Below are 211,837 nucleotides of genomic sequence, written 5' to 3'. Positions count from 1 at the left end.
GAACTGACCTCAAATGGTCCGCCTGCCTCTCTCGGCCTCCCAAAGTGCTAGGATTGTAGGTGTGTGCCATCACGCCTGGCCGAACATCTTTTTTTTTTTTTTTTTTTTTTTTTTTTGGAGACGGAGTCTCACTCTGTCGCCCAGGCTGGAATGCCGTGGCGTGATCTCAGCTCACTGCAACCTCCACTTCCCGGGTTCAAGCAATTCTCCTGCCTCAGCCTCCTGAGTAGCTGGGATTACAGGCACATGCCACCACACCCGGCTAATTTTTGTATTTTTAGTAGAGACGGGGTTTCACCATGTTGGTCAGACTGGTCTCAAACTCCTGACCTCGTGATCCGCCCACCTCGGTCTCCAAAAGTGCTGGGATTACAGGCGTGAGCTACTGTGCCTGGTCTGAACATCTTTTTAAAAAAGATTTATTGCTTATTTATTTTTGTAGAGATGGGGTCTCACTATGTTGCCCAGTCCAGTCTCAAACTCCTGGGCTAAAGTGATCCTCCTACCTCAGTCTCCCAAGTAGTTGGGATTACAGGCATGAGCTCTTGACCCAAACTGAATATCTTTGTTCTCTTTTTTTTTTTTTTTTTTTTGAGACCAGCTCTCACTTTTGTCACCCAGGTTGGAATACAGTGGCATGATGATCTCGGTTCACTTTAACCTTGACCCAGTCTCAAGTGACCCTCCTGCCTCACCCCTCCAAGTAGATGGGACTACAGGCCTGCGCCACCACACCCGGCTAATTTTTGTATTTTTGTGTAGAGATGGGGTCTCACCATGTTACCCAGGCTGGTTTTGAACTCCTGAGCGTAAGCAATCTGCCCGCCTGGGCCTCCCAAAGTGCTGGGATTACAGGCATGAGCCACTGTGCCCAACCTTATTCTTATTTTTGAGCGTTGGTAAAAATCACTTCAGGATATTATTCTTGGAAGTAGAATTGTTGGGTCAAAGAGTAGGGACATTTAAAATTTTAATTCATTGTCATTTACACTTGCCAAAAGGTTTTTACCAATTTGTTACTGTGATACAAAAATTACATGCTTGCCAACACTATTATCAATGTTTAAAACTTTGCCAGTCTAAGTGGCAAAAACAGATTATGTCATTGTTTTTTTGATTTTGATTTAGTGAGGCTTGGCAAACATTCAGTTTCTTAGAAAATCTTTTCTGTTGGGGAGCTGCCCATTCTTGTCTCACTACATTATTATTATTATTATTGAGACGGAGTTTTGCTCTCGTTGCCCGGGCTGGAGTGCAATGGTACGGTTTTGGCTCACTGCAACCTCTGCCTCTCGGGCTCAAGCGATTCTCCTGCCTCAGCCTCCCAAGTAAGTGGGATTACAGGCATTTGCCACCACACTGGGCTAATTTTGTATTTTAGTAGAGATGGGGTTTCACTATGTTGGTCAGGCTGGTCTTGAACTCCTGACCTCAGGCGAACCGCCCACCTCGGCCTCCCAAAGTGCTGGGATTACAGGCGTGAGCCACGGCGCTGAGCCCTGGCCTGCATCCTACTCTTTGAAAGGAAGTCATTATGTACATGCAGCCCACACCTCAAGGAAGTTACACGTTCTCCTTGAGGGCAGAGTAGCTACCTACATAAATTATTCAACTCTTCTGCAAGGGAGAATTCTCTCTTCTCCCCCACTGATTAATTTATTCAATCATGTACAGTGTTTTTATCAGTATAGACTGGTGATGTACCTTGATCATTTGGTTAAGGTGACTGATAAAAATATTTTATTTTTTTGTTTTTTGTTTGGAGATGGAGTCTCGCTCTGTTGCCCTGGCTGGACTGCAGTGGCTTGATCTCGACTCACTGCAACCTCTGCCTCCTGAGTTCAAGTGATTCTCCTGCCTCAGCCTCTTGAGTAGCTGGGACAACAGGTACCTGCCACCACACCCAGCTCATTTTTTGTATTTTTAGTGGAGATGGTGTTTCACCATGTTGACCAGGCTGGTCTCAAACTCCTGACCTCATGACCCACCCACCTCGGCCTCCCAAAGTGCTGGGGTTACAGGCGTGAGCCACCGTGCCCGGCCTAAGTGTACTCAAGCCTTAGTTAAGATTTATTTATTTCTATTTATAGCAAAGACAGCTGAGATGTCAAACTCTTCCCTTTCATGGTCTCCAGTGTGGTGCCCGTGGTAACAGCGTTTCACAGGAAGCACCGTGGAGACGCAGCCCAGGGGACTGCCATGGCCCTGCGAAGGGGCAGCGTCTCTTCCCTCTGTGGTCCCCTTTACCCATTCCATGACAAATGGTAGGCAAAAAAAGATATTGCAGGAAGGCCCTCTGTGATTTACTTCATATGTTTATGTATTGGTTGAATTATTTTTGTAATTTTAAAAAAGGAAAGGCAAAGTCATTTTATAGCAAGGCCGGATGGAACTGGGCACCCTGAGTGCAGATGCCATATGTTTCTTCTGCTTCACAGGCTTCCCCCTGGAGAGAACCAGGCTGCCAGAGAGTCTGCTGTTCTCAGCAGCACAAACAGTTGCTAGAGGAAAGGTGTTAATTCCACACTCTGAGGACCAGGCTGGCCCAGATACATACTGCTCCTCAAGCCTCAGAGGCGGGAGAGGGGGACCTCCTCTTGGATTTTATGGGTTGGTTGTTACCCAGGCATAGACTTGCTGCAGGAGCTGCGATTTTTTTCACAAGAGTAGTGAGAAGGCGCATTGATTCCTAATTCACACTCAAATGGGAATACTTTTATTTTTAAAAATATAGTTTCAGTATTTTACCTTCCCTTCGCCTAGCAAGGAATGATGCGTCTGACCTTGCCAGCCAGTCACAGAAGGTACTTCCTTGTCTGCTGCCTGTGGATGGGTAAAATTTTTTTTTTTTTGAGATGGAGTCTTAGTCTCTCGCTCAGGCTGGAGTGCGGTGGCTCAATCTTGGCTCACCACAACCTCCACCTCCCAGGTTCAAGCAATTCTCTGCCTGTCTCCCGAGTAGCTGGGATCACAGCCGCCCGCCACTAAGCCCGGCCAATTTTTTGTATTTTTAGTAGACATGGGGTTTCACCATCTTGGCCAGGCTGGTCTTGAACTCCTGACCTCGTGATTCACCTGTCTCAGCCTCCCAAAATGCTGGGATTATAGGCATGAGCCACCGTGCCTGGCCATAAAATATTTTTTAAAATTTTTTTAGCCAGGCTATAGCTGCTCTGGAGGCTGAGGTGGGAGGATCACTTGAATCCAGGAGTTTTTGAGGCTGCAGTGAGCTCTGCACCAGTCTGGGTGACAGGAGACCCTGTCTCTTTAAAAAAAAAAAAAAAAAAAAAAAGCTGGGCACGGTGGCTCACGCCTGTAATCCTAGCACTTTGGGAGGCCAAGGCGGGCGGATCACCTGAGGTCAGGAGTTCAAGACCAGCCTGACCAACATGGAGAAACCCCGTCTCTACTAAAAATACAAAATTAGCCGGGCATGGTAGTGCATGCCTGTAATCCCAGCTACTCAGGAGGCTGAGACAGGAGAATGGTGTGAACCCGGGAGGCGGAGCTTGCCTGTCTCTGCTAAAAATACAAAAATTAGCTGGGCATGGTGGTGCGCATCTGTAGTCCCAGCTATTTGGGAGGCTGAGGCAGGAGAATCACTTGAACCCAGGAGGCAGAGGTTGCAGTGAGCCAAGATCGCGCCACTGCACTCCAGCCTGGGCAACAGAGCAAGACCCCATCTCAAAAATAAAAATAAATATAAAATAAGCAACCAGGAATGAAACACACCTGTGGAGGCAGGGAACTCAGGAAATCAAGGAAGAAAAAGGTGGTAAGTACAGGATGAAACATCACTTACCTAACTTCCCTTCCCACAACGTCACTAAAGCTATAGGAAAGGAATGAAAAAGATATCAACTCACATGGGCAAATAAAATGGAAACAATAACAGCAATAGACGGGAAATTTAACAAAGTATTTGGAACACACCCAAAAAACTGGATGAAAAAGCTCACATTTTAGCAATAAAGGGAAGTAGAATGATATTTATAGGAGTTTTAAAAATCTATTATGGGCTGGGTGTGGTCAAACTTTGGGAGGCCGAAGGGGGTGGATCACCTGAGGTCAGGAGTTCGAGACCAGCCTGGCCAACATGGTGAAACCCTGTCTCTACTAAAAATACAAAAATTAGTTGGGTGTGGTGGCACACCCCTGTAATCCCAGCTACTCGGGAGGTTGCAGTGAGCTGAGATTGCGCCACTGCACTCCAGCCTGGGTGACAGAGCAAGACTCCAACTCAAAAAAAAAAAGCAAGGCGCGGTGGCTCATGCCTGTAATCCCAACACTTTGGGAGGCTGAGGTGGGCAGATCACGAGGTCAGGAGATCGAGACCATCTTGGCTAACACAGTGAAACCGTCTCTACTAAAAATACAAAAAAATAGCCGGGCGTGGTGGTGGGCGCCTGTAGTCTCAGCTACTCGGGAGACTGAGGCAGGAGAATGGCGTGAACCTGGGAGGTGGAGCTTGCAATGAGCCGAGATCCCACCACTGCACTCCAGCCTGGGCAAGAGTGAGAATCAGTCTCAAAAAAAAAAAAAAAAAAAATTGGCCAGGCACAGTGGCTTATGCCTGTAATCCCAGCACTTTGGGAGGCCGAGGCGGGCAGATCACCTGAGGTCTGGAGTTCAAGACCAGCCTCACCAACATGGAGAAAACCCATCTCTACTAAAAATATAAAATTATCCAGGCGTGGTGGTACATGCCTGTAATCCCAGCTACTCGGGAGGCTGAGGCAGGAGAATCGCTTGAACCCAGGAGGTGGAGGTTGGGGTGAGCCGAGATTGGGCCATTGCACTCCAGCTTGGGCAACAGAACAAGACTCCGTCTCAATAAATAAATAAATAAAATAAAAATGCGGGTTGCCTGTGGCATGGTGGAAATTGGGCTGTGGAGGCAGGGCTGTGCCAGAGGGGAAAACCGGACTTAGATGCACTTCCCTGAGAGGTGGAGACAGCCCAGCCTGTGGCCACCCAAATGCATCGGAGCCTGATTGATACCTGGAGACATGTTGATAGAGGCCAAAGTGGTTACAGGACAGCCACCGCGAGGAGCTGCTACCAGGAATCCTCTCCAATGAACTCCTCTCCTGGAGGAAACTCAAGAGGTGACAACGAGCTGATTTTTAACCAAAATGCTTGTACCCGCTCAGATTTCAGTGTCTTGGAGCGCAGAGTCCATGAATGAGGTGCCTCCTGTATAGGTGAGGGAGGGTATCTGGGAGTCATCTCGCCCCTCCCATATCCCCCAACGTTCTCAGCCATTATCAGTCACAGCTACCCTACCAGACCCGCTTTCTTCCATCATGCCCATTTCAGAACAATGAACGACTAGACAGTTTTTTTTCCTTTTAATTCAGAAAGAGAAAGGGAAGGAAATAAAAAAAAAAAGTGTGTTTAAATTACTATTGCAGAAAAGATCTGGCTGGATGCTGGGACCTACCTCTTCCAGGATGGGGATTCATGATTTATTTAATTTTTTTGAGACAGGGTCGTGCTCTGTCGCCCAGGCTGGAGTGCAGCGGCACAATCTCGGCTCACTGCAACTTTCGCCTCCTGGATTCAAGGAATTCTCCTGCCTCAGCCTTCCAAGTAGTTGGGATTACAGGTGCGCACCACTGCGCCTGGCTAATTTTTGTTTTGTTTTTTTTTTTTTGGTAGAGACGAGGTTTCACCATGTTGGCCAGGCTGGTCTCGAACTCCTGACCCTAAGTATTAAGTAATCCGCCCGCCTTGGCCTCCCAAAGTGCTGGGATGACAGGTGTGAGCCACCGTACCTGGCGGGATTCATGATTTAAAGCAAAAGAAAAACAAAAAGGAAATAAATTATTCTGCTCAATACTGTTTGGCATAATTGCATTGCTATTTCATCAACACTCAAAACAGCCTCTTCAGGAAGCACTGAGATGGGAGTGGCAAGACTGGCTGAGGCCTAGCTCTCTAAAACGGTGGGGGAGGCGGGGGGCGCCCTGAGAGAGGCATTCTACTAACCCCACCCCAATCACCCCTATTTTTACTCTTTCTACTTTCGGAATTGGAAAGAACGACACTCGAGCTAGGTTTCAATATATTAACTTTCAGGGGCCCACTGCCCATCCCAACCCTCCCCTAACAAAGTCCCCTGCCGGTCCCTGTTCCCCCAGCCAGCTGCAGGAACCTACCAACGGCCAGGAAGCTGCCTGGTGGTGTCAACTAAGAAAAAGGGGAGCATCTGCGCCGTCACTATTGGGGAGGGGGCTCTATTAGTGGTTTGAGAGCTTCACAGAAGCCTTCCCCCTCCTAAACCTCCCCAGCCTCGAAGGGGGAGAATTCCACCAGCAGCCCCGCCAGGGACCTAAGCTGGGTTCAGCCACGCAAGCAGCTTCCAGGTGGAACCCCGGCCGCGAGCTTCCCAGCCCTTCTAGAGCGGGAGATGGAGAGCAGGGTGGAGGCAGGCGGCCTGCGGCGCGCAAGTCTCCTCTTCCCCGGCGGGCTCCCGGTTGCGGGCTCTGCCAGCTCAGAATTTGCAAAGAATCTGCGGTTTGGCCACCCACGGCAGCTTCAGCTTAACCAAAGAATGAGCCCCAGGCAAAGTCACCCCCAGGCAAGAGGCGATGGGTGGAGGAGGAGGTGCATGCAGCGGGCAGCCGCGCCCATCGCCAGCCTCCTTCCGCCGTACAGCCCCCTCCCCAGGGGCCAGAGCCGGCCGAAGAGTGGGGGTAGGGAGGGAGTCGGGGGGGCAGGGGATTTTTTTCCAGAGCAACAGGTAGGCTGGTGAGGAGGCCTCGGGCCCAGGGAGAGGCGCTGAGAAGGCTGCGGGTGAACGGGAGGGTCGAGGGCACACGTGAGTGACAGCACCTTGCATTGAAGGGGACAGGGCTTCCTCGAGCCCTGCCCTGTCCCCTCCACCTGTCCGGAGTTCGGCCCGGGAGCACCCCACCCCGCAGTGGGCGCCACTCCCGGCTTCCTGGAGACGCAGGAAGCCCTGGGGGCGCGGCCATCCCACCGCGCGGCCGAGGTGGGACTGGGGGTCCCGCAGCGACCGCTTTTCTTTGGTGGGTCTGCACGCACCCATCCGGGCAGGCGGGGAAAGGGGCCGGGCGGCCACCTCTCTCCTGAGGCCCGCAACGACCGACCGCTCTCCTCCGGGTCTGGCCAGCGACTGAGACGCTCCTCCGACCGAGGCTGAGGGAAGTACTTCGCCGAGGCCCGCGCCATGCTCTCCTCCTCAGAAAGCGTGAAAGAAAACCCTAACCCAAAGCATGAGGGAGTGGGGATTGAGCAGCCGCTGGCCCGCCCCCGAAGGCCATTGATTGGAGGAGACTGGACACAGGGCCGGAAGTTCTCCTTTAGTCACATGATTGGCTGGGAGAAACAGAAGCTCCACCCGACCGCAGCGCAGATTGGTGCCAGGCCTGGCCGGTCCCCCAGTCTCGTGATTGGCGGGGCACAGCAGACACCCCTGGGCTACAGCATGATTGGTCCCGGGTTGCTGGTCCCGGGTCCCTGGCCGGAGCCCCGGTGCCTGATAGATGGGCCGGGAGGGTCGCGGCGAGGCCTGGCTCAGTTGCCCCGGTAGACTTCGATCTTGCTGGCCTTGGCCAGCATGTCGATGATGTGGGCCTCGAAGTCCGCGTCGTGCACGCCAGTCTTCCGGAACTCGCCCGCGTACCGGTTGTTCTCCCAGTAGTGGTGCCAGTTGCCCCGGCTGTCGGCCCCGAACCCGTACACGTTCACCTGCGGGGAAGCGCAGCGGAGCGTCACCCCAGGCGGGGACCTGGAGGATGGCGCGGGGCGGGCTCGGGATGACAGGGAGGAGAGGAGGGCGGGAGGCCCCGGAGAGATGCAGGAGCCCCCAGGCCTGGTCTAAGGACATGGACTCACATGGGGACACCACCTTCCCTTTGCAGCCCTTGCAAATTCCTCCTTTTTTTTTTTTTTTTTAACGGAGTACTTTGATCAGCACCACTCAATGAAGCACTTGCCGGCAAAGTGGGCGTGCTGGGCCTCAGCTCTGCTCTTCATTGCACGGCAGCCCTGGCCACTGGTGGAACGGGTTCCGAACGACTGAGTTCCATTTTTACACGAAGTAGGCCTGGGGCTCAGAGCTGGTGGAGGCAGTCGTCCAGCTGGAATTCAACTACATACACTCTCCATTCTATTTATGGTGTTTTTTTTTTCTTTTCTTTTTCAAGACAGCGTCTCATTCTGTCGCCCAGGCTGGAGTGCAATGCCGCTATCTCGGCTGACTGCAACCTACGCCTCCTGGGTTCAAGCGATTTTCCTGCCTCAGCCTCCCGAGTAGCTGAGATTACAGGCGTGCCCCACTATGCCTGGCTAATTTTTTGTACTTTTAGTAGAGATGGGGCTTCACCATGTTGGCCAGGCTGGTCTTGAACTCCTGACCTCAAGTAATCCACCCGCCTCAGCTTCCCAAAGTGCTGGGATAACAGGCGTCAGCCACCGCGCACGGCCAATAACTTAACTTTTTAATGAAGAGATTTTGGATTTGGTAGAATCATGAAAGCAGAAACGTTTGGGAAAGGCATATCTATACTTTATAACCTAGAGATGGGGGAAACCAAGGCCACATGGATTCTGTCTACAGAAGCACATTCCTCTGATAGCCTGCTAAGACCCGAGAAGGCCTGCACTCCTCTGTTCCATGGGTTCCCACCACCCACACCACGGGCCTACCCACCTCATCACACACATGCAGGGCAAAGAAAAGCACCAGCATCCCCGTGGAAGGGTACCGCCCGTGATGCTCTGTCCACCTGTCGTGGATATACTTGAAGAAGGCTGGGTTGTAGATCTGGACCTGGGAGAAGGGACGACAGGTATGTGAGGGGTTTAGGGGCAGAGATTCAGGCTAGACTGAGCAGCTTCTACTTGTCTATGCCTGTCAGAGACCTGTGCGTCTGTGTCTCCTGAATCGTGTAGCACCTGCTGGGGTCAGGCATCTTGGCAGATGGGGACCCTGAGGTTCTGCAGGGGAACTGGAACACCTGAGCTACAGGACCAGGCACACAAGGCTGGGCCAGCACTGTTTCCACTGAGGTGGGGAGGAAGCGGAGAGCTTACCTTTTCTTTATCCACTCGAAGGAAGGACTTCACTGGGGCATAGGTGCTGTAAGCAAAAAGAAAGAAAGATAACATTTCAGGCCGGGCGTGGTGGCTCACATCTGTAATCCCAGCACTTTGGGAGGCTGAGGCAGGTGGATCACCTGAGGCCAGGAGTTTGAGGCTAGCCTGACCAACATGGTGAAACCCCATCTCTACTAAAAAAAACAAAAATTAGCTGGGTGTGGTGGAGCACGGCTGTTATCCCAGCTACTTGGGAGGCTGAGGTTTCAGTGAGCTGAGATCACACCACTGCACTCCAGCCTGGGTGACAGAGTGAGACTGTCAAAAAAAAAAGGAAAGGAAAGGAAAGGGGAGGGGAGGGGAGGGGAAGGGAAAGGAGAAAGGAAAAGAAGGGAAAGGAGAAGGAAAAGGAGAAAGGAAAGGAAGAAAAGATAACATTTCAGGTGGCCCCACGGGACCTAGGGATGCCCCACCCCCCTGCCCACACCAGGCCTGAGCAATGTCAGCCCCACAACTTCCAGACTGCTCTGCTTCTGGACTGCTCTCCCGTGGCTTGTTCATCACTGCCATGCCTTACTCTAAAGCCTTCAATGGTCCCCATGGCATCCAAGATAAAATGGGAATGTTTTCGGCAAGTGATGGGGCCTTCCCTAGACCAGCCCCAACCTTCCTCCCCTAGCTCTCTGCTCCATTAGAGTTGGCAATCATCTCAAATCCACCATGTCTCTGCTCTCACCCCTGCCCTCGATCCAGTCCCCTCAGGCTTCCCAGACCACACCTCCCTGTAGCCAGCCATGGCCCCCGTAACCTACATGCCTTTCTCTGAGTGTCTATGGTACTTCAACTCTACTGCACCCATTTTAGCCCTCAGGTCTCCCAAACATGAGATAATGAACATCCTAAAGTCAGGAAACTGTAACTCATTACTTTTATGTTTATAAAATACGTGGTGATGATACCCAAAAGGTAGAACATAAACCAAGCATCCTTGAAGGATAAACGGATAAACAAAATGGGTATATCCCTACATTGGCATAGTATTCAGCCTTTAAAAAAACACAGGAAATTGTGACACATGCTACAACATGGATGAACTATGAGGACATTATGCTAAGTAAAGTAAGTCAGACAAAAGGACAAATACTGTTATGATCCCACTTACGTGAGGCATAAAGAATAGTCAAATCACGGCCGGGTGCAGTGGCTCATGCCTGTAATCCCAGCACTTTGGGAGGCCGAGGGGGGCAGATCACAAGGTCAAGAGATTGAGACCATCCTGGCCAACATGGTAAAACCTTGTCTCTACTAAAAATACAAAAATTAGCTGGGCGTGGTGGCGCACGCCTGTAGTCCCAGCTACTTGGGAGACTGAGGCAGGAGAATCGCTTGAACCAGGGAGTCTGAGGTTGCAGTGAGCCGACATTGTGCCACACTGTACTCCATCCTGGCGACAGAGTGAGACTCTTGTCTCAAAAAAAAAAAAAAAAAAGTCAAATCAGGCTGGGTGCGGTGGCTCACGCCTATAATCCCAGCACTTTGGGAGGCCAAGTTGGGCGGATCACCTGAGGTCAGGAGTTCGAGACCAGCCTGGCCATCTCTACTAAAAATACAAAAATTAGCCGGGCATGGTGGCCCATGCCTGTAGTCCCAGCTACTCAGGAGGCTGAGGCACGAGAATCGCTTGAACCTGGGAGGCAGAGGTTGCAGTGAGCCGAGATCATGCCATTGCACTACAGGCTGGGCAACAGAGCGAGACTCAGGCTCAAAAACAAACAAACAGTCCGGGAGCGGTCGCTCATGCCTGTAATCCCAGCACTTTGGGAGGTTGAGGCGGGCAGATCACAAGGTCAGGAGATCGAGACCATCCTAGCTAACACGGTGAAACCCTGTCTCTACTAAAAATACAAAAAATTAGCTGGGCGTGGTGGTGCTTGCCTGTAGTCTCAGCTACTCGGGAGGCTGAGGCAGGAGAATCGCTTGAACCCAGGTTGCAGTGAGCCGAGAAGGCGCCATTGCACTCCAGCCTGGGTGACAGAGTGAGACTCTGTCTCCAAAAACAAACAAACGAACAAAAAAGAATAGTTAAATCATAGAGACAGAAAGTAGAATAAGGTTACCTGGGGTTGAGGGGAGAATGGAGTTTCCATTTGGGATAATGAAAACGTTCTGGAAATGGAGAGTAGTGATGGCTATACAATAATGTGAATATACTTAATGTTACTGAGCTTTACACTTAAAAATAGTTAAAATGGCAAATGTTATATTGTGTATATTTTACCACACAACAAAAATATATGGTGAGACAGAGTAGATTAATGGTTGCCTAGGGCTCGGGGTGGGAGGAGTGGGGGTGATGGCTTACGGATCTGGGGGTATCTTTAGATTTTTATCTTTAGATTAAAGACCCTTAGAACATGAAAATGTTCCTTTTTTGGTTCTTTTTTTTTTTTTTGAGGCAGAGCCTTGCTTTGTTGCCCAGGCTGGAGTGCAGTGGCGCAATCTGAGGTCATTGCAACCTCTGCCTCCCGGGTTCAAGTGATCCGATCCTCCCACCTCATCCTTGAGTGGCTAGGACTACAGGAGCATGCCACCATATCTGGCTAATTTTTGTATTTTTTGTAGAGACAGAGTTTCGCCATGTTGCCCAAGGTGGTCTCAAACTCTTGGGCTCAAACAGTCTACCCTCCCTGGCCTCCTAGAGTGCTGGGATTACAGGTGTGAGCCACTGCACCCAGCAAAACAGGAAAATGGGTTTTTTTTTGTTTGTTTGTTTGTTTTTGACGGAATCTGTCGTCAGGCTGGAATGCAGTGGCACAATCTCGTCTCACTGTAACCTCTGCCTCCCAGGTTCGAGCGATTCTCCTGCCTCAGCCTCCCAAGTAGCTGGCACTACAGACGTGCACCACCACACCCAGCTATTTTTTTTTTTTTTTTTTTGAGACAGAGTCTCGCTCTGTCACCCAGGCTGGAGTGCAGTGGCGCGATCTCAGCTTACTGCAAGCTCCACCTCCCAGGTTCATGCCATTCTCCTGCCTCAGCCTCCCAAGTAGCTGGGACTACGGGCGCCCGCCACCACGCCCGGCTAATTTTTTTTATTTTTTAGTAGAGACGGGGTTTCACGGTGTTAGCCAGGATGGTCTCGATCTCCTTACCTTGTGATCCGCCCACCTCGGTCTCTCAAAGTGCTGGGATTACAGGCATGAGCCATCACGCCCGGCCGGCCACACCCAACTAATTTTTGTATTTTTAGTAGAGACAAGGTTTCACCATGTTGGCCAGGATGGTCTTGATCTCTTGACCTCATGATCTGCCCACATCGGCCTCCCAAAGGGCTGAGATTACAGGCGTGAGCCACCGTGCCCGCCCAAAAATTTTTATTCTTTTTTGTGACAGAGTTTTGCTCTTGTTGCCCAGGCTAGAGTGCAATGGTGTGGTCTTGGCTCACTGCAACCTCCACCTCCCGAGCTCGAGCGATTCTCCTGTCTCAGCGTCCTGAGTAGCTGAGATTACAGGCGCATGCCACCACGCCTAGCTAATTGTTTTATTTTTAGTAGAGACAAGGTTTCACCATGTTGGCCAGGCTGGTCTCGAACTCCTGACCTCGTGATCCACCCACCTCGACCTCCCGACCTCGTGATCCACCCGCCTCGACCTTCCAAGGTGCTGGGATTACAGGCATGAGCCACAGTGCCCGGCCATGAAAATGTTTTAAAATTAATTGTGGGGCCGGGTGTGGTGGCTCATGCCCTGTAATCCCAGCACTTCGGGAGGCCAAGGTGAGCAGATCACCTGAGGTCAGAAGTTTGAGACCAGCCTGGCCAACATAGCGAAACCCCATCTCTACTAAAAATACAAAAATTAGCCAGGTCCGTGGTCACACATGCCTGTAATCCTAGCTACTCGGGAGGCCGAGGCAGGAAAATCACTTGAACCTGGGAGGTGGAGGTTACAGTGAGCTGAGATTGTGCCACTGCACTCCAGTCTGGGCAACAGAGTGAGACTCCGTTTCAAAAAAAATTAATTGTGGGCCAGATGTGGTGGCTCATGCCTGTAATCTCAACACGATGGGAGCCTGAGGCAGGTGGATCACTTGATGTCAGGAGTTCGAGACCAGCCTGGCCAACATGGCAAAACACCGTCTCTACTAAAAATACAAAAATTAGCCAGGCGTGGTGGCATGTGCCTGTAATCCCAGCTACTCGGGAGGGTGAGGCACGAGAATCCCTTAAACGGGAGGTAGAGGTTGCAGTGAGCCAAGATTGCGCCACTGCACTCCAACCTGGGTTAATAGAGTGAGACTCCATCTCAAAAAAAAATAAAATTTAAAAAAATTAAAATTAATTGTAGTCATGGTTATACAACTCTGAATACATAAGAAGTTACTGGACTGTACACATTAAATAGCTGAGATGTATGGGATATGAATCATATCTTGATAAAGCTGTTAAAAAATATACTTGGTGAACTAGATTTCCCATGGTTCCCAGCTATGATGGGACAACTGCCCCCGAAGAAAGTCCTCAGAAGGCAGAGCTCCCTCAGTCAGGAGCCATCACCCAGAACGGAGACCAAAACCAGATGGTCTGGCTCACGCCTATAGTCCCAGCACTTTGGGAGCCCGAGGTAGGTGGATCACCTGAGGTCAGGAGTTCGAGATCAGCCTGACTAACATGAAGAAACCTGTCTCTACTAAAATACAAAATTAGCCGGGCATGGTGGTGCATCCCTGTAATCCCAGCTACTCAGGAGGCTGAGGCAAGAGAATTGCTTGAACCCGGGAGGCGGATGTTGAAGTGAGCCAAGATCGCGCCATTGCACCCCAGCCTGGGCAATAAGAGCGAAATTCTGTCTCCAAAAAAAAAAAACAAAAAAAAACAACCAGATGGTCCTTCCTCATCTTTCCACCATCAGTATACTGTGTCACCACGCAGGAGGTGACACAGAGCAAGCTGTGCCTTCAGCTCACCCACCAACTTAGGCCCTCCCTTCTCACCAGCCCCTCTTGGCCAAAATGTTCAATGAAAGGAATCCTACAATCTGGCCCCTAGGAAGACTCTGCCCAAGGTGGTCCTGTCACCCATATTCTACCCAGGCCAGCAAGAGGCTCACAATCGGATCTGCCCCGTGGACAAGGCACTGGCGATCCACAGAAGGTCCAGGGCCTTGAAGGGCACCAGCACGAAGCTGACGTTGGCGGGCAGGTTCTTGGCACTCTCAGGGTACATGAAATGGTGGGTGGTTCGGCTGCCAACATCCTGCTCAAAGCCCACGGTTGGCGCCTGATTCATCCTGCAGGGACAAGAGGGTGACATGAGAATCAACTGCCATGGAAACTGGTACAAGATTCTTAGAGGACAGTTCGAAGCCATCCATCAAAAATGCAAATGGGTGTATACTCCAACGTAGCAATTCCATTGCTAGAAATCTGCCCTATAAAAATGGTTACAAAGGTGTGCAAAGATGTGTATGAGGATATTCACTGCAGAATTATTTACAATAGTAACACTAGAATCAATCAAACAGGCCGGGTGTGGTGGCTCACACATGTAATCCCGGCACTTTGGGAGGCCAAGGTGGATGGACTGCTTTGAGGTCAGGAGTTCAAGACCAGCCTTAGCCAACATGGCGAAACCCCATCTTTACTAAAAAAAAAAAAAACCAAATACAAAATTAGCTGGGCATGGTGGCATGTACCTGTAATCCCAGCAACCTAGGAGACTGAGGCAGGTGATGTGTTTGAACCTGGAGGCAGAGACTGCAGTGAGCCGAGATCACACCACCGCACTCCAGGCTGGGTGACAGAACAAGACTCTGTCTCCAAAAAAAAAAAAAAAAAGGTTGGCCGGGTGCGGTGGCTCACGCCTGTAATCCCAGCACTTTGGGAGGCCGAGGCGGGCGGATCACCAGGTCAGGAGATCGAGACCATGGTGAAACCCCATCCCTACCAAAAAAAAAAAAAAAAAAAAAAAAAAGGTTACTGTCAGAGTAACATTGGGGGCTTAACTCATTTTTACTGTATATGTTTTTATTTATTTACTTTTAATTATTATTATTTTTGAGACAAGGTCTCACTCTGTCACCCAGGCTGGAGTGCAGTGGTACTATCTTGGCTCACTGCAACCTCCACCTCTGCCTCCCAGGTTCAAGCGATTCTCCTGCCTCAGCTTCCTGAGTAGATGGGACTACAAACATGTGCCAGCACGCCCAGCTAATTTTTTGGTTGAGACGGAGTCTCACCCTGTCGCCCAGGCTGGAGTCCAGTGGTGCAATCTCACCTCACTGCAACCTCCACCTCCTGGGTTCAAGGGATTCTCCTGCCTCAGCCTCCCGAGTAGCTGGGATTACAGGCGTTAGCCACTAAATCCGGCTAATTTTTTGTATTTTTAGTAGAGACGGGGTTTCACCATGTTGGCCAGGCTGGTCTTGAACTCCTGACCTCAAATGATCCGCCTGCCTCAGCCTCCCAGAGTACTGGGATTACAAGCGTGACCCACCGCACCCAGCCACTTTTGTATTTTTAGTAGAGAAGAGGTTTTGCCACGTTGGCCAGGCTGGTCTCAAACTCCTGGTCGCATGCAATCTGCCTGCCTCGGCTTCCCAAAGTGCTAGGATTACAGCCGTGAGCCACCGAGCCCAGCCATTTTTGTATTTTTAGTAGAGACGGTTTGTTTTGTTGAGACGGAGTCTCATACTCTCGCCTAGGCTGGAGTACAGTGGCGCCATCTCGGCTCACTGCAAGCTCCGCCTCCTGGGTTCAAGCCATTCTCCTGCCTCAGCCTCCCGAGTAGCTGGGACTATAGGCATCTGCCACCACACCCGGCTAATTTTTTGTTATTTTTAGTAGAGACAGAGTTGTACCATGTTAGCCAGGATGGTCTCGATCTCCTGACCTTGTAATCCGCCCGCTTTGGCCTCCCAAAGTGCTGGAATTACAGGTATGAGCCAATTCCCCTTGGCCTTTTTTTTTTTTTTCTGAGACAGGAGTCTCGCTCTGTCGCCCAGGCTGGAGTGCAGTGGCGCGCTCTCGGCTCACTGCAAGCTCCGCCTCCCGGGTTCACGCCATTCTCCTGCCTCAGCCTCCTGAGTAGCTGGGACTACAGGCGCCCACCACCACACCCGGCTATTTTTTTTTTTTTTTTTTTTTTGTATTTTCAGTAGAGACAGGGTTTCACCCTGATAGCCAGGATGGTCTCCATCTCCTGACCTCGTGATGCGCCTGCCTCGGCCTCCCAAAGTGGTGGGATTACAGTCATGAACCACCGCGCCGGGCCGAGATGGGGTTTTGCCATGTTGGCCAGGGTGGTCTCAAACTCCTGGCCTCAAGCAATCTGCCTGCCTTAGCCTCCCAAAGTGCTGGGATTACAGGCGTGAGCCACCGAGCCCAGCCATTTTGTTTGTTTGGGGTTGTTTTTCTTTTTTTTGGAGAGGGAGTCTTGCTCTGTTGCCCAGGCTGGAGTGCAGTGTCACAATCTCGGCTCACTGCAAGCTCCGCCTTCTGGGTTCACGCCATTCTCCTGCCTCAGCCTCCCAAGTAGCTGGGACTACAGGCGCCCGCCATCATGCCTGGCTAATTTTGCATTTTTAGTAGAGAGGGGGTTTCACCGTGTTAGCCAGGATAGTATCTATCTCCTGACCTCGTGATCCGCCCACCTCAGCCTCCCAAAGCGCTGTGATTACAGGCGTGAGCCACCGCACCCGGCCGTTTGTCTTTTAAGTCTCACTCTGTCACCCAGGCTGGAGTGCAGTGGCACCATCATGGCTCACTGCAGCCTCGACCTCCTGGGTTCAACTGATCCTCCAGCTTCAGCCTCCTGAGTAGCTGGGACCACAGGTGTGCATCACCATGCCTGTTTTGTTTTCTGTTTTGTAGAGATAGGGGTCTCACTATATGGTCCAGGCTGGTCTCAATCTCCTGAACTCAAGCAACCCTCCTGCCTCAGCCTCCTGAGTAGCCGGGACTACAGGCAGATGACACCAGGCCTGGCCTACTTTTATAATTTTTTAAAGAAACAACTTTTAAAGAACAGCCTTCCACAGCTTCCACCTCACTTGGCTGTTCTGCCCTCTTTCCTATAAGATGGTGAAAGTACGATAGGAAGTTCAAGCCTTCCCTCAGGCCCTGGGCCGGATGGAAGCCTCTGTCCTGCCACCCATTACCACCCATTCCTGTCTGCCGCTTTAAGACCCTGTCTGCCCTTCCACTCCAAGGCCAAGAGAAATGCCCCAAGTTCTGACGGTCTGCCCTTGCTATCTTTCTGGTGATGTGCAATGTCCCCTCTCTCCTGCTGCTGTCTGGACAGAGGGGACATTGCTGTAGCTCCTGTCTGGAAACCTTCTCTGTGGGTATAATAAGCCAAGAAGGCTTCCACTTCCTTTCAATTTGTGCAAAATACAAGACAAGTAAAAACCAAAACTCCCCTTTTTAGTATGCATCTTACGTAACAGGTGAACCAGGTTTAAACACAAACCTGTTGGTCTTTTTTTTTCTGTTACGACTGTTTATGAGCACATTCCTGTCTCACGTGGACCACCTTGTGGAATCATGACTACTAAAGCAGGGAGACCGTAACCTGGCCCTCCACTAGGAACACAGGGAGCCGGGGAAGCAGTGAGCGCAGTCTCTAGGTGGCTCTCCCGGCTTTTTATGCCAGTTTTGTAAAACCAGCACAAACATTCCCTGTCCTTACAGTGGCTGGCACCAGCTAGCTGGGCTGGGTGAGGACTTGCTGTGTTGTAGGGGCTCCCACGCTGTCTTCATCAGGGACGGGACTGGGGAGGACCATGGGCTGTGCTGTCCAGGATCCCCTCGCCCTGCCGGTCACATCACTGTGCCCCCTACCTCTCATTTTCCCTTCCCTTGAGGGTCTGGAGGGTGCTTTGGGGTGGGAGGTCTCAAAACCTAGAGAACCTCTGTGTTCCTAACCACTTCTGTTCTAGCTGGCTTCAAGCAGATGCCCAGAATTTCCTCCAGAGAAACTAACACGCTCTGTCTCCAGAACAGGGATCTACTTCCGGCCTCCCTCTCCCAAATTCATGTCCTTTAGTGAACTGCCCCTCTGAGCCCGGTCTTTAGGGTTTAGAGATCCTGTCGTCTAGAAGAGCCAAGAAGTATCCTTCCCACCCCTGAATAACTCTTAACAGCTTGTGGGCTGCTAAACTCCCCATGCAGGTGTTGGTGTCCTATGGTCACACTGACACAGTCTGTATCTGCCTCCTGCCAAGCACCCTGGGGCCTGTGAGGAACAGAGCAGTTGGAGAGGAAGCCTTAACGGGATGTCGGAGCCAGAAGTGTGTCTCAGCTGCCCTGGGTATGGCAGGGGTAAGCAGGGGGTAGAGGAATTGGGCTGGTGACATAGGCTGGCCGGGGCCTGGGCGGGGCAGGAGCTAGGATCAAGGTATGCTCTTTTTCTTCTCCTTTTTTAAATAGAGATGGGGTTTCGCCATGTTGCCCAAGCTGGTTTCGAGCTCCTGGGCTCGATCAGTCCTCTTGCCTCGGCCTCCCAAAGTAGTGGGATTACAGGCGTGAGCCATTGCGCCCAGCCAAGGTGTACACTTGACCTAAGAAACAAACTTCATCTCACCAGAGATGGTGAGGCCGAGAGATCCTGCAGAGCACAGGGCTGCAGCTGGCCCAGGCTGGCTTCTGAAGACCCACCATCTGCCTTCTGCACTGACTTGGCAGCCCGAGCTGTCATGAAGTCCCCATGGGACCTGTCAGCCAGGGTCACCCTGCCTCCAGTGCCTGTGGCTGGCCATGCTGCAGAGCCTGGCCCTCCCTTATTTCCCCGTGGTTGGCCAGACACCAGCTTCCAAACATCTGGGAATGAAGGGAGCAAGAGGTCCCAAAATATGTTTCACAGCCTCCACGGGAAAGGGAAGGAACATGGCACTCTAACAGGGACAAGGTTTTGTTTCAAGGCTCTGATTCATCTTGGAGAAGCCACGCCCTGGAAAGGGGCCAGAGCAGGACGAGGAGGATGAGCTGCATCTCTGGGACTCGGGAACACAGCATTCTAGAAATCTATCTGTCCTTGGCTGCCTCCAGCAGCTAAAGAAGTATTCAGGGACAGGGGCCCAAGTGGAGTGTGTGCCCCCTGGTTAGGACCTGGTGTTGGCTGCCTAGTCCCCTTCACTCCTGCATGTATCTGCGGCGTGCCTACTGTCTAGCGGGCACTGTTCTTGGAGTTGTGGATGGATCTGCTGGCCAACTGAGGCAAGACCAGCTCAAGTGGACTTGAAGTGGTCCACAGGGCTCAGAGGGCAAATAGGAGGAGCAAGTGGCAGCGAGGTGGGTGGGGCACAGGTGGATCAGACCATCATCTCGCTGTAACTCAGCTCAGCCCTCCAGTGGGTCTTGCTTCCAGGGCCACTGGTTCCAAACCTGGATATGTCTACAGTTGGAGTCACCCCCAGTGCCATCTGTTGTTTTTGTTTTTGAGATAGAGTCTTGCTCTGTTGCCCAGGCTAGAGTGCAGTGGTGCCATCATAGCTCACCACAGCCTCAAACTCTTGGGCTCAAATGATCCTCCTGCCTTAGCCTCCCAAGTAGCTAGGGCTACAGGCTCACACCAGCAAGCCCAGCTTATCCACTGCCATCCAGTTCCTTAGACCAGCAGACGGCCAATTACTACCCAGGTCACCCCTTCCAGAAAGTGATTCTGGGGTCCACTCTATACCACCTCCCTTCCTTACCTGGCCCCTGTGAGGAAGCATCTGTAAATTTTTTTTTTTTTTTTTGAGACAGAGTTTCTCTCTTTTTGCCCAGGCTGAAGTGCAATGGCATGATCTTGGCTCACTGCAACCTCCGCCTCCTGGGTTCAAGCGATTCTCCTGCCTCAGCCTCCCGAGTAGCTGGGATTACAGTTACCCACCACCACGCCCGGCTAATTTTTGTATTTTTAGTAGAGACGGGGTTTCACCATGTTGGCCAGGCTGGTCTCGAACTCCTGACCTCAGGTAATCTGCCTGCCTCAGCCTCCCAAAGTGCTGGGATTACAGGCATGAGCCACCGCACCCAGCCTTATAAATTTCTTTCTGCAGCCCCACCTGACAGTACCGGCCAGACGACTTAGAGCCAGTCATTTTGGGCCTGCAGGGCTTCCACCCAGGAGCTTCCTGACCATCACTGAGGTGCCTGACCAGTGAAAGCTCAAACTTGATGCAGGTGCTTCGGGCAACTAAGAGCATTGTCCTGGGCTTCCTGAGCGCCCAGAGCTGCATGGAAGTGACAGATGCCTCAATTCCCAACCTGGCCATGGTGTCTGGGGAGGGGAGAGGCCCCTCTAAGACCAGCTCCCATCCCATCTCCCTCCCATTGGGGTATGAGCAGTTGGAGGATATGGATACCCTCGGGTGGCTCCGGGGTCCTGGACAGGGTCCAGTCCAACCTGCTCACCCTCCCACTTGCACCATTTCCCAACATGAGGAAGGTCTTACATGGAATGCTGAATGCCTCCGAGACATATTGCTGCCTTCATGTTGCTATGGAGACAGCAACAGTTTCTAAGACAAAGCCCTTCCTTCTGCCTCCTGGAAAACCTGGTCTTAACTGCAATGCTCATCCTAAGAGATGCGTGAAAACTGGGCATTGGCAGGAGCTCTGTTCTTCAGGCTCTTCCTCTACCAAGGAGTCGGGTAGAAGGCATTTCTTGTCCCCAGCCAAGTCAAGAGGGGATGTCAGAAAACACAGGCTCTGGAGCAGAGCAAGCAGCCCACGTTCAGATCGTGAGCCTGCCCCCTATTCCCTGTTCATGCCCAGGCCTTCATTGCAGAGTCTCGGTCAAGACTGAATGCCTTCCCAACTCTTCTCCCTTCCTCATGGCTGGGCATAGAGGTCTTGGGAATGAATGAGCCCTAGAGCAAATACCAAACAGCTCCTTTCAGCACCCACAACATCTGCCTTCCGTGCGTCTGCCAGAGAGAATCACCTGCTGCTATGAAGCAGGATGCTAGCTGGGCTTGGGGCCCTCACTCCTTGCCCAGCTGCTGAGGGGATGAGGAGGACAGGGCCAGCTTCTGATGGGAATTTTTGTTTTTGAGACAGGGTCTCAGTCTATTGCCCAGGCTGGAGTGAACTGGTGCAATCATAGCTCACTGTAGCCTCTAACTCCTGGGTTCAAGCAATCCTCCTGCCTCAGCCACTCCAGTAGCTGGAAATACAGACACGCCACAATGCCCAGCTAATCTTTAAAAATTTTTTGTAGACACAGGGTTTCGCCATGTTACCTAGGCTGGTCTTAACTCCTGGGCTCAAGCGATCCTCCCCACCTCAGCCTCTCAAAGCGCTGGAATTACAGGTGTGAGCCACCATGCCCTGCCTCTGATGGGATTTTTCACCAAATGTCAGCCACGAATCTAATGTCAGCTCTTTCCAGAGGAATTCAGAGCCTTGGAAACAGAGTGCAGGCCTCAAGCAAAGCTTAGATTTGGGATTCTGTCTCCCCATCCACCCCAAACAGGTAAAGGAGAGAGCTCCAAGCCTGCTATGAAAGACTCTGGGAGGCAGGGCCCCACAGCACACCGGTAGCTGGCAGCATGCACCCTGCCAGACAAGGCAGAGGAGGGCAGTCCCCCTCCTGGAGGCCCGTCCTGGGCCCACCCCTGGGCTCCGCAAGGGCTCACCTCATGATGAAGTTGTGCCCGTCCACGTCCTGCCCATAGCCAGAGCCCCGCAGGTTGCCCGAGTTCCCCACCACGGCACAGCGCCGGCACTGGTGGGGGTCCCGGAAGCGGTAGGGGTTCTTGCCAGGCACTATCTGGAACAGCTTCTCCAGCACCTCATTGGTGTTGTGTGACTTGAACTGGGGCTGCAGCATCTGTGGAAGGGAGGGGAAGATGGGAAACGAGGAAGGGGAGAGGTGTGTGAAGAAGGAGGGGCCCCAGCCTCCCCTACTCTGCCCTCACTATCCTGTGTCTGGGCACAGGCCTCTTTATCCAGGGCTCTGCCAGGGAACAGGGGTTCTTTCCTCTGGGCAGTGAGGGTCTCTCCCTCTCTCAACGACAGCAAAGTCCCCGGTTGTGAGCGAGTCGCCATGTCCAGAGATTGGGTGCCCTGCTAGTCACGGGTAGCTCTGATGCACTAGAAGGGGCTCAGGGATCAAGGTGCCTTTCACACATTCTCTGGGAACCTGCAGGCCTGGGCCACGGAGCAGAGCAGTCTCCTTCAGGGGCTCCTTCCTGGTCAGCCTACAGGGGGTGCCCCCGGCACTCAGGCTGAGGACTGGGGTTGCAGAAGCTGCGTCCAGGTTGACAGTCCAGCCACTCCCTGAGCCCCAGGGAAGGGCAGAGAGGCTGATAAATTCTTTCAGAACCAGAATGGCTGGAATAAAACTGGTGTCCCCTCCTACCAGCGAGACCTGTACCAACCAACTGATGGTCAAAGACCATGAAATGAGGCAGCACCAACCAGACGCTTACGGGCCCAGCAAGTGCCACACAGGAGTGACATGGCAGGTAAGGTCTGAGCCCCGGCAAAGAGGGGCAACTTCAGTCAATTGCTGCCACGTGGGATCATGAGCCCAGAAGGGTCAAAGTTTCCCATTTTTCAAGAGACACTGAAAATAAGGATTTCATATGAAATAAGAAAAATGAAATACTGATTTTTTTTTTTTTTTTTTTTTTTGAGACAGTTTCACTCGTCGCCCAGGCTGGAGTGCAATGGCGCGATCTTGGCTTACCGCAACCTCCGCCTCCCGGGTTCAAGCGATTCTCCTGCCTCTGCCTCCCGAGTAGCTGCAATTACAGGCATGTGTCACCACACCCGACTAATTTTGTATTTTTAGTAGATACGGGGTTTCTTCATGTTGGTCAGGCTGGTCTCGAACTTCCGACCTCAGGTGATCCACCTGCCTTGGCCTCCCAAGGTGGTGGGATTACTTTTACTCAAAAGTAAATTACTTTTACTCAAAGTGCTAGAATTATTTTTACTCAAAAAAAAAAAAAAAAACCCACATAAAAATAAAACATTCTGTGGATGGAGCCATAACTTGATGGGTTTGTGGGTGAGCAGGGCCTGCTCAGGGGATGGGAGATTAATCTGTAGAGAGAGCTTGGCTCTGAGATGAGAATTCCTATATAAAAATTAGCCAGGTGTGGTGGTACGTGCCTGTAGTCCCAGCTACTCTGAAGCTGAGGTGGGAGGATCTCTTGAGCCTTGGGGGTCAAGGATACAGTGAGTCAAGACTGTGCTATTGCAAAGACAGTGAGAACCTGTATCAAAAAAAAGCTGTCACAGTAAGAGCCCACGGGGCTCCCAGTGGCCCCAGCTCTGCAGACCCTGGTCCTCGGGCACTCTTGACAGTCTGGGCTGGAAGTCAGGTTCTGTGACATCATTCTGATAAGCCTGATCACATGAGCTCATCCCTCACAGCTTGGGAGCCTGCAGGGGCTCAGTGCTGACATGGCTCCACCCATGACATGTGTGGCAACCAGATGGCCTGCAGAGCCTGGGGAGTGACACTCCAGAGCCTTGGAGCGAGGTAGATGGAATTAAAAGTAGCAGAAAAGTGATGACTGGAAAGACAGGGAGGACCCCCCAGACCCACCCCTTCACCTCCCTTAGCCCCTGAGGGTTCTTTACATTGCTTTTTTTTAACTCTAGAATCAGACAACACATTATTTCATAAAATAGATTAAGTATTCCCTGCACAGCTTTCTTTTCTTTTTTTTTGAGATGGAGTCTCACTTCGTTGCCCAGCTGGAGTGCAATGGTGCAATCTCGGCTCACTGCAACCTCCGCCTCCCAGGTTCAAGCGATTCTCCCGCCTCAGCCTCCTGAGTAGCTGGGATTACAGGCACGCGCCACCATGCCTAGCTAATTTTTTTTATTTTTAGTAGAGACGGGGTTTCACCACGTTGGTCAGGCTGGTCTCGAACTCCTGACCTCATGATCTGCCCGCCTTGTGCTCTCAAAGTGCTGGGATTACAGGCATGAGCCACCACGACCGGCCTTCCCTACAAGGCTTTCTTATCCCAGCCCAGTAAAAAGTCTTCTAGTAGTTGTAAAGAACCAAGAAAGGGGCTCTGTTCTCATGGTATTTACAATTATCTTGGCTGGGCATGGTGGCTCACGCCTGTAATCCCAGCACTTTGGGAGGCTGAGGCGGGCAGATCATCTGAGGTCAGGAGTGTGAGATCAGCCTGGCCAACATGGTGAAACCCCGTCTCTACTAAAAATACAAAAAAATTAGCTGAGGGTGGTGGCGCATGCCTGTAATTCCAGCTACTCGGGAGGCTGAGGCAGGAGAATCACCTGAACTTGGGAGGCAGAAGTTACAGTGAGCCGTCACTGTGCCACTGCACTCTAGCCTGGGTGATAGAATGAGACTCCATCTCAAAAAACAAACAAATAAAAAACAATTATTTTGAGCCAATGTTCATAAATTAGGATATTTAGTTTTAAAATCTGGATTTCTAGGTTTTCTTAAAAAAAAAAAAAAAAAAAGCCCAGATCCAGCCTTGTGCAGCAACAACTGCTGGGGCCGAGGGGTGGCTGCCTCCTTCCTCTGGGGCAGGCCCCCCATGGCTGTACTACTCACTCCCACCTGCTCCCTGTGTCCCTGCTGCCTGCCTGGTTCCAGGAGGCATTTCTGGCCTATGCTCGGGTCCTACAGGCACTAGAAAATACTAGCCCCCTCCATCAGGTCAATGCTCGCTCTGCCCTTCAGTAATCTGTGATCCTATAAATGGCTTGGTCAAACAGGCATTACACTTTGTCAAGGCTCTGGGGGCCAGAAATCCAAGAGGAGGCTCTGAGTGGCTCTAAAACCTGGGGACAGATCCCTGGAAGGGAGCAGCAGCTCTTACCATCCACCACCTCTGGACATCCGGTGGAAGATCCATGTTCTCTCGGGTCCAGACGGGGGAAATGTTGCCGTCAAAGTGGCTGTCAAACCAGTCGGAGGCACCAGCGTCGCCCATGCAGCGGCGACAGGCGCAGCTCTTGCCCGAGAGCCCCTCCTTGCTGAGGCGCTGCAGGCCGGCATAGCCGGGCACCAGCTTCACCCGGTGTGTCCCATCCAGGGCCCCCGAGTCCAGGTAGGGGAGCGTGGCCATGCTGTGGTGTGAGTAGGTGAAGAGCAGGGACATGATGAACACCAGCAGGAAGGCCACGGAGAGGAACCACACCCGCAGGGAGCACTTCATGGTGCTGGCAGGCGGGTGGCGGTCACCGTGGCCACTCTTTTCCCAGCCCGCTGAGGGGCCAGCCACGGTGCAGCCTGCCTATTCTGGCACCACATGCAAAGGGCATAGGGGCACGTGCTGCAGCAGGGGACAGTGGCAGCGGTCCCTTGCCACGCCCTCCCTCAATGTGGGGAGAACACACGTTGGCAGGAGTGGCTGTCCTGTCCCTGAGTCAGGCGGGGCCCCTGCTTAGGGCTTCATCGGGTCTCTCCGTCACTAGCTAGGCCACAGAGGCTCTGCCTCTCCTGCCACCCTGGTGAGGGGGAGGTCAGTCCATTGCAGCCCTCTAGTCCCTTGGGATTGCTGGCTGCCAGCTCTAGGGGTCCCCCTCTTTGGCAGCTTGAAATAATCCAGTCTGGAGCAGTCGGGGTCCTTGTGGTTCATGAGCAGACAATGAGGCGGCCCCTCGTCCCCGGCAGCGGGGAAGCCCTAGAACTCCAATCACAACAGAGAACACATGGGCTTCAGGGGACTTGGGTTCCATGCAAGCGTTGTCCCACCTCCTGGCCCAAAACCTCTGCCAAAGGAGGGGAGCCAGACCCCAACCCTGAGAGGACAAAAACAGGAAGCTCTGTGAGTGTGGGAAAACTCCGCTGCAGAGATCGAGATCCTTTCCGCGGTAGGTCCTGCCCTACTGCTTCCCATCTGAGGTGCTGGTCCCTTCTCCTCGTAGCCCCAGCCCCAGCTGCAGTTGCGTAGGGGTCGCAAAGCTCCTACTGTGGCTGTGGGGTCCTCTGGCGCTGGGAACAGCTGCTGTTCAGCGGGGCACTGTGTCCAATACCATCTGGGTCAGGCGAGCGTGTGCTGAGCTCCCCACCAGGGTCCAGGTCTCCTTCCTAATACTCCTGGCCCGGGTTCTGCTCATCCCCACTCTCCCGGGGCCAGCCTATCCTGCTGTTAGCTCACAGTAATCCCCTGGCAGGTTCCCCTTCACATGTCGGGTGCCAGGCTGCCGCAGCACGACCCTAGAATGGCAGAGAGGAGAAATAATGTGCGGATGAATCACACGGGCACCAGGCTTTGTCCCAGCCCCACCCCAAGCCCCAAAGCTAGTAGGAGAGGAGATGCCCACTTAACCAGAGGGTGGACATGACCAAGGGCTCTGCCCTCTAGCTGCACAGATAGCATCACTCTGTGGGACTCCAGGGCCTGGAAGACTAGATTAGCCCAGAGTCTTCACTTCTTAGCCAGAAGGTAAACAAGGAGTCAAGTGATTTTCCCTAAGCCACATGCTTTCAGATTTAGAAAGTTCCTACCCAGCTATATACAGTTAATTTCAGGTGAAAAGTCAGAGAAAAAAGCCCAGAGGAGATTCCAGGAGACTATGGACACTGACTGCCCCCCTCCCCACAGCGCTCTCTGGAGCCTCTCAGTGCCTGCAGAGGCCTCTCCCAGTCAGAAGGGAGGGCTGGCCGGTCTCTGACCGCCCCTCTTCTCTCGACTGTGGATTATCGATGAGGCACTGCTGGGTCCACTCAGTGAACCATGAACAGTCCTGTCACTCCGCTGTTGGGGGAGAACCTGGCTGTGTCAGGAGGTGTGGTTGCTGGGCTTGGTCCTGCCCCCGGACAGCGCTGATCCATCTGTACATTATGGACAAAGTGAATGCCAGGGTCCCTGGTAGCACTGACAGCCTGAGGCCCCATGCTGCCCTTGCAGGCAAGAACAGGGAGAAGAGGCCACTTGTAGGCAGTTTGGGTCTCAGCCATAAGGAAAGGAGCTCGGATCCATGCCAGGTGCGAGGGAGCCACAGCAGGTGAGAGGAACGCTGAGAAGGGAACCCCTGAGCACTGGCTCTGTGCCGTGGGAATCTTACAAAGCTGGCTGCCTCGCCTCTCCCCAGCTCCCCTCCAAATCCGCCTAGCGGCGCTGCTGTCCTAGCCCCTGGGCCTCTCAGTGCAGCCCTGTTCCCCGTCCTTGTTGAAGTCTCCAGCCCACTTTTGGGGACTCCTGGCTGCTTCCAGCAGCTGAAGACAAGGCCTCTCAGGCTCTGTGTTCAAGAAACCTAGCTGCCCCTCCATTTGTGGCCACAAAGCCAGCAGGGAATTGAACGAGCGTATTGCAGTAAGGACATTATTCTGGGTGGGAAATGATGTTCACAAAAGTGGAGGGACTTACCTAAGGTCACGACGTTGTGAGTGGAGGTGACTTTGGGATAGGCCAGGGCACAGAAAGAAGGCTGTGGCCTCCCTGAACTACCCAGGGCCCAAGGGTGAGAGGAAAGGAGATGTGAAGTTGGCTTCTCAGGGTCAAAAGTGAAGCCCCGCCCACAGGCCTCATCAGGGCTCCTGGCTCTAATCCACGGAGACCCCAGCAGCACTGGGTCAAAAGTGCTTCTTCCAATGTTCTGCTGTGCCCATTTAGCAGATCTCACTCTAGGCATGGCCTTGGCTGAACAGTCTGTAGACGGCAAGCCAGGTCCTTGTCTCCTCTCATTCTCCCTTTGCCTGCTGCATGCTCAACATCTAAGGACAGAACTCAAGTTCTTTCAGGGTCCCGCTCCCAGCTTCCTGTGACCTGAGGAGAGCCATTCATGAGGCAGGTGGCTCTGGAAGACAGTGACTTTGCAGCTGATAGGAGCGAGAGGTCCTGCCTGGGGAGACCTGGTTTCTGGCTGGGCAGCCCCGCAGTGGCCACTGAAGGCGGGGGCTGGGCAGAGCCGGCACAGGAGGCTTCCAAAGGAAGCAACTCAATCAGGGAAGTCATTAACTCCTTGGGATTCTAGATCAACGCAGGGGGCACCTGAAGGAACTGCACTGCCTGTTGGGGAGGGGAAAATCACTGGTTTTGACATGTCTGGAAAGAGCAGAGAGGTACAGCATCTGGCAAAGGCCCTTGCTTTGGGAACCCCAGGTCCAAGTGTTACTGCGAACATAGGATGCTCAGCTTGTTGTGGTGAGGGCAAATGGAGCCACGGGGAGGAGCTAAAAAAAAAAAAAAATCAGAGGTTCCCAAACACGCACTAAAAATCCCAAAAATGACCTGGCAATGACCCTCTCATGGTTCATTTCCACCTGTGCCGCTCAGCTGCCCACCATGTCATGGGCTTGCTCCCCTTCACAGCTACTCAGATCATTCATGATAAGCCCATGCGCACCTCAATATAAAGAGCTCAGAGGAGGCAGGCCCAATGGCTCATGCCTGTAATCCCACCACTTTGGGAGCCTGAGGTGGGTGGATCACCTGAGGTCAGGAGTTCAAGACAAGCCTGGCCAACATGGTGAAACCCCATCTCTACTAAAAATACAAAAAATCAGCCAGGCGTTGTGGTGGCCACCTATAATTCCAGCTACGCGGGAGGCTGAGGCAGGAGAATCACTTGAACCCAGGAGGCGGAGGTTGCAGTGCGCCAGGATCACGCCATTGTACTCCAGCCTGGGCGATAAGAGCAAAACTCCGCCTCAAAAAAAAAAAAAAAAAAGGCCAGGCATGGTGGCTTACGCCTGTAATCCCAGCACTTTGGGAGGCCGAGGCGGGTGGATCACCTGAGTTGGGAGTTCGAGACCAGCCTGACCAACGTGAAGAAACCCCATCTCTACTAAAAATACAAAATTAGCCGGCATGGGATTACATACCTGTAATCCCACCTACTCGGGAGGCTGAGGCAGGAGAATCGCTTGAACCCAGGACGGGGAGATCGTGCCAATGCACTCTAGTCTGGGCAACAAGAGTGAAACTCTGTCTCAAAAAAAAAAAAAAAAAAAAGAATGGATAAATTGTGGTGCATTTTGTACCATATAGTAAAATGAATGAACTCCGGTTTCAGACATTAACAGGGATGAATATGGCCAAAAAATATTATATCAAGCAAAAAGAGTAGTCATGGATAAATGATCACAGCATGAATCCATGAAAAGCTAAAAAATACACAAAGCTAAGCAAGACATTTTCTATGCCTATCTATAAAGATAATAATAGAGAAAATCAAGGAAACAACACAAAATTCAGGGAATTCCTCTGGAGGGGGAAGAGGTAGATGAAATAAGGAGGGCTGAAGAGGCTTCAGGAGTACTGGGTACCTCGTAATCCAGGTGGTGGGTACAGAAGTATTTTTTTTTCTTTTGAGATGGAGTCTTGCTCTGTCACCAGGCTGGAGTGCAGTGGCGTGATCTTGGCTCACTGCAGCCTCTGCCTCCTGGGTTCAAACGATTCTCCTGTCTCAGCCTCCCAGGTAGCTGGGATTACAGGCATGTGCCACCACACCCAGCTAATTTTTTGTATTTTTAGTAGAGATGGGGTTTCACTATGTTGGCCAGGCTGGTCTTCAACTCCTGACCTCAGGTGATCCACCCGCCTCAGCCTCCCAAAGTGCTGGGATTACAGGCATAAGCCACCGCGCCCAGCCATGGAGTATTTCTTATGTTTATTCTTTAAAGAGCACAAATACGATATATACTACTTTGAGTCTATGATGCATTTCGTAGTAAAATCTAAAATGCTTTTAGGTTAAAACATGTTTTATTAAAGGACTACTCTGGCTGTTGCGTAAGACTAGCAGGGAGACCAGAAAGGAACTGTTGCAATATCCCAGGTGGTGGAGGTGGTGAGAAATGGCTGGATGTACTCTGAAGGGCTTAACTAGTAGGGTAGTTGGAGGGTACAAGGAGTGGGCCCATGGGGAAGGGAAGAGGGGGCAGGGTGGGAAGAGGAAGACAGGAATCAGGGAGACATGGAGGCTGTGGCCTGAGCAACCTGGTGGATGGGGGTGCCATTCACTATACAGAAAAGACAGAAAATTAATGGGTTTGGCTGAGAAAAAAACAAAAGTTCTGGTTAAATTTAAGATGTCCTTTAGGTCGGGTGTGGTGGCTCATGTCTGTAATCCCAACATTTTGGGAGGCCAAGGTGGGAGGACCACTTGAGGTCAGGAGTTTGAGACCAGCCTGGGCAATACAGCAAGACCCCATCTCCACAAAAAAGTAAAAACGTTGGGCACGAAGGCTCATGCCTGTAATCCCAACACTTTGGGAGGCCAAGGCGGACGCGGATCATGAGATCGGGAGATTGAGACCTTCCTGGCCAACATGGCAAAACCCCGTCTCTACTAAAAATACAAAAAATTAGCTGGGTGTGGTGGTGGGTGCCTGTAATCCCAGCTACTCGGGAGGCTGAGGCAGGAGAATTGCTTGAACCAGGGAGTCAGAGGTTGTGTGAGCTGAGATCGCACCACTGCACTCCAGCCTGGTGACAGAGTGAGACTCCGTCTCAAGCAAACAAACAAACAAAAAAGTAAAAACATTAGCTGGGCATGGTGGCATGTGCCTGTAGTCCTACCTACTCAGGAGGCTTAGGCGTAAGGATCACTTGAGCCCAGGAGTTCAAGGTTGCAGTGAGCCATGATCATGCCATGGCACTCCAGGATGGGTGACAGAGTGATACCTCAACTCGAAAAAAAAAAGAAAGTTTTTTAGACATCCACACGCAGTTGGAAACAGGCAGTTGGACACACCTGTTTGAAGCTCATGGGGGAGGTCAGAGTTAGAGGGATATATTTGAGAGTCATCAGAGTACAGTTCATTCTTAAAACTACAGGACCAGAAGAAATGATCTAGGGAAGGTCTGCCACAGACAAGAGTAGGTGGCTCAGGACAGAGCCTGGGGTCCTCTGCTGTCTAAAAGAGAAGCCAGGAAAGAAACAGCCAATGAGGCAGGGGGAAAAACAGCCCTGCATCTGGGAAGCCAAGAGAAGAAAGTTTCAAGAATGAAGGAGGAATTAACAGTGTCAAGTGTTTGAAAAAGTAAGGTGAGGACTGAGAACTGACCACTGGATGGAGGGCAGTGGTGACCTTCACAATGACTGATTCAGGGGTATTGCGAGGCTCAAGCACAGGAAAAGATGCTCAACGTCATTAATCATCAGGGAAATGCAAATCAAAACCACAATCAGATACCACTTCCTGCCCATCAGGGTGGCTGTAATCAACAAGACAGATAATAACCAGTGTTAGTGAGGACGTAGAGACATTGGAACCCTCAGACTTTGCTATTGGGAATGTGAAATAGTGCAGTTGCTTTGGGAAACAGTCTGGCAGTTCCTCAAAAGATTAAATTTACAGTCACCATAATATATGACTCAGCAATTCCACTTCTAGGTATATACTCAAGAGAAATGAAAACTTAGGTTCACATAAAAATTTGTACACATGGCCGGGCATGGCGGCTCACGCCTGTAATCCCAGCACTTTGGGAGGCCAAGATGGGTGGATCACAAGGTCAAGAGATCAAGACCATCTGGCCAACTTAGTGAAACCCCATCTCTGTTAAAAATACAAAAATTAGCTGGGCATGGTTGGCATGCGCCTGTAGTCCCAGCTACTCAGGAGGCTGAGGCAGGAGAATCACTTGAACTTGGGAGGCAGAGGTTGCAGTGAGCTGAGATCGCACCACTGCACTCCAGCCTGGCGACAGAGCGAGACTCCATCTCAAAAAAAAAAAAAAACCTTGTACACAAATGATTTATAGCAGCATTATTCATAAGAGTGCCAACATGGAAACAACTCAAAGTTCCATCAACCAATACATAAATAAACAAAATGTGGTATATCCGTACAAGGGAGTATTATTCAGATATAAAAAGGAATCAAGTTCTGGTACTGCTACAGCATGGATGAACCTGAAAACCCTGTGCTAAGTGAAAGGAGCCAGGCACAGTCTCGTGCGGTGGCTCCCGCCTGTAATCCCAGCACTTTGAGAGGCTGAGGCAGACAGATCACGAGGTCAGGAGATCGAGACCATCCTGGTTAACATGTTGAAACCCCGTCTCTACTAAAAACACAAAAAATTAGCCGGGCATGGTGGCGGGAGCCTGTAGTCCCACCTACTCGGAAGGCTGAGGCAGGAGAATGGCATGAACCCGGGAGGCAGAGCTTGCAGTGAGCTGAGATTGCGCCACTGCAGTCCAGCCTGGGTGACAGAATGAGATTCCGTCTTAAAAAAAAAAAAAAAGTAGTAAGGCACAAAAGGCCCCATGCTGGATGATTTATGTAAAATGTACAGAATAGGCAAATCCATAGAGACAGACAGTAGATTACCAGTTGCCAGGGGCTGGAGGATAGAGGAGAATGGGGAATGACTGCCAGTGGGTTGGAGTTTCCTTCTGGGGTGATGTTCTAAAATTGTTTGTGGTGAATAGGTTAAAAGCCACTAACAGCCAGGCGCGGTGGCTCATGCCTGTAATTCCAGCACTTTGGGAGGCCGAGGTAGGCAGATCATGAGGTCAGGAGATCAAGACCAACCTGGCTAACATTGTGAAACCCTGTCTCTATTAAAAACACAAAAAAATTAGCCAGGCATGGTGGCAGGCGCCTGTGGTCCCAGCTACTCAGCAGGCTGAGGCAGGAGAATGGCGTGAACCCAGGAGGCAGAGCTTGCAGTGAGGCGAGATCATGCCACTGCACTCCAGCCTGGGCAACAGAGCGAGACTCCGTCTCAAAAAAAAAAAAAAAAAAAAGCCACTGACTTGTATTTTTCAAAGAGATGAACTGCATAGTGTGTGAATTATAGCTCAATAAAGGTGTTACAACAAAAAGAGGGAATGGTGCTGGGTGTGGGCTCACACCTGTAATCCCAGCACTCTGGCAGGCCGAGGTGGGCAGATCACCTGGGGTCAGGAGTTCAAGATCGGCCTGGCCAACATGGTGAAACCCGTCTCTACTAAAAATAACAAAACTTAGCTAGGGGTGGTGGCGGGGCCAACATGATGAAACCCCATCTCTACTAAAAATAACAAAAGTTAGCCGGGGGGTGGTGGCAGGCACCTGTAGTCCCAGCTACTAGGGAGGCTGAGGCAGGAGAATTGCTTGAACCCGGGAGGTGGAGGTTGTAATGAGCTGAGATTGTGCCACTGCACTCCAGCCTGGGCTGGAGTGGGGGGCCAGCCACGGTGGCTCACACCTGTGATCCCAGCACTTTGGGATGCTGAGGGCAGCGGATCACCTGAGGTCAGGAATTTGAGACCAGCTTGGCCAACATGGCAAAACCCCATCTCTACTAAAAATACAAAAATTAGCTGGGTGTGGTGGCATGCGCCTGTAATCCCACTACTTCGGAGGCTAAGGCAGGAGACTCGCTTGAACGTGGGAGGTGGAGGTTGCGGTGAGCCAAGATCGTGCCACCGCACTCCAGCCTGGGTGACAGAGTAAGACTCTGTCTCAAAAAAAAAACAAAAAAAAAAAGGAATGGGATGTAAGAGAGTGGAACGTAGAATGGGATTCAGCTGAGAGATGGTCCAGAATGTGTGTACACTGATGGGAATGAATTATTAGAGAAGGAGAAATTTATGATCCAGGAAAAAGAGGCGAACAGAGGAACAACGGCTGGGAGCAGCAAGAGATGATGGCATCGAGTGTTGTCCTGGAGGGGCTACCTGTGGGACAGGTGGCAAAGCCGAGCAAGCGGCACAGACAGTGAGGAGGGTCCCTTTATTGTTGGGGTTGGAGATTTAGAGAGACCAGATGTGAAATAGTCTTCTAAAAGAGAAAGGGACTAACTAGGGAAATGTAGGAGGTGGCAAGACAACACTATGGCCTTTTTTTTTTTTTTAATGGAGTCTCACTCGGGTGCCCAGGCTGGAGTGCAGTGGCACAATCTTGGCTCACTGCAACCTCTGCCTCCTGGGTTCAAGCAATTCTCCTGCCCCAGCCTCCCAAGCAGCTGGGACTATAGGCCCGTGCCACCACGCCCAGCTAATTTTTGTATTTTCAGCAGAGATGGGGTTTCGCCATGTTGGCTAGGCTGGTCTTGAACTCCTGACCTCAAGTGATCCGCCTGCCTCGGCCTCCCCAGGTGCTGGAATTACAGGCGTGAGCCACTGTGCCAATACTACAGTCTTCTAAGAAGTTTGTGGTCACAAATTTGGCAAATTTGGGGAGACCATTTATCAATAAATGTCCCCTGAATGGCTGGTCCATGTCCAAGCTGCTGAGGCTGTCCAGAGTAACTGGCAGCCAGAATCCAGACGTCAGGGGCAGCAAGGGCCTTGAAGACCCCGCCTTCCATCCTCAGGAGATGCAGCCAAAGGGCTACTTCCACCTCCCAGTACAAGGAACCTCAAAGGAGACCCTCACCAGCTTGCAGGTAAATGGAAGGAAAAAAACAAAAGCACCTGATTGAGGAGCAAAGCAAAGAGTGCCCCAAAAGGAGAACAGCAGGGACTGTTTTGGAGGCTGTAGCAGCTTTAGAGCCAATTCTCGGTCAGATCCCAGGAGACAGCCATCAACGACTTAACCTAATGAAGCACAGGATAGCACCACCTCAGACCAGCACAGCTGAATACAACCTTCTTGGCATGCAGAGAAAAGAAACGTCAAAATAAGGCACTGAGGCTGAGGGGATGGGTGCTGCTTGCCTCTGGGAGGGAGAGGAGAAAGACGAAAGATAAAGCCCCTCTCCACCCACTTACACACAGCCTGAGGATGTGTCCCAAAGCTCATTCTAAAGGCATGAAGCCACAGCCTACTGCTCCAGTGGCCCGATGCTTTATGAACCTCTGAGCATTTTGGGGGGATAGCCTCTTACTTAGTATGCACAGGAGTCCCAGGACCAGCTGAACAAGGTCAGCCAGGCGGAAGTGAAGATGCTTTAACGCCACGACAGGTCTGATGACTTCAAGCCCAGAGCTCCTTCCACGGCCCCCACTGCCTTCCCAAAGCACTCTTCCACTAACTGGGGTACAACCATCAAAACATTCGCTGTGCCCCAGATCCCTGCCAGCCTAGCAACCCAGAAGACTCCCTGCCTCCTGGGTGGGGGGCAGCACACAAACCAGGCAGAAGGAGCTGGGGCGGGGCGGGAAGGTGGGGGAAGCAGGTGGCCAGTTACCGAAAGCCCCTCCCTCCCCGACAACTCAAAAGCAGCGAGGCCTGTCCTTGACCTGTCTTGAGAATGGGCCGCTTCACCACCCTGCTTGGTTAACTGAAGTCACCCGCATTCCAACACTCTGTTATCAGCCTCTGGCACAGATCCCTCAGTGCTACCCTAGGGACTCAGGCCCTTTCCACTCGGGGCAGCCCCTCCTTTCCTGCAGGACATCCAGCTTTGACTTTATATCCAGCTGAAATCTCAGCTCTGGTACCTCTGATGCCGCCCAGAGTTTGTAGCCAGAAACCCAGAAGGCAAGAGCTAACACACTTCTTCAAATCAAGAGCGTAACTTTGGCTTTCAATGAAGTCCTAGAGAAATAAACTGTCAGTCTTCTCTGGATGAGGATCCAGGCCGCACCCTAACAGCCTCTTCCCGTAGGAGATAGCTCAAAGAAACAAAAAAAAAAAAGAAAAAAATAAATGGCCTCTAAGAGGAGGAAGCTGGGCCCTGAGGCACGGGGAGGGGGTGCGGCAGGGGAGTTGGGATGAAGGGTCCCTTCAGATCCACCACCCGCTACCTCAGGAGGGAGCCCCACTGTGTTTGAGTCGGGGTGGGCAGGGGGAAATCCAGTATCTTGCTGTACCTATCTACACTAAGGCATGAAGTAACGTCTAGAAAAACGGTTCTCGGCCGGTTGTGGTGGCTCACACCTATAATCCCAGCACTTTGGGAGACTGAGGCTGGATGAGTGAGACCTTATCTCTATTTTATGAAAAAAGTTCAAACCACCTGTGTGGGGAAGACCAGGTCTCTCCACATTCTAGACAGCTTCTCGCCTCTGGCAGCTTTTTTTTTTTTTTTTTTGAGACGGAGTTTCGCTTATTGCCCAGACTGGAGTGCAATGGCATGATCTTGGCTCACTGCAACCTCCACTTCCTAGGTTCAAGCAATTCTCCTGCCTTGGCCTCCTGAGTAGCTGGGATTACAGGCATGCGCCACCACGCCTGGCTAATTTTGTTTTTTTAGTCAAGATTGGGTTTAACCGTGTTGGCCAGGCTGGTCTCGAACTCCTGACTTCGTGATCCACCCACCTCAGCCTCCCAAAGTGCTGGGATTACAGGCATGAGCCACTGCGCCCGGGCTTTTTCCCCTTTTTTGAGACAGGATCTCACTCTGCTGCCCAGACTGGAATGCCGGCGGCGCAATCACAGCTGACTGTAGACTCGACCTCCTGGGCTCAAATGATCCTACCTCAGGCCCCCGAGTAGCTAGGATCATAGGCATACGCCACCAGACCTGGCTAAATTTTTTTTTTTTTTTTTCCATAAAGACAGGGTCTTGCTATGTTCCCCAGGCTGGACTTGAACTCTCAGACTCCTGCCTCAGCCTCTGAAGTAGCTGGGACTACAGGTGTGCACTACTTTTGTTGGTTTGTTTTTTTGTTGTTGTAGAGATGATGTCTTGCTATGGTGCCCAGGCTGATCTCCAACTCCTGTTCTCAAATGATCCTCCCAACTTGGCCTCCCAAAGAGCTGAGATTACAGGTATGAGCCACCTTGCTCAGCCCTCAGACTTCTTTGCTTTTTATTTCACCTGATATGTTGTTTTCAAATAGATGAGTTTAATCCATTTCACTTGGACTTATGTTACTATCTTATTCAGTGTTTTGTCTACTATTTTTTCTTTAGTTTTTTTTCTTTTCCTGACTTGGGTTGACATATTATCTCCACCCTCACCACTTTTTTTTTTTTTTTTTTTTGAGACGGAGTCTCACCCTGTCACCCAGGCTGGAGTGCAGTAGCTTGATCTCGGCTCACTGCAAGCTCCGCCTCCCGGGTTTACGCCATTCTCCTGCCTCAGCCTCCCGAGTAGCTGGGACCACAGGTGCCCACCACCATGCCCGGCTAATTTTTTTTTGTATTTTTAGTAGAGACGGGGCTTCACCATGTTAGCCAGGATGATCTTGATCTCCTGACCTCGTGATCCGCCTGCCTCGGCCTCCTAAAGTGCTGGGATTACAGGTGTGAGCCACTGCGCCCGGCCAACCCTCACCACTTTTTTTCCCCTTCCTGGTTTGGAAATTATATTACTTTTTTTTTAGTGATTAATCTTATATTGTTAGCATATGTACATTTTCTTGATGAAGTCTTCAGTTTTTCAGTAATGCCATTCTCTTAACAAGGCAGAAATTTGGTGTGGCTTAACAATAAAATTCTCTATTCTTACTCTTCCTTGGTAATGTGGTCAACAATTCTAGTTTTCCCTTAAAAAAAAAAAATTAAAAGCCCATTTAGATCCTGTTTTTTTTTTTTTTTGTCTCTGTGTTTTGCCGTCTGTAGCAGACACTGTTGGCTGCCTACCAGTGGCCACTCTCTTTTTTGCTTGCCAACAGAATCCTGATTTGTTTGGGCAGCTAAGGACCCAGTCCTGGCAGATGATGCAAGACTGGCCAAAGCCAACCAGAGCCAACCACAGCAAGCCTGTCCCTTTTTCACCAGGAATTGGTTTGAGGATGGACCAGCTCAGGTCAATGAGACCCAAAGGAGTATGTGTTAGGGCCATCTTGGAAAGATTTTCCTTTCCAAATAAGCAGCCTGGCGCAGTGGCTCACGACTGTAATCTCAGTGCTTTGGGAGGCTGAGGCAGGCAGATCACCTGAGGTCAGGAGTTTGAGACCAGCCTGGGCAACATGGTGAAACCCCATCTCTACTAAAAATATAAAAATTAGCTGGGCGTGGGGGCAAGTGCTTGTAATTCCAGCTACTCAGGAGGCTGAGGCAGGACAATCACTTGAACCCGGGAGGTGGAAGTTGAAGTGGGCGGAGCGGAGATCACACCTTCCAGCCTGGATGACAGTGGCTGCAATAAAAAAAAAAAAAAAAAAAAAAGCAGCAGCAGCACATTAAGAAAAAGCTTCCTTTCTCCTAGGATCTCTGTGCCTTCCTGCCTGGGATGTTACAGGGTAATGATATAATGTCTGGAGCTATGGCAGCCATCTCACGACCATGAGAGACATCTTGCACCCTCGGATGGCAGAGTAGAAAGATCGAGGGTCCTTCATGTTCCTTTGTGACCTACTGCCCCAACCCTGGAACTACTGACCTCCACACTTCTTGTTATAAACTAATCTAGTGTTTTCCAGTTTAAGTCATTGTGGGTTACTCTGCTACTTGCATTCTAATATATTGTTAATAGTTAATTCAGGCCGGGCACGGTGGCTCACACCTGTAATCCCAGCACTTTGGGAGGCTGAGGCAGGCAGATCACCTGAGGTTGGGAGTTCGAGAGCAGCCTTACCAACATGGAGAAACCCCGTCTCTACTGAAAATACAAAATTAGCCGGGTGTGGTGGCACATGCCTGTAATCCCAGCTACTCGGGAGGGTGAGGTGGAAGAACCGCTTGAACCCGGGAGGCAGAGGTTGCGGTGAGCCGAGATCGCGCCATTGCACTTCAGCCTGGGCAACAAGAGCAAAACTCCGTTTCAAAAAAAAAAAAAAAAATAGTTAATTCAATTTACCAACATAATGTGTCCACTTCTGTGCTCACTGTTGGCACCAACAACCTGCTCTTTCTTCAGGGGTATACTTTTCTTCTTACTGAAGTACATCTGTAATCATTCTTTCAGCAAAGGTCTGTAGGTGATAAAACTGTCTTAGCCTGTCCAAAAATACCTTTATTTTACCTCATTCTTGAATGACAGCTGGCTATGGAATTCTAGGTTGACAAGGAGTTTCTCTAAGACATTCTTCTATTGTTTTCTGGCATCCAATGTTGATAAGATGTTATTTGTGGTCTAATTGTCAATTCTTTGAATTCTTTCTTACCTCTAGTAGTTTTTAACTCTCTTGGTCTGGTCAGGTATGGCACATGCCTGTAACCCCAGCACTTTGGGAGACCACGGTGGGCAGGCTGCTTGAGCCCAGGAGTTTGAGACCAACATGGGCAACATGACAACCCCTATCTCTACAAAAAATAAAAAAATTAGCTGGGCCTGGTGGCACGTTTCTGTAGGCCCAGCTACTCAGGAGGCTGAGGTGTGAGGATCACCCGAGCCTGGCAGGTCAAGGCCACAGTGAGCTGTGATTGCACCACTGCCGTCCAACCTGGCCTCAAAAAGCAAAATAAAGTTATATTATTATCTGCAGTTTCGTTGTATTATATATCTAGTGACATATTATTTATCCTGTTTGATGTTCATGCTGTTTTTTCGAATCTGAAATTTCAAGCCATTATCTCTTTAAATATTATTTCTAGGCTGGGCACGGTGGCTCATACCTGTAATCCCAGTATTTTTGGAGGCCTAAGCAGGCAGATCACTTGAATTCAGGAGTTCGAGACCAGCTTAGGCAACATGGCAAAACCCTGTCTCTATAATTAAAAAATAAAAAAATTAAGCGTGGTAGCACATGCCTGTGGTCCCAGAAAGTCAAGACGCTAAGGTGAAAGGATGGCTGGAGGCTGGGCACAGTGGCTCACACCTGTAATCCCAGTACTTTGGGAGGCCGTGGCAGGTGGATCAGCTGAGATCAGGAGTTCACGACCAGCCTGGCCAACATGGTGAAACACCTTATCTACTAATAATACAAAAAAATAAGCCAGGCATGGTGGCGGATGCCTGTAATCCTAGCTACTCGGGAGGCTGAGGCAGGAGACTCACTTGAACCCGGGAGGCGGAGGTTGCCGTCAGCTAAGATTGGGCCACTGCACTCCAGCCTAGGCAACCAGAATGAAACTCTGTCTCAAAAAAAAAAAAAAAAAGTTAGCTGGGCATGGTGGCAAGTGCCTACAGCCCTAGCTACTCGGGAAGCTGAGGGGGCAGGATCATTTGAACCAGGGAGGTCAAGGCTGCATTGAGCCCTGATCATGCCACTGCACACCAGCCTGGGCAACAGAGTGAGACTCTGTCTCTATAAAAAATAAAAAGCTGGCTGGGCGCGGTGGCTCACGCCTGTAATCCCAGCACTTTGGGAGGCCGAAGTATGCAGATCACCTGAGGTCAGAAGTTCGAGACCAGCCTGACCAACATGGAGAAACCCGTCTCTACTAAAAATACCAAAAAAAAACAAAAAAAAACAAAAAAAAACAAAAAAAAAACCCACAGGTGTGGTTGTGCATGCCTGTGATCCCAGCTACTCTGGAGGCTGAGGCAGGAGAATCGCTTGAGCCCAGGAGGCGGAGGTTGCAGTGAGCAGAGATCATGCCATTGCCCTCCAGCCTGGGCAACAAGAGCGAAACTCCATCTCAAAAAAGAAAAAAATAATAAACAAACAAACAAATAAATAAATAAATAAAAGCTTTAGCCCCAGGAAATGGTCAGTAGCAACTTTTCTCAGGCTACTGTCCAGCTGTGGATTCAAGCAATTTCCTAGCTCTAATTCCATGCTCCAAGTGCAACACTTTATAGCTCTGTTATCCCAAATTTCTGCTTCCAGACTCAGAGACCAGCAGGCCTGCAGCTTCAGCCTGGCTTTCTTCCTTGTGTTCTTGTCTATTTCTCATCCACAGGGATATTTATCATGTTGAGTGTGGTGGGGGGTAGAAAAGTGGGGGCGTGCATGAATATATTTTTAGAATTTTATCTTTTTATGTATTACTGCTATGTGTTTAGAGTATAAATTTACAGTGCCATCTTGACTGGATGAATTGGATTTAACTATTCGTACCAGGAAACTGGGCATCCCTGCCAATACTAATCTCTTGGGAACAGGTTATCAAACCATCTCTAACAAGATTCATAGAACTCTAGCCAACACAATGAGGGATAGAGACTGAGATACCCTGGGGTCAACTGAAGAAAGGCCCAATTGAAACTGCCCTCCCATTCCCACTGCTACCTTCATTCCAGTCCACAGAAGGATAGGGGCAGGGCATGCAGACATGCAAACGGGATCTTTCAGATGTGCTCTGGGCAGGCCTTCACTGACCCAGGTAACACGGGCCTTCAGTCTCTTCCACACCATTTGCCTATTTCAGTCTTTCACCTGACTGGTGAAAACTGCACACTGGCCATACAAACACCCCTGATGGAAGGCCCATCTGACTCTCCTCAAGTCCCCAGTCTGCCAGCACAGGCCCAGCCTGAAGTTCCACTGAAAATTAGAACAATTGATTCAGGAGCCAAATTCTAGTCTAGGTTGTTACCAAGCAGCCAAGCAGGTTACTTTTAATTTCCAAGCCAAGATTCTGTTTATTTTTGAGATGGAGTCTCACTCTGTCATCCAGGCTGTAGTGCAGTAGTGTGATCTCAGCTCACTGCAACCTCCGCCTCCTGGGTTCAAGTGATACTCCTGACTCAGCCTCCCAAGTAGCTGGGACTACAGGCGCCCGCCACCACGCCCAGATAATTTTTCCATTTTTATTTACTTATTTATTTATTTATTTTGAGACGGAGTCTCACTCTGTCACCCAGGCTGGAGTGCAGTGGCACGATCTCGGCTCACTGCAAGCTCCACCTCTCGGGTTCATGCCATTCTCCTGCGTCAGCCTCCCGAGTAGCTGGGACTACAGGTGTCCGCCACCACACCTGGCTAATTTTTTGTATTTTTTAGTAGAGACGGGGTCTCCCTGTGTTAGCCAGGATGGTCTCGATCTCCTTACCTCGTGATCCACCTGCCTGGCCTCCCAAAGTGCTGGGATTACAGGCGTGAGCCACCGCGCCCAGCCAATTTTTCTATTATTAGTAGAGATGGGGTTTTGCCATGTTGGCCAGGCTGGTCTCAAACTCCTGACTTTTAGGGACAAGCTGCCCCAGGACCATCCCCCACCACAATGCAGCTGACCCTTACCCTGAATACTCTGCAGCTGCATTCCTGAACCCTTATCTAGGTGCCACAGCAAGTCACCAAACTTACTAGATTACAGCCCTCCGGGTGGCTCAGGGAAGGTCACGAGAAACGGATAAACCTAAGAGGGATACACCCTCTTGTAAATTCCTATTTTCACAAGATAATATATTGTAAGCCGGTCACGAGACGATATTGGTAAAGTTAACTGACAAACAACCCCAGGGTGTTTCTCTCTCTCTCTGTCTCCCGGGTTCAAGCAATTCTCCTGCCTCAGCCTCCTGAGTAACTGGGACTACAGGAGTGTGCCACCACACCTGGCTAATTTTTCTATTTTTAGTAGAGATGGGGTTTCACCACGTTGGCTAGGCTGGTCTCAAATTCCTGACTTCAAGTGATCTACCCACCTCGGCCTCCCAAAGTGCTGGGATTACAGGCGTTGAGCCACCGTGCCCAGCCTCCAAGATTCTTTTTTTTTTTTTTTTTTCTGAGACAGAGTCTTGCTCAGTCACCCAGCCTGAAGTGCAGTGGCACAATCTTGGGATCTTGGCTCACTGAAACCTCCGCCTCCCGGGTTCAAGTGATTCTCCTGCCTCAGCCTCCTGAGTAGCTGGGACTATAGGCATGCACCACCACGCCCAGCTAATTTTTTGTATTTTTAGTAGAGATGGGGTTTCACCATGTTGCCTAGGCTGGTCTTCAATTCCTGACTTCAAGTGATCCACCCACTTTGGCCTCCCAAAGTGCTGTGATTACAGGAGCGAGCCACCAAGCCCAGCTTCCAAGATTCTTTAACAATCAAAAGGAAGCAATCCTACCTCCACTCTCTTCCTCCCGGATGATCGCAGTGTTGGTTACTGCTGACCACCACTGTGATTTCCAGTTTTACCTATTTCTTTCAGCTGCTAATGTATTTCAAAAGCATGAGATGGGGTGCCCTTATTCATGCGGCGAGGTCAAGATCTTAACATAAATAGCAGAGATGCCCAAACCAGGCCTCCCCAGCCTCATCTCTTATCAGACCCTATTCTCTAAGGTTTACAAACTAATTTGGATCCCAAGCCAGATCTGGCCCACATTTACTAAGATTCTACACTGAAACTAAAAAGACATGTATGTGTCTCTCACTTAAAAGAACCTTAAGAACTCTCAGGGTACAGAGACAATGCTATTTAATTCCTCATCTCTGTACCACTGTAGCGCCTAGCACTGTCCTGCATATAGGAGGCATCAATAATGTTTGCCCAACTGAGTATCATCTCTTTACATAAGCCCAGGGCTATAAAAATCAAAAGAAATGATGGTTATAAAAAATGCTTTGAAACCATTATTATGAATTATATAAGTATGCATATGAAAGTGATAATTATATTCTGCCCCCACTTTTCCATCTCTGACATTCTAGAAGTGAGAGCTTTCTCTAACTTCTCTTGGACCACCCAGAAACATGAGGCCTCAGGTACAAACCAGATTGAGCAAATCCGAGCCTGTGGGAAAGGGGTGTGCGTGTAAAGTTGAAGCAGGTGCCTGGACCACGGCAGGGACAGTGGGAGCGTGCTGCTCTTAAGTGCCCAGCAACAGACACCCCGCACAGCTGCTGATCTGGAACTCCTGCAGCTCACTCCCCTAAGCACCGCAGGCTGCAGTCCTCCCAGCTGGGGCTTTCCAGATCGCTCACCTGTTCACCTCGGCTCAAAGCATCTCCAGATGAACTAAGTGCCTAGAAAAACTTGGATTCACATTGTGGGTTTGCCACTTGTCAGCTATTAACCATGTAACTTCTCTCATGGTCCTGATCTGTGCAATGGGAATAGCACCCATCTTGAAGGGGTTCCGTGAGAATTATATAAAGGCACACATAAAGCTCTACCTCTATGGCTATGGTCCTGGGTTGGGCAGATTGAGGGCCACAGCTCTGCAGGAGCCCCATGGCATCACAAGGAAGGCACAAACCCCTCCCGCACAGCCCTAACTCTGGCTCCACAGCACCCCAGCCCCACACCACCTTCCCAGCCCCCACTTCCCACAGGAACTCTCCTCCCTGGGGCCCCACTCCCAGCAGGCACCAGCCTCCAGGAAGGTTGCGGTTTCAGGGCCAGCCCTACCTTGGTTGATCCCCGCCCCTAGACCCAGCAGAGGAGGGTGCACGTCCATCCTATGGGACATGGCCGTGACCCCTTCCCCAGCCCCCACTTTAGCACACCTTGCAGAGCAGAGGCCTGACCTGAGCTGGCTCTAAAGAGCTCCCTGAGGCTTGAGGCCAGACAGCCACAAGCCAGCAGCAAGATTCTAGAATACAAAGCTATTATAATAAGGAGTTTCTCTGCAGGGCCAAAAGCCTCAGACATTAACAGAGGCAGAAGATGAGTGGAAGAACCTGAAGGTAGGAGACAGGGAGACAGGGGGATGAACCCAAGTCTCCAGGGGAGACTTCTGGAGGAAGTGGGAAGTGGGATGAATAAACGGTGGCCCAGGGGAAGCCAGAGAGGGTCTGGAGTGTATGGGGTGGCATGGCGTGGCTGGGGGGGCGGGGGGAGTGTTAGAAGTTCATCTCCCAACCCTGCCCTCTGACTGCCTCCAAGGGGCCATTAAACTGGACCACACTACCTCCCAGGGTGAAGGGACTAAGGTGCTGACAGTCTGCTCTGATTTCTTTTAAAGACAGGATTCAGAATGCCAGGTAGCTTGGCTGCTCATCACTGCTTATGATTCTGATCTTGGTCACACCGCAGATGTATAATAAGGAGGCACTGAGGAGCTGTCAGGGTCCTCTTTTTCCTTCTGCACTCATCTGCATGTCTGGAGTATGCTTTGAATCACAACAGAAAAAACACAAGATGCGTGTGTTCTGCACAGTTATTGATCGACACCAGGCAGTGGCAGCCAGACTGGGAAGGGCCCTCACTGACCCCTTAGCCAAGCCCTTTTTCCTACGGCCTGGTGGGTCCTCTCTGGAAACAATCAGGCCAGCTTCCTGCTCTGTCAAGGAGCACAGCAATGGGGCTCCTCTGTTTTGAGGACTTCCTGCAAGCCCTCCAGCCTACCACAAAGTCAGGGCTCCTTGGCTTTGACAGCTATCCTTCCTCCAGGAGGGCTGCCCCTTCCAAAGGTATCAGGGGCAGCCAACCTCAGAGACTGGCATCCCAGGGTCCCAACTGGAGGTTTTTCCCTCTGTAAGGAGGCGGAGCTGGTGACAGGAATACTAACCACCAGCAGGGCACTACTGCTGAGGCCAGAGCTGGGGCTTCAAGGAGGAAAAGGCAGGTGCAGTCCTCCACTTACAGCCCCCCTCGGCAAGCAGGACCATGCTCCCTGCCAAACTCATCCTCATCGAAGTGGGCCCTCCTTGACCTTCACAGAACACGGGTCAGTCCACTCCTCCCCAAGCCCTGGCTTCCCCAGATACATAGACACGCTGTAGCCTGGTTGTGGAGGACCAGGTTGGGTGTGAGAGGGTTAGAAGAGAACCTCTGTGCACTCTGCTGTCCTCTCTGGAAGAGGGGTGAAACGGAAGCAAAGCAAGCGATTTCTCCAGGTAATCTTCAACCCTCTCCTCCCCCACCCACACACCTGGGGCAGGAAATCAGCTGGTGGCAACAGAGCCCCCCACACCAGAGGCTTCCTGGAACAACCCCGAGCAAGGGCACACAGCAGGAAGAGGAGACTCCAGGGCAGGGACACAAATGCTCTCCTAAAGAGCCCAGCCCAGGCGAGTCGCACAAAGTGGCAGGGAGGGCAGGGCATTCCCTCGCCCTCTCCCAACTCTTGGATGTCAACATCAAGGCTGGACCATGGCGAGGGACTCTGGTCTGGGTCCTACCCTCCCTCCACTGTAAGCTCTGGCAGGCTGGCCACCCTAGAAAAGGCTCAGTCCTGCTAGACCACAGCAGGGGCTGATGGCAAGGGGCTAAGCTAGCATGCCTCCAAGTCCCGCCCACACATACCAAGGGAAAGAGGAGATATGCTCTGGAACCTCCAGGCCACAGTCTTTGCGGCCCAGAGTTGAAGGACTGGACTTAAAAATCCAGCATCTATCCCCAGATCCTGTGAGGGATGTGAGAATAGGGGAGAGAATACCAGGAGAGAGGTCACAATCCAACCACCAGCACTGCGAACCCGCAAGACAGGCGCCCAGGCAGCAGGGGAAGTGACTGCTTCAGTGGAAAGGAAAGCTGCAAGACAGTCTGTGGAGTCACTGCATAGGCACAAAGGCCCTCTGCAAACCAGAGGGCAGCGGCACAGTGACCCGGCTGGCATACTGAAACAGGCTCAGCCCAAAGCTCCAACACACAAGACAAGCTAAGCCCCTGAGAATGCTGTGAGAGCTTCTGAGATATGAGGCCCTGGGGGTGCAGCAGCCTCGGGTCTCAGAGGCTTCCCTGTCCCAGCCTGGCGGCCAGAGGTCAGAGCAGCTCACTCGCCTCGCTAGTGCTGGCATCACACTCAAAGGTACAGGTGAAAACAAGGTTCTTTCTCATCATCAGCCCCAGTCACGGACCTCGCCTCCTCCACTGGGTTGGTATGACCTCTGCCTGTAATCTTTCAGTCCTCCTGCCCAGCCAAGATACCAAGGTAGGGTATCTGCCAGAGCCACTGGGGCCAGGCAATATGATGACAGCAACAGTCCAGGCTGCAGGTATAGAGGCCTACTTTGTACCAGGCAAATCCCTCCAAAGGGCTCCTATGTTATCAGTGGGGTGGGGACACCACAACTGATCATTTGACACCCCCCCTTCCCCCTTTTTTTTTTTTTTTTTGAGATGAAGTTTTGCTCTTTCGCCCAAGGTAGAGTGAAATGGCACGATCTCGGTTCACTGCAACCTCTGCCCCCCAGGTTCAAGTGATTCTCCTGCCTCAGCCTCCTGAGTAGCTAGGATTATAGTCGCCAGCCACTATGCCCAGCTAATTTTTGTATTTTTAGTAGACACAGGGTTTCGCCATGCTGGCCAGGCTGGTCTCGAACTCTTGAACTCTGGTGATCCGCCCACCTCAGCCTCCCAAAGTGCTAGGATTACAGGCATGAGCCACCACTCCAGGCCTTGACCCCCTTCTTAATCTATCCTGCCCCCACATTTCCCTGTGAGGCAGTGGTTCTTTTGATTTCTTGGGACTGCAAATGAACACCTGGAATGAAATGGGCATACTGCGCATGCCAGCAAGCAGCAGCCTGGAGTCTGGAGCCACATCTGGCTCCTGGGCCCCCCACCCAGATGCTAAGCAGGACGCAGAGCTGACACCACAGGGTAGAAACTGAACTTTTTGGCCAGGATCTTATCTATTTCCTTCATTAACATGTGGTGGGACCTTTTTCCACCCCCCACAAACCTAGAACAATCTTTCCCCCAGCCTACCTAAAAAACTTCCATCAACCAGGCCAACTTCTTATCAGTTTCTATTCTTGTGGCCCAGTGGGAGGAAGGAACCGGGTGGAGAGAGACTTCTATAGTTTCTGCCAAGATCAGATGTTGGAGAAAGCCTTTTGTATGGCAGTTCGTGGGCTAAACTGGCCTGAGCAGCATGGCAAGAGGTAGGTCATATTACAAGGCCTACGTGGAACAAGGCTGCACTCCTAAAAGGTCCAGTCACATAGGTGCCAATCACCTGGGAGATCTAGGGAAACAGGCATCCCTCCCTCCACCACCACAGCCAAGAGCCCTGGGTAGAGAAGACGGCAGAACAGAGATCTGACTGCAGGGTGGTCAAGTAGTCTGGAGAGGATTCCTGGTGGCATGGGTCCTACAAGACAACCTAGACAGTGGACAAGCCAGCACTAGGAGGCCAGAGAGCCTGGCAAAAGGGCCTATAGACGTCTGCTGGCCTTGAAGGTGGTTATCTCCTGGAAGGGGAATAACAGGGCAGGGTCCGAAAGCCTTGGAAACAAACCAGTAACTTGTTCTTTGTGAGCCAGGCTGTTTTTATTCTTCGCACACCCTATCTTTAGCTTTCTTTTGTTCTCCTTTTATATTTAGTAATGTCTTTTGGAAAGGTCAGCCTGTGGCAGCTATGCTCATGGAAACTCAAGGAAGGTGTTTGCATCCATGCTTGTACCAGAAGACTAAAAGGAAGCCATGTCCTCCCACCCAGCCCTCCAGAGTGAAGGTACAGAAATGCAGAGTAAAACATGGAGGGAATCAGAGGTGGGCCCCTTGCTCAGCTGCTGTGTCCTCTGGACACTTCCTTTCCAACAGGGACTCTGAAAGTTCCAGCTAGGAAGAGAAGTCATTGTGAGCCCACGGCCAGCCTGGTGCCATCTGGTAACTTCCAGCACCAACCCTGCAGGTGGCTTTGGGAAGCATCGCTGTCCTGCACCCTGCTTTTCCCTGTCACTAAGGTTCAGCCCTGGGAGGTGGGCTGGGGAGGACAATGCCTGAGAGCCCAGCACACACCTGCCTTCATGGTCCCGAGCTCCAGCTGAGCAGTCTTCGTCTTTCCTGAGGAGCCGACAACATGCTGTGACCTACTCAGGCAGGGCCCCTGGTTGCTAGGGAATCAGTTCACCACCTCTGGAAAGTGGCAATATCACTGCTGTGAGTGGGCCCAAAGTGGGCCTTTCCCTGGCACCGCCTCTGAGCCTCACCCCTGGGGTGAGAAAAACGAGGGTGGGGGAGGCCAGGGGCCCTCCTCGTTCCCTGCTGCCCATCCTCAAGGACTGACCTGCCCTACTGGATCTGGCCTAAGCTGAGTTATAAGCTCCCTGCCAAGACAACATCCATCGTGCCATGCACTACTGTTGTCAACTTTGGGGGGATGTGGAAAAGAGGGACACACAGACCTTGGTCCATTACAGTGGCCCCCAGGGAGCTGTCTTTGTTGTCCAGCTTTATTATATAGCTTGGGGTTACACAGGCATCGCCCACATGATGGTGCTATCAGGGACTGGGGCTGTGAGGAGGTGGGGCCCAGGGCCCCCTTTCAAGCCCAACCCCTCTTTGAGACAAGGTCTTACTCCAGCCCAGGCTGGAGTGCAGTGCTGGGATAATGGCTCACTGCAGTCTTGGCCTCCTGCCTCAGCCTCAGCCTCCTGAACAGCTGGGACCACAGGTACACACAACACTGCACCTGACTCCGCTTTCAAGCCCTTTGCCTCCCCATTGTGAGGCTAGGGCATCCCCACCCCATATGTGGTTAACTCATGCCTATGAGTTACCATTTTGTTTGTTGTTATTATTTGTTTTTGTAAAGCTAGGATCTCGCTATGTTGCCCAGGCTGGTCTTGAACTCCTGACCCCAATCCTCCCGTCTCAGCCTCTGAAAGTGCTGGAATTACGGGCCTGAGCCACCATGCCCAGCCTGCACTAGCATTTCACAGGGAATGATGGACCAGTGCTGGAGGACCTTGATTCCAGGACTGGCTGTGCTGAATAGCAGAGCAGCTGTGTGTCTTTGGGCAAATCATACCTATCTGGGCCTCAGGTCCTCCATTTGTAAAACGAGCATGCTAATGCCTACCTACTGACCTTACACACTCCCTGCAAAGATTAAATGAGCAATGACTGTAGGCTGTAGAGTGCTATATCTCCAAGTAACATTGAGTTTCAGCCTTATAGAGAGGAAGGAAACAGGGACGAGAGGTGACACTGAGGCTAAGCCAAAGGGAACAGGTATGTGTGAGATGGGACTGGGGGACCAGTTAGAACCGGCCCCAGGCATAAACAGACAGGGTGCTCTGGGCGCCGAGCAGGAGAGGCAGACAGGTCAGTCTGGGCTGGCAGACAGTTCGGGAGAGAACTGGCTGTCAGCAAACGTCTGAAGGGCAAGAGGAAAGACACAGGAGCGAGAGGCTCAGAATGAAAGAGGCCTCCAGTCCCAAACTTCACTCCCAAGAACTCAGAAGCTGGTGAGCATTGCCCCAAGCTCCCAGGCACACCAGCATTTTGTTAATATACACATAATGCCACACCCTCAAAGAGCCCAAAGCCCTCATAGGGGCAGCCTTGACCTCTGGCCCAGAGACCCCAGCAAAGTGACTCACCTGAGGTAAGAGGCCTGTGTAAGACTGAACTGAGGTCTCCTCTTAAGTCAGAGGCTCAAAGCCCAGAGCACACTGCTGAGCTCTTACTACAACACCCCATTCCTGGCTTAGACAAGCTGAGTCAAATACCTGTCCCCTCACAAACTGGAGGTGACAGAGAACTGAGTCCAAAAGAGTGCTATTTTTTGTCTTTCTGTACCTGAAACTGGCACCACTGTCCTGGGCATTCTCTTCCAAAGGAGGAGACAGAGGGGGAGCACGACTCACCCCAAATCCCTCAACAGAATCGAGAAAGCACAGCCACACCAAAGCCATGTCCTCATCCCAGTGCCAGCAAGAAACAGCACAGGAGGGTGGGCATTCAGGAAGCTGACGTCACTGAATGTCTCCATCTCAGACCCGGCCTTTCCTAACACCAGCCATCACACAGATCTCCCCCGGGCCATTAAGAGGAAGGGACCATTTGCCATAAAAATCAACACTTTAGGCTGGGCACAGTGGCTCACGCCTGTAATCCCAGCACTTTGAGAGGCTGCGTCGGGCAGATCACCTGAGGTCAGGAGTTTGAATCCAGCCTGGCCAACATGGTGAAATCCTGTCTCTACTAAAAATACAAAAAATTAGCCGGGCGTGGTGGCACACACCTGTCATCCCTGCTACTGGGGAGGCTGAGGCAGGGGAATCGCTTGAACCTGGAAGGCGGAGGCTGCAATAAGCCAAGACCAAGTTACTGCACTCCAACCTGGGTGACAGAGAAAGACTCCATCTCAAAACAAACAAAAAAGTCAGTACTCCATACTGGAAAAAGCCCCTTGCCTGCAATTCAGACAACCTGGGTTCTTGCCTCAGTTCTTCTACCTCCTGGCTTGGGGATCTTGGGCAAATTTCTCAACTTCCACTTCCTGATCTGCAAATGGAATGACTCAATGATTTTTTTTTTTTTTTTTTTGAGATGGAGTTTCGCTCTTTTTGCCCAGGCTGGAGTGCAATGGCGTGATCTTGGCTCACCACAACCTCCACCTCCTGGGTTAAAGCGATTCTCCTGGCCAGGCGCAGTGGCTCACACTTGTAATCCCAGCACTTTGGGAGGCCGAGGCGGGCGGATCACGAGGTCAGGAGATCGAGACCACATTGAAACCCTGTCTCTACTAAAAATACAAAAAATTAGCCGGGCGTGGTGGCGAGCGCCTGTAGTCCCAGCTACTCGGGAGGCTGAGGTGGGAAAATGGCATGAACCCGGGAGGCGGAGCTTGCAGTGAGCCAAGATCGCGCCACTGCACTCCAGCCTGGGCGACAGAGTGAGACTCCGTCTCAAAACAAAACAAAACAAAACAAAACAAAACAAAAGCCATTCTCCTGCCTCAGCCTCCTGAGTAACTGGGATCACAGGCATGCACCATGACGCCCAGCTAATTTTTTTTTTTTGTATTTTTAGTAGAGACAGGGTTTCTCCATGTTGGTCAGGCTGGTCTCGAACTCCCGACCTCAGGTGATCCGCCTGCCTCAGCCTCCCAAAGTGCTGGGATTACAGGCATGAACCACTGTGCCCGGCCATGACAACGATTTTAAGCTCCATTTTACATTCTAACGTTCAATTTTTAACAACGTAAATTAATAAGTGGCAATAGAACTACGGCAAAGCATGGTCTCCATGGGTCAAAATGGTACCTGGCACTACCTCAATATATCACTTTTTTTTTTTTGTCCTGAGACGGAGTCTCACTCTGTCACCCAAGCTGGAGTGCAGTGGCACGATCTCAGCTCACTGCAACCTCTGCCTCCTGGGTTCAAGTAATTCTCCTGTCTCAGTCTCCTGAGTAGCTGGAACTACAGGCACATATCACCATGCCCAGCTAATTTTTGTATCTTTATCAGAGACAGGGTTTCACCATGGTGACCAGGCTGATCTTGAACTCCTGACCTCAGGTGATCCGTCCACCTCGGCCTCCTAAAGTACTGGAATTACAGACGTGAGCTGCTGCGCCTGTTCTATCACATCTTTTTTTATGTTGCCCAGGCTGTACTTGAACTCTTGGGCTCAAGCAATCCTTCCACCTCAGTTTCCCAAGCAGTGGGGACTACAGGCGTGCGTCACCATGCCCAGCTCAATACAAGACATCTTTATCATGAACAACAGGTCTTTGGGGAAACATCTCTCCCCGGCTGCCATCTCTGTGCCCTGTAACCCAGGCTTGGCCAATAAGGGCACCAAATGCACCCAGCCACAGTGCCTGGTCCAGGTTTGGACACAGACTCCATATCAGAGTGAACCCAGGACTCCAGCAGGCATCTTGAGAAGAGATGCTGAGAGGAAGGAGGCCTGTGCCACGAGCAGGCACCTTCCATCAGGTGGGAACCAAGAGTGGAATCATTTTCCCTGCTTGTGGCCAGTCATACCCACAGGCACCTGAGTTAAAGGTTTCCCTTACATCAAAGGGCACTTCAAACTGGATTTTTAGCCACTGTAATTAAAGAAGTCCAAATGATACAATCTTACACCATGTGCAACCATTTTCCATTTCATTGGCAAGAACTTTATTTTATTATTTATTTATTTATTTTATTTTTTTGAGACAGAGTTTTGCTCTTGTTGCCCAGGCTGGAGTGCAATGGCGCAATCTCGGCTCACCACAACCTCCACCTCCCTGGTTCACGTAATTCTCCTGTCTCAGCCTCCCAAGTAGCTGAGATTACAGGCATGCACCACCACGCCCAGCTAATTTTGTATTTTTAGTAGAGACGGGGTTTCTCCATGTTGGTCAGACTGGTCTCGAACTCCTGACCTCAGGTGATCCACCTGCCTCGGCCTCCCAAAGTGCTGGGATTATAGGCATGAGACACCACGCCCGGCCAAGAACTTTATAAAGCTACTTACTTGGCAAGGCGCAGTGGCTCACACCTGTAATCCCAGCACTTTGGGAGGCCGAGGCGGATGGATCACCTGAGGTCGGGAGTTTGAGACCAGCCTAACCAACGTGAAGAAACCCCATCTCTACTAAAAATACAATACTAGCTGGGCGTGGCGGCGCATGCCTGTAATCCAGCTACTCGGGAAGCTGAGACAAGAGAATCGCTTGAACCCAAGAGGTGGAAGTTGCAGTGAGCCGAGACCGCTCCACTCACTCCAGCCTGGGTGGGTAACAAGAGCGAAACTCTGTCTCCAAAAATAAAACAAACAAACAAACAAACAAACAAAAAAAAACTACTTACTTGACATCTGATGCAGAAGGGCTGCCCTGAACCTGCCTCTAAAATCCCTACCCTTGATAAATCGACCCAGCTCAGAGGCCCACAAGGGCAGAAGTGGTCTGGGTACTGATATTCAGGGATTCCTGGCAGTGGCTCAATTCTGGCCAGGACTGAAGTCCTTCTCCAGCCAGGGAACTGCCCAGACATGTGGATGGTGAGGGAGGCCCTGACTGCATGGCCTTCTGGGGTGGCCTGGAGTAAACACTGCCCACCATCGGAGTCCCCCAACCACAGGGAAGACTCAGCAGGGGAGGGTGCCATGCCCTTTGCTGTCTAGCCGTAACTTGAACCAGCTGAAGTCGTCAGGAAAAAAGAACATGACCGTGAATATAGAACGTAACAGGAAGTTAGGATCCTACGTTCCATTTCTCATCCTGCAATGCATTATGGGGCCAAAGTCTTTTTTCTTTTGAGACTGAATCTCACTCTATCGCCCAGGCTGGAGTGCAGTGGCACGATCTCGGCTCACTGCAAACTCCGCCTCCCGGGTTCAAGTGATTCTCCTGCCTCAGCCTCCTGAGTAGCTGGGACTACAGGTGCATGCCACCACACCCGGCTAATTCTTTATATTTTTCGCAGACACGGGGTTTCACCAGGTTGGCCAGGCTGGTCTTGAACTCCTGACCTCAGGCGATCCGCCTGCCTCGGCCTCCCAAAGTGCTGGGATTACACGTGTGAGCCACCGCACCCAGCCCTTAAAAGTGTTTTTCTTTTCTTTTTTTTTTGAGACAGAGTTTCGCTCTTGTTGCCCAGACTGGAGTGCAATGGTACAATCTCGGCTCACCACAACCTCTGCCTCCCGAGTTCAAGCGATTCTCCTGCCTCAGCCTCCTGAGTAGCTGGGATTACAGGCATGCACCACCACCCCGGCTAATTTTGTATTTTTAGTAGAGACGGGGTTTCTCCATGTTGGTCAGGCTGGTCTTGAACTCCCGACCTCAGGTGATCCACCCACCTCGGCCTCCCAAAGTGTTGGGATTATAGGCGTGAGCCACCGCGCCCAGCCCAAAAGTGTATTTCAACCTTTAAGAATTATCTCTGAATTTTATCTCTTTCTTTCTTTTTTGAGAAAGGGTCTCGCTCTGTCGCCCAGGCTGGAGTGCAGTGGCGCAAAAATGGTTCACTGCAGTCTTGACCTCCCAGGCTCCAGCAATCCTCCCACCTCAGCCTCCTGAGTAGCTGGGACCACAGGTATGTACCATCATTCCCAGCTACTTTTTAAAATATTTTGTACCGACGTGGTCTCCCTATGTTTCCCAGGCTGGTCTCAAACTCCTGGGCTTAAACAATCCTCTTACCTCAGTATCCCAAAGTGCTGAGATTACAGACACAAGCCACCAGACCCATCTATCCCACTAATTTCTAGATGCTATCCTTTAGACGGTATACCTTAGAGGTATCCGAAAAGTATCCCAAACTCAACTTGCCCCAAACCAAACCCATGCATAATCCAAGCCCCTCAAACCCAGTCTTTTTTTTTTTTTTTTTGAGACAGAATCTCGCTCTGTTGCCCAGGCTGGAGTGCAGTGGCGCGATCTCGGCTCACTGCAAGCTCCACCTCCCAGATTCAAGCAATTCTCCTGCCTCAGCCTCCCAAGTAGCTGGGACTACAGGCGCCCACCACCACGCCTGGCTAATTTTTGTATTTTTAGTAGAGACGGGGTTTCACCGCGTTAGCCAGGATGGTCTCAATCTCCTGACCTCGTGATCCGCCCACCTCGGGCTCCCAAAGTGCTGGGATTACAGGCATGAGCCACCGCGCCTGGCCAAACCCAGTATTCTTTCTGTATTCCCAATTTCTGGGAAAGGAACCCCCATCCATCTAACCCTGAAATGTAAGAGTCATATGTGAGCCCTCCTTCCTCAACCTCTCACAGCCAATCTATTACAAATCTCAACTAATTTTTACCACTGAAATGTCTCTCAGATCTTTCTATTTCTCGCTCTGTCTACAACCATCACTCCATCCAAGGAAATGTCATTCTTCACCTCCAGCAGGCTCCTAACCACTTAAGCCCCAGATCTACTAAACAGACCCCCTTCAACTCCTTCTTCATAGGGTAGCCAAAATGGTCTTCACATAAGCAAATATCATCAGATCCCCATCTCTAATTCCTCTCAGCACAACAGCCAGATCTCCCAATGCTCTGGGGTAAAGGCGGAACTCCCCAAAGGCCCCAAGTCTGGCTGGCTGGGCTGCAGGATAACCCTGAGACCAAAATGGAACGGAAAGGTCTGGAAGTCACTGCTCTGTCCACAGCCCTGGCGCCACTCCTGGGGAGGCTTCAAACTCCTGAGTCAGGCTCAGAATGAGCTCAGTCTTGCCAGGTTTGTCCCCTCCCCCAGTGCACAGCTGACCGCAGATGGGAAAGGGAGCTGGTGGCCAGGCAGGGGAAACCCAGCTGGGCCGAAGCCAGGGGCTGTGTATTTCAGGAGGAGGTGACAGAGCGGCAGCAGCACCAAAATCAGCTGTCAGTATCTGTGGGGCCAGCTAAGAGAAGGCAGCTATCTGGGATTACAAAACTCAAGGAGTCTATCTCTTCCCTCTTATCAGACTGACCTCTGGTAGCCTTGCAGCCTGTGAACAAACTGCCATTAACAACTCCTCCCACACTTCCTGTAAGCACAATTCTTTGTGACCAGCCCAGGACAGCCAGAGGCTGCCGGAAAGCCTGCCCCTTCCTCCTTGCTAGGGTGGGGCTTGGGGCCCATCTCTCCCCAGACCCCTCTATCCTACCCCTCCCTCTTGTACACGATCCAGGAAACCTTATGCTCTGCTCAAACTGGACTTCTCAAGGTCCCCAAACGTCCCCTGCCTTCTCAGTTCAGGCCTTTGTATCTTGGTATGTGTGGCCTTTTCCTCACTACCTTCCTCCTCTTCTCTACAATGAGATCCTACACCCAGCCCCTTCCAAGCAGGTTCTCAACTCCTCACAGATCTGCCACGTGGCTGCTGACCCAGCGCCTCCCAGCATCAGTCTGATTCCACCTCCCACCCTGGCGTTGGGGAAAAACCTGGCTAGAACACAGCACAGGATGTCAAGGGGTGGGGGAGAACTTGGCAAATAAAAAAATGGGAATCCTATTAACAGTCACCCCAGGGCCTAAATGGTGGCCAGAGTAAGAAGGGAGGAAAGAGACCAGATGGAGTTATCTGCCTGAATCCAGGACAGAGCAGGAGTTGGAAGTGGAGGTGAGGAACTACTGGACGCAGGGGAACTGAGCACAGCCCCCTCAGCTGCAGGAGCCTGAGTTCTCCAGGGAGATGCCAGAACAGGCTGGCTGCTGCTTAACTCATCCAAACAGGTTAGGAGAAAGTTCAAGCCAATTCCCACAGACATCTGGCCCTCATGATGGCCTCCTGGGCCCCCGGTACTACCTCCCCACTCAGGCTGTGGCGGGCTTCTGTCAGTCAGGTTGACCGGATGGCTTAAGAATGAATCCCTGAGGCCAGGCGCAGTGGCTCAAGCCTGTAATCCCACCACTTTGGGAGGCCGAGGCGGGCAGATCACAAGGTCAGGAGATCGAGACCATCCTGGCTAACACATTGAAACCCCATCCCTACTAAAAATACAAAAAATTAGCTGGGCGTGGTGGCAGGCGCCTGTAGTCCCAGCTAGGAGGCTGAGGCAGGAGAATGGCATGAACCCGGGAGGCAGAGCTTGCAGTGAGCCGAGATCGCGCCACTGCACTCCAGCCTGGGTGACAGAGCAAGACTCCGTCTCAAAAAAAAAAAAAAAAAAAGAGTGAATCCCTGAGCAGGGCTTTAAATTCTCTTTTTTTCGCTCTTGTTGCCCAGGCTGGAGTGAAAGGGGGTGATCTCGGCTCACTGCAACCTCCGCCTCCCGGGTTCAAGTGATTCTCTTGCCTCAGCCTCCCCAGTAGCTGGGATTACAGGCGCCCTCCACCACACCCGGATAATTTTTTGTATTGTTAGTAGAGATAGGGTTTTACCATATTGGCCAGGCTGGTCTTGAACTCCTGACCTCAGGTGATCCGCCCGCCTTGGCCTCCCAGGCTTAGAGAGGGGTAATGACTTGCCCTGGGTCACACAGCACCAAAACCCTGTGGGTAGCTAAGGCAGCAAGAATCCTATATGCATTCAACCAAACCAAGCCCTGGACTGTGAAAATCAGCTGCACCCTCATGCCCCCTGAGAATAACAAGCTGCTTTCCCTTGAGGACAGCCAAACAGACCGGCCCTGAGGCTCCTGGGCCCTCGGCCAGCCCACGCCTCCACCTGGGCCTCTGGGCTGCCAACAGAGGGCTAGCAGGCCTCACTCTGTCTGCACAGCATTAGTGGCAGGGTATGCCCAGGGATCTAGGCTGGGCAGGAACTGCCAGGACTGGCAGCATGAGTGGAAGACAATGCCCTCTAAAATACCTGAGCCAGGTCTGAAGGGGCTGAGGAATGCAGACAGCTGGGCACTGCCACTTGAGATTAAAACTCACACTCATTCTAGAAGTCTGCCCACTGCTGCTTTAAGGACAAGAGTAAATTGCTTTTCAGACACTGAGGAAAATCCTTCATCAAACAGCCACCACTGGGATCTTGGGCTGCACCTCCTTGACACAAACTATTGACCTGCTTCCCATGCCACAGCCTCTTCCTGTCTAAGGAAGTACCAATGTTGGCCCCCTTCACGAGGGGAGCCTGAACGGGGTCCCCATTCCTCTCCTCACCATCTCCTCCTACCCATGGACCTCGGGTCTCCCCTGAGCCATGCTGGAGGCCCCAGAAACCAGCCAAACACTAAACAGGCCTGGATCCAGGGAAATACTAAGCTCTCTGGGACAGGAAGGAGCAGAGAGAGGGCCAGGCCCCAGAAACTCCCTTGTGGTCTGGCAACCCAAACCCAGGACTCACACTGCTCCCTAGAGCACCCAAGAGAGGTGGGAACCAAGGAGGCCGGGGTTCTCTCCTCTCCCTTTACTTTCCCACACAGCCTCATTCCCTTTGGTTGCTGCCCTCTTTTCTTGTGTAGCCTACGGACTCCACACAGGCCCACAGAAACTTTCACTTCCCCCTGAAACTCAGGTTCCAATTCACTGCCTGCATCAAATCGCTGGTGCTTTGTGTTTAACTCAACTTGGGTAGGAACAAAGGTTGGGGAAACCTGACTTACAGGGCAGGGGAGATTTCCATATCCTACTAATGACCCTTGCAAACAAAAAGGAAGCCTGTGAAGAAGACAGGAAGGAGGGGGCGTGGGGGAGGCAGGCAGCAGCGGGTGGAGAGGTGGGGGTAGCAGGGCAGGGCAATCTCCTGACCTGTGCCTCTCCTCACCTTCCCCTCTTCACTGTCAGCCCTAGTCCCTCTAAGTTCCCTTTAGCCACACAAATAACTTGTTGATTTTTCCACACCAAAGTAGTTCCCTGTAGACCAATTAGCTATTAACATTTGTTGCCAATTTTCTCCCTCCAAAGGCTGCTGACCTGCTGAGGCTGGGGGGCTGCTGCCTGCCCGCAGGGCTAGGACTACTCAGTCAAGAGAGAAAAGGCAGAGCAGGTCCTTGGGTCATGCCTCAACACCTCAGGGTCCCCTCTTTGCCCCTGAGCCCCGCAATGCCACCTCCCAGGAGGACGGGCCCCTTCACCTGGAAACCAATAGCATCAGAAAGAAGAAGCTGGGTTGTTTTCAACATCTGATACCAGAACTATGTGTGTTGTGTTAATTATCACCACCATGCAAATAAAATTTAGCCAGGTGGGAGGATCACTTGAAGCCAGGAGTTCAAGACCAGCCTGGGAAACACAGCAAAACTCCCATCTCTTTAAAAAAAAAAAAAATTTGGCCGGGTGCGGTAGCTCACGCCTGTAATCCCAGCACTTTGGGAGGCCGAGGCGGGCAGATCACGAGGTCAGGAGATCGAGACCATCCTGGCTAACATGGTGAAACCCCGTCTCTACTAAAAATACAAGAAAATTAACCGGGCGTGGTGGCGGATGCCTGTAGTCCCAGCTACTCGAGAGGCTGAGGCAGGAAAATGGTGTGAACCCGGGAGATGGGGCTTGCAGTGACCTGAGATGGCGCCACTGCACTCCAGCTTGGGCAACAGAGCGAGACTCCGTCTTCAAAAAAAAAAATTTTTTTTTAAACTTAGCTGGGCACAAAATAGTGTACACCTGTAGTTGCAGCCACTCAGGAAGCTGAGGTGGAAGTACCACTTGAGCCCAAGAGTTCAAGGCTGCAGTGAGCTATGACAGCACCACTGTATTCCAGCCTGGGTGACACAGTGAGGCCCCACTTAGCATGATTGGTAAAATTTTTAAAAATTACATTTTTCCCTCTAGAATGACCTTGGCCCTTGTTCACCTTATTGTACATGGTAGTATCCGCTGCATTAATAGATGGCAAAACAGCACATATATTTGAATTGAGGGCAAGTCCTCTTCACTCCAGGAAGATGACCTGCTCTAAGAATCTGCAGGGATAAGGCATCCTTCAGCATAGCTCCTCCTGCCTCCACCCAAGACAACTCTGTTCCCTCCCTCCCACCCATTTCTGCAGCAGGAAACTGCCAGGGCTCAGCTAGAAAGCTACGATTGCCCAAAGCCCAGCCTGTGCCCTGGAACCCTACAAGGTCCACAACAGCAAGATGGAAGCTTGACAATATGTTGTAACTACAACAATGATTTATAAATAGCAACAAGAAGTACTCTAAAATGGCTGGTTAGGGACATAGGCAGGGGTCCCTGATGAGCATGGCATAACTGGAAGAAAAAGCCTGATTTCCCCCAGATAGCAGGCAAAGTTCAGACCCCCTTCTTGCGACATGTCACTTGCAGATGTCTACCCTAATAGCTGATGAGGACTTATCATTAACAAGCATTCTGAGCAGAGACGAAGGAAAACTCGCTCTCAGAAAGCAGGGCCAGGCCCTTTAGTTGGTAAGGACTCAGGTGTGTGGGATGGAAGCTGGGACACGGGAACTGAAAGGACAGAAGGGGAAGGAGGAGAAGCCCATCCCGGGCTGCATGTGGAAACAGAAGAGATGCAAAAGCACCCAGCTGGCAGAGAGTCCCAGCTGTGTCCAGCACATAGAGAGCCTCTGGGGCTCAGCGGCCCCACTGCCTCAGGGCGAGGCCCCCAACCTCAGGCAGCTCACCAGGATTCCGGGTGTGCAGTCAGCATAAGCACACAGCTCCTCCAAAGCAAGGCCACATCACCTTCTCCTAAACTCTTCCTCCTCCTGACTGCCCCATTTCAGTAAAGGAACCAGCTCTCATCACCAGGCACTGAAACTCCAAGCCCCAGCCCATCAAGTATCTGCTCCAAAGACAGCTACTTTTGCAAGCTCTCTAGACTCCGTCCCCTCTTTTCCACTTCTACTGCCAAGTGCTGGCCTGCATGATACCTTACCTGGACTCTATCTAGTTCTCCATCTCCTCCCTCCCTCCTCTCCCTGTCCCCTTATGACCCAGCCATACCCTGCTGCCAGCTTGCCCTTGGTCTGCTCAGAAACTAGTCAGACTAAAGCCCCCTGCTTCACCACCTGTCAGTTCAAGTCCTTATCCAGCACCTGTCTGGACTGATTTTTTGCAGTGTCTATTTTCTCTCCTTCTGGAGACTTTTGCTTTTGGATGCAGGGTTGCGAGGGAACTGCCCAACATGCCACCAGCCCTTCCCTGGCCAAGGAAGGGAACAAGGGAACACAGCCCAGGCTGGGCCAACCAGACACTTCCTCCCTCAGATATGAATCCCAAGCAGTGATGACAAAATGACTGAGCACAGCTGGAGCAGATGCATCCTGGCAACAGCGGTTCCCTGAGGAGACTGGCCTCTGGTTCCTGCTGCACCCACTCGAAGACCCTGGAGGGGACCTGGGTCCTGAGTCATTCACTCTGATTTTATAGTTCCCACAGCTTTCCAAGGAAGTGCTTTCCTGCCAAAGGCAGCCAAGTTGCTACTTGCAACCAAACAGGATTCCTTCCTACTTTCTAAATAAACCCCCTGTGCTCTAGACAAAAGGGACAACTCCCTAAATGTGCCTTGTGATAGCCTTTCTTTGTACCTGTTGGCCTGCACACCCCCTCCAGCCCACAGGCACTGCTTGGAAACCTACCCTTAGAGGCCCATCCCAAATGCCTTTTCTGAGCCCTCTATGGGGAGGACTTCGACCTCCTTTAACTGGTCACATTTCCACTGTAGATCTATTATTGGTGGACTTGTCTTATCGCCCTCCCAGGGAATAGCAACTTGGACATTACTGTCTCCTCCACAACACTCAGCACAGTTCTCAGATCCAAAAAACTCAGACTTGGTCGGGCACAGTGGCTCACACCTATAATCCCAGCAGTTTGGGAGGCCGAGGCAGGCGGATCACGAGGTCAGGAGTTCGAGACCAGTATGGCCAACATGGCAAAACCCCGTCTCTAGTAACAATACAAAAATTAGCTGGGTGTGGTGGTGCGTGCCTGTAATCCCAGCTACTCGGGAGGCTGAGGCATGAGAGTCGCTTGAACCCAGGAGTCGGAGGTTGCAGTGAGCCGAGATCACACCACTGTATTCCAGCCTGGCGACAGAACGAGACTCCATCTCAAAAACAAACAAAAAAAATTCAGACTTTTAGGGGCAGACAACCCCAAAGGACAATTAAGGTTTGTTGAGCACAACAAGGAGCAGGAACTAAGAGCAGGGGCTGTGCGTCAGAAAGATATGAGTTTCAACCCCAGATCCTCCTGCTGTCTGTTTGGGCATGTCTGGTAAGTTCTGTAAGTCTCAGTTCTTCATCTACAAAGCAGCGGCAACAACGCCAACCTTGCAGTGTTGCTGTGAGGATTCACTAACACCTAAGAGCATCTAGCACCGTGCCTGGCTGGCAGCAAGCACTCAATGAACAGCAGCCATAATTCAAGCTATTAGCAGCAACTGGTTTAGCAGCCACTCCGTTGGTGTTGGAATCAGGAGTCCCAGGGCTGCTGTGTGACCCACAGTGTATCTCTCTGTTCCTCGGTAACCCTACCTGGGTCTGTATCTGCCTTATAAATGTTCCACTGACCTGTAAAACAACAGCTGGAAAATGCTTTGCAAAGCACAATGTAAGTGATGCCTCCTGAATTTCTAAATTTCAAAGACTCCCAGGCATCCTGTCCAGTGTGCAGCCATGGCAGGACTTTACTTGGCAGGCACCCCAACCCACTTGGTTGGGGAAACAGGCACAGGCCAGACGAGGGCCCGGTTCAGCAATTTGCTTCGCTATGTCCACACAGCTACCCTTTTCCAAAGCCATGGCTCCTAAATTTCCTGCTTGGTTGTGGGGCCTTGCTTCAAATAACCGTGGGGCAGTGTCCCCCCAATCATTACCAATCCTGGGCAGCATCAGAATGAAAGAAAAGCCAAACCAGTATAGCTGCCAGAACAGCCTGGTGGGGAAGTAAAGTGGAAAAAAGTCCCTCTTAAGACTTTATATCTAGCTGGCTGGGCACAGTGGTTCACGCCTGTAATCCCAGCACTTTGGGAGGCCCCAGCGGGCGGATCACCTGAGGTCGGGAGTTTGAGACCAGCCTGACCAACATGGAGAAACTCCATCTCTACTAAAAATACAAAAAAATTAGATGGGCGTGGTGGCGCCTGCCTGTAATCCCAGCTACTTGGGAGGCTGAGGCAGGAGAATTACTTGAACCCGGGAGGTGGAGGTTGTGGTAAGCCGACATCGTGCCATTGCATTCCAGCCTGGGCAACAAGAGTGAAACTCCATCTCAAAAAATAAAATAAAAAATAAAAATAAATTTAAAAAAAAACAAAAATTAGCCGGGCATGGTGGTGCATGTCTGTAATCCCAGCTACTCGAGAGGCTGAGACAGGAGAATCGCTTGAACCTCGGAGGCAGAGGTTGCAGTGAGCCAAGATCTCACTCCAGCCTGGGCAACAAGAGGGAAACTCCGTCTCAAAATAAAATAAAATAAAATAAAAAAGACCACATCTAGCTGGGCGCAGACGCTCACGCCTCTAATCCCAACACTGGGAGGCTGAGGCGGGCGGAGCACCTGAGGTCAGGAGTTCGAGACCAGCCTGGCCAACATGAAGAAACCCCATCTCTACTAAAAATACAAAAATTAGCCGGGCATGGTGGCAGATACCTGTAATCCCAGCTACTTGGGAGGCTGAGGCAGGAGAATAGCTTGAACCTGGGAGGCGGAGGTTGCAGTGAGCTGAGATCACACCACTGCAGCCTGGGTGACAGAGCAAGACTACCTCAAAAAAAAAAAAAAAAGACATCTGGCCAGGAGCGGTGACTCACGCCTGTAATCCCAGCACTTTGGGAGGCCAAGGCGGGCGGATCACCTGAGGTCAGGAGTTCGAAACCAGTCTGGCAAACATGGTGAAACCCCGTCTCTACTAAAAATACAAAAAGTAGCCGAGTGTCATGGCATATGCCTGTAATCCTAGGTTGCTGTCACCCCAGGAAGGGGTGGCCAACAAGGCTGAGACAAGAGAATCGCTTGAACCCTGGAGGCGGAGGCTGCAGTGAGCCGAGATCGTGCCACTGCACTCCAGCCTGGGCAACAGAGCGAGACTTCGTCTCAAAAAAAAAAAAAAAAAAGACTTCACATCTGCTTGGATTAATCTCTCAAGCAATTGTGATGGCCCCAAACCAGTGGTTCTCAAAGTGTTAGCCCTAGGGAGCTGGAGAGAGATGCAAAATATAGGCTCCACCCAGATTAAACCATAAAACTCTGGAGTCCCCCCCCACACACAATCTGTGCCTTAACCAGCTCTCCAGGGGACTATGACTCTCAGTCAAATGTGAAGAATCCTTCCCTAAACCTGTAACCATGAGACCTTCCGCTGTAATTCATTTACTGAACACCCACTATGTGCTAAGGACCAAGCCAAGTGGTGGTGTGTCCTCATTTTCTGAAATATTTGAAGAGCATCCACAGTCTAATGAGCCAAAATGAAGTATACAAATACTGCCAAAATAAGGCAGGATGTGGTATAGGACAACACAAAATAATCCATTTCCCACCCCTCTCCCCAGGCCCTACCCCCCTCAGGTCTTCTTTTGCCATGAAAAGACACGGAAAAACCAAGCCTCCCCAAATCCCCAGTCCTGGTATTGCAGACTCCTTAATCCCAGGTGCCTTCTCGAGAAGAGTGGTCCTTACCCTGAGGCTTGGCTGGAGTAGAAATGCTCCCCTGAGGCCATAGCCAATGGCTCTCAGAAGCTTGGCTTTATCTGGGATTTGCACTCCAAAAGTTCCCAGGAGCCATCAGCATGCCACAGCACATCACAATGCACTCCCAGGCAGGGTCACTCCCACAGGCCCCTGCCAGGCTTGCAAGCAAGGGTGCAGAGGCAGACATAAACACCCGCACAGACAGTTGGCCCCCTGGCCTCCCTTCCTCCATTCTCAAGTTACAAGGTTAAAAGCATCCAATTCACAGCCAAGGGGGGAGGGCTGGGAAGGGGGTTGCTGAAGCAGTGAACCATCTGGTTCAGATCAAGATTGCTCCTTCAGGACCCCACAGAACTCCTAGAGCCTCCTGTTCCTCCCTTTCTCCACCCATCCCACTGGGAAACTGGGGATTGGGGCAGAATGGATGACCATCCCCCTCTGCCCCCCCCGCAAAAAAAATAATCTGAAGAGGACAAAACAAAAAACCTGAATAATACAGGCAAATCTGTGCCACCTCTCTCAGCCCTCGTTCCCTCTAAATCCTGAGCCCCACGACTAAACTTGAGATCATCGCCCACATACTCTGTGCCTTCCTCCACAGAGAGATCAGGGCAGCCAGCAGGCATCCCTCCCTGAAAGGGCAACCCCTCCGAAGTTAGCAGCAGAAGCAAGATGAAGCTTAGGGGTGTGGTCTCCCAGACTCCTCTTATGCCACCATCTCTCTAAAAAACAGCGATACCTTCCACCTGAGAGGGGCTTCAGAGCCCACCAGGCAAGGAAGGGGTGGCCAACCAGCTTCCAAACATCCGTCCCAAAGACGAGGCGGGAGTGTGTTACTGGCCAGAGGTCCCAGAGTGCCCTGTACCCGTCCCGGAGGCTTTGACTGAAAAGAGGCCCCAGGTCCCTGCACCTCTCTAGCCTCTTTCTCCAACACCACCTTTGACTCAGTCCTCCGCTCCTTTACGCAGCTGTAAAGCAAGAGGCAAGATGGGAGACGGGAGATGGATGCAGTTGGCAAAAGATAAATCGAAAGGCTAACTTGAGCAAGCAAGCAATGGGTGCTGACTCCTCTACAGGCAGAGGGGGCCCGGAGTGGGCTATGCGAAGGAGGGAAGGCCAACAGGAGCGGCAGGAAGCTAAGGGGAGACTCAAGTGAGCTCAGCCCAGAGCTGTAGCAGGGGGTGGAAGTTTGGTCCAGTCACAGGGGAATCACTGGGGGGAAGAAATGACTTCCACTCCAAGGCAGAGAGGGAACATGAGAGAGGAGAGACGGGGTTCTGGCCAACCTCCACGGGACTGGCGATTTGGCCAAGTTTCTGGCATCAGCCTTGCCTCAGTTTCCCCAAAGTAGGAAGGTCGAGCCGTGAGAACTGGGCCACTGAGGATGGTTAGGGGGCAGTACCAGGTAGGGGAAAGATCACAGGGGAGAGAGGAGCTGATGGGGCAAACAGGCTCTGGCCAAGAGTGGGGCCGGGGTCTCCCAGGTGGAGCAGAGGCCGGGAGAGCCAGGGTTAGGGGTACGAACTAGGGAGTGGACTGGAAGTCGGGACCAGGGCAGGGAGCTCTTCCGAGGGCTAGGGCTAGGGCTGGGGCTGGGGCTGGGGCTGGGGCTGGGGCTGGGGCTGGGGGCTCCCGGCAAAGGAGCGGAGCGGGAGCCCCGGGAGGCTGGGAGCGGCTGGACGTGCAAAGCAGAAGGCGGGGATCCGGAATGAGGCCAACGCGCGCGGACCCCCGCCCACACGAGGGAGCCCGACGCCCCGGCCCGGGGGAAGTTGCCGGGCTGGAACGGGCCGGTCTGGGCCGCTGGGCCCGCCAGCTGCCCGCGCAGGGGAGGTCTGGGCAGCCGGGGGCCCGGGGCGCTCCGCATCCCGCCCGCCCTCATCCCACCCGCGCACCTCAGTCAGCGCCCGGCGCCGCGCGGGCCATACTCGCCGCTCCGGCGGCTGCCGCCTCCGCCCGCGCAGAAAGCCGTCGTCGCCGCCGCTGCCGTCGTCCGGACCCGTTAGCTCGCGGCTCTCTTGTCCGCCCGCCGTGGGTTAGTCCCGCCCTTGCCTGGCCCAACCCTCCCGCAGCGCCGCCGCCGCCGCCGCCTCAGCCCGGCCCCTCCCCCCACCCCTGCCCGGCTTGAAGGGAAGGGTGGGGGACAGGGGCGACTGCCCCCACCCCATTCACATCCTCCCCGTCTCTCCCTCCCTCCGCCCCCCGCACGCGCGCCGGCATGCTGGGATATGGAGTCCAGCCGGCGCTGGGCCTTTCGGGGCGCCCCGCATCCAGGACTACATCTCCCAGAAGACAGCGCGCGCATCCCCCGAATTGTGGGCTTTGTAGTTTCGCTAGGGCTCAGGGGGTCCGCCGCGCAGGAGGGGAGACGGAGGGGGATGGGAAGTCTTCGTTCTCTGAAGGCCGGGCTCCAGCGACTGGAGCAGACGGCCCCGAGCCGGGTGGGATACCTGGGTTCCCAGGGAGGTGCACACTAGCCGAGGACGCCTCTCAGATGCTGCTGTGGCCAGCTGCGGACGAGCCTGGCCGGAGGGCACTGTTCCCACTCGCGCTCTCAAAGAGCCGCGACCTGAGGCCAGCTTGGCTTCACGCCCGGGCTCTGAAAGCCCGAGCTGCGGTGGGGCCGCTGCGCCCTGGTCTGAGGGGAGAGAGACCCCATCAGCGGTGCGGGCGGGGGTTTGGCCTCGCTGGACTTTGTGTTCCCCACCTGGGAAAAGAGGAAAAGGGGGCAGAGTGTCTATTGGTTCCTCATCCACCGGGGCATCTCCCCCTTGCAGGCTTTCACTTAGATGCCCGTAGCTTCCTACTGTTGAGGATAAAGTGAACGCATTTTAAATATTTGCCATGTCTTGTATTAGCCCATCCTTTCCCTGACTTACGCACCTATTTCAAAACCTTTATGAAACTCCAGGTGGACTGCAGTTTTGCCCTCCAACAGGCTGAAGTGAGGCTGAAGTGGTTCTGAATTTTTGGTGTGTATGGGGTCCTCTTGGCCAGCTTGTTTAAACGCAGATTGCTGCCCCCACCCTCAGCTTCTGGTTCTTTTAGCTCTAGGGCAGGCCCCAGAATTAGCATTGCTACCCCGTTTCCAGGTGTTGCTCATGCTGCCGGTTACTACTTTGATAACCTCTGCTGTTGGTGTTTGCTGCTAGCACACCGGTATCCTCTTTCAAGGATGGCCCTTGTGTGGGATAATTAATAATGGCCCTGAAGAGCCAAACCCGGGAAGGCAGGGTCCCAGTCTAGTCCACTTTAGCACAGGAACGCTCTTTGTTTTTGCTCAAGGTCTCACTGTCGCCCAGGCTGGAGGGCAGTAATGTGATCACGACTCACTGCAGCCTCAACCTCCCAGGCTCAAAAGATCTTCCCACCTCAGCCTCCTGAGTAGCTGGGACTACAGGCATGTGCCACCACACCTAGTTAATGTTTGTATTTTTTGTAGAGACGGGGTTTTCCCATGTTGCCCAGGCTGGTCTCCAACTTCTGGACTCAAGCAAACCTCCTGCCTCAGCCTCCCAAAGTGCTGGGATTACACATGTGAGCCACTGTGCTCTGCCAGGAATGTAAATCAGTATACTCCCTAAAGGAAGATACCACTTGGGCCATCTGCCTGCAGGTGTTCCAGACCTTACCCCTTGAAATTCTCCCTAAAGCTGGGAAGGTTTTTCTCGTGCAAGGTGGGCAGCAGGGGCATGCCTGGTGCTACCTTCCAAACCATGGATACAAGCCAGGATTTGTGATATCAAACCCCTAGGACAAGGTCAGTTTAGTAGCGTCTGCTACCTCTGGGTGGGCTATGGCATAAGACAGGCTGGGGAAGTGAGAGGTGAGGCAGTAGATTCCTGGCTTGTCAGGTACTGAGAAAGGTTCTCATTCTTTTTATTTGTTTTGAGACGGAGTCTCGCTACATCGCCCAGGCTGGAATGCAGTGGCATGATCTCGGCTCACTGCAATCTCTGCCTCCGGGGTTCAAGTGATTCTTGTGCGTCAGCCTCTGGAGCAGCAGGGATTACAGGCATGCACCACCACACCTGGCTAATTTTTGTATTTTTAATAGAGACAGGGTTTCACTATGTTGGCCAGGGTGGTCTGGAATTCCTGACCTCAAGTGATATGCCCACCTCGGCCACCCAAACTGCCAGCACCACACCCAGCCAAGAATGGTTCTCATTTTGACCCAGGTGGGCCTTTCTTACTAACTATTATTCTGCTGTTCTTGCAGCTACAAACTGCTGAAAAGATAGCTTAGTAAGCACCACCCTCAAGCAGAAGGAACCCAGACTCTTCCACCTGTCAGCTGACCAAACTCCTTGACCAAACTCTAGACAGGCTTCCCCAAGCCCCCTTCTCAACTAGGCCTCAACCTTGGCCCATAAAAACTACAGACTCTTGGCTGGGCTCAGTGGCTCAAGCTTGTAATCCCGGTGTCAGAGGCGTTTGAACCAGAGCGACTCCATCTTGGATAGGGGCTAAGTAAAATAAGGCTGAGACCTACTGGGCTGTGTTCCCTAAAGGTTAAGGCATTCTAAGTCGCAGGATGAGATAGGAGGTCTGCACAAGACACAGGTCACAAAGACCTTGCTGATAAAACAGGTGGCAGTAAAGCTGGCCAAATCTCACCAAAACCAAGATGGTGACGAAAGTGACCTCTGGTCATCCTCGCTGCTCATTATATGCTAATTAGAATGCATTAACATACTAAAAGACACTCCCACCAATGCCATGACAGTTCACAAATGCCATGGCAACACCCGGAAGTTACCCTATATGGTCTAAAAAGTGGAGGAAGCCCGGGCGCGGTGGCTCAAGCCTGTAATCCCAGCACTTTGGGAGGCCGAGGCGGGCAGATCACCAGGTCAGGAGATCGAGACCATCCTGGCTAACACGGTGAAACTCCGTCTCTACTAAAAATACAAAAAAAAATTAGCTGGGCGCGGTGGCGGGCGCCTGTAGTCCCAGCTACTCAGGAGGCTGAGGCAGGAGAATGGCATGAACCTGGGAGGCGAAGCTTGCAGTGAGCCAAGATAGCGCCACTGCACTCCAGCCTGGGCAACAGAGCGAGATTCCATCTCAAAAAATAAAAAAATTAAAAAATAAAAATTGGAGGAACCCTTAATTTGGGGAATTGCCCACCCCTTTCCCAGAAAACTCATGAATATTCCACCCCTTGTTTAGCATATACTAAAAAGGCTGGGCACTGTGGCTCATGCCTGTAACCCCAGCACTTTGGGAGGCTGAGGCAGGTGGATCACGTGAGGACAGGAGTTCAAGACCAGCCTGACCAACATGGCGAAACCCTGTCTCTACCAAAAATGCAAAAATTAGCTGGGCGTGGTAGTGCATGCCTGTAATCCCAGCTACTTGGGAGGCTGAGGCACGAGAATTGCTTGAACCTGGGAGGTGGAGGTTACAGTGAGCTGAGATCGTGCCATTGCACTCCAGCCTGGGCAACAGAGTGAGACTCTGTCTTAAACAAAAAAGGGCCAGGCGTGGTGGCTCACACCTGTAATCCCAGCACTTTGGGAGGCTGAGGCAGGTGGATCATGAGGTCAGGAGTTCAAGACCAGCCTGGCCAAGATGGCGAAACTCCATCTCTACTAAAAATACAAAAATTAGCTGGGCATGGTGGCAGGCGCCTGTAATCCCAGCTGCTCAGGAGGCTGAGGCAGGAGAACAACTTGAACCCAGGGGGACGGAGGTTTCAGTGAGCTGACATCGTGCCACTGCATTCCAGCCTGGCTGGCAGAGCGAGACTCCATCTCAAAAACAAACAAACAAACAAAAAAACACCTGCAGACTCTCAACACAAGTGATTTTATTCACCCTCCTCCCTCCACATTAAAAGGCTTCTACAGAGGCTGGTCACGGTGGCTCACGCCTGTAATCCCAGCACTTTAGGAGGCCTAGGCATGTAGATTGTCTGAGCTTAGGAGTTTGAGACCAGCCTAGGCAATGTGGAAAAACCCTGTCTCTATTTATAAAAAAGAAAAGAAGGATGGGTGCCGTGGCTCATGCCTGTGATCCCAGGACTTTGGGAGGCCGAGGCAGGTGGATCACAAGGTCAGGAGTTCAGGGAGTGGCCTGAACTCTTCCAGCCTGGCCAAGATGGTGAAACTCTGTCTCTACTGAAAATACAAAAAATTAGCGGGGCGTGGTGGTGGGCGCCTGTAATCCCAGCTACTGGGGAGGCTGAGGCAGAGAATTGCTTGAACCCAGGAGGTAGAGGATGCAGTGAGCAGAGATCGCACCACTTCACTCCAGCCTGGACAACAGAGCGAGAATCTGTCTCAAAAAAAAAAAAAAGAAAAAAAGACTTAAACACTAATATAGTTTCTAACAGCTCAAGGTCACATCCTGGGATGACCCAAACCCACCTTAAAGTGCCTGCCTGAGAAAGCGCACCACTGCCGAAAGAATTGACTGTTCCAGGCAACACCCAATCATAGGCTCCGACTACACTTTCTCAGAGCATTTACTAAAAAGGGCTCACAATTGTGAATTCCTTCTCTGATCCTTTGAGATGTATAAGTATCTTCTACAACTCAAGAGTGTCTTTCTCAAGGACCTGAAAGCCATTCCTTGAACATCATCATCCTGAAGGATAAGGCCTCTGTCTCCCAGTCTTTGTGGGAGGATAGAATTCTAACTTCGATAATTGCCAGCTAGTGGACAGAGCTGTACATTGACCAATCCTTTGCAATTTTTCATGTCCCTGACTCTACCGAACCCCTGCTTGCCACCTTCCCTACTCCTTCATCCACTTTAAAACACAACTAGGCCAGGAACAGTGGCTCACACGTGTAATCTCAGCATTTTGGAAGGCCGAGGTAGGCGGAGCACTTGAGGTCAGGAGTTCGAGACCAGCCTGGCCAACATGGCGAAAGCCTGTCTCTACTAAACATACAAAAAATTAGGGCCGGGCGCGATGGCTCATGCCTGTAATCCCAGCACTTTGGGAGGCCGAGGCGGGCAGATCATGATGTCAGGAGATCAAGACCATCCTGGCTAACACGATGAAACCCTGTCTCTACTAAAAATACAAAAAAATTAACCGGGTGTGGTGGTGGGCACCTGTAGTCCCAGCTACTCAGGAGGCTGAGGCAGGAGAATGGCGTGAACCCGGGAGGCAGAGCTTGCAGTGAGCCGAGATCGCACCACTGCACTCCAGCCTGGACGACAGAGCGAGACTCCGTCTCAAAAAAAAAAAAAAAAAAGCAAAAAATACAAAAAATTAGCCAGACGTGGTGGTGGGTGCCTGTAGTTCCAGCTGCTTGGGAGGCTGATGCAGGAGAATCACTTGAACCTGGGAGGCAGAGGTGGCAATGAGCTGAGATCGCACCACTGCACTCCGGTCTGGGCAACAGAGCAAGACTCTGTCACAAAACAAACAAAAAACACAAGTTATCTTGCCAGACTCACTGGCTTGTGTCTGTAATCCCAGCTACTCTAGAGGCCGAAGTGGCAGGATCACATGAGGACAGGAGTTTGAGACTAGCCTGGGCAACATAACAAGACCCCATCTCTAAAAAATAAATTTAAATTCCCAGTCACTTCTGTACAAATCAAAGTTGGGCCAAGTTCACGCTGGACCCTATTCCCTATCGCAATAGTATATTACAAATTAAAATCTGTTCTTACCACCTTTTTTTTTTCTTTTTAGAAACTAGGTCTTGCTGTCTCACCCAGGCTGGAGTGCAGTGGTGTGATCATGGCTTACTGCATCCTCGAACTCCTGGGCTCAAGGGATCCTTCCACCTCAGCCTCCTGAGCTGGAACTACAGGCACGCACCACCATGCCCAGCTAATTTTTTTTTGTTTTTAAAATAGAGACGGGTCTCGCCATCTTTCCCAAGCTGATCTCAAACTCCTGGGCTCAATCGATCCTCCCACATCAGCCTCCCAAAGTGCTGGGATTACAGGCCACTGTGCCTGTTCTGTCCTTACTACTTCAACTAACATCTAGCTTTATCTTTTTTTTTTCCTTGACTTTGTTTATCTTTGACAAAGTAGGTATTCACTCTGAGTCACAGGGGCCCAGGCTCTAGCTCCCTGCTCATTATGTCACTGAGTCAAAAGGGGCTGGGCATGGTGGCTCATGCCTGTAATCCCAGCACTTTGGAAGGCCGAGGTGGGCAGATCATGAGGTCAGGAGTTTGACACCAGCCTGGCCAACATAGTGAAATCCCGTTTCTACTAAAAAAAAAAAAAAAAATTCGGCCGGGTCGGGTGGCTCACGCCTGTAATCCCAGCACTTTGGGAGGCCGAGGCAGGCAGATCACGAGGTCGGGAGATTGAGACCATCCTGGCTAACATGGTGAAACCCTGTCTCTACTACAAAAATACAAGAAAATTAGCAGAGTGCGGTGGCGGGCGCCTGTAGTCCCAGCTGAGGCAGGAGAATGGCGTGAACCCGGGAGGCGGAGCTTGCAGTGAGCCGAGATCTCGCCACTGCACTCCAGCCTGGGGGACAGAGAAAGACTCTGTATCAAAAAAAAAATAATAATAATACAATAAAAAATAAAAATAAATAAAATAACTGTGTGTAGAGGGAGGAGAGATTGTTCTAAAGATGGTATAGGAAACCATCTGCTGAAAAAGTTGTTTACCACTAATAAATTAATGAATCTAGGCAAAAATCACCAATGGCTATTAATATCATTAAAAAAAAAAGACACTGTGTCATTTGAAGAGCTAGAGATGACTCACTCCTGATGAAAGTAACTGATACTCTCAAAGTATTATTGAAAAAAGAAATCGACTGGGCGCGGTGGCTTATGCCTGTAATCCCAGCACTTTGCGAGGCCAAGACGGGCAGATCACCTGAGGTTGGGAGTTGGAGACCAGCCTGACCAACATGGAGAAACCCCGTCTCTACTAAAAATACAAAATTAGCAGGGCATGGTGGCGCATGCCTGTAATCCCAGCTACTCGGGAGGCTGAGGCAGGAGAATCGCTTGAACTCAGGAGGTGGAGGTTGCGGTGAGCCGAGATCGCACCATTGCACTCCAGCCTGGGCAACAAGAGTGAAACTCCATCTCAAAAAAAATAAATAAATAAAAAAGAAATCGGCCGGACGTGGTGTGCATCACCACATCCAGCTAACTCTAAACATTTTTTTTAGAGAAAGAGTCTCATGGCTGGGCGAGGTGGCTCACACCTATAATCTCAGCACTTTGGGAAGCCGAAGAGGGTGGATCACCTGAGGTTGGGAGTTCGAGACCAGCCTGACCAATATGGAGAAACCCTGTTTCTACTAAACATACAAAATTAGCCGGGCATGGTGGTGCATGCCTGTAATCCCAGCTACTCGGGAGGCTGAGGCAGGAGAATCACTTGAACCCGGGAGGTGGAGGTTGCGGTGAGCCGAGATCACACCATTACACTACAGCCTGGGCAACAAGAGCAAAACTCATCTCAGAAAAAAAAAAAAAGAAGAAGAAGGGGTCTCATTATGTTGCCCAGGCTGTTCTCAAACTCCTGGCCTCAAACGATCCTTCTGCCTTGGGCTCCGAAAGTACTGAGATTACCATGAGCCATGGCACCAAGCCTCCCTTTTTGTTTTGTTTTGTTTTTCTTTGAGATGGAGTCTCACTCTTGTTGCCCAGGCTGGAGTGCAATGGTGCGATCTCAGCTCACCACAACCTCCGCCTCCCAGGTTCAAGCAATTCTCCTGCCTCAGCCTCCGATGTAGCTGGGATTACAGGTGCCCACCACCACACCTGGCTAATTTTTTGTATTTTTAGTAGAGACAGGGTTTTACCATGTTGGCCAGGCTGGTCTTGAACTCCTGACCTCAGGTGATCCCCCCCCCAACCTGGGCCTCCCAAAGTACTGGGATTACAGGCATGAGCCACCGCGCCCGGCCTTTTTTTTTCTTGAGATGGAGTCTTGTTCTGTCGCCAGGCTGGAGTGCAGTGGCACCATCTTGGCTTACTGCAACTTCTGCCTCCCGGGTTCAAGCGATTCTCCTACCACAGCCTCCCTAGTAGCTGAGACTACAGGCACGCGCCACCATGCCCAGCTAATTTTTGTATTTTTAGTAGAGACAGGGTTTCACCACGTTGACCAGGATGGTCTCTATCTCTTTACCTCGTGATCCGCCAGCCTCGGCCTCCCAAAATGCTGGTATTACAGGCGTGAGCCACCGCTCCTGGCCTTTTTTTTTTTTTTTTGTCTTTTTTGGCTGGGCAAGGAAGCTCATGCCTGTAATCCCAGCACTTTGGAAGGCTGAGGTGGGCGGATCACTTAAGGTCAGGAGTTCGAGACCAGCCTGGCCAACATGGTGAAACCCTGTCTCTACTAAAAATACATAAGTTAGCCAGACATGGTGGCGGGTGTCTGTAATCCCAGCTACTTGGGAGACTGAGGCAGGAGAATCACTTGAACCCTGGGGGCAGAGATTGTTGCAGGCCAAGGTTGCGCCACTGCAACTCAGCTTGTGCGACAGCCTGCCTCAGCTTCCTGAGTAGCTGGATTGTGCCACTGCACTCCAGCCTGGGCAACAGAGCAAGACCTTGTTGTCTCAAAAAAATAAATAAATAAAAGAAAATGACCAAGTAGCTAATAGGAAATGTGCAATCATACAGTACTTGTCCCCTTGTGACCAGCATATTCTACTTAGCATAATGTCCACAAGGTTCATCCATGTTGTAGCATATGTCAGAATTTCCTTCCTTTGTAAAGCTGGATAATACTCTATTATATGTACATACCACGTTTTCTTTATTCATTCATCTGTCAATGATGGGTTGTTTGCAGCTCTTGGCTATTTTAAATACTACTGCTATGAACATGAGTGTACAAATATCTCTTTGAGCTCCTGCTTTCAATTGTGTTATTTGTCTTATTTTCTTTTTTTCTTCCTTTTTTTTTTTTTTTTTGAGACAGGGTCTTGTTCTCAATTTTTGCTTCAAAATAATCCAGGTTGAGGTATAGGTATAGCTACAACAAGGTTGGTTAAATTGATAATTATAGAAGAGATGAGGCCAGGCATGGTGGCTCACACCCATAATCCCAGGACTTTGGGAGGACGAGGTGGGCAGATCACTTAAGGTCAGGAGTTTGAGACCAGCCTGGCCAACATGGCGAAACCCTGTCTCTACTAAAAATACAAAAATTATCCGGGCATAGTGTCACATGCCTGTAATCCCAGCTATACTCGGGAGGCTGAGGCAGGAGAATGGCTTGAACCCAGGAGGCAGAGGTTGCAGTGAGCAGAGATCACACCACTGCACTCCAGCCTGGGCAACAGAACGAGACTCTATCTCAAAAAAAAAAAGAGGGGATGAGTAGTTACTCTGGGTTAATTAATTATAACATTTTTTCACCTTTGGATATATTTGAAGTTTCCATAATAAAATGGTTTTTTGGCTGGGCAAAAACTAACCAGGTGTGGTGATGCATGCCTATAGTCCCAGCTATTTGTGAGGCTGAAGCAGGAGGATCAATTTAGCCCGGGAGGTCCAGGCTGCAGTGAACCATGATTGTGCCACTGCATGCCAGCCTGGGCAACAGAGCAAGTGAAATTGCTGGATCATATAGTAATTTTTTTTTTTTGCCCATAATCAAAACTTTATTGGAAAACGGACACCAAAATAGATCACTATTATACTTTGCAAAATCAAACATAATTATGAATATATTATCTTGGTAGATGAATTCGAATTGCTAGACTTATGATAAGGCTTTCTGTGAGATAACACAGATTCAGGAAGTGGTGTGGATCACTCCATTTGTGTTGCTTTCCTCTAAGTGAACACCCTCTGTGAGTCTGGCCTTTCCTTCTGTAGGCTGATACTGTTGAACAACCCACACAAAGAACTACTGTCTGAGCATGGCTGAAAACTATGGTAATTTTGGGACAATCTCAACATTTTACATCCATAAAATAAGAATTTGGACTTTGAACTAGCCGTTTCTTTTATGATTTTTCTTTTCCTCTTCCAAAGACGGATGTAATAAATCTGTAGCCAAAGACTTGTTGATCCTTTTGCAAGCCCTGACTGTCCCATCCAGACCTAGTAATTCTAGTGTTAATTTTTTTTTTTTTTTTTTTTTTGAGACGGAGTCTTGCTCTTTTGCCCAGGCTGGAGTGTAATGGTGCAATCTCAGCTCACTGAAACCTCCGTCTCCCGAGTTCAAGCGATTCTCCTGCCTCAGCCTCCTGAGTAGCTGGGATTACAGGTGCATGCCACCACACCCGGCTAATTTTTGTATTTTTAGTAGAGATGGGGTTTCACTATGTTGGTCAGACTGGTCTCGAACTCCTGAACTCGTGATCCACCCACCTCAGCCTCCCAAAGTGCTGGGATTACAGGCATGAGCCACGGCGCCCAGCCTTCAATTTTTTTTTTTTTTTATTAAATATGGAATGCTTCACGAATTTGCGTGTCATCCTTGCGCAGGGGCCATGCTAATCTTCTCTGTATCACTCCAATTTTAGTATATGTGCTGCCGAAGCGAGCACTCTAGTGTTAATTTTTTGAGGAGCGCCATACTGTTTCTCATAGCTGCTGCACCATTCTCCACTCCCACCAACAGTGGACAGGCTTCCAATTTCTCCACATCTTCACTAACACTTGTTATTTATTTATTTATTTGAGACAGAGTTTCTCTCTTGTTGCCCGGCTGGAGTGCAATGGCACGATCTCAGCGCACAGCAACCTCCGCCTCCTGGGTTCAAGTGATTATCCTGCCTTAGCCTCCTGAGTAGCTGGGATTACAGTCATGCGCCACCATGCCCCGCTAATTTTTGTATTTTTAGTAGAGACGGGGTTTCTCCATGTTGGTCAGGCTGGTCTCGAACTCCTGACCTCAGGTGATCCCCCCGCCTCAGCCTCCCAAAGTGCTGGGATTACAGGCGTGAGCCACTGTGCCCAGTCTAACACGTGGTATTTTCTCAGAGCATCACTCTTCTTTCTTTTTTTCCCTCTGTACCTCAATGGGATGCAAAGGGAGCATCACGTTTCCCCTTCCCCTTCTCCTTCTCCTTCCCTTTCTTCTCCTTCTCTTTCTCTTTCCTCTTTTTTTTGGACAGAATCTTGCTCTGTTGCCCAGGCTGGAGTGCAGCGGTGTGATCTAGGCTCACTGCAACCTCCACCTCCCAGGTTCAACCAATTCTCCTGCCTCAGCCTCCCGAGTAGCTGGGATTACAGGCACCTGCCACCACGCCCAGCTAATTTTTGTATTTTTATTAAAGACGGGGGTTTCACCTTGGTGGCCAGGCTGGTCTCGAACTCCTGACCTCGTGATCCGCCCACCTTGGCCTACCAAAGTGTTTGGATTACAGGCGTGAGCCACTGTACTTAGCCACATCACTCTTAATAAAAGAAATGCAGATGAAAATCACCACACTGAGATATCATTTTTCACATACCAGATTGGCAACAATCAAAAAGCTTGATAACTGTCTTGGCAAGAGTGTGGGGCATTCTTATCCACTGCTAGTGTAACTAGAAATCTGTGCCACCTGTATGAAGAACAACTTGGTAATATCTTCAAAATTACAAATGCACAAACCATTTGACCTAGCAATTTATTTTCTTTTTTCTTTCTTTTTCTTTTTCTTTTTTTTTTTTTTTTTGAGACAGAGTCTTGCTCCGTCGCCCAGGCTGGAGTTTAGTGGCGCAATCTCAGCTCACTGCAACCTCCGCCTCCCGGGTGTAAGCAATTCTGTGCTTCAGCCTCCCGAGTAGCTGAGATTACAGGTGCACACCACCATGCCCAGCTAATTTTTTGTATTTTTAGTAGAGACGGGGTTTCACCATCTTGGTCAGGCTGGTCTTGAACTCCTGATCTCGTGATCCACCCATGTCGGGCTCCCAAAGTACTGGCATTACAGGTGTGAGCCACTACGCCCTGCCCTAGCAATTTATTTCCTAACAAAGTATCCTATTTGTATATGTTCAAAGTTACACATAGAGGACATTTGTTGCAGCATGGTAAGAGCAAGATCACAGTGGCTCACTCCTGTAATCCCAGCACTTTGAGAGGCTGAGGTAGGAGGATCACTTGAGCCCAGGAGCTGGAGAACAGCCTGGGCAATATAGGGAAACTTTGTATCTACAAAAAGTTTAAAAATTGGCCGGGCTCCTTGGCTCACACCTGTAATCCCAGCACTTTGGGAGGCTGAGGTGGGTGGATCACCAGGTCAGGAGATCAAGACCATCCTGGCTAACACGGTGAAACCCCGTCTCTACTAAAAATACAAAAAATTAGCCAGGCGTGGTGGCGGGTGCCTGTAGTCCCAGCTACTTGGGAGGCTGAGGCAGAAGAATGGCGTGAACCCAGAAGGCAGAGCTTGCAGTTAGCAGAGATCGCAGCCACTGCACTCCAGCCTGGGCGACAGAGAGAGATTGTCTCAAAACAAAAAACAAACAAACAAAAGTTTAAAAATTGGCCTGGCATGGTGGCTTACGCCTGTAATCCCAGCACTTTGGGAGGCTAAGGTGGGTGGATCACGAGGTCAAGAGTTCGAGACCAGCCTGACCAACGTGGTGAAACCCCGTCTCTACTAAACATAAAAAAATTAGCCAGGCGTGGTGGCGGGTGCCTGTAATCCCAGCTACTCAGGAAGCTAGGGCAGGAGAATCGCTTGAACCTGGGAGGCAGAGGTTGCAGTGAGCCGAGATCGCAACACTGTATTCCAGCCTGGGCGACAGGGTGAGACGCCATCTCAAAAAAAAAAAAAAAGTTTAAAAATTAAGGGCCAGGCAGGCCAGGCGAGGTGGCTAACACCTGTAATCCCAGCACTTTGGGAGGCCGAGGCGGGCAGATCACGAGGTCAGGAGATCTAGACCATCCTGGCTAACACGGTGAAATCCCGTCTCTACTAAAAATACAAAAAATTAGCCGGGCTTGGTGGCGCGTGACTGTAGTCCCAGCTACTTGGGAGGCTGAGGCAGGAGAATGGCATGAACCTGGGAGGTGGAGCTTGCAGTGAGCTGAGATCGCGTCACTGCACTCCAGCCTGGGCGACAGAGCGAGACTCCGTCTCATAAAAATAAATAAATAAAGATAAAAATTAAGGGCCAGGCGCCGTGGTTTACGCCTGTAATCCCAGAACTTTGAGAGGCCAAGATGGGCGGATTACAAGGTCAGGAGTTAGAGACCAGCCTAGCCAATATGGTGAAACCCCGTCTCTACTAAAAATACAAAAATGAGCTGGGCATGGTGGCGTGTGCCTGTAGTCCCAGCTACTGGGGAGGCTGAAGCAGAAGAATCACTTGAACCCGGGAAGCAGAGGTGGCAGTGAGCTGAGATTGCACCACTGTACTCAAGCCTGGGCGACAGAGCGAGATTCCATCTCTCACACACACACACAAAATTAGCTGATTGTGGTGGCCTGTGCCTGTAGTCCCAGCTACTTGGGAGGCTGAGGTGGGAGGACAGCTTGGGCCTGGAGGCAGAGGCTGCAGTGAATGAAGACTGAGCCACTGCACTCCAGCCTGGGTGACAGAGCAAGAACCTGTCTCAAAAAAGAAAAATAAATGATCTAGATGTTGGCCAGGCATGCTGACTCACACCTATAATCCCAGTGTTTTGGGAGGCCAAGGTGAAGGGATTGTTTGAACCCAGGAGTTCAAGACCAGCCTGGACAACATAACAAGATTCCTTCCCTACAAAAAATAAAATAAATGCCGGGCGCAGTGGCTCACGCCTGTAATCCCAGCACTTTGGGAGGCTGAGGCAGGTGGATCATCAGGTCAGAAGTTCAAGACCAGCCTGGCCAAGATGGTGAAACCCCATCTCTACTAAAAATACAAAAATAACCCAGGCATGGTGGCAGACACCTGTAATCCCAGCTACTCGGGAGGCTGAGGCAGGAGAATCGCTTGAACCCAGGTGGCAGAGGTTGCAGTGAGCCGAGATCGTGCCACTGCACTGCAGTCTGGGCGACAGAGTGAGACTCCGTCAAAAAAATTTTTTTAAATAAATACATTAATTTAATTAAATAAATAAAATTTAGTTGGGCATGGTGGCAAGAGCTTATAGTCCTAGTGAGTTGAGAGCCTGAGGCAGCAGAATCCTTTGAGCCCAGGAATTGGAGGTTAGACTGGGCTATGATCGTGCTACCGTACTCCAGCCTGGGCTACAGGGCAAGATCTGGTCTCTAAAAAAAAAAAAAAAAAAAAAATGTAAAAAAACATACACATGCAAAAACCAATCAAATTAGAAATGAAATGAAATGAATGGAATTAAGGAAGCTTTGGTTCATGGTGTCTTTTGTTCATATCACTTCATTAGATAATAAACCATAAACTATTGTAAAGCAGGGAACTGTGTTTGTTTGTTTGTTTGTTTTTCTTTAAACGGAGTCTTGCTCTGTCACCAGGCTGGAGGGCAGTGGCGAGATCTCAGCTCACTGCAACCTCCGCCTTCCGGGTTCAAGTGATTCCTCTGCCTCAGCCTCCCAAGTAGCTGGGATTATAGGCACGCACCACTACACCCAGCTAATTTTTTGTATTTTTAGTAGAGACGGGGTTTCACCATGTTGGCCAAGATATCTTGATCTCCTGAACTGGTGATCCGCCTGCCTCAGCCTTCCAAAGTGCTGGGATTACAGGCATGAGCCACCGTGCCCGGCCTTTTTTTTTTTTTTTTTTGAGATGGAGTTTCGCTCTTGTTGCCCAGGCTGGAGTGCAATGGTGCAATCTCGGCTCACTGCAACCTCCGCCTCCCAGGTTCAAGCGATTCTCCTGTCTCAGCCTCCCTAGTAGCTGGGATTACAGGCATGTGCTACCATGCCCGGCTAATTTTTATTTTTAGTAGAGACAGGGTTTCTCCATGTTGGTCAGACTGGTCTCGAACTCCCGACCTCAGGTGATCCACCCGCTTTAGCCTTGCAAAGTGCTGGGATTACAGACATGAGCCACCACGCCCAGCCTTTCATTTTTTTTTTTTTTTTTTTTTTGAGACAGAGTCTCACTCTATCACCCAGGCTGGAAGGTAGTGGTGTGATCTTGACTCACTGCAACCTCTGCCTCCCGGGTTCAAGCAATTCTTCTGCCTTAGCCTCACAAGTAGCTGGGATTACAGGCGGCCACTACCACAGCCGGCTAATTTTTGTATTTTTAGTACAGACGGGGTTTCTCCATGTTGGTCAGGCTGGTCTCGAACTCCTGACCTCAGGTGATCTGCCCTCCTTGACCTCCCAAAATTCTGGGATTACAGGTGTGAGACACCATGCCCGGCCTTTTTTTTTTTTTCTTTTTTTAGTTTTCTTCCTCCAGTGCCAAGGAATTGGCTTTTTGGGGGATGGGGGATACAGAGTCTGGCTCTGTCACCCAGGTTGGAGTGCAGTGGCGATATCTCAGCTCACTTCATCGTACGCCTCCCAGGTTCAAGCCATTCTTTTGCCTCAGCCTCCCGCGTAGCTGGGATTACAGGCACATGCCACCATGCTCGGTTACTTTTTGTATTTTAAGTAGAGATGGGGTTTCTCCACATCAGCCAGACTGATCTGGAACTCCTGCCCTCAGGTGATCCGCCTGCCTCGGCCTCCCAAAATGCTGGGATTACAGGTGTGAGCCACTGTGCCCGGCCTGGATTGCATTTTATGCTCCAGAACTCCCTGTTCAATCAGATTGAGGCAAAATTTAGGTGAATTTACCTCTTTACTTGGTTTCTTTCCCTGCCCTATCCTGCTTTCTCCACTCCCCTAGGAAGTCGCTTACCCAAGAATTCCTGTCTCAGGCTCTGCATCTAGGGACCCAACCTAAGTTATCCCTATGGGCGGTCCTGGCTCCCAGAGGGAATTTCTGCTACCAGTAATAGCCACACATCTCATCAGGGGCCTGAAGATTTCACCTTCTCCAAGAGGTCCTCCCTCCCAGACCTGGACCATCACATTCTGGCAGTAGGTCATTTGTTTAACAATAAGGAGTTTGGATGCCTACACTGTACTAGGCACTGCGCTAAACCCTTTATGTGCATTAGCTCATTAAACCCTCCCAACAACCTAATTTGGTAAATTCTATTTTAATCTCACAGATAAGGAAGCTGAGCTCAAAGAGGTTGAGTGGCTTGCTCACATGGTTAGAAAGTGATGAGAGGCCAGGTGTGGTGGCTCACACCAGTAATCCCAGCACTTTTGGAGCCCAAGGTGGAAGGATCGCTTGGGCCAAGGAGTTCAAGACCAGGCTGGAGGCCAAGAGTGGTGGCTCATGCCTGTAATCCTAGAAGTTTGGGAGGCTGAAGCAGGCAAATCACTTGAGGTCAGGAGTTCCAGACCAGCCTGGCCACCATGATGAAACCTCATCTCTACTAAAAATACAAAAATTAGCCATGTGTTTGGCCAGGCGCGGTGGCTCATGCCTGTAATCCCAGCACTTTGGGAGGCCGAGGCGGGCGGATCACGAGGTCAGGAGATCGAGACCATCCTGGCTAACACGGTGAAACCCTGTCTCTACTAAAAATACAAAAAATTAGCCAGGCGTGGTGGCAGGCACTTGTAGTCCCAGCTACTCGGGAGGCTGAGGCAGGAGAATGGCATGAACCCAGGAGGCGGAGCTTGCAGTGAGCCAAGATCATGCCACTGCACTCCAGCCTGGGCAACAGAGTGAGACTCTGTCTAAAAAAAAAAAAAAAAAAAATTAGCCATGTGTGGTGGTATGTGCCTGTAATCCTCAGGAGGCTGAGGCAGGAGAACCACTTGAACCCAGGAGGCAGAGGCTGCAGTGAGCCAAGATTACGCCACTGCACTGCAGCCTGGGAGACAGAGCGAGTCTCCATGTCAAATAAAATAAAATAAAATAAAATAAAATAAAAAACCAGCCTGAGCAACGTAGTGAGACCCAATCTCTATGCTGTAAGAAAAAAAAATTGTTTTTAAAGGGCTGAGTGTGGTGGTTCATGCCTGTAATCCCAGCACTTTGGGAAGCCAAGGCAGGAGGATTGCTTGAACCCAGCTGTTCCAGACCAGCTTCGGCAACATAGCAAGACTCTGTGTGGTGGCACACACCTATAGTCCCAGCTACTTGGGAGGCTGAGGTGGGAGGATCACTTGAGCCCAGGCGTTGGAGGCTGCTGTGAGCCATGATTGCACCACTGCACTCCAAACTGGGCAACAGAGTGAGACCCTGTCTCAAAAGGGAGAAAAAAAGAAAAAGAAAAAAAAAAGTGGTGGCAGCTGAGTGGATTTTTCTAAGTTTAATCCTTGGATTTAATCACCAGACTCTGTTCTTTATTTTATTTTTTGAGACGGAGTCTCGCCGTGTCACCCAGGCTGGCGTGTAGTGGCATGATCTTGACTTACTGCATCTTCTGCCTCCTGGAGTCAAGCAATTCTCCTGCCTCAGCCTCCTGAGTGGCTGGGATTACAGGCATGCGCCAGCACACCCAGCTAATTTTTGTATTTTTAGTAGAGACAGGGTTTCACCACATTGGCCAGGCTGGTCTCAAACTCCTAACCTCAAATGATATGCCCGCCTCGGCCTCCCAAAGTGCTGGGATTACAGGCGTGAGCCACCATGTCCGTTCGACTCTGCTCTATTATTATTATTTTTTTTTGAGATGGAGTTTCACTCTTGTTGCCAAGGCTGGAATGCAGTGGCATGATCTCGGCTCACTGCAACCTCCGCCACCTGGTTTCAAGCAATTCTCCTGCCTCAGCCTCCCGAGTAGCTTGGATTATAGATGCCCACCACCATGCCCTGCTAAGTTTTTGTATTTTTAGTAGAGATGGGTTTTACGTGTCGGCCAGGCTGGTCTCAAACTCCTGACCTCATGATCCTCCCGCCTCAGCCTCTCAAAGTGCTGGGATTACAGGCATGAGCCACCATGCCTGGCCGACTGTACTTTTATAATAGAGTGTGTGTGTGTGTGTGTGTGTGTGTGTGTGTGTGTGTGTGTAATGGCTGTGTACCCCAGATGGTGAGGCCATGTACAGATTTTTGCATCTGCTGCTGCACTGAGGGCTTCATTTTACTAAAAACCTTCCTTGAGTTTCTTTGCTCCTCAGGCAACAAGGTGCCAGAGCAGCCTGGAAGCTACCTCTCCTCTGCCAACCATACTGCCCTAGGAGGTAGGGTGGAGCAAAGGCCTCTGAGCTCCTCGGGGGCACATTCTGTTGTCTTGAGTCCCCGCCAAACCTGCAGTTGCAGGCGTCCCTGCCTCCCACTTCATTGCAGAGCCCGGGACCTGCATTGCTGAGAACAGCAGCAGTGGGAGGCAGTTCATCACCTCCCTGGAGGCCTCCTAGGTTCACAGAAGAAACAGCAGGCATTGAAGTGGGAGAAGGAGGATGAGACCTGGGCCAAGTGTAGATGGGGGAATGACTCCAGTGGGAGAAGACTGAGGGAAGCAGAGAGTGTGAGGAGGAGGTGAGAGCTGAGCAGGAGGTTGCTCTTCATTCATTCAACCAATTTTTTTTTTTTTTTTTTGAAACAGAGTCTGGCTCTGTTGCTCAGGCTGGATTGTAGTGGTGCAATCCCGACTCACTGCAACCTCCACCTCCCGGGTTCAAGCGATTCTCCTGCCTCAGCCTCCTGAGGAGCTGGGATTACAGGCACCCACCACCAAGCCCGGCTAATTTTTGTATTTTTAGTAGAGAGGGGATTTCACCATGTTGGCCAGGCGGGTCTTGCACTCCTGACTTCAGGTGATCTTCCTGCCTCGGCCTCCCAAAGTGCTGGGATTACAGGTGTGAGCCACCACACCTGGCCAATCAATTGTTTTTAACCACCTACTGTGTCAAGAATTGGTGGGTTCTTGGTCTCACTGACTTTAAGAATGAAGCCGCAGACCCTCGAGGTGAGTGTTACAGCTCTTAAGGTGGCGCGTCTGGAGTTTGTTCCTTCTGATGTTCGGATGTGTTCGGAGTTTTTTCTTTCTGGTGGGTTCGTGATCTTGCTGGCTCAGGAGTGAAGCTGCAGACCTTCCCGGTGAGTGTTACATCTCATAAAAAGCAGTGTAGACCCAAAAAGCAAAACAACAAAGCCGCCACATTGTGGAAGGGGACCTAAGCGGGTTGCCACTACTGGATCCGGCAGCCTGCTTTTATTCTCTTATCTGGCCCCACCCACATCCTGCTGATTGGTAGAGCCCAGCGGTCTGTTTTGACAGGGCGCTGATTGGTGCATTTACAATCCCTGAGCTAGACACAAAGGTTCTCCACGTCCCCACCAGATTAGTTAGATACAGAGTATGGACACAAAGGTTCTCCAAGGCCCCACCAGAGTAGCTAGATACAGAGTGTCCATTGGTACACTCACAAACCCTGAGCTAGACTCAGGGTGCTGATTGGTGTGTTTACAAACCTTGAGCTACATACAGAGTGCTGATTGCTGCATTTACAATCCCTGGGCTACACATAAAGGTTCTCCACGTCCCCACCAGACTCAGGAGCCCAGCTGGCTTCACCCAGTGGATCTTGCATGGGGGCTGCAGGATGGGGCTGCCTGCCAGTCCCCTGCCGTGCGCCCGCACTCCTCAGCCCTTGGGTGGTCGATGGGACTGGGCGCTGTGGAGCAGAGTGTGGCGTTCGTCGGGTCAGGCTCCGGCCGCACAGGAGCCCACGGGCGGGGGAGGCTCAGGCATGGCGGGCTGCAGGTCCCGGGCCCTGCCCCGCGGGGAGGCAGCTAAGGCCTGGCGAGAAATCGAGCGCAGCGCCGGTGGGCTGGCACTGCTGGGGGACCCAGCACACCCTCTGCAGCCTCTGGTCCGGGTGCTAAGCCCCTCATTGCCCGGGGCCGGCGGGGCCGGCCGGCTGCTCCGAGTGCGGGCCCGCCAAGCCCACACCCACCCGGAACTCGTGCTGGCCCGCAAGCACCGCGCGCAGCCCCCGTTCCTGCCCGCGCCTCTCCCTCCACACCTCCCTGCAAGCTGAGGAAGCTGGCTCCGGCCTTGGCCAGCCCAGAAAGGGGCTCCTACAGTGCAGTGGTGGGCTGAAGGGCTCCTCAAGTGCAGCCAAAGTGGGAGCCCAGGCAGAGGAGGCGCCGAAAGCGAACGAGGGCTGTGAGGTCTGCCAGCACGCTGTTACCTTTCATTGCCATGTCCTCAGCACTGTTCTAGGGCCTGAGGATACAATGGTGAACAAACCAAACATCCTGCTTTAATGGAGCAGGATGAGAATAATGACGGTAATCATAATGGTTAATAGTTTTTGAGTATTTACTATGGAGTCAAGCATTTATCCTACCCTCACAACAATCTCAGATATTTGATACTATTATTAACCTACTTTATAGATGGTTACACAGAGTTAGAGCAGGGTCCATCTCCATTGTGACTGACCTCAGTGCCTCTCAGCCTCCTTATTATTTTGTAAATTTATTTTTATTTTATTTTATTTTATTTATTTTTTGAGACAATCTCGCTCTGTCACCCAGGCTGGAGTGCAGTGGCACAATCTCAGCTCAGTGCAATTTCCGCCTCCTGGCTTCAAATGACTCTCCTGACTCAGCTTGCCGAATAACTGGATTACAGGCGCCTGCCACCACGCCTGGCTAATTTTTGTATTTAAAAAATTGGCCGTTGGCGGCCGGGCACTGTGGGAGGCCGAGGTGGGCGGATCATGAGGTCAGGAGATCAAGACCATCCTGGCTAACACGGTGAAACCCCGTCTCCACTAAAAATACAAAAAACTAGCTGGGCGTGGTGGCGGGCGCCTGTAGTGCCAGCTACTCAGGAGGCTGAGGCAGGAGAATGGCATGAACCTGGGAGGCGGAGCTTGCAGCGAGCCGAGATCGTGCTACTGCACTCCAGCCTGGGAAACAGAGTGAGACTCCGTCTCAAAAAAAAAAAAAAAAAAAATGGCTACTGGCTGGGCACGGTGGCTCACGCTTGTACTCCCAGCACTTTGGGAGGCTGAGGCGGGTGGATCACCTGAGGTCAGGAGTTGGAGACCAGCTTGAACATGGTGAAACCCCGTCTCTACTAAAAATACAAAAATTAGCTGGGCGTGGTGGCACATGCCTGTAATCCCAGCTACTCAGGAGGCTGAGGCAAGATAATCACTTGAACCTGAGAGGCGGAGGTTGCAGTGAGCTGAGATCACACCACTGTACTCCAGCCTAGCAACAGAGTGAGACTCTATCTCAAAACAACAATAACAAAAAAATTGGCCAGGCTGATCTTGAACTCCTGACCCCGAGTTTTCTGCCTGACTTGGCCTCCCAAAGTGCTGGGATTACAGGCATGAGCCACCTTGCCCAGCCCTAATTTATATATATGTTAGAGATGGGGTCTTGCTATGTTGCCCAGGCTGGTCTCGAACTCCTAAATTCAAGCCATCCTCCCACCTTGGCCTCCCAAAGTGTTGGGATCACAGGCGTGAGCCCCTGTGCCCAGCTTTAGGCTCCTTATTAACAACAGATTTGGAAAGTACATTCTTGTAAGAAAAATTCAAACAATACAGATAAAGCTCAAGTTCTCCCCGCTTGTCCCCACCCTTAGCAGTCTCTCCCTAGCATGCATTCGCTTCCAGCCCTGTTCCTGTGTATCCACACACTGTCCATAAACATTATTTTTTATTTGAGGGGCTTCCCATACATATTGCTCTAGAACTTGCTGCTTTTCCCTTAACATGATGTCTTGAACATCACTCCCTACTGAACATATAGAACATCTGTCTTGCATGGATGTGCCTAGTTTAGTTTTCCAGTTGTAAACCAAAAAGCACCAGAGACTGGTCTCAATCAATTTACAAGTTTATTTTGCCAAACTTAAGAATGTGTGCGCCTGGGAGACAGGTCTGTACCTTTCTCCAAAGATGATTTTGAGGGCTTCAATATTTAAAGGGGAAAGGTCAGATACTGGGGAAAGAGGAATTTTTTTTTTTTCCTTTTTTTAGACAGGGCCTCACTGTGTTGCCCAGGCTGGAGTGCAGTGGCGCAATCTCAGCTCACTGCAACCTCTGCCTCCTGGATTCAAGCGATTCTCCTGCCTCAGCCTCCCAAGCTGCTGGGACTACAGGTGCACGCCACCATGCTCAGCTAATTTTTGTATTTTTAGTAGACGGGGTTTCACCATATTGGCCAGGCTGGTCTTGAACTCCCGACCTTGTGATCCACCCGCCTCGGCCTCACCAAAAAGCTGGGACTACAGGTGCAAGCCACCATGCCTGGCCTGAAAGAGGAAATTTTTAAAAGGCATGGGTAGGTAAGAGGCAAATGGCTGCATTCTTCTGAGTCTTTGATCAGCCTTTCACATGTGAGAGGGAGATAGAGGACTAGTCACTTATGCATTCATCTAGCTCAGTGAATATGCATTTTTACATAAGAAAAAATAAACATAGGGCAGAGGAAGCAATGAGATATGCATTTGTCTCAGGTGAGCTGAGAGATGACTTTGAGTTCTGTCAAAGTCCAGCACCTGTGAAGATAAGCTATCAATTTACATTGTCACTGAAATTCCACAGAACTGTTTTAGGATACAGATTTGGGGGCACACAAGGAATTTCCTAGTGGGCAAATTGTGAGGGCCAGGCCATATCTAGCTTTTTTATCTTTGTAGTTATCTTGTTTAGGAATAAAATGGGAGGTAGGTTTCCCTGATGCAGTTCTCAGCTTGACTTTTCCCTTTGGCTTAGTGACTTTGGGGTCCTGAGATTTATTTTCCTTTCACATAGTAACCTAGAGAGAGACACTCAGAGTATTTCCAGTTTTCGTCTATGACAATCAATGCTGCCATTCACAACTTTCCCCAAAGCTCCGCAGATCCCCTCCTCATTACGGAGTTGGAAAGTTTCTTCCCAAAGGGCCCACGTGATGAAACCAGCGCAAACCTTTCCAACTGCAAATCCAATGGCAGCTGCTTCCGCTTGGGCAAAGCGTGAATTTTTTTTTCCTCCATCAGTGGATTTTTCTCCAGAGGAAAGCGGAAGCTCCTGGTGCCGTCCAGAAGGGGTTAAAAAAACAAAACAAAACAAAACCCAAACCAGAAAACAAACAAACAAAAAAGCAACACATTAACTTGGATCCCGGAGTCCCAGAAAACGGGCCTGTGTCTTTAAGGCTCATCGGTCCTCTGGGAGTTGTAGTTTCATGGGTCCTGGAGCGGCCCCCTTCCCATCTCCCTTCTGGATCGCAGCCCCGCTGCCTTTCAGGAAAGCGCTGCCCCGGCCACCCACGCTGGCCTGTGAGGTGGCTCCGAGCGTGCTTTTTGTCGGGAGGGGGCTCGGCCGTTGGGGGCGCGGAGGTGAAACTACACTTGCCAGCGTGCACCGCGAGGGTCGCGCAGCCCCGCGTTAAAGAGCCCGCTCCGCCGAGCGCCGGGCGACGGCAGGTAAGTCAGTCCTCGAGGGTCGCCGCAGCGCCCCTGCGCCCCCGCAGCTTTCCAGTGCACCCTCCCTGACTGAGAGCACCGAGTCGACCCGCGGACCGCCCGGGTCCTGACAGGGAAGAGTCCCCGGGAGCTCTGCGGTGCCGCGGGAGCCCACAAGGGTTTCTGCGCTCCCGCGTCCCCTTGGCCTGGGTCTTCCAAGGGGAGCCCCGCGACCCGGCTAGTGCGGCGGGACTTGCTGGCAGCTGGGACCGGGAGGGATGCGGGCCTCAGAGGATCCTCACCCTGAGGCAGGTGGGGCCCTGGATGCCGGCGCTGCTCTGATTTTACTTTGAGGCCGCTTCTCCTGTCTCAGTTTACCCGGCCAGGGCTCAGTATTTATTATGTACGAATCTCAATGATACGCTGTTGGGTAATTTACAACACGATTTTACTCCCAAGTAACTTCTTTCGGTCTGTTATTCAGAAGGCAGCAAATCAGAGTCCTCCGTGAGCCTTTTTTTCCTCTTTAAAGTTCTAAAATGTGCAGTCCCTGACCCACCTGTCTTCAAAAGGTTCACATGAAGAGTTCTTAGTACTTTTATTCTATTTCTGGCTCCCCAACACCATCCCAGTCTTGGACAGCGTGGCGCTGAGGACACTAAAAAATATTTCAACTTGATCTCAGCAGATGAGGCCCTATTGAAAGTGGGTAGAGGCCGGGCGCCAAGGCTCATGCCTGTAATCCCAGCTACTTGGGAGGCTGAGGCGAGGGAATCTCTTGAACTCAGGAGATGGAGGTTGCAGTGAGCCGAGATCACTGCCACTGCACTCCACCCTGGGCGACAGAGCGAGAGTAGGTCTCAAAAAAAAAAAAAAAAAAAAACCAACACCACCAACAAAAAACCGCGAACCTTAGGGCCCTTAGGGCACACTTTCTCAGGACCTCTTGAGATTGTGTAACTCCCCCAAACTATTAATTAAAAAAAAGGCCGGGCGAGGTGGCTCACGCCTGTAATCCCAGCACTTTGGGAGGCGGAAGCAGGTAGATCACTTATGGTCAGGAGTTTGAGACCGCCTGGCCAACATGACAAAACCCCGTCTCTACTAATAATACAAAAATTAGCTGGGCGTGGTGGTGCACGTCTGTAATCCCAGCTACTTGGGAGGCTGAGGCAGGAGAATCACTTTAACCTAGGAGGCAGCGATTGCAGTGAGCCGAGATCGCGCCATTGCACTCCAGCCTGGCGACAGAGGGAGACTCTGTCTCAAAAAAAAAAAAAAAAGCCAGGAATGGTGGCTTACACCTGTAATCCCAACACTTAGGAAGGCCAAGGCGGGAGGATTACTTGAGTCCGGGAGTTGTAGGTCAGCCTGGGCAACAAAGCGAGACCCCATCTCAACAAAAAATAAAAAACTAGCAGGACTCATGTATAGTCGCAGCTACTTGGGAGGCTGGGATGGGAGGATCGCTGGAGCCTGGGAGTTTGAGGCTGCAGTAAGCTGTGATCACATCACTGCATTCTACCCTCTGGTGACAGAGCCGGACCCTGTTTCTCAAAAACAAAACAAAACAAAACAAAAGCCTAGCCTGCCTGTGCTATTAAAGGAATGGCAAAAGCCAAAATTACTTTTGCACCAACTTAATGGCTATGTTTCTGCTTTTTAAACTACAGTTTTCTTGTCTAGAGCTTCAGTGAGATAAGAGCCAATTCTTAGGACTGTTGGGTGGGTCATATGAAGTGACACTGATGTGCCTTTGCCATAGTGCCTGAAAAAGCACTCTATATGTATTAGCTACCTGTATCATTTTACCTTTTGTGTTAATCTCTCAGGGGATGTCCTTCAGCCTTGCTTGATTCCCGAGGCCTTCCATGATTTTTTTCTTCTTCAGGACAATCTTTAACTCAGAGAATGTTTGAGAGCTTCCAGTCCTTCCTCCTTCAGGGACAGGTTAAACTCTCCTGCTTCCTTGCCTGGCTGGAAAGATTATCATTCATTGAGCCACTGATGTGTGCCACATACTTTACATTGTATTTCATGCTGAAAACAGTCCTGGGAGGTTGATGTCTTTGGCCTTAAATTTCAGATTAGGAAACTGAGGCTTAGAGAGGTTAAGTAACTGCTGGGCACGGTGGCTTACGCCTGTAATCTCAGCACTTTGGAAGGCCGAGGCGGGTGGATCCCAAGGTCAGGAGTTTAAGACCAGCCTGGCCAGCATGATGAAACCCTGTCTCTACTAAAAATACAAAAAATTATCCAGACATGGTGGTGCACGCCTGTAGTCCCAGTTACTCGGGAGGCTGAGGCAGGAGAATCGCTTGAACCTGGGAGGCGGAGGTGGCAGTGAGCCAAGATCACGCCACTGCACTCCAGCCTGGGTGACAGAGCGAGACTCCATCTAAAAAAAAAATAGATTAAGTAACTTGCTCAGGATCCTACAGGAAGCAGGAAGAGGTAGAGATGGGGACAGAGCCTTTTGGGACTGATACGCAACCCAGGACTGTTCCTCTGCCCCTGTCATTAGTAAGGGATACTCTCCCGACTCTGGCCATGACCTGTCACCTGCCCATGTCTCTCTATCACTATGCTGAGATGAAGACTGGGCTCAGACCTTCTGGGCCATTGGACTCTCTTTGAGGCATTTCTTTCTTTTTTTTCTTGAGACAGAGTCGCTCTGTTGCCCAGGCTGGAGTGCAGTGGTGTGATCTTGGCTCACTGCAGCCTCCGCGTCCTGGGTGCAAGTGATTCTCCTGCCTCAGCCTCCTGAGTAGCTGGGACTACAAGTGCGCATCACTACACCCGGCTAATTTTTGTAGTTTTAACAGAGATGGGGTTTTGGCATGTTGGCCAGGCTAGCCTTGAACTCCTGACCTGAAGTGATCTGCCCACTTTGGCCTCCCAAAGTGCTGGGATTCTGGATGTGAGCTACCACATCTGACCATTTCAAGCATTTCTTTCTTTCTTTCTTTTTTTTTTTTTTTTCCTCAGACAGGGTCTGGCTTTGGTCCAGGGTGGAATGTAGTGGTGCCAGTTTACTGCAACCTCTGCCCCCAGGGCTGAACCAATGCTTCCGCCTCAGCCTCCTGAGTAGCTGGGACTATAGGCACATTCACTATGCCTGGCTAATTTTTGTATGTGTGGTTTTTTTTTTTTGGTAGAGATAGGGTTTGTCATGTTGCTCAGGCTGGTCTCAAACTCCTGGGCTCAAGCCATCCGCCTGCCTTGGCCTCCCAAAGTGCTGGAATTACAAGTGTGAGCCACTGCGCCTGGCCTCTTGCTGTCTTTCAGTGCGTTTGCTTGGGACCAGATATCATTATCACTATCACCTGAATAAGGATCCAAAAGACCCAGGTATGTTGCAACTTTGACTATAGCATCTCCTGGCCTCTGTGAAGTAGAGAGAATAGGAGATAATAATATTTATCTTGCAGGGTCTAAGGGTGTTGTCAGGATAAAAAAAAAAAATCACAGCACCTTAACTGTGGTCCAGAGTGCTCAGTCCTAGTGGCTATTATTAATTTTTTTTTTCTTTTTTTTTTTTGAGACAAAGTCTCACTCTGTCACCCAGGCTGGAGTGCAGTGGAACAATCTCTGCTCACTGCAACCACCGCTTCCCAGGTTCAAGCGATTCTCCTGCCTCAGCCTCCTGAGTAGCTGGGATTACAGGTGCCCGCCACCATGCCTGGCTAATGTTTGAATTTTTGGTAGAGATGGGGTTTCACCATGTTGGCCAGGCTGCTCTCGAACTCCTGACCTCAGGTGATCCACCCGCCTCGGCCTCCCAAAGTGCTGAGATTACAGGCGTGAGCCACCATGCCCGGCCTATTAATTTTAATTTTATTTTTTTTTGAGACGGAATCTCACTCTGTTGCCCAGGCTGGAGTGCAGTGGTGTGATCTTGGCTCACTGCAACCTCCGTCTCCCAGGTTCAAACGATGCTCCTGCCTCAGCCTCCTGAGTAACTGGGATTACAGGGGCCTGCCACCACGCCTGGCTAATTTTTGTATTTTTAGTAGAGACAGGGTTTACCATGTTGGCCAGGCTGGTCTTCTGACCTCAGGTGATCTTCCTGCCTTGGCCTCCCAAAGTGCTGGGATTATAGGCATAAGCCACCGTGCCTGGCCTCCTGGTGGCTATTATTACTAAAATCATCCCTCCCTTGTATTTGTTTAGGCTTTGTCATAATTATAATAGATAATACATACTAAGCGCTTTATATGTATTTACTCCTTTTGTACTTCAGCTCTACAAAGTAGGTTTATTGTAGTGGTTAAGCAAGTGGACCCTGTAGTAGCCTGGGGAGCATGAATTTAAAAATTAATTAATTAAATTTAAAAATAAATTAATAAAAAAAAAAGGCTGAGGCAGGAGGATTGCTTGAGTCCAGGAGTTTGAGACCAGCTTAAGCAACATGGCAAGACCCAATCTCTTAAAAAGAAAACAAACAATGAAAACCTTAGCTAGGCGTGGTGGCGTGTGCCTGTGGTTCCAGCTATACAGGAGGCTGAGGTAGCAGGATTGCTTGGGCCTGGGAGGTCGAGGCTGCAGTGAGCTATGATTGCACCACTACACTCCAGTCTGGGTGACAGATTGAGACCCTGTCTTTAAAAAAAAAAAAAAAGTAAAAAAGGCAATAAAAAAAGAGGCCAGGCATGGTGGCTCATTCCCAGCACTTTGGGAAGCCGAGGCAGGTGGATCACCTGAGGTCAAAAGTTTGAGACCAGCCTGGCCAACATGGTGAAACCCCGTCTTTACTAAAAATACAAAAATTAGGCGTGGTGGCACATTCCTGTAATCCTAGCTACTCGGGAGGCTGAGGCAGGAGAATTGCTTGAACCCAGGAGGTGGAGATTACAGTGAGCTGAGATTGTACCACTGCACTCCAGCCTGGGGGATACAGTAAGACTCCATCTCAAAAAGAAAAAAAGGTAATAAAATGGATACTCTGGAAAAGTTTAGTTTCAAACTTGACTCTGACACTTGCTAGCTTTGGCAAGTTACTTCATCTCTCTGTGCCTTATTTGTTCGTCTTTTTTTTTTTTTTTTGTAGAGTCGAGGTCTCCGTAAGTTGCCCAGGCTGGTTTCCAACTCTTGGGCTCAAGCGATCCTCCTGACATGGCCTCCCAAAATGCTGGAATTATAGGCATGAGCCACCACACCCAGCAGTTTCTTCATCTTTTTTTTTTCGAGATAGATTTTTGCTCTTCTTGCCCAGGTTGGAGTGCAATGGTGTGGTCTTGGCTCACTGCAACCTCTGTCTCCCAGGTTGAAGTGATTCTCCTGTCTCAGCCTCCCAAGTAGCTGGAATTACAGGTGCCCACCACCACACCTGGCTAATTTTTGTATTTTTAGTAGAGATGGGGTTTCACCATGTTGGCCAGGCTGGTCTCAAACTCCTGACTTCAGGCAATCCACCTGCCTCTGTATCCAAAAGTGCTCGGATTACAGGCGTGAGCCACCACATCTAGCCTCTTTTTTATTTTTATTTTTTTTTGAGACGGTTTCTTGCTCTGTCGCCCAGGCTGGAGTGGAGTGCAGTGGCGTGATCTCTGCTCACTACAAGCTCCGCCTCCCTGGTTCATGCCATTCTCCTGCCTCAGCCTCCCAAGTAGCTGGGACTACAGGCGCCCACCACCATGCCCGGCTAATTTTTTGTAGTTTTAGTAGAGACGGGGTTTCACTGCATTAGCCAGGATGATCTCGGTCTCCTGACCTCGTGATCTGCCCTCCTCGGCCTCCCAAAGGGCTGGGATTACAGGTGTGAGTCACCGTGCCTGACCCTTTTTTTTTGTTTGAGACAGAATCTCGCTCTGTCGCCCAGGCTGGAGTGCAGTGGTGTGATCTCGGCTCACTGCAACCTCTGCCTCCCGGGTTCAAGTGATTATCCTGACTCAGCCTCCCGAGTAGCTGGCACTACAGGCACGCGCCACCACACCTGGCTAATTTTTGTATTTTTAGTAGAAACGGGGTTTCACCATATTGGCCAGGCTGGTCTCAAACTCCTGACCTCGTGACCCGCCTGCCTCGGCCTCCCAAAGTGCTGGGATTACAGATGTGAGCCACCGCGCCCAGGTGGCAGTGCAGTTCTAAGTTGCCTGCCAGAGGAGTCTGGAATCTCACAGGAATAGGTGTTTCAGTGTCCCAGCTGTACTCAGTCATTGGTTGTGAGAAGGTTGGTTCGAAGTGTGGCCTCCATGTAAACAAGGTGGGAGATTCAGATCGTAGCAGCTGGGGGCGTCTGTTAGTTACACTCCCTGCTGCAGCTGACCTGAGGGTTAGAGGTGCCTACGGCCATACAGTGAATTGGTGGCAAAGTCGGAGGGAGGGCTTAATGGGTGTCCTGGGAGAAGCCTTCACGCTCAAGTGCCTGGCTGGGATCTCTAGCTGGAATTTCCCCTCTGGATTTCCCTTCTGGGCTGAGTAGGGAATGGAGCAATTTCTGACAGAGGCTTTTGCTGAAGGCATGGGTGTTGCTGAGTGGTGATGTCCTATCAGCCTCTTCTCTTCTGGTGGCAGCAGAGCCTGGCATGAAAAGAGCCTGTGGCTGAGCTTCAGATTTCCTGTCACTTTGGCTGGGGTGTGGGCTGACCACCAGATGTGTGCTCAGGGCGCAGCTCAGCCAGTGGTGAGCAGCTTACTTGCATGGGCTTTTCCCATGCTGAGTTTTGAGGGCTGGAGGGAGGAAATGGGGGTGCTGCTTTGTGGGACAGCAATGGGAGCCCTGCCAGAGGTGAATGTGCAGGTATTCCTGGGGACTTGTTGGTCTCGGGGAGGCCAGGGGCTCAGGAGTCAGATTGGTTTTCCATCTGGCAGGAGTGCCGGCAGGTTGGGGGAGACAGGGGTGGGGGTGAAGCCAAATCTTTGGCCTTGCTTTCCCCCTACTTGCCGAGAGTACTCTGGAGGAAGATGGCGGGCAGGTAGGGCTGCAGCCCCCGCTGGGCTGGCTGAGACCCCTGGGAAGGGAGGTCTCCGAGTACCTGCTCCTGCAGCTCTGAGTGCATGTGCGCTCCCCACAGCTGCCCCCCTCTCCAGGGAACCCCCATCAGCTTGAGGAGCCTGGGGGGTAGGGTTAGGCATTTGCTCTTGCCTTCCTTTCCCCCTTGCTTTGGGTGGCCCCAACTCTTACCCCATCCTGCTGCCCTCCTTTCCTCCTTCCGGGGCACACTCCCTGGGGAATCACACCCATCCACGTTCTGGAATGTCAGCAGACACGCTGACCACGTGACCCAGCCAGCCATCCGCCTTGGTGTCCACCTAGGGAGATGAAATCTTCTGTTCACACGAACCTGTCTCCGGAGGTTCATAGCAGGACTATTCATATCTGCCAAAAACTGGAGACGCCCCAGATGCTCTTCAGTGGGTACATGGAGAAACAGATGCGGCCCATCCACGCGAGGGAACACTGCTCCTCCGAAAAAAGGCTTGGGCCACAGATATGCACAATGACTTGGATACATCTCAGAGGCATCATGTTGGATGAAAGAAGCTAATCTCAAAAGATTATATTCCATTTTATTTGACTTTTTTTGTTTTGTTTTGTTTTGAGGGTCTTGCTCTGTCAACCAGGCTGGAGTGCAGTGGAGTGATCATGGCTCACTGCAGCCTTAACCTCCTGGGCTCAAGCCGTCCTCCCACCTTGGTCTTCCAAAGTGCTGGGATTATAGACGTGAGCCACTACACCTGTCCTGGCCTTTATTTTATTTTAGTTAATTAATTGGAGATAGGGTCTTATTCTGTGACCCAGGCTGGAGTGCAGTGGTACAGTCATAGCCCACTGCAGCCATCATCTCCCAGGCTCAAGCAGTCCTCCCACCTTAGCTTCCTGAGTAGCTGGAACTACAGGCACACGCCACCACACCTGCCTAATTTTTGTATTTTTAGTAGAGAAGAGGTTTTGCCATGTTGGCCAGGCTGGTCTCGAACTCCTGACCTCGGGTGATCTGTCCACCTCGACCTCCCAAAGTGCTAGAATTACAGATGTGAGCTACCGTACCTGGCCTGTTTGACATTTTTTCTTTCATTTATTTATTTTTTTTGAGACGGAGTCTCCCTCTGTCGCCCAGGTTGGAGTGCAGTGGCGTGATCTTGGCCCTCTACAGCCTCCGCCTCCTGGGTTCAAGCGATTCTCCTGCTTCAGCCTCCCGAGTAGCTGGGATTACAGGCATGCCCCGCCACATCCGGCTAATTTTTGTATTTTTAGTAGAGATGGGGTTTCACTATGTTGGCCAGGCTGGTCTCCAACTCCTGACCTCAGGTGATCCCCCCACCTCAGCCTCCCAAAGTGCTAGGATTGCAGGCGTGAGCCTCTGCACCCAGCCGACATTTTTTAAGTTGATGAAACTATAGCTTTAGAGAGCAAATCAGTGGTTGTCAGGGCTTAGGTGGGGAGGAGAGGTTGCATGAGAAAGTTTTTTTGAGTGTAGATAGTGGTGATACCAACACGAATCTATACACGTGTTAAAATCATAAAATTGTATATAAAAATAATTAATTTTAGTTATGATGGTTTAAAAAATAGTTACATCTATTTATATTGCTGTCTCAGGAAGCCCCTCTGCTTGGCCAGAATGGAGCAGCCGAAGAGAGTTGATTGGACAGTCATCATTCTGACCTGCCAGTACAAGGACAGTGTCCAGGTCTTTCAGAGAGGTAGGGGACTCCCCTTCCCACCTTGCCCGTAATGGAGAACCTCCCTCCCCTTCTTGGCTATGTTCCTCCAACCCCAGGTGCCAGGCCGACCTGGGTTCAAACCCAGATTGCACTTCTCCCTAGCCATGTGACAGCATACGTGGCATGTCATTCCTTGTGCCTCAGTTTTCTCATCTGTAAGATGGGAGTAATAGGACTTCTCTCACTAAGTTGAGTGAAGATCTGATGGCCTCCTACATGGAAAGCTAAGTCAAGGAAGATCAAACACTGATGATCAGTAGGCTTGCTCAGGTGCTTTGGGCCAGGGCAGAGAGCTGGGGGGCAGGTCCCAGTGTCTCTTCTGACCCTAGAACTGGAAGTGCGGCAGAAGCGGGAGCAGATCCCTGCTGGGACGCTGTTACTGGCCGTGGAGGACCCAGAGAAGCGTGTGGGTAGCGGAGGAGCCACCCTCAACGCCCTGCTGGTGGCTGCTGAACACCTGAGTGCCCGGGCAGGCTTCACTGTGAGTGCTCACCAGGGCCACCTCCCTGGTCTGTGTCCTTGCTGGAACCAGGTCATTTCTGAGATCCCCAGCTCCTCTGGCTCCATCGCCCTGGCCAATTCGGCATTGGCCTCAGTTTTTATTTCTGTAAATTGGGCGGACTCATCTCTGCCTTGCCGTCCAAGTGAGGGCAGAAGGCAGGGCCAGCTTTTGCAGTGTTTTTAGAGAGTTGGAGCCAATATCTCAAAGTGAGGCTTTCTGGCTTCTCTTGAAACATTCAAAGGTCTTGCTAGCCTGGGCTGTCGTCCCCACATGGCAACTAACTGTTCACTGGAACTGAGATGCGGCTGCCTGCTTTGGGCAGGGCATGTGAGTCAGCATCCCTGCTGGTCCCGTGTCTCCCATGCAACCAGCCACTTCACCCGGTCACCTTGTCTGCATAGCACCTTTGTGTGCAGAGTGAGGGTGAGCACAGGCTTGGACATGCTCTGCAGAGGAAGATGGCACCAGCAGGGGAGGGGACCACTGTAGCTGCCATGGCGCTGACTCCCCTAACTCACCCAGCCAGCCCTCAGCTGTTGTTGCCTATAACCTCCCCTTCAAAACAGACAGCAGAGGCCGGGCACGATGGCTCATGCCTTTAATCCCAGCACTTTGGGAGGCCGAGGTGGGCGGATCACCTGAGGTCAGGAGTTGGAGAGCAGCCTGACCAATGTGGTAAAACCCCGTCTCTACTAAAAATACAAAAATTAGCCGGGCCTGGTTGCACATGCCTGTAATCTCAGCTATTTGGGAGGCTGAGGCGGGAGAATTGCTTGAACCCGGGAGGCAGAGGTTGCAGTGAGCCGAGATCATGCCACTGCACCCCAGTCTGGGCAACAGAGCGAGACTGCATCTCAAAAAAAAAAAAAAAAAAAAAAATTTAAGAGGTAGCCAGGCGTGGCGGTGCACACTTGTAGTCCCAGCTAGTTAAGAGGCTGAGGTGGGAGGCTCACTTGAGCCCAAGAGACCGAGGCTGCAGTGAGCTGGGATCATACCACTGCACTCCAGACTGGGTGACAGAGTGAGACCCTGTCTCAAAACAACAACAACAGCAGCAACAAACCAGCCAGCAAGAAGGTGGCCCAGGTGGAGGGCCCTGGGCTCCCTTATCCAGGAGGGACCAGGGCTGCCCCTTGTCTGCCTGTGGCCATTGGTTTGACCTTGCCTTTTGTCCCTTGGGTACCTGAGTGGATTTGTGTTGGGGTCTCTCTCTGGATTCGAGGGTGCCATCCTCCAGGGCATCTGCCTGAGGCCTCTGTTCACAGGGCTTTCCCACTCCTGCAGGTGGTCACATCCGATGTCCTGCACTCAGCCTGGATCCTCATTCTGCACATGGTAAATGAACTTCAGGGCAGGGGCCAAGCAGAAAGCCAGAATCCCAGTTTGTGGAGTTAAGCAGGACTTCAGGGGTGTTCTGCCACAGTGTGTGTGCAAAATGAAATCTGAAAGATTCTAAATGTCCAAAAATTGGGAATTGGCTAAATATATACCACATATTTTCCCAGCAGAATATTAGATTGAAAGGTCCATCTAGGGCCGGGCGCAGTGGCTCACGCCTGTAAATCTCAGCACTTTGGGAGGCCAAGGCGGGAGGATTGCTTGAGCCCAGGAGATCGAGACCAGCCTGGGCAACATGGTGAAACCTCATCTCTATAAGAAATACAAAAATTAGCCGCCATGGTGGTGCACACCTGTAGTCCCAGCTACTCAGGAGGCTGAGGTGGGAGGATCGCTTGAGCCTGGGAGGTTGAGGCTGCAGTGAGTTATGATTACACCACTGCACTCCAGCCTAGGTGACCCTGTCTCAAAAAATAAAAATATAGGCTGGGCGCAGTGGCTCACATCTGTAATCCCAGCACTTTAGGAGGCTGAGGCGGGCAGATCACGAGGTCAAGAGTTTGAGATCAGCCTGGCCAGCATGGTGAAACCCTGTCTCTACTAAAAATACAAAAAATTAGCCAGGCATGATGGTGCATGCCTGTAGTCCCAGCTACTTGGGAGGCTGAGGCGTGAGAATTGCTCGAACCCGGGAGGCGGAGGTTGCAGTGAGCCAAGATCACACTACTGCACTCCAGCCTGGGCAACAGAGCAAGACTTCATCTAAAAAATTGCAGTGCAATGCAATGCATAATATAAAAATATATTGTAGGAGAAAATATCAAGAGAACATTTTTTATCAGCCCTCCACTGGATGGCTTTGTGCCTGCACAGCTGATGAGGTGGCCTTGGGCTCTGTGCACCGGGGCTTCCTCACCAGTCCCCCGACTCCCAGGGTCGAGACTTCCCCTTTGATGACTGTGGCAGGGCCTTCACCTGCCTCCCTATGGAGAACCCCGAGGCCCCTGTGGAAGCCTTGGTCTGCAACCTGGACTGCCTGCTGGACATCATGACCTATCGGGTGAGGCTGGGTGGTGGTCCGTGGTGCCTCGTCCCAGATAGAGCCACTTCCCTCCCACTGTTCCCCCAGGTATGATCTGTGCTGGCTCAGCTGGGAGAAGGAATGGTTTTGAGGGTGCCTAGTGTTAGTTAAGAGCTTCAAGAAGTTAGTTGTGTCTGGGGGCGGTGGCTCATGCCTATAATTTCAGCACTTTGAGAGGCCAAGGTGGGAGGATCGCTTGAGGCCAAGAGTTCATGACCAGCCTAGGCAACACAGCAAGACCCCATCTCTACAAAAAATTTTTTAAAAAATTACCTGGGCATAATGGCATGCACTTGTAGTCCCAGCTACTCAAGAGGCAGAGGCAGGAAGATCGCTTGAGCCCAGGAGTTTGAGGCTTCAGTGAGCTACAATCGCACTACTGCACTCCAGCCTGGGTGACAGAGTGAGACCCTGTCGCAGTAACAACAAATAAGTTAGTCTTGGTCACATGGGGAAGGTTGTAAACCCAGGTCAGACAGAGGGTAGGGGCAGACCAGGTCTTGGAGGCCCTTTTTACTTCAACAGCACAGTATCCTTGGGCAAGGAGGGGGCAGATGAAGGGCTGGGCCAGGCACCAGCTATGTTCTGTCTCTTTCCCCCCGCAGCTGGGCCCGGGCTCCCCACCAGGCGTGTGGGTCTGCAGCACCGACATGCTGCTGTCTGTTCCTGCAAATCCAGGTGAGCCTGAAACTACCTGGGACCGCCTTCCTCGTCACAGCCACAGCAAGAAGCCAGCTCTGCCCTTCTTGCCCACCCTGCCTCTGGGCCTGCCCTGCTGCCCTGTTAGACGGGAAGCTGGAGGGTGTGGAGAATGAAGCCCGACGGAGGCAGGGCTTCTCCTGCTGTGCCTCAGTCTGTCTGTCTATAGGACAGACAGAAGCAGCTCTGCCCCTTCTGCCCCACAGGGCTCTGCGGAAGAACTTTGGGAGAGGAGGGTTGTCATTCTCCCAGGGGAATGTCCATTTGGCTTGGAAACTGTATTTCCCTTTTAGAGGTGCCCGGGTGCCGCAGCCCTGGGCTCTTGCTTCTTCCTGGCGGGGAAATCCCTGCCTTGGGTGGAGGCTCCTGGGAGCCTCCTGACTGCCCCACCCCACAGGGATCAGCTGGGACAGCTTCCGGGGAGCCAGAGTGATCGCCCTCCCAGGGAGCCCGGCCTACGCTCGGAATCATGGCGTCTACCTCACTGACCCCCAGGTAGTGCCCCGGGGGCAGTGGAGCCGGCTGGGGCAGCCTTCCTCCTGTTGGTGGGCAGCCTCCCCCCTGTCAGTGGGCAGCCTCTCATCCTGGATTTCCTGGCATGTTCCTGAATCCAAGGAGTTTCCTCTGTGGCAACGGCACCGGTGCTCCCTTACTCTCGCCAAAAATGCAGTTCACACCGACCGCCTGCCTGGTCTCTGTGCCCGGGCCTGGGGCTGCAAAGACATTTAAAGCCTGCCCTCTACCATCCTGGAATAGAAATCTCAGGCCCCCCTGAGAACGCCAGCAACTGCCAGCCTTGCGTCCTCAGCTTTCCTTTGGAGAACACCCTTGCTGCCACCTGTGGCTGTGGCCTCCTTCCAGATCCCTTCCTGCTCCCTCCCCTGATTCTGTTTCTCCCTGCACATAGGGCCTCGTTTTGGACATTTACTACCAGGGCACTGAGGCAGAGATTCAGCGGTGTGTCAGGCCTGATGGGCGGGTGCCACTGGTATGGCTGCTGGGCCCAGGTTGCAGGGCTTTGGGGACCTTATGGGACAGGGAGGGAGGGTTTGACTTCCTTCGATTCCTTCTAGAAGCCTCCAGGACAAGCTAGAGCTAGAATCTGAGGACAGGATAGCCTTGGAATTCAGGGTCTTGTCCTGAACCACAAAGCCTAGAACCAGGTGGGCAGGGTGGCTCACACCTGTAATCCCAGTACTTTACAAGGCTGAGGCGGGTGGATCAGTTGAGGTCGGGAGTTCGAGACCAGTCTGGGCAACATGGTGAAACCCTGTCTCTACTAAATACAACAATTAGCTGAGCACAGTGGTGTGTGCCTGTAATCCCAACTGCTTGAGAGGCAGAGGCTCGAGAATCGCTTGAACTCAGGAGGCGGAGGTTGCGGTGAGCAGAGATTGTGCCACTGCACTCCAGCCAGGGTGACAGAGCCTGACTCTGAATGAACCCCCTGCCCACTGCAAAACAAAACAAAACAAAACAAACCTCAAAAACTCAAACAAACAAAAAAAGAAAGCCTAGAACCAGAATGTGAGCAAGTTAGGGAATGCGGTTGGGAGGAGGCCTAGAGCCAGACTCCGGGAATGCTTCCAGCATGAGAGGCAAGGATTGGAGAGACATGGAAATCTGGGAGTGGACCATGGCGAGGGTAGAGAACTGGGTTCGGGAGAAGGCCTGACAGTTGAGGGGGTCCCAGAAGGTGCCTTGGTGGGAGCTACCCCAAGTAAGCCTGGAGTCTGGGTGCTGGAGTGGTCAGAAGGTGACACTCCCTGCCTGGTGTGGCACTCAGTTCATGTGGCCCATCTACATGTACCCTCCCTGACTTGTACCAGGGCCTGGTCCGGGGCCCTCCATCTCTGATCCTTTTGGGGTCCTTTCCAGGTCTCTGGGGTTGTCTTCTTCTCTGTGGAGACTGCCGAGCGCCTCCTAGCCACCCACGTGAGCCCACCCCTGGATGCCTGCACCTACTTAGGCTTGGACTCCGGAGCCCGGCCTGTCCAGGTGACTGGGGGAGGGCAGGTGGGGGGGCCTGGCTTGGGGACGAGGCACTGTGTGACCTCAGGCCAGCCACTTCCCCTCTCTGGGGCAGAGTCTACGCAGACGGGACTGCCCTGGTTCAGCCTCAGAACTTGGGGGCTGAACCCCTGCCATGCCAATAGCTGTGCTTCTTCCCCTTCCCCCAGCTGTCTCTGTTTTTTGACATTCTGCACTGCATGGCTGAGAACGTGACCAGGGAGGACTTCCTGGTGGGGAGGCCCCCAGAGTTGGGGCAAGGCGATGCGGATGTAGCGGGTTATCTGCAGAGCGCCCGGGCCCAGCTGTGGAGGGAGCTTCGCGATCAGCCCCTTACCATGGGTGGGTACCGCCTCTCAGCTCCCTGGGGTGGGGAGACGATGGGAGTGAGGACCTCAAGAATGGAGCTGCTCACTGCGTGCTGGGCCAGGCAGCCCTCCTGTCCTGTGCCAGAGCCCCCCACTGAGCTACCTCCTTCCCCTTCCTGTCTTCCTTTTGTCTCATTCCTGGGCTCTCCCAGCCTGTCCACTTTTGTTTTTTTGTTTGTTTGTTTGTTTTGTTTTTTGAGACGGACTCTCTCTCTGTTGCCCCGGCTAGAGTAAGGTGGTGCGATCTCAGCTCACTGCAACCTCCGCCTCCTGGGTTCAAGCGATTCTCCTGCCTCAGCCTCTTGAGTACCTGGGATAATAGCCATGCATCACCACACTCGGCTAATTTTTGTATTTTTAGTAGAGATGGGGTTTCACCACGTTGGTCAGGCTGGTCTTGAACTCCTGGCCTCAGGTGACCCGCTTGCCTTGGCCTCCCAAAGTGCTGGGCTTACAGGCATGAGCCACCATGCCCGGCCCTAACCTGTCTGCTTTCTTTTTTTTTTTGAGACAGAGTATGGCTCTGTTGCCCAGGCTGGAGTGCAGTGGCGCAATCTCGGCTCACTGCAACCTCTGCCTCCCAGGTTCAAGCGATTCTCCTGCCTCAGCCTCCTGAGTAGCTGGGATTACAGGTGCATGGCACCATGCCTAGCTAATTTTTGTATTTTTAGTAAAGGTGGGATTTCACCATGTTGGTCAGGCTGGTCTCGAACTCCTGACCTCATGATCTGCCTGCCTCGGCCTCCCAAAGTGCTGGGATTACAGGAGTGAGCCACTGCGCCTGGCCAACCTGTCTACTTTCTAGCTGTGTGGCTTTGGGCAGGTTCCTTACTCAGCTTCCCCTAACAGGCTCATTGCCACACCTGCCCCCATGTGTCTCTGCTGCTGGGAGGCAAGCCTGGCCCCTGAGTCGCAGCAGGCATGGGGTTGGGGTCAGTACTTATGTCTTTACAGCCTATGTCTCCAACGGCAGCTACAGCTACATGACCTCCTCAGCCAGTGAGTTCCTGCACAGCCTCACACTCCCCGGGGCTCCTGGGGCCCAGATTGTGCACTCCCAGGTGGAGGTGAGACTTCCCTGCCCCTCTGGTGCCTGCTGGGTGCCTGGGGTCAGGTGGGATGTAGATTCCCGGGAAGAAAATAGCCAGCACTTGGAACAGATGCCCTGAGTGCAGGTGTTACCCTCGATTTACACATGAAGTGCCGGAGGCTCAGAGAGGCTAAGTAACTTGCTTAAGGCCACAGAGCCAGTAAGTGGCCAACTCAGGATTCTGCATCGAGCTTGCCTGATTGAGGAGCTAAAGGAGACCTTTCTTTGGGGTCTGCCTGGGGTGACAGTGGTGGGCCTGGGTCAGTGCCGTCCTGCTGAGGAAGGGGACAGGTAGGGTTCAGAGGTGGCCCCCAGGGTGGCAAGGTTGGGCATAACTGGACAGGTGGGTTGGAAATAGGCCTCGGGCTGGGGCCAAGGCAGGTCCAGAGAGGAGTCTAGGGGGCTGCAGGGCAGGGGAGCAGTAGGCCTGGACGCTTTGCCCCCTGATGCTTGGCTTGGGAGGAGAGTTGGGGCAGCCCTGGCCCTTGACCCTCATGCTCTTCCTACCTGGCTGCACAGGAGCAGCAGCTCCTGGCAGCCGGGAGCTCTGTGGTCAGCTGCCTGCTGGAGGGCCCTGTCCGGCTGGGTCCTGGGAGCGTCCTGCAGCACTGCCACCTGCGGGTGAGGCCTGAGCGTGTGGGCAGATTGGGGCGAGGGTGCTGGCATCCCATGTATGTTGGGGGGTGTCAGGTGCTTGCCCACCCAGGATGCCTGCCCTGTCCCCCGCCAGGGCCCCATTCACATAGGCGCTGGCTGCTTGGTGAGTGGCCTGGATACAGCCCACTCCGAGGCCCTGCATGGCCGGGAGCTGCGTGACCTTGTCCTGCAGGGACACCATACGCGGCTACACGGCTCCCCGGGCCGTGCCTTCACCCTTGTTGGCCGTCTGGACAGCTGGGAGGTAGGCAGTCACCCTGCATTCCCTCACCCCCATCTTCAGGCTTTGGGGAGTACCAAGGAATCCTGGCCCCCACCCCACTGCAGGGTTCTCTGAGCCCTGGCCCGTGGGACAGGCTGTGAGGAGGGTAGGATATAGGGAGAAGAGGATGAGGGAGGAGGTAGGGTGAAGATAGGCTGTGAGACCAGCAGAGTCTCCACAGGCTTTTACCTCCCTCCTTGAATCTGCTCTGCCAGGTGGGCTGGGTGGGGATTTTGTTTTTTTTTTGGAGATGGAGTCTTGCTCTATCACCTAGGCTGGAGTGCAGTGGCCCAATCTCAGCTCACTGCAACTTCCGCCTCCCAGGTTCAAGCAATTCTCCTGCCTCAGCCTCCCGAATAGCTGGGACTACCAGTGTGCACCACCACGCCCAGCTTAGTAGAGATGGGGTTTCGCCATATGGGCCAGGTTGGTTGGGTGGGGATTTTTTTTTTTTGAGACTCGCTCTGTCGTCCAGGCTGGAGTGCAGTGGCGCAGTCTTGGCTCACTGCAAGCTCTGCCTCCCTGGTTCACGCCATTCTCCTGCCTCAGCCTCCCGAGTAGCTGGGACTACAGGCGCCCACCACCACGCCCGGCTAATTTTTTTGTATTTTTTAGTAGAGATGGGGTTTCACCATGTTAGCCAGGATGGTCTCGATCTCCTGACCTTGTGATCTGCCTGCCTCGGCCTCCCAAAGTGCTGGGATTATAGGCGTGAGCCACCGTGCACGGCTGGGTGGGGATTTTTATCTCCATCTGACAGGCTAGAGACTGAGGTTCAGAGAGGAAGGTAACCCGCCTTGGGCTGCAGCCCGTTGTGGTGGGCTGGGCCTGGAACCCAGGGTTCTGCTCCAGATTTCTGGCACCTTGGCAGGAGTGTTGGGGCTGCAGGGCTGAAAGCAATTTCAGAAATGGCTCCATGGCTGGGTATAGTGGCTCACACCTGTAATCTCAACACTCTGGGAGGCTGAGGTGGGAGGCCAGGAGTTCATACCTGCAGTGAGCTGATTGCGCCACTGCACTCCAACCTGGGTGGGTCAAGTATGTGCTGTGTCTGTCTTCCTGCCCTCATGTGAGCACTTGAGCAGCTCCCGGCCCCCTGGCCTAGTGTCTCTAACCCTTTCCTGTGGCCCCTGCAGCCCTGACTGCTTACTCCTCTCCCCCAGAGACAGGGGGCAGGCACATATCTCAACGTGCCCTGGAGTGAATTCTTCAAGAGGACAGGTGTTCGGTAAGGTGGACATCCCTAGGGCCTCTGTGGGCCTGGGCAGCTGGGGTGACTGCTGCTCTTTGAGGTGTGTCCCTCCCCTGCCCCAGAGCAGCACGGGCTGTGCTACCATCCAGGGGCCTGGGTGGTTTTGGGCAGCTGGATTCTCTCCAGTACTTTCCCCCGGGCGGCTCCCAGTCTCTGGCTGTGCTGACTTTGGCAGTCTTGTTCAATGGTCTGGGAAAGGATGTCAGGTAGCCTGGCCCCCGACCTGAATTGCCCACTTATGCTCCCTCGGAGGAGTCTGTCCTGTCCCCATGAACTGACAGGCGGCTCAGGGCTTGGGGAAGAGACTGGAGCTTTTGCTTCCCTCCTGGGAATGTGCCTTCTCCCCACATCAGAGCCTGGGACCTGTGGGACCCCGACACTCCGCCCGCAGAGTACTGCCTTCCCAGCGCCCGCCTCTTTCCTGTGCTCCACCCCTCGAGGGACCTGGGACCCCAGGACCTGCTGTGGATGCTGGACCGCCAGGAGGATGGGGGCGAGGCCCTGCGAGCCTGGCGAGCCTCCTGGCGCCTGTCCTGGGAGCAGCTGCAGCCGTGCCTGGATCGGGCTGCCACGCTGGCCTCTCGCCGGGACCTGTTCTTCCGCCAGGCCCTGCATAAGGCGCGGCACGTGCTGGGGGCCCGGCAGGACCTCAGCCTGCGCCCGCTGATCTGGGCTGCTGTCCGCGAGGGCTGCCCCGGGCCCCTGCTGGCCACGCTGGACCAGGGTGAGTGTGCGGGCTGGTAGTGCTGCAGAATTAGGCCAGGGGCACCTGCCCTCTCTGTCCTCTGGGCCATCCCCTGAGGGGACTAGGGGGCCATGAGGTGCTCAAGCAGGGAAGGGGCATGCTGGAGTTTATTTTTAGGATTCTGGAAGGCCTCATCCTTGTCGGTGGGGTTTGGTCTGAGGTTGAGGCATGTTCATCCTTGTCAGTGGGGTTTGGTCAGAGGTTGAGGCCTGGCAGCTGAGCTCTAGGTCCTAGGCACATCGGCAAACCCTGCGTGCTCTGTACTGGGTGCCAGGATGTGGGTGCAGAGCGTGGTGAGGGGACAGAGCCCCCAGGGCACATGGTCATCTCTGCATGAGGTCCCAGGCACACTTCTGGGGGCTCACAGCCTTAGCCTCCTAGGCCGTACCTCGTGGAAGGTCCCAGGGACCATGGACTTGAATGGTATTGAAGCCACTCACCCAGAGCCACACGCCTGGCTGGTGGTGAGGCTGAGACCTGAACCCAGGTGGTTTGAGCCCAGAGCCTGAGCTCTTCACCACTATGGGTGTCCTGGGTGGGGGTGAAGAGACACCTATGGGCTGGGACTGGCAAGACGAGAGGATCTCTGCCAGGCAGAGAGTAGGAGTGCAGTTACAGTCAAAGATACATTGTGGGCAAAAGCCAGGAGGTGTGAGGGGTCTGGCGCGTTTGGGGACTGTTGAGTAGCCTCTCGTGGCAGAGGATTTTGAAGACAGGCCTCCTCCCCTGCCACCCCCAACGGCTTGTCCCTCAGTTGCAGCTGGGGCAGGAGACCCTGGCGTGGCGGCACGGACACTGGCCTGTGTGGCGGATGTCCTGGGCTGCATGGCAGAGGGCCGTGGGGGCTTGCGGAGCGGGCCAGCTGCCAACCCTGAGTGGATGCGGCCTTTCTCATACCTGGAGTGTGGAGACCTGGCAGCGGGCGTGGAGGCGCTTGCTCAGGAGAGGGACAAGTGGCTAAGCAGGTGTGTACTAATGGAGGTCAGATCCCTTGGATAAGCCCCTGGCTGTCTGGGAAGTGGACCCTGATGGAGGAAGCCCAGAGAGAGGTGGGGCTCCCTTGGGTACCCCGGGACAGTCAGGTCTCCAAAGCCAGGCAATCTGCCCCCAGCTTGGGGCTGCATGCCACCATCCCTCCCCCTTCTCTTGGCAGGCCAGCCTTGCTGGTGCGAGCAGCCCGCCACTACGAGGGGGCTGGGCAGATCCTGATCCGCCAGGCTGTGATGTCAGCCCAGCACTTTGTCTCCACAGAGCAGGTGGAACTGCCGGGACCTGGGCAGTGGGTGGTGGCTGAGTGCCCGGCCCGTGTGGATTTCTCTGGTGAGCCCCTTGTGGCAGGTGGGGTTGAGGGTAGCTGCCCCAGAGCCAGGCTGGCAGCTTCTGTGACCAGCTTGAGTCTTGCCACACTGCCATAGGGGGCTGGAGTGACACGCCACCCCTTGCCTATGAGCTTGGCGGGGCTGTGCTGGGCCTGGCTGTGCGAGTGGACGGCCGCCGGCCCATCGGAGCCAGGGCACGCCGCATCCCAGAGCCTGAGCTGTGGCTGGCGGTGGGGCCTCGGCAGGATGAGATGACTGTGAAGATAGTGTGCCGGTGCCTGGCTGACCTGAGGGACTACTGCCAGCCTCATGCCCCAGGTCAGGCACCCTGGGACCTCTGCAGGTGGGGCTGGCCAGCTGGGGGCTGGGGGCAGAAGCTAGAGACTGCAGGCCAGTGGGGTCTGGCCTGAGGGCCAGCCAGTCTGGCTGAGGAGCCTGAAGGGAAGGAAGGGGCTGGGAGTCAACCTGCAAAGATGACACGTGTCCCTGTCTGGGAGCCCAGAGGCCCTTTTGTGGCTTGGGGATGGGGCCAGTACTGCTACTGGGCTTTTGTCCCGCCGGATGAGTCCCGCACTGGGCTGGGAAGTCCAGGGTGGGTGGGTGTCTGCGTCTGCCCTTCGAGACTGAATTCCTTTCTCATGCCTGTCCTTCTGCAGGGGCCCTGCTGAAGGCGGCCTTCATCTGTGCGGGGATCGTGCATGTCCACTCGGAACTCCAGCTGAGTGAGCAGCTGCTCCGCACCTTCGGGGGCGGCTTTGAGCTGCACACCTGGTCTGAGCTGCCCCATGGCTCTGGCCTGGGTGAGCGGGCCCTGCCTCCTGCTACCCACCGACTGTCACAGCCCTCCAGCCTTGCCTGTGATCCCCCTTCCTGGCCTCTGCCCTTAGAGGGAGTCAGGCAGGCCTGGGCAGGGTGGAGGCGTTTCATGTCTGCTCTCTCCTCTCTGCCCCGCAGGCACCAGCAGCATCCTGGCAGGCACTGCCCTGGCTGCCTTGCAGCGAGCCGCAGGCCGGGTGGTGGGCACGGAAGCCCTGATCCACGCAGTGCTGCACCTGGAGCAGGTGCTTACCACTGGTATGTGACTGCCCTGGAGTTGGGGGAGGTCACCAACACTTTCCCAAGGGCCCGCGGGGGGAGTGGGGCTCCCCTGGATTTGCATGTGATTGGCCAACAGCCACATGACTGTGCTGCTGTTGAAAATACTTTCCTTCTAGTCACTTTGACCTTCTCTGGTCGTTATCAACTTGAAATGTTCTACCTCCCAACGAGCTGTTTCACGAGCATCTACTGAGTGCCAGATTCTGTGCTGTGCCTTTTTTTTTTTTTTTTTTGAGATGGAGTCTCACTCTGTCACCCAGGCAGGAGTACAGTGGCGCGATCTCAGCTCACTGCAAGCTCTGCCTCCCAGGTTCACGCCATTCTCCTGCCTCAGCCTCCCGAGTAGCTGGGACTACAGGCGCCCATCACCACGCCCGGCATTTTTTGTATTGTTAGTAGAGACGGGGTTTCACTGTGTTAGCCAGGATGGTCTTGATCTCCTGACCTCATGATCCGCCTGCCTCGGCCTCCCAAAGTGCTGGGATTACAGGTGTGAGCCACCGCGCCCAGCCTGCGCTGTGCCTCTCGTGCTTGTTGGGACCAGCTGCGCCCGGCCTGTGCTGTGCCTCTCGTGCTTGTTGGGACCAGGTGCTGTGCTTCATGACTGTGCCTATCCAGGGCTGTGCTCAGGTAGGGCTGGGCAGAGCTGGTTTGGACCTTCTGCCTGTCCTTCTGGCATCGTGCCCTTACTTGAGATACGATCACCTGTGCCCCCGCCCCCACCCCTTGGCCATATGGTGGGACAGCAAGAGCCCAACAATGACTATGATCTAATGAATGTCACCAGCGCCAGGCTTCTCACTCCTTCTGGCCACCGAACCCCCTGGAACCCATGGCCAGTGTAGAGCAGCCACAGCTTGTCTGGTTTCAGGTCCACCTCAGGGTGTGAGGCCCCGTCTCCAGCACACCCCTGGAAAGAAACTGCTGCAAAGGCCTACTGAAGCCTGACTGTGGTGTTTTCTGTCACTCTGCAGCTCAAGCCTCTCATTTCACTGTAGTGACTCATATCCCATAATCGGTAGTCATTAGCAAAAGGAGCAGATGGGGAAGCATTTTCAGTTTTCTTTTGAGGTGTACCATTCAAGTTCTACATTTGGCCAACGGACAACTATTTGTTGAGAACCCACTCTGTGGGGCCCCAGGGATAAAATGAGCAAAAATGGGGTTCCTGCCCTCAAAAGTCCTGTGGTCTCCTGGAGCCAGACATTAATCAATAACTACTCAGGTGCATGTGTATTACAAACTGTGCCAAGTGCTTTGAAGCAAAGGGGCACAGTTAAGTCTTGACATTTCAGGACTTAGCCACTTTGCAGCCACCAGGTTTTGGCTGCAAAGTTCCAGATGGCTCCCGTCTTTTGCATTTCATACTTTAAACCCTTGCAGGCCCTTCCCGAAATATCAAGGGCCTGTCCCAGAAGCAACTCAAGTTTTGTTATTTTTAATTTTTTTTTTATTTTTGAGATGGAGTCTAGCTCTGTCACCCAGATTGGAGTGCAGTGGCGCCATCTCAGCTCACTGCAACCTCTACCTCCCGGGTTCAAGCGATTCTCCTGCCTTAGCCTCCCGAGTAGCTGGGATTACAGGTGCCTGCCACCATGCCCGGTTAATTTTTTGTATTTTTAGTAGAGATGGGGTTTCACTGTGTTGGCCAGGCTAGTCTTGAACTCCTGACCTCGTGATCCGCCCACCTTGGCCTCCCAAAGTGCTGGGATTACAAGCGTGAGCCACCATGCCCGGACTAGTTTTGTTATTTTTATGCAGCTACAGGGAGGAAAATGATACATACCTTTCATTACTGAAGATGGAAAGATGTGTAAGTTAGATAAGAGAAAAACAGATCCTGATGACCTTCCTTCCAACATAAACCACCTGTCAGAAGACGGTGCAGGGAGACTCAGGCTACAGGGAAGGTATCTGTCAGCCTCTCCTCTGACTAAAACTCCCCTAGGAGGGGCAGAGGTCAGTGTAAAATGTGTATTTTTTGAGACAGTCTCACACTGTCACCCAGGCTGGAGTACAGTGGTGCGATCTCAGCTCACTGCAACCTCTGCCTCAGCCTCCCCAGAAGCTGGGATTATAGGGCGTGCACCACCATGCCTGGCTAATTTTTGTATTTTTGGTAGAGATTGGGTTTCACCACGTTGGCCAGGTTGGTCTCAAACTCCTGACCTCAAATGATCTGCCCGCCTTAGCCTCCCAAGGTGCTGTGATTATAGGTGTGCGCCATCGTGCCCGGCCATAGTGTAAAATCTTTATCCTTCAATGTGGTTTATCCCAATTCCAGTTATACATTAGGTCTAAAACAAAACTCAGGCCTTGGGAATTCCAAGCTTTGCCCTGGCGTGAAGCCCATTCCTTTGCTGGGATTGTCCTGGGGACAGAAGCTGCATAGCTCACTGTCCTGTGGAGTTGAGGGAAGCTATCTTTCCACACTGGTCTCAGCAAGGGGTGCAGGGCCGGGAGCCTAGGCTGGGAAAGCAAAGCTGGGCCAGATAGACTCCAACAGTGACAGGCCCTGGGCTCACAGGAGGTGGCTGGCAGGACCAAGTAGGTGGCCTAATGCCTGGCATCAAGGTGGGGCGCTCCCGGGCTCAGCTGCCACTGAAGGTGGAGGTAGAAGAGGTCACGGTGCCTGAAGGCTTTGTCCAGAAGCTCAATGACCACCTGCTGTTGGTGTACACTGGCAAGACCCGCCTGGCTCGGAATCTGCTGCAGGTGAGCTCTGGCCCCAGCATGAGGGAGGCAGGCAGGGGGCCTGCCGGCTGGGCCTGGGTCCTCACCGCCCCTTCTCCTGCCCCGTCCGCAGGATGTGCTGAGGAGCTGGTATGCCCGACTTCCTGCTGTGGTGCAGAATGCCCGCAGCCTGGTGCGGCAAACTGAGGAGTGCGCTGAAGGCTTCCGCCAAGGTGAGGGGCTTCCTCCGGGGGGGTCAGGGCACTGGGAGCGAGTATCCTGTCACTTGTGGGTTTGAGGCCAGGGTCATCTGCAGGCTTGGCACAAACTCCAGATATTCGGCCTCTGGGAACAGAAACCTACTCTGTCCTCTCCAGGGTCTCACATTTAGGGGAAAGCCACATCTGAGGACAAAATTTTCATCATGGGAAAGGCCCTCCAGCCCTACCTAACAGGAAGCAGAGAGGGGAAGGGACTCAACCCGTGGCTGAGTTCCAGGGAAGTCTGAGCTGGGCAGGGCCCCCAGTGTGTGGCTTCACAGCTCCCTAGACGCTGACTGTGCTGGGTGTGGTGTTGGTTGCTTCCTGCACATTGGTCCTCAGGCAGTCCTGGGAAGTGGGCTTGTTACTCCCGGCTCCAGCCGGCACTGGAATCCGGCTTCTTTACCATGACACTGGCTCAACAGCACGTCCTGGCACTTCATGCAATCTCCAGATGGGCGCTGAGTATCTTGGCCCAGGCACATCACTCCCCTCTGCCCCACCTCAGGAAGCCTGCCTCTGCTGGGCCAGTGCCTGACCTCATACTGGGAGCAGAAGAAGCTCATGGCTCCAGGCTGTGAGCCCCTGGCTGTGCGGCGTATGATGGATGTCCTGGCCCCCTACGTGCATGGCCAGAGCCTGGCTGGGGCAGGCGGTGGAGGCTTTCTCTATCTGTTGACCAAGGAGCCACAGCAAAAAGAGGCCTTGGAGGCGGTGCTGGCCAAGACCGAGGTACTGATGGGGCTTGGGTTGGTCAAGAGACCTCTGGGGGCAAGAGACCTCACTGTGGCCCACCAGTTAACCAGGGGCTATATCTGTAAGTCTCCCTGGTCCTGCAGGCCCAGCCCAGCCTCCAGAAGGCCTGAGATTTATCCAGAGCCTTCTAAATACTTCCTGTCCTGTCCAGGGCCTTGGGAATTACAGCATCCACCTGGTTGAAGTGGACACTCAGGGCCTGAGCCTGAAGCTGCTGGGGACCGAGGCCTCAACCTGTTGCCCTTTCCCATGAAGCTGGCTTCTCTCTGCAACAGGAGAAAACCTGGAGCTACAGTGTCCCCCATCTTCCTTGCCCCATAGGAACCTCCACCTCCTACTCCCCACCCACCTCTGCGAATCTGCTCTCAAAGGAAGCTGACCAGAGCAAGACCTGGGCAAGCAGAGAGTGCCTGGGACAGGACTGTGACCTGGTGGACAGTGGCCTAGGTGTAGCCTCTGTTCCTCCTGGAGGTAGGAAGGTCCCAAGCTTAGTATCCCATGTGGCCTTTACAAATCCTATGGCTGGCCTTCTCATTCCACGAGGGCCCTGGAAAGGGTTGACAGCCAGCCTTGGCATATGGCTAGGAGTCCCTTGGCAAGGCCAACCCTGAAGAGGCCCTTCGAGGCATTCCTTATGGCCTTCCTTAAGAGTTGTAGACTTCACGCTCAAGCCTCATGGGAGTGTGGGAGTGAGGGTGGCGGTCCCTTGCCAAGTTGGTGGCAGTGACCCAGCGATTCACTGCCATCCCAGGCCTTAACCAGCAAAACTATGGACCGTGCCAAGTGACCTGGTGCCTGTGGGAAGTGGGTTCTCAGGACTGGCATTCTTGGAATAAATTCGCTCTGTCCTTGCAGGTGGTCCTCATAAAATCACTTTTGCTCCCGCTGGGAGCAGTTCCCACTTCCTCTACACCATGGGGAACTGGCCCTGGGGTGATCCAGCTTGTGGTGCTGAGGGCCCAAGAGGGACACGAGGGTCTGGGACTGGATGGGGGCTCCTGCCATCATGTGGGCCCCGGACACAGCTGTGTGCTGCACTGCATGTGGGAGGAGGCTGAGGTCTTGGGTTTTGCCTTCCTATTTCAGTGCAACTGGTAGACCTGCCCTGCCCCCATAGCATCTGGTCCTCCCTGGAAACAGCACACTGGCATCTCTCCGAGGAGTAGCTTTATTCAGGGATCATAAACATCACAGCCTCTCCTCAAAGTCAAGCCTAACTGCTAGGTCCCCAGTTGTACCCAAGTTGTCTGAGGCTGGCAGGGGTAGCTTGTTTGCTGCAGTGTTTGAGGGCAAGAGACTGACCATCCATGCAGAAAGCTGGCCTGGGCTGCCCGCTGCCTGCCATGGCTTTCCCACCTCATTGGGAGCCCGCTTCTCTCGGTGGGGAGACACTGCCCCCAGAGCATCACCTGGCCAGGTATGAGGGCAGAGCATGGAGTGGGTCCAGACCTTGTTTCTCTGCTGCCAGCCGTAGAAAGGTCTGGGCTGTCAGATCTCCCCCAAACCAGACAGCCTCGCTCGGCTCCTTGGCTGGGGTCCCTTAGGGAACAGGCCTGGAAGTGTGATGAGCCAGGTGTGCTCATCCAGGCAGCTACAGGCGCAGCCTCTTGATATCTTCACTGCGGAAGTCTATCCGCAGGGCCAGCACCTGGCGCACCTCAGCAGGGGTGAGGCGCCACGTCAACGGGCCGGAATTGGGTCCCCAGTAATCGAGGATCTCGGTCACCTGTGGGGAAGGACATAGAGACCAGTCAGCAAGGTGGGGCTATTCTAAAAGAGGGCTCTGGCCTCTACCAGGGGCAGAGCAGGGGCACCCGGGAAGGGGAAGGTGTCCTATAGAGCTGGCTGCTGGCAGACATGGTTTAGAGGGAAGTGGTGGGGATCCATCTTTGCCTCTTTCAGTCACCCCTCCCTGGCTGGGCCAAGGGAGCCCCACCTACCCGCTCCAGATTGAGGATGGTGGCCATCTGGGAGAGCCGGGCAAACTTGTCTCGGATGGTCCAGGTGGTCACCGTGGTAAGGTAGGCAATGAGTGACCTCAGCTCCTTGTCAAACTGCAGACCGCCCAGCTGCAGGAGAACCCAAGCCCAGTCACTACTTAGGCCTGGCCAGGCAGAACTAGCCTCCAGTTGCCCCCAGAGCTGGCTGGCAAGGCCGGCCAGGCCTCAGGTGGTGCCCTGTGGCTTGTTTCCTCTACGGCTTCAGAAGCCAGGGCAGGACTGGACCCAGACATGCAGGGCCTGTGGGCAGCAGACAGAGGGGATGCAAGTCCTGGGGTGGTGGCATGACTTGTCTTCCTCAGAGGAGAAACGAGAGCTGCAGACCCATGACCCCTTTACCTTACCCGGTTAAAGGTGGATTTCAGCACCACTTTCTCCAACTCGACGGCAACAAGGCTGGTCATGAGCCCGGTTAGGCTGTCGTAGATGACCGGGGACAGGCTGGCCTGCACACAGAGAGTTGACATCAGCCGAGCCCCACCTAACTCCTCTGCCTCTACGCTGGAGTCTTAGATGGTGAGGATAGTTGCATGAGGCCACGGGGGGGTTTCTACAGGTGAGGGTTGGAAGGGCTTTCAGGGTCCCCAGAAGGAATGTGATGAGACCCTGCAGGCTGCTGGTTTGGGCAGAGGTGGGTAATTCCCTAAGTGGATCCCTAGGGCCCCTGCTCACCTTGAACTCTGCCATTTGCTGCTCCAGGTTGAGGATGAACTGTTGTACCCAAGGGTCGTTGGCCTCATAGTCATTGAATTCTTCCTGTTGTCAGGAAGCAGGGCTGGTCACCATGGGCCTCTTTCTAAGAAGTACCATTCACTGCCACCCACCTCTATCCCTCTAAGAAAATAACGTAAAACATTCTTCCTTCCCTGTGCCTTCTGACTGATCTAGTTTAAAACCAGCTCAGACACCCAGACTGGCAGAAACTGACCAGCAAACAGCCCAGGGCTGTAGCAGTGGCCCACATAATATGGTAAAGTTCCGGCATTTTATTCCTTCTTGGATATCATGTTCTACAGGAATGAAATCACTAGGCCAGGAGGAAAAAAACGCTTCTAAGTCTATCATAGGTGGGGCAAAAAGAGCTCCAATAAGGGAATAAGTCAGGTCAAGGCAAACTCCATGTCTTTCTGAGCCCTTCTGACTAGGGACAAACTGTTTCCTGGGAGGAACCTAGTCTTCAAGGGTGAGGGTGGGGGAAGTGAGCCTGGGAAGCATGGAAGGTCTCGTCTGTTCAGATGGCTCCGCTCCCTCTAGCTGGGGCTAGGGGCGAGGGGTCATCGGGGCTTGATGGCTGCCTGTGGCCAGGCTAACCTCCTCGATGTTGTGGGAGACGGAGAAAAAGCTGTTGATCCAAGGCTGCACTTGTGGCTTGATGGCTGTGCTGTTGAGCTCCGTCAGCCCTTCCTGCACAAGGACAAGGTGGAGACATGTGACACAGAAGGCACGCCTCATCCCTTCCCTCTCTCTTCTCCCCATCCCTTCCTCTATCCTCTCCCCATCCCTTCCCTCTCTCTTCTCCCCATCCCTTCCCTCTCTCCTCTCCCCATCTCTTCCTCCTCTCTTCTCCCCATCCCTTCTTTCTCTCCTCTCCCCATCCCTTCTTTCTGTCCTCTCCCCATCCCTTCCTTCTCTCCTCTCCCCATCTCTTCCTTCTCTCCTCTCCCCACCCCTTCCCTCTCCTCTCCCTACCCCTTCCCTCTTTTTTCCCTACCCCATCCCTTTCTCTTCTCCCCACCCCTTCCCTCTCTTCTCTCCCCACCCTATCCCTCTCTCCTCTCCCCACCCCATCCCTCTCTCCTCTCCCCACCCCATCCCTCTCTCCTCTCCCCACCCCATCCCTCTCTCCTCTCCCCACCCCATCCCTCTCTCCTCTCCCCACCCCTTCCCTCTCTCCTCTCCCCATCCCTTCTTTCTCTCCTCTCCCCATCCCTTCTTTCTGTCCTCTCCCCATCCCTTCCTTCTCTCCTCTCCCCATCTCTTCCTTCTCTCCTCTCCCCACCCCTTCCCTCTCCTCTCCCTACCCCTTCCCTCTTTTTTCCCTACCCCATCCCTATCTCTTCTCCCCACCCCTTCCCTCTCTTCTCTCCCCACCCTATCCCTCTCTCCTCTCCCCACCTCATCCCTCTCTCCTCTCCCCACCCCTTCCCTCTCTCCTCTCCCCACCCCTTCCCTCTCTCCTCTCCCCACCCCTTCCCTCTCTCCTCTCCCCATCCCTTCCCTCTCTCCTCTCCCCATCCCTTCCCTCTCTCCTCTCCCCATCCCTTGACTGCAGGGCGTTCTTTCAGCCCTGAGGCTTTCTGCAGGCCCTGTTGGAGGTTATAACAGAGCTAGTGCTAATGAAAGGAGCCAGGAACATGCCCCTTTCCAGATCTCAGCTGATTCAGGTCCAGGGTAACGATGAGGCCTTGAGACTGTTCTGATAAACTCTCACAAGAGATTTCAGAATGCCTGGTGCTAGGCAGCACCTGTGGCTAGGGCCACAGGTCAGAACAACCATGTGGCTCCACTTCCTGTGAGCATCTTCTGAGGGCTCTTGTCAATGTGGGGCCAAGTGGAAAGTCTAGAGGACCAGATGTTGGCTTGTCAGTGTGACAACTTCACTGCTGAAAAACCAACAGGGCCTTTAGTCTCAAGGGACCTGTACAACTCCAGGCTCCAGGGCTTGCTTGCTGCTCCCTCACCCATCCTCCTGGCTTCCTTGCACATGACGAGCCAGCTAACAATCTTCTCAGAGCAACACACAGGCACAGGATTCAGTCAGCAGTTGAACCTGGGGCTTACCTGCAAGAGATCTCGGAATTTGTTGGACACGGCGGCCAAGTCAGAAAGGCAGCTGTCAAACTTGGCCTGGGCCTGCTCCCCTCCAATGCCCTGGCTGAAGAGCTTGGTGCAGTCACTCTAGGGGAGAACACTGCTATAAGACCACCGAGCACGCGGGGCCATGGGAGTGTGAGGAGAGGCACCAGCCAGTTCTACTCCTCCAGCCAGCTATGGCCTGTCAAGAGCCCGGATGGGTTTCAGAAAACCTGGATTCTATCCTGGTCGCTATCCACTTGGCCCCCACTTCCCCTCTGTAATATGGGGGTACCAGTGTCGGGGAAGTGAATAAGAAACAGAAATACCAGAAAGTTTTTCCAGTCTTTAGAGTCAGACATTCCTAGGTTCAAGTCCTGGTTCAGTCATGTATTAGTTGAGTGACCTTGGGCAACCAATTGAAGTTTCTGAGCTTCAATTTTCCTGTCTATAAAATGGGAACACCAATTCCTGCTCCTCACGTATGAGATGAAGCACAACGTGCCTAGCTCATTGCCTAGCACAGGAGACACTAGCTATTATTGCTATAGTTTCTCCTTTTTTTTTTTTTCCACTTTTATATTTATTTACTTCTTTTTAAATTTTATTTAAATTTACCAAAAAACCACAAAAGCCAGTTTCTGCTTCTTAAATATTTTGGTCCGGCTACCAAAGGGGATGGTCAAGATCATAGCTAAGGTTTAAGGGCTTACTGTATACATGGCTTTGCTCTAAGCATTTTACTTTTATTAAAGTACCAGCCTGGGTGAGGTGGCTCATGCCGGTAATTCTAGCACTTTGGGAGGCCAAGGTGCGAGGACCACTTGAGGCCCGAGTTGAAGAACAGCAGGGAAACATAGTGAGAAGCCGTCTCCACAGAAAATTAAAGAATCAGCTGGATGTAGTGGTGCGCCCCTGCATCCCCAGCTACTCAGGAGGCTGAGGTGAGAGGATCCCTTGAGCCCAAGGGTTCAAGGTTGCAGAGAGCTATGACTGTGCCACTGCACTCCAGCCCAGGCAACAGAGTGAGACCAAAGTACCTATTCTGCTTAAAAACAAAACAAAATGAAAACCAAAAAACCCCCACAACTATTGTAAGTTACTTTGACCTTCATAAAAACAAGTATCTCCTTTATGAAATAGGTAAAATTATCATCCCCATTGTACAGATGAGGAAACTGAGGCACAGAAGTTAAAAATTTATTCAAAGCCATGGCAATAAGTCATGAAAGGCTGAGCATGGTGGCTCACTATCGTAATCCTAGGATTTTGTGAGGCCAAGGTAGGAGGATCGCTGGGGCCCAGGAGTTCAAGACCAGCCTGGGCAACAAAGCGAGACCCTGTCTCTCTCTGTTTTTTTTTTTGAGACAGAGTCTCACTCTGTCGCCCCGGCTGGAGTGCAGTGGCATGATCTTGGCTCACTGCAACCTCCGCCTCCTGGGTTCAAGCGATTCTCGTGCCTCAGCCTCCCGAGTAGCTGGGACTACAGGCATGCGCCACCACACCCAACTAATTTTTGTATTTTTAGTAGAGACGGCGTTTCACCATGTTGGCCAGGCTGGTCTCGAATGCCTGACCTCAGGCGATCCACCCGCCGCAGCCTCCCAAAGTGCTGGATTTACAGGTGTGAGCCACCGCGCCTAGCAGAGACCTTGTCTTTTAACATAGATAAATAAATCATGGAGCTGGGACTCTAGGCCAGGTATTCTGACTCCAAAAATCCTGTTTTGTTTTTGTTTTTGTTTTTTTTTTTTGAGACAGTCTTGCTGTGTCACCCAGGCTGCAGTGCAACGGCATGATCTTGGCTGACTGCAACCTCTGTTTCCCGGGTTCAAGTGATTCTCCCACCTCAGTCTCCGGAGTAGCTGGGATTACGGGCACCCACCATCATGCCCAGCTAATTATTGTATTTTTGTAGAGACGGGGTTTTACCATGTTGGCCAGGCTGGTCTTAAACTCCTGACCTCAGGTGATCTGCCTGCCTGAGCCTCCCAAAGTGCTGAGATTACAGGCGTGAACCACCGTGTATGGTCCAGAATGCCTGTTTCTTTTTTTTTTCTTTTGAGACGGAGTCTCGCTCTATCGCCCAGGCTGGAGTGCAGTGGCTCGATCTCGGTTCACTGCAAGCTCTGCCTCCCGGGTTCACGCCATTCTCCTGCCTCAGCCTCCCGAGTAGCTGGGACTACAGGCACCCACCACCACGCCTGGCTAATTTTTTGTATTTTTAGTAGAGATGGGATTTCACCATGTTAGCCAGGATGGTCTTGATCTCCTGACCTCGTGATCCGCCCGCCTTGGCCTCCCAAAGTGCTGGGATTACAGGTGTGAGCCACCACGCCCAGCCCAGAATGCCTGTTTCTAATCACCACACTACAGCGTAGGTGTAGAGACCTCTCCAGGGGGAACTGCTTGAAACTCGTGTTTTGGGTTGCCAGGAGCTGCCACATTTCTCGTAGCCTCCTTAGAAAGTTCATGCTGTTTTGCCTCCAGAGGGGAAGCAGAATGGAAGAACTCAGAGGGACTCTTCTAGCAGACAAAGGCCCTTCACTCCCACAGTATTACTGACACTCACTGTCTTTGAGTAGTCTTGTAACCTCCCCTGTAAGCTGAATGTCATGCCACCTGATCTGCCTATCTCAAAGGGCTGCTGATGGGGCTAAGAAAGAACATCTGTGAAATGCAAATCTAAGGGCAGCTGCGATTTATGGGAATAGGTTTTTTAGCTCTTTTACTTGGCTAATTCTACCAGCTCACTTGTGAATTTCTAATATTTCCCCAAATTTTACTTTCAAAACCCAACAGACTCATGTTAAAGATGAGGTCAGAAATAGTCTAAAGTGCCATGACTTACAAACAATGATGTCGGCTGGGCGCCGTGGCTCACGCCTGTAATCCCAGCACTTTGGGAGACCGAGGCGGGCAGATCACGAGGTGAAGAGATCGAGACCATCCTGGCCAAAATGGTAAAACCCTGTCTCTACTAAAAATACAAAAATTAGCTAGGTGTGGTGGCACATGCCTGTAGTCTCAGCTACTTGGGAGGCTGAGGCAGGAGAATCGCTTGAATCCGGGAGGTGGAGGTTGCAGTAAGCTGAGACTGCACCACTGCACTCCAGCCTGGGCAACAAGAGCGAAACTTCATCTCAAAAAAAAAAACAAAAGCCAGGCATGGTGGCTCACACCTGTAATCCCAGCACTATGGGAGGCTGAGGTGGGCGGATCGCCTGAGGTCAGGAATTTGAGACCAGCCTAAACAGCATGGTGAAACCTCGTCTCTACTAAAAATACAAAAATCAGCTGGGCATGGTGTCAGGCACCTGTAATCCCAGCAATTTAGGAAGCTGAGGCAGGAGAATCGCCGAGGTTGCAGTGAGCCCAGATCATGCCACTGCACTACAGCCTGGGCAACAGAGCGAGAATCGGTCTCAAAAAATAAAAAAATAAAATAAAATAAAGACAAGGCCAGGCGAGGTGGTTCATGCCTGTAATCCCAGCACTTTGGGACGCCAAGGCGGGTGGATCACTTGAGGCCAGGAGTTCGAGACCAGCCTGGCCAACATGGCAAAACCCCATCCCTACTAAAAATACAAAAATTAGCTGGGTGTGGTGGCAGGTGCTTATAATCCCAGCTACTCCAGAGGCTGAGGCAGGAGAATCACAGAAGTTGCAGTGAGCTGAGATCACGCCATTGTACTCTAGCCTGGGCGACAGAGTGAGACTCCGTCTCAAAAAAAAACCAACAATGATGACAGCCAACTTGTTGAACACATACGATGTGACAGATACTGTTATCAGTACATTATGCCACCACATTTATTTTTATTTTTGAGATGGAGTTTTGCTCTTGTTGCCCAGGCTGGAGTGCAATGGCATGATCTCGGCTCACCACAACCTCCACCTCCGGGGTTCAAGCGATTCTCCTGCCTCAGCCTCCTAACTAGCTGGGATTACAGGCATGCGCCCCTATACCCGGCTAATTTTGTATTTTTAGTAGAGATAGGGTTTCTCCATGTTGGCCAGGCTGGTCTCGAACTCCTGACCTCAGGTGATCTGCCTGCCTCAGCCTCCCAGTGTTGGGATTACAGACCTGAGCCGCCGCGTCCGGCCTATGCCACCTTATTTTATTCCATCCCATTTTGAGGCTTTTTTGGGGTAAATTCCTAATGTAATCCAGTTTACAGTACTACAAACTCCCGCCTGACTGTTCTCTCTGAGTCACCCCTCTCTCCTCTGTGTGCTGGCTCCAGCCTCCTCCTCAGTGTGCCAGCATAAGGCCCGCACTTCACACTAGGTTGTGCACTGAGCCCTTTGTCTCTGCTGCAAAGCATCCTCCTTTGTACAAGTGTTCACTGTGGAGGCAGGGCCCTGGCCTCACTTCTTTCCCAGAGGCTGAGTTTGGGAGTGGGCAAGAACTGGGCCCCTCATTTTCCAATAGTTCACAAAGTAATCCCTCCATGCTGTTATTTTTATTTTGTTAATTTTAAATTTATTTTTACTATTTTTACTTTTTTTTTTCTTTTTTGAGACAGAGTCTTACTCTGTTGCCTAGGCTGGAGTGCAGTGGCACGATCTCGGCTTGCTGCAACCTCCGCCTCCCAGGTTCAAGCGATTCTCCTGCCTCAGCTTCCTGAGTAGCCAGGATTACAGGTGTGCACCACCACACCCGGCTAATTTTTGTAGTTTTAGTAGAGATGGGGTTTCACTATGTTTGCCAGGCTGGTCTCAAACTCCTGACCTCAGGTAATCCACCCGCCTTGGCATCCCAAAGTGCTGAGGGTTATACGTGTGAGCCACCACACCTGGCTACTATTTTTACCTTTTTTTTTTCTTTTGAGATGGAGTCTTGCTCTGTTGCCCAGGCTAGAGTGAAGTGGTGTGATCTCGACTCACTGCAATCTCCGCCTCCTGGGTTCAAGCAATTCTCCTGCCTCAGCCTCCCGAGTAGCTGGGATTACAGGCGCCCGCCACCGTGCCCAGCTAATTTTTGTATTTTTAGTAGAGACAGGGCTTCACCATCTTGGCCAGGCTTGAATGCCTGATCTTGTGATCCACCTGCCTTGGCCTCCCAAAATGCTGGGATTATAGGCGTGAGCCACTGCGCCCAGCCTATTATTACTTTTTAAGTGATGGGGTCTCATTATGTTGCCCAGGCTGGCCTCGAACTCCTGGCCTCAAACAATCCTCCTGACTCAGGGTCCCAAGTAGCTGGGACTACAGGCACGAGCCACCCAGCTATTGTTATTTTGAGATGGAGTTTCGCTCTTGTTGCCCAGGCTGGAGTGCAGTGACGCAATCTCGGCTCACTGCAACCTCCACCTCTGGGGTTCAAGCAATTCTCCTGCCTCAGCCTCCTGAGTAGCTGGGATTATGGGCACATGCCACCACACCCAGCTAATTTTTTTTGTATTTTTAGAGAGACAGGGTTTCATCATGTTGGCCAGACTGGTCTGGAATTCCTGACCTCAGGTGATCCACCTGCCTCGGCCTCCCAAAGTGCTGGGATTACAGGCATGAGCCACCATGCCCAGCCCAGCTACTGTTATTTTTAACTGTTAATACAACTAATAAGTACCACTGCATGCCTCTCATGTACTCAGTGGTTCATATGATCACATTCATCTCATAACAGTCATGTGGCACAGAGGTCATTATCCCTGCTTTATGAATGAGGAGACTGAGGTTACAGAACTTTCGCCTAAGGCCACACAGCTGGGCAGTGGTCGAGTGAAGATTTGAACTTGGGGTGTCTGGCTTCAAAGCCCAAGCAATTTCCACTATACTCTGCTGCCTTCCTCTAAAAAATAACAGCTACTAGCTTTGTATAGGATTAGGCAAACCTTATCTTAATCTCCTACATTTATACAGGGATTTGTCATTTTCATAAAGTGCTTTTGATCCTGATTTTTTTTTTTTTTTTGAGACAGACTCTCCCTCTGTCTCCCAGGCTGGAGTGCAGTGGCATGATCTCGGCTCACTGCAACCTCTGCCTCCTGGGTTCAAGCAATTTTCTGCCTCAGCCTCCCGAGTAGCTGGGATTACAGGCGCCCGCCACCATGGCTGGCTCATTTTTTGTATTTTTAGTAGAGATGGGGTTTCACCATCTTGGCCAGGCTGGTCTTGAATTCCTGACCTCGTGATCCACCCGCCTCAGCCTCCCAAAGTGTTAGGATTACAGGCGTGAGCCACCTCACCCGGCCTTGATCCTGATTTAAAAAAAAAAAGTTTTTTTTTTTGTAGAGATGAGGTCTCACCACATTGCCCAGGCTGGTCTCAAACTCCTGGCCTCAAGTAATCCTCCTGCCTTGGCCTCCCAAAATGTTGAGCTTATAGGTATGAGCCACTTGGCCTCAATCCTGTTTTTTCATTAGGCTACCCAAGAAACACAAGCTAGGGCCGGATGGAGCTATGCATCTCATTTTGTAGATGAGAGGACTGAGGCTCAGAGGGCTAAGGGACTTGTCCAAGGTCACACGCCAACTATGTTCTGGAAGATCTAATTTGTGTGTTATTTTGAGATAGAGTCTGCTCTGTCGCCCAGGCTGGAGTGCAGTGGCATGATCTCAGCTCACTGCAACCTCTGCCTCCCGGGTTCAAGCGATTCTCCTGCCTCAGTTTCCCAAGCAGCTGGGATTACAGGTGTCTGCAACCATGCCCAGCTAATTTTTGTATTTTTAGTAGAGATGGGGTTTCGCCATGTTAGCTAGGCTGGTCTCGAACTCCTGACCTCAAGTGATCCACCCGTCTTGGCCTCCAAAAGTGCTGGGATTATAGGCATGAGCCACCGTGCCTTGCCTGGAAGATCTAATTTGAATTCTGATCTTCCAACTCCTGAGCTTTTCCCCCTGGTCCAAGGATGCCTTGCTATCATGTCAGTCACCAAAGAATCCCCTCAAGTGTGGCTCAATGTCACCAGGATAAGTGTCTTCACTACGATGTGTGTATAGGGCTCTATCCCGACATGGGAAAAGATGGCTGCTGACCACTGATAGGCAATTTCCCTCGTACCTCCAGTGTCTTCTTCAGAGTGGAGATGTTTTCACTGCAGACTTCCACGTTGTTCAGAGTCACCTGGGAGATGAGGAAGGAAGAACGTGACTTCCTGCCGACTGTGCCTGCCACCCACTCCAATGCCAGACCGGCTGACAGCTGTGCTCCATGAAGCTCAGAGAAGGGCTGGCTGGAGTTCAGACTTGCGCTAATGAAAACCCACACTGCTACACCTGAGCAGGACGCTCAGATCTTGGATTGGGCAGAATGGGGAAGCAGGCTCGCCCTTTCTTCTGTGCCTGATGATAGGGAGCCTAAAGCTATCAGGACCTCAGAGGTAGTGAGCTCAGGTTTCAGGTCTTCTTGTACTGTGTTACCTACAGAGCAGAAATGACTCAGGCATACAGGTCCAGGATAAGTTCTGAGGCTCCAAATGGTCAAGCCCCAGGTCAGTGATACAAAGCCTGACATTCATTAAAGAAAAGCTTCCAGAGAGCCTGCCACCTATGAGGTATTTTCTCATTCTTTATCTCACGGAGTCTGCCAAATACCCCCATAGAACACGTATTATCAAGCCCAGTGCATGGGAGGAAATGAGACTCCTCAAAAGGAAAAATGATTTGGCCAGGTGCGGTGGCTCACACCTGTAATCCCAGCACTTTGGGAGGCCAAGGCGGGTGGATCACCTGAGGTCAGGAGTTCAAGACCAGCCTGGCCAACATGGTGAAACCCTGTCTCTAATAAAAATACACACACAAAAATTAGCCAGGCGTGGTGGTGCACATCTGTAGTCCCAGCTACCAGGAGGCTGAGGCAGGAGAATCGCTTGAACCTGGGAGATGGAGGTTGCAGTGAGCTGAAATTGCGTCACTGCACTCCAGCCTGTATGATAGAGCGAGACTCTGTCTCAAAAAAAAAAAAAAAAAAAAAAAAAAAAAAGGCAGGGCAGGGTGGCTCATGCCTGTAATCCCAGCACTTTGGGAGGCCGAGGCAGGTGGATCAAGAGGTCAGGAGTTTGAGACCAGCCTGCGCAACATGGCGAAACCCCATCTCTACTAAAAATACAAAAAATTAGCCAGGCGTGGTGGCGGGCGCCTGTAATCCCAGCTACTCGGGAGACTGAGGCAGGAGAATTGCTTGAACTTGGGAGGCGTAGGTTGCAGTGAGATGAGATCACGCCACTGCACTCCAGCCTGGGTGACAAGAACAAAACTCCGTCTCAAAAAAAAAAAAAAAAAAAAAGTAAAATGATTCACGAAGGTCAGACAGCAACTGATTCAGCAAATATTTACTGAGCACCTGGATGTGCCAGGCACAGTTCTAGGCACTGAGAGAAAGCAATTAACAAAAAAGACATGGTCCATTCCCCACAGAGCTGACATTCCAGAAGGGAAGCCAGATAGTAAACAAATGCATTATATAATGCCAGGAAGAATAACAAAGCACGAAAAGGGACAGACACTCAGAATGACAAGGCCACAAAGCTGGAGCCAGGCTTAGAATTTGGGTCTCTGAGCTTCCAGATGGATAAACAGGTGGAGGTTCCTGGACAGTGGCCATCCGGGGAGGGCATGGAAGCTCCATACCCCTTCCCGCATAATTTGCCCTATTCGTCTCTTCATCTGTATCCTATATAATATCCTTTATAATAAACAAATAAACTAAAAAAATGAATTCAGTTCTCCCTACTCTGGTCCAAAGACGACTTTTTTCATAACATGACTGTCTTACAGACTAGGTGCAGAAATACCAATGATAAAAGTAGCATGGAGGCCGGGCGCGGTGGCTCATGCCTGTAATCCCAGCACTTTGGGAGGCTGACACAGGTGGATCACCTGAGGTTGGGAGTTCGGGACTAGCCTGACCGACATGGAGAAACCCCGTCTCTACTAAAAAAAATACAAAATTAGCCGGGCGTGATGGTGCATGACTGTAATCCCAGCTACTTGGGAGGCTGAGACAGAAGAATCGCTTGAACCCAGGGGGCGGAGGTTGCGGTGAGCCAAGATCACGCCATTGTACTCCAGCCTGGGCAACAACAGCAAAACTCCGTCTCAAAAAAAAAAAAAAAAAAAGTAGCATGGGCATGGTGGCTCACGCCTGTAATCCCAGCACTTTGGGAGGCCGAGATGGGTGGATCACCTGAGGTCAGGAGTTCGAGACCATCCTGGCCAACATGGCAAAACCCCGTCTCTACTAAAAATACAAAAATTAGTCGGGTGTGGTGGCAGATGCCTGTAATCCCAGCTACTTGGGGGGCTGAGGCAGGAGAATCACTTGAACCTGATTGAACTGAACCGGAGGTTGCAGTGAGCCAAGATCGTGCCATTGCACCCCAGCTGGGGCAACAAGAACGAAACTCCATCTCCAAAAAAAAAAAAGTAGCATGGGGCAGAAGTATTAAGGCACCAATTGCTCTGGCCATTCAGAGGAAAGAACAAACGTTATGGTGTGAGGCCTTCAAGGAAGGTTCCATGGCAGGGTTGGTAGCTGAGCTGAACATAAAAGGGTAGAACATAATTCTGACAGGAGATGAAGGTGAGAACATTTCTCCACCCCCATCAGCCTCTCTCTAGCTCACTGTCCTATTTGATATTTTCTTAATAGTCCTTAGGATTTCCTGACATTCTCTGGTTTATCTATTTCTTGTCTCCATGGATCTAGCCTGTTTTCTTCACCACTGCGTCTCTATACAGCACTGTCTACCTTTCCACTTGATGGAAATATTCTAACTGCACTGTCTGGTATGGTAGCCCCCAGCCATGTGTGGCTACTGAGCACCTGAAGCATAGCTAGTACAACTCAGGAAGTGGATTTTTAATTTAAATGTAAATTTCAATAGCCACCTGTGGCTGGTGGCTACCATGTTGGGCAGTGTAGCTCTAGAACCCAGAACAGTGCCTGATATTTAGAAATTTCTCAATAAATATTTGTGGAATGAGTAAGAGAGTGAATATATATATTCTGGAAAGGGGATAATATAAGCAAGTGCAGAATGGCAGAAAACCCAAAAAGGTATTTGAGAAATAGCAGAGTCAGTTCACAGACACGTGCAGGGAAGTGGCAGGAGGTAGAGCTGCGAGGGGCAGAGACTGACAGGGACTTGGGTGCTCTGCTGCAGAGTTAGCCCTGTGACCTGTGGACAGTGGGCTGGCACTGAGGATTTTTAAAGCAGGTGAATGCCACATGAGCACAGCTGTGGTTCGGGAATACTCATCTAGAGGCCATGTGTGGGAGGAAATAGAGGGCCTGGGGATCTCACTGCCTGTAAACTGGTCTGCTGGTGGCATGATGAGGAAGGCAGGGGTGAGGTAAGCAGGAGTCAGTCTTCGAGACATGAGTCAGGAGCTTCAGGATTTCAGGGTAAAAGGAGGATCTCAGAACCCCAGGGGCTGTGACTAGCAAGTCCCTCTCATCTTCCCCGGAGTGCTTCCCTTGTCAGTGTCCTGCAGCCGGTGCTGAAAGTCATGATGCTGACAGTGCTGCTTAGGCCACTGATTGTGGACAGATAAGCCTAACGGTCTTTCTTTAATATGCCACAACATGAGGCCTCTAATGTCACAAGTTTCCAAATAACTGTCCTGTCATGACAGCTGAAGGATGAAGGCCATAAGTGTTTCCAAGGCATTTAAGAGCACCAAGAATAACTGTCATGAGGACTTATGGATTTGAGTTCAAATGGTATTGATTTCAAAGTTTCCCCTGTACTGACAGCCCTAGTAAGCGTGGATTCACTGGGTTTATTCCCTGCCCACAGTGCATGATGTCAGTACATTTGGAGAATTCATCTTGACAGCCAAATGAATCAAGGTGACATAAAAAATAGGTCCTGCAATGGGAGTGATGACATTTTAAATACTTGGTGTCAGGAAAACCAGAAACCTGTCACCAAGCATTTAGCATCACCTCTCTTTTTGGTCTTATCTTCTGGGGCCTCAAACAATGAAACTGTGTTAATGGGAGGTCCTCACAGAGTGAATACGCACTGGCCGGTTTTGGAGACGTGTAGTCAAGTGGTGGAAAACGGAACTGGAAAGGTGGGATGGGTTAGAGTTAGGAGGCTTAAACAAAGACATCTAGCTTTGATGTGGTAGGCAGCAAGCAGCCAATGATTATTTCTGAGCACAGAAATGAAAGTAAGTTCTGTAAAAAAAATCACAAACAAAATATTTAAGTTGGTTCACGATGTGATGCTGGTTGCTGGGCATTTTGGCAAAGTTCTCCAAAGGTAACAACTTTCACAGGCAAAGTTTTTTGGATCTGATCTTTTTTTGGCAGCAACCATGATATCCTAGATTGACAGAAACCATGCCCAGGGCAAATATTTTCTATGACAGGAAGAGAGTGGGGCTGCCTAAACAGCTTTCATATTGGATCTGTCTCATAACCAGTTACTATGGGTTCCTCTGCACAGGGGTTGGTAGATATTAGCAAGTTTAGGCTTCTCTCTCTGAAAGTAACAGCTCTAAACTCTTTTGGGGGTCACAGATCCTTTTAAGAATATGATAGCTAGGTGTGGTGGCTCATGCCTGTAATCCCAACACTTTGGGAGGCCAAGACGGGTGATCACTTGAGGTCAGAAGTTCGAGACCAGCCTGGCCAACATGGCGAAACCCAGTCTTTACTAAAAAAAAAAAAAAAAAAATTAGCCGGGTATGGTGGCGCATGCCTGTAATCCCAGCTACTCGGGAGGCTAAAGCAGGAGAATTGCTTGAACCTGTGAGGCGGAGGTTGCAGTGAGCCAAGGTTACGCCATTGCACTCCAGCCTGGGGAACAAGAGCAAGACTCCATCTCAAAAAAAAAAAAAAAAAAAAAAGAATCTGATAAAAGTTAAGGAAGGACCCTGTGACCCAAAAATGCACGTGAACATTTTTGCATCCAACCCCACCTGTGGGCTACAGATGCTACTAGATGTTTCTTTCAGGCTCGGAGCCTCAGGAGTCAAGACTCAGGGTGCGGCCAATGTGGGGGATGGAGCAGAATGGACGTTGGACTGTGCTACTCCCGTGCGTGCTAAGACAGCGTGTGCCAGAGAGGCCTGATCTTGAGCTTAGGACTCATTTGTGGTCTCTCTGGCTCATCACAAACTGGTTGTTGCTTTGTACAAATCCTTTCATCCTTCTGTGCTCCTCCTTTCCAAGCTGTCACACAATGGAAGGCTTGCTGCTTTATCACATCTGTCATTCTGGGTAGCAAAGGGCTTTAATAAAGCCTTCTTTCCAGAGGAAGTTGAAAGCCTAAGACATGTGCTAGCAGAGCAGTGACGGCAGGCCCGAAGGACTGGCGCCTGCCCATGCTGCGGGCCTCTCCTCAGAGAAGCAGTCTGGTGGCCTGGCACAGATGGTAGAGCTGGTTCTGTGGCAGATGCAAGCCAAGCTTGACACTCAGTGAGCTCCTGAGCAGCTGGGCAGTGCTCTGGGGAATGAATGCTAGGTGACAGCTGGACAGCCCAGCCTCTATCGTGGCTCAGGCTGCTCAGAATATGTCCCTGAGTAAGAAATAGTTTCAGAACCTTCTGAGAGGAACTTCCCTTAAAGGAGGAATTTTCCTTCTATATAGACACTGGAGGAAAAGTCTCTAGCTAGAGGCCAATTATACTGTGGCTTAGCAGTAATAGCGTAACCTCTTGAGATAAACCAACCCAGCTCGTGAGCTGTGGGGTACCTACCAGGAAGGACATCTTCGCCTCGTCAGTACTCTCGATGCCTTTTGTGTCAAATTTGCCTTGCTGGAGGCTGCTGTGCATGATGTTCACGGCACTTGTCACCCCACGCTGGATGTCCTGGAAGGTGGTGGCCGGAAAGCCCATCCGAAGCTTATTACACAGAACATCCCTGGGGGGCAGGATTGCATAGAGGGATTGACGGTGCTCAACTTGGCCACCAGGACAGAAGGGCCAGTCTTCACCACTCTGACCCAGTAGCACAAGGTGCTCTTTTAGGGGGAATAACCAGTCCTTAAGACCACTGTAGGAGACCTGAGGAGCCAGGGTATGAAAGTAACCAGCACCCCCTCAAGGACACTGATGTGACAAGAACATACAGGGGAGACTGGCCAATCTCTACTGTTTATGAGGCTTTTAGCCATCACCACTGCACTCCCAACAAAGCTGTGCAGCTTAGTGAACGCAGTACCACGTAGGAGTTGAGAACAGGTTTTGAGTCACTCAGTTCTGGATTCCACCTCTGACTCCTAAATGGTGGATCTTTGACGAGGACGGAATCTCCCTAAAGCCCAGTTTCCTCATCTATAAAACAGAGCTAACAGTTCCTACCTCATAGGGTTGTTATTAGCACCTCAAAAGCGCAGGAGATTAGCATAGTGCTGGGCCTGTAGCAATGGTACCTATTGGTGATATCATTCATCTGAACTGCCTGTTCTCTTTCCTACGTCTAAGGGCCCATAGCTCCTTCAGTCTAGTCCAGGGAACAGAAATTTGGCCCATGAGATATATGGCTGACCAACAGCTTCCTGAAGCCAAGGATACTATCTTAGGGATAGGAGCTTATGTCCTGTATAGAACTTAACTAGAATCATGAGGACAAAGGGCAGAAACAAATGGGCCTGAGGAATCAACAGGAAGGGCCTTTCTGCCTAGAAAGGAGAAAGGGAGTCAACTGTACCTGAAGTCAGACTCCAGCTCTGTGGTGGCAAGGTTGATCATGGCACAGAGACAGTCAATGCTGGAGCTGGACAGAGCCCGCCCAATGCACTTCTTAACAATGTAGAAGACATCATCCACCATGCTGGATGTCAACTGGCCCTTCTCATAGGTGTCCAGAGCCACAGCCTACCCAAAAGGCAAAGCCAACACTGAGGGTCCCAGTTGTGCATGTCATGTTCTAGATGATTCTGGGTACACTGGCCCTAGCTCTGCTCCCTTTTCTGTACCTTGTCCATGTTTCTCCCAACATGGTGTGTTCTGGTCATGGATTGGTGTGCATCCTCCTTGTCAAAATAGCTCACTTCCCTATTGATCACTAGGTGAACAAATTAAATATTTCGGGCCTTAGCCCTGCAGAGATCCATTACCTGGGGAGTGTAAGACATCTGCAGAGGCCCTACTTCCCTGAGGCTCCTTACCCACAAACCTTCAGGGAGGTAGGGAACAAGTGGGCTCCCTGAAGAGCTGAGCTGAGCTGTTCTTTTGTAATTCTTGGGAAGGAAGTCCTAGCTGGGTATACAAAGAGCACAACGACTCCAAAGATGCTCTCTAACCATACAAAGTGGTACCACACAATCTGCATGCAAGAGTATTCTCAAAGCAGGACCAAGAAATATGACATGCCTCAGCCATTTCCTTCAGCCTGGCTTCTTGGACCGGAAGCCCCATTTCCAAGAGATGCGTCCTATGTCCTACCTTATTGACAGTCTCCCTCATGAAGTACTCCTCCATGGTAACATATAAGCCAATTAGCTCCTGCATGGTACAGCTCAAAAGGCAGTTATTGAGGAGTTTGTCCAGACACTTCTGGTGCTCTAGGGGACAGCCAAGAAAGGAATACTCATTTTTTTTCCCCCAAGGGAAACAGAGCAACTTTTTTCATTTTTTCAGGTTCCTTTCTAGTCTTTCTTCGAAATATGTACATATTTTACATGGTTATAATCATGATACAGATAGCAATTTTGAATTCTGCTTTAAAAAAGTATATCATAAATATTTTCCATGTTTTCACCTACCTTATTTTTCATGACTATGTGGCATTTCATCAGGTGCATAATCCACATTTTAAAAACTACTTTTTTTAACTATTTTGTTTTTTTTTGAGATAGAGTTTCACTCTTGTTGCCCAGGCTGGAGTACAATGGCGCGATGTCGGCTCATCGCAACCCCTGCCTCCCAGGTTCAAACAATTCTCCTGCCTCAACCTCCCGAGTAGCTGGGATTACAGGCATGCACCACCACGCCCGGCTAATTTTGTATTTTTAGTAGAGACGGGGTTTCTCCATGTTGAGGTTGGTCTCGAACTCCTGACCTCAGGTGATCCGCCTGCGTCGGCCTCCCAAATTGCTGGGATTACGGGCGTGAGCCACCATGCCCGGGCTTATTTTTAACTTCTACGTTGTTTCATGTGAAATTGAGAAAATAACCACTCTATTTTTAGACACCTGGTTATTTCCAAATATTTTGCCATTACTGGAGATAACCGAAAATCATAATAATTGGAGATTATAGTGAATACTTTTGTACGAAAAACTTTTTACTCCTTTTCCATCATTCCCTTAGGATTAATTAATAGGAGTCAAAAGATGTAAGTGTCCATGGCAAAGATAAAAATATACTGGATATAGAATATTTCATTCTCTACACCAGTATTGTCCAATAGAATTTCTGTGATAATGAAAATATTCTGGTCAGGTGTGGTGGCTCACACCTGTAATCCCAGCACTTTGTGGGGCCAAGGTGGGAGGATCGCTTGGGTCCAGGAGTTTTGAGACCAGCCTGGGCAACACAGCAATACTCTGTCTCTACAAAAAATAAACAAACAACAAGATAAGAGAAAATATTCCGTATCTGTTATCTGATATAGTAGCCATTAGCCATGTTAGCGATTGAGCAGGTGAAATGTGATGAACATAACTTAGGAACTGAATATTTTTATTTTTTTATTAAAATGTTTTTTTCTCGGAATCCAGGTGAGAAAGATGAATTTAAAATTTTATTTAATTGTAATTAAATTTGAATTTGAATTTCAATTCATGAATGGCTACGTATTGGGCAGCACAGCTCTGAATAGTGATAGTCATCATTATTGCTTCTCAGTCTTTTGGCTAAGATCAAGTGATAGTCATCACTGACATTGACAAGCGAACTCCGAATGAGCACACAATTTCCTTTATACACTGATTCTGTAACGCCCCTGCCACATATTATTGGCACAAACCATGCAGAATGCCACAGATGCTGGGTGGGTCTCAAGTCCCAGCCCAAAGAACCCTGCATATATTTGCCCAGCAGGATTTTTATTTTTTTAATTTTTTTCCTTTAACTCTTACTTTAGTAGCCAGCAGGAATTAAATGGTCATTTTAAAAACCTAGAGAGTCAATCTGTAAATGAAATTGGACTTTGGCATACCTTTTAAAAAAATTTATTTATTTATTTATTTATTTATTTATGTATTTATTTTTGAGACAGAGTCTCTCTTGTCGCCCAGGCTGGAGTGCAGTGGCACGATCTCGGCTCACTGCAAGCTCCGCCTCCCAGGTTCACGCCATTCTCCTGCCTCAGCCTCCCGAGTAGCTGGGACTGCAGGCGCCCGTCACCACGCCTGGCTAATTTTTTTGTATTTTTAGTAGAGACAGAGTTTCACCACATTAGCCAGGACGGTCTCAATCTCCTGACCTTGTGATCCGCCCGCCTCGGCCTCCCAAAGCGCTGGGATTACAGGCGTGAGCCACCGCGCCCGACCTAAAAATTTTTTTAAATGTTTATCTTTTATTATTTAATTTAATTTAATTTAATTTTTTAGAGATGGGGTTTCACTATGTTGACCAGGCTGGTCTCAAACTCCTGGGCTCAAGCATCCTTCCTCCTCGGCCTCCCAAAGTTTTGGGATTATGCGTGAGCCACCATACCCAGCCAAAATTTTTATCTTTTAATATAGTGACAGGGTCTTGTCATGTTGCCCAGGCTGGTCTTGAACTCTTGAGCTCAAGCGATTCTCCTGCCTCAGCCTCCCAAAGTGTTGGGATTACAGGTGTGAGCCACTGCACCCAGCCCCCTTTCTTATCAATATCAATTATTCCTTGAAAAATTGTGACTGGGGGGAACTGGGAGACTGAGAGGGATGAGAGGATTCCTGTACATTATATACTCTTTTTTTTTTTTTTTTTTTGAGACAGATTCTGGCTCTGTCACCCAGGCTGGAGTGCAGTGGCGCAATCTTGGCCCTATGCCCCCCAGGGTTCAAGCAATTCTCCCGTCTCAACCTCCCGAGTAGCTGGGACTACAGGTGCATTGCACCATGCTCGGCTAATTTTTGTATTTTTAGTAGAGATGCGGTTTCACCTATTGGTCAGGCTGGTCTTGAACTCCTGACCTCCGGTAATCCACCCGCCTCAGCCTCCCAAAGTGCTGGGATTACAGATGTGAGCCACCGCATCTGGCCTATGTACTCTTTAAAACAAACAAACAAAAAAAACAAAGAACACTTTATTGAAGTATAATTTATATCCCATAAAATTTAAAACAGGGCACCAGTGTCCTCATCTGTAAAGTGATTAGATGGCCTCAAAGATCTAGTCCAATTCTAAAATCCAGTAAATTTAGATTTCTTCCTGGGAGTCAATTTGCCTACAGACCACCAGGGGCTAATAAGTCCCAACTGTTTCCTTAATAAGAGATCTGTGGCTTAACTATTAAGAAACACTGCCAATTGTTATCTCAACCCTCACCAAAAATATGGGAAATATTTTTACCTTGCTTTACTTCTTCTGAGGCCATGGAGTCTCCCACCTCAAAATCAGAGCTAATCCTCTTCTTGAGGAAGCGTAAGTATAGCTCACTGCGGGCATTCATCAGGGTGACCTCAGTCAGGATGGGGTCCAGTTCTCTGAGACACATGGAGCAGAAGGAACAGGAGGACAATGGATTCCCTTAGACACAAGAGCTACAGGGCAAAGAGTCCCAAATTCCCCCTCCCCACTGGGCCCATAAGGAACAGCTCTGCCAGATGGCCCTCCTAGCTCTGCTGGCCCAATTAGAATCAGAGATAGCTGTCAATCACATTTTCCATTTACCTGCTTCACCTAAATCATTCACTCTCTAAAATTCTGCCAGACCTAAATAAAAAGTTGGGAGATGTGTCTTCTTTTCTTTTCTTTTTTTTTCGAGATGGAGTCTTGCTCTGTTGCCCAGGCTGGAATGCAGTGGCTCGATCTCAGCTCCTGCAAGCTCCACCTCCTGGGTTCACGCCATTTCTCCTGCCTCAGCCTTCTGAGTAGCTGGGACTGCAGGCGCCCGCCACCATGCCCGGCTAATTTTTTGTATTTTTAGTAGAGACGGGGTTTCACTGTATTAGCGAGGATGGTCTCGACCTCCTAACCTTGTGATCCACCCGCCTCAGCCTCCCAAAGTGCTGGAATTACAGGTGTGAGCCACTGTGCCCGGCCTATTTTCTTTTCTTTTTGAGACAGAGTCTTGCTCTGTTGCCTAGGCTGGAGTGCAGTGGTGCAATCTTGGCTCACTGCAACCTCCACCTCTAGGTTCAAGTGAGTCTCATGCCTTAGCCACGTGAGTAGCTGGGATTACAGGTGTGTGCCACCCCACCTGGCAGATTTTTTTTTTTTCCAGATTTTTGTATCTTTAGTAGAGATGGGATTTTGCCATGTTGGCTAGGCCAGTCTCGAACTCCTGGCCTCAAGTGATCCTCCTGCCTTGGCCTCTTGAAGTGCTGGGATTACAGGCATGAGCTACAGCACCTGGCCTCTTTTGTGGTTTGAATAAAGATTACCTATGACCAGGCATGGTGGCTCACGCCTGTAATCCCAGCACTTTGGGAGGCTGAGGCGGGCGGATCATGAGGTCAAGAGATCGAGACCATCCCAGCCAACATGGTGAAACCCCATTTCTACTAAAAATACAAAAATTAGCTGGGTGTGGTGGCGCATGCCTGTAGTCCCAGCTACTCAGGAGGCCAAGGCAGGAGAATCGCTTGAACCCAGGAGGTGGAGGCTGCAGTGAGCTGAGATCGCGCCACTGCACTCCAGCCTGGAGAGAGAGCAAGACTCCGTCACAAAAAAAAAAAAAAAAAAAAAAAAGAGGCCGGGCACGGTGGCTTACGCCTGTGATCCCAGCACTTTGGGAGGCTGAGGTGGGTGGATCACCTGAGGTCGGGAGTTCGAGACCAGCCTAACCAACATGGAGAAACCCTGTCTCTACTAAAAATACAAAATTAGCCGGGCGTGGTGGCACATGCCTGTGATCCCAGCTACTATGGAGGCTGAGGCAGGAGAATCGCTTGAACCCAGGAGGCGGAGGTTGCGGTGAGCTGAGATCATGCCATTGCATTCCAGCCTGGGCAACAAGAGCAAAACTCTGTCTTAAAAAAAAAAAAAAAAAAAAAAAAAAAAAAGATTATCTGTGTCTCATGTGAAAGAAAACTCTCCAATCTCTAGTTTAGCCCTGGCAGGATGTTAGGAAATACCATTAAACTGCCCTACACTCATTCATTTATCGTGATGAATAGCCAAAATAATCTTGAAAAATACAAAGTTGGAGGAATTCCACTTTCTAATTTCAAAACTAACTACGAAGCCACAGCAATCAAGACTGTGGTACTGGCATATGAATAGATATATGGATTAATGGAACAGAACTGTGAGTCCAGATGGTTGACTGATTTTCAATGAGCGCTAGGACAATTCAATAAACAACGAAGGGTCTTTTCAGCAAATTGTGCTAGGACAACTGAGATCCACATGAAAAAGAATCAAGTTGAACTCCTACCTCACATAATATACAAAAATTAACTTCCTTTGCACACTGAAGTCCAAGAGGTTTTTTCTTTCTTTCTTTTTTTGTCTTTTTTGAGATAGGGTCACTGTCTGTCTCCCAGGCTGGAGTACAGTGGCACAATCACAGCTCACTGCAGGCTCAGCTTCCCTGGGATCAGGCAATCCTCCCACCTCAGCCTCCCAAGTAGCTGGGATTATAGACATGTGCCACCACGTCTGGCTAATTTTTGTATTTTTGGTAAAGATGGGGTTTCCCCATGTTGTCCAGGCTGGTCTCGAATTCCTAGGCTCAAGCGATCTGCCCATCTCTGCCTCCCAAAGTGCTGGTACTACAGGTGTGAGCCACCTTGGCACCTGGCCCCAAGAGATCTTTACAAACATAAATCTGGTCATATCATATAGTTTCCATAGCTCTCAGAATACAAGACTCTGAACGGCCTGACTCTAATGATCTCTCCATATTCACCATTTCAGGCTCTCCTCTACTCTTTGAACTTCAGCTACACTGGCCTTCTTTCAGTTTTAAAAAAACACATGACCTTTGCACATGCTTTCCTTGCCCTATCTGGAATACTCCTCACATCTTAACTCTTACTTACTCTTAAGGTCTCAGACCTAAGGTCATTTCCTCAGGAATTATTTCTTCAACTTTCCCAGACTAGGCTACTACATCTCTTTATGACATGTTGTCCTGCACCCTACACTCAGTATATCACAGTGGCTGACAGCATCCACTCTAGAGTCAGACTGCTTGGATTCCATTTCTCACTGCCATTTTCTAGCTGCATGACCTTGGGCAAGTCATCTGACCTCTCCAGCCTTCAGTTTCTTCCACTGGAAAATGCTTATGGATTAAATCAGTGATTTTCTACTGAGGGCGATTTTATTCCCAGCTCCCCCATTCCCCTACCCATACCCCCCTGGGGTATTTTAGCATCTGGTGGATAGAGGCCAGGGATGCTGCTAACCATCTTACAATGCGTAGAACAGACCCCACCTAACAAAAAATTATCCAGTCAAGGCCGGGTGCAGTGGTTCACGACTGTAATCCCACTACTTTGGGAGGCTGAGGCGGGCAGATCACCTGAGGTTAGGAGTTCAAGACCAGCCTAGACAACAAGGTGAAACCCCCTCTCTACTAAAAATATAAAAATTAGCCAGACATAGTGGTGAGTGCCTGTAATCTCAGCTACTCGGGAGGCAGAGGCACGAGAACTGCTTGATCCTGGGAGGCGGAGATTGCAGTGAGCCGAAATTGAGCCACTGCACTCCAGCCTGGGTGATGGAGTGAGATTCTATTTAAAAAAAAAAAAAAGAGGCCGGGCATGGTGGCTCACTCCTGTAATCCAGCACTTTGGGAGGCCGAGGTGGGTGGATTACAAGGTCAGGAGTTTGAGACCAGCCTGGCCAAGATGGTGAAACCTCATCTCTACTAAAAATACAAAAATTAGCCAGGCACGCTGGCGGGGTGCCTGTAATCCCAGCTACTTGGGAGGTTGAGGCAGGAAAATTGCTTGAACCCAGGAGGCGTAGGTTGCAGTGAGCTGAGACCATGCCACTGTACTCTAGCCTGGGTGACAGAGCAAGACTGTCACAAAAAAAAAAAAAAAAAAAATCCAGTCAAAATGCCGTTAGTGCAGAAGTTAAGAAACCTTGGATTAAATGATTTAATATTTATTAAGTGTTCAGAACAGTGTCTGGCATACAGTTGACATTACATATGTGTTAGCTATTGCTATTATCTACTTTATAGACCATAGGTGCCACGAAGAAAAAATTATGTTTGCTTGCTCACTTTGCTTGTTGCCATATCAAGGACCAGTATCTGGCACATGTGTACTCAGTAAAACTTTGATTGAATGAATATATTTTATGTTTGGATTTTCTTCTTTTTTTTTTTTTTTTTTTTTTTTGAGACAGAGTCTTGCTCTGTTACCCAGGCTGGAGTGCAGTGGTGCGATCTTGGCTCACTGCAACCTCCGCCTCCCAGGTTCACACCATTCTCCTGCCTCAGCCTCCCGAGTAGCTGGGACTACAGGCACCCGCCAACACGCCCGGCTAATTTTTTGTTTTTTGTTTTTTTTAGTAGAGACAGGGTTTCACCGTGTTAGCCAGGACGGTCTTGATTTCCTGACCTCGTGATCTGCCTGACTCAGCCTCCCAAAGTGCTGGGATTACAGGTGTGAGCCACCGCGCCCGCTGAATTTTCTTGTAAGAAGCACATATTATTTTTATCATAAAAAAGTAGGCTGGGAGCAGTGGCTCACACCTGTAATCCCAGCACTTTGGGAGGCCAAAGGCGGGCAGATCATGAGGTCAGGAGATCGAGACCATCCTGGCTAACACCGTGAAACCCTGTCTCTACTAAAAATACAAAAAATTAGCCGGGCATGGTGGTGGGCACCTGTAGTCCCGGCTACTCGGGAGGCCGAGGCAGGAGAATGGCGTGAACCCGGGAGGTGGAGCTTGCAGTGAGCCGAGATAGCGCCACTCCACTCCAGCCTGAGCGATAGAGTGAGACTCTGTCTCAAAAAAAAAAAAAAAAAAAAAAAAAAAAAAAAGGTAAAAGTTTGGCTGGATTACAGGGGCTCATGCCTGTAATTCCAGTGCTTTGGGAGGCTGAGGCAGGGGGAATCACTTGAGATCTGGGGTTCAAGACCATCCTGGGCAACATAGCAAGCCCTCATCTCTACCAAAAATTAAAAAATTGGCCAGGCATGGTGGCTCATGCCTGTAATTCCAGCACTTTGGGAGGCCGAGGTGGGTGGATCACCTGAGGTCAGGAGTTTGAGACCAGCCTGGCCAACGTGGCAAAACCTCATCTTGGCCAGGCGCGGTGGCTCATGCCTGTAATCCCAGCACTTTGGGAGGCTTAGGCGGGTGGATCACGAGGTCAGGAGATTGAGACCATCCTGGCTAACACGGTAAAACCCTGTCTCTACTAAAAATACAAAAAAAAAAAAAATTAGCTGGGCATGGTGGCGGGCACCTGTAGTCCCAGCTACACGGGAGGCTGAGGCAGGAGAATGGCATGAATCCAGGAGGCGGAGCTTGTAGGGAGCCGAGATCGTGCCACTGCACTCCAGCCTGGGCGACAGAGCGAGACTCCGTCTAAATAAAAAAAAAAAAACCTCATCTCTACTAAAAATACAAAAAAATTAACTGGGCGTGGTGGCACCTGCCTATAGTCCCAGCTACTTGGGAAGCTGAGGCAGGAGAATCGCTGAACCTGGCAGGCAGAGGTTGTGGTGAGTCGATATCACACCATGCCACTGCACTCCAGCCTGCGCAAAAGAGCGAGACTGCCTCAAAAAAAAAGAAGAAAAACATTTAGCTGGGAGTGGTGACTGTAATCCTAGCTAATCAGGAGCTACTCAGGAGGCTGAGGCTGGAGGATCGCCTGAGTCCACGAGTTGGTGTTTACAGTGTGCTGTGATTGTGTCACTGTACCACTTCACTCCAGCCTGGGAAACAGAGACCCTGTTTCTAATTAAAAAAAAAAAAACGTAAAAGTTTAAAATTTTAGGATAGTAGTTACCTTTGTGGGAAGGGAAGAGGAGAGTCACTCTGGGGGCTTCAAGTGTAGTCATGCTACATAAGAACATTTTGGTCAAAAATGAACTGCTGGGCTGGGCATGGTGGCTCACGCCTGTAATCCCATCACTTTGGGAAGCCTTTGGGAGGTGAGAGGATCACTTGAGCCCAGGAGTTCCAGACCAGCCTAGGCAACATGGCAAAACCTTGTCTCTACAAAAAATACAAAAATTAGCCCAGCATGGTAGTGTACAATATGTATACACCAGCTACTGATATGTGTCCCAGCCACTCAGGAGGCCGAGGTGGAGGATTGCTTAAGCCCAGAAGGTCAAGGCTGCAGTGAGCCAGGATCATACCACCGTACTGCAGTCTGGCCTGGGCAACAAAGCAAGACCTTATCTCAAAAAAACAAAAAAACCCCAAAACAACAACAAAAAATACTGTATCGGTATACACAAGAGTGTTCCCATAATATTATAATATTATATTTTTACTGTACCTTTTCTATGTTTAGATATGTTTAGATATACAAGTACTTACCATTGTGTTATAATTGCCTATGGTATTCAGTACAGTAATATGCCATACAGGTTTATAGTCTAGGAGCAATAGTTTGTATCATATAGCCTAGGTGTGTAGTAGGCTAAGAACACCCTACGATGTTGACACAATGGAAATCGTCTAACGATGTATTTCTCAGAATGTACTCCAGTTGTTGGCAGGGTATGGTGGCTCATGCCTATAATCTCAGCATTTTGGGAGGCTGAGGTGGGAGGATCACTTAAGGTCAGAGTTTGAGACTAACCTGGCCATCATGGCAAAACCCTGTCTCTACTAAAATTATAAAAAATTAGCTGGGAATGGTGGTGCACGCCTGTAGTTCCAGCTACTTGGGAGGCTGAGGGAGGAGAATCGCTTGAACCTGGGAGGCAGGGGCTGTAGTGAGCCAAGATCACGCTACTGCACTCCAGCGTGGGTGACAGAGTGACACTGTCTCAAAAAAAGAAAAAAAAATGTATTCCAGTCATTAAATGACACACGATTGTACTGATTATGATTTATTATTTATTATTTTTTGAGACGGAGTCTCGCTCTGTAACCCAGGCTGGAGTGCAGTGGTGCGATCTCAGCTCACTGCAAACTCCGCCTCCGGGTTCAAGCGATTCTCCTGCCTCAGCCTTCTGAGTAGCTGGGACTACAGGCGTGCACCACCATGCCCAGCTAATTTTTGTATTTTTATTAGAGACGGGGTTTCACCATATTGGCCAGGCTGGTCTCGAACTCCCAACCTTGTGATCTGCCTGCCTCGGCCTCCCAAAGTGCTGGGATTACAGGCATGAGCCACCACGCCTGGCTGATTATGATTTATTATACATTTTATTTATATATACTTTTGTTCATATGATACATTCCACTGAAAAATAAGAGTAATTGATAAAATATTTTTAAAACATAGACCACATTGTAACAGAGTAGTCTGAATTATATATACATGATTACCAATTCAAACTCCTGTGGGCCGAAGAGAGAAGGATTATTACCTTGGTTCGATTTTTTCTGTTGTAGAATTTCTCATCAAGTTGTTCTGAACATGCCGGAACTGCAATATACCACAGGAATGAGAATATTTTTCCCCACCCCCACATCTATTGGCCTCTTGCTGGTCACTCCAAACTTTTGGCATACAAGAACATTTAGGTTTAGTTTGCTTACCAGGTTTACCTTCCCTTCAAGCCAGCAGTGGGCTTTCAGGATGACAGGCCAAAGATTTGTTTTTGGGTTGGATGCTAATAATACTCACCTCTATTACTGTGCTTAAAAGTCATGCTAATGGTGTTCCAATAGACTACTGTTTATAGTCTCCTAGTCTGGAGTTCTAGTAATACAATTGTATGAGGCCACTCCTATTTCTATGTCGTACTTTTACTTTCTCTGCTCGAAAGAAGGAAAAAATAAAGTTCTGAAAAAGCAAACGTTATCTTTAACATCTTAGGAATGAAGCGGAAATTGGAGACAATTACTTGGACACTTAATAGGACCTCAAGAAACAGAATTGTCATTGTATCATCAGAGGGCACTGTTGCACATTTTGTGATAGAGAACTGGTCTACTACTTCTGCTGTGTTCTTTTCAGGAAGCTCTTTTTATTTCTGTTTTGGTCTTGAACTGAGGCCATCATCATCTCGACAACACCTCAAGTCCAAAGTAAGCTAGCAATGGGCAAGATGCAGGCCAGTGTGCGCTTAGCATTTATTTTTCTCCTGTCTGCACCTTTTTTTTCACTTTTTCAAACCCTCCAATTTATTCTACTCAGTGTTCCTGGCTAAAGCTGCTACCAAACCCCACCTGTAGCTTCCCCTGCTTACCTGCTGGTGGTAGTCCCTTTGCTTGATGAACTTGTCTACCACCTTCTCCACCTGTCTGTCACATTCCACCTGCAGATATTTGATCAGGGTATAGAGTCTCCCTGGCCCATAATAGGTCTCCACTATTGGCTGGTGGGTCTCCACAATGCGGGCAATGCCTAGAAGGGAGGAAGCAATAGGGTTGTATTCCAAGTATTCTTCCTACAAAATAAACTTGCTCCCATCCAGGACTAACCGATGGTCTAGCTCAATCCTTTTGGCTGCTTCACTTTCTAAAACGAACACAAATAGGCCTAGTCAATGCTAGGGGTTGTTAGGCAAATATGTTAAATATGCACAGTGCTTGGTACACCAGCAGGCATTTGGTAAGTTACATTGATACTGTTTTCTACAGCAGCATCTTTGGAAATCAGCATTACTCGCTTTCCAGTAATTTATTTTAGGGTTAAATTTATTCTTACAGAGTTTGGGGTTTGAGGGTTAGGCAGGATCAAAACACTGGAGAGACTCTAATCTTTGCTAATCAGGCACTGAATCTGGAAGTTATTTCATTCTCCAATCAATTAATACACAATAAACTACATGATTAAATTAAAGTCATCAGGCTAGAAGGGTGAGAAGAAAGGCTAGGATGCAGGTGTCATATAGAAATGTCTCCAGTCTCTCTAGAGTGGAGAAAGAGGCTCACCTTCAAACAGAAGAGTAAGTGTATCTGCAAAGATGACTGCAGCTCTCCGATCACTCATGTCTGTCCCCAGCACCATGAGCAGATTCTCCTCAGCTTTACTGGCCACCTAAAAAAGGAGAAAACCCACACACATTCCTCAGAAAGGTCACCCTCACACCAAGTATATCTCAGTTTTCCAAAAAGGCCTCCCATTGGCTTTTTTTTTCACATTTCCCTTGATGTCTGGAAGCCCAGGCAGCACAGAGGAAACTCCCTTGAGGGACGGTCTGAGCCTCAGGCAGGACAAGGAACGTGAGCATGGTGTAGCTCCTCTTCCATTATTTTCTTCTCTTGGAAAATATGGACTGCCATTAGCCAAGGAAGAGAGTCCCCAGTTTCAACAATCTTCTCAAAGGGTAACTTTCTATCATTTTTTAAAATAAGACACAGGGTCTCACTCTGTTGCCCAAGCTGGAGTACAAGGGAGCCACAGTCATAGTTCACTGTGGCCTTGAACTCCTGGACTCAAGTGTTCCTCTCACCTCAGCCTCCTGAGTAGCTGGAACTACAGGCAAGAGCCACCATGCCTGGATAATTTTTTAAAAATTTCTGTAGAGATGGGGTCCTGCTATGTTGCCCAGACTCGTCTGGAACTCCTGGCCTCAAGCAATCCTCTTGCCTCAGCATCCCAAAGTGTTGGAATTACAGGCGTGAGCCATTATGCCTGGCATGTTATCATTAACAGTGCTTTCTCAAGCAGGACAAAACCTGGGTACTGCAGAAGGGACTTTTACTGGATTAAAGGTAGAAGCCATTTCTAGGTCCCAGGTGGCAAAGTATACTGATAAAAAAAGTACCATAGAGCAGGTTTTCTTTATTTTTTTTTTTTGAAATGGAATTTCGCTGGTTGCCCAGGCTGGAGTGCAATGGCACAATCTCGGCTCACTGCAACCTCTGCCTTCCCGGTTCAAGCGATTCTCCTATCTCAGCTTCCCGAGTAGTTGGGATTACAGGCACCCACCAACATGCCCAGCTAATTTTTGTATATTTTAGTAGACACGGGGTTTCACCATGTTGGCCAGGCTGGTCCTGAACTTCTGATCTCAGGTGATCCACCCGCCTCAGCCTCCCAAAGTGCTGGGATTACAGGCGTGAGTCACCGCGCCTGGCCTGTATTTTGTTTTTAATTAATTTTTTAGAATGAGTAAGATGCACACTTAAACATTCCAAAGGAACAAAGGAATATTCAGTGAAAAGTGGTTCTTCTTCTAACCTGTGTCTCTTAATTTCCCAATTTTCTTCAGAGGTGACCATTGTTAACCCTTCCAAAAGAAATCCTATGCTTATACAAATATATCTTGATTGCTAACTCCCTCATTTTAAACAGGAATGACAACATATTGTTTTGTACCCTGTTTAACAAACCGCATGTTAGAGAATAAAATATGTCAGCACTTAGGGAACGGTATCATTTTTCTTAACGGCATAATAATGGTCTGATAATTTTTTTGTGGGAGGGGAGTGACACAAACAGACATACAGCTAAAAAACGGCCAGGTGGGGTGGTAGTCCCAGGACTTTGGGAGGCTGAGGTGGGAGGACTGCTTGAGGCCAGGAGTTTGAGACCAGCCTGGGTAACACAGTGAGACCGTTTCTATAAAAAAAAAAAAAAAAATTGCAACGCATGGTGGCATGTGCCTGTAGTCTCAACTGCTTGGGAGGCTGGGGCAGGAGGATTGCTTGAGCTTTAAAAGAGTGATTCAGGCTGGGCGAGGTGGCTCACGCCTGTAATCCCAGCACTTTGGGAGGCTGAGGTGGGCGGATCACCTGATGTTGGGAGTTCGAGACTAGCCTGACCAACATGGAGAAACCCAGTCTCTACTAAAAATACAAAATTAGCTGGGCGTGGTAGCGTATGCCTGTAATCCCAGCTACTCGGGAGGCTGAGGCAGGAGAATTGCCTGAACCAGGGAGGTGGAGTTTACAGTGAGCTGACATCATGCCATTGCACTCCAGCCTGAGCAACAAGAGTGAAACTCTATCTCAAAAAAAAAAAAAAAAGAGTGATTCAACTTGTCAGAGAACTTGCATTTTAATTTCATATGCTTTCACCTGGTCTGTTGGAAATGAATGTGCACTGGCAGATGTCTTGGCCATGCCTGGTACACAGTAGGCTGGCAACAGGTATGTTGAATGAACACATGCATCCAGTCCTGCCCGGCTACACAGCAAGGGCAGGAACGGGAGTCATAGCCAGAAGAGAGAAAGTATCCATAGAAACTGGACCCATCCAGTGCCCCAATCTGCAGGCAGAGAGCCACACAATTAACCTGCCAAGCAATCAGGGTCCATACCTGCTTGCAAAGGTACTCTGAGAACTTTCTTAATCCCTCCTCATGCAAACCCAGCAGTGGGAAAATCTTGAAGAAGCGCTCCACCTGGGGCAGATCACCTTCCTTGGTGGCAACGGCAAACTTCTCTGCCACAATGGCTTTGAGACGTTGCTCAGCTTCCTGCAGCAATTTCAGGTTGGCATCAATCATGCTCCCTGCTCAACAGGGAGAAAATGAAAATTCAAGTAAAGAATAGTACTGTGTCAGGTCCATGCCACTTTGTGTAATACTATTCATCCAGCAAATACGTATTAAGCACTTACTATGTGCAAGATGCTGTGCTAGTAAAATGTATGATTACAAGATGAATCAGCCCTGATCCTATCATCACAGAAATTACGATCAGGTAGAAGAGACAGTTTGTGCACAAATCAAGATGATGAAATACAGTACATGATGTGTCATAAGAAAGGTGCCAAAGGCCGGGCACGGTGGCTCACGCCTGTAATCCCAGCACTTTGGGAGGCCGAGATGGCTGAATCACGAGGTCAAGGGATTGAGACCATCATGGCCAACATGGTGAAACCCTGTCTCTACTAAAAATAGAAAAATTAGCTGGGCATGGTGGCGTGCGCCTGTAGTCCCAGTTACTCAGGAGGCTGAGGCAGAAGAATCCCTTGAACCTGGGAGGCAGAGGTTGCAGTGTGCTGAGATCATGCCACTGCACTCCAGCCTGGCGACAGAGCGAGACTCCGTCTCAAAAAAAACAAAGGTGTCAAAAAGTTACATTTCTGGTTAAAGTAATCAGAAAAGGCTTCCTAGAGAAGGTGACATCCCACCTCTCAAAGATGAGCAGGATTCTGATACCTGCAGAGGAGAACAAACATTCCAGGCAAAGGGAATGAAATACATGAAGTAATAGAAGCAGAAAGATGAAAAGAATATTTGCAGAGTATTCCAAGTAGCATATTCCTTGGCATATGGAGGAGCTTGAGAAATATTTGCACAATGAGTGGATGCATAAGTGAATACCATTAAACAAGTCTAGAAAGACAAAGTGCGTAAAGATCATGGAAGATCTAAAACATCAGGCTAAGAATTTCATTTTATGAGTAGGCAATATGGTCAAGTGCAAAGAACGCGCTGGCCAGAGAATAAGTAGATCTGGATTCAGTTTCCTTTTCCATAAAATGGGAATAGAGTAGTCCCTTCTTATCTGTAGGGGATCCATTCCAAGACCATTATGGATGCCTGAAACCATCGACAGTACTGAACCTTAAATATACTATGTTTTTTCCCATACATACATACCTACGATAAAGTTTAATTTGTAAATTAGACATAGTAAGAGATTAACAATAATATATAATAAAATATAACAACATACCATAATAAAGTTATGCAAATGTGGCCTCTCTCTTAAAATATCTTACTGTACTGTACTTACCCTTCTTGTGATGAAGAGACAGACAGGGTGGTACAAGATTTTATCACACTACTTAGAACAGCAAGCAATTTAAAACTAGTAAGATGTTTATTTCTGGAATTTTTCCTTAATATTTTTGGACTAAGGTTGACTATGAGTAACTGAAGCTGCAGGTAAATGAAATGGCAGAAAGTGAAACCACACATAGAGGAGACTACTTTAACAAAGCCTGCCCCAGGATGATACAGGACCTACGTATGGCCTATTACCAGACAAGAAAACTTCCTGGGTAGGCACGGTAGCTTATGCCTGTAATCCCAGCACCTTGGGAGGCCAAGGCGGGTAGATCACCAGAGATCAGGAGTTCGAGACCACACTGTCCACATGGTGAAACCCCATCTCTACTAAAAATACAAAAAACATTAGCGAGGTGTGGTGGTGTGCACCTATAATCCCAGGTACTCAGGAGGCTGAGGCAGGAGAATTGCTTGAACCCAGAAGGCGGAGGTTGCAGTGAGCCAAGATCACACCACTGCACCCTATCCTGACAAGAGCGAGACTCCATCTCAAAAAAAAAGAAGAAAAAGAAAAAAGAAAACTTCCTAAAAACTGAGGTGTTTTTATTGGTCAAGTCTGCTTACTTCAGATTACAGATGATTTTAACTAAACTAAAAACCAACAGTTTCAGATGCTGACCCTCTTTGCCCTGTCGGCTGAGCTCAATGACTGACTTGTCCAGGCACAAGTAGCGATGAATATGGGCTGCAGCCTGCTCATAATCTTCATTCCTCAAAGCAGTCTGAACTCCATCCATGCAGAACTTCAGGTCCAAGATGTCATCAGCTCTCTGAATGGCCTGATAGAGGCGGTTCTGCAAAAAGATTTGGTACTTAGAAACAATGTCCTATTCTTTCAAAAACACCCCTCAAGAAGGTAGGGAGATTCAGGAGCTAAATCTGGTCAACCATATGTCCTTTTAAGCTGTCAGTAGCAATCTCACAAACACCACTATTACTGTTAACGCAACTGTTATTGATGATGATCAAGACCATTGACAGGTATCATACAATTTTAATAACGTGATCAAATCATTCTCTTTTTTATTTTAGACAGAGTCTTACTCTGTTACCCAGGCTGGAGTGCAGTGGCGCAATCATGGCTTACTGTAACCTCTGCCTCCTGGGCCTAAGCTAACCTCCCACCTCAGCCTCCCAAGTAGCTGGGATTACAGGCATGTGCCACCATGCCTGGCTAGTTTTTGTATTTTTTTGTAGAGGCAGGGTTTCACCATGTTTCCCAGGCTGGTCTCAAACTCCTGAGCTCAAGCTATCCGCCTGCCTTGGCTTCCCAAAGTGCTGGGATTACAGGTCTGAGCCACAGAGCCCAACTTTTTTTTTTTTCTTGAGACAAAGTCTCACTCTGTTGCCCAGGCTAGAGTACAGTGGTACAATCTTGGCTCACTGCAACCTCTGCCTCCTGGGTTCAAGCAATCCTCCCACCTCAGTCTCCCAAATACCTGGGATTACAGGTGCACACAACCACAACCTGCTAATTTTTGTAATTTTTGTAGAGACAAGGTTTTACCATGTTGCCCAAACCCAGGCTGGTCCTGAACTCTTGAGCTCAAGCAATTCATTCTCCTCAGCCTCCCAAAGTGCTGAGATTACAGGAGTAAGCCAGCACGCCTGGCCTACTTCATTTTCTTAACTAATTGCTCTGGATAGAACCATACAGCCACCAACTCACTATTAAAGTTTTTTTTAGAACATGCTTGCGCCGGGCACGGTGGCTCACACCTGTAATCCCAGCACTTTGGGAGGCCGAGGTGGGTGGATCACGAAGTCAGGAGTTTGAGACCAGCCTGACCAACATGGTGAAACCCCATCTCTACTAAAAATACAAAAATTAGCCAGGCCTGGTGGCACACGCCTGTAATCCCAGCTACTCAGGAGGCTGAGACAGGAGAATCGCTTGAACCCGGGAGGTGGAGGTTGCATGAGCCAAGATCAAGCCATTGCACTCCAGCCTGGGCAACAGAGTGAGACTCTGTCTCAAAATAAATAAATAAATAAATAAATAAATAAAACATGGTTGCTTGTTCCAGAGACATAGTAAGAGAAGACACCCTTGTCTTGTTCCTCATCTTAGGAGGAAAGAATCACATCTTTCACCAGTAAGTATGATGTTAGCTGAGGGTTGTTTTTTTAAAAAATTTTTTATAGAGACAGGATCTTACTGTGTTCCAAGGTTTGGTCTCCAACTTCTGGCCTCAAGAGATCCTACTGCTTTGGTCTCCCAAAGTGTTAGGATTGCAGGCATGAGCCACCACACCTGGCCAACTGTGGTTTTTCACAGATGCCCTTTATCAGGCTGAGAAGTTCCCCTCTATTCCAAATTTGTTGAGTGTTTCTACCACGAAAGGGCACTGAATTTTGTTAAATGTTTTCTTCTGAGTCTATGAGGTGATCATGTGTTTTTTGTCTTTTTTTCAGTTAATATGGTGTATTATTAGGTTGGTGCAAAAGTAATTGCGGTCTTGGCCACTACTTTTAATTGATTTTCAGATGTTAAATCAACCTCGTATTCCTAGGATAAATTCCACTTGGTCATAGTACATAATCCTCTTTATATATTGCTAGACTTGCTTTGCTAGGGTTTTGTTGAGTAACTTTTTTTTTTTTTGAGACAGAATCTTGCTCTGTCGCCCAGGCTGGAGTGCAGTGGCGCGATCTTGGCTCACTGCAAGCTCCGCCTCCCAGGTTCACGCCATTCTCCTGCCTCAGACTCCCGAGTAGCTGGGACTATAGGCGCCCGTCACCACGACCGGCTAATTTTTTGTATTTTTAGTAGAGACGGGGTTTCACGGTGTTAGCCAGGATGGTCTCCATCTCCTGACCTCGTGATCTGTCCGCCTCGGCCTCCCAAAGTGCTAGGACTACAGGCGTGAGCCACCGCGCCCAGCCTTGTTGAGTACCTTTATGTCTATATTCATAAGAGCTACTGGTCTGAAGTTTTCTGTGATATTTTTGTCTGGCTTTGTTATCTCACATTAGATTTCTATTGGATGGTGCTCTTCTAATCTCTAATGTGGTAGCTTTTTTTTTTTTTTTAAATAGAAGCTGGTATTTATTAACTTATTTATTTATTTATTTTTAATTTGCAACTCCACTCTGCAACTCAGGCTGGAGTACAGTGGCATGACCTTGACTCACTGTAATCTCTGCCTCTTGGGGTTAAGCAATCCTCCTGCCTTAGTCTCCCAAGTAGCTGGGACTACAGGTATGCATTACCACACCTGGCTAATTTTTGTATTTTTTAGTAGAGACAGGGCTTCGCCATGTTGCCTAGGCTGGTCTCAAACTCCTGAACTCAAGTCATTAGACTGCCTCAATCTCCCAAAGTGCTGGGATACAGGTGTGCACCACCATGTCCAGCTAATTTTTGTATTTTTTGTAGAGGCAGGGTTTTCCCATGTTGCCCAGGCTGGTTTTGAACTCCTGGGCTCAAGCAATGCTCCTGTTTTGGCCTCCTAAGTGATGGGATTGTAGGTGTGAGTCACCACGCAAAGCCCCATAGACATTTTGATGTTGTAGAGGGCAGTAAAGAAGCTATTGGCCAGGCAAGGTGGCTCACACCTGTAATCCCAGCATGTTGGGAGGCCGAGGTGGGCAGATCACTTGAGGTCAGGAGTTTGAGGCCAGCCTGGCCAACATGGCGAAAGGCGGAAGGATAGCTTGAGCCCAGGGGTTCAGGACCAGCCCAGGGAACATGGCAAAACCCCATCTCTACAAAAAACACAAAAACTAGCTGGGCATAGTGGTGGATGCCCGCAGTCCCAGCTCCTCAGGAGGCTGAGGTGGGAGAATTGCTTGAGCCCAGGGAGTTGGGCTGTAGTGAGCTGTGATTGCACCACTGCACTCCAGCCTGGGCAACAGAGCAAGACCCTGTCTCAACAACAAAAAAAAAAAAAAAAAAAAAAAGCTTGATGTATTACCTTGGCCAGGTCAAGCTGACGAACTTTGCTGGACACATTCTCAGCCAGGTTGCAGGTAAAGGTGATCATTCCAGCCAGCTGCTTTGCATCTCCCTCAATCAGCTGCAGGTTAGGACTGGAGAAATACATTGTCAGCATACACATAACCATAGGGCAGAGAAGAGATACAAACTTTTTTTTGCATATGGACACTATGTCTTCTACTTCTTTCATACCTACCTATAACTCTTAGCTCAGTTTGCTCTATACTCAGCTTATTCTCAAGAATGTTTGTTTGACTGTAAACTCAGACCTATACTTGATAAAAAATTAGCTCTTTTTTTTTTTTTTTTTTTTTTGAGATGGAGTCTTGCTCTGTCGCCAGGCTGGAGTGCAGTGGCGCAATCTCGGCTCACTGCAACCTCCACCTCCCGGGTTCAAGTGATTCTCCTGCCTCAGCCTCCTGAGTAGCTGGGACTACAGGCATGTGCCACCAAGCCCAGATAATTTTTGTATTTGTAGTAGAGACGGGGTTTCACCATGTTGGCCAGGAGATGGTCTTGATCTCTTGACCTTGTGATTCAGCCTCCCAAAGTGCTGGGATTATAGGTGTGAGCTACTGCGCCTGGCCAAAATTAACTTCTAAAACCAATAAAGACACCCCTAAATAGGTACAGCCAAAGAACTAGAGAACAATTTCTCTCACTTGCTAAGTGAGCATAAGATGCACTAACCAGTACCATGTGAGAGGATGGTGAGATCAAGGAACAATTTTTGTTTTTGTTTTCTCACCCTGCCACTCAGGCTAGAGTGTAGTGGCACGATCATACCTCACTGCAGTTTCCAACTTCTGGGCTCAAATGATCCTCCTGTCTTAGCCTCCTGAGTAGCTGAGACTACAGGTGCACACCACCATGCCCAACTAATTTATTTATTTTTTATTTTTTTGTTTTTGAGACAGGGTCAAAAGTGATCCTCTAGATGCGGCCTCCCACAGTGCTAGAATTACAAGCATGAACCACTACACGCAGCCAGGGAACAATTTTTATGACTAACAAATATACCCAGTCTGTAAAAATGGTGGTTCTCGGCCGGGCGTGGTGGCTTACACCTGTAATCCTAGCACTTTGGGAGGCCAGGCGGGCGGATCACTTGAGGTCAGGAGTTTGAGACCAGCCTGGCCAACATGGTGAAACCCTGTCTCTACTAAAAATACAAAAATTAGCTGGGCATGGTGGCACATGCCTGGAATCCCAGCTACTCGAGAGGCTGAGGCAGGAGAATCGCTTGAACCTGGGAGGCAGAGGTTGTAGTGAGCCGAGATCATGCCACTGCACTCCAGCCTGGGGGACAAAAACGAAGCTCCATCTCAAAAAAAAACCAAAAAAACAAAACAAAAAAAGGTGGTTCTCAAACTTGAGCTGCGCATTAGAATCACTTGGTAGGCTTGTTAAAACACATCTTCCTGGACCCCACCCCTAGACTTCCCTGATTTTGTGTTTGGAGTGGGGCCCTAGGATTTGCATTTCTAACAAGGTGTGATGCTGGTACTACTGGTCCAAGGACTCTTTGAAAACCATCAAACTCATACCCTTAGGTGTTCACTTTATCTTGAAATAATACCCTTTACATTTCAAGCTGAACTGGTGTTTATAACAGAAAGTTTAAAAAATGGTCACTTGTCCAATTGACCCTGTTGGAATTTACATTAGCTCTTGCTGAGATGCAGACTCACCCCATTCGGTGGAGAGTGACCATCTTACTTTCAATGGTGTTTTGCTGTTCCAAAAGAGCATCCAGCTCTCTCTCCACCACTTTCTGAAACAGAGAAACATCCTGTCAGCAGAATGATCAGAAGGAACCTTAAGAGTTATCTAATCCAATCACTTAGCTGAAGGGTGAATCTCATTTCCAAATTCTTTTTTCCTTCCACTATGCTCTCCTTAGACTTTAACAATGCTTCATTTTGCACTTATGTTGCATGATTGTTATCTTACATATATCTTATTCCACCTGGCAGATGAGCACCATAATGGGAAGAAATAAACTTTTAGTCAGTATCATTAGCATAGTGCCTAATACAGGAAGGCATTTAAAATACAATGCCTGGCCAGCACTGGATCCCAAAGTAATCCCAGCACTTTGGGAGGCCCAAGTGGGTGGATCACCTGAGGTCAGGAGTTCATGACCAGCCTGGCCACATGGTGAAACCCCATCTCTACTAAAAATACAAAATTAGGCTGGGCGCGGTGGCTTACGTCTGTAATTCCAGCACTTTGGGAGGCCGAGGCAGGCGGATCATGAGGTCAGGAGATTGAAACCATCCTGGCTAACACGGTGAAACCCTGTCTCTACTAAAAATACAAAAAATTAGCCGGGTGTGGTGGGGGGGCACCTGTAGTCCCAGCTGCTCAGGAGGCTGAGGCAGGAGAATGGCATGAACCCGGGGGGGCGGAGCTTGCAGTGAGCTGAGATCATGCCACTGCACTCCAGCCTGGGCAACAAAGTGAGACTCCGTCTCAAAAAAAAAACCAAAAAACAAAATGAGCTGGGTGTGGTGGTGGGGGCGTATAATCCCAGCTATACAGGAGGCTGAGGTAGGAGAATCACTTGAACCCGGGAGGTGGAGGTTGCAGTGAGCCGAGATTGTGCCATTTCACACCAACCTGGGTAACAAGAGTAAAATGCTGTCTCAAAAAAAAAAAAAGAAAAATACAATGCCTAAACAAAAAACACCACACACATCTTGCTGAAGTGAAATTTCCAGTGACAGTTACCAAAAATTTTCTTCTTGGTGCATAGTCAGTAGCCAGAGGTTATAAATATAATTATCTCTCATTCAAGCCATTTATTATGCAACCTCAATTTATGTAACATTTTCATGCTTCGGTTTTTTCATCTGTAAAACTAGGATAGCAATACCAATCTCACTGGGCTGTTGAATGAGTCAAACAGGAAACCACACAAAGTGCTTAACATGGTATGTGGCATATAGTTCAACAACTGCCATTAAAATTAACCATACATTTTTATTTTTTGGGGGGGGGCTCAAGTGCTCTTCCTACCTCAGCCCCCCAAATATCTGTAACTATAGGCGTGCACAACCCTGGTCCACTGTTTAATTTTTTTGTAGCAACGAGGTCTCACTATATTGCCCAGGCTGGTCCCCAACTATCTGCTATTGCCCAGGCTGGTCTCCAACTATAGCTCAAGCTATCTGCCCATCTCAGCCTCCTAAAGAACTGCGATTAGAGGCATGAGCCACTTGTGCCCAGGCAGCTATACTTTTTTTTTTTTTTTTTTGAGACGAGTTTCGCTCTTTTACCCAGGCTGAAGTGAAGTGGCCTGATCTTGGCTCACTGCAACCTCCCTGCCCTGGGGTTCAAGCGATTTTCATGCCTCAGCCTCCAGAGTAGCTGGGATTATAGACGCCCACCATCACACCCAGCTAACTTTTGCATTTTAGTAGAGACTAACATGGTTTCGCCATGTTGGCCAGGTTGGTCTCGAACTCCTGACCTCAGGTAATCCACCTGCCTCGGCCTCCCAAAGTGCTGGTATTACAGGCATGAGCCACCGCGCCTGGCCGTATACATTTTTATTAAAATCGTTCAGTAGGTTCCAGAGGGAAACTTCCTCTTGACAGTCATCGAATACAAATACAGTACTTATATCATTTTGTCTGTAAGATTTCCATAATTTTCCACCCAACATATTGAATGACTGAATGAATGTGAGCTTAGGAATGTTAAGTCAAGATACTAAATTTTTTTTTTTTTTTTTTGAGACAGAGTCTCGCTCTGTCGCCCAGGCTGGAGTGCAGTGGTGCGATCTCGGCTCACTGCAAGCTCCTTCTCCCTGGTTCACGCCATTCTCCTGCCTCAGCCTCCCGAGTAGCTGGGACTACAGGTGCCCGCCACCACGCCTGGCTAATTTTTTGTATTTTTAGTAGAGACGAGGTTTCACCGTATTAGCCAGGATGGTCTCGATCTCCTGACCTCGTGATCCGTCCGCCCCGGCCTCCCAAAGTGCTGGGATTACAGGCGTGAGCCACCGCGCCCGGCTTTTTTTTTTTTTTTTTTTTTTTTGAGACATAATTTCGCTCTTATTGCCCAGGCTGGAGTGTAATGGCGCTATCTTGGTTCACCGCAACCTCCGCCTCCCGGGTTCAAGCAATTCTCCTGCCTCAGCCTCGTGAGTAGCTGGGATTACAGGCATGCGTCACCACGCCCGGCTAATTTTGTATTTTTAGTAGTGACTGGTTTTCACCATGTTGGTCATGCTGGTCTCGAACTCCTGACTCAGGTGATCCTCCCGTCTTGGCCTCCCAAAGTGCTGGGATTGCAGGCGTGAGCCACCGCGCCCCGCAAGATACTAAATTTTAAAACACATCTTGCTGAGGCCAGACAAGAAAACCTCCACACACTAAACTAGCCAGGCACGGTGGTGTGCGCCTCTAGTTTCATCGGCTCTTAACTGCAGCACCAGAGCACTCCAGCCTGCGCAACAGAGAGCGGCCCTGTTTCTAAAAATAACAAAACAAAACAAAACAACAAAACACCACACACATCTTGCTGAAAAACGTATCAGAAACTGCTATAGTGCAAGTTTATACTTGAAAATACTCAAACATATCAATGATAACCTCTCCCTCAGGCTGAAACTACCTTTTGTGCTCAACTTTGCTAGAAGTTTGGTCTGGGAAACAGCTGATAAGCTTAGATTATTAGAGCTTAGATCTCTTTTGACTGGCAAGGAACCCAACTGACATTCTAAAGTGAATTGACAGCATCGAGTTGCCACTGAAAATTAAAGGAGGCAGGAGATAGAACGTTATGAACTGAAAGGAACTGGAGAATCTAGTCCACATCGCTAATTTGATAAAATATCAAGGGTACGAGAGATGAATTGACTTGTCCAAGATTAGAGAATTGTGTCTGAGTCTTAAAAGCTCAAACCTCTACAAAGATGTGCATTTGACCAAAACGCTAAAATCACACCCCCAAATCACTCCCCACAAGAGGAAGTCTTAAAACGCTTCAAGAAGTTAATCTGCAAAGGCTTCCCTCTTAAATAACAGGATGAAAGCGTTTCGTAATTTGTAAATTAAGCCAATGCAAAAGGGCGCTTATTATTTTGAGAACCAAGCACTTTGGCAAATACTCTCAGACTAACTTTACTCCCGTGGAGAAACTGGTGATCATGGATCAGGGAAATCAACGGGGGTCTAGGGAGGAGAGGCTGCAGATCGCCCAGATATCAGGGAAGACAAGTACGGCGCGTCCGACAGCGTGAAAAGAGTTGACAGGTCTACTCATATACCCGACTAGCTTCCGCTTCTTTTTTTTCCCGCTTTTTTGTATCCCCCAGCAAGGAGAGTTTCCCACAGCCCAGATTTCCCGACTGAAGGCTCCCACTCTCCCTAGATCCTCCATGAAAAAGAGGAGGCTCGGCCCCGCACCTCCTCGCCGCAGAGCCGTTCGTATACAGTCTCCAGCTCCTGCAGCTCTGTCAGGGAGCGAATGAGCTCAGCGGAGATTTCGGAGCAGCGGCCACCTCCCACCCCCTCAGACGGCGGCTGCACCCCTGACAGCTTCGGAGGCGAATCAAAGTCCGCCATCTTGATCCCCATTCGGCACTTCCGGTCCCGCGAGGCCCCCTCTTCGTTGGCGCCTATTTGGGGCTGCCCACAGAAGTGCCCAATGAACTCTAATGGTTTTTTTTTTTAAAGTCTACTTCAAAAACCTATTAATTTTCTATTCTCCTGGAAAAAGCAAAGCAATAAAGCATGTTTAAATAATTTTTAATGCGGTGTGGAAGCAAGACGGAAGCATTTTTTAAAAATTATATATATTCTTCAGGCGCGGATTGGGTGCCTTTTTCCGCTGCGCGCCACCGGAATGTCCCTGTCTTGAGGTCTAATGGCGGACGCCAGTATGTTGGAGTTGGTGGTGGCTTAAGTTTTGAAGGGAGGTAGCATCCGTTGGATATCCACACCATCCTTCTCGCTGCAGGGTAAAAAATCAGCGTGGGGACTTCCCCGGGCGCGGGGAGGCGGAGAGCGGCCATATGGAAGGGGGACCCGAGACTTTGGCGGGGGTCACGGGCAGTCTAGGCCCCAGAGGTCCGAGGCTGGGGACCAGGAGGAGGTGCCGAGGGATGGTTGGGGCGCCAAAACGGCTTCCTGCTGTCATCTCTCGCTTCCATCCACAGTGTGGGAACATATCCTATCTCAAAATAGGGCTCGTGGAGATTGCTTTTAACTTCTGGGGCCTTTGAGACGGGGGAGGTGTGACAAGCAGCGGGAGGCATGGATGTTTCCCTCTGGGTAGAGTAAATGTTACACCAATGGGAAGATAGAAAGATGGAGCGTGTTAAAAGCGTAAATAACGGAAACAGTCTTTAGAGCCAAGACTCCGGTTTGAATTTGTATTTTGGTAGTTGGGCAACTTTTCTCCTCCTCTGAGCTTCTATTTTTTCATTTGCGAAATGGAGGAGAGTTTAAATGCGATGATGTTTCCTTGGAGGATGGAGAAGATGCAGTGAGCAATCATACAAGCTTTTTGTAATAATGGTAAACAGACGTGGGGGAAGTTTTTTTTGTTTTGTTTTGTTTTTGTGAGGGAGTCTTGCTCTGTCGCCTAGACTGGAGAGCAGTGGCGCGATCTCGGCTCACTGCATCTCTGCCTCCCAGGTTCCAGCGATTCTCTTACCTCAGCCTCCCGAGTAGACTAGCTGGGATTACGGGCGCGTGCCACCACGCGCGGCTAATTTTTTCTTTTTTTGAGACGGAGTCCCGCTCTGTCGCCTAGGCTGGAGTGCAGTGGCGCGATCTCGGCTCACTGCAAGCTCCGCCTTCCGGCTTCACGCCATTCTGCCTCAGCCTCCCGAGTAGCTGGGACTACAGGCGCCCGCCACCGCGCCCAGCTAATTTTTTTGTATTTTTAGTAGAGACGGGGTTTCACTGTGTTAGCCAGGATGGTCTTGATCTCCTGACCTCTTGATCCACCCGCCTCGGCCTCCCAAAGTGTTGGGATTACAGGCGTGAGCCACCGCGCCCGGCCCAGACGTGGGGGAAGTTTTAAAGCTTACCAAATTTATCTGGTATATATTTTTTGTTTGTTTTGTTTTTGAGACGATGTCTCGCTGTCGCCCAGGCTGGAGCGCAGCGGCTTGATCTCGGCTTACTGCAGCCTCCTCCTCCCGGGTTCTAGCTATTCTCACGCCTCAGCCTCCCGAGTAGCTGGGATTAAAGGCGTGTGCCACCACGCCCAGCTAGTTTTTGCATTTTTAGTAGAGGGGTTTTCACTGTGTTGGCCAGGCTGGTCTCGAACTCCTGACCTCAAGTGACCCATTTGCTTTGGCCTCCCAAAGTGCTGGGATTACAGGTGTGAGCCACCACTGTGCCCGGCCTCGTATATAGTTTTTCTAGTACTGGACTGATTCTCCAAAATGCACCTTCCTCCACGACCCAAGGTTAAGGTGTCGCTGGAGAACCTGAATCCAACTAGATTTGGGGAAAAATGAATTCCAAAGGTTTGTAAGGGATTGTATCAGTTATAAGGAAAGGGGAAAGTAGAATGTTTTGATCAGCTACAAAATATGAAAAGTAACTTGCGGGGAGCTGTTCAGGGATTCAGAAGCAGCTCCTAGCTTCCTCTCTTTTGCTTTTTTTGTTGTTTCTCAACTGCCTGGTCTTTCAACATCGGTCCTTTTCGTTCATCTTTTCCAGTGGTCCTAGAACATTAAACATATATACCTTAGTCTGTGGGCTGGGCGCGGTGCTCACGCCTGTAATCCTAGCACTTTGGGAGGCCGAGGCGGGCGGATCACCAAGTCAGGAGATCGAGACCATCCTGGCTAACATGGTGAAACCCCGTCGCTACTAAAAATACAAAAAATTAGCCGGGTGTGGTGGCGGGCGCCTGTTGTCCCAGCTACTCGGGAGGCTGAGGCAGGAGAATGGTGTGAACCCCGGAGGCGGAGCTTGCAGTTATCCAAGATGGTGCCACTGCACTCCAGCCTGGGCGACAGATTGAGACTCCGCCTCAAAAAAAAAAAAACCAAAAAAAAAAAAAAAAAAGATATACCTTAGTCTCAAGTAGAAAATTTTATGTCTCTATATCTCTCACGACCCATTTCTAGCCTGGAGCATTGATCTTGCCACCCTGCTTTTGCTCAGCCCAGAAAGTTATGAGGACGTTTACTCATAATTCTCTCTTCTCGTTTAACAATAAAATCAAATATGTATGTTAATTCTATACCAATGACCTTGGATTTCTCAAGATCCCGTGCTGTCTTTTTTTTTTTTTTTTTTTTTTTTTTTTGAGACGAGGTCTCACTCTGTCGCCCAGGCTGGAGTGCAGTGGCATGATGTTGGCTCACCACAACCTCTGCCTCCCAGGTTCAAGCGATTCTCCTGCCTCAGCCTCCCGAGTAGCTGGGACTACAGGAGCACAGCACTATGCCCAGCTAATTTTTGTATTTTTAGTAGAGACGGGATTTCACTATGTTGGCCAAGCTGGTCTTGAACTCCTGACCTCGTGAGCCACCATGCTCGGCCACATATGTTGTTTCTTAATAGGGCTTGCTCTGCTGGTTCTGCTGTCTTCATCCAGAATTTCCCATACAGAAATGTCTGTTGAAGTAATAGTCTCCCAGCTATTTTTCTGTTTTCTGTTTTCTTAGCTTTCTTGGACTCCGTACTGTTGGTGTAACCAAGGCCTGGAGGTCTGGGTGGCTCAGGTTTCCTGCAACCATGTTTCTGTACAACTTAACCTTGCAGAGAGCCACTGGCATCAGCTTTGCCATTCATGGAAACTTTTCTGGTAAGTTCTCTCGTTACCATCTTTTGAAATTTTAAGTGAATTAATACATATCTTGCTTAGTCTCTTGTGCAGGAAATGTTTTCCATTTATGACAAAACAGTTGTTGGTAAATGCAAACAATTCAAATTATGAGATGAGGTATTAAGTTCTGGTGCATTATCTGTTACCTATTTCAGATGCATTTCCTAGCTCACATTGTGTAATGATTCTTGTCAGGGCACACTTTTCTTGGCTGCTTACTTAGTGCCAAGTCGTGTGCTTATTGCTGTAAGACATACTGAGATGTGTAAGACCTGATCCTTGATCTTGAATTTGACATCAGGTTGGGTAAAAAGAATGTCTGAAGGTGTTTGTCTGGTTATCAGAGAGTAATTTAAATAAAGGGAAGGTTGGACCGTGGTTTGGTGCTTGAAGAGATAGAACTTTTGTATGAGAGAAAAGGGAAAATGCAGTTTAGGTAGGGAGCTGCCTGCATAGAAACAGATAATTTGCTTATGTTTACCATGTGGGGAATATTTTTGTACAGATGGATTAAGGCTAGGTTTGAATTGTGTGAAATTTCAAATATTGGATTAGGAAATACAAATACAAAGTTACTGAAAGTGAGGTACTAATGTTTATAAAATAAAAACTTTTCCTTGCCATTTGCAGATTTAACATTTTTGAGTCAATCCAAGTAATGCAGGAGGTTCACGATTGTGTAGAGTAAGACATAATTTTGTTGAGGTTTAACTCTGAATACTTACTGTGGTACTGAGAGGTACTGAGAGGCAGCCTAACTGACCACACAGCATTCATATTTCATGTTGTTATTTTCTCTGATCCTCATTATGGCTCTTTCTGCGGGTTTGAGGCTTCATTTGGGTAATTTAGTTATTCTTTGCTGCATTTGACTAAGGAAATACGTATATGGGAATTTGGAGATTTGTGACTGACTTCACTATGTAATGCAATGAATCTCAGCTGGAGTTTGGATAGAATTTTTGAAAGCACGTTTTTGTTTTTTGTTTTTTTGTTTTTGTTTTTGTTTTTTCCTTGAAACAGAGTCCTGCTCTGTCACCCAGGCTGGAGTGCAGTGGCGTGATCTTGGCTCACTGCAACCTCCGCCTCCTGGGTTCAAACGATTCTCCTGCCTCAGCCTCCCGAGTAGCTGGATTACATGCGTGCGCCACCATGCCCGGCTAATTTTTCATATTTTTAGTAGAGACGAGGTTTCACCATGTTGGCCAGGCTGATCTCGAATTCCTGACCTCGTGATCCACCCACCTTGGCCTCCCAAAGTGCTAGGATTACAGGCATGAGCTACTGTGCCCTGCTGAAAGCACATTTTTAATACTAATTTTATCTTTCAAATTCCTTTTCCAATTCAGTCTTCCTTTTTATCTAAAATGATGGAGAAGTTTTCTTTTCTCTTTTTATTTTTTGAGACGTAGTCTTGCTCTGTTGCCCAGGCTGGAGTACAGTAGTGCGACCTCGGCTCACTGCAACCTCCGTCTTCCAGGTTCAAGCGATTCTCCTGTGTCAGCCTCTGGAGTAGCTGAGATTATAGGCACTTGCCACCACACCTTGCTAATTTTTGTATTTTTAGTAGAGATGGGATCCCACCATGTTGGCCAGGCTGGTTTCAAACTCCTGACCTCAAGTGATCTGCCTGCCTCAGCCTCCCAAAGTGCTGGGATTGCAGGTGTGAGCCACTGTGCCTGGCCTTTTTTTTTTTAAAGAGACGAGATCTTGGTGCGTTTCCCAGGATGGAGTGCAATGGCAGGATTATAACCCACTACATTCTCTGAACTCCTGGGTTCAAACTATCCTCCCACTGTAGCCTCCCAAGTAGCTGGGACTAGAGGCACGTGCCACCACACCTGACTAATTTTTTTTTGAGACGGAGTTTTGCCCTGTTGCCCAGGCTGGAGTGCAGTGGCACAATCTTGGCTCACAGCAACCTCTACCTCCTGGGTTCAAGCGATTCTCCTGCCTTAGCCTCCCGAGTAGCTAGGATTACAAGCATGTGCCACCAGGCCTGGCTAATTTTTGTATTTTTAGTAGAGACGGGGTTTCACCATGGTGGCCAGGCTGGGTTCTGGTTGTTTATGATCTTTATTTTTTGGTGATCTAGGAACCAAACAACAAGAAATTGTTGTTTCCCGTGGGAAGATCTTGGAGCTGCTTCGCCCAGACCCCAACACTGGCAAAGTACATACCCTACTCACTGTGGAAGTATTCGGTGTTATCCGGTCACTCATGGCCTTTAGGCTGACAGGTGGCACCAAAGACTACATTGTAGTTGGCAGTGACTCTGGTCGAATTGTTATCTTGGAATACCAGCCATCTAAGAATATGTTTGAGAAGATTCACCAAGAAACCTTTGGCAAGAGTGGATGCCGTCGCATCGTTCCTGGCCAGTTCTTAGCTGTGGATCCCAAAGGGCGAGCCGTTATGATTAGTAAGTAATTTACTCTACTTGCTGTATATGCTTAGTTTAGGATAACAATGCTGTGCTCTTGGTGGTGTGCCAGTATCAGTTAATTACTTATGTGGGTTTGTCATCATGTTTGGATTTACTCTAGGTTTAAAGTTGCATTTCCTTTTTAAAAGAGTTGCATTTTCTTTTAAAACAATGGAAAAAATCTTAACACACCTTTCTACTTCCCATCTAGTTAGAAATGGGTGTTTTTCAATTTCTTTTTCTTTGGCAAAAAGATTACAATGAAATGATCTTATGTTATTAGACAGTGAATATCATTGCCTTCATCAGCCTGAAGTGATGATTCACATTCATGTCTCTTCTCTGATAAATTCTTGAAGAAAATTTTGTGTGTCTGATCAGGCCTCTAGAGGGCAGTCATAAATCATTAGATCTAGTTCAGAGAATAAAGCTAATGATAATTTTATGAATTACTGTTTTTCAGTATCCTTAAATCTAGGACTCATTAAAAAATTTTGACTAGTTAGTGGGATATTTAAGACCCGTATTAGGAAGAAGGGGGCCACAATGATGCCATTGTCTTTAAAAAAAATTTATTTATTTATTTTTAAGAGATGGGGGTCTCAGCTGGGCATGGTGGCTATTTATCTTTAAAAGAGATGGGGGTCTCAGCCAGGTGCGGTGGCTCACACCTGTAATCCCAGTACTTTGGGAGGCTGAGGCGGGAGGATCACTTGAGGTCAGGAGTTTGAGACCAGCCTGGCCAACATGGTGAAACCCTGCCTCTACTAAAAATACAAAAATTAGCTGGGTGTGGTGGCACGTACCTGTAATCCCAGCTACTTGGGAGGCTGAGGCAGGAGAATCGCTTGAACCCGGGAGGCAAAGGTTGCAGTGAGCCGAGATAGCGCTACTGCACTCCAGCCTGGATGACAGAGTGAGACTCCATCTCAAAAATAAATAAATAAATAAATAAACGAGAGAGATGGGGATCTCACTATGCTGCCCAGGATGGTCTTGAACTCCTGGGCTCAAGCAGTCCTTCTGTCTTGGCCTCGCAAGTGCTGGGATTACAGGCTTGAGCCACTGTGCCCAGCTCCACTATTGCCTACTCTTTTTTTTTTTTTTTTTTTTTAAATGAGACAGTTTCGCTCTTATTGCCCAGGCTGGAGTGCAGTGGTGTGATCTCAGCTCACTGCAACCTCTGCGTCTCAGGTTCAAGCAATTCTCCTGCCCCAGCCTCCCAAGTAGCTGGGATTAGAGGCATGCACCACCACACCTAGCTAATTTTTTGTATTTAGTAGAGACAAGGTTTTACCATGTTAGTCAGGCTGGTCTTGAACTCCTGACCTCAGGTGATCCACCCACCTCAGCCTCCCAAAGTGCTGTTCTGATGATAGAAAACAGAATCCTGAGTTTTTATACTTGTAGAGTTACTGCTGTTAATAATGATTAAAAGAAAAGCATGATGTGACTCTAGCTGTTCTGTAAGTCTCTCTTCTCGTTATCTGAGAATCTTGTATGTTTTATCTCCTTCAACTACAGGTGCCATTGAGAAACAGAAATTGGTGTATATTTTGAACAGAGATGCTGCAGCCCGACTTACCATTTCATCTCCCCTGGAAGCCCACAAAGCAAACACTTTAGTGTATCATGTAGTTGGAGTAGATGTCGGATTTGAAAATCCAATGTTTGCTTGTCTGGAAATGGATTATGAGGTAATGGGGACCCTGTCTCTTTGTGTTTCTTTCAGTCACCTCAGTGTTTTTTTTAAGATTGTTTTCCGGCCGGGCGTGGTGGCTCACGCCTGTAATCCCAGCACTTTGGGAGGCCAAGGCTGTCGGATCACGAGGTCAGGAGATAGAGACCATTCTGGCTAACACAGTGAAACCCCGTCTCTACTAAAAATACGAAAAGAAAATAGCTGGGCGTCGTGGTGGGCGCTTGTAGTCCAGCTACTCGGGAGGCTGAGGCAGGAGAATGGCGTGAACCCGGGAGGCGGAGCTTGCAGTGAGCCGAGATCTCGCCACTGCACTCCAGCCTGGGCTACAGAGCGAGACTCCATCTCAAAAAAAAAAAAAAAAAGATCGTTTTCTTCCTTGCGCATATCTTTTTTTTTTTTTTTTTTTTTTTGAGACAGTCTTGCTCTGTTGCGCAGGCTGGGGTGCAGTGGCACAATCTCAGCTCACCGCAACCTCTGCCTCCCGGGTTTAAGCAATTCTCCTGCCTCGGCCTCCTGAGTAGCTGGGACTACAGGCGCTGCCACCACGCCCAGCTAATTTTTGTATTTTTACTAGAGATGGGGTTTCACTGTGTTGGCCAGGCTGGTCTCCTGACCCCAGGTGATTGGCCCACCTCAGCCTCCCAGAGTGCTGGGGTTATAGGCCTAAGCCACCTCGCCCAGCCCCTTGTGCATATCTTAATTCTGTCCTGCTAGCAGGTCTTCATATTCCAAATGCCTTACTGAAATTCTTTGGGATGCTTCAGAGGTTAACCAACTATTTAATAGTCTTTCTCTGATTTAAGTAATCTCCCTATGGAAACAAGATATTTATTGGGAAAAGTTTCATGAAAAAGGTGAAGCTATGTTTAAGGTATTTTTTCACAGAGCATACTATTGTTTTCCTTGAATGGAAGGCAGTATCCTCTAGTAGAGAGCTCCCTGGATCCAGAATTTGGAGACTGCAGTTCTCATTCTAGCTCTGCCATTATCTTATAGCATAAACTTTGTCAAACTATTTGGCGTCAGCCAGGTGTGGTGGCATGTGCCTGTAGTCCTAGCTGCTTGGGAGCCTGAGGCCCAGGAATTCTAGGCTGCAGTGAGATAAGATTGTACCACTGCGGTCGTGTACAGTGACTCACGCCTGTAATCCAAGCACTTTGGGAGGCCGAGGCAGGCGGATCACCTGAGGTCAGGAGTTCGAGACCAGCCTGACCAACATGGAGAAACCCCGTCTCTACTGAAAATACAAAATTAGCCAGGCGTGGTGGCACATGCTTGTAATTCCAGCAACTCGGGAGGCTGAGGCAGGAGAATCACTTGAACCTGGGAGGTGGAGGTTGTGGTGAGCTGAGATCGTGCCATTGCACTCCAGCCTGGGCAACGAGTGAAACTCCATCACACACAAAAAAAAGATCATACCTCTGTGCACTGCAGCCTGGGTGACATAGTGAGAACCTGTCTCTCAAAAAAAAAAAAAAGACATTTGTGGACTTCTGTTTCCTCATTTGTAAATTGGAGTCCTGATGTCCTTTCCAGATCTTCAATTTTATGCTGCTGATTAGTTTTTATGCCACTGTTCTCTGTAGGAAGCAGACAATGATCCAACAGGGGAAGCAGCAGCTAATACCCAGCAGACACTTACTTTCTATGAGCTAGACCTTGGTTTAAATCATGTGGTCCGAAAATACAGTGAACCTTTGGAGGAACACGGCAACTTCCTTATTACAGGTACTTTTCTTTCAGAGCTGCTTTGTACCCTTTTACTTGGTTCATTTTATGCCCAAACCTAATAGGTTTTACTTAAAGGGTTTGGGAATTAATCCATTTGTTGTGAACCTGAATACCCTGTTTATCTTTTGGACAGGTTAGAAGTTCATGTGGTGGAGTGATTTTAAAAAGTGTTGGGGATAAAGACTGTCTAGCTCCTTAATAACTCATATTCTACTGAGGGCAGGGAAGAGAAGTTGAAGGGAGCAGTCAGCTTGGAATATTGATTACTGTTAGTTGCTATGACAGTTTGGCTGTAGTCAATCTTTCCCCCTCATTCAAACCTGACTCTTTGAAAAGCCAAACAAAATGGACAGACCCAACAAGATAAAACTTGTGAAATTGAAAACTTAAACAAAATAGAAATATTTTTGAAGACGATTACCAGATTGATCCAAAAATAAATTAAAAACCTCAGTAGATCAGCGTTACAGAAATTGAAGCAGTAGTCCAAAATCACTCTCCCAAAAGATTGAGGTCCAGGATTTTCAGGAAAGTTTTTGTCTTCTTGTTGAGGGACATATATGTATTCCGTTTTAAAACAAGTTTCTTGGCTGGGCATGGTGGCTCACACCTATAACCCTAGCACTTTAGGAGGCTGAGGCGGGAGGATCACTTGATCTCAGGAGTTTGAGACCATCCTGGGAAACAAGGTGAGATCTTGTCTCAATGAAAAAGTAAATATTAAAAAAAAAAAAGTAAAACAGATTTCTCCAGAGTAGAAAAAGAGTAAATGCTACTGTGCCACTCTCTGAGTCTAGTATGACTACAGTATCAAAACTAGGGATGGACAGTAACAAAAAAAATTTGCAGGCTAGTTCATATGGTTGTAGATAGGGAAAGCTAACATTCCGGCAAATCAGATTCAGTGTTTTAAATGCACATAGCTAAGTAACATTTTTGGAGGAGCTAAAAGATGGAAAATATTTTCACGGTTGGAAATCAGTTCACCATTGGAAAATACACATTACTAATTCATTATATTAAAAGACTAAAGGAGTACAGCTACATTTGTGGTCATCTGCATTTCAGCAGGCTTGGGGAAAACTGATCTAGTTCTATTTTGAATCATTTGCACTTGAATTGATGTCTAAAATAAGATGGTGTTTGGGGAAGATACTGGAGAATAAAAATAAAGGACAGCACTTACCTTTGTTAATACATTAAGCAGACGAATTTTTGATCACGCATCTTATTACTTGTAACATATTACCATACCTTTCATTTACAAGGGCTTTTTCATTCTTTCAACACATTTTTATCGAGCCTTTGCAGTCAGTATGTGCTAAGTCAGTCTGCTGGATCTTGGGACTTCAGTGGTGAAAAATGAGATGTGGTGCCGCCTTTGTGCAAGATTGAGTCTGGTGGTGAATACAGATAAATAACCAAAACAATTACCAGAAACTGTGCCATATGCCATGATAGCACAGAGAAGAGGTTCCCTAAACAGGGAAAGGAAAGGAATGTGTTACAGAAAGCTTGCTGGAGTCTCTAAGCTGAGACCTGAGGGCTAGTTAGGAGTTAGCTAGGTGCAGTTGGAGTGGGAGAGGAAGTTTCAGTTGTAGGCAAAGGAAACAGCATTTACAAAAGCCTGAATACAAGAAATAACATGGTTCATTCAAATAATTAAAAGCTCATTATGATTTAACTATGAAGGGACTGGGGTAGGAGTAGGGGTGGGGTGAAAGCTACTGAAGGATTCTAAGTAGGGAAATAATCTGATAGATTGACAACCTCAGAAAGATTAATTGCTTACATTTTGGCTAATGAAATGGAGGATATTAAGACTAAGGCAGGAGACTGATGAGGACATTAAGAGATACTGGTAGCTGCTAAGGAGGTAGAATCAGGGCTTTGGGAGGAGAGAGAATTGAAGGATTATACTCAGGTGTCTGGTTTGGTCTGTTAGTTGATGGTAGTATTCTCTAAGGTGGAGAATCTAGGAGGTGGAGCAAGGTTGGGAAGGAACTTGAGTTTGTTTATGAACACACTGTTACTTTATTTTTATTTTACTTATTTATGTTTTTGAGATAGAATCTCGCACTGTCGCCCAGGCTAGAGCACGGTGGCACGATCTTGGCTCACTGCAACCTCCACCTCCTGGGTTGAAGCAATTCTCCTGCCTCAGCCTCCCAAGTAGCTGGGATTACAGGCACCCACACCATGCCTGGCTAATTTTTGTAGTTTTAGTAGAGACGAGATTTCATCGTGTTGGCCAGGCTGGTCTTGAACTCCTGACCTCAGGTGATCTGCCTTTGGTCTCCCAAAGTGCTGGGATTACAGGCATGAGCCACCATGCCGGGCCTGAACACACTGTATTTTAAAAATACCGGTGGAAGGTCCATGTCTAGTAGGTGATTTGATGTATTATAGGTCTGAAGATGAGAACTGCATTTGGGCTTGGAGGTGAACATTTGGGTATGTTATCTAGGCTGAGATCAAACCTTCCATGTAAACACAAACTATGCTTCATCCTTATCTACCATGAACATAAGGGAGGAGAAACACTTGAAATGTTTCTTAGCATCAGGCACATTACCATCATCAAGTTGTGCTGAAACAGAGGAAGAGTTGAAAGCTGAAGAAATTCATGTCTGAGTCAAAGTCACTGCTAAGTTTTATTTTCTCTCACAGTTCCAGGAGGGTCAGATGGTCCAAGTGGAGTACTGATCTGCTCTGAAAACTATATTACTTACAAGAACTTTGGTGACCAGCCAGATATTCGCTGTCCAATTCCCAGGAGGCGGGTAAGATCTTTGATTTAAGAGGAGAGATATTTGTGTTTAATTTTTGTGATTACAGTGTAGTCTCTTAGTTTGTTACCAAGTTAGTTTTTTTGTAAATTAAAAAAAAAAATTCAGTGACCCTGGGGCAGGGACGTAAATGTTGTTTTTAATAAAGCTGGTGAAATATTTTAGTAAAAGCCAAACAAATTCTCTTAGAAAGGGAATTAAAACTAATCTAATTTCTATTTCAGAGGAACCTATGGACAGTTATTAATATGAAATTCCTGAATGTTTCTAGTTTGGAGAAACCAGGCATATTTGTTATAGATAGATTGCCTTTTATTCTGTTTGGTTTGTTTTTTTTTCCAACATTTTTATTTTGAAAATTCTAACATACAGAAAGTTTAAAAACAATGAACAATGAATTCCCACATGCCTGTCATTTAGATTAATCAGTTATTAATATTTTGCTACATTTGTTTTTTCTTCCTCATGATATATCCATATACTTTCTAGGCTAAGCAATTTGAAAAGAAGTTACAGGCATTATGATGCCTCACTCCAATAATCTTCTAAGATAATGGCTCCCGAGAACAAGGACATTTTCCTACATTACCAGATTGCCAATATCATACCCAAGAAATCGTAACATTTTGTGTAGTAACCTTATGTATAGTTCATATTCATATTTCTCTCATTATCCCAAAAAGTTCCTTTGTAATTGGCCTTCAGTCTCGCTTAGTTTAGGATATTTCCCTCTCACCTTTTTTTTTTTTTCTGAGATGGAGTCTCACTCTGTTGCCCATGCTGGAGTGCAGTGTTGTGATCGTGGCTCACTGAAACCTCCGCCTCCCGGGTTCAAGTGATTTTCCCACCTCCGCCTCCCATGTAGCTAGGATTACAGGCATGCACTGCCACACCTGGCTAATTTTTTTTTGTATTTTTATTTTTTGTATTTTATTTATTTATTTATTTATTTATTTATTTGAGACAGTCTCGCTCTGTCAGCCAGGCTGGAGTGTAGTGGCGCGATCTCGGCTCACTGCAAGCTCTGCCTCCTGGGTTCACGCCATTCTCCTGCCTCAGCCTCTCGGGTAGCTGGGACTACAGGCGCCCACCACCACGTCCGGCTAATTTTTTTTTTGTATTTTTAGTAGAGATGGGGTTTCACCATGATCTCAATCTCCTGACCTCATGATCTGCCCGCCTCGGCCTCCCAAAGTGCTGGGATTACAGGTGTGAGCCACTGCGCCTGGCCTTTTTTGTATTTTTAATAGAGATGGGGTTTGCCATGTTGGCCAGTCTCGTCCCAAACTCCTGACCTCAAGTCATCTGCCTGCCTTGGCTTCCCAAGGTGCTGGGATTACAGGCATGAAGCGCCTTGCCAGTCTGGGCTAATTTTCTTTTTTTTTTTAAGATGGTGTCTTGCTCTGTTGCCCAGGCTGGAGTGCAGTGGCGCGATCTTGGCTCACTGCATCCTTGACCTCCCAGTCTCAAGTGATCCTTCTATCTCAGCCTCCCAAGTAGCTGGGACTACAGGCACCTGCTACCATGCCCAGCTAATTTTTATATTTTTAGTAGAGATGGGGTTTCACCATGTTGGCCAGGCTGGTATCGAACTCGTGACCTTGTGATCTGCCTGCCCCGGCCTCCCAAAGTGTTGGGATTACAGGCGTGAGCCACTGCGCCTGGCCAGCTAATTCTCTTATAGTCTGTGCCATAGTTTGTTTCCTCATGATTGTATTGAGTTTAATATTTCTGATATAATGACTACATAGGGAGTGATGTATAGGTGATATATATTCTCCATGATGTCACACATTGTGTGTACATAATGTTGGTTTATCTGATTGAGACATGAAATTGGTCACTGTTAAGGTGGTGCCTGCCCATTGTCTTCATTGTAATGCTGTCTTTTCTTTTTTTGGTAATCAATAATGGAATTTGATGGTGATCTTTGAGACTAGTGAATATCCCTCTTCCTGAGACTAGTGAATATCCCTCTTCCCCGGCGTCTTTTCACCCGGTGGTTTTGGTGTGGATTCTTTGAATCATTTACTGCCATCTCTCCCCTCACCCCTGGATTATTTATTTGCTGTTAAATATTTATCTGTTCTGGAGTTGAACTTTAGGATTTAATTTAATCTAATATGTAGTATGTAAGATTCCATCAATTTTAGAAAACCTTAGAAGAAATTTGGCAAGTTAAATTCTTCTTGTTAGTGGATAGGAAATCACTAAGTTGATTAGACATTGAGCACCTAACTGCCAGTCACTGTACTTGGCTTTGCAATAACAAAGTCTAAAACTTCTTGCAGAGCTTACTCGGTGGGAGAAATAGAAACTGTTGGAAACATTAAAAAACGCAAGCCAGGTGCAGTGGTGTGCCTCTGATTCCCAGCTACTTGAGAGGCTGAGGTGGGAGGATCCCTTGAGCCCAGGAGTTAGAGACCAGTCTGGGCAACATAGTGAGACCTTGTCTTGAAAAGAAAAAAAATTCAAAATCATATCTAAAGAGGTGTCTTTTAGGAATTAGGCATTTATTTGATGTAGAACAGGGTAGTTTGGATGGAGCAGCGTTTCACAGCCTGAAATGATGACTCTTTAAATTTCATGTCTCTTCTCTGACATTTTTCTCTGGAGACAGTTTTTGCCTTATGGATCTGATCAGGCTGTAGAGTGGAATTGGGACTCTTTTGGTTACCCAGATTTTATTAGATATTTATATTAGAATTTTGAGCTGTGGGGTTCCAGTGTTCTGGGTGGCAGGACACTGTGGATTAAAGCTTGTGCCTTTAGGCCTTAAATGTCATTTGTAATCCCTATTGGTAAAGCGCTGAATTCCAGAACTAAGAAGTACCCATTTCTAAGACGTCGATTGTGTTTTTGACTTTGCTAGAATGACCTGGATGACCCTGAAAGAGGAATGATTTTTGTCTGCTCTGCAACCCATAAAACCAAATCGATGTTCTTCTTTTTGGCTCAAACTGAGCAGGGAGATATCTTTAAGATCACTTTGGAGACAGATGAAGATATGGTAAGTAGACCATGGATGGACCAGTACAGCTACTCTATGAGATGAGATAGGTAAGACAGGTAATACTTTACAAGTTAAAAAAAATGGGAACTTAGAAAGTAGTTGCCCATGGAACCGTTATATGAGTATAGATTTTCTCTCTGGTTATCAGATTTTTGGTCTAGTAATCTTATATACAGTATAAGAGTGGTAATGCCACTTGTAGTGATTATTTTTAGGTGATAATAATTGGTGTGAAGAAGATAAAGGTCTCTGTTTCTACTAAAAACTGGTAATAAACATGATCTGTTACTTGTTTTATCCTATGGATGAGCTCTGTGAATAGTTGGGCAATTTCTTAGATAGCTGTTTGGATCAGGAATTGGCAAACATTTTTTGTAAAGGCCACATAGTAAATATTTGCAGCTTTTGTGAGCTACGTAGTCTCCGTCTCAATTACTCAACTCTGCCATTATAGTACAAAGACAGCCACAGCCAGTAATGATTGGCATGACTGGCCCATGAGCTGGAGTTTGTTGACTCCTGGTCAGATATGAAATACAGTATTTTATTTGCTACTCAGCCTGTGCTGTCTTATAATGTGGGGCTCACTTCACTTTGTACACCAGAATGTTTCTTTTCTCACCAGGTTACTGAGATCCGGCTCAAGTATTTTGATACTGTACCCGTTGCTGCTGCCATGTGTGTGCTTAAAACAGGGTTCCTTTTTGTAGCATCAGAATTTGGAAACCAGTGAGTAATCCTTCTGTTACCCTAGTTCACCCTGGTTGGGATAAAAGTTGGCAGCAGAAGCTGGGTGCAGTGGCTCATGCCCATAATCCTAGCACTTTGGGAGGCTGAGGTGGGTGAATCACCTGAGGTAAGGAGTTGGAGACCAGCCTGGCCAACATGGTGAAACCCCATCTCTACCTAAAATATAAAAATTAGCTGGGCATGGTGGCGGGCACCTGTAATCCCAGCTACTGGGGAGGCTGAGGCAGGAGAATCACTTGAATCTGGGAGGTGGAGATTGCAGTGAGCTGAGATCATGCCACCGCACTCCAGCCTGGATAACAAGAGTGAAACTCTCTCTCTCAAAAAAAAAATAATTGGCAGTAGGAAGGTGCAGCTTTGAGGCTTAGGGAGCTTTTCACAAGAATGTGTTAGTTCTTTCAAAAGAAAAGTTTGTTCTCTCCCTGTAGATTCTTTCTTTTTCTTACCTTCCTTTATTTTAGTGGCTTCAGTCAGTACTTCTGTGGGTATCTCCAGAACTATCTTTAGATTTGATGTCTCTTCTAAGCTTTTTGCTGAATATTTCATCAAATAAATTTTTTTTTTTTTTTTTTGAAATGGAGTTATGCCCTTGTTGCCCAAACTGGAGTGCAATGGTGTGATCTCGGCTCACCGCAACCTCTGCCTCACAGGTTCAAGCAATTCTCCTGCCTCAGCCTCCTGAGTTGCTGGGATTGCAGGCATGTGCCACCACGCCCAGCTCATTTTGTACTTTTAGTAGAGACAGGGTTTCTCCATGTTGATCAGGCTGGTCTCGAGCTCCCGACCTCAGGTGATCGCCCGCCTCGACCTCCCAAAGTGCTTGGATTACAGGCATGAGCCACTGCGCCCAGCAGTACTTAAGTATTTCAATAAGTATTTATTTGGTGAAATGGCCGGGCATGGTGGCTCTTGCCTGTAATCCATGCACTCTGGGAGGTCCAGGCAGGTGGATCACTTGAGGTCGGGAGTTCAAGACCAGCCTGACCAACGTGGAGAAACCCTGTCTCTACTAAAACTACAAAATGAGCTGGTCTCAAACCAGCTGGCCAAGCTGGTCTCAAACTCCTGACCTCAAGCGATCTATCTACCTTGGCCTTCCCGAAGTGTTGGGACTACAGGCATGTGCCACTGCGCCCAGCTGAGCCTTCTTAGCTTTTTGGGGTTTTTTTGTTTGTTTGTTTGAGACAGAGTCTTACTCTGTTTCCCGGGATGCTGGAGTGCAGGGGTGCAATCTCGGCTCACTGCATCCTCGACCTCCCAGGCTCAAGGTGATCCTTCCATCTCAGCCTCCCAAGTAGCTGGGACTATTAGCAAGGTGCATGCCTGGCTAATATTTGTATTTCTTGTAGAGTCTCAAACTTTCGGACTTAAGCAATCCAAGCAATCCACCTGCCTCAGTCTCCCAATGTGCTGGGATTACAGGCTTGAGCCACAGCGCCTGGCTGCTATTTGTCCCTTTGTGTCTAGCTCATTTTACTTGGCATAATATTTAGAAGATTCATGTTTAAAAAAAAAAAAGAAAAAGATTCATGTTTTGGTAGCCTGATTCATAAAAAGATTCGTAAAAAGATTCATTCCTTTTTATGGCGGAATAACTGATTGTATGTACATACTGCGTTTTGTTTATCCATTCTGCTGATGTACACTTGGATTGTTTCTACCTTTCACTATTGGGAATAATGCTGTGGTAGATGTTGCTGTGCTAATACCTATTTGAGTCCCCATTTTTAATTTTTTTGGGTATATATGTAGGAGTGGAATTACTGGGTCATGGTAATTCTGTGTTTAACTTTTTGAGAAACCACCAAACTTTCTCATAGCAGCCGCACCATTTTAAATTCCCAACAGCAGTGTATGAGGGTTCCAGTTTCTCCACATCCTTGCCAACTTGTTTTCCACATTTGTGATTATAGCCATCGTGCTAGGTATGCAGTGGTGGTATGAAGTGGTAGCTCATTATGGTTTGCCTTTCCCCGGTGATGAGTGATGTTGAGCATCTTTTTGTGTTTATTGGCCATTTGTGTATCTTTGGAGAAATGTCTATTCAAATCCCATTGCCCATTTTTTAAGAGTTGTCTTTTTATTTTTGAGTTCTCTATGTGTTCTGGGTACTAGACCCTTGTCAGAAATATGATTTGCAAATATTTTCTCTCATTTTGTGGGTTGTCATCTTACTTTCTTCCTTTGATGCACAAAAGTTTTAAATTTTGATGAAGTCCAGTTTATCTGTATTTTTTTGTTGCTTGTGCTATAAGTGAAACACTCACTGCACTTCCCAGATCTTTTCCCTGAATTGTTTTGAAACAAATCCTAGCTGTCATACTTAGTGATAACACCTAAAAATAATAACAATAGTATCTTAATATAATCAATTAGCTTGTGCTTTATGTTGATGCCAGACATTATCGTCAGGCAGAGAACTCATTACCAAAAGTTTCTCTTCTCTGCTTCTTTCCAGTTACTTATATCAAATTGCACATCTTGGAGATGATGATGAAGAACCTGAGTTTTCATCAGCCATGCCTCTGGAAGAAGGAGACACATTCTTTTTTCAGCCAAGACCACTTAAAAACCTTGTGCTGGTTGATGAGTTGGACAGCCTCTCTCCCATTCTGTTTTGCCAGGTTGGTGGGCCTTTCCAGTCCCTTCCACAATAGATCTAAAGTTAAACTGAGGTCTAGTCTAATAAATAGCTTTATTAGTATTTCCATGAACTCGCCAGTGTGTAAAGCAGTTAGAGGTAGAAGTTTGAGCACAAAAAATCATTAATAAGTCCTCGGGCTTTTTTTCCCATAATGATGAAACTCACGTTTAATGTAAAAATTCAGATCATATTCCTGTACAGCTTGAGGGGGAGGAAAAAATCAGACCATACAAGAAGTGAAAAGTAAAAGTCCTCCCCATAAACTTCTCACCCGTCTGCTCCATTGAGCCATATTGCTTATATTAACTTCTTGTGACTGCTTCTAGGTGTTTTCTCTGCATTTACAATCATGTATATGTTTATGTGTTCTATCTTTTTCTTTTTAAAATAAGTGGATTCATATACTCCACAGTATTCTGTGGTTGACCTCTTGTCATATAACAGTCTACATATAGCTGTATTTATTTAATTTTACCACAGTTCCTCTTTAAAATAGTTCTGAGACATTGGGATCAGTTGGTAACAGGAAGTTTTGAATCAAATTCTCAAGGAGGAACCTGAAGTGGCTCAGAATGGAGATTGTGTCTCTCATTGCTGGTGCTCAGTTGTGACAGCCAGGAATTTGATCATGCTGCTGTATCCTCAGTTGCCAGGGTTTGAGTAACCATTAGGGACCTCCTGTGTAGTTAATCACACTTCTGATGGGAGAGGAGTTTGTTCACTGGGTACTGGGGAAACAAGTCAGCATTCAGACAAGTTTAATTAAACCCATCTGAAATTAATTGCTTTGTTCTTCCTTTTTGAGAAACGATTAGTCTTGAGGGCAACAGAAAATAAATGTGACTAATTTCTTTTTTTTTCTTTTTGTTTTGAGATGGAGTCTCGCTCTGTTGCCCAGGCTGGAGTGCAGTGGCGCGATCTCGGCTCACTGCAAGCTCCGCCTCCCAGGTTCACGCCATTCTCCTGCCTTAGCCTCCCTAGTAGCTGGGACTACAAGCGCTCGCCATCACGCCCAGCTAATTTTTTGTATTTTTAGTAGAGACAGGGTTTCACTGTTAACCAGCCAGGATGGTCTCGATATTCTGACCTCGTGATCCGCCCGCCTTGGTCTCCCAAAGTGCTGGGATTATAGGTGTGAGCCACCGCGCCTGGCCAAGTGTGACTAATTTCTAATTTGATTTTTAGTGATTTTTTCACCTTCATTGGAATTTGAATAAATAATGTGTGTAAATAGTTTATTCATCAAGAATAAAATTAGCCAGGCATGGTGGCTCATGCTTGTAATCCCAGCACTTTGGGAGGCCGAGGTGGGCAGATCACCTGAGGTTGGGAGTTTGAGACCAGCCTGACCAACATGGAGAAACCCCATCTCTACTAAAAAAAATACAAAATTAGCCAGGCGTGGTGGCGCATGCCTGTAATCCCAGCTACTTGGGAGGCCGAGGCAAGAGAATCGCTTGAACTTGGGAGGCGGAGGTTGCAGTGAGCCGAGATCGTGCCATTGTACTCCAGACTGGGTAACAAGAGCCAAACTCCGTCTCAAAAAAACCAAAAAACAAAAAACAAAACAAAAAAAAAATGGCCAGTCGCGGTGGCTCACACCTGTAATCTCAGCACTTTGGGAGGCCGAGGCGGGTAGATGACCTTAGGTCAGGAGTTCAGGAGTTCGAGACCATCCTGGCCAACACGGTGAAACCCCGTCTCTACTAAAAATATGAAAACTAGCCAGGCATGGTAGTGGGTGCTTGTAATCCCACCTACTTGGGAGGCTGAGGCAGGAGAATCGCTTGAACCCAGGAGATGGAGGTTGCAGTGAGCTTACACAGTGCCACTGTACTCCAACCTTGGTGACAGAGTGAGACTCTGTCTTAAAAAAAATAAAATAAATAAAATGAATGGGAAGTTAAAGTGTGTATAGCAGGGCTTCTTAACATTTCTTTCTGCCATGGATCTTTTTGCTAGCCCGAAGCATCTGGATCCGATCTGAATAATGTTTTACTGTTTTTTTTTTTTAATTTTTTTTGAGACAAGAGTCTCACTCTGTCACCCAGGGTAGAGTGCAGTGGCACAGTTACGACTCACTGTGGCCTCAGCCTCCTGGGCTGAAGCGATTTTCCCGCCTCCGCCTCCTCAGTAGGTGGGACTATAGACACAAACCACCATACCCAGCTAATGAATGATATTTTTAAATGCATATGAAAATATACATAGAATCAGAATAGCAAAATATTTTTTAAAGTTGTGGAAAACAGATGTGCTTTATTGAGGTTTTATAAATAATAAGATGATACACTTAAAATGGGTGCGTTAATTTTTTTTAGGAGATTGGTGTGATGGCTGTATACCCTCCGTACTCAGATGTGCGTCTATGTTACAGTAGGCTCCATTGCTTTGCAGAGAGAGTAAAGAATTTTCATTTGAACTGTCCAGTTTGTCAAAACTACAATACAGATCATTCACCTCTTTTCACATATTGATCAACAGATAATTGTATTGGAAAGCAGCTGGATGTCTGGGATACTAGAGAATCAGAGTTGTGTTTGAAAACAGCACTGGAGACATTTTTTCCTCTAACTTTTTCTCTGTGCAGATAGCTGATCTGGCCAATGAAGATACTCCACAGTTGTATGTGGCCTGTGGTAGGGGACCCCGATCATCTCTGAGAGTCCTAAGACATGGACTTGAGGTAAGGTTGCAATTTCTAGATAATCTGCAGGGTTTGGAGGGAAGCACTGACAAAGTAGTTTATGGGTTTACTCTGATGTTGTCAAAGACATAGTTAAGGTATCTGTGAAAAAGTATGTTCTTTCTCCCTGACTTCCCCGAAGTTTATACTTCAGATTTTCTTTCTTTTTGTCGCCGAAACAGGGTCTCACTGTGTTGCCCAGGCTGGTTTGCAATGACATGATCTTGGCTCACTGCGGCCTTGACCTCTTGAGCTCAAGTGATTATGCTGCCTCAGCCTCCCAAAATGTTGATTACAGGTGTAAGCCACTGTGCCCAGCCTGTGCTTTTTTCTATTCCTCAACTTGTTAGCATGATAGCCCACATGGTCACTAGTCATGACATGGAAGCTAGGAAATCTATATGGAACATTTCACTTTCTGTATGTATCTAGTCTTAGTTAAATCAACTATATCAATGCTATATATATTTTTGTATCTTATTAAATTTATTCCTTATTATTATATGCTCTTAAATAGCATACTTTATATTTATTTATTCACTTATTTTTGAGATGGGGTCCCACTCTATCTCCCATGCTGGAGTGCAATGGTGCCATCATGGCTCACTGCAGCCTTGACCTTCCTGGGATCAGGTGATCCTCCCACCTCAGCCTCCTGAATAACTGGAGACTGCAGGCACGTGCCACACACCCAGCTAATTTTTGTATTTTTTGTAGAGGCAGAGTCTCATCATGTTGCCCTGGCTGGTCGTGAACTCCTGGGGTCAAGCAACCTGCCTGCCTTGGCTTCTCAAAGTGCTGGGATCACAGCCGTGAGCCACCGCACCTGGCCAAGTAGCATAATTTTTAGTGTTTATGCAATGTTTCACCAAAGTGGGTAGATCATAATTTATTTAGTGAATCTTTTATTGCTGGACTTCTTAGGTAATGTGGACACTAAAAGTTATCTTCTTGAATCCCATATTCTCTGTGTATCATAGTCCTAAGGTTAATGCTTTCTAGTGAGGGCCCTGAACTTAAACTTGTTAGGAATAAAATAAAAAGCTTCCTATAACAGTTTGTTTTGAGAGCTTGGGAATGGCAAACTGAGCTCTCAAAGAGGCCTGCTACCTGTTTCTGTAAATTTGTATTGGAACACACCCAAGATAATCTGGGTTTTGAATTCTGGCTCTACCACTTAATAGCTATTACTAAGTTTTTGTTTCTTCTGTAAAATGGACTTAATAATGGTACCTGCCATAAAGAATTGTGTGAATTAAATAAGTTGATAACAAACAAAGCACTTAGCTTAAGATATGGCATGAAGTGTTCAATAAATGTTAGCTGTTAACATTGCTGTTTCAGGGAATTTGAAAATGTTTTGTCTCTGCCAAAATATATTCATCAGTTCACCAAAATTTCAATGACTCAGGCCCAATTTAGAGCCATAGGTCTGGTTTTTGTTTATTTTTGTTGTTGTTGTTTTTGTTTTTGTTTTTTTGAGTGCAGTGGTGAGACCTTGCTTCACTGTAGCCTCCAACGCCCAGTCTCAAGCAAGCAGTTCTCCCACCTTAGCTTCTCGAGTAGCTGGGACTACAGGTGTGCGCCATCACGCTTGGCTAATTTATTTATTTATTTTTGGTAGAGACAGGGTCTTGCTTTTTTGCCAGGGCTGGTCTTGAACAACTGGGCTCAAGTGATCCTCCCACTTCACCCTCCCAAAGTGTTACGATTACAGGTGTGAGCCACCACGCCTGGCCAAGAGCCATTGCTCTTGATTCGTTAGTTACTTATTTCTCATTGGATCCTAGTGAGCATATGATGAAAGCTAGTGCTTTACACAAAAAATGCATATGTGCGGCTGGGCATGGTGGCTCACGCCTGTAATTCCAGCACTTTAGGAGGCTGAAGCGGCTGGATCACTCAAGGTCAGGAGTTCGAGACCAGCCTGGCCAACACGGTGAAACCCCTTCTCTACTAAAACTACAAAAATGAGCCGGGAGTGGTGGTGGGTGCCTGTAATCCCAGCTACTCAGGAGACTGAGGCAGGAGAATAGCTTGAACTGGGAGGTGGAGGTTGCAGTGAGCCGAGATCACGCCACTGTACTCCAGCCTGGGCAACAGAGTGAGACTGTCTCCAAAAAAAAATGCATATATGCATTAACAGAAAATTTTTGTATAGTGTAAGAGATAAATGACTCAAGAATCATCATTTTTTAGTTTCCTGCTACTTCTCTCCCCACTTCAAATCTATAGACACACCTTTGTTATATATAAAAATATTTTCTGAGGCGGGCGGATCACGAGGTCAGGAGATCGAGACCATCTTGGCTAACACAGTGAAACCCCGCCTCTACTAAAAATACAAAAAGATTAGCCAGGCATGGCGGTGGGCGCCTGTAGTCCCAGCTAGTCAGGAGGCTGAGGCAGGAGAATGGCGTGAACCCGGGAGGCGGAGCTTGCAGTGAGCCGAGATCGCGCCACTGCCCTCGAGCCTGGGTGACAGAGCGAGACTCCGTCTCAAAAAAAAAAAAAATTTTTTTTTTTAAATTGTTGAACGTTGTTTTATTCCTATACGTCTATTTGTTACACCTTGTTGTCTAACTAGATTGTGGTCTCAATTGAGCCAGGGTGATTGACAGTTTTACATTTGGTATAGACTATAGCATAATTGACAGCTGAATTTTATTGATGATGAAGTTCTTAGGTCTTCCTTCTAATTATACCAGTAAACTAGGAAAAGGGCTAGTCTTTCTGTGAATATACATGAGTTCTTCCTATAAGATGTGGGTTACATGCTATATATAAGTGGCTAGTTTATTGTCTCTAGATCATTTAAAAACATCTAATAATTTTAATTTTATAATGATTTTACATTTATAAAAAAATTGCAAAGATAGTACAGAGAGTTCCTGTATAACCCACACCCAGTTTTCCCCTCTAGATCATTTTGAATTTGGCTTAGATGTTTTGTTTACTCTTATGTTTGAGAACCTATAGGACATGTAGAGAATTATTCACTCTGACTTTAAGGAGCATAAAAATCTAATCAGACAGACGAAACAGTTAGTGCCTTAAGAGGTGGTGACTGATTTCTTTCTTTTTTTTGGAGACGGAGTCTTGCTCAGTCACCCAGGCTGGAGTGCAATGGTGCAATCTCAGTTCACTGCAACCTCCGCCTCCCGGATTCAAGCAATTCTCCCGCCTCAGCCTCCCGAGTAGCTGGGATTACGGCACCTGCCATCATGACTGGCTAATTTTTATATTTTTGCAGAGACAGGTTTCACCGTGTTGGCCAGCTGGTCTTGAACTCCTGACCTAAGGCGATCCACCCGCCTCAGCCTCCCAAAGTGCTGGGTTTACAGGTGTGAGCCACTGGGCCCAGCCGGTGGTGACTGATTTCTATGAGTGCTTATAGAGGGGAGAGGTGACTGCCAGCCAAGGGGATAAGGGAATAATTTTGTTAAAGGATGTGGCATTTGAATTGGTCCACATGGGATTTGGCCTTATGGGAGCTAGGGAAAGAAACGGGATGCTAATTTAGATGGCCTGATTGATTCCCAGTGATTACTGCTCTTCTGAGGATGGTCAGGGCATATTGTACTTGAAAGAAAGGGTATGGTTTTGGCTGCAGCAACTGTACCCTCTCAGACATCCTGTGACTTCTGCTTAAGACTGTCATGGGGATTGCCACTAAGAACCAGCCTGTTTGGTTCTTAGATTCTTGTTTCACTAGGTGGTTTCATCCTTTAAATACAGCATACGTTGTGAACCCTGCCTTTGAGACCTTATTTTTTGATGTGATTGTAAGCAGGTAGCTGAGTTGCATGCTCACTGGATCTGTGGCTTCCCTCTTCTCCTGTCAGGTGTCAGAAATGGCTGTTTCTGAGCTACCCGGTAACCCCAACGCTGTCTGGACAGTGCGTCGACACATTGAAGGTAAGCAGCTCTTTGCCAATGTCAAAATGAGGGTCTGGGTGCCATTGACATAGAAGGCTTAAAAGACTGCGTTCATAATACTTCTGTATCATTTCATTTAGCACCATATACCAGAAACTTTCTGGCCCAACACTGTTTTTGAGGCTCTTCCATTCAGGATGCCTTCACCTACCATTTCTTTTTGTGCAGGTGGGAAAGGGGGAACATAGGTTGGCTGTTGTATTTTAGTAGTACATAAAGGTTTCAATATCATAGAGCTGTCAAATGTGATATTGACTTTATATTCATAAAGTTACTGGTTTCATCTGTAAGAGGTATGATATGAGGGAAAGTTGTGCTTTTTCATTCTCCTTCAACTATATTCTTTTAAATTGTTTTTAAACCACACTGAAATTCAAGGTGGTGTTCTAGGAATTAAGAGATTTGGGAAAGCTTGTTAGTCTTGCTAGTGCTTAAGGAAAGCAGAGTGGAATTGAGTGGAATTCGAATTTTAGTGTGAGTAGAAAAGCGGGGATGGGGAAGGAGAAGGGAGTTTGAGCTCCTGGATGTAAATGGTCACCTGATCCTAAAACTTTGAAAGTAGTAGGAGAATGCCTAGTAGTTAGTGCAATAGCAGGGAAGTCTTGTGACAATTGAATTGCAGCCTCATAGAAAGAAAGCTCAGTCTCATTTTTCCCTTGATTCACATTGGAGCTACGTTTTTCTCTTGTTCTCTCAGGAATGTGGGATGGGTGAGTAACATCATCCTTGCCAGCAGACAGGTTTTTCAAGAAAACGGCTGTAATTCTGCCTGATATTTAGATATTCTGCCTGTATGAAACAGATTTAAGGAGTTGGGAAACATGTAGGAGGAAAACAACTTACTGTTAGTAGAATACTCATTTTTGTGGATTTAATTTTCATTGTAGGCATTTGAATCATATCCAAGTTGAGTAGAAAGGGAAAAATGTGAATAGGAAATGGGTAGGCTTATAAACTGAAGAGATAATTATTAGGCACCTGGTTTTATGTGTAGTATCTACATAGAAGTTGGTCCGTGTTGGTGTTTTACTTTGGCTTGGTGGCTTGTTGATATTAATGGCCCTTGAAAGCATTACCTAGACTGTTTGAATTAGAAACATGTTTTAAGATAACCTATTGAGTTCTTTCTTTCTTTTAACTTTTTAAATAAACTTTTTATTTTAAAACAGATTTAGGGCCAGGTGCGGTGGCTCATGCCTGTAGTCCCAGCATATTGGGAGGCCGAGGTGGGGGGATCACCTGAGGTCAGAGTTTGAGACCAGTCTGGCCAACATGGTGAAACCCTATCTCTACTAAAAATACAAAAATTAGCTGGGCGTGGTGGTGCACACCTGTAATCCCAGCTACTTAAGGGACTGAGGCAGGAGAATCACTTGAACCTGGGAGGCGGAGGTTGCAGTGAGCTGAGATCACACCACTGCCCTCCAGCGTGGGTGACAGAGCGAGACTCCATCTCAAAAAAAGAAAAATAAAACAGATTTAGGTTTACGGAAAAGTTAACTCTCACTTTTATGAAGAAGACAGGAAGTTATAGGGGTTGAGTGTCTCAAGACACAGTCTAGGTAATGGGAACAGAATATCCTGGCTTCTGAATCTCAGTTGAATGCCCATTTTGATTAACTGCAGTGAGATTCTGTGGGTCTTGGTGGTTTCTTTCAGGATAAGTTTAGTTTTTGAGTGCCCACCATGTACTCAGTGATTAAGATAGACTCTTTGCCTCAGAGCACTTGCCATCTAAAAAAAGAAGACAAATATACAAAACTGTTGTGTGTTGTGATGTGGTGAAAGGCACAGGTACATTGCTGGGAGGGGTTAAAGGAGAGGGCATGTGTTTGAAGGTCAGGGCAGGCTCTTTAGAGGGGCAGCATTTGCTAACTTAGTGATAGGCAGTTTGTTGGATTATGGAACTTGTAGTTGAACATTTTTCTCCTTTATTAAATGTTAGAAGTCTTGGAAAGGACTATATCATGCTAAATTTTACTCTTTAGGTACTGTAATTTGGGAGTCACCTATAAATACAGGTCGGGTTCTCTTTTGCTTCACTCACTTTCCAGATACCCCAAGTTACTATTGAGTGAACATTTCTTTTGCCCGCACATGCAGCAGTCTTCCAGGCAAATACTAACCTTGGCTGGTACTTGGTGATGCACACTACCAATACCAAGCCTTTTTTTCTCTTCCACAGGTGGCTGGTGAAGGTGCTGATCACCACAGGTGTGTACCTACTGCTAGGGTCGATGTGGGGTCTTATAGTTTATCCAAGGAGAGGGACCTGCACAAAATATTGAGGCTGCCCTGATGGTGTCTTTCAGAGGGTAACTTTGCAGTTGGATGTCACTGGGCATAATAGTGCTGCACACCGTCTGCCTGTGCATCAGGTGGTCTGAGGCAGGAGTCTGCCTCTCTACTTCCTCCCACAGAATTTGTCATATATGGTTAATTTGCCTTTTACTAAGCTAAAAGAGTCTCTAGCTAGAGAACTTTAGCTTCATACTCTCATAGAGTTGTACATTCCAGTGTATTGACTGAAAGATCAGGACCGAGAGAAAGCTTTTGAGTATATTCAGGACTTGCTGAAGCAAGATAAGTATCAGATACCCTTGTCTATGAAGTGAGAGGGAGTTACTGGAGCTTCAGGTATCTGGATGGTCGCTCACTTTACCTTTTGGAGTGAGCTGCTGGTTGAGCCTTAAATCCTAAGGCAACGCAAGTAGAAGAGAAAAGCATTCCCTCCTCTGGGGTCCTTAGCAGTGTTCAGACAGATGGGAGCCATGTTGAACTGAGACCTAAAGATACATTCTCATACCCTGATGGATTCTTCATTGAGGTATGAACTATTGCTTTTTCACATGAGACTTGCATTCCTTAGAAAAGGGCAGTGTGGATGGTACAGTTCCTAGTCATTTACCTTGACTAAAGCTTGGCTTTGTTCTGAACTCCAGCGTTTTTTTAAAAATAATATTTTGGGCTGGGCACGGTGGCTCACGCCTGTAATCTCAGCACTTTGGGAGGCTGAGGTGGGTGGATCACCTGAGGTTGGGAATTTGAGACCAGCCTGACCAATATGGAGAAACCCTGTCTCTACTAAAAATATAAAATTAGCTGGGCGTGGTGGCACATGCCTGTAATCCCAGCTACTAGAGAGGCTGAGGCAGGAGAATCGCTTGAACCTGGGAGGCGGAGGTTGTAGTGAGCTGAGATCGCGCCATTGTACTCTAGCCTGGGCAACCAGAGTGAAACTCTCTCCAAAAAAAAATAATAATAATAAATTTTTATAGAATTGGGGTCTTGTTATGTTGCCCAGGCTGGTCTTGAGCTCCTGAATTCAAATGATCCTCCCTCCCCAGTCTCCCAAAGTGCTTGAACCACCGTGCCCAGCTTGGACTCCAACTTTTAATCTGCACTCACTCTAGTACATAAGAGTTAACCTACTGCAAGTCTTTTTCACTGTAGAAGGAAGGGGTAGAAGTTACAATGTGCTTGGTATTCACAGGGCAGTGTTTATTTTGAGGAAGTCTGTGATGTAAAGCAGCTTTGAGACGTTGTTGGCTCTCCCACTTGTTGAATTGTCTAGCAAAAGTATGACCCTATTTAAGTTCACTGAGCATTTATTCTCTTTTATGTTTGAGTAGTCTGAAGTCTTGGTCGAAGGAAAGGCACTCCTCCTCCCTTCCTTGCCCCATTCTCTCCCATGGAAGTCAAAAGTTGTATGGTCTGTCTTTTGGAAGGTCACCTTTTCCCCTTGGTGAAGATCTGAGACCAGAAATCCTGGCCAGTTACAGCCTTTTGTTGTTTGGCTTTAATTTGCTTTGACACAGCTTTTAGGGTTATTAGGTTTCAGTAATGAGAACGTGGGAAATGATACTGTATTCATATAATATTAAAATTAACTTATTTTTACACAACAAAAATTTCCAGTACAAAAACTGAGAACTGGAGTAAAGGTTCCAAACTTGGTGTTATGTAGAGATGGATTTTGGTTTTGTTGTAAGCTACTGAGACATCCATTTCAGAGATAACCGTGTCCTTACTTGTTTTATGATAGTGAGTAGTGCTTAGTCTTACAAAGTCATCTTATAAGACGTTTCCAAAGCATTTGATATATGTTGACAGTTCTAGCAAAATAACCAAAAACCAAGTATCTTCTTGTCCAGTATTATTCCTTATGATTTGGAAATTGAACCTTTACTCTGTGGATTCCTGGTCTAACCATTATAGCATGCCCATTGGGAAAGATCTTTAATCCTTGTTTTTCAGCCACCATGGTAGGTACATATATATGCAATATTAACTGAAACAAAAGTTTCACAAAACAGTAATTTTCCTACTATATATGAAGCAACTTCATAAATTACATTTATTTCTGTTATGAAGTGCCTATTGTGCAACACATTAAATTGATTTTATTGTCCTGCTAATAGGGTAGAACACTACTGTAGGCCATGCCAATGATACATCTTTTTTGTTTGTTTTGAGACAGTCTCATTCTGTCGCCCAGGCTGGAGTGCAGTGGGGCGATCTCAGCTCACTGTGGCCTCCTCCTCCCGGGTTCAGGCAATTCTCCTGCTCAGCCTCCCGAGTAGTTGGAATTACAGGCACCCACCACCACACCCAGCTAATTTTTGTATTTTATTTTATTTATTTTTTAGTAGAGACGGGGTTTCACCCTGTTGGCCAGGCTGGTTTCTAACTCCTGACCTCAGGTGATCCACCCACCTTGGCCTCCCAAAGTGCTGGGATTACAGGCATGAGCCATCATGCCTGGTCGAATGATGCATCTTCACTTGACCCCTGCTTCTGTAAAGAATGCTGATTCTGCAGAACTGATCTTGTAACCTTAATCTAGCTGAACCTCATTTGAAGTCATCAGAACCAAAAGTATGCCCTTCATGTGGGTGGGTGGACCAGCCCTGTGGCATTGAGCTTTTGACAAGTGCTTAGGCAGACAGGGTCCTATAGCTGCTACTGCTAGGAGTGAGGCAGCCACTACATTGTGTGGTGCCTTGTCTTGTTCTGTCCTTTTTTTTTTTTTTACCTGATTTCTGGTTAAGGGGGTGTTAATACAAAAATTCAAATGTAAACTAGGAAAATCTCAACTCTTTAAAAAAATTAGCATGCCTTTAGTCAACATTTATCAAGCTTTATGCCAAACATTGTACTGGATGGGGACACTTGCAGAAGCTGTTGTATGTTGTAGGGTGAGATACTTGGAAAATAGATGGCCTTTATGGGATCTGCAGAAGAAACTTTGAGGGTTTCTGGTATACCTCAAGTCCTCTGACTTCCTTGAGAAACTCATTAGTGTTTATTCAACTACATTTAATTAGAAAAAGCAAATTCTAATAGAATTGCTCATGACCACAGGATTGTTCTGTTTCTAAACGTGAAAAACCAGAGAGGTCACGGAGTAACATATAAACAACCCCCGCCCTCCATTTCCTGGTTATCTAGTTTTCTTACATCATTCCCATTGGGACTAGGATTCTCAGCTTCCACCCCTAGAATGAGTTAGTCTCACAGAGGCTTAAGTAATTTCTTTTATTCATTAGAGCTTGTGTTCATTTCTACATAAGCTTCTTTTGGAAGAAGTTAGGGGTCTTTCCTAGTTAGGAGTATCTCTTCTTAGGAAGGGGTTGTGTGATTGACAACTGGCACAAATAAATGAAGCTCTAGCTCAGTATGTTCATGTATCAATATTGTAGTATTTAAAATGTCCTCATGTCTCCGATTCCCTTGCTTTGTCCTCTCACTTCTTTAGCAGATGTCTCAAGAAAATATTGAGGAAGCAGGGTATCATCTGTAAGCTCTTATGACCCCTAGTTTTCTTCTGGATCATCTTGCTCTGTGTGCATGTGTATGTGTGTATGTGTGTAATAACTACACATAGAAGAAGTGCCTTGGAAGGTTTCTGAAGAGAACTGTTAGTGTTTCATTTGGCTTTGTAATTCTAATGAGTTCTTATCTAACCAACTCCCTTCTTTTTTTTTCAGATGAGTTTGATGCCTACATCATTGTGTCTTTCGTGAATGCCACCCTGGTGTTGTCCATTGGAGAAACTGTAGAAGAAGTGACTGACTCCGGGTTCCTGGGGACCACCCCGACCTTGTCCTGCTCCTTATTAGGAGATGATGCCTTGGTGCAGGTGAGGGTTCTCAAAGCTTACCTGCTTGGCCTGCTTTGTTCTTTCTTGGCCTTCATTGTGATTCAGGCTGCTGTGTTCATGTCTCTTCACCCTCACCTTCCAGCAAGCCTTAGAGAGGGAACATATGATTTGGGCACATAACATCCCTCTCTGTGTTTGCCATTTTTCTGTTACAGAGCCACATCACTGCAGCTTTCATCTCTAATAAAGATCTTTATAAGTGTTTTGTTAATAAGCTTTGAACTTCTTTGAAGTGGACACTGCAAAACATGAACTATTTAAAAGTTGACCTTGCCTGGGGCCTACTAACTCTTTTGTCATTGATTCAACTGGTGCCTCAAATGCAGTTGCCCCAGGTCTGATTGTAGTGACAGATCTGATAGATGTGAGGGTCATTCTGAGTGATGAATCAAATTGTTAAAGTCAGGTTTCTTTCTGTTACTGACTCTAGGTCTATCCAGATGGCATTCGGCACATACGAGCAGACAAGAGAGTCAATGAGTGGAAGACCCCTGGAAAGAAAACAATTGTGAAGTGTGCAGTGAACCAGCGACAAGTGGTGATTGCCCTGACAGGAGGAGAGCTGGTCTATTTCGAGATGGATCCTGTATGTTATTTTATCATTCACTGTGGGACTTAATGTAGGGTCCAGAGGGAAAGATGGGCATTGTAGTCTAGTCATTTAGATGACAGTATGGTGAAACCCCGTCTCTACTAAAAATATAAAAATTAGCTGGGCATGGTGGCGCGCACCTGTAGTCCTAGCTACTCAGGAGGCTGAGGCAGGAGAATTGCTTGAACCCGGGAGGCGGAGGTTGCGGTGAGCTGAGATCGCGCCACTGCACTCCAGCCTGGCGACAGAGCAAGACTCTGTCTCAAAAAAAAAAGCGAGCTGGAGTGACAGTGTTTACAAACCAGTTTGTCCCCTTACAGAGATGGGGAAAAAGGGTAATTTGATGTCTAATTCTAGGTAGAGTTATGAAATCCCCTCTTAGCAGTGAAACACTTGCTCCTCCTGCATTTCACTCTCTACTTTTGCAACAAATATTTGGCATAGATTTAATTTCTGCAGTCTGAATCCACTTCAGAAAACTTCTATATGGAAGGATGTTCAGTACACTTAATTCTCTTGTTCTTGGGAGGTCTCTAGTGTGGCCAAATTTGTAGCCTGCCTGTACCTTTGGTTGAGATTTCTCTGTCTTTAACCATATTTGAATTCCTTTCACCCAGAGTATTCTTGTAAAACACAGACAGTTTTATATATCTCCATTTCCTGAGAACAAAGTTGGCTCAGAAAATTTGTGGCACATTGACCTTGTCAAAGGTCTGTTCATTCTCTTATTGATGGAAGATACTCATTTTGCTTGCTGTGAGCCTGTTAAATTCAGTCTTGAGAACTCAGGTAGAGAAATTCTTGTCATTTACTATAGTAAGAGGAGTGAGAGGAAGCAGAACAGAATACAACAGCCCTCCTTCATTCTCTGGATCCAGGGTTTTGGAGTGAATTGGAGCATCTACACCCATCCCTTTGTAGTTTTGACCTCACTGTGTCTTTCCTTCTGTAGTCAGGACAGCTGAATGAGTACACAGAACGGAAGGAGATGTCAGCAGATGTGGTGTGCATGAGTCTGGCCAATGTGCCCCCTGGAGAGCAGCGGTCTCGCTTCCTGGCTGTGGGGCTTGTGGACAACACTGTCAGAATCATCTCCCTGGATCCCTCAGTGAGTGACACTCTGAGCTTCAAGGATCGTCTGGTTGGAACCTGAGCATCTGGCCCACTCCTGATGTCTGTCCCTGAGATCAGCTGGGTTAGACCCCAGAATCCGTACCTGCTGCTTCTCTTGTCACTGCAGTGTGTTTCAGGAGTTTCCTGTTGTCGTTTAAGGATATGATCTGAGACTACAGAAATGTTTCTGTGGCTTAAGCCTCAACTCCCTTTTTTTAGTTAACAACCAAGGCTGCATAAATTTGACTTGCTGCAGGACCCTAGGTGACTTTTCGGGAGCTGTGCTTTGCTTAATTACCTTTGCCATTATCTTCTTTGACAAAAGGAGGCAAGCGTGATCTTCCTGAAGCTTATTCTGAAATTGGATGTAACTAATAACTCAATACTCTCTTAGAACTCACTCCCTGGGTTTTTTCTGTGCATAAGGAAGTACTTTTTCAATCCTAGAATTAGATTCCTCTGGGTATGTTTTTTTCCTAAAATTGTCATTTTCTGTGTTTTTATGATTTTTCTCTCCCTCTCAGGACTGTTTGCAACCTCTAAGCATGCAGGCTCTCCCAGCCCAGCCTGAGTCCTTGTGTATCGTGGAAATGGGTGGGACTGAGAAGCAGGATGAGCTGGGTGAGAGGGGCTCGATTGGCTTCCTATACCTGAATATTGGGCTACAGGTAAGAGATCCAGAGGCCCACATTGTGGACATCAGGCCTTCTGTATGTTTCACACACTCCTTTGTTTGATAACAGGGATTTTCTCTGCCCATGGTTTCAGATCCTCACCTTATGAAAAGTGAACAGTGTCACTCTGGGTTCCACTTTTCTCAGCTCTTTAATTCGAACAAATCAGGCTGAGAAAGAAATATTTTGATAAAGAGTCTTCACATCTGATAAATGCTTTTTAATAGCTACTCTAAGTCAGAACTGGATGGGTTCCCGAAGGATCAACTGTAGTTCCCACTACTCACTAGTTTCAAAAGCAGAAACGAATACCTCTCATAATTGGCTTCATTAGCAATAAAGGACCCCTAAATGTTCCCTGTTGTCAAAGTTGCTGAGCTCTTTGTGCCATGAAGAAAAGGTGTGCTTTGACACTAAGATAGTGTCAGGATTCTTGATCATATGCTTTTCATTTTCCTTAATGATTATTGACTCAGACATCTAAGTAATCTAGCCCAGGTACTTTTTGCTTTTTAATTTTACTTCCTAATTTAGAAATCTCAAACATAGCCAGAAGTTAGAGAGATGATACAGTGAACTTCCATGTACCCAGTTTTTTGGGGGGAGGGTTGTTGTTATTATTTTTTTTTTTTTTAGTTTTTTTCTTTTGTTGGATTTTTATGGGCTGCCACATGGGTTTTCTATTTTTTTCTTTTTTAGTTTTAACAGCTATCAGCAACATTCTGCTGTTCTTATTTTATCTTTTCCCTGGACTATTTTAAAGCAAATCCAAGATCTATCATTTCATCTATAAATACTTGATAATGTAGTTCCAACAGATGTCTGTTTTTGTAAGATACTAGTATTATCATGCTCAGCAAAATATAACAATAGTTCCTTATTACCATGTTCCAGTTTTCCCTGTTCTTCTTTCCCCCAATGTGGCTTTATAGTTGGTTGTGCTCAGGACCTCAGCATAGCAGTCTATGCTTTTTCCATTTGCTTCATCTTTCTTTTTATGTCTCTTAAACTGTCCTACCCCATTTTGAAGCATTACAAATCAGATCATTTGTCTTGTAGAATTTCCCACCTTCTGGACTTAATAAAGTCATTCCTTATGTGTTCAATGTTCCTGTATCCTCTGTATCAAGCTGGTGGGTAGAGTTAGACCATGCTGTCCATTAGAAATGTAAGGTGAACTACAGGTGTAATTTAAATTTTCTAATAGCCACAAACAGGAAAAAAGTGATTTTAATGTTTTTTTTTTCTTTTTTTTTAAAAAAAAAAATAGAGATAGGGTCTCGCTGTGTTGCTCAGACTGGTCTTGAACTCCTGGCCTCAAGTGATCCTCCTACATTGGCCTCCAAAAGTGCTGGTGGGAATGTGCAGGCATGAACCACCATGCCTGGCCAGTTTTAATGTTTTATTAACTCTGTATATCTAAAATCATTCTAAGATGTAGTTAATATAAAAATTGCTGAGCTATTTTACCTTTTTTTCTCTCTCTTTTTTTTAAACCAAGTCTGAAATCTGGTATTTGGCACTTTACACTTAACAGTCTTAGTTCTCTTTAAAATTTATATATCTTTATTTTAAAAAATTTCTTCCTTGAGACAGTCTTGCTCTGTTGCCCAGGCTGGAGTTCAGTGGTGTGATCTCAGCTCACTGCAGCCTCTGCCTCCTGGATTCAAGCAATTCTCATGCCTCAGCCTCCTGAGTAGCTGGGATTATGGTGTGCACCACTACGCCCGGCTAATTTTTCTTCTTTCTAGTAGAGATGGGGTTTTGCCATGTTGCTCAGGCTGGTCTTGAACTCCTGAGCTCAAGCGATCCACCCGCCTTGGCCTCCCAAAGGGCTGGGATTACAGGTGTGAGACACCATGCCTGGTCCTGTCTCAGTTCTGACTAGCCACATGTGGCTTGGGGTAGCTATAGTATCGGATATTGCAGAAGAAGAAGTTGGTTAGATTCAGATTTAATTATTGGGGGAGGGGGACAGGAATACTTAATAGGTGGTGCTGTTTACTCCTGTTGCATCACGTCAGGAGGTGTGTAATGTCTGGTTGTCCCACTCACAGTGATGTTGGGATGTTTATCTATATCTGTTAAAGTTCCCATCAACACTTCACTTACAGCTATTATACACATTGCCTAGGTTCATTCTTTCATTAGTGGTTGGAAAATGATTTATTTCTTTTTGGATTTAATTAGTTGGAATTCTAAAGACAAAATTTGCATCATTTCTTTGCTTACTGTAAGTACGGTTCATACAGGAACCGTACTTTTTTTTCCCATTGTTCACCTGTTTTCAGAGTAAGGAGTGATGGCCACAGCACTGCCTTCAGTGGGGCCCAGTAAAGTGGGTTTTTTGCTGTTTTTTAGAGTAACATTGGTCAGGTGCTGTGGCTCACACCTGTAATCCCAGCACTTTGAGAGGCTGAGGTATGTGGATTGCTTGAGCTCAGGAGTTGGAGACTAGCCTGGGCAACATGGCGAAACCTCATTTCCACCAAAAATACAAAAAATAGTTGGGAATGGTGGCTCATGCCTGTAGTCCCAGCTACTTGGGAAGCTGAAGTGGGAGGATTGCTTGAGCCTGGGAGGTGGAGGCTGCAGTGAGCCAAGATTGTGGCACTGTACTTCAGCCTGGATGACAGAGGGAGACCCTGTCTCAATAAATAAATAAAAATGTAAAAAAAATAGAGTAACATCATAAACTTGTGGATTTTTATACATTTGTGCTGAAAACTCCTCTTTTTTTTTTTTTTTTTTTTTTTAACAGAGACAGAGTCTCGCTATGTTGGCCAGGTTAGTCTTGAGCTCTTGGCCTCAAGCAGTCGTCCTTCCTTGGCTTCCACAGTGCTGTGATTACAGATGTGAGCCACCTCACCTGGCTTCTTTTTTTTTGAGGGGGGCGGGGGATGGTAAATTGACTCATTCTAGAAAAGTGGCAATTTCTATTTGAGGTTAGTTCCTTTGTCCTTTTAACATGACCCCACTATTTGTAGGAGTTTCTTTGCCTTGTTGCACAATAAAGTATCCCCCCATGTGTCTGGAACGTTCTTGCCCCTGCCCCAAACTAGTCATTCCTTTTAGGAACCTTGTTCCTTTAAGAGGAAATGCTGTTTAGGGACCATGGTCTTTGTGGTTATTTAATTATTTATTTGAAATATACAGTAGTGAAGAAGGATTTAACATACATGGTAAAAAGAACTATTAAGATATAGTGAAAAATAAGTGTGTTTTTACTTAGTAGATGCTCCATAACTTTGAATGATTAAGTGATTTAGTGAGAGAATGAATGAATGAATGGCTATCTGATTATTAGGATCTTTTTTAAACAACCAAGTCATTTCTTTCTATCTGCTCTAATTTCTTATATGAAGTAGCCAAGGGAGAGGTTTTCCCATCATAGCTGATAAGTTTCCATAAGGCTTCACCTGCTCCTCTCCTTTTGATTAGAACGGTGTGCTGCTGAGGACTGTCTTGGACCCTGTCACTGGGGATTTGTCTGACACTCGCACTCGGTACCTGGGGTCCCGTCCTGTGAAGCTCTTCCGAGTCCGAATGCAAGGCCAGGAGGCAGTAAGTAATGAAGGTTGGGGACAGGCAACATGTTTGGGATTTTAGTGGCACCATCTGAGAACAATCTTTGCTGTAAGCTTTACTTTCACTAATTTACCACTCCATCTTGATTGGTTTCCTTCATGTGAGAAGTCCTGAGTTTCCTAACCTAGAGCTTCCTCACTGGGGCTCCATGGCACCATGTCATGATTTGGTTATAGCTGGGTAGAGATATCGATCCCTTTAGCCCTCTGGCTGGTCAAATAGGGCTGGAAACTTCCCCTCTAGGACACCACTAGCTATGAGAATTCTCAGGTTTTATCCCAGTCTTAGATCAGTGTCAAGTTTACTACGTAATGTGAAAGAGTTTGGGAAACATCCTTTGTAGTTAAGAATGTTAGTGTTTCTGGGCACTGTGCTAATTGATTACATTTAATTCTTTTTTTTTTTTTTGAGATGGAGTCTCACTCTGTCGCCCAGGCTGGAATGCAGTGGTGCAAGCTTGGCTCACTGCAGCCTCCGCCTCCCAGGTTCAAGCGATTCTCTTGCCTCAGCCTCCCGAGTAGCTGGGATTACAGGCGTATGCCACCACGCCCAGCTAATTTTTGTATTTTTAGTAGAGATGAGGTTTCACTATGTTGGCCAGGTTGGTCTCGAACTCCTGACTTCAGGTGATCCGCCTGCTGTGGCCTCCCAAAGTGCTAGGATTACAGGCATGAGCCACCGCACCTGGCCTTCATTCCATTTAATTCTTGCAGCTGTCCAGCCTTGTGGTACTATTTTCATTTTACACACGTGGAAGCAGGCTTAGATGAAATGGTTAGTCTAGATCATATGGCTCGTAGCCCATGCTTTTCACATATGCTAAGCCATAGTTCCTCTCTCTAGCCCTCTTTTTCTTAAGATAGCCTGTTAGATTTCTAGAATATCTTAGGATACTCTGCAGACTGAAATTTGGGGATAGGGCTTTTGGTCAGCTTACCATGTTTGTATTTTTTCCCAAACCTTATTGGAGCTGGGTTTTTTTTCCCCTCAGGTATTGGCCATGTCAAGCCGCTCATGGTTGAGCTATTCTTACCAATCTCGCTTCCATCTCACCCCCCTGTCTTACGAGACACTGGAATTTGCATCGGGTTTTGCCTCGGAACAGTGTCCCGAGGGCATTGTGGCCATCTCCACCAACACCCTACGGTGAGTGAGTCTCATGTTTGAAGCTCAGCAGGAAGCCTTTCTGCCAAGGGCTCAGACTGGTTCTGCCAGAGTGTTGGAGGAGGCTGTGAAGAGGTGGCAGAGAGCCGACTTCACCATGAAGCTTGTGTGTTGCAATTGAAACCTTCATTTGGCTCAGCATTTTAGTACCTGAGAGCCAAGTTTCGGTGTTTTAGCTTCTGTTAAGACTTTCAAGGCCAAGCTTTAATACAGTCCAATCTTCCTGAGATTTCAGATTTTTGTTTTCTAGCAAAAGGGTATTGCCATTGGATTAGTTTTAGAGCAAGTATTGGATCACTGCATTGATAACCTTTCTTACTCTGTCTTGTCATTTGCGGTATTAAATCTTAAATTTTAACCTACGTATAAGTTATTTAGACCTTTTTCAAGTTGACAGAACTGTTCTTCCTGGTAATATTGATGTGAAGTTTGAGCACTGTATATAATATTCTTTGCAAGATGGAAAATAACCTAAAATAACTCAGTCAGTTTGGCTTCCTCAAGTTTTAGGGGGCTTTTAAAATTAAGCCACCAAAGTTGTTCACATCCTGGTTATAACTATTGGCTGTTCATAATGAAACTATGGCCTCTTGATAGATTAATCACTATTGCTTATCAAATGAGCTCCCAAAATTTCTTTGCAACAACTTTCAGGGTCTTTTCATGGTCATTGTCCTTTTTCTTTCCGTCATCTTTGTATTTATCTTCTGCTTCAGCAGAATTGATCTCCCTGCAGTCCTCTACATCACTTAATATTTTTTTAATCTCTACCTGTGCTGGAATGCTTCACCCACATACATAACTGCCTGTCAGTGTTCCCCTTGTCTTTTAAGCCAGCCTTGTTGTAGCCTCATCTGTGGCCCCTACCTCCTGAATTGCTATAGATTCAGACAATCCCTACAGATTTTTAGGCTTTCCTAGCAGCAGAACTTACTTCCCCCCAAAACTAAATCAGGGAAGGTGACTTATGAGACATAAAAGCAGAGTTCTTGCAGGCAGTTTATTTTTTTATTTAATTATTTTTATTTTTAAATTTATTTTTTTGAGACAAGGTCTTACTCTGTTGTACAGGTTGGAGTGCAGTGGTGTGATCATGGCTCACTGAAGTCCCAACTTCCTGGGCTCAAGCTATTTCTGCCTCAACCTCCCAAGTACCTGGCGGGACTATAGGCGCATGCCATCATGCCCGGCTAGTTTTTGTGTTCTATTTTATAGAGACAGGATTTCACCTTGGTGCCCAGGCTGGTCTTGAGCTCCTGGGCTCAAGAGATTCTCCCACCTCAGCCTCCCAAGTAGCTGGGACTACAGGCGTGTGCCACCATACTTGGCTTTTTTTTGGTATTTTCAATAGAGTTGGTGTTTTGCCGTGTTGCCCAGGCTGGTCTTGAACTCCTAGCCTTAGGTGATCTGCCTGCTTTGACCTCCCAAAGTGCTGAGATTGCAGGTGTGAGCCACCGCACCCAGCCCCTATCATTTTTAATGTAGAGAATAAACTACAAATAAAACTCCATCATTAGAGATCAGGTAACTATATTTTTTAGAGTACCTGGGTTCTGCTCATTTTGCACATAGTTTGGCTTATGTGTGCATCTCTGTCCCATTTGACAGAAATTTGTAGGTCCCTTATTTGCTGTCTCTTGCATTGTCATAGTTTTCCTAAACTGAGGTGATTTTTGTTCACAAAGGCATCCACTTTATTTTATGAAGCACAATCACTACAAATACCATATATGTTCAGGTAGTTGCAGTGTTTCACAACAAATTTGGGATTGGGCTCTTTATTATCATTGAAGTGATTAAAAAAAAAACTTGACAATCGTTTGTGTTTCATTGGAAGGAACTAGAACTGCTGTGAATTGTGGTAGGGTGTTGCCAAATGGGAAGGCCCTTCCTGGATCTCTGTGTCTGCATCGCAGAGTTTTCTAGAGTAGGAGGCTGTTCTTTAATGTTGCCTAATGCCAACGTTAGAGCTCCAGGGATTGATGTGTTTGCTGACTGCTCAAAGTCTATTTCAACACCAATTTCTAGGTCCGAGTGAGTATTAAATTACTGCCTTGCTTTTTTGTCATAGGATTTTGGCGTTAGAAAAGCTCGGTGCTGTCTTCAATCAAGTAGCCTTCCCACTGCAGTACACACCCAGGAAATTTGTCATCCACCCTGAGAGTAACAACCTTATTATCATTGAAACGGACCACAATGCCTACACTGAGGCCACAAAAGCTCAGAGAAAGCAGCAGATGGCAGAGGTAATGAGACTAATGTTCAGGGGTTCCATTAAAAGATGTGTGAAATTATGTTGAAAAGTTCAAACTGCCCAGCACTTTGGGAGGCTGAGGGGGGAGGATTGCTTGAGGCCACTAGTTCGAGACCAGCCTGGGCAACATAGCAAAACTGCACCTCTATTAAAAATTTTAAAAGATAGCCTGGTGTGTTGGCCCACTCCTGTAGTCCCAGCTACTTGGGAAACTGAGGCAGAAGGATCACTTGAGCCTAGGAGTTCAAGACTGCAGTGAGCCGTGCTCATGCCACTGCATACCAGTGGCACTCTAGGCATGAGACTCTATCAAAAGTTGAAACTCCTGTAATTGTTATTATATTCTTTGTTTTTAAAGATCTAGGCTCTTTTCAGCTTTTTTAAGCAGAGGCCTTTGCCCCAAAGTACTTCATTTTAGAGCCTTTCTTGTAACCCAGGACTATACTCTGACCTCCATTTATTCAAAATTAAGTTCCCTCTCTGAAACAGAATTCTCCCGTCCTTGAGCTTCCGAAATAGACTGTATTTCCTTTATTTGGGCCCAAAGGAGACAGCTTTCATGTTCTCCACAACACCAGCTCTTTCTAGAACTCATTGCCTAGCAAAAACCAAATAGCTACAACCACGTAGAACTGTATCCATCCTTAAAGAGTGGAGACAGAGTAGTCTTAGTAAGGGAAATCAGATGGGTTGGATAGAAAAGTGGAGTTTCCGTTGTCATTTTTCTCAAGACACTAGTCCAATATTTGTCACAGCTATTGTTCTTCCTGGTGTTTTCTACTAATATGTAACTAGCAATGTCTGGATTTCCCTTTTTGATCTTCTGTCTTCCCTAGTCTGTATACCTCTCCTTTTAATATTCATGTCGGGAAATCCTGGCTGGGATGGCTGACTTTGCTGCTTTATGTATTAAGAACCCCCTGGAGTGTTCTTGCTACCTGTCCTCTTCTCAGCCAGCCCCTACCTCTGAGCACGCCAACTCAGTTACTTGTTTTTTTGGGTTTAGGAAATGGTGGAAGCAGCAGGGGAGGATGAGCGGGAGTTGGCCGCAGAGATGGCAGCAGCATTCCTCAATGAAAACCTCCCTGAATCCATCTTTGGAGCTCCTAAGGCTGGCAGTGGGCAGTGGGCCTCTGTGATCCGGGTGATGAATCCCATTCAGGGGAACACACTGGACCTTGTGCAGCTGGAACAGAATGAGGCAGCTTTTAGGTAAGCAGCCCAGGACAGTCCAGGATTTGGCAGGCTGGAACAGGAGCTCTCTGGGTTTTGACTAAGGCCTTACTCTTCTTATTCTGTGTGTAGTGTGGCTGTGTGCAGGTTTTCCAACACTGGTGAAGACTGGTATGTGCTGGTGGGTGTGGCCAAGGACCTGATACTAAACCCCCGATCTGTGGCAGGGGGCTTCGTCTATACTTACAAGCTTGTGAACAATGGGGAAAAACTGGAGTTTTTGCACAAGGTAGGAATCAGCCAGTGGTTCTCCTGGATTTTAAGTCCCATTGAATTCTCTCACTTTTGCTTATGTTATGGATCAGGTCTTTTGGGGACCAGCTCCTTGATTCCAATCTCTCTCTTACCAGCACATGGAAAATGCTGGGGCCTTCTAGCTGCGGTGATGTTCTTGTGCCTGTGCATTCCACAGGAAGGCTTTTTGCTGACCATCCATAATGGGGAGATAGGTGTACATTGAATTGGTCCTTTTCTTACTGTTTTAATAAGCAGGCAACAATTTGTGACCAAAACTCAGCAGTTTAAATAATTAATATTCTGGCTGGGCGCAGTGGCTCACGCCTGTAATCCCAGCACTTTGGGAGGCCGAGGCAGGCAGATCACCTGAGGTCAGGAGTTCGAGACCAGCCCGGCCAACATGGTGAAAGCCTGTCTCTACTAAAAATACAAAAATCAGCCAGGCGTAGCGGCATGCACCTATAATCCCAGCTGCTCGGGAGGCTAAGACAGGAGAATCGCTTGAACCCGGGAGGTGGAGGTTGCAGTGAGTCGAGATTGCACCATTGCACTCTAGCCTGGGTGACAGAGTGAGACTGTCAAAAAAAAAAAAAAAAAAAAAAGATTTAATATTCTTTTCCACCTGCATTCTCTGGGAAGTTACTGTTTAATGGGTACAGAGTTTCAGTTTGGGAAGATGAAAAAAATTCTGGAGGTGATAGTTACACAACAGTAAATGTGCTTAATGCCACTGAAGTGTATACTTAAAAATGATTGGCTGGGCACAGTGTCTCACGTCTGTAATCCCAGCACTTTGGAAGGCCGAGATGGGCGGATCACCTGAGCTCAGGAGTTCAAGACCAGTCTGGTCATTGTGGTGAAATCTCGTCTCTATTAAAAATAAAAAATCAGCCAGGCATGGTGGTGGGCGCCTGTAACCCTAGCTACTCCAGAGGCTAAGACAGGAGTATCGCTTGAACCCGGGAGGCGGAGGTTGCAGTGAGCCAAGATTGTGCCACTGCACTCCAGCCTGGGCGACAGAGCAAGACTCTGTCTCAAAAAAAAAAAAAAGGATTAAGATGGTAAACTTTATGTTATGACCATTTTACCATAATTTTTAAAATAAAAAGAATATTCTTCTCTCCACACTGACAGCATGTGGATTCCTTCAACCCTACCATAAGGGGAGTATCCTCTAAGAAATACTTCATAGACCCTTTTGCATATTAAATTTGTCTCTCCTTTACGACTGAGATGTCACTAGGCTGGGTGCAGTGGCTCACGCTTGTAATCCCAGCATTTTGGGAGTCTGAGTCGAGCAGGTCACTTGAGCCCAAGAGTTTGAGACCAGCCTGGGCAATGTGGTGAAACTCAATTTCTACAAAAAATACAGATAATTAGTCAGGCGTGATGGCACATGCCTGTAGTCCCAGCTACTCGGGAGGCTGAGGTGGGAGGATCACCTGAGCCCAGGAAGTCCAGGCTATAGTGAGCCATGATTGCGCCTGCCACAGCCCTTCAGCCTGAGCGACAGTGAGACCCTGTCTCAAAAAAAAAAAAAAAAAAAAGATGTCACTTTTCACTAGCATTTCTTTCCTGTCCCTCCACAAATTACAGTCACTTCTTAGCTACTAAGGCTTCACTGTTATTTCATGAGGCCAGCTAAACCGAGCACAGGCTCTGGGCAGCAGTCATCTGGTACCAGAACTTCTTGTCACTTATAGCATTGATCCCTCTGCTGGGTGAATGCAGCATGCGGGACCTGTTCACCCCAACACCCTGATTCATTAGCAAAATAAGCTCACTGGTGTGTTTCTTAATGATAGGCTTCTGTGGAAGTAGGCATTTCTGGGCAGAGAGGTGGGGCCTGTGTCTAGCTGGCATTTATAATAGCTGTATTACCTGCTTTTCCTCTATAGACTCCTGTGGAAGAGGTCCCTGCTGCCATTGCCCCATTCCAGGGGAGGGTGTTGATTGGTGTGGGGAAGCTGTTGCGTGTCTATGACCTGGGAAAGAAGAAGTTACTCCGAAAGTGTGAGAATAAGGTAAGTGTGCTGGCATTGGTGCTGAGATCTAGCTCATGTGTCAAGGGTGGGGGCATTGGTGGGGTGGTGGGCATTGGAGTTTTAAAATCTTTATTAGGACTTGTTGTGTTACCCCAATTCCAGCTTCAGAATTATGCCCTTGTTTTTTTGTTTTTGAGACGGAGTCTTGCCCTGTTGCCCAGGCTGGAGTGCAGTGGCGCGATCTCAGCTCACTGCAACCTCCGCCTCCTGGGTTCAAGTAATTCTCCTGCCTCAGCCTCCCGAATAGCTGGGATTACAGATGCGCGCCACCACGCCTGGCTAATTTTTTGTATCTTTAGTAGAGACAGGGTTTTACCATGTTGGCCAGGCTAGTCTCTTAACTCCTGATCTCATGATCCACCCGCCTTAGCCTCCCAAAGTCCTGGGTTTACAGGCGTGAGCCACCACACCGGCCCTGGAGTTTTGAGAGGAGCAGGAGTAGAGGGATCTCATTTCTTGACTTACCAAACAAGAATCAGCTTTCTATCTTGCTAGCTTCTATAAGGAAAGTAAATGTGAGAGTTAGGCATATATTTGCACTATATTAAAAGCTATTTGGCTCTTTTTCCCACCTAGAATTCATTGCTAACTGCTGGTTTTTGGTATTTGCTGTTCTGCTGACCCTACATATGTCATATGGAAAGCTGGGCTTTCTTAGGGTTCTGAACCCCAAGATTACACCCACCATCACTATTGTCTTTGTTTTTCCCAGCATATTGCCAATTATATCTCTGGGATCCAGACTATTGGACATAGGGTAATTGTATCTGACGTCCAAGAAAGTTTCATATGGGTTCGCTACAAGCGTAATGAAAACCAGCTTATCATCTTTGCTGATGATACCTACCCCCGATGGGTCACTACAGCCAGCCTCCTGGACTATGACACTGTGGCTGGGGCAGACAAGTTTGGCAACATATGTGTGGTGAGTTGATGTTGTTAACTTGGGTTACAGTGATGTGTAGGAAAGCTGGCTCAGTTTCTTGTGGGTAAAGCCAAGGACGAATCAAATCTGAGAAGTAAGAATGGGTATAAAATTCCATCCTACTAAAGCTAACTCTACAAGCAATCTGTTCTTTAAGCCTTCTTACTAGTCTTTTTGATTTTTCTCTGTGGTTTATCTCCCTCCTCCCTATTGAACATGATTTAATGATAGGTTTAGTTTGAGCTAATGGCTAATATTTCTTCTTACGTTTTATAAGAACTTTGGAATGTCTGTTGTCTATGTTGTGTGGTTTTGGTTTTACCCTTAGCTGTGTTAAACTCTTGCTCATGGGTCAATTCTTTTGAGTTTCTTGCTTCTCAGACACAGCTCCTGCCAGCCAGAGCAGGTGCAGGACACGTGGGCTCAGGCCTCTGTCTAGGCAGTGCCCCTATGGCTGACTTGCAAGGACCTGGGCCAGACCTGTTGCTTGGTGACCCAGGTGAGCAGGTCCGGGCCCCAGCAGTGTGACTTGTGTCACTTCCTTGTAGGTGAGGCTCCCACCTAACACCAACGATGAAGTAGATGAGGACCCTACAGGAAACAAAGCCCTGTGGGACCGTGGCTTGCTCAATGGGGCCTCCCAGAAGGTAAGATTGCAGAATGGGCCCCAGGGAGGACACTGCTTAGCACTTTTCCTGTTGCCCTCACTGAAGAAATTGCCTTTGGTGAATTATTCACAGTGCACACGACTGTGCTGAGTGCTGTCCGTCCACAGTCCTTTCTTACCAATCTGCAAAAAATCTCCTTGGAGATTTCCTTAGCGAGTTCCTTAGAGTCCATTCCCAGTCCTCTGCTCTGAATTGTGTCCTGAGCTTTACTTTCTCCTGTAGGCATGTGCTGCTTTAATAGAGCATCTCTGGACTTTCGGGCAAATCTATTTTAGAAGACAAGCCTAGTGATTGCTGTTTTCTGTAATTTTCTTTGTGTTTTCCTTTTTTTTATGGCAAGCTTGATAAATATAACAAAATGATTCTTATCGTAAGAAATGATGAACAGTAACTTTAGCATGTTTTATGAGGCATTAAGCTTTAAGTAAATGTGAGAACTTTAAAGTATTTATAGGTTTTAATAATTTTTGGATTTATTGTTTGTTTTTGAGACAAGGTCTCACTCAGTCGTCCAGGCTGGAGTGTGGTGGTACAATCACAGATCACTGCAGCTTCCACCTCCTGGGCTTAAGTGATCCTTCCCCCTCAGCGTCCTGAGTAGCTGGGACTACAGTACACGCCACCAAACCTGGCAGATTTTGTGGGTATGGGTATATGAGACCTCACTTTGTTGCCCAGGCTGGTCTTGAAATCCTGGGCTCAAGCAATCCTCCCACGTTGGCCTCTATAATAATTTTTGGATGTTAATAGATGGTGAAATGTGTCTTAGGGAGCGCTGCTTGCCCTTGGGAGTCCAGGGAGGCTCCTGAGGGTGCACACAGTCACTAATCTGTTTGTGACTCACAGGCAGAGGTGATCATGAACTACCATGTTGGGGAGACGGTGCTGTCCTTACAGAAGACCACGCTGATCCCTGGAGGCTCAGAATCACTTGTCTATACCACCTTGTCTGGAGGAATTGGCATCCTTGTGCCATTCACGTCCCATGAGGTGAGAGCGCCCACATTACTCTGGCCTTGACTTTTAAGGTTGTTTCTTGGTGCTGAATCTACCTAAGAGATCAAATTCATTTGTCCCCACATATAATTAATAATGTTCTGGGAATTATAAAGTGACAGAAGTACTTGGGGAGATAGGAATCTTGATTCCTCCGCACCCAGGGAAGGCCATTTGGTTGTTTTTTTTTTTTTTTTTTTTTTTTTTTGCGACTGAGTCTCACTCTCACCCGGGCTGGAGTGCAGTGGCGCGATCTCGGCTCACTGCAAACTCCACCTCCCAGGTTCACGCCATTCTCCTGCCTCAGCCTCCCGAGTAGCTGGGACTACAGGTGCCCACCACCACGCCTGGCTAATTTTTTGTATTTTTAGTAGAGACGGGGTTTCACCGTGTTAGCCAGGATGGTCTCAATCTCTTGACCTCGTGATCCGCCTGCCTCGGCCTCCCAAAGTGCTGGGATTACAGGCATGAGCCACCCACGCCCGGCTGGGCCGTTTGTTTTTATACTGTTCTACGGTTTGCTTCAGTCTGATGCGAGTTTACAAGGTTAGCCTGAGCCCAGAGCTTTAGAACCGGACCCCACAGACTAGGATTGCCAGGATTGATGGGATGATCCCTCCTGGGGCACACACTGCCATATGGAATCAACTCTAGGTTTGCCAGAGTTCGGCATGTTTTATTCCAGCCAAGGAAGCTGGGATCAGGAATCTGACCTCACAAACCATTCTTTATGTGTGGCATTCTTTCTTGCACTGCAGACAACATGTGGTCTCCTTTTCGGTTTTAACTATCGTGTTGTAGCAGAAAAACCTGTGATTATCAGAAAGTGATAAGATATTTCCCGTGTGTTTGTGTAGTAAAAATGAATGGCTTGTCTGTTCGTTGTGCTTGTGGAAGCTCTAGACTAGTTGAAATCACTTCTCAGTGACAAATTTTTTGTTTCTTCTGCCAGGACCATGACTTCTTCCAGCATGTGGAAATGCACCTGCGGTCTGAACATCCCCCTCTCTGTGGGCGGGACCACCTCAGCTTTCGCTCCTACTACTTCCCTGTGAAGGTAGGTTGGGGGAATCTGAGCTGAAAAGGGAGATCCTGAGAAAGAAGCAGCACAGGGAGTGGACTGATGGGAATAGTACCAGGTAGGGTGTCCCCTCAGGGCAGACCACAGCCAGCGCAAAGGCTTCACCTGCTTCTGCCAATCTGAACTCTGAGTACCAAGAGTCAACTTAAGATAGTGTTCCTGGATCTACAAGTGGGGTTCAAGTATCGAGTGGAGAATAAAAAGTTTTCCTGGTCTGGGCGTGGTGGCACACGTTTGTGGTCCCAGCCAATCGGGAGGCTGAGCCCCAGATTTTGAGAGTGCGGTGAGCTAAGATTATCCCACTGCACTGCAACCTGGATGATAGGGTGAGACCCTGTCTCAAAAACTAAAAAATAAAAACGGCTTTCCCTACAAGTGCTGCTTTAGCATGTGCCATTTTCTTTGGGCATCTCACCATTTTTTTTCCTTCTGTTTTCTCCATATCTTAGAATGTGATTGATGGAGACCTCTGTGAGCAGTTCAATTCCATGGAACCCAACAAACAAAAGAACGTCTCTGAAGAACTGGACCGAACCCCACCCGAGGTGTCCAAGAAACTCGAGGATATCCGGACCCGCTACGCCTTCTGAGCCCTCCTTTCCCCGTGGGGCTTGCCAGAGACTGTGTGTTTTGTTTCCCCCACCACCATCACTGCCACCTGGCTTCTGCCATGTGGCAGGAGGGTGACTGGATAATTAAGACTGCATTATGAAAGTCAACAGCTCTTTCCCCTTAGCTCTTCTCCTGGAATGATTGGCTTCCCCTCAAATTGGCACTGAGATTTGCTACACTTCTCCCCACCTGGTACATGATACATGAACCCCAGGTTCCAGTGTGGAACCCGAGTCCCCCATTCCCCAAAGCCGTCCCTACATTGATATGTCTTGACTCTCCTGTCTACTTTTGCACACATCCTTAATTTTTAACTGGTTTTCTTGTAAATACAGTTTTGTACAATGTTATCTCTGTGGGAGGAAGGAAGGCAGGCTGTGTTGGGACTGGGTAGGGTATAGTATCACTCCTGAGTTCCACAGCTCTAGAATCTAACCAGAAATAGAAACCTAGTTTTTAAGGTGACTGGCGTCCATGTGTCTTGTTCTGGAGATGAGGATGTAGGTGGGAGGTTTGAACCCAAGTTAGAGCAGGAAGAACTGAGTAGACTCCTTCCTTCCAGATGCCTACTTGGACTTGCGGCACTCTGGCTCCCCACCCCCAGGTGTGTGGTGGTTTCTTTGTTTTTTCCTGGTTCTTTTTGCTGTGCTGATGAAACATGGCCTCAATAACCATGTGGGTACCCACCCCTCTTCCCACTGGGTATTGAGGAAGGGTGGCTGATTCTTCCTTCTCTTCTACTCTGAGCATGTTAGTATGGGGATTTTAGCATGAATTCCAGCTGGGGAGTCTTAACAGATGCCCCTTTTACTGATACAGCACCTAAAGAGATCTTTGGCTCCATAGGAACATAGGAAGGGTCAGTACAGAAGAACCTAGATACTGCCCTGTCCCTGAGAACTGTGTATATGTGGGGCCTGTCTGCAGCACCCATCTCAGGTGGGTTCCAGAGGGCCTTTAGGGTATAATGAGAGCCTGTCAGGTGGAAGAGGCCCAGTTCCAGAAATGTTCCAGCCCACCCCTGAGAATTCCTCCTTTTCAGTTATGTGGGAAGCCCTCATCTTCCAGGCTGTCCTTGTGCCTTGAACCTGGAGAAGCGAGCTCCCTGTTCTCAGTACTTCACAATGTAAAACATTCTTTGGTCTGCATGTGCTCAGCCACCTAAATTGAGCAAATGATCTGATGAGCACTGGGTTAGAATCTGGAATGGTGGAATACAATCTGAACCTCCCAGAGCCCAGCACAGAGGGTTCCTGACACTGTGACACCGTCTCCTGGAACTAAGTATCTCTTGAATCATGACTTGGTTTTAGATCAGTCAAGAGAGACCCAGGTTTTGCCAGGAATCGAATCCCTAAATAACATGTTTTTTTCTCACTTAGCTCATGAATTTGCATAGTAGACAGTAGTTCTGAATTAGATTTTGAAAACCTAATTTCAGGGCTCATTTTTTCCTGTGGCCCTAAATCTATTCTATCAAATTGTGTGATACTGATATGCAGTCATCTGAGGAACTCAGTGTAGATACTTGAGCAGCTCCTCGCCTCTTTTCTAACTCAAGTTTGACTGAAATACATACACTCCGTACAGAAGGTAGGGGGTTACGTAAGAAAGGAAAACCTAATCTATGGAATCAGGAGTTGTCACCACTGAGCTTCCTCTGGAAGTCTGCCCATCAGCTTGCTTGTTCTCTGTAAGAGGAAGGGCTAGGACAAGGATTTGGGCTTGAACCATGTGGAAAGGAATTTTCATAGTTGTTGCTGCAGGACCTACAAAAGTTTAAAATTTGATTGGATGTGACTCAATGATAAATCCCATCCATGTAATTGTTAAGGGGACGTGATTAACTCCTGTGGTTTGATTGAGCAACCAGGTAAATAGAGATCTCTCTCCAGCCTTGGAAAACCCATCAGAGGCTGCTGCAGAACTCAGACAGAGGGATCTGCCCTTGGATTTGCTTCCATCCTGTTGCATTGCTAAGCCCTTGTGACTTGGATCCTAGGACTGAAAAGTTTTTAGCTGCCTCAGCTTTCCCCTGACCTTACGGGCAGAGGTTCTGCAGATGTTTCCTTTGGAAGATTTCTTGCCAAGAATAGCATTCCTTTGGAGGAGGGGGGTTCTAGTTGGAATGTTGCTTTTCTTGGTTAGTATAAATGTATTGGTAGTGAGATAGCTGCCGGCGCTGGAAAAGGCTCGTCTCACAGGGAGAGTGCTGGTCCCCAGAATGTGTGCTGTTCCCACGCTGCTGCCTTTCTTGAGCTTGTTAGAGGAAAGCCAGAAATGTTAAGGCATTCAGATGGGATCAGTCTGGCTTTCAAATTTTTTTTAATTCCTAAGTTCTGTTTTATTTTTTCATTTTAAAAAAAAATTTTTATTAGAGACAGTCTCACTCTCTTGCCTAGCTGGGAGTGCAGTGGAGTGATTATAGCTCACTGAGGCTTGAACTCCTGGGCTCAAGTGATCCACCTCAGCCTCCAGAGTAGGGGAGACTACAGATGTGTGCCACCATACTCAGCTAATTTTTAAACTTTTGTAGAGACAGGGTCTCCCTGTGTTGCCCAGGCTGGTCTCGAACTCCTGACCTCAAACAATCTTCCTGCCTTGGCCTCCCAAAGCACTGGGATTATAGGTGTGAGCCATTGCACCTGGTCCTAAATTCTTGTTTTTTTGTTTGTCTGTTTATTAGAGACGGAATCTCTCTCTCTTGACCAGGCTAGAGGGCTGTGGTGCGATCTCAGCCCACTGCAACCTCTATCTCCTGAGCTCAAGCGATCCTCCTACCTTAGCTTCCCAAATAGCTGGAACTACAGGCATGTGCCATCATGTCCAGCTAATTTTTGTGTTTTTAGTAGAGAAGGTTTACCATGTTGGACAGGGTGGTCTCGAACTCCTGGCCTCAAGTGGTCCACCCGGCTAAGCCTCCCAAAGTGCTGTGATTACAGGCGTGAGCCACCATGCCCAGCCTCTAAATTCTGTTTTCTATTCAAAATAGAAATGACATGTGTTTATTTGAGTCATCCACTTGCTCATTTGCATATGGAATATTTTATGTGAATATTTTATTACATCCTTAAAATTAATTTTCAAGGGCTATATGTAGAGCTCAGAAGAAACATCTTTGCTGCTGAAATCAAACCTGGTCCAAAAAATGTCACAATGGAGGAGAGGAACAGATGGCTCTCAAGGACAAGGCTGGGACTCTAAAACACCTGCTTGGCCATGGTTGGTGGACATTTGAGTGATCTGGTAGCCCAACACGCCCTGTGAAGTTCAGGGGAACTGAAATGGGCAGGTGTAGGCTACACACCAGTCTAAACCAGCACAACCAAGAGTTTCTCTTTTTTTCTTTTTCTTTTTCTTTTCTTTTTTTTTTTTTTTTGAGATGAAGTCTTACTCTGTCGCCCAGGCTAGAGTACAGAGGCACAACCTCGGCTCACCACAGCCTCCGCCTCCCGGGTTCAAGCAGTTCTCCTGCCTCAGCCTCCCAAGTAGCTGAGACTGCAGGCATGCACCACTACGCCTGGCTAATTTTTGTATTTTTTAGTAGAGATGGGGTTTCACCATGTTGGCCAGGCTGGTTTCGAACTCCTGACCTCAGGTGATCCACCCACCTTGGCCTCCCAAAGCACTGGGATTACAGGTGTGAGTCACTGCGCTTGGCCAAGAGCTGTTTAAGCCATCAGGAGACATGCTGACCCACTAGAAGAGGCTGCTACGTTGATTTCTTCCACAAACGTTTACTGGGCACCTACCATGAACCACCTCCTCCCAGCTCTGTTCTGCACCCAGAGGTTGGAGGAGAGTTTATAACCTGGCAGTCTCTGTCGCTGTGAGGTTGGTGGTGAGGTGAGTCTGCCAGAGGACCTGCCACCAGTTTTCAGAAGAGCCTACAGCCTGCATCTGATTTCCTCAGCCACAACCTTGGGACTTCAGGGAAAATCCGAAGGTCCCAAGTCTGAAGAATGAAGAGGTGGGGGGTGGGCAGCAGGGGTTTCAGGTCAGGAAACGGTAGCAAGCCTGTAGTTGTGGCTCATAGTCCCAGTGGGATATTAGAACCCTCTTCATCTGTCGGAACAGATTCCTGGTGTCTGCTCCCAGTTACTCAACACGGTGGCTCCTGCCTGCTAATCCCAGCACTTTCGGCGGCCAGAGGCAGGCAGATCACTTGAGCCCAGAAGTTTAAGACCAGCCCAGGAAACAGACCCCACCTCTACAAAAAATTCAAAAAGCCGGGTGTGAAGCCCTGTTTAAAAAAAAAAAAAAAGTCTGCTGGTGATGTCTGGGCATGTGTCTGCTTCACAGTCCAGTGTTATGATCAGTAGCTGTGATGGACAATGAACATTGCTGCTTGTTCCAAATGAAGAAAAAAAAATGTTATCAAAGAAAACCAGGTTTGGAAGTTTTCAGATTTGGAAAAGGAGCTGGGCCAGCCCATCTGGAATAGCTGAGGGGCCCTGTTAGCCCCACCCTACCTCACCCCACCCCCGTAGGCAGCATCTCTGGCGGTGCCCAGAGGCAAGCCCCCTTCAGTTTCCCACCTCTCACTCTGCCTTCCAGAGCCTAGTCCTCAACTTTTAAATTCCCAGGTCCACTCAACAGAACTTGCTCCCTTCTCTGACTGCAGTCTCAGAATGAAAGGAGAGGTGCTTTCAGTTGGGTCATTTGGTAGCGTTTAGGCTTAGAAGTTACTAATTTGGAGCCGTGAGTATATGTGTATAAGCTAGTGACACGTGATGGCCAAGGGACGTACTACCATTTCCTGTGGGTTATTAGGGCCTCCAGCTGTTATGAGGACATGCTGGGGAATCTCAGCTTTAGGGAGTCGATGCTGTAACTGGAGAAAGGCAATGCTGCCCTCATAAAACAATCAGAAACGAGATTCCACCTGCCAAATGCCAAGAGGCAGCGAAGTCCATGAAGAGAGCGCTGTATACAGAGTCAGATGACCTGGGCTCACTAGCCTCTAAGCATAGTCTTGGTTTCCTGCCTGTAAATTGGTAGAATAAGACTGATCTACTGGGCCCGGCATGGTGGCTCACACCTGTAATCCCAGCACTTTGAGAGGCCGAGGTAGGAGGATCCCTTGAGCCCAGGAGTTTGAGACCAGCCTGGGCAACATGACAAAACCCTATCTCTCCAAAAATACAAAAATTAGCCAGGCATGGTGGTGCACACTTGTAGTCCCAGCAATTAGGGGGCTGAGACAGGAGGATCACTTCAGCCTATGAGTTTGAGGCTGCAGTGAGCTGTGATTGTGCCACTA

General features: G+C 48.9%; 4 protein-coding genes, 1 long non-coding RNA gene and 3 other non-coding genes across 33 annotated transcripts; 5 read left to right on the top strand and 3 right to left on the bottom strand.

Annotated features, from left to right (window-relative positions):
* Positions 1-5,336: 5,336 nt before the first annotated feature.
* Positions 5,337-66,729, bottom strand: ST3GAL2 (ST3 beta-galactoside alpha-2,3-sialyltransferase 2). Of its 6 annotated transcripts, none has more exons than XM_063717772.1 (8): positions 66,074-66,300; positions 31,011-31,161; positions 24,871-26,213; positions 21,688-21,881; positions 14,176-14,355; positions 9,064-9,109; positions 8,681-8,800; positions 5,337-7,716 (listed from the first exon to the last, which is right to left on the bottom strand). In XM_063717772.1, exons 3-8 carry the CDS (start codon positions 25,207-25,209, stop codon positions 7,543-7,545), a joined length of 1,053 nt encoding a protein of 350 aa, XP_063573842.1. In that variant the 5' UTR covers positions 25,210-26,213; positions 31,011-31,161; positions 66,074-66,300; the 3' UTR covers positions 5,337-7,542. The 6 variants fall into 6 exon arrangements, with proteins under 6 accessions (XP_063573842.1, XP_054390085.1, XP_054390086.1 ...); XM_054534110.2 differs by lacking the exon at positions 31,011-31,161 and adding an exon at positions 28,824-28,926; XM_054534111.2 differs by lacking the exons at positions 31,011-31,161; positions 66,074-66,300 and adding an exon at positions 66,629-66,729.
* LOC129050843 (uncharacterized) lies at positions 20,575-22,542 on the top strand. Its single transcript, XR_008514673.1, has 3 exons — positions 20,575-20,700; positions 21,270-21,524; positions 22,416-22,542. It is a non-coding gene; the product is annotated as an uncharacterized LOC129050843 (long non-coding RNA).
* A 9,808-nt stretch (positions 66,730-76,537) lies between the features above and the next one.
* Positions 76,538-76,644, bottom strand: LOC112129507 (U6 spliceosomal RNA). The gene has a single exon (XR_002911899.1). It is a non-coding gene; the product is annotated as a U6 spliceosomal RNA (small nuclear RNA).
* Positions 76,645-87,814: 11,170 nt separating this feature from the next.
* FCSK (fucose kinase) lies at positions 87,815-115,015 on the top strand. Of its 21 annotated transcripts, none has more exons than XM_063717749.1 (25): positions 87,815-89,402; positions 92,670-92,732; positions 97,927-98,030; positions 98,381-98,532; positions 99,838-99,888; positions 100,826-100,951; positions 101,578-101,650; positions 102,069-102,166; positions 102,579-102,659; positions 103,550-103,669; positions 103,852-104,023; positions 105,004-105,116; positions 105,659-105,760; positions 105,870-106,040; positions 107,222-107,286; positions 107,664-108,034; positions 108,810-109,020; positions 109,209-109,375; positions 109,471-109,692; positions 110,031-110,174; positions 110,329-110,448; positions 113,000-113,187; positions 113,279-113,378; positions 113,914-114,137; positions 114,483-115,015. In XM_063717749.1, exons 3-25 carry the CDS (start codon positions 97,949-97,951, stop codon positions 114,606-114,608), a joined length of 3,279 nt encoding a protein of 1,092 aa, XP_063573819.1. In that variant the 5' UTR covers positions 87,815-89,402; positions 92,670-92,732; positions 97,927-97,948; the 3' UTR covers positions 114,609-115,015. The 21 variants fall into 21 exon arrangements, with proteins under 21 accessions (XP_063573819.1, XP_063573822.1, XP_063573814.1 ...); XM_063717752.1 differs by having other exon boundaries at positions 114,313-115,015; XM_063717744.1 differs by having other exon boundaries at positions 103,828-104,023.
* A 298-nt stretch (positions 115,016-115,313) lies between these two features.
* On the bottom strand, positions 115,314-158,331 carry COG4 (component of oligomeric golgi complex 4). The gene is given in 19 exon segments (NM_001132812.1): positions 115,314-115,887; positions 116,102-116,230; positions 116,506-116,607; positions 116,834-116,917; positions 117,473-117,565; positions 118,943-119,059; positions 125,960-126,022; positions 131,611-131,776; positions 132,566-132,732; positions 133,303-133,421; positions 136,363-136,496; positions 143,478-143,536; positions 144,303-144,460; positions 144,991-145,096; positions 147,324-147,517; positions 149,425-149,599; positions 152,723-152,837; positions 154,437-154,519; positions 158,163-158,331. Coding segments are annotated over 19 exon segments (2,358 nt in total). The 5' UTR covers positions 158,322-158,331; the 3' UTR covers positions 115,314-115,752.
* Positions 158,332-158,604: 273 nt separating this feature from the next.
* On the top strand, positions 158,605-206,900 carry SF3B3 (splicing factor 3b subunit 3). The gene is given in 26 exon segments (NM_001132028.1): positions 158,605-158,716; positions 161,390-161,529; positions 163,646-163,972; positions 165,500-165,672; positions 167,264-167,405; positions 170,079-170,191; positions 173,070-173,207; positions 173,836-173,939; positions 176,419-176,584; positions 179,195-179,290; positions 183,136-183,208; positions 189,220-189,371; positions 189,823-189,978; positions 190,937-191,092; positions 191,622-191,765; positions 195,213-195,335; positions 196,351-196,505; positions 198,595-198,769; positions 199,784-199,989; positions 200,083-200,239; positions 202,146-202,271; positions 203,005-203,217; positions 203,766-203,864; positions 204,732-204,875; positions 205,834-205,938; positions 206,412-206,900. Coding segments are annotated over 25 exon segments (3,654 nt in total). The 5' UTR covers positions 158,605-158,716; positions 161,390-161,459; the 3' UTR covers positions 206,553-206,900.
* LOC112129483 (small nucleolar RNA SNORD111) lies at positions 164,282-164,360 on the top strand. The gene has a single exon (XR_002911880.1). It is a non-coding gene; the product is annotated as a small nucleolar RNA SNORD111 (small nucleolar RNA).
* On the top strand, positions 172,755-172,845 carry LOC112129482 (small nucleolar RNA SNORD111). The gene has a single exon (XR_002911879.1). It is a non-coding gene; the product is annotated as a small nucleolar RNA SNORD111 (small nucleolar RNA).
* Positions 206,901-211,837: the final 4,937 nt, after the last annotated feature.

The sequence above is a fragment of the Pongo abelii genome, chromosome 18 (genome assembly GCF_028885655.2).
Source record: "Pongo abelii isolate AG06213 chromosome 18, NHGRI_mPonAbe1-v2.0_pri, whole genome shotgun sequence".
NCBI lineage: Eukaryota > Metazoa > Chordata > Mammalia > Primates > Hominidae > Pongo > Pongo abelii.
Note: the sequence above shows the minus strand (reverse complement) of the source record. Positions and strands in the feature narration are given on the sequence as shown.

What these genes read in the sequence shown, in the direction of transcription:
- FCSK (XM_063717742.1), top strand. Translation starts at nt 97,949, where the DNA reads ATGGAGCAGCCGAAGAGAGTTGATTGGACAGTCATCATTCTGACCTGC. An exon ending in GCCCCATGGCTCTGGCCTGG is followed by an intron (nt 110,175 to 110,328) that starts GTGAGCGGGCCC and finishes TCTGCCCCGCAG; the next exon opens with GCACCAGCAGCATCCTGGCA. An exon ending in CGGTGCTGGCCAAGACCGAG is followed by an intron (nt 114,138 to 114,482) that starts GTACTGATGGGG and finishes CTTGCCCCATAG; the next exon opens with GAACCTCCACCTCCTACTCC.
- ST3GAL2 (XM_054534111.2), bottom strand. Translation starts at nt 25,209, where the DNA reads ATGAAGTGCTCCCTGCGGGTGTGGTTCCTCTCCGTGGCCTTCCTGCTG. An exon ending in TTCGAGTGGATAAAGAAAAG is followed by an intron (nt 8,801 to 9,063) that starts GTAAGCTCTCCG and finishes CCCTTCTCCCAG; the next exon opens with GTCCAGATCTACAACCCAGC. An exon ending in CCCTGCATGTGTGTGATGAG is followed by an intron (nt 7,717 to 8,680) that starts GTGGGTAGGCCC and finishes GCTTCCCCGCAG; the next exon opens with GTGAACGTGTACGGGTTCGG.